The 288,358-nt window shown below is 35.5% G+C and overlaps 1 protein-coding gene across 2 annotated transcripts; it reads left to right on the top strand.

Moving 5' to 3' along the window:
- The first annotated feature begins 14,442 nt into the window (after positions 1–14,442).
- NLGN4X (neuroligin 4 X-linked) lies at positions 14,443–174,186 on the top strand. Of its 2 annotated transcripts, XM_030949747.1 has the most exons (8): positions 14,443–14,812; positions 43,691–43,775; positions 65,509–66,344; positions 107,911–107,970; positions 111,364–111,516; positions 159,579–159,764; positions 161,694–162,483; positions 170,465–174,186. In XM_030949747.1, exons 3-8 carry the CDS (start codon positions 65,873–65,875, stop codon positions 171,312–171,314), a joined length of 2,511 nt encoding a protein of 836 aa, XP_030805607.1. In that variant the 5' UTR covers positions 14,443–14,812; positions 43,691–43,775; positions 65,509–65,872; the 3' UTR covers positions 171,315–174,186. The 2 variants fall into 2 exon arrangements, with proteins under 2 accessions (XP_030805607.1, XP_030805615.1); XM_030949755.1 differs by lacking the exon at positions 107,911–107,970.
- Positions 174,187–288,358: the final 114,172 nt, after the last annotated feature.

The following is a 288,358-nucleotide window of genomic DNA, read 5'->3' on the forward strand; positions in this document are numbered from 1 at the left end:
ACCTATTCAAAATATTATTTTCCTTTGAATTTCCTACCTTAATATAACTAAAATATTAGATATTTTCCTCCTATGAGAAAAAACAATAAGAACAGCGACCATGAGTGTCCATCATATTAATGATACATAAAATATATGAAGAAGTCTATGTGTGTATGTGTATATGGATGCATATTTGTCCATATTGCTGCTGGTCCAACTCAGTAATAGATAGAACACCTTTACAGGTAAAATCTGCTTGTTCTTAGGATAGTATCCTAAGGACTTCATTTTTGAACTGCAAGTTCTTTATCATGACGTAATATAATTAGGTTCAGTTTTTTTCCAAATAATGTTTGCCATTACTTTTCACACTATTCTATTCATTATTTCAAGCCAACCTGCGCTGAACCAATGTGACCAAGAGAGAATCATTTGCTCTAAAGAGCTAGCTTATGATGCAATGACTCACAAATTGCGTATTTATTCCAGGGGCATGACCTTAAAGAAGTCATTTGACTTCAAAAAGATGTTTCTTTTTGAAGAAAATAAAAGATGTGTACTTAAGCACATGTGTCATGATGGTGAATTCACACTGACTCAAGGCTGCTGGCAAATTTAGGTGAATATTTCTGAACTGGGAATCAGAAACATGATATGAATTCTCTAGTCCATTTGGCTAATTGAAAAGTCAGCATTATCTTCTGATACAGCTGTAAAAAAAAAAGAATGGAAACTGTCTGGTGTTTGCTTTTAATGTTCTGCACATTCTAAACATTAGCAATGTCCTGTACACTCTGTGTAATTGGGAAGTATTGCAGTAAATGAGATTCTTTCATCAGTCAAAAACATCTATATTTGTCAAGCAACTTTTAAAAGCTTCTAAGTGTTATGAACAGAAATGTAAATATTTCAGAGGATTTTATTTTTAATATAGTGTAAATATTTCTTCACACACACTCAGTTGAATATGCTGAATGATCCTGCACAAAGAGTGCAATGCTCTAACTTTGTAAAGAAATATAGTACATCACTCTGAAGAACCAACAAAAATGGAATTTTATTTTTTCACAGTGTTTTAGTGACATGCTCTATGCTTTCATCTGAAATTCTAGGGTTTTACAAAGATTGAAATTCTCAATATCTACTCATCTAAAAAGATAATTCATATTTTACTTCAAGATTGAGATTTTATGATGAAATATATTTATTGGTTAAATCGGTACTCCAGGAGGATTAAGAGAAGGACAAAATCACAAAATTTCCCATGGGTATATCTGGGCAATGAAAGCCTGCAGTATCACAAATATATGTTGAATATATAAAGTCATTAACCTTTCTCTGTAATTTCCTTAATTTTAAGTATGATGGCCATTTAGCATACACCAAAATTAAAGAAAGGGGGAAAAAAAGAACCACCACAGTGTGTTGCTACAGAAGAAGTCAGTGAAAAACAGTACTTTATAATTTGAGTTATTAAATTTTTGACAGTAATTAGCTACAGCAGGATCTACTGAATGGATCTGACCTTCCTTCTTTTTCTTTTCCTTCCTATCTCAGCTTTTGGGAACTTCTGAGAAAGGAATAGAGTACAGCTGAAAATCAAAAGACTAAACTTTCTTTGCCTGAGAAATAATTATTCGATTACCTTGATCAGGTGAAATGAATGACCTATTGATCTGGGTACATATTTAGTTTCAGTATCACCAAATCCCTATCATAAATATCAGTTGATCATCATTGCTTTAAATTTTAATAAAATGAGTGATTCCCATATTGAAATTTTTTTCAAAGGGTTTGAAATATGCTGGTGGAAAAGAATTAATTATATCCAGAATGAATGATAGTGTATTGCAGATACTAATTTGTATATTCTTGTCCTTTTTTTCTTTTGAGTGCACAGATCTATAATATTTTTGACAGTCATAACAAAAGAACAAGTGACAATATTTGAAGTGTTATAATTATTCATGACTTAGGAGGAAGAAAGCCTTCTTTCTCAGTCCATGCTCACAGGCCCGCCAAAGCATGCACTTCTAAATGATCAAACATTCCAGTCATATTCAGGGAACAATTTGATGTGTGCTAATGTCAAAGGGAATCTTTCCACTACTCTTTGCATTAGCTTGTTGGATCATAGAGTTTTTAGGATAGGAATCGTCTTTTCATTTTTTAGGATAGGGATTGTCTTTTCATATAGACCACACAAAGCAAATATGACCTCAATCTTGACTACTTAGTACAGATACTTTTATCATAGAAAAGAGTAGCAGGTTTTCAATCCAATGTGACCTATGTGAGGAAAAAGAAAATAAATAGCAGTCTCTTTAAAAATTTCCATTTTTTCTTCCTCTTTTCAGTGCCAGGTGAAACACCAATCTCTTTTTCATTAATTTGCCCTTGATACTGACTTTAATAGTGCCGATATCAGTTTAACAGTTGATCCTACATGATTTTGTCTGACACTATAGCATTCTTGCTACTTTGTTAATATGATTCCCTATGGTTATTTTCTAACAAAGGTTTGAATGAAACACAGTAGAAAGGCTGTCCAAATAAAAGTAATTTGTAATACTTCAGACTTGAAATTAATCCATAGGATTCCTATAGATTGGAGTTTGCTTACGGACTAGAATCAAATGTTTACTGTAAGGTGTATTAATTAGCTTTTTTTGTTTTTGGGGTGTTTTTTTTTTTGGTTTTTTTTTTTTTTTCCCATACACTGAGGAAGTATATCCTAACAAAAGAATATGCCTTTTGTCTGGAAGTCTGAATATTTTTAGGTCAATTGATTCACATATATTGCTTACTGTGTGTTATTAGGTTAGTCAGCTACTGACAAATGTAGCACAGATTCTAAATAAGATTATTTTTATATCACTATTTACAAATCTGAGTTCTCATCTGGGATTAGAGCGATTAGAAAGCACAAACCATTAAAAAAATCATGAAGATGTGTCAGCTTGTGGCAAACCAGCAAATCTGTTATCATCTTCAGTTATTTTGTCTGTGTTTAGAACAGAAAAGTTGCCTATGGCTGAAATTACTCAGTAGAGGCAAACAGTAGACACACATGGCATGTTCATACAATGCACAGTGTTCAACGTGCAAATTAGATTTTGAGTGCTGGCTGGATCTGGCTGGCCTCTAGCACAGCCTTCGGGTTTTTGTCATCTGTGCTGACAGACACAAATGCCCAAGGAGCTGCTCTGCCAGAAAGGAATACTCAGCGCCCACTGCTCAAGCCCCTTCCACCTCCAACATATCCTTTCAATGTCCAGCGTTGGCAAAATGTCAATGACTGCTTGCATTGGGATACTCCTGCCTGAAGATAAGATAACCTTCACTTCCCTCACATTGCCGGAGTGAAGCAAGCTGTATTCGTGAGGGGGAAAGCCTGGAATGATTCAAAACATTTTTGTGATAAGAATGTAATGTTCCTGCAGCAAATTGAGTCAAGTCCAAAGGGAACTATAAATGGGAGTTTTTTGGCTTATTCATTTACAGCCCAATGCATACAGGTAGATCGCTGTAAACTTTTGTTAACAAAAAAAAGCTGACACTTACAAAAAGGAATGCTAGCCTTGGCTAACAGAAAAACAGTAAACTGAAAACTGAAGAGCAGATGTGCTACCCATTCTGTTGACCTTGCTATGATGTGGCAGCACCTCACAGAGTGGCAGGACCTGTAATAATCTCCTGAACAATCAGATCTTGTAAGACAGAACACTTAGAAATGACCTTCTGAATATACCTTAAGATCTGCTAGAATTGCTTAAATGTATCAGCTCCCATCTGAAAACCTGGTTCTTCCAAATCAAACTTGCAAGTAAACACACTTTTAAAAAAGAATTTTCTGTGACCTTATCAAGTCACATGTCACTTCATGTAACTTGGGTCTTCAACTTGATTTTTTTTTTTAATTTTTATTATTCCTATAGAGGCCTAAAATCCCATCTATTCTGACTTCACTCTGCACATTAAATAGGACTAACAAAGTAGTCCACTGAGGGTTAGGTCATCTGTCTCTTTATAGTTCCCTCAAATTAATTGATGATAATTTCAATTTCTAACATAGAATATCAATCCAGAATTACCATATTCACTGTGTTCTTCCAAACTGCAGAGTTCAACCCATGTGTAAGCAACAGCAGTAACAGTGTCAATGCTAGAGGTTGTTTTATATTTCAAAGAATCCAAGTTTAAGAAATTACTTATGTAAGTTATCATCTCTATATATATCACTATCCAAAAGAACAGGAGAAAAACTTTTTTAAAGTATTGAACAAACAATTGTTCAAAATGTGGAGGAAAATTTATGTACACTCTGATAGCATTTGACACATTGTAGCATTTCCTTCCTACCTTGCTAGCTTGACTTAGTTGAAGTAAAGAGAAAATTTTCAAATTTTTCCACATTTGGTCCCAGTGAATGAACTTTTAAAGGTGCAAAATGTTTTGTGAGTTATAGAAAAAACGTGATAGAAATCTACCTCCTTCTCTGAGGTCTCTTGACTCCACTGAGTAATCAAGAGCTGCTAAGAGACAGCTGCTTTGTCCCTCCAAACAGATATTGGGCTGGTTGAGAACCAGAGCCTGTGAACATGAGGCTCTCCCAGCTCTCCAGAGAGGGCTGCACCTACTCAGTCTTCTGGTCAGGCAGCCTGTAGCAGACTCCCCCTATAATGCCACCTGCCCCTGCCCTTCCTTTAAACCTCATCCAAGGGTCTCAGTCAGCTCCTCATCCACCCCCAGGCACTGCCCCCTGAACTCCAGGAGTCACTGACAGAGAGGGTGACACACCCTCTCATCTCCCCTTCCTCTCCTTCCTAAAGAGTGTTCTTCCACACCAGCACTTCAGTCATAGGAACTATCCCAAGCATTTCCATAATGCCAACGAGATTGAAGGTGTGGGCACATCCCTAACTCCCCTTTTTTATTCTCCATGGCTGCTTATGTTTGCATAGAGGCATTTAAGGTGTGCTCCCGGTGAACCTGACTTACAGGCTGGAGTGGCTGGAATTTCTCTGTGCTGTTGTGTAAGACAAAGGAATCAGTCAACCTCCACTTTTCATTACTTGGCATGATTTTAACACAGATTTACATCAAAGCAAGCAACAGATCCATAAAACTAATGTAATATGCGGTAAAATAACTATGCCTAGTTACATTTATTACATATAGGTATATTAGTCTTAAATGTGTATTGTGATGGTGTCCAAAGATGCCAGTAAAAGCTAAGACCAGAAAGAAATTATCTCTACCAGAGAGTTTATATTCTAAATATCACACAAGAAGATGAAGGTTGAGAATGATATGGCCTATAATTAAATGAACACGAAGATGACTGACACAGTTTTATTTCTTAATTATGTTTGTTGTAGCTGCTTTTCTCTAGATAACTCATCCTGAGGAATTATCTTACATAATTGTAAGATGGAAATAATTAGCTGGAAAAAAAACCACAGCAGATGTGGCTTTGAAAGTTTTTGATAGTTCCTGTTCAGGTCAGTGGAATATTTTGCCATTGAGTACTGTGATAGCACTAATGGAAGTCCACCTGAGCTCCAACTGATGATAATATTACCAGCAGACACACTGATAAATTAAAATGGGCACACCAGTGGCAGCAACCACTCCAGAAAATCCTTAAAGTGAATTTCCTTTAATGGCTGGGAAGACAAATGGCTCACATTTTATCATTGGATTCCTCCTCTTTCAGAAAATTGCCAATAAACTTCCTGTTCTTAGCTCAATATTTGGCAGTGTCTTGGATAAAACAAATTTAACCTTTTTAGTAACTTTTATATGTTTGTTGATTTATGTCAGTTATTTGCCCAAATTCTTCTTATTCAGTCAACCAATCTTATGTCTTTTCATATCTGATATTTAAGATAATTTATTTTTTTAAATGGCTCACAAAATGAAGCAGTGTTTCTGAGGAAGTTTGATTCCTTTGAAATTGTTATTCAGAAGAGTTAGCCTGTACTGTAAGTACCTAAATTCATTAGGTACTTCCCATTTAGAGGTAGGAGTTTCTCTCTGGTCCTTTCAGACTGACTCTGCATGAACAGCTTGTACCTGACTCTTCCTAAACTCAGCCAGAACCCCAGAGAATTAGCTGTGAGCACACAAAGAAATGTTACCAAATTTCTGTGGCTTAATGACCCACATCCCAGTGGCTAAGCTTGTGTGTTCTATTAGTACTCTGATTTTCTTTTGCTTAGCAAACAGTACCAACAGACACAGTCTGAGACATTATTCCCCCACTCCAACTCTTTTTCACTCTTTTTGCGCTGCAGAAGACCATTCTTTGCAGTCAGTGTGGCAGAAAAAATATTCCTTTTCTCCTACAGGTTAGTTTAAACTCTCCACTGCTCATTTAGTCCAGTCTGTTGCCTTATGACAAGTGGTTAATGCATATGCAAACTTTTCATCTGATAATTTAATTTCAGGGAATTATGACCTCTGTCAGAGGTATGGCACTAAAGCTGGAATTAGCTTCACTAGTGCTTGTCTATAAATGCCTTTAGCTCTTTCAACTACAAAGTAAAACACTGAAAATCTGCGTGAAGGAAATTGCCCCACATTTAGGATGGGCTAACAATGTTCTGATGAATAGCTGGCTCAGCTGACAGGCAGAAATTGACAGCGTTCTTACAGCTTGGGGTCCTCACGCACCGATCTGGTAAGCGGCTTGCTACTTGAAGCATTTCAAAGAATATTTATGTGTAACCATATCTTCTTATAAAAACATTGTCAGAGACATTAATGCATCCAGAATTGCCTGCTTACTATGTAGTAGCTCTTTTTGCTAAAGTATTCAGTGAGAGAAGTTTTGAGGCTTGGATTCAATGCCTTCATCAGTCTGTGGACTTTCAAATATATATTCTTAACAGACTGCAGTACAGTAGATGCTAGTTTGGGTAGAAAGCACTCTCCACATTCCAGTAGAAACACTACTCTGGGTAGCAAAAAAACCAGCATAATTTTGCCTAGGAAAAGCACGAATAATACAACACAATGAAAAAAGCATTTGGAAATAGATATCGCTACCTACTACTGGGATTGTGTTTTATGTAATTATCTTGCAAATAGGAAAATCATTCCAACACTACTGATCTTCTAATTGTCTCTTGTTGTAGTCCAGAAGTCAAGATTTTCTAACAGCTTCTAAGAATGATTTTTTCAGAAAAGTTACTTGCTGTTTGAAGCTTGCAGATGTAGTGTTCTTTTGAAGTCCACAGGTCTATGAGCAATGTCTTACAGACCACAAGTTGTCAAAGGAATTACCTGCAGAGCTATTATGTTTGGGTTTGAACATCCAGATCCTTAATATTGTGGCTGTAGATTAAAAGTTGTTGAAGAGAGCTGACTTGTGAATGAATGTGAGCTGTGACATATGCCTTAGGTATTTAGACACTGCATTTTATTTCTCTCTGCTTTAATTTAATGATATTTCTGCTTTCCTTCCTGTGCTATTTAAGTGCAGTTAAAGATCAACATGTATACTGGTGAACTGGTATCTTGTATGGCATTAGGCATATGATTTTCTGTAATCCTTAAATTATGCTATAAATAATTCTTTCTAATATTAATCAGTCTGCACTGCACTTTAAAACTGAAAAGGTTGCGCTCAGCTTGTAAGAACTTACTCCAAGGTACTTTGGGCCCATTTCTAATCTAAAAGGCAATAGAAGCAGGGATGGATTACTAGCCTCTGGTTAGCATAATTTTTTGTATCAATGAATGTTACTGACCACATTTATCAAGATCAAATCAAGATTTCCATGGGTATGTAGAGCAAATTTCACTTTTGTGTTTATGTAAATGGTACATAAAATTGTCCCAAAAGTATTAATCTGAATCAAAATCTGACAATACAAACCCCTAAAAATGGGATGATTATATAGCACAAGGAATAATTAGACCTACTATTGAATGTTTTTGTCTGTTTGTCTGAGACATAAGCTTTTTTAATGCTATTAATCATATTGACTCCCACAGCACTCAAGGAGTATGATTACACTATACCTGTACAATGCCTAATTCAGAAGCTACATGGGTTCATCCTGCAGAGGTACAGACCTAAATGGCAATAGGGATCTAGAGCGTGGTGTGTGCAGAGGGATTTCCTTGACCCTCTACAGCTAAAAATATCACCTCAGGCCTTGTGCTGTGTTGATTAGATGCTCTGGTTTCTGCAAAAATTGCATGGGTACAGCAAGGTTGCAACTGTTCAGAACACACTGCAAAGAAATTCACTGTGTATCCTTTTTGCATATATCCAAACATGCAAAATGAAAATAACCATTAGATTAATCCCACAATTAACTTATCTTTTTCTGAATGGTATTTTGAAGAAAAAAGATACTACACCATAGAAATACTGGTATTGTAGTGCTGTTAGATATTGATCAGAAGTCTGACTCCTCAATTATGTCTGGTTTCAGATGAAAGCAAGAACCTTATTTTGAGTGATCGTCAATGGAAAGAGAGGGTTTGCAACAACAGGAGTCAGTTTCCAGTTCAGAAAAGCACGTTGTTAACTTAGGGACAACCTCCACAAAACAAGTATTAGCTTTATTATAATAAATTATTAATAATAAACAATAATAATAATAATAAATTATTATTCCCTTTTTCTTCTGGAAAAATCAGCAATGGTTAAGCATGTAAGATCTTATTAAGGATCTCAATGAAAAAGTTAAATAATTGCAGGAAAAGTTTGAAAATGTTATCTCTATTGAAAAATATCAGTGACAACCAATTTTCTGCAGATGTTAGGGAACATTCTTGTGAATCAATCTCTTTACAGAATAACTGTGTTAAAACTGAGAACATAGATCACACTTTAAGATGAGAGTTGCTTTTTTGTAACTAAAAAAAAATATTAAATCATAGTAACCAGGAGCATGAGTTCTCAGCTCACATAAAGGCCAACTTCAAACGTACTCCTTTTAAAAATAAAACTGAGTGATTGGAGTAAAATACAAGGATGACTCATAGTCTAGAAAGCCTGCTTTGTAGTAAGAGACTAACAAAACAGAACCTAATTATCTCAACAAGAAGGAGGTTAGAAGGCTGGCTAATCATGATCTGTAAAGTATGTAAGGAGAAAGAAGAAGGTATGGAGCCAAAGTGAAATTCAGTTTTTTAAGACTACAAGCCAGGAATGCAACTTTGAGAGTAAGAGTAATTAAGTACTGATTAAATTTACTCAGATATGTAGAATCTGCACAATGAGAAATATTTACCCTTAAAAAAACCCCAAACCAGTTTGTTCACTTTAGTTCAACAGTGAGTAAAAGGCTTCATAAAAAACAAAGCAATAGCAAAAAACCCCCATAAAATCTCCCCAAAACCAAAAAGAAATCAAACCAAACCAAAAACCAAACTGATAAAGCACTTGGGCCAAATGATACAAAATATCTCAGTAGATAATTTTAATGGTATTTTTAAGCTTTGTCTTTACACAAGGTGGACCAGAGTCCATCAACTGCTTCCCCTCCTCCAGAACTGAAATATTGTGTCTGTTAAAATCGATGTCTATATCTGCCCCATGTAGTTTGAGGTTGGATCTCAGAAGCTTTTTAGTACAAATTCACATATTTTCTTCTCTAAAAAACATGAAATATATGATCTTAATGTGCTATTTTCTATGCCTGTGATATTTTCGGTTTGGACCTTTGTCAGAAGGAGGAAGTGACACTAAAAGTTTTAGTGAAAAACTGCAAGGAGAATGCAATTCGAATGTAACTAAAAAGGCATGTATCATGACAAAGACTGTACCTCTGGGAAACTCTAGTGAGTGTTAATTCTCACAGTATGTTACTGTGAAATTATCTCTGAAATTGGCCATGCAGGTGGGACTCTACAGTGTATTTTTGATTTACCTGGTATATAGCAGAACCAGTAGTGCAGCAATCATTTAATTTTACTATAAATGAAAGATTTTGAATTTGAAAATATAGATGGGACTTTTCTGTGTTGCAATTTTGTTACTCTGTGTAATTTTCTGTGAAAATAGTTATCAATCAAGTTTCTACTTCATGAGCAAACCGTAAGAGAATAAGACACATAGGAAACAAATTTTTTTCTTGAAATTTATTAAGCACCATTTTGGAGCTACTCAACTAGGAGACATTTATTATTTTTCCCAAATCTTAATTTTCTGCATGTTCATTTCAAACTAATCTCTGGATTTTTCTTGTTTACGTGGTGGATATGGTGAACTCATTCTATTTGCTTTTAATTTGTTTTATGTCCTGCAGTATGGCATTCATTTATTTTGCAGTTCTTATTTGCTTGGGGTCTTACAAAAGACTATGTCTGCTGCATGCTATCACCCTTGTACCCAGGAAGTGAACTCACCCAGTGACCTGAGTATGGGCTTCATTCTGGTCCACTGAAGATAAGCCTTTTGCACCATGAGGCTAGTGAAACATAACATTACAACTGCATAAAGTGTATTAGGACCATTCTGGCTCATCCTTGCACAAAAAGAAATTGACACTAAGCAAATTGGTGTAAGAAGACCAAGCAGGAAATAGAGGGGGTAAGGAGTCAATTTCTGTTAATGCAATTGTAGAAACCTCTTGCCCTGCATTAGGTTAGTATTTTCACGCACAGAATCGGCAGCTCTGAAAGAGACCTTCAGGATCATCTTCACAGAATCACGGAACATTCTGAGCTGCAAGGGACCCATAAGGACCATCAACTCCTATTGTTAGATGAATGGCCTATGCAGGGATTAAGACCCCAAACCTGGCATTATTATCACCCATCTCTAACCAACTGAGCCCATCTCAGGGCTATCCGGGCCCACCATCAACCAGCACAACCACTATGCTCCCTAAACCATATCCCCAAGTGCCACATCCCAACACCTCTTAAATACTTCTAGAGACGGTGATTCCACCACTTCCCTGGGCAACTTTTCCAATGACCAACTACTCTTTCAGTGATTTTTTTTCCCTGATGTCTAATCAGAACACCTCCTGATACAACTTAAGACCATTCTTCTTGTCCTTTCACTTGAGATATGTCAGAAGTGACCAACTCTCACCTCACTACAATCTTGTTTCAGGTAGAGAGCAATGAAGGTCTCCCCTGACCTTCCTCTTCTGCAGACTAAACACTCCTACTCCCTCAGTCACTCCTCATAGGACGTGTTTTCTAGACCCTTAACCAGCTTCATTGCCCTTCTGTGGACACACTCCACCACCTCAATGACCTCTTTGAAGTGAGCAACCCAAAACTGAACACAGGATTCAAGGTGTGGACTGATCAGTTCTCAGTATGGGGGATAATCAGTTCCCTAGTACTCCTGGCTATGCTCTGAGCAATTCTCAATACACTCTTCCCCAAGGCAGTAGCTCTACATGGAGCTGTTGTAACCAAAGGGTAGGACCCAGCACTTTGCCTTACTGAACCTCATACAGCTGATCTTGGCCCATTGATACATCCTGCCCAAATGACTCTGCAGAGCCTTCTTACCCTCAAGCAGATCAACACTCCCACCTAACGTAGTGTTACCTGCAAACTTACTGAGGATGCATACGATCCCATTATACAAACCATTGATAAAGATATTAAACATGTGTGGCCAAAATTATGAGCCCTGGGGAACACCACTAGTGACCAGCTGCCAGCTGTATTTAGTTCCATTTAGTTAATTTTTAATATGAATTGTTTGGAATTAATAAAAAAAACCAAAGAAACAAAATTGAGATCCCCCCCTACACTTCCCCTTCCCTCCCGCCTCTCCCCTCTCTATTTGGCAGCTAAACCCTACACAGCCATTTCCTCATTCCCCACTCAGGATGGGGGGGGGAGAATCATAAAGATGAAAGAGAGAAACCCATGGCTTGAGATAAAGACAGTTTAATAGGTAAAGGAAAAGCTGCACATGCAAGCAAAGCAAAACAAGGAATTCACTCACCACTTCCCCTGGCCAGGCAGGTATTCAGTCAGGAAAGCCAGGCTTCATCACGCATAGTGGTGACTTTGGAAGAGAAACACTCTTAATGTCCTCCCCTTCCTTCTTCTTCCCCCTCGATTTATAAACTGAGCATTATGCCATACAGCGTGGGAAATCCCTTTGGTGAGTTGGGATTAGCACATTGCTCTGTCCTCTCTCAACTCCTTGTGCACCCCCAGCCTGCTCCCTGGTGCGGTGGGATAAGGAGCAGAGAAGACCTTGATGTTGTGCAAGTGCTGTTCAGCAATAACTAAAACATCCCTGTGTTATCAACATTGTTTCCAGCACAAAACTAAATCATAGCCCTGCACTATGAACAAATTAACTCTTTACTCGACAAAACCAGCAAAACAAGTAAAGCTGGGTTAATAGTAGAATACAATGCGACCTTGTAAGAAGTGATGGTGTTGTATAGCAAGTGGAATTCTTCTCTCTGAATGAGTGCTCCTGGACTCTTTCTTGGAGTTATAAATATGCAGTGGATTGCTGCAGATAAGCCACAGATTCCAATTGTACATTTAGCTTTTTGAAAGTTGTAAGAGGAGAAAAGTACATTCTGCTATTCTGACCAAATGCCTTTTACTTACATATTTTGATCACAAATTTGTGTACAGTCTATGGAAAGTTTAGTTTTATTGCTATGCTTTAGAATATTTAAGTCATAGTAGCAAATATTAATTGCAAAGATTACAGATGATCCTTTGGCAACCTGTAACAAATTGCCTCCTCATAGTACAACATAGGTAGAAGATCATTATTTAGATTAACTAGCACACACTTTAATATCCTCCAAATTAATCTTATAAAATGCATGACATATTCATCAAAATAAAGACTGTCCTGCAAAATTTGGGACAGATGGCAGTGCAAGATGACATCTTTTCTAAATGTGTCAAAATATTCACTCATTCGAGCAATATGATTGGTTGCACATTGTGGGTGCATTATTAAAATAACAAAAGCAGTAAAATTCACTTGCATGAACACCTGCTGCTAGAGTGACTTAATATAAGTAAGTCAAAACATATAATTAAGTAATATAAATATAATTACTTCACTGACAAATAAATTAACAGTGGCTATTGCAATTCTTAAAACGTTTTAAGTCAGTGAATTACACCTGTATTTAGATTTACAACATTTAAAACCAAAACATACATTCCTAAGTGACACTTAAAGAAGTATCCTTCATACCATATAGCAAAATATAAGAACAGACACAAAACAGGATTACTAGTTGTCTGCTAGATCAGATGGTATATATTCCTTTACCACTTGAAAGAGCAGAGTATAGAAGTGATTGATAAGCCAAATATCACAGACAATTTAGATTTGAGAATTCAATGCACTATCTGTTCTCTACTGAGGATATGACATGGGGACAGAAACAAAGATTCTAGAAAAGAAGAGATGCAGATATTTTTTCTTCAGAATTGAAAATCTCAAAAACTCTGCTTACGAAATCTAATACAACTCTTGTGGAAGGAAATCTCATAAAGGTATGAATATGATTTTTGTTTCAAATGATGGCAAGATATTCAAGACCTCCTTATTTTGTTCTCTGCTCTGTCCTCAATGAAGTCAGGCAGTGCTCACCTGTTCTTGATGTGGGGTCTTGCACTGTGGATGGTCTAAGTGCTGTTATTAAACTGATTAAGTGAACACGCTGCAGAGTGAAACAAGGTGTACCTGTGGAGGCCTAAGAACATATTTGCTATGCCACCCTCCACCATCCTGGGAAAATATGCACAGGAATGAACCAGAGATCCTGTGTTGTAGCATGTGGCAACAACCACAGGGCCCCCACTTGACCATCACTTAGCTTAGTGGCTAGCTAACTAAAATACGAACATCAAATAACTGGTCTTATGAAAAAAATAGGAAATCTGTTTAAAATGATTGGGCACAGGGCAAATGACTGTTTTGCTGGGGTTTTTTGTTTTTTTTTTTTTTTCTGGGGGGATGGGGAACAGGAACAAAATGCTTCATTGCTTAGTGTACAATTATACTGCCAGCTCCACGAAAACGCAGATGGGTGAGTATGGTAACAACAGGCTGGTACGGTAGAAACTGCCACTGTAAAGGGTTAACAAAGACTGCACTTGCTGTACATGACCACGGAGCAGAGAGACCGGCAGTGTGAATTGTGCGATCCTCCCGAACACACACACAGATGGGGACACCTTCCGTGCTCCGTGTGTGCAGTGCCCACCTGTCCAGCCCAGCCCGGCCGGGCGCCCGGCGCGGCTCCGCCGGCGCCGCTCCGCGCGGGGATGCGCAGCTCCTCCGCGGGGGGCTGTGGATGGAGATGCGGTTTCTGTAGCGCTGGGCTGGCTGCGGGGAGCCATTGGCTGGCGGCTTTGTGAATTTCATTCAGTTTGGTCCAATAGCGGGAGGAGAGCGCCTGGTACAGCCTGGACCTCTCCCCCCCCTCTCTCCCCCACCTCCCCCCCATCTCCCTCTCTCTCCCAGCTCGCCTTGCCTTGCAGATCAGTCTCTCCGCGGCTCGGTCTTTCTGCACAGGCAATCACAGCTCCTACTTGCAGACTCAACTCTCCCTCTCGCACTGATTGCAATGAATTTTCTGCCTGAATGTAGGTCGCTTACAACCGAGAACACGAGTTTCCTTCAAATCCAGTGTTGTTGTCTTTCTTCTTGTTATTTTTAATTTTTCCCCCCTTTCGTGGTCGTTGCATTCTTTTGGAGAAGCCAATCGCTTTGGATTCCAAAAAGGGGAGCAGGAACCGTATGTGAATAATCCTGGCTGCATGATAGCCCGAGAGGATTTCCTGAAAGATTCTGGCTGTGTAAAAAAGACCCCTATGCTTCTTCAGCTATCCCAGTGTTAAGGTAGGAGTACCGGATTTGCAGTTTGAGTGTTCATTTTTTTTTCCTGTGTTTTTTTCTGTTCCCCCCCTTTTTTTTTCTCGGCGAGGGTGGGAGAAGAGAGGGAGAGGTGTTGCAGTTGGTACTCTGGCAAAGGGCGAGCAGTTTGCTGCAGTCGTCTGTGCTTTTACTTTTCCCATCATGATAAAGCGATACTTTCTTTTTGACATTTCCACCATCATACGCGATCTTCTTGTCACATATGCATATTTATGCAAATTTATTTCTTTTTTACCCACTTCGGTCTCGTCCCTTATATCTCCCTTGCACCATAATTTGTTTGGAGGCATTTTGCTGCAATCAGCTATTTGGAAAGGCTCTGAGGTTCTGTGTGAGATGTTTACAAAGTAGCTTTGCTTTACATGGAAATAAACAGAAGAGTGTGGAGGAGAGGAGGGAAAAATATCTGCAGTACAGGCAGAGAAAGAAAGAGCGAAGCCACAGTTTCTTGCAAGCGCGAAGAGGGGCAGGAGCGGTACCTCATGCTCTGTGTGAGCCTGTGGTTTTCAGGGAAACACAAAACCAACTCGTAGGGTTTTGGTTAACCACTTTCCTTGCCACCACCACAGCCACGAAAAAGCAAAAAGGGACAGGGACGGGGACGCGCGGGGGGGGACAAGGGAGGCGGCTGCTCAGAGAAAATCTTGGATCTTCTGGGATTAAGCGGTTCACCCGCTTTCGCTTAAGCTATTCCGTGGTGGGTTTCTTTTCTTCCCCCATTTTTCCCCCTTTCTTTTCTCCTTCTCCTCTCTTCTTTTTCTTTCTTTATTTCCTTTCCGGGCACGGGTAAAATGCCCGCTTTTGTGATGGGCATGGGCTTCCGCACGTGATGGAGCGGGGACTGGCACTGGGGAGAGCCAGCGTGCGCGGACCGGTGGCGGGGGGGGGGGGGAAGAAAAGGAGAAAAAAAGAGACAAGCACCACCACCAGTCACCCCCGCCCCGCATACACTCCTCCCCAGCTCGGCAGTAAATCGGCTTCTCTGCAAAGCTGGGGCGGGGGCGGGCGAGGCGGGGGCTGGCGGCGTGCGGCGCCTCCGCGGCCGCCGCGCTTTGCCCCTTCCCCGCGGGAGAGGCCGCCGGCAGCCCCGCACCGCCCCGGGGAGCGGGGGCGGCCCCGCCGCAGTCACCCTGACGGACGGGGCCCGAGCAGCCGCCGTTCCGCCCGCCCGCCCCCCGCACTCATCTCGCGGGCGCGCAGGGTCGGGGCGGGCAGGGCGCGTCCCGCGCAGCCGCTGCGGGACGCGGGCAGCGGGAGCGGGTCGGGGCGGGTGTCCCGCCGTCGTGCCTGGAGCGGGGCTAAGAATAGATGGCGTCGCGGCCGGGAAACTTGGCCGGTTCCGGGCGCGCGGCGTGGGGGAGAGAAGTTTGCGGGGGCCGCGGCGGCAGAGGCGGGGCGCGGCCGCCAGGTGGCGGTGCGGACCCTTCCAGCCGCGCGCCCGCCGCCCCCCGCGCCGCAGCGCCGCGCGCCCCGCCGCGGGGCCGTCCCGCGCGCGCCGCGCGCCCGCGCCGGGCCCGGGCCCGGGGCGCCCGCGGGGCCGGGGCGGGCCCGGAACCCCCCTGAGGCACCGCCCGGGCCGGGCCGGGAGCCGGGAGGCACCGGCAGCGCCGGAGCTGCGGGTCGGGGTGCCCGTGCCCGGCTGTCCGTCTGGAGCCTCCGGGGTGCTGCTGCCTTCCGTAGGGATGGCTGAAACGCACGGCCGAGTTTGGATGTTTGGTATTTGGAGAGAAACCAACGCCGCCACCAAAACCCAAAACATACCCCCCACGCCACCGTTGAAAACACCCCTCTAGCCTGATGTTTGATCAGTTTTGAAAGCAAGCACTGATAAAATTCCAGTTTGGTTTTAAATTAATAACGTTCAGGACGTATGTGCATGTGTTTAGGAGATTTAAATTCAGAGCTTAATTGGAGGAATTTACAGTTAGACCAACATGGAAATCCCTGCTGTTCTTCTCTTCCTAAAACATAAATACATCTACTAATGCAGATCTCACGTATTAAAGGGTGATATTTTTTCCCATATCATGTGGAACAAAAAATTTTATTAGATATATAAATCCTCAGCACTAAAGAAATAAACTATTTGTCACCTTAAGGAGCAATTATTTCCACTAGTTTTAATTCCTAGTTAAGAGCACTGCTTTGCATTGTAAAAATTAACTGATTTCATACATCAAATGAACTCTGCATCTTATTTTCATTTTACTTACTTTGTGTCCTATCTATTAATATCTGTGTAGGCTTCTGTATAGGTAGCCTTTATATAGATGTGCATTAAGGCAGGAAATTCCAAGTATTTTTTGCCTATATTGCTGAGTAGAGGGTTGCATGCATTGTCTTATGAATCATATTCCAATGAATCATTAAGGTTTGAGAACCATTAAAACATGCCACGCAGTTTCTGGTTACTCAAAACAGCAATGTCTATGGTGGCATGTAATTTTCTCAGAATAACAGAAAGAGAAATTTAATTTTGACGTGATATTTATAATCATGAAATTATTAGTCTTTTGTATATAAATACAGCTATTATTACCCCTTCTCTCTCTTCTCTATTCATATGCCAGTGTATCGTATAGATCCAATTTTTTTTGCTGGGTCGTGTGCAAGTGCAACCTATTAAGCTGTACCAAATACTAAAACTGAAATTCAGTTTGACATCCAAAACATCTTGGTCTTATATTCAATGAAAAATTAAAAAAAAAAAAATCAAATTAGCTCTGAATTAGCTTGCATCTCAAGAGGAACAAGCTAATTCAGAGCTAATTTGAATTTTTTTTTTAATTTTTCATTGAATGTAATGGCCCTTAGTTTTGATCTCTACTGGAATACATTCATATAGATAAGAAAATACACTCTCCTTCTTCTGCGTTTCTGGAGGGAGTGATTACTCACCCACTATTGTTTTAAAATGCAGCGCTGTATAATGAAAATGTAGACTGTAAATTCAAAAATTCCCTATATTTTTTTTCTTGACCAGCAAAGCGCAGTGATCAGTGTCATTTCTTTTAAAGTCATCACAATGCGAGTGAACAAAAGCAAGCCTCATAGCAGGAACAGAGCAGGCCAACTGGATTAAATTAGGACAAGTAATAAAACTGGGAGGTTTACTGGAGATGCTGTGCTAGACTATATATTTTGTCATCTCCCAAATACTTTAGCTAATCCCATGTTCGTGGGCAGATCATTCACCTGAAAATGTTTACATTTGGTAAAAATGTCAATCCTAATAGCATCCTTCAGCTGGAGACCTGTCATGCAGAGATGACGGCAAGAGGCAGAAAGAAAACCTATTTAACTGAAGCTTTGTATTAAAAATATTATATAGAAACAAGGATCTGTTTGGCCTTTTTTTTTATTTTTTAACAAAAGATTGATTCAAGCAGCACTTACTGATTGCTACATAGAGGTTTGCACATTTGTTTTTGACAGGTTCTCAATACAGCCTCCTCTTGGCCTTTCAAGCACGCACACTGCTATTTGATGGCTGAATCACATAGTGTAAAGAACAGCTCCACCTGGGTAGGACAGGAATAAGCACCGTGCTATAACCAGCATATAATTTAGTCATTCTATCACTTGAAGACTTGTCATCAGGATTCAAGATCTCTTCTGCATGAGTAAATTGGTTAGTTTTGTGCACAGAATTACAAGGCTGGGAGTCTTTACTGTAATAAAAATCTAATAAAACATAAACAAAAGCTGCACAAATCAATGTAAATATCTCATGTCCAGCTGCAGCTATCCTCTGTCACAGTTCAACTCAGGTACACTCAAGAAATGTTTGTAAAGCATTTATGCTGCGAGCTGTTTTGATCCTCACATCTGACAGGGTTATGTACTCAACTGTGTCACCTTTTAATAGTTCTCCACTTCTCATTGTATTTGTTTTAGTAGTCCCCAGATTGGATTTGAAGGAAAAATTAAAAAGCACCAGTAAAAATGAGAAAAAATACTTTGCTGTCTAGTGAAGGAAGAGGAAGTAACAAGTTTTATTGGCAATATTCTTGGAAAATTTTTAGCAATGAGATAAGACACAATGGTCATAAACTTTTCTCAACTTGGATATAAGGGTAGAGAATAGCACACTGAAAGATACAATTTATAGAGTGTCGGCAGTGGTTGAATTTAAAAAGTAGAAAATTATTCTGGAAACATTTCCAGCAGCTCATCCCTCGTTAAGCTCATCCCCCCATGTAAACAAATGGGGATGAATTTTGACATTAAAAATAAGCTGTATATGAAACAGGGTTACTTTATGGCTTGCATGCATAGCTGACGTGAGAGTCTGAATAGAAGCAGCCCCTGTAGAACACTGGCTTATCCTGTGAAATCTGCAGTGGGGCTTTACCAGTGTCACAGCTAATTCAAACCGAATGCATTACCACATGCTGGAACAATCCCAGGAATGCTCAGATTTGTACTGTAATAATCTAAAAATAAATTGTAGTCACTGATGTCACAATGTATGATTCTTTCAGCTGTCTTCTGCACTGAGCCCACACACCACTCATTGTCATAGGATGTATTTCAATAAGTGTGTACCACTGGCGAGCTTCAGTGGAGGGTTAGGATTTTCCATGCTTGTCTATCTTCTGTTATTTATGCGCTAACTGAGATTTGCAGATTGATGGAGAGGCTGAGGTACTCTTACTGACTCTGCAGTTACTTTTACAATTTCATATATAGCATGAATATAAATAGAAATATGTATTTACTTGTGTATGAATTTATTTTGAAGTGAATTAAAAATACTTTTGAGATTTAGTTACACAGATCATTAAGACTAAGCTCCTTCAATGTTTCACCATAAAAGATGACACATGAAATAATACTGGTATGATTTGATGATAGCAAACTTCCATCTACCAGTATTTTTCAGATTTGCATCTGCTGAATCCAGTGGACAAAACGAGATAGACCACTGCTTCTCTGTTCAGGCAGTTTAGAGGGAAGACTTTTCCTTTGTCCTCTTGATGGAGGTAGTCATTGCCAATTAGGAAAGGTCTAGGACAGCCAGGAATGAACGAGGACAATCATGAATAGGATTTCTGACCCAAAGTATTAATTGAAGTGGTCTAATGGCTTGATTATTTTGAAAATTGCTGTTGCTGTAGTGTCTGTGTGGGCTGCAGTCCCAGTACAGACCCAGAAGGAGGAGATTTTCAAACTCTGTAGTAGTGTGGCTGTCAGGTTAATGGTTTTTCCAGGACTGACCGGTGATCTTAGTCAGTGCCATCATGTGGTGATCTTGTGATATTGTTATCAGACATAGCTGGGTTAGTGATCAAGCTTCTTGAAGTGTTAACATCACTTTGGACCCTTAGGGAGAAGATATGCAGTTTAATGCCAACAAGTCTTTCAAACATCTGTTTAGAGAAATATCATGGAGAGGGCTCAAATAAATTAGTTATATTTTCTGTAACTGGGTTTCTTTTACAATTTTAAATTCTGGTAGAAAGTAAGTGAACAGACTTTCAAAATAAATCAAATAAATCTCCTGCTTGGTACATATTTTTGCTCCAAAACAGATTTTGCAGAAATGATCTCCAAATATCTGTTTGTTCTATTCCAATAAACAATTACTACATTATGCATCACATTTTGACTTTTGATATAGAAAAGCCTTACTTTGTATCCATCCGAATGTAATAAAACCAGAACAAAGCTGATAGCCTCTTTTGAAATAAAAGAATTTTGGATCGAAACAGATTTCTATTGTTTATTCATATATCTTTGTTTTGTACTAATTTTTGTGGTACTGAATTTAGACTTAAGTTTTGCATAAACCTTTTGCTTGGAAGTAGATGTGCCAGTTTTTCTCCTCTTAAATAAAGTTTTTTGCAGACACTACAAAGAACTCTGCAATTAAAAAGAACAGGGGTTTACTCAACAATTATCAGTGGTTTAATTATACAACTAAGAATTCTTTCTCTGAAAATAAATAATCTTTTCTTCCCCCCAACCTTTCTCTTTATTTCTTTACTTATTTTACTCCAACATATATATAATTTATCACTTATATACCACTTATCCATGAAATACCTCTTCTGAGTACTTGGTCATATACAGAACAAATTACCTTGAAATTGTATAACAAATATGTTTATTCTTTGAGATATGATTCTACCTTTTCTGATATATTGTGAATGTCTTCCAGACATCTTTTCAAATAAACAAAATTAATATATTCTTTATGTAGAACATCATATAAGATATAAGCCATATGCTCTCTAATGTACAGTACATTTTTACTCATTTTCTTACTGGACACAGCAGCAGCCATTAACATTAAAAGACCTGTGCAACAGGACCAGGATAAATGGACCATTGACAGATTAGTGTCATGCAATGAGGTCTGTTGGATTCAGTGTAAAGATACCTGTTAAATTCAAGAGGTCAGGTTATGGGAGAAAGTAGTAATTGGATAAAATGGTATGGAGTATTCCCATAGAGCTGGCAATATCATATATAATGCTTAAAATTTTTCTGCCAACTTCCCATTAACTTCTGCTAATGAAGTTGCCTTCAAACCTTGTTTGAAAAATGAAAAAGAAAGCATAGGCTATCAAAAATAATGCATCTCCATCCCTTCCTCGAAGAGCTTGTTATAAGCATGGAGTTTATGCACACTAAAAGAGTATGCTAGATGGTACAGGACCGTGTTTTCTCAACTCATGTTTTATTGGTGACTGTGTTTATAAAGACAAATGGTTATACAGACTTGGTTCCATCTGTGATTTCTTTCTGAAGTTTCTTGGATTTGCTTGTCAAAGGAGCTGGGCGTGTGTTAGATGGAGTATCCACATCCAGTCTGTTCACCTTTTGATTCAGTGATCTCATTAGTTGTGGTGGTGCTCGAGTTCTTGCCAACTCTCCAAACTAGCATTTTAACACTGGTAAATAATTCTCCTGGATGCTCAGTTGCAATGTTTTTGGATCATAGATTTCAGTATTATTTTATAGGTGATTTGTGACAAAAAGGGGGCAAAAATCTTCTCGTGGATTCCAGAAGAATTACGCAAGAAGAGGTGAAGCCCATGTAAATCTTTGGTACATCTGCCATTGCCAAAACTCTCTGACATTTTTTTAATTGGTAGGAGTGTATCTGGATTTCATGGGACCTCTTAGGCAAATAATGGAAAATTATAGCAACAACTAGAGGAAGCAGCTAGTGAGTTGGTGCTGTATGAAATGTACCCTTCACCCAAACTTTTGTGCAGAAGGTCCAATGCAGCACTACAGGGAAGCATTCATCAATCAGTGTTTCTTCTCAGTCAGATACATAGTCACTGATTAGTTTGCTATAGTTTCCCAATCCAAATATATCTCTACCAAAAATGTAATCATTTTTATGTCTGCCTCCTGCATTTTGTATGATCTACATGAAAGCAAAGTTCTCAGTACACAATGGCATGAGGGGAAGTAGAACTTCCTGCAAATTATACACAGCTGGACAGATGAGCTGTGGTGCCTGAGGCTGTGAATTTGTATTAACACAGCCAGCAGTAGGTCTGCTTCCTGAATTAGAAATGTTCCGTGTGTGTAGTTTTCAAATGTGCAGGTGGTGAATTTGGGGACAGATGATGTAGATCCAGTGGTTTTTAAAGATTAAATAATAGCAGTTGGCATTACTGGAAATTAGTCATGGAGCTGGATGAGAGAGCTAGCGTGTTAATTTCATGCTCATTGCGATAATATTTGATTTAGTTCAGGTACACAAGTTACAGTGCAGGTGGACTTACTGCTTAAATCTAAAGAGTCTAACACTTATTAAGGAAATACATTGCTTTGTTTAATCCGACATTTATCATGCCTTTTTTTGTCAAGATCTTGTATTTAAGTGTGAGTTACAGTTTTTGAAGACAAATGCTTGTTGTTTCTATTGGTTTGATGCCATCTTTACATAGATGTTTCAAATACAGCACATTAGGAATATAGAATGCAGGCTACCTTGCAGTTATTAAAAAAAAAAAAGTAAACTAGAAGAGCCAGTAAGCTTTTTATACTATTGTACTCTGAAAGGCATGCTGCATTGATTTATCTGCCCTGATCTGGTACAGGGGTGTGATGTTACTGAAATGCAGGGGATTAATGGTGTAGTTAACATGTGCCATTACTCTTACACCAAGTTGTTATGGTCATAGAGAGACATTGAAACAGAGCAAAGGTTCCTCTCTAGAAGAGTTGGCTGACTGTCTCTTGTGCTGTAGAGTAGCAAATGTATATTTATCTTTGTAACTTTCAATCTGTATTTCCTTTTCCCTGTTGGCTTTGGAAATAAGATGTTCTAGTGAATTTTCCTCCTGTCCAAATCTGTCTTGTCTATAAAAGTTGTAACTTGAGAAGACTGAAATTATAACATGTAGTTAGAATATTTTATTTTCTCTTTCTTATTTTTCTGCAAGTTTTTGTTGTTGTTGTTTGTTTTTCTTTTTCTGTAACTTTTTAATTTTCTTTCCCAGAGCCTGTGAAATGTTTTCCACTCATGATATGATAAAGGTGTAATACTGGTCAATATGATGACCAATAAAGTGGAAACTCCATTAACTCTTGGGTGTTTTGCATTAGCAGTTCTCTTATGCTGAGTTTGAGTGTCTTTTTGTGATGGATTTCTTGTTCTGGCAATGAACATTAGCTATGTAGAAGTTGCAATGCTGTAGAAAGGACAGGAAATGGGAGCAGTTGTTATAGTGCCAGTGTGTTGAATTCTCTTAGCTAGTAAATACATAAGACTGGAAAGCTAAATAAGCCTTGCATTTTGTATATAAGTAAATGATCACTGGATAATAACCCTTCACAGAAGCATCCTTCTGTGGTAGATTTCATTTTCTGTTTGCCTCTGGAGAATGGTCATTTGGTGAGGCTTAATACTTCACTGCTTCCCGAAACCAGTTAGAGCTGGTTTATTCAAGAGGAAACAAAACGTGTAAATAGGAGAAGATACTGTTTGGAGCCTGAGACATCAATAAAGATGATTGAGAAATGGCAGTTCCATTTTGGGAGACAATTAATGGGTTTCGTAACAGCAGTGATAGCACTTGTAACACCACTTCTAGCTCTTAAGGCCTGAAAGCTAAGCACTAATCATATTTATGTCTAAGATGAAGAGATTGCATATTCCAGTTCTTACTTTCTCTGTGAAAGATGAGAATGCTTCCTAAGTGACCTAACCCCTCCCTCTCTTACTCATCATCCCCAGCATGTTGGGGTGTTTTCCTTCTCTTGCTTATTACTGCCTCAAGAGGCCCATCCTAGTCAGTCTGTAAACAAGCAGAGTTGCAGACAGATGACCAGTTTCAAAGGAAGGTTAACGATTGACTTCCACAGAAAGAGAACATGATGGCACACAGGGATGGTAGATACACAAGAGCATAGAGAGTATAGTAGTAGGAGGAGTGGCAGTTCACATACTGTGTTCTGGACAGCTTCAACCAGCAGGATATAAATCCAGTTGGATTTACAACAGGAGTTGATGCTTCTGAACGTGAGGGTTTGATTTAGATTGAGGGGGTACAATGTACCTTGACGTTACTGGTAAATGTAAAAGTACAAGTTTTGATGTCATCATCCCTCTGTAGAAATCCAGATCATATGCTTTGAAATTGAGTCGGTTTTCTTCTGAATAATATTTTAAATTTTTTTGTCCTAATAAAGTATTTCTATAAAGTAGGTATTGGTATCATCACTGAATATATTTTTAGTTATGAATGTTTGCTTGTTTGTTTTTTTTTTAAGCTGTTTGTCCCAAGAATCATGAAAAGTCATCTTTTTTGCTTCATTTCAAATACTTGGATTTTTGGAGTGTTGGGTTGTTTCGTTGAGGTTTTTTGTGGGAGGTTGGGGTGGGTTTGTTTGTTTGTAGGGTTTTTTTTGTTGTTGGGGTTTTTTTGTTTTTCCTTTTTTTTTTTTTTTTTGGTTTTTGTTCTCATCTAGTTTTGCAGAGAAGTGCATGAAGAATGTGAAGAAATTTACCTGGGATTATATTAAAGGCAGGCTTTTATATAGCTGTGGGTTTTAATGGTTCTGTCACTGGTACATGGGGTTGAAGGAAAGAAAATTAGAGTAAAATGTGCCTTCATCCTACTCATGTACATCACTTAAAGATATTAACGTAATAGTTCATAAAGACCATGCAGGTGCTGCTTAACCATTATTTTACATCGAAGTTATATTCCGTAGTTACAAAACTCTTTTTCTGTTCGCATTTTAAAATAGAATTTATATACTTTTCTTAGCTCAAAATTTGATAAGAAATAAAGCAGACAGAAGAAAGCAATTTTTCCTCAGAGGTTGAAGAGTGCTAGCCTTTCATATTCTTAACAAGCAACCTTTCCCTATTTGTATAAATGGACATATTGCATACAACAGCAATTTTGAGAGCAATTTTTCTTTGCTTGCTGTGAACTGTATAGTTAAAAGATTACAAGCATGACTAAGATCTCATTAACACTGTTTTTGCATTGGTTTATACCGTTGCCTTCAATGACACTGTGCCTAATATCTGACTGTCTAGAAGTATTTAGTGCTTAAAAAAGGATAGTCAGGTTCCAGGATTTCCCCCTCCTTTTGCAGCTAATATCCCATCGTTTAATGTATTGATTTGGCAGAGGTCTCTTTTCAGCTAAGAAGAACTTGTTCTTTGTGGAGTAAATTGTTTACCAGCCAGCTATATGTGTTTGCCTTAGCGGATCTGAGTGAAATGGTCCATCACAAATTCATGTAACTGTGTTAACCTTCTTGACATTGTGACTCTGAAAAGTTAAGATGAGGATAGAGGTGAATGACAGGAGGTGGTGGAAATGAACATGTTGCACATTTTACTAAATAGGCTTAGAACTTAAGTGATTTTTAGAGATAAATTTATCATTTAAATTTATTTGTCCCCTTTAGATGATTCTTGTTAAACAGGAAGAGTATGTTTTATCAGAATTTTAGTTCTTAATCCATGCTAATTTTTAGTATGTACTCAGATTTTATGTTTAGACAGGCAGAAGTTGCAGGTACAGATGGGAGAAAATGGATGCAAAGAACTTAATCACAACATTTTTATTACTTTACAACGATCTCTTTTTTTGCTCTGACATGTACTAGGATTGATTATTTATAGTGCATACTTTCTATGAATAAATAAGCACTGAATTTTCTATAAGAAGATATCTCAGACTATAAATAGTTTTCTAGAGAAGATTAATAAAAATATGCCTGAGGAATTCAACTTTCTAGAACAATATATTGCCTTTATTTGCAAAACCATAGAAAATATTCCACCAAAAAACAAATCAGATGAAGAATATAGACTTTGCTAGATTGTTACATATTGTCTAGTCTTTCATATATCTCGAGAATAGTTTGGGGAAGGGAGAAAAGAAACAAAGGAATGAATTTATGATTTATTTTTGTTTCTTTTATCTTTGTTTGTTTAGATTTTATTTGGGTAATGTACTGCATAAGGCAAAATGGATTTCAGATATCTAGACTGATAACCTGCAACACCGCTCAATCTTACTTCAGAAATGCACAAAATTGCCACTTCAGGGAAGGAGAGGAGAAGGTGAAGATTTGCATCTAGACGAAATACAGAATCAGAGTATAGCTCCAGCACTCAGACTGGGAAATGCTTCTGGGTTCTCTGACCTGCATCTAACTGAAGTTGTGCCAGGAATCACTCTTGCTTATGCATCATGATTTTGAAAGGAGTAAGTTCATGGAATGCCATGACATGGCATGTACAGAACAGCCAGGGGATCAGGCACAGCCAGTGTGGGTTCAGGAAAGTAGATCCTGACCAATGTGATCTCCTTTGATGACCAAGTTACCTGCCTAGTGGATGAGGGAACTGCTGTTGTGTGCCTGGATTTCAGTAAAGCCTTTGACACCATCTCTCCCAGAGAAACTGGCAGCCTATGTCTTGGCCAGGTGCACTCTTGGCTGGATTGAAAAATGGCTGGATGGCTGGATCCAGAGAGTGGTGGTGAGTGGAGTTACACTGCGCTGTCAGCTGGCCACACATGGTGTTCCTGAGGGCTCAGTGTTGGGACCAGTCCTATTTCATATCTTTATCGATGGCCAAGTGTATTTTCACAAGTTTGCAGGGGACAGAAGGTTGTGTGGGAGTTTTGATCTTCTGGAGGGTCAAAGGCTCTGCAGAGGGATATGGACAGCAGGAATCGATGGGGCAAGGCCAACTGCATGAGGTGCAGTAAGAGAAGTTCTGCATCCTGCACTTCAGTCACAATAACCCCATGTAGGATTTCAGCCCAGAAACATAGTAAAGAATTTTCATTCTAGATTTTCATATGTATTGTTACACAAAGGGTGTTCATTTTGATTGAAGTATGGCAGTTTTTAGGTTCAAGTGTTGCGTGTCTATGCACTGCATATGGGGCTTCTGTACTGTAAAGTAAAAGTCTATGAAACAAAAGGTAAGGAAAGCTGAAGCTGGAGGGTGGACAAAAGAGGGACCATCCTGACTGTAGTGATGGTTTTTCCCACAAGTACCTACCATACAACGCTATTGGGATTTGCAGTTGCAGGGCTGTCGTAATAACAACACAAGACCTAAAGTGTGAGAACATCAAGGGAAAAAGAAAAATGATGTTATGGAGGGCTTGGGAAAACACTGCTTCAGTGGCTTAGATGATAGCTTCCAGGGCTGTGAATTGCAGACCCTTGGTATTACTGAGGTTAAGATACTAATTTACTCAAGGCAAAACATGATTTAGCAGCATTCATGAATGACAAATTTGTATTGGATCACTTAAACTTAACATCAGAGATATAAAAATTAGGATCATGTAGGCATAACTTAGGCTTTTGCCTGGATACTTTCTTTTACTCAAAAAGGAAGAGTATAGAGAATTCTAAGGTTATTTTTGTTTGTCTTTACCTTGCTTTAGGTAAAGACAGTGTATCAATAAATACCTTCAGTTTTAAACTATATAGTGGTCTTTTAAAACAAAACCCCGTAATTTACTTTATGTTTTACTATATTAATCAAAATGGAGCAAGTGCTTTTTTGTATGCTGTTTGTAAGTACTAGGTGACTTTGTATCCCTTTATAACTTCTATTATTTCATAATGGATCTTTTGGAAGGAAGGATGTCCTCTCCTCCTAAGACTACATCATTTATCAAACAGTAATTGCCATGGTACATTTAGATGTACTATGACTTTGTAAATCATCACAAGAGTTGCCTGATATCCACATTACCCAATGCCTCAAGGTATTCCAAAATACAAAATCTAGCCACAGGCATTAACAACACACACAGTGATTGCTGTCATATTTTGGTGCTGTTCCCAGAAATGCCACATTCGGAAGGTTGTACTTTGAGGAATGATGCTGCATAATCAGATGGCTAAATTCATTAGAAGCTGAGGTACCACAACAGGGAGTACAATGTTATCTTTGATGATTTTGGCTTTTGTGGTGGCAAACAGCAATATCCACAGAATTTCTTGATGTGGTTACCAACTGATTTGGTCTTTCAAGCTATTCCCAACACTGGCAATTTTTTTTTTTTTCATCACATCTTTTAGCTTAGCTTCAGTTTTCTTTCTTGAGAAAGCATTGAAAAAATGCAGAAGTTCCTCAATAGTCCAGGTAACTACTCTGGGCAATGAGATCAGTTGTTCAGTGGCTGGATGTCAGGCTTATTATTCTTAGGGTTTGGCTGATATAAACTGAAGAAGCTGAGAAATTGTGACTGTTAATTCTGGACTGGTCTGCTGTAAGAAACAGGGAAAAACCCACAACCACCACCACCACTCTCCTCCCCTCCACCCCAAAGAAAGAACCAACAAAACTCCTTCTTTTACCATACGCCTAACTCATTAGGGGTTGATGAAAAATCCTTACAGGATTAGTACTCAGTTTCCCAGTATGAACTGTATATGTTCAGTAAGGCCATGTTTAAAGTTTTTTGTCAAATGTCTACTGAATATATTGTACAAACTAGAAGAACTAGAGGGGAATGCGTTTTAGTTTTAGTCCACATATTTGAGATAATCGATTCATACTCACATGTGCTGAGCTTTATGACAAAAATTTCACGCTTTTTTTTCCACAGCTGTTCAATGAAGACAGCTTTGGTGAGGCACCAACAGCCTCTGGATTTCAGTGATTTTCCTACTAGTAGATGAGCATTTTTCTCTCAAAGATGTCTTTATCAGATCAGTGAGAACTCTATCTGTCTGCAGAGCTCTTTGCTTCCTGCTGGTATATACTACTAATTTAGCTCAGATGCCACTGATAACCCTAGTTTTTAAATCTCTTGGAATGGTGTGGGTTTTGGTTTTCACTATGAAAAAATATAGCTAAAGTTATTTGTTACTCATCCTTCAATCTAGATACTTTCAGATGCTGACCAGATTAACTGTCTAGTAGGATAATCAAAAGTATATGCAGAAGATTTTTCTGAAGTTTTTAAGGAAAGACCTTTCTTGAGTCCCTGTGGGTTTGTTCATTCTGCATACCAGGAATTTGTTTTCAAATGAACACAGTCATGTGCAAATTAGTTATTTTATCTTCTCAATGCAATTTATAGGAATAATTAAGTATTTTGGGATGCAATTGACCTTTTTTAAGGTTTTCTTCAGAATGAGATTAAGCACTTGTGGTTAATGAATAAAAGAATTTGATTGGGTGAAACTGGATCTTGGTCAGTTTACATTGTTCCAAAAACAATAAGCTGTTGTGTTTCCTGTTCTGAGGCCTGTCTGAGACAACCATATTATTGGTGAAGCAAAGGTTCCTTACAATTTATTCCTTTATTGTTATTTCTGTTTATGTAGTGTTACAGGTCTTGTTTTAAGATAGAGGACTTCTCTTTTTCTGGCTTACAGTTCTTGGCATTTGAATACCTGCATCATTCTCAGACACATTTTCCTTACGAAGCTGTGGGATTGTTGGATGTCTGATATGCTTGAGTGCTATTGATAGTCTAGGATCTAGCCTTATTTTTTGGTTATTACTGTACCTATCATAGGCCTGAATCATTAGACTGTATTCCTTTCTGAACTTTTGCATGCTAGTACATTTGTCAGGCTTTTGTGGGTTATTGGTATCAAGAAATTTCATTCTTCTATCTAATGCTGTCTTTCAGTGGTTTTAGTTATACATAAAAAATATCAACTACTCAGTTTTGATGTATGCAAATTGTTATGTATGAAAGAAATATAGTATTTTATATGCTGATTACCTCCAAGTACATTCTGTGTGAGACATCCTTTTGAAGAAATGTGTGGAGGAGTTTTACAGGATTTTCAATTATTCTGAATGTAAAAGGGGTGAAAAAAATACAAGGGGTATAGCATCTCTTTGAAATAATTATAATAGATATGTTTTACTGTGGTTGAGTTTAAGGACTCAGACTGTCATCTCTTATTCCTTTGGATGTTTTGATAAGCAGAAAACAATGGATATGTGGCTGATTTTTTGGGAGTGGTGAAATGCAATGTACAATACTTACAATTTAGAGGACAAAGCTCACAATATAATCATTGGAAACTTCATATTATTTCAGAAGGGAAATTTCCATGTGTTGCCTGCTTAAATGTATTTAACATAAGACATAAAATTTAAACTTCCAAAAGCAGCAACAAAACCAGCAGCTTTCATTTCTAGCTAACGCTGAATATTTGAAACCCCCTACTCTTTTTGGAATTATGAATCACAGTATGAAAATTTGGAAGCAGAAGGCTAGCTTCATTATTTATAATAATAGGTGAACACATGATGTAATTCTAATGGCAAATAATTCTGTTTCAATATTTTACTTAAGTATACCAGTGATGGGAATAGCTAATATAGTGGTTGCTGCAGCACAGGTCTCTCCATTCAGCAGCAACTTTTAATATTTCTCACATGAAAAAAGCTAAAGAATCAGACATGTATGTTTTTTTTTAATTGAAACTCATGGTAAAAAAACATTTTTCAAATGAAAAATTTTCAGGTTCTAGTGAAAATATAATTTGTGCATGTATATGTTAATGTATTCTTCAACTCATTGCAATGTTTGCTTTTTATTGTCTGACTAAAGACTGCATGTGTTCACTTGATAATCTTAATGGCCTCAATGTAGACCTTTTTTAAAATGAGTGATTTTAAAAAAATGAATCAAATGCAAACTCAAATTCTTCATAAAAATTGAAACCAGATCATCTGTAATGGTTCTTTTGCTGTGAACAGCTCTCACTTACATACTCTCTAGGGGAGGGTTTTTTTGAGGGCAGACATTGCAGGTGGATTCTTGAGTGAAATACTAGTGTTTTTTCATGCACCAGTAATTAGATAGTGATAATCTCCTTTCACAGTTGGAAGTGCTTGCATGGCAAGAATCTAATTTCAAAAGGTTATGAGCTGTGTTTTCTACAAAGATATTTTTTTTCTTGATATCTTAAGTTCATTTTCAACTCCTGAGAATGTTAATAAAAAAAATAATGCAAGGTTAAAAACTCCCGTAAGTGTTAAGAGCTGTATTTAAAAACAACAAGCATTTGCTCTGATATCCTCTTGTTTTCTGAGGAAATATAAAATTGAATTATTAACTAAAATCAGATGACTACAACACAACAGGTATTTATCACTTAGCTATCTATGAGTCTCAATTGCATTTTAGACATGTGAATAGGAAAAAGAATGAGAAAGAACTGCAAACTGCAATGCTTTTAAGTGTTTGCAATTCCAATTATATATTACTGCAGGATTTAGTTTATTTGTAGAAACTTCAAATTGTTACTTGCATTCAGAATACCTTTGCTAGCATGTTTACCTGTGGTTGGAAAATTTTTTATAGATTAGGGAATTACTTGTTGAAAAATAACATACACAACATTTAGAGTTTGCAGTATTAGGAAAAAAAAAAAAAAAAAAGGATTTTATTGCTGCATGGGTTCATCACCAAAGGGGTCTTTTGAGCTATTTTTCAAAACTTTTGGTGATCAGGCCACTTAGATGCCTGGTGTGAGCTTGCATTTTGTCATTATCCTTCCAACTTCTAACTTCTGCACATGTGTGTTTCAGGAGTCTGTGTGTACTCAGAGGGGTATTTCTACAATTATTTTAAAGCACTGTGCAACAACTCCAAGTTACTGGATCAGTACACATCCTCACAGTGACATGACAGTGCTGTTCAGCCCTCCAGAGGCTGGTGCTTTGCTCAGGCAGAAAGTCCTCTGGGACCTGAACCATGGTCTTTGCAGAGCACTACAATGTGACGTACCAGTTTGATCAGAGTTAGCTTTGTTTCACTGTGAGACTCAGGGTATATCAGCACTTCCTAGGCTTTTTGAGGTAAAATTTGTCTTGTGGTTTGCAAAGTGACAGCAGTTTTGTGTTTGTGGAAGATACTTTTAAAATATGCTTCTCTTTAATGGTCTGCTTGAGACCTTGTGATAGTTATTGCTGTCAAAACCATGATCTTATGTGTGATTTCTAATTTTCCAGTAGCAGCTACCAGCTATTGTCAGAATTTCCTCCCAAAATTATGTGTCCAATAGACTGCAGTCAAGTATGAGACAGCAAGTATGAGACTTGGATACGTGGACTGACTTCTGCAGTTTACTGATCTCATGAGAACTTTTATTGACTTCAAAGGGCTCTGGATCAATCTCTTAGTTTTTGCTCAAAGCAACTGTAGTCTTTCTTCAATTTTTAACACTGAAATAGTAAAAGGCCAACATAGTCATAACTCATTCACTCATGAATATCTTTATTCTTCCAAGTAACAGCAGGGTAGAGAAAAGTAATTGACTTCTCAACCAGACAAATGGAAAGAGTAGAGATATTGTACTCATGACAATCATAAATTTGGGGTTGTTATGACCTGTAATCAACAGCATATGATGTAACCTATTGCTATTACCGGCAGGAGATCTAAAGATGACTGACAGCCTAGAGCAAGTAAGATCTAGCTGAAAACAGAATGTTCTAAATACAGAACAATGACTCTATATATAGCCTACAGTGAGAGAAATCTTTTCATTTCTCCTTCTGATGGGAGACAAGAGAGGATTTATTTGACTTTTGGGAAGCTTTAGAATCTTCAGCAAATATTCTGAGACACTGGAAATATTTTAGGCAACTTACTCAGTTCATGTAATGGAGTTTAAATAAATTTACCAACATACTGATTTCCTGCTTTGGGGAAATGCGAGGGTTCTTACTATTATAGTGTTTGTTATTTGCTTGTTCAAGTAATTATTCTACACTGTCCACTGCTAATTTTAAATGCTTTTAAATACAATAGATTCAGTTAGAACATGGAGTGGTTGATTAGCTGAGGATTGAGATAATCCATTGTCATGCGTTAATGCTTCCCTTGTGGGTATTCCAGTGACCTCTCATAACTCTTAACCTTTATCTAACATTTGGTACATGGTTCATTCAGCACAATAAAACTATAATGAATGATTAAGTAGTAATTAATGTATTTAACTTCTTGCATTTGACTGAATTCTTAGTAGAAGCATTAAACAAACTGCATTTGTTTCACAAATGTATTTTGAATGCCTTAATCAAAAGTATTTAGGGCCACATTCTCACCTTTTATATATGTTTAGACTTTGGTTTTCTGTTGATTTCTTTTCTGTGGTCTTCACAGACTATTTGAAGTTACAGGAAAAGGGAAAAAAACCAAAATGCTTACAATACCAAATACATTTACCACCCCTTCTGTAAAACACCTTAAGTCAAAATTTCAAGACTCAATATGGCCTATTTGTGCTTGAGCTACAGGACTTCACACCATTGAGCTGACAGTAAAGTAATCTGGTAGTGAAGAGGGAGGTTGTACTGCAGGCGCCATGCCCCAGTTGTAGAGGGAACTTATTTAGTTTTCTGTCTAGAAAAATCCATTTCAACCCGTGTCACTGCCTCTTATGCTTCTAGAGATCAGGAATTGGGTTGATCATGAGGTTCCTCTCAAGACAGAATCCTTCTCTTGTAGGCTTTTCATGCACTCCCAACATGCTAGTAATGCTGGTAGTGGCTGCCACCATTGCTGTTCTGTCACATTTTATCCCTAAAAAAGGAAACACATTTTAAAATATTTACTTTCTTTATATATTTTGTTTTTGGCAAACTGCCAAAACTTTCCTGAGAAGGGAAAACTGATCGTTTTAAGTGCAGCCTGGATAAGCCAGAATTGAATTTAATTAGTGGAAGAAAGGTTTCCAGTTAAAGACTTTTCTCCTCATTGGATTTGAAGAAAGAGGAATTGGAACCATAGATGTAAGTTGTCTGCAGTTTTTTTCTTGTTGCTCTTCGTTACCAAAGTAAATTCTGTCTGTATTTAGACTGTGAACCTGGGGCAGGATTTGAAACAATTGAGGCAGACTCAGCTGAAGACCCAGGTTGAGCCATGATCTGGAACAGTAGTTGCTTTCACACCTCTCTTTCTGTTTACCCTTACTTAGAGTTATTTTATTTGCTGAAAGGGAACCCCACATACACAAAAAGGAAGAGAACTGTGTTTTTGTTAGGAGTCCTTGTGATGTAGACAACTGTGGGAATGAAGGCAATAGAGATAGAGCAATTAAGCTGCAAGCCCAGAGAGGCTCTCATAAACACCGTGTGCAGTTCTAGTGGGTCTCAGATGTGTTTATGTTCGCTCACAAGGTTGCTGTTGCCAAATAGAAACTTAAGTGTTTTCTCTCTTCTTTTCAGGGAGTCTAAAAGAGGTCTAAGGGTGCCTATATCCCATTTCATATCACTATGCTTTTTGTGGTGCTGGAAGAAGAAAAAGTTGTTTCTTTTCTGTTGTTCTGACTCTGTGGCTTTCCATTGGTAGACAGCTGATTCTGTATGATGATTTAAACCAATTAGGAAAGACCTAAAATAAGAAAGACCTAAAATTTCTTCCCTTGTCTCTTGAGGATAGGACAATACCTGAGGATATAGGACTGTAGCAATCCTTGTTCTACTTGACTTGAATCAGGCTTTTGCTCAGTTTTCACAAAAGATATTCACTTGAGTTGTCAGAGATTATAGTTCAAGCTGTTCTTTAGTTGCTAATATTAAATGACGCTGCTCTGTAAGGAGCAATAATGATCTGAGCAATTGATGAAGTGAATCACTGGCATGAATTAGACATGACCAAACACTGAACATCTGCTATAACCTTTGCAACTGGAGCCTAGCTTGAGTCAGTCATGTTGGTGGCATATTCTGTCTTTCTTGAAAAACGCATATGTATTTATGGAAGAGCAGAATAACTGACTGAGGTTTGAAGGGACCTTTGGAGATGATTTTTCAAATCCTATGCTCAAGCAGAGACACCTACAGCTGATTGTCCAGGACTGTGTCCACACAATGTTTGAATATCTCCAAGGAGGGGGGGGTCCTACAAGCTCTCAGAGTTGCCTGTGCCAGTGTTTGATCACCCTCATAACTCAAAAGCATTTCCTGCTATTCAGAGGAAAATTCCTGTGTTTGTTTGTGCCCATTGCTTCTGGTCCTGTTACTGAGCACCATTCAACATCTGAAATTTTGAACTGAGAAAAGATGAGGTTTATAGAGAAATCTGTTTAATCAATATTTGAATGCTTCTAATCACACTGATTGTTTTAAAAAAATCATCTTATCAGACTGCTGTTGTACTTTGGGTGTGTCTCTCTCTACTCCCCAGCTTCATCACAAGTTACTTCTTGTGAAAATATTGCTCATTCTTTTTCTAAATATAATAGATCAATCATTCATCACCAATCATTTTGAGACTAGTAAGGAGGTTGTAAAAACACATTTATTGCAGCTTAAATTGTGTGGATTTTAGTCCATAGGTCAGTATAGAATGTGGTTGTGTCTGCCCCCAGCTTCTGATCATAATCTCTACAAAGGTAAATACTGCTTAGAATAAACAAATTATTAAGTACCTTCTGGAACGAGAAGGGACAGGGAAGGAGATATAATATCAAGGTAAACAAAAGGTAAATGTCTAAATGATCTAAAACTGTAGTCCAGTTATGATACTTCTGTGCAATCATTGTGGTTTGGACATTTATTTTTGCCTGATGATTTAATGCAAATTGCAGAATGATTGAACCTCATCATTCTTTCTTTATATAACGCTTTCTACTAGGAAGATAGCCATTCTTACTTTATTTCATTTGTGATTGCTAAATTTTAAGACATGTTCTTATGTTAAAAATTCAGTTAGGTAATCTCAAAGTTTAGCAAGGTTTGTAAAGAGAGTTACCCTCACTCATTTTAATAAAAAAATATACTTAGATAAGATGTTGAACTTCTGAATGCAGAAGAACATTTCCTAAGGGGGTTGAAACCAAAGTAGTGAAATTTACACTGACAACTAGCAACAAATGTTGTGAGCATTACCTCCTAAGGAAATATATATAGACCCTCTTTCTCTCTCTAACAACAGATTTATCTACCAGTTAGACAGTCTGAGAGGCAGTACCTCTGTGGCTGGCATAAGTGTTGAGAAAGTGGCTCAATCATGTAAAAAAAAAAGTGAAGATAGGTTATAATAAAAAATGAAAGCTTCTCTAGGGAAGAGGAATAGAGACAAGAGTAAGACTCAGGTCTCTGTGGAGTCTGTAATTTTGAGAACTTGGAGTTAAGGAATTTAATGCTTAGATGTGTTTCAAAGGTGGCAGTCTGGGCAGAGAAACAGGAAATAAAGGAATGTTCTAAAAAATTGGTGGTAACTAGTTTCCTTTCTTAAGAGATTGTATGAGGTTATTCTGTTACAGCGTTTGGTGTGGGTTTATCTTCATATGTTTTTTTCAATCCACATAGTTGTCATGATGGCGACTGGGGAAAGATATTACAGGCTTAGAAGATGGAGATATTGGTGATTGGATGGAATGATGACTGCTGGAAAGAGGATATGCTTCTCATTTGTGTGTCATTGTGCGCCCCATCACTGTTGGGTTTTTTTGCCATGTGAACATTTCATTCACATTGGTAACATTGTGTCATGGCATCACAGGATGCAGAAATGTCAGAGGCTCTGCATGGGGAGCAGCAGGGCAGGGTCTGTCAGCCGGGACCTGTTCCCCCCGGTCAGGAGCAGGACAGCCAAGGGCACTGGGGCAGCTTCAGCCCTGGGCATCAGGAACCTCTCTGGCAGGTTGAGGCCAGGCTGGGCCATCGGCCAAATTTGTGAGCCCAGCTCAGTGAGGCCATGGCTGGGCAGGGCTGTGGGGAGCCGTGCCCAGTTCAGTGAGGCCATGGCCGGGCAGGGCTTTGGGAAGCCATGCCCGGCTCGGTGTGGCTGTGTCCAGGCAGGGCTGTGGGGAGCTGTGCCCGGCTCAACAGGGCCATGGCCAGGCCAGGCAGGGCTTTGGGGAGCTGTGCCCGGATCAGTGAGGCCATGGCCGGGCAGGGCTGTGGGGAGCTGTGCCCGGATCAGCGGTGCCATGGCAGAGCAGGGCTGTGGGGAGCCGTGCCCAGCTCAGTGAGGCCATGGCCGGGCAGGGCTTTGGGGAGCCGTGCCCGGCTCGGTGTGGCTGTGTCCAGGCAGGGCTGTGGGGAGCTGTGCCTGGCTCAGTGAGGCCATGGCCGGGCAGGGCTGTGGGGAGCTGGGGACCGGCCCTACTGCGGCATCTCCAGGCTGGAGCTGACGGGGGTCCCGGGTCCTGGGCAGGTCAGGACCGGTGATGTCCTCAGGGACATTCTATGTTGAAAGGCTTTCTGAAAATGTTTATTCTGGAGAGGCAGTATAGATGGGTCATGTTCCATGAAATGTCTTATTGACATTTTAGGTTCATTCAGGAGAACTGGTAAACACCATAGAGGTGAAAATGAGTAAGAGCTCAGTTTTCAAGAGAAGAAAATCTCAGAACATCTGTTGCTGTCAGTCGGGCCCTCGTGCTTTGTATCCTTGGCATTGTCCACTTACATCAACACTGATCTGGAATAGCCTCCCTGTGCATGTTTTGTCCACCTGAAAGAAGTTTCAATAGTGTAGAAATGGAAATTTATGCAGCTGGATAGGCAATTCCCTAAGGGCAGACAGATTGTGATGCACTGATTTCACCTTGATATCTGGGATTGCAATTTCTGTTACCTTACACTGTATTTTTATGGAGTGTGTGAAAACCAGCTCAGTGACTTAACCAGCAATGATAGTATCTGACACATCATTTATGGAAAGATAAAAATGTTTCCACTTCTGAGAGAGTTTTCATGTACAAGTTTTTTATTTAATGAATTTTTAGTTATTCCAGTCTTTCTGGCTGTGAAAATTTTAGGAGAATTTTTTCCTGAATCACTAGGGTCTTAAAAATCATAAGGGTGAAAGGTATATTGACCAGTTTGCTTGTACATGAGAGGCATATATAATTTCATCAAAGGTAATTGCTTTACTAGTTATAACTTTGAAGTGACAGAGATAATTAACATTACCTCCAGCAGAGCAAGAGCCTTGCTGTAATAGCTGTTAAAGTGCCTTTTCATACATTTCTTGCTGTTAGTTTCAGAAACAGAAATACTGTTAAAAGGCCTAAGAAGACTTGAAGTGAGGACCAAAAGATGATCTGAACTCCATGCCACTGGGTGGATTTTTTCTGTCTCCTATTCGTCTTATTCCCTATCTGCAATCTCTGAATGCTGTACCTTGACATGTTTGAGGGCTATTACGTGGAACTCTTGCTGTTCCTTCTGAACTTTAGTTTCAATATGTCTCAGCATGGTCTTGAAGCTCTCTTTGGATTTTGTTTCTTTGACTTTTGTCCTTAGTAATTTTATTTTTTTTTTAGTTCAGATTGAGTTTCCCCTCTGCTTTCTGCTGTCTTTCTCCTTTAGCTGTATCTCGTCCTCCTTTTCCTCCTCCTCCTTAATCTAAAGCTTGGCCTTTCTCTTGTCCGTGGCTTGAGATTCAACCTTTTCTTTTGACACAGGGCTGGCACTCTCCCCTTCTCTTTGACCTTAGACTCAACATTTCTTATGTCCTCTGGTTTTTCTGTGCCTTGTTCTACATGCTTTTTTCGGCATTGTTACTTTCTTAGAGTTCCCCTTAGGGGATTTATCATTCCATTTGCCATTCAGAATTTCTTAACACGGCAAATTACTCTCTTCTGCATCTTCAGCATTTCTCTGGTCTATGTTGCTGTTTTGGGCCTAGGCTTCATGAGTCTAATTCTTCCTGACTTCTCATAGCAGTTTGCAAATTCTTCAGAAGATTTGTTTTGTTTTGATTCAAAGTGAGTCTAAAGTCTTTGTTTGCAACCTGCTTATTGTATTTTGTGTTTGTTTTGGTTTTAGGGTTTTTTTTTTAGTTGTTTTAAGCCTTGGTTTGTTTTCTTTTTTCTCTTCAGCATGGTTTATTTTTTTCTTGTAACTTTTCAGGTTTTGACCTGTAGTATTAATTATTAGGTTTTTTTGGAACCTCATTGCACCAATATTGTCATCCTTTCATCCTTTGTTTTGTAATGAAATGTGTATTATATTATATTCAAATATTTATCTTAATTTATTCTCCTCATGAAGGAGGAATTTTTAATCTTTTTTATCTGCAATATCACATATGATATCTTGTTTATTCGTAGGTGGTTCAGGATGTTTCTGATATAGCTAACATGACAAATTAATGTTTTGCCAGTTGTATTAACAAAAAATCATATCCAAATAATTCTGAAGGCAAGATGATTTCTCGAGGAATGTTAGTACTTTATGGGAAAAAATAAGCATCACTTCAAATTCACATCACTTGTTCCGAGCTGCCATCATGCCTTACACACAGCTCCATTTCTCCTCTCCATCTGCATCCTGTGGAGGTGGCCTCAGCCTTTCCATTTCTGTTGCTGCTCCTTTGCTGCTGCCATTGTATCTTTGGTAGCAGCCCATTTTCTCTGAAGAGCAGTCTCTGTTTATTGTTTGCGTTAGGCTGTTCTGCCTACTTCCTCTGTTCATCTTTGGTCTCTGCTAGACTTTTTCCTGCCCTTAGACCTTGCCAAGATTCATACAACCCTAATCTTTCTTTTTCTTTTTCTTGTAGTTTCTTTCTGAAGCCACCCACCTGTTTTGTGGGATATTTTAGTTATTTGTGGCTGAAGATACAGTCCCTCACCTCTGGCTTCAGAGGAGTGTCAATCTTTTCTCCCTGCTTTTCTCTGACTATTGCTACCACTAGGGTATCCTCAGGGGACAGGCAGAAATCAAGACTAGAGGTACAGAAAGGTTCAGAGGTTCAATTATTTAAAACAGAAATAGGTGAGCAGAGAATCATGAGGTATGTATGTCAGAGGTAGGAAGAAGAAACAAATTTCGCATCTCTTTCTGATCTGCTTGAAGACAAGGACTGTAACTCAGAATATGTACATTGAGAAAGAGTGTGTGGATGAGAGGCTTCCTATCTTCTGGTGTGGTGCTTTTGATTAAAGTTGCAAAATGGGTCTGCAAAGTGGGAGGTTTTTTTCTGGATGGATTTCCTCCCTTGAGGCAAAGAGAGAGTTACTGCTTATTCAGCAAAGGAAAATTACATTTTACTGCCTTTGCATTGTTTGATACTTAATTATATTTAGTTCAAGTAAAAAAATTAAGATACCACCACTCATTTCTTGGATAAATCAAAATCAGCATTGGCTCAGCTGGTATAGCTGAAGAGTGGGTTGTTCGTTTTCTAACTTGAAGCCCACACTCTTTGACTCATGAAGATTATAAGTCTATAATTCAGGATGCCTTTTTTCTCCCCACTAAAATACAAAAGAAGCCTATGGTCAGATTTAGTTATTTTGCTTTCATATACTTTAATCAGGGCAAAAAATATTTTATCTGCATATCTCTGATATACCTTGAGCTGGTCTGTGTCTGTTTCCTGCTGTGAGATCTACCTCTAGCTAGCTTTCCTCTTCTGAACAGCATCGTCCCCCCAAACTGTCCAGGCAATAAAGAGTTGAAATAACAACATCTGCTTAGTTGATATTCTGACTTCTGGACTATTGATTCTGAGGGGATATCACAGAACTGCCTGCATGCATTTACCCATGCTCTCAGGCACATGGTGTGATTCTTGGGGAATCCTGCTTGAGACCAGGAGTTGGATTTGATGATTCTGATGGGTCCCTTCCAACTCAGCATATTCTATCACCCATTGTTTAATCACTGATTTTTTTTTAAATAGATAAAAATACTCAAAAAATTATTTGCTGTGAAATATGTCACTAGATACAATTTTTTCAATTTAACAGTGAGGAGAGCTTATTGTGAAAATTTTCAAAAGAAAGAGCTTGTTATGAAACTGAATTGAAAGTGAAAAGGGTATAAACACTGTAAAGGTTACAGGTTTAAAGATGTGTTTAAAGATGCTAAAATTGAATTCAAAAGGGTACATTTTCTTAAAGGGACTTCATGAATCTATCTGCTCAAACAGAAGTTAATTAAAATAGTCCAGTAATTGTGTTGAACAAATTTGAGCATCAAATACTAAAAAAATGTTTTTAGCTTATATTTAGGTATTGCCAGGATCTGGCAGGGTTTTAGGAATAGCTGGAGAAAGTGGGTCATCATGTTCAAAGCAAAATAGATTTTTTTTTTTTTTACATGACAGAGATTTTTCTTTCTCAAGTAGACTAAGATGACTGTACATAGTGACAGAATGTCAGTATTACTGGGTTCTTGTTGTATCACCTATAAAATCATACACAGTTGTAGTAGTTCTGAGAAATTACTCAAATAAGTAAGCTTAAACTGGGTAGCATTAAAACTAGGGCCATTATAGCACCATTAGGTTTAAGTTAGAAATGTGTCTCTGGAATGGTAAGCAAATCCGGTATAGATTTCAGAAAAAAATATGCTTAGAGGGACTGCCAGGGTCCCATAATATTTCTATTAAAATTTTGTAATTATGAGGAAATCAGTTTTCACAGATATGAAGACAAAATAGCTCTTTAAAAAAGAAAAAAAAAGTATGTAGGCAATGCCTATACTTTGTCTAAGTGCTAGTCTTAGTGCAAGTCTTTTAATGTGTGCCTATGCTTCCTGATAGAAAGGAAGTGCAGCATTTGCTGTTGCTTTTTTGAAAGCAGTTGACTATTGGAGAGATAAAGTCTAAACATGATCTTTAAAGGGACATTGTGATTTACTAAAATACATAAAATTTAAATTATAACCCTATTCACCTACAATAAAATTCAGTCTGCCAAGGACAACTAGAAGACAGTGTAAGATAATGTAAAGGTGAAAAGGATAGACACATAGGTACGGAGTTAAACTTGTAAAACCTAGTTCACAAATAGTACCTTCTTAATTCATGCTTTAAAGCTGGAGACTATTTTGGTACCATGGAGAGACAATAAATGCTATCCCTGTGGTTACCAGTAAAGCTGAGTTCTTTCCTCCTCTCTTCTCCTCCTCTCTTTTCTCCTCTCTTCCTGTAGCAGTAATTAAGCTATAAAGGATGCTGAAATAAAGAAATGCAGGTTTTAAATAACTGAGAAGGGAAGCTGTGTTAGCCTTAGTGGATTTTCTCTTCCATTGACAACCATCCTTAAATCCTTATTTCTTATATCCAGAGTTTAATCACATGCTACTGTTAGAGAATTGGAATGGCTGTCAGTCTATGTGAGCAGTGAAATCTCCAGTAAAAGTGCCACTGTCATATGGAGAGATTTAAGGCATTACCATAGCTTGGAATAAAGATTGTCCTAAACTTCAACATCTGATTCCTCAATGGGTGTGAATGAAAAGCCAAAGTGTTGCCAGCCTTCCCCTGCAGCAAGTGTCCAGATGGACATTTTGACAGTTTAGCTAGGGTATTTCACACATTCCTTATTCGTATTTCAGAATTTCTTCTTTTCAGACGTGTATTCACATAGCCATCCACTGGTACTTACTTCCAACTTACAAAGATAGTCACTGTGTTTACACAGAATTGAGGCCTGTGTTTGCAGCTGTTATAATAAATTGCACTTACAGGGAGTGGTTTGGTTGTAGAGAGTCAAACCATTCATGAGGAAGTATTCATTGTGATTAAAATTGCAGAATTTACAATATGTGTGCTGATCAACTTAATGAAAAAAAGAATAAATGATAAGAAGTGCCTTTAAGAGCGATACAGAGAAAAACAGAGTGCATGTTTCCCCTGCAAAATGTGTGCAGGGGATAAGTAAATCCCATAAAGTCTGCTGGCTTTGGAGGGAAGACAAGTATTTAAGGTATTAAAGTCTTGAAAATATTAAAATTACCTGAAATATGTTTCTTAACACTATTAAGAAGGGTTTTAAATCACAGTGTCTCAAGATACTCTTGACAGAAAAGACTGCTGGTAAATACTGGAATTTAATCTAAAAAGTAAATCTAACATGGATAGATTATTCAGAAATAGTCTATCCATTGAAATGTCATTTGAAGTATAAACTATAGTTTTCAATTACACATAGGAAATAATAAAAAATAGTAAAATGGGATTTAAAATGTGATTATTTATATTTAAATTAAATTGAATATATTTTTATATATTTGACTATTGAAATTTTATATTTGGCTATGCATAATATATGTTCAGAGAAATATTTAAAACCAAAGTGTTTTGTTATGATTTCTTCTGTGTCTTGGATTTCAGAGTATTTTCTTGCCTTAGCAGGTTCTCAAAATGTATGCTTTTGTGGTATACAGGTTTAAAGACAATTCTGTCTTTGTAGCAGTGTTCAATCTGCAAAGAAAAAAATATTGCTAATAATTTTTATGACAGAAATCAATACAGTGTACTTAATGTATTTATTGTACGATTATTAATATTGTAATTTCTCTTTTTGTAATCTTGAAAAGTAATGTTACAGGTGATTTACTAAGCAACCACTTTTTTACCATTTTTGACTAATACATTTGCATTTCTTTTCTTAATTTACTGAAGAGAACTATGTATTTTTTCCTAACAGGAAAAAATTTCTGCTGTAACTAAAATGACATCATGCTGCCTCCTGTGGGGGAATGCTGAAGCCTTCTCAAAGATACAACACAGTGGTAAGTACTAAAAGTATGTTCATAACAATTCCTTTTTTCATAAGAATATGTAAAAGAAAGATAGCAAGTCTCTGTTGCTGGTGTTCTTAAATGTGTTTGAAATATCTTTGCAATACATCCATTTAAAATGTTTGTTTACCCTGTGTTCATCCAATGAGACATGGAATACAGTACATTCTAAGCATTAGCACTGTTTATATGCTTACTTATGTTAGGCATGAATTGTTATTTTTCAGCTCTATAAGTATTGAATGATACCCATCAATTTGTAATTAAAAGCCATGAGATTAAGCCTGGCTATTGTGATGCTACTACTCAGTAAGGTTTGGGGGTTCCAGCCACACTGTACCAGACAGAGCTGTCTATCTTCAGTTTGCAAGACAAGGTTGGGTTCCAGAGTTCTTATGGGGCTGTACTAAAAAAGAGGCTTGGTTGCTGTTTCATACTGTTACCATAAAGATCTATTTTTTCCTCTCAGTTGTTAGCAAAATATGACAGAACATATTTTAATGTATAGCATGTACACAGCACATATATCTATGTGTATATCTATGCACACAGATATCTAAAAATTCTTATTATATCAATATGAAATATGTGATAAGGGTTTAATTTAGAAATCCATGCATAGAATATGTTCTATTTATAAAACACCTTGATCTAATTACCATTCTTTCATACTGTGCCTGACACATTGATTAATGAGAAGGGAATGAGATGTACAAGTGACCAAAAAAGTTTCTCTGGTGCAAAGTCTTGCTTTTCACTTTATATTATCCGTGAACTTTGAATCAGATGTGACATTTTCTGTAATCATTGCAGCAGCTGTAGTACAATGACGTTTCCATTTCACGTTGACACTGGGTCCTAAATTCAAGGAGAAGGAATAATAATATATCTGATGTGATAATAAAGTTGTGAATAAGCAATAATTCAAAGTGTGACAGTTTAGTTATGAAAGTCGAAGATACCATTATGTAGTGTAAAATTCAGGCAAAGAAAATAACAGCTTTGAAAATTTCTGTGATTTTTGCATCACTGAACCATGTTTATTCCAATTTGTAACAATTTACATGTAATTGAATAAAAAATACTTTATGAACAGGGACCTGTTTAATAGTTTAGCATCCACACTGATTGTGATAATAGCTGAACTCTTTGGAGTTATATAGTGACTAGTACAATATGCATGAGTGTCATATATAGAATTCAATTACTGACTCTACTTCAGAGAACTCATGACATTTTTTTCAGGAACGAGGCAAGCAAATGATATAAAGAGTACGAGGCTCATATAAAACTGAAGTCAAGTTGAAATAATAACTTAATTTCTTTGGAACTAACAATTTGTGGCACATTTGCCCTTTCTCGCATTAGAATAAGCCACAGCCATGTTCCAAGAAGGGAAATTCTCATCTCTAGATCTATCACAGTACTCTGAGATAGACCACAGAAGTTGGGGAGAGGTTTTTGAAGGGGAAACCGAGGGATGGAGGGATTTGAGTTTTTTCTGTTTTCTCAGCATTTTGTTTGCTCTTCATAATGCACAGCAGGAAAGTCAGAGAGGAGGAGAAGAAAAGGAAGCAAACAACACTAAAGCAGAAAAGTGAGATGGAGCCTATTGATGTCTGGCTTTTAAGTCACACTGCAAGTTAGTGAACATCAGAAGCCAGCTGTGCCTTTTGAAAATTTTCTTGTTTATCTAAGGTGATAATTGAACATACATTAAAAAAAAACGAAGAAAAAGAGATAAGAAAATGAAATTATAAATCCACATAAATTTATTTCTGCTTCTCTGCTTGTTAATTTTCTGAATTAGCCACAAATATTTGTATTCAACTACTAGCCCTGAGGTACTCCAAAATACACAAAAGAAATACAGAAATATTTGTTAGTTTCTTATTTGTCTAGAAAAGGTTTGTATTGAGATTTTTTTCAGGAGAAAAATGGAACTGGATCTGAAGGCCTTCAGGATAATTCATAATCCAAGCCAAACTAACCTCAAAGTTGTATTTTCAGCAGAAAATAGGGATCCATTTGGATAAACAGAAGAACAAAAAAATTCCAAAAGATAACTAGGGACGATAGCTTGGACAGATTCTAACTATAACTTTGGCTATACTGGACTCTTATATTTGAGAGAAATACAGAAAGAAATCCCTACATCTTGAACATTTTAACTGCTTACTTGCTATCTTTGTCATCCGTAATTCCAGATAAAAGTCTTCAACATGATAGACCCATTATCTTCCTCAAGAACAGAAACCATCAATTTATGCTTGGAGTATGCGATGTGTGTTTTCTGGAAATACATATACAATATAGTATTAAAAACTGAAGCAAATGAATGGCCCACGCTTTGTCCTCAGATTTTGATTGTGCATCAGAAGTATAAGTGAGTTTAAATGATGGGATTTCATTCTAGAATCCCAACCTGACAACTGAATGTGCAGATGGAGCCCTGTGGTAGTCTGTGAAGCGCCGTGTCATTCCTTTGATGTAGCCACATACTGTCAGATTCTTGATCATGTTCTCAGACTCTGATCAAACCTTCTGTCTTGTATCATTTATGGTAACAAATGTGAAGGAAAAAAAAGCCTTTATATTAGAAGGCAGGAATAAATCATTCCAGTTTAAGTCTTGGGAGTTTTAGGAAACAGATCAACTCTTTATTCTCTGAGGAAAATCAGGGCACAATACAATTCTCATTCTTAGAGCTGTCAGAGCTCCTCAGCCTACTTTTCAGCTCTTGGGATTCAGATAAGAATTTTTGCCTTCCTCTTGTCAGGGTTTATGGCTGTACATGAAAGTACTCTTAGCTGAGCAGTCCAACCTCTGGTTAAGCAGCATCTTCAACTCCTCCAGTTTTCTTTTTAGGCTCTCACTGATTTTATACTCTTAGGTGGAAGAAAAATGCTCCCCCACATTTCCTCTGTCTTGGTGAAATATCTGCACAATTTTAGCATGGAAATCCATCAGTTATGTCGGTTCCTAAGACCATGTTATGATACTTAGGCTCTACTCACATTGTAGCGTGCATTCTTCCTACCAATTCTCTCTTAATTTTGAAACACAAGGAAGGAAGGAAGCAAAGAACTCAGTTTAAAATTCTTCCCTTTTACAAAGATAGAAGGTATGTTTTCCATACTGAAACAAAAGTGATAAGCAGGAGCAACTAATGAAGTTACCAGTTGAAACCAGATTGATGGTCTGGTCATGTCAGTTAATTGAGGCTGAAGCTCAACATTTCAATAACTTTTCAAATTGGAAATTGTATCTTCTTTAAAAAATTCCAGTAGTGTAAATTGAATTTAACACCTACTGTCTGGAAATTTAACCAGACTTTAATGAGAGTTTGTCTAGATTTTGTTGTAGGATGTTCCACAGATCTCTACGCACCTAAAAATTTGTTTTCAGGGAGAGTATTCTGAAATCCTAAATCCAGGGTAGTTAACTGTTTCTCAGTTGATCTAGGAAAAATAAATTAAGTTGCATCATCTGCTTTGCTGTGAGATGTTACTGGTAAATCTAATCTTAACAAATCCATTACATCACTGGTACTAGTGTGAGTTTTCCATTAAAGGTAGAGGACTACTGTGAATAGTGGGAACAAAATCAAATCAAAAATAGTGGATTCTCTAATGAATATAAATAATCCTTATTTCCATTTGAATTCAAAATGATGTATCCATTATTTTTATTCCAATATTTAGTTATGCATTTCAGTATGACTTACCTAAAGTATCTAAAAGTAGGTAAACTCTAATGATGTCCACCAATATGTGAATTTCTTAAGAACCCAAGTGAGAAATGGAAATAGGAAGCATTTTTCAAACATTACTCAAATATGAAATATCAAACACCAAAACTTTCCAGGTCATTAAATTTATTTTCAGGTGGCAATATATTTGAATAATTTTAAAGCTTCTACCCAAGTTCATTAGCTTTTTTTAAAAGCCTTGGGAGGATAGTTAAACAATTTTATAAAAAATATAAGTCATGATTGTCTTAAATCTTTAGGACCCATGCACTGTTCTTATCTAAGTAATGCTTCCAGAAATATAATTGATTTTGTAGAAAATTAATTTGAACATAACATTGCACAAAGTACTGTATAATAGTAACAGAGAATGGTTAAAGTAGTGTAATTTCAGCATTATACAGACTTCATTGATAATGGGAGTTCACTGAATCATAACATCATGAGCAATAAGTAAATGTGAAATAAAAAATAATCACACTGTTTTTCACAGACAGCTCATTTAAAGTTTAGTCATGTTCAATTCAAAGAACCGGAGTGCAAATTTTACTATCTCAATGTTTAAACTTGAAAATGTTTTATCACTGTGACTAATATGATTTAAATCTACTGTACTGAACAACAGGTAATGATGTTATATCTATTATATCTGTTTCTACAGGGAACTCTAAACTCTTAAAAGAAGTTCATAATAACTCAGTGTTGTTGGGTTTTTAGTTTTTTTCCCCCCTAAGAACAGTAAAGCTTTTGAGAGAATGATTCCAGTGCAAATGAATTACAGGCAAGCAGTTGTCCTCTTGCTGTCGAGGTTCAAAACACACTGTATCTTCATTTTTAACCACAAGACCACTGCTTGTTTTGTTTGGACAACTCAGTAGTTGATGGGAAAGAAAGACCATCTGTAACTGTTAATAAATATCCCTTTACCTGTTCTTCAGCAGTTATCTCCCTCAGTTTTCATATAAAAGGAATGGCTCTGTGTAACAGCAAAATCTTGTGTCCTCCTGGTATCTCCATGACTTAATTTGAGCTCTGCACTCTCAAGTTTCTTTTTGAAACAATTGACAGAAGATGGTTTCTGGGATCATTGCATGGGACAATGATATCATACAATGCTTTTTATACAGGTTGTAATCTAGGTTTTGAAACCGAGGGCTACTTTGATTACTGGCGAAAACCAGTAAGGAGTGATGTCTCTCAAAGGTCCATACTTGGACAATGCTATTAAATATCTTCATCAGTAGCATAGATGGATAGGATTAAATGCACCCTCAGCAAGTCTGTGGATGAGTGGTGCAACTGATTCACTTGAGGGAAGAAATGCCATCCAGAGGAACCTCAACTGGCCAGAGGAGTGGGTCCATGAAAACTTAATGAAGTTCAGCAAAACCAGTGTAAGGTCCTGCACCTGTGTCATGACAATATCCATTACCATTAGGGGCTGGATGGTGAATGGATCAAAAGTAGCCTTGCAAAGAAGGATTTGGAGGTACTGGTGGATGAGAAGTTGTTAATAAGTGAGCAATGTGTACTTGCAGCCCAGAAATCTAACTGCATCCTGGGCTGAATCAAAATAGGTGGCCAACATGTTTGATGGAAGTGATTCTACCCCTTTATTCTGTTCTGGTGAAGCTCCACCTTGAAATGCTGCATCCAGCTCTGAAGTCCGCCACACAAGAAAGACACGGATATGTTAGAGTTGGGTCCAAAGGAAGGCCACAAAGGTGATCACAGGACTGAAGCACCTTACCTGTGAAGACAGACTGAGACCATTGGAGTTGTTCAGCCTGGAGAAGTCTATTATGAGACCTTACTGCAGCCTTTCAATATATAGAAAAGGAGAGATAAGAAATGTGGAGACTTTTATCAGGGCCTGTAGTGACTGGGAGCAAAGGGGAGTGGCTTTAAACTAAAAGAGCATAGATGGAGAGGGGCTGTAAGGAAGAAATTATTTATTGTGAAGGGTGGGGAGACACAGGAACAAGTTGCCCAGAAAAGCTGTGGATGCCCTATCCTCAACTCAAAGCCAGGTGCTCAAGGCCAGGTTGGGTGGTTTTGAGCAACTTGATCCAGTGTGTGGCATCCCTGCTCATAGCAGGGAGGTTGGAACCAGATGGCCTTAAAGGTCCCTTGCAACCAAAACCATTTTATAATTTTATGATATTTCTGTATAATATCATACAGTGCTTGTCTATCCCTGTTTATAAAACATGCAAGTGTATTAAGGTAAATGGCTAAGTATATATAGAACAGATTGATTTTAACACTCATATAGCACTAAAGGTAGCACTGTATGCACCTCAGCAACTTGGAGATAAAGTAGAAAACCAGTAATGATGGAATCACATTCTGTGTGAGTTTTTGTGTTTTGGTTTTTTTTGTTGTTTTTTCTTGTTTGTTTGTTTGTTTGTTTGTTTGTTTTTTAAGGTTTTAGATTTATTTGTTTGGGTTTTTTTGTTTTGTTTTGGTTTTTTCTCTTATTTTTAGAGAAATTATATCAGTGAAACCTTTCTGGGTAGTGCCCTTAGCATAACTATTTGCAGCTGATTCCATGATTGTGTGCCATTGCCATAGTTTGAGATTGTTTATCAAACAGCACATGAGAAGAATTAAGGTTTTTGGTTCTTTCAGATAGATGTGGGTTTTTAAAAATAGGCTTTTAGTACAGTTTTAGGAAAAAAAAAACTTCCAGCACCACTCCAGAGGGCCTGAATATCCCATGCATTCTATGTCATATCTGCTAAAATACTGAATTATTTCCATTCTGTGCTAAATGCGAGTAATCCACCACAATTATGCTAATCACTGCCCTGAAAACAAATTGATACAGCTGTTGAGTGACTAGGGAAGATGATGGCATATTTCTTTCTTCTTTGAAAGAAAAAAATAAAATGTTTTTACCAGCAGGAAGCCAAACTGCTTGTAGAAATTACTTAGAATTGAAAATCATTATTTGATTCTGAAGGTAAATATGTTTGTTTGTATATATGAATATAAAATACATTTAGCTTTAATTGCATGCCAATTTAGACCCAGATAGCTGGTATTGTACAGAATTTTTTAGAGTGTTATTTTGCTTTTATTTTCTATTGATGTTGTGGAAAATATATATACGTATATATCATAGTGTTTTCTATTGGATCTTAAGTATGGAAGCTGAAATTATCTAAACCACTCTTTCTAAACCAGGTTCATTATCAACACCCTCCACAAATTTCCTTTCATATATACTGCTTTGCATTCAAGTTTTCTTTTCCAAGAAAAAAGCCAAAGAAAGGGAACACAACACAGATATGGTAATATTGTTATCCACAGCTTAGAAAAACTTCAGAATATCTGAGTGTAGGTGAAACTACTCGGGTTAAGTAAAATCAGATTCTGTCACCTTTCATTATAGGTTCTATTTCTTATGAAGATGTATGAAGTAGTACTCTTCTCTTTTTCACCTGGTTGCAGCTGTATTAATAGCATTTCTGCTCTCACAGCATGAACATGAATTTAAAGCTCACACAACTATTTACAGAACGTTAGAAAAACCAGCCTGAATTTTTATGTTTCAATAGGACTTCGGGAAATCACTGACAAAATTTGGTGCCTAATTATAATCTTAAAAAGCATTTTTTCTTTGTGTAAGAAATCAATAACCTGCAACCAAATATCTGTGAAAATTGTGGTTTGTCTCTTCAGGGTAGAAACAAAGCTCTTTTATCTGGAACTAAATTACACATTTAATTCTAATGTAGTTTGCAGTCAGTGGAGTTAATTATACTGAAAAATTGTGTTGCTTTTATCATTTGAGGCTTTTTGCTTGGCTTTAAAGGTATGTAGGTGATATTTCATATGCTGTATCATACCATTGTGACTGCTGTTACTGCTAGACACATGTCATGAATTTGATTCAAAAAGATGAGATGCAAATGCTTGAAAACTGTGAATAATGAGGTATAGTCTATTCTCACTTAAACAACGTCACCAAAACAAGTTGCAGGTATGCCTCCTTGAGCAGAAGGGTTGGACCAGTTGAACTCCAGACGTCCCTTCCAACTTCAACCAATCTATGAACCTGTGATCTTCATTTAAAAGCAATTAAATTTTTCTTTCCATAGATTTAAAATAACAGTATGACCCTTTCTCTTTCATTATATGGAAGTATCAAAAAGGATGGAAAAAATGAAAACAGTTATGTTACAAGTTTAAATAATGATGCTGAGTCACTTGAGAAGTTAGGTGATGAATAATTAGAGACTTAGCATTTCTGTTGTTAATACAGTTCTGTTGAAAAGAAGAAAGTTAAAAGAAATATACTATATTTGACCAAATGAAACAGAAGTAAATACTTCAAAGACTACGGAAATAGTTTTTATTTCATATTTATTATAAAGTATTAGTGAAATACAACTCATTGAGTGGCATGGTGTGAAGCTACGATACAGAGTTCAAACAATGGCAGAACTAGAATCTGTTTTCGTTAGAAGCCATCAAAACTAAAATGTATAAACAGTGAGGTAATAAGCTACATAAGGGTACAAGAAATTCACATCTGATATATCCAGCATCAAATGTATATTAATTTGAGATCAGAATTCATTAAAGCATATTTATCTGAAAACCAAAGTTTTTAGGATAGTGCAGTCATTAATCAATCGGAGTTTATTAATTAACAAAGCAGGAATTTCAATAGAGGAGCTTGACAAAGAAAATGGATGTATTAGAATTTCACCAATGAAAATTGAAGCTGGGACACAGCAGTCACAGCAATTACACTAACAGGTCATTCTCTTGGCAGCTTAGTAGTCTTTTGGAATATGGATTTTCAGTGCTTTTAAATGTTAGTTTAATATTAGTGCAACTTTCTCCGAGCTTTTTAAAATTTAAATATTACCACAGTATGCTATGAGGATAACTGTAAAAAAAGGAGTTAAAGAGTTATCAAAACTTGTGTTGACCTTTATTTAAAAACAAATTGGAACTCATTTGGCACAGACTTCCTTTTCTGTGAAAAAATATGTCATGGGGAACTTAATTCCTTAGCTGAAGAATTTTTCCCTATAGCTGTTTCTGATTTATTATTTAAAATCTATATGCTGGAAATCATCAGAAAAAAATTAAATAACTCATTTTTTTTTGTTTGAAACACAAAATATGTCATCAATATTGCCAGAATATGGCAACAACACGTACCAGTTTATATTATTGGCAGTGTAGCTCCCATGTCCAGAAATACAACCATCTTTGTGCAAGACTTTAGGAAAGATAATAGTTGCAAATATGCTGAAATTCATGGACAGAGAAATAATCAATCACAACTCCTGAATGGTTATCTTCGATACCTATAGAAAACAGTGTTAAATTCCAAAAAAAAGTGCTCAGCGCCTTGCCAAGGTGATATCTGTATCATCCTTTTGAGGAGCAACAGCTATCTAAATAAAGGCAAAAAGGAGATTTGAATTTCTTGTTCTGAAAATCAATAAGAATACTGCTGGAAAAACATATGTGCACTTTCCCACCATTTAAAAATAATTATATACAGCTGCAAGCAACACTTTTAGATGATGGATCTTTTTCTCTCATGCCAAAGAAGGCATTATGGAAGGACTTATTTTGAAGAATAAAGTATAAGTCAGATCACACAGGAATTACTGACATATCTCCAATATGAGGTAGAATAATCTTCTCCTCTGTCAAAGGGATTTAATTGTCTGCCCTGACCTCCATCTGTTCTGTTAATTGACTGCATTAGTTTGTGGTAGATATTTTTGGTTGGTATTATGTTTTATTAGTGAGATTTCTTGAGATGATATAATAGAAGCACACAGGAAGCTGTAACTCCTGCCATGTGACAAGGTATATTTTTTCCTCAGTCCTGGCCTAAATCAGTTGACTGAGGGCAGGAAAAAATAGATCAGTCCTTCCTAGTCAACCTGGCAGCTGCAAATTGTTTGTTTTGGTTTGGTTTTTTTTTGGGGTTTTTTTTGGGTTTTTTTTTTGTTTGGTTGGTTGGTTGGTTGGTTGTGGGTTTTTTTTGTTTTTTTGGTTTTTTTTTTCAATATCATCCCATATGGGTAAGATACAAGAAATAAAAGAGAAGGAAAACCCCACCCAAAACCAAATAAGTTTAAAAAAAACCCCAGAAACCCAAAATAAATGAAATAATAATAAAAAACCCAATAAAAAACCCCAAAATAAATGAAATTATTTCCTTCTACACTTAAAAACAAATTTTATATTGATTGATTCGATGGGCATATTACTTTTTCTTTATACAAAAGGAAGCTAAAAACAAATGACCAGGAAGAAGAAAGGAGTCACAGGAAAGAATTATGAATTGGAGAATAGAGCATGCTAGTGTTCTAGCATGTTCTTTTCTCCAAAAGAGGAAAGAGAAAGAGTTGAGAATTAGAAGAGAACTGAGAGGGCTATGTGCAAAAGAGGAAAAGTATGGAACGTACCTTTATAAGAGGACATTTTCAAGCAGGGAAGAACAAGAGCAAGATGGGTTTTCAAAAAGTACCATGGCATAATGTTTTGTAATGGAATCATATTGTTAAAAAATATTTCTCATATTTTAAAATGCCCATGTAGTTTTGCATGCTTGGGAAACCAGGTAGAGTGTGCTAAATATGATAGTAATAATAAAAATAATAATATTGTATGGGTCTTTTTAGAAAGTCATTTGTAAATGTTACTCATTGCAACCAAAAAAATAATGAGAAACATGTTTTTTAAAAAGAAATAATCCAAATATTTCTAACATAATACTAGTTTTCCACAAGCCTATCATTTCTATGTTGGTAAAGGCTAGTATTAGGTGAAGATGGCAAAACTGGATAAACTCATTCTCAGAAACATGATTTTACACCAGGGAAGATTCATTGCAACAGTTCTTAAAATAACTTGAAGGTGGCTGTAACAATAGGTGGGAATAACAATGTTAATGGCAAAAATAATAAAACAACATCAGAAAATAAAATTAATTGAATGGTAGGTGAGAAAATATCTGCATTTTAGTCTTAACTTTTTATACAGAATTTCCTATCAATGAATGCTACATTATCTTTGATAAACCCTCAGCACAATTAATGATAGAACAAGACAAAAACTTGTTAAGAAACTCATAGCAGAACAAGCTCTTCCTGATTTTAGTCATGAGGACTTTGTTCATGTATGAAACAAACAGGAAAGTTACGAGGCTCTTAACTCTCTGGTTATAAATATAATTCTGTGTATATTGGTAAGAAGTGAAAGAAAGAATCATCCTGCTACAGCTCAGTTAGGACCGTTAGCTGTTTGATCTAGGCTAATCTCTTGGGCTTTTTCAACATAATCTTCAGAATGCTTTCATAGTGGTTGACTTCAAGTAATATTTAATGTCAAGTTCCTGTATTACAGTACGAAGAACTGCTGCCTGAAGTGTGTGCTTCTAGTACAGACAGACTATCTGACTTTTTCATATACAGTTTGGGAAACGAACATGAGCTTTAGTAATTGTTTCCAAGGTAGAGAAGGTACCTATTCTTTGTGCTAAGAAAAGATGGAAACATTCCAATAATTGGAGAGAAAGGATGAATGGGAGGAGAAATGGTAACTTCTGTGTTTTTTGTTGGCTTCCATTTCCTACTCAGGTATAGCCCTACACATTACAAAGCAAATATGATATATTACCGTAGATTTCTGAAAACCCTTTGATGCAAGAAAATATAATTAACTACATGTGAGATGGCTTTGAAATTTCCCATGTAGTAGAATGATAAGGATTGTCATGCAGATAATTTTGGGATTTTTTTTCCTAAGAGAAAACATCACATATTGTTCTGAGATTTCTCTTGGAATTGTTAAAAGGCCATGAAAGATGGTTTGATTTTTTATCATTTGGCAGTGTGGGATTTGAAATGGAGGACCTTTTTCACTGAACAGAAAACTACCAGAAAAAGATTTGATATCTTTTCCAAGCTTAGCTTTCCTGCTTTTTTGGCATGTTAATCAGTGGTGAGAAAAGATATCTCTGATTCTGTCCATGAGGTTACATCTTAGTCAATAAAATGGTCCAGGTGCTATTCTCTGCCCCTGAGGCCTCATAACATGGTGAAAATCTTTCTTACAAAAAAAAAAAGAGCAAGAGCTATCTGTTGAAGAATACCTCTGGCCTATCCTACTCCCTGTTCATGCTGTGCACTGGCTGGTAGGTATGAATACTGGAATACTGGGGCAGGACAGTGTTGGAGTCCACGCTCTAGCCCTATCTAGTTTCCTGCTTAGACCCTGAATTCCAGTGCTTACTGCATTGGCCTGAAAACAGCTCAAGATATGACTTTTGTATGATAATATTCTGCTTAGCTTTTAGAAGTCCATAGTATGTGATATAATTCACAGCTCCCAGTACTTATGTCAGCTAAAAAGTTAAGAATTTCATCCTTCATTATTGAATTCAGCGTAGATGGGACAGTAAGCAGAGTATGTGCCACAGTCTCTCTTCTAGGCAAGCTTTTAAACTGTGTTTGTAGGGAAGAGGGGAAGGCAGCAGGCAGCACAGGAATGGTTTCATTAATGTTGTTTAAAATCATAGAATAATATAATATTTTTCGTTGGAAAAGATTTCTAAGATTCAGCATTGCCACACTGACCACTAAACCGTGTCCCTAAGTGCCACATCCACATGCCTTTCAAATGTCTCCAGGGATGGTGATTTCATCACTTCTGTGGGCAGCCTGTTCCAGTGCTTAGCAATCCTCTTGGTGCAAAAAAAATTCCTAATATTTAATCTAAATTTCCCCCACTCCAACTTGAGGCTATTTCCACTTGTTTTATTCCTTGTTATTTGGAAGAAGAGACTGCCCTCTACCTTGCTAGAGCATCCTTTCAGGTATTTGTAGAGAACAAAAAGGACCACCCATAAGCTGCCTTTTCTCAGGCAAAATGACCCCAGGTCCCTCAGCCGCTCTTCCTATGACTTGTGCTCCAGCCCCTTCAGCAGCTTCATTGATCTAGCAACATTGATCTAGTGAGGGATTCTGGTGATCCCATTTTTCTCAATATTTTGTGGAGACTTATTTTACTGAGACATGTTCTCTCACTTCTTAAGTATAAGGGGCTCAAGACAACATTTAGCAGGTGAAAGCCCACTAAGTTAGGAGGAGAGCCATGCAGGAAGAGAAGCTGGAGGACATTCCTCCTTGTGCTGGTGAAGTTGTCCACTTTCAAACAAATAAAGAAAACCAAAGGGAAAGATTTACTTGATAAATCAATTTGAGGATGTAAAAGCCTAGTAAAGATAATTTTCCACTCACAATTTTTATTTTATGAAATAATTATGTAACAAATTACATAAGGCTTGCTTGAAATTGAGAATACCTGTCCAGGAAAATTTTTATTTTATGAGAATCCAATGTTACAGTTTTCTCATAGTCAAAGGGTAAGAAACTCAAAGTGAAGTCTTTTGGTTCAGTGAGAATGCTTCACAGAGTCCTCATAGCTATCCCAGCCTTATTTGAAAGCTAATGTTTGTAACTTGGAAGAGAGAACAATGGGTTTAGATTTCTTCAGGTTAATGAGCGTAGCCACTCAACTTCCCCATTTCCAGAATGAATGTATAATTGCGACATTATCATATGAATGAAGCCTGTATCACCACCTGGTAACTGAACCAGGTAATGCAATGAAAATGTCCTGCCTGTGTCTCCTGTGTAATTAAGTCCTAAGAATTTGTATAATAAAGCAGCAACTTTTTTTGGCCATATAATATATTAATGGTGTGCATGTGTGCATGTGTCTGTGTGCATGTGCGTATATTTACATGTGTTCATATGCCCAGCTGGTTTAAATTGCTTTTCCCACCCTGTTTCTGGTTATTGTAACATTTTTAATGTATCCTCTTCTGAGACTAGAGTGCCTAAAGGGAGATATCAAATTCTAATCATTAAATAGCCTCAAGAGATCAAATTGCATATCAATCAGTCCCTTAGACAATTTCTCAGTTGGTTCAGATAAGAGTTGTAGTTTCTTTCATCCCGGACAAAAGCATGCACTTCAGTTCAATGGAGAAGACAAGAAAGGACTGAGACCTGTGAGTTTCTTTGTATAATATTTAGACAAACCTGTTAGATTATATTAAGAATTTTTCTTTTCAGTCATTTGATCTTTCTTGCAGAAGAGGAGTTAAGACTCATTCCATGTTACAAATGCTTTTTTTGAGATCTTGAAGTGGTAGTGAGTAATGAACTTTGATGTTTTTGAGGGTTTATTCAATTTATTAAGGCCTACTCTGTAAGCCTCATGTATCAAATACTGATTTTTGTGTGCATGTATTATTTTTTTTCATATCCATAGATCAGTGGTTTGCTCCAGGCATAAGAGATTTTACAGGAACTTTTGCCTTAAAGAAACTCAGGACTGAACATTCTGTTTCAGATCATAATATTTTTATTTTTTGTAGTAAGACATCTGAATTTAAGCAAAGAGAGGTGCATAAAAGAGGCAAAGAGAGACCCAGAGTGTGTTGCATTTCTTGTACAAGGTTATATCAGAAGTAAAAGCTGGAAATTATGCCATCGATTGTGCCAGACTGTACTGATGCTATTTTTTGTACATTTTTCTAGAATATGTACTAAAAATGTAGCATTTTCTTTAGATTTCACAGCTGCAATTAGACCACAATTGAATAGCTACTGTCATGGGAAACTTAAATTCAGATCACATTTTGAGCTGAACGGAACCCACCTGTAATTTTGGGATTATTACTTGTTTCAGGCTTATGCTTGTAAGAAGTTTATGTTTTTCCCTTCTAATGTTGAAACCTTATGTTTATTTGCAATCATCATCAATTTATCCTAAGAAGCAGCAAGTATCATGAAAATTGTCTAACCACTGAAATTCTTCTATACTTACATGTAGTAGCAGTTGAAACTACTGTTCAAAAGATCAGTGAGATAAGTGCAACTGTCTTAACTGAACATTCCTAGTTAGTCTTGGGTCCTTCTGGCCATACAGTTTTATTATCATTTTAAATACAGAAAAAAATAATTTTAATAAATAATAATTGCTGTGATTGTTCAGCAATCACCTCTTATAATTAGATCAAAACAGCTGTTTTTGTTTTTTGAGAATGCTGAGGTTAATTTGTTTTTTTTTTTTTTTTTTTTTGCTTGGAAAGGAGTGATGATCATGTGTTTTCCTCTTGCCTGCTTTTCAAATTGTTTTTATTACTGGGAGAATTGCTGTTTTCTAAAACAGTGTAGGGACCACACAGCTTTTTCCTATAATCCCATTGTTCTTTTTGATAGTATATGAGATTTAGATATTCTGAATAATAGTGGTAGCTCCAGGTAAGAAACAATGATATGAAAGAAATATGTGCCCATTTTCTGAAAAGTAAATGGTGATTGTAGTTTCTAACCTGAGGGATCTACTGACACTGTCCAAGCCTATCTGAGCCGATTTCTCTCACTTGGAGAAATTCATGGAAGGGTAAATGCAACATGTTTTTTAAAAACTCAAACATGTTTGTATGTAATTTGTATTGCTCTTCAGATTTTATTTCCATATAATTTTTTTTTTTAAATCTACCTTTGTCTTCTGTGACTTTTAAGCATACAACTAAGACCAATGTCAAGGTCAATCGTGATGTTTGTGTAGCTGGCATTTATTTTCACTTTAATCAAGGGTACATCATAATTCTTAAATTTGTATCACTTTCTTTTCAGTTTAAACTTTAAATCTTAAAGAAATTTTTGACTGTGAATTCATAAGTTATAATTCCCAACTAAATAATTCTGCGATTCTGTGAGACATTATTCAGATACTCATCCCTCGATTATAATGCTAAGTTAGTCTCATGACCCATAGGGCATCATGTTTGTTTTAAGTTCTCCTCAGGCTGAACAAAGACACAGGACCATGTGTCAGGGAACTCTTCTGCTTTATTGTACAGTTGTGTTCTTGACTGTGGAAACCAGTTAAAGGAAATAGGATGAAAGAGGGGAGAAAGTGAGAGGGAGTGCAGTCTGTATGCCTGTAATGTAAATTAGGCTTTTTTCCATGTTTTTTCACACCCGCACAGCCTGCCCTTCCCCAGGAAGGGAGTTGGGGTGACAGGGATTGGGCACAAGTCTCAAGGCAGAGCAGGGAGTTGTCTCAGACAGCACTGCCCCACCCCTCCTCTGGTCACCTTTCCTGTAGCAATGCTCAGAATGTTTGAGATAAAACACGCTTAGATTGGGTCCTCTACAATTACGATTATCAGATGTCTAGATTTTGGGTTTTTTTATTTTGGTTTTTTTTTTTTGGGGGGTGTGTTTTGTGTGTTTGTGTGTATTTTTAAGAATCATTTAATAATAAATATCTTATTTGAGTTGGGAAAATGCTTACAAAAATACAACAAAGTAAATATATACATGCTATAGATAAAAGAATTTCTTGTAAAACTTTGCTTCATGTTAATTTGAAGCCAGACATCACTGTAGTTACATTTCTGAGATTCAAAAATATTTTGTGATTGGCCAGTTTTTGTAAATAAACTTTCTACCAATTTTTTAAGTAATCCAGTCTAGAAGGTGGACATTATTTAATGATTGGTGTTCCTCTGTGTTGTTCACTATTATTTTGTCTGATAGTTCTGAATGACTTTATGTAGGATAAGGAAAAATGAAGCTTAACTCATTTCAGCGTATCAAGAAAGTTCTAGAAGCTCAGAAAAAAATCCCTAAAGAAGTTATAACTGTTTAGGGTTGTTCATTTAATTTGAAAGATAGTAGATAAACCCAGTATGCATTTACTGAGATTTGGAAAAACTGTTCTTTTGTTATTGAATGAACATTTAAATACTGTGACTATTCAGAGGGTGTAGTGCTGGTTATGAGGTCAAGGGGTATTTAAACCTGCTTTGGGAAGAGCTTTTACAGAAAACAACAGTGTGATTAGTTTTCTACAAATATTTCAAAATATATGGACATATTGCTAAAAATTAATAAAAAATTAGGCATGTTCAAAAATTTCTATGCCTTGGATAGTTCTTATTTACAGTATCATACAACAACATTACTTTATTATAGAGATTTCTATATGTTACAATATGATAATATTGTAATTGCTTTTGTTTAAAAACAATCAACCAAACACACACACAGACATAAGACAAAGCAACAAAGAAAACCCAAAAAGAAAGCCATACATATCCGCTTAATAACTTTCAAAATTACTTATTTCAAGGGGACAAAGGGAATAGAAAGAAGAAAAAACAGTTCATGTTCTTGGTAAATGAAATATTTTTTGTATCTCCATATTCTGTAAAATACATTAAATACTTAGCAAAATGTCAATATGAGGAGAATCTGAAATTTTATGGATTACATAATTTGTCATTTTTTTCTACTGACTAGCTGGTTGCTCTTACATTTCAGCTAATCAAGATCACTGAATGCTTTCAGAATGTCTGTCTAATGAAAGGGATGTGAGTCTTTAACCCTGACTCTCTATTGAGGTCAGACCTGTGTACATGTCCAAAACCCCCTTGGGAATATGAGAAGAAGGGAGGGCCAGAGAATAACAGTGATCAGTGAATGAAAGCTGAGATGTACTGTTCTACATTAGTTGTATTAGATAAAGCCTGGGAAACCCTAGGATATCTGCAGAGTCGTCAGTTTCCTGTATTGATATAATTTATATTTCTGCTGAGTTTTCTTGTAACTGGTCATGACCTGAACAAGAGGATCAAAAAAAAAAAAACAAAACCTGAAGTCATTTTGGTTTTCTATTCTACACTGGAGCAAAGATGACTTCTAAGCCATGTCTTCTATTTCCCTACCAGTTACAGAATAAGCGTAGAGCTACTGAAAATCTTCTCAGGTTGAAAAAGTGGTGACTGCAGTTCCTGGAAACCATCAGTTTAGCCCTGAAGCCCCGATTCATAGACTATTTAAGCATCTCTAAGAATGTCTTGGGGCACAGATTTATAAACAAGAACAAGTTGTATTTCCAGACACACATCCATGTTAACTTCAATCTGCATTTTCTTCAAAGGCCATAAATGTCTCATTAGCCTCAAATTACACTCCTCTGCCAATAACAAAATGATTGTATGTGATCGTATCTGATTTCAGATCTTCCTTGACTTCTCTGTGTGGTGTGCTGCCAGAAGTTGTTATTTTGAACTGAAAATTCTGATTTGTATTGATTATTTTTGATTGTTTGAATGAGTGATACTTCCAACTAAGAATTTTTTTGCAAGCAGTTTGTATGCATTTTTCTAATATTTGAAGCAGTAAATAAAAATATGGAAAAAGTACAACAATATTAGTGATAATAAATAAAGATGTGACAAGTACGTCTTCCTGTAGACTCAATATGTAAAGGCATATTAAATAGCTGACTGTATACATATAATTGAACATCAAACTAGTTTTGATATATCTGAAAACCTTTCTAGAATGTTTACAGTTTTCTATTTTAAAATTAATCCCTAACTGAAATCTGTGACTCTCTATTTACATCTTTCAACATTTTCAATGATGTATCTAACATCATATTAAAGTCATCACAGTTCACAAATTAATAGGCAGCGTACCTTCTTCCTTACTTCTCAATATTATTACTGAAAATTATTTTCTGTGTCTTCGTGTATGAGCGTGTATACATTTCACATGTGAAACTAACCTTAGGAAAACGGCCATTCCTCTAGCAATGTTGATAAGCTGGAATGTGTGATATTTTCTGCCTAATTGTGATATTTTCTGCCTAATTTTCTTGTCTGAACAAGATATTTTTGCTTTCCTTGCCTCAGTTTGAGTTCTTTGCTTCAGTATAATAGCAAAACCAGTTATCCTCAGGATGCACAGCTCCCAGAGCTGGAAGCTGGGGAAATATGGAGAGCTGAGTGAAGCCCCCTTAATCCAGGAGGAAATGGTTAGTGACCTGCTACTTATAGCAAATTAGACACACACACAAGTCTATGGACTCAGATGGGATACACCTGAGGAAGCTGGTGAAGGAGCTTTAAACTGCTTTAAACCACTTACCAGCAGTCCTGCTTAACTGGAGAAGTCATGTTGGTGGAAAATTAGCAAATGTAATGCTCATCCACAAGAAGGGTCAGAAGGATGACCCAGGGAAATACAGGCGTGTCAGCCTGTCCTGGATGCTGGGGAAGGTCATGGAACAGATCATCCTGAGTGCCATCACATGTTGTGTGCAGGACAGCCAGAGAATCAGGCCCAGATGATACTCACAAATGGGTTTACGAAAGGCAGATCCGGTTTGACAACTTGATCTCTTTCTGTCATAAAGTAACTTGGCTGGTGGATAAGGGAAAGGCTGTGGATTTTGTTTATCCAGACTTCAGTAAAGCACTGGATACTGTCTCCCACAGCATTCTCCTGGGGAAACTGGCTGTTCATGGCTTGTGTGGGTGCAGTCTTCACTGGGTGAAAAACTAGTAGGATAGTCAGGCCCAGAGAGTGGTGCTGAATGGAGTTAAATCCAGTTGGCAGCTGGTCAGCAGTGGTGCTCCCTAGGGCTCAGTATTGGGGCCAGTTTAATGTCTCTATTGATGATTTAGAGGAAGGGATTGCATGCATCCTCAGTAAATTCACAGATGATACTAAATTGGATGGGAGTATTGATCTGCTGGAGTGTAGGAAGGCTCTGCCAAAGGAACTCAACAGGCTGGATGACTGAGACCAGTTTTTTGAGGATTGATAAGGCCAAGGGTCAGGTCCTGCAGTTGGGTTGCAATGGTCCAGACTTGGGAAAAAGTGTCTTGAGAGCTGTTCGGCTGAAGGGGACTTGGGGGAGCTGTTGGAGAGCTGGCTGGATGTGAGCCAGCATGTATCCAGGTGGCCAAGAAAGCCATACTGTTCAGTACATCACATTTTTTACAATTGCATATTCTCTCTGCTGTATCAGCTGAGGATTTCCTTCATGTTGTCATTTTTGGTTCTCTCCCTGCTGGTAATGTGTTCACTCTTATTTATTTGTCATTCCCATTTCATTTTCTTGTTTTGTTTCCTCTTTTTTTGCTTGCTGTTTGCCCAGAAATTTTTTTTCTTTATCCGTCTTTCATCATCTGGATCACTGTGTTTCCTTCCACCTTGTCAATTTTCTTAGTGCTGTTTTCCACATTTCTTAGAATGTCATTACAAACTTCTGCAGTTGGGTGTCAAGGGAATAAGATCTGTTGCTCCTCCCTAAGCACAGATATAACTGGAAAATCTGATTTGTGCTGCATGATCAGTAAAGTGTGCCAAAATCAGGATGGGACAGAGCAAGAAGAATGCTACTCAAAATCAACCACCTGCTGCTGATTTCCATTGTTAAAGATGGTAGCAAAAATCAGAAGGGAAAGTGATGCTTGTGGAGGAATTTTGAGAGACCCATTGCTGGCTGACCACTCTGAGTGCCAGGGAGCAGCTGAAGTGGGGCTGTCCATGGCAGAGGATGACCCAGGAGCTGTGGGCACTGCGCAGCTGGCAGGGCAGGACTCTGAACTTCTAAGACTCCCACTGCGGGTGTGCTGAGGACAGGGACAGGACTCTGCCACCACCCAATAATTGTAAGGCCAGGCAGGGTGAGGAGTCAGGTCCAAGGTCTACCTGGGGACCCAGTGAAGCCAAGATCCAGGCTGGGTGTGGGGTTGGGCATAGGGCTTCCTGCAGCATAACTCAGGGACTGACAGCCCTGGTGGTGCCCCTGGAGACATGAAAATTAGAGCTGTTAATGATTTGTCCTTCTGAAATGGTGCTCAAATTGCAAGTCCTAGAGAAAATGTCAGTCGAAATTTTGGTCCCTCACACATAATATATATCTGGTATTTTTCTGGCCTCTGGTGTTCTAATGTTTCAACAGTTTTGTGGTAACAGTGCTAAAATGAAATTCCAGGAGTTTTGAGATAATAAAATGTCATTCAAATTATTTTCAATATCTGTGTCCTGACTGAAAACAGGACCTGCTTGTCCCCTTAAATATAATTTTGATATATACATGTGTGTTCATCCTACCAAATATAAGGTATCAATGTCAGTTTCTTATAACAAGGAATTTTTTGCTTGTGGAATTTTTTTACCTGTAGAATTGTTGTCTGTGCTTCTGAGTTGAGTAATGGGTAAAAAGGAAGTTCCTAATTTATTTGGGCAGGTAGAATGTTGATGTGTGTTTATTTGTACACTTTTAATGGTTAGCATATACATGCAGGTGACTTGCATTTCAGTAAACATTTTCAGAATTATTGTATGAATTGCCTTCTATTTAAAAATAAAAGTAAGAGAATGCAAGCAGGTAATGTTACATAATTGTAACACTATGTAGGCCAAAAGCTGACTTAAGAGATTGTAGCATGCTTTTTTTTTTCTTTTAACTTTCCATTGTTCTGTCAGATATAGCAAAAAAAAAGAAAATAATAAATCTGTATCTCATTTTGACTGTTCTCACACTTGATTTGAACTAATCATTTATTGCATTCATTCGAATTTCTGAATTAGATGGAGGTAAATTAGGTTGTCATACAGAAAAGAAGTCATGTCTGTGAAAAATATTCTCTAGTTGTCAACTCATAGCAAAAAGAGATTATCCAATACAGGAAACAAAAGTAATGAATGGTTCCTGTGGGAGTGCAAAGAGGCTTAAAAAGAAGATTCTGTTTATTTAGGGCAGAAAATATCCTCAAGCTAGCACTTGAATGTGACACTCTTCCTGAAATCCGAAGTGTTTGATCTGTGGTTTGGTTTGGAAGCATATAGAGAAGCAGAAAAATTTGTTTTGTGGAATAATCTTATGGCTTCAAGTTTAGCTGTCTTAACTTACATATCTTTGGAAACACATAGCTGACAATGATATCTAAATTTCAAAAAACATTTGTGGGCCTTGGCATGGAAGCAGTGTGTGGATATAACTTTTTTAGCTTTTTTTAATTTTATTTATTTTTTTGTTTAAGGTTTATGCCAACATAAATTTGTCTGTTGATTTGAATTGTTTGTTTTTTCTTGGCCGCAGGCTGACTGAGTGGGCTGGACTTCACTGAAAGGAGCCATTTCACTGGGGCAGTGGAATAACTGTGGATCTCTCATCACTCTACTTGTTGGGAAGTGCTGTGTGTTGCCAGGGTTAATTCAACACTGAAGTCTGGGATGGGCCTTAGGGGCAAACACTCCCTTGTTTCTTCTGACACTGGGATTTGTCTACAGCCAGTCAGCTGAGGCACCTACCACAAATCAGCTTTTGTTTTTTTGTTGCCTGAACAAAGATTTTCCCTCACTTCATCTCCTGTTGACTACTTTTTTATTAGTTTTCATTTTCCTTGACTGAATAATTTCTCCTGGCTGTGGAAAAAAGAGCCCTGCTGATGTTGGTTTAAATAATGTCGAAACCAATGGGACTCCTATGGCTGCCTTTGATCTTCACACCAGTGTGTGTCATGTTGAATTCTAACTTCCTCCTGTGGATAACTGCACTGGCTATAAGATTTACTCTCATTGATGGCCAAGCACAATACCCAGTTGTTACTACGAATTATGGCAAAATACGTGGTTTAAGAACACCTTTGCCTAATGAGATCCTTGGTCCAGTGGAGCAGTACTTGGGTGTTCCTTATGCTTCTCCTCCAACTGGAGAAAGGCGGTTTCAGCCCCCGGAGCCACCGTCATCCTGGACGGGTGTCCGCAACGCCACGCAGTTTGCCGCTGTCTGCCCGCAGTACCTGGATGAGAGGTCACTGCTCAACGATATGCTGCCAGTCTGGTTTACAGCCAATCTGGATACTGTGGTGACATATGTTCAAGATCAAAATGAAGACTGTCTGTATTTGAATATCTATGTGCCCACAGAGGATGGTAAGTACCCTGAGAACCACACTGCGGTGTGCTCACCGGTTCAACATATGAAGAGTGTCCAGGTCTTCAAAGCATCTTACTGAGTTTCATCCATGCTTTATCTATGGAAATGGATAATGCCTCTGAATATGCATTATTAGTAATACTTTGTAGATTGAATATGCTTGCACAGATTCTCTTACTTTTCAGTGCAACACCAACCTGCAGTTTGATTGCGAGTAGTGGCCAGGGTATGTCAGCCAGCCTTAAGCTAACATCTAAAAGACAGCTGAAAATCATTCACAAGAGAGGAAAGGGGCAATAAGCAATAACATGAAGTAATATAGTCATTTTCCATGCACGAATGGTACAAATTACATACTAGTTTTTAAAGGAGAATTTACCTAATTTTTTCTGTATTTTATTACAAAATTTCTGGGTATGCTGTTAACTCTGCTTGATTTTAATAGATAATAGAAAATTGTTATAGTAATTCCATCAGCAGGAGCTTTTTTAGGATTTGTGAAACTTTTCAGTCCAGCTTATTTTTCTTCATTCACTAAATTTAAAATGAAGTCAAGGTGATTTATTATGCAGATTTGAAGAGGTGGCTTTAAACTTTCATCTGTTTTGTGCAATACTTTCTCAAGAGAGTTACTTTAAGCCCCTTTCTATAGACAAAAAGGATGAACACAATTGGTAATACAGAACTCTTTGAACATTCACATGATCTCAATCTTAAAAATTGTAGCTGTATGGCATGATTAATGTATCTTTGGTCGTTTTGAATAGTATTGCTTCCTACAGACAAGAAAACCTGTTTTCATCAGGCCCCAAACAAGATAAGTCTATTATTTCACAAGGAAATAAAAATAGTACTAGCGCTTGTATTTAATATTCCACTAAAAGCTAGTTCTTTCTGCCAATTAGAATGCAGTTACGGATGTATAACATGAGAGATTTCTCCCAGATATGCAAATCCCTTCACTTTTGCTGAGGGTTTGATTTACACAACCAAGGCATTGTTATTTCTCAGTAACCATCTCTAAATATGCAAATTTTCTACTTTGATTGTTATAATCCTTCTGCCTTGATTGGCTTCTTTACTCAGAATTTCCAAGCTGTTTGCCAGCAATAAACATACCACCTTCTTTTCCTGTTCTCATCAGCTGAAGCAAAAACTTGAAAGCTAAAGTAAAGGGGTAAGGTTTGGGAATACTGGGGGCTTTGAAAACATAAATACTACCAAGGTGCTTAAAGGAAAAGTGCTGGGAAAGGAAAGCTGTGTTTATGGGGGCTCTGTATGCATGAGTGTGTGTGCATGTGTGTGTGTGTGCCCCTGTGTGTAGACAAAGGAGCAGGTCTTTACAACTCAGTTCTTTCCTTCTTCCAGTCTCATTGGACTCCTTCTTACTCCTTGGATAATGACATAGATAATTTTTTTCCAAATTTGTTTATGCTCTGGATTTTAGCCTTCATCTTTTAATTAGTCACTGGGGTAAGCTTGCCCTGAGAAAGCATTCTGGGTTTAGAATTTTTTATTTGTTCTCACTGAAGGAACATCAGCTCTGCTAACTCAGTCTTATTTTAGAATCCAGTTTTAATAAATAATACATTCATCCAATCTAATAATAGGAAGTTTCATTTATTAATTAGGGGATACAGGAAATTAGACATGAGAAAATATATGTGAACATCTAGGAAAGTTTTCATTATCAAATGAAAAGTAGTAAAATACTGTGGGCTGAATGACTAGCAAGCTATAACACTAGTCTTGCCATAAGAGCTAATGACATTTGCTGTTAGATTTAAAGTAGAAAGGACTGAGAAACATAATTTCACATTCTGTAGACCTTTTTGTCCACTTATTTTTGCAAAAAGCCTGGTTTGCTCTTCCTGGTTTTAGATTTTCTTTAAATAGCATGTAAATGGTATAGAGTTGCTTTTATATCTCCTGTTGAAAATGCATACACATGCATAAAAAAATGTAGCTGAATAATGAGATGACAAGGTTTGTGTTAGTGATGAGCTGAAGGTAAGGTTGCTCCTCTGCAATATGAATAACATTTTTAAAATATTCCATTGGGAAACAAGAACATTAAAAATGAATAAATTAAGTACACAGTGTTTTAATTGTATGCTGTTTATCTTATCACTAATTAATAAATCTCAGAGGCTTTTTGGTGAGGAATTTATGTTAACTTCTGACCATAAAGATTCTTAATGGGAACTGACCTACAAATCAGATGCTCTAAGTTAGTGTGTCTCCAAATCACTCTAAACAGTCTTAAATAGTAGTGCATACAATCTGATTAAAGATGTTATGCTTCATTATATGAGTCCTAGTTGGCAAAAATAATCTACGTTGTTATGGAAACAGACCATGAAATTAGTTTTTGAAGCAAGATTTCAAAGTGAGTGACTTTGAATTAAATTCACATTTTCAATTCTTTCTTCAGTATAGATTGATTTAAAAGAGCTTTGAAACTGTTTTCTAGAAGAAAAGGTGGCTGGAGTCATCCAAACCTAATAAATGCTCTGATTATGAAACGTACTCTGAATAATTTTTTTTTTTTTTTGTGCTTTGGAGAAAAGAATAGAACAACAGCTAATGAATTAACTGCAGTCATTTGCAATGCTTACTTCAAAGCAATTCTGGTGAATAACTAAACAAAAGCTCAGGTTTGGACATTTTTCATTGTTTTGTTTTGTTGCAGTTCTTTTTCAGTATATAGCATTACCTGTTTCTTATTATTTTTTTGGTTTGGTGAAAGAGAACCAAATTTTGGCCTTGTACTTTCAATAAAGGATTGACTAATAAATTCACTAATAAATGACTAATAAATATATCCTTCCATCTGATTTCAGAATTGCTTCACTAGAATCCTTCCACGACAAACTAATGGGAATAGGAGAAGAATAGAGTCACTTTAACTAGACAGATAAGTTTAGTTAGTTATATTAAAAGAGTTTGAAATGTTACTGCTATTGTCTGAAGAAGTACCAGGAAATTAAATAACATATAAATCTATAGTTCCTTAAAATAGTTTGAGCTTCTAAGTTAAGAAATTAAAATAATGTGTTACATAGTCTGTGTCTGTATTAATCCTAGCCTTTCTTTAGACTCAGAAGATGCTGGATTTCAAATGTCAGATAGCAGGAGAATCCCATCAGAATTTCCTATGTTAACATGTCCTTACAAAGCAAAAGCTATTTTTCTTTTTATGGGCTATCTTTTTTCATTTTAGGTGAAAATATTATTTATCATAGAAGTCAATATACATACTTAGAAGAATAATACTGCAATTCTGTCTTGTAGATTTTTATTCTTTTGCTGTTTTTCACTAGACAAATGTTTTTTGGTGTCCCTTTCCTTATAGCAATACTTCTATTTCAGAGTGTCTAAGGTAACTGGAGATTTTCACTGTTTGTTTTCTTTTGCCTTTGGAAGGGAAAAAAAGTTGAAACCACTGTGATCCATTGAGATTTTTTATTTTTTGTTCATAAGTATAAATAATATTACAGTTATTTTAAAGACGCACACGCAAGCAATAATAATAAAATCTAAGAAGATTATTTTATTTTATATGTCAAACCTATAGTAATAATAAATTACTCAGAACTGAAGCAAATAAAATACTTATAGTGAAACTATCATTTTATCATTTTGCTTTCTAAACATTTGGCCTGATCTGCAGTATTATTTTTGTGGGTGTATGTTTTCTAGGCTGCTTTTTCAGTTACTATGAACTGTAATTTTCCACAAGAATACTTGAATGTCAGTTTTGAGGAGGTCATCTAGGGAGATGATATTGAGGACAGTGTGTTTATTATAACTTCAGTCTGAATATGGGTTTATCTACAGTGGAAATGCTAGATTGAAGAGGACACAGGCTGTTAATCGGCTGTGCTTAATCCCTGGCCTTTATCATTTGAATCTGTGGATTCTGAAGGAGATTGCTAACTCCTATCATAATCGGGGTAAAAGAGTGTAACAAGAAACAAAAAACCAGAAAAGACCCTTAATTTGTATTTCTTTTGTTATAAGCTTCAAAATTTTATTAATAACAAAGCAAGATTTAAAAGAAAAATCAATACAGCAAAGCAAAAAAGAACAAAACCCAACAAGAACAAATAATTTTATGTCTGTCTAAACCTGCTATGTTCAGATCAAAAAAGAAAATAGTAAGGGTTACTTTTTTGTTGTCTTTGCTTGATCAATAGGAAGCATATATACTTTTAACTTATTTTGGCATATGGATAGAGTGTACATTTTGCACAGGGGTGGAACTTTTTATCCACTCTGTATCTGTTGCAGATTAACTAATGAAGTGTTTAGCATTTTCTTGTTTCTTGCTTGTGAGCTCTTGTAGGATTTACTTCAGAATAGATACAGCTGAAGTGACAACAAAAGGTGGGAGACTATGACACTTATTAAGGCTGAATGGGTAGGTGATAATTTTTCTTTAGGTTATTGGAACTGAGGTTTGCCCAGGATTTAACTGTGGAATTCCAGGAAGAAAAAAGTCTTGTGCAAAAGCAAAGACATCAACTGTGCTCCTTCTCTGGAAGAGATTGACTAAATATACCTGCAGCTCTTGACTCTGTGTCTGTTTGACTGAGAAATAACAAAATGAAAAATTTGAGCAAAGCTGATTGAGAAGATGAGCCTCAGACTATCTCTTTTGCATATTATGAAATAAATAATGACTGCTTAATATATAATTGAGTGCTTACAGTTTTCTTCTTGCAATTGCTGTTGAGTGCAATGTCTTTAACGTGGAAAAAGCGTTTTTATCAAAATTATCCTAATAAACTTAATTGATAAAAATTGGGGTTTTTTTTCTTTTTACTTTGAGGCAAAGAAAAAGATAGTGTAAAGATTAGTCTTTCACTTCATTTTGATGGCATAGAATAAAAAAGTAAGCTAATCAAATGGCCTCTTTGTTACCATGAGAAATAAGGGATCAAATGTAAAAATAGGGTCATACATAAAAATAGTGTCACAAGTGAGCAAGATAGTTGCAATATGTTCAACATACTTTTTGTTGAATTATTAGAAAGTGATGCTAATAATAATAGTAACTTGTAATTTCCAAATAAATTCAATTTTCTAGACAATAGATTCTCTAAACTTTATGTAGTTTTAGGTTTCAGTATATGTATATCAGACACTTTTCAGGTTATCTTAAAATTTTAATTGTCCTATTATCTCTTCACTACTTTTATAAATATAAGTAGCTACTTAAGAAATCAAAGCAAGGATTTATGTATATGTATATGGAATTAAGAATCCAATATCTCTTGTATATATGTTTACAGTTTCTATTGTTTCTCAAAATCTTTACTACATATTTTTTAAAGTCAATTATAATTTCTGTAATTGGCATAGGAACACAGAGTTTTACTCATGTTTTCTGACATGTGTTTAAAAGCAAATTAAATACCTTTGTTTACTTCTAAAATATTTTAAATCTGTTTTAAATCATACTTTGGACTTCTATAGATAATAATGTTTGAACAGTTTCATATTGCAAATAATGTTCTTCTGAAAAAAAAACCCAGGAGGAAATAAAACTTTGTTTTCAGTTTCAGTATTGTCATAGGTTTTGTCGGTGACTGGTTTAACCCCCACCTATTCAGTCAAATTTTTTTCTACTCTGGAAAACTAAAATTAATTATTAAAATTTTGTTATGTAAATCCATTTCAGTTTATAAAAACACATTTAAAAATTACACAAAATAAGACATATCCTTTTGTAAAATGACTGTATTTCTTTCCAGGGTGAGAAAGATTGATAATAGATAATAATTACAATACAAAATGACAATGTTGTAATTATTGCATATAATACCAGTTGAACATAAATATATACTTTTTAGGATCAGAGAGAAAATTGCTCTCCATTGTGAAAGATAAACTCCCTGTTGTGTCAGACTGCCTCAAGCCAATTCTTTCACTGTTAGGGTCCAATATATCCCCTCCTCCTAATCCAGAAATATTGTGGCATCTGTGAGAAAGGAGGAGGCATATGTCTGGCTGTTCTCTGCCTACCAGGATAAAGCTGTGGGTAATCCAGGCCCTCATTTTACATTCTTGCTTTTAACAGTCGCAAATACCTTCTGACACCAAAGAATAGGACTCTAATCTAGATGAAATAAAGTTCTTAAATCCTTAGAGATAAATTCAGATTTAGTTGCTAATTTCAAAATGCTGTCCTTTCCCCCAGGAGCTGCCCATTCCACAGGCACTTTACAGGATTGCACCCAAATGGCCTTCTCAGGAACTGATACGCAGTGAAGCCTAGCAAGAAGACTCAGCATTCAATATGACTTTAGTTAATCCCAACAGGATTTTTGGCACCGTTTCCTAGAGTCTCATCATTACCTCATATTGAAAAACCTGCTAGAATGGGGGGGAATGTTCTTTAAAACACGATGAATCAACATTTTTTGTGCAAAGGCAAATTTATGTTATCCTTTTAGTTTAAGAACAGTGCCTTTGGAATTGTAGAGGCTGTGCCATTTGGCTCAGTGACACAGAAGAAGTCTTTAATCATGTGAGTCATGAGACAGATTAGAATTAACTGAATTTTGTCCACTGACTCCCACTTGTCTATTTGGGGTGCTTTTTGTTTTGGTTTGGATTTTTTCCTGTGTGTTTCCTTGGGGTTTCTTTTCTGTTTTGTTTGGGGGTTTTGTTACTTTGTTTTGTTTTAAATGCAGCTTCACTCCACTCCTGAAAAACATGTCTTCGTAAGCTGCTGCTGTTCTCTGTGTGTCTCCTTGCTTGCTGTCAAAACACGAATCAATGTGATACCTGCTAACGCTGAGGCTGTGCCTCTGTGCTAGAGCAGTGCAGTGGGCCCTTGGCAGGCTTCTGGGTGGTGAATGGTGCAGAATATGTGCAGTCAGATCTGATCAGTGTCTTGGCCACATCATTTGTATCAGCTTTGATTTCCTGGAAAGGCTCTGTGGCCTCACTGGTCTTCCTTCAGGTATTTTTTGCATTGGTCTGAAAGTTTTGAGAGCTATTTGTATCTTTTCATTCAAATTTGGTTCAGTTTCCTTTAATTTGCACATTAATTGCAGGTTCAAACAAAACTGACGCATGCTGAATAGCTCAGCTAAATCACAGGGCTCATAAATCAGTCACATCTGTGAAAATATTTCAAGGAATTATGCCCACATCAAGGTGGTAGTCATAGGTAGTTTGTCAACTGGGAAAATTTGCAATTCTCTTCTGCAAATGTTTAGGTATCTTCAAAATAAATTAACACTGGTTTGAAATAAAGCAAATGCTCATTATTTCCTCCAGAGGATTCCTGAAACAAGGGCAAGAATTTCTCCTGAACATAGCTTTTTGCACAGTACTTTGGTTTGCAATTGTTTTTAGAGGGGAAGAATATTTCTGGTCTTTATTCAGTGCTTCTTGCTTAACAGTCCACATAAAATTCTCAGAATGGCGTGTAATCAATTATGTATGCTTACGTTTTAGGATAGTATTAGTTGAATGTATTAGTTGTAATCCAAATAGAACAAAGGAAAAAAAAGGGAAAAAAAGAAAGTTAATGATAGCAAATTTCATTTGTGTTTGTGATATTATCATCTGAAGAAATATGGATGAATTTATGTTCTTGGGGTTTAAGGCTTTTTTTAGTCTGGACCTTGCTCTTGGTACCCAAAGAGACAAACAATAAGAAATAATTATTATGAAACCGTGAAAATGAGCTAATGCGTATAGCTATCTGGTACTGATGTGTTAAAAATCCATTATAATAGAAGGGAAATTTTTCTTTTACAGTTCTTGCTGTAGGCAAACTTTTAGTGAAGAATAAATTTAGTTGCAATGCTAAGCCAAGTTCCTACACTATATATATAGGGAATTTTAATTACAAATAGATTTCTGGTGCCTCATTCCAAAATGCTTATAATTGCTGGGTTGATGTTAAATAGATTTTTTCATTGACAGGGTGTGACATGTTTAATCTAATGAAGGGAAATTGCTTTGTGCAGATTCAAATGACTATTCAATTAGTCACTGGTAATGTTTACAAGCCATCATAGCTGGAAATCATGGATACATTGTCTGTTTTATTAAATATGCAGTAGGGCAAATGAAAACCCAATCCAAATATATACACTTCATCCTCTTTCAAATAAATTGGTATCAAATTAGCTTTTATGTAGTATTTTTAGGGTGGCCAGGAAATTAAAAAAATCATTCTGCATTTGTAATACTGCCCCCATGGTAGTGCTTTTGCTGGCTTTTCATGCTTCATTCAGACACCAGAGGGAGCACAAGTTTCCAGCAAACTCATTTTTTTCTGTCCTTGGGAATCACAGAGAGACACAAATCATGCTGGTGAATGCAGTAATGCAAACAGGTGCTGTTTTTTACTGTTTAAACAGATAAGAAGGGATCTGATTCCACCTTTCCCAAGCTGAAAGTTAATAAAGTTGACACTGTTGATTCTGGTGTTGTGGACTGTTGAATTTATACAAGGGATAGGACTTTTCCAAGCGAAACATGCACTCACACTGACAAATTTTTGCAAAACTAAATTTTTTTAATTGTAAAATAATAAATGTTTGGATAATAAGCATACTGGAAATGCACCAGTTTTTAAATTGAATAATACTTGCAAGGCATTCAATGGCAGAGCAGATTCCAAAGTAGAGAATTTGATCTGTTTGGTTGTGATGAGTTAGTACAAACATTCCTGCTTCAAAAAGTATTGATTTAGTCCTTCCATTTCAAAACCAAAATATAAAGAAATAAGATTTTTTTAAATGAATGTCATTTTCTTACCAACTTCTGTTTTATGGTTATACAGCTCAATCATGTGAAGTGCCAAATGTGTTTTGCCTCCTTCTTTTTCACTGAGGCAAAAATGTTAAGCATGCTGAAGTTTCATTCTAACTTAAAGCATCTTTCAAGTTTTTGCTATCACTTTGTTGGAATTAACAATATAACTAAGCTGTACTATGTCATACAAGGCGCCAAATTACACAAATGCTGGAGGGCTTCCCCTCCAAAATACCTTGCTTTCAGATTCATAATGTATCTGATTCAAACAGACTGGTTTTTTATGGTGTTAAGGATTTTAGGTCCTTTTCTCATCTACCTAAACCCTAGACCTTGTTCTGCCTTCAGGAACTAGATCCAATAGGCCAAGTTACAATTGATGTCTAGGGTGGGTCCTTGGGAGTTGTATCAAATCAGATTTTTACTGTGATGTTGCATAAAGCCATCCCTATGGATTAACTGCTACGCCTTGTCACTAACAATTGCCTGAAAGTAGAGCTAAGTCAAAGTGACACAGACATTGCGCAAAAGGAGCAGCTCCATACAACAATCTCTCAGTAGGAATGCTTCAGTGAAAGCAAATTGAAGAAATAGCTGAATACAAATAAATGCACTAATGGGAACTTAAAGAGTGGGATAAGGTTCTAAAAGTTATATTGTACAGTATATTCTTATTTTCATTCTCACAGGGTTATCCATAATGCCTTCAGTGCAGTGTTATTCCCAGAAGTAAACTGTAGTAGATGAATTAAATAGGTAAATTTTTCTTCTTAACTGTGTCCATTTTCACAATAAATTGCTGAGAGGTGTTCAAGCTTTATTTCTTCTCTACCCAATTTCACTATTCCTTGTAACCACTTCTTCTTACCTGCTTTGGCCACTATCATTTTATAAATGAATCCCTTTGCTCACTGTACAAAGTAAAACTATAAAGTAAGTGTAAATTCAGTTTCCATTTCCAAAAATGGTGGTATTTGGATATTTTTAAGTCACACACAAGAAGCAGCAGTAGGTGAGAAAACAGCAGCTATGATTCTTAAATAATTCTAGGAAGGGTAGCTATGTATATATTAGATATCCAGTGGATGTAAAAGATCAAGCAAAGAGAGAAAGCCTGATTCTCCTTTGTGTCTTAGTTCTTCTGTACCTGACTCCTTCAGTGGGCTGCTCAGCTATGCTTGCCAAGCTGCATTTGGCCTATGGGATAGTACATGGGGATCCTAATGCATCCTGCTGTAGTAAGCTGGGGTTTGCTTTAATTTCCTCGCTGTTGTTGGCTGTTGTTTTCATTTTTCATTTTTAGCTGAACATTTCTTCCTTGGATTTTTAGTTGTCATCATGAAATGTTCACCCCACACCCATGTATAAATATGCCCAGAAAATGTTTCGCATATTGCAAGAGTAAAGGGGAAGGATGATGTTCAGATACTGACTTTTGAGGGTTTTTTAAGTGTCTGTTCTTTAAATGCAATGTACACTTTCGTATAAAAGTGCCTGAGCATCTAAGAAGGCCGTGAAAGATTTCCATTGTGTAACACTTATCCTGCCTTAGTTCAAGCAGTAATTTTCAGTTTTTAGCCCCTTTGAAAGTGTGGCCTGTAATGATTAAGTTAATCTTCTATTTTTCTTCAGAAAAATGAAGAATTTATAACTAATTTATAAGTTTAGAAAGTATCTACATGTATCACATTTTTTAAAATATTATGAAATTAATCACTTATTCCATTTTTGAATGTTCCTTCTGGATTTGTTCCTTCATAATACTGTATCAAACTTCTAAATGCAGGTTACTTTACCATGCTTGTTTTGCATATTTAATACAGTAAATCAAAATGTCTTAGTGTTGGGATAATTAACTTGATTCTTTCAAATTCTAATATATAGCTTTTGGATTTGACTGTCTATATTCATGTTCTTCTTCTTCTTGTGATCTTTATTCCTATTTTGTCTCAAGACAAATGATAAGATAGACACCGTTAGTTCCTAAAACCAATTATAAAACAGTTATTTCTGCATTATAAGTGGACCTAATTTAAGCATTTTTTCCTTCATGATGTACTAAGCAAAAGGGCTACTTTAGCACAAGTAACTTAATTTTTTGGTGACTTTTCTGTTTTGTGTTTCTTTTGTAAGCCTAAATTGGAACTACAAACATCTACCACTCTGCCTAGCAATTTCTCAATTTCTTGTATGGATTTATTGCAAGGCTTTTTGTTTAATAGAGAAGAGATTTTAAGTAAAATTGCCTGCTGTTTTTGTTGTTGTTGTTGTTGTTGTTGTTGTTGTTGTTTTTGTTGTTTTGTTTTTTTTTGGTTTTTTTTTTAATAAATTACCAAAACCACTGTATTACTTAGATACACTGGCACTGAGGCATTCTGAGGTCTAATGGAGAGAGACATGAGATTGATCATCTGTTGCCTTTGTGCCTTGGTATTCCATTTAGAAAATTAGTATCACAGGGTTTTTTCTCTGATTAGCATTAGGAACAACTGCAAGAATATTCCTCTGGGTGACAAAAGTTCAAGTTACTTCCCATATACTTATAATCTAAAAGACTGTATTCCTTTTTTTTCTGTGTGTGCATAGCTTTTTTTAGGATCTGTCTTACTCCCCTTGGTGATCCATTTACTGGCAGAACTTTGCATGTCATTACATTGTATTGTAACCTCCAAGCAAAACTCTGAAAGGTCTAAAGGACAATAGATTTGGGGGCCATTGTAGCACAATGAATTTAAGTAATTGGGGAAAGAGATTTAAAACTAAGGCATCTAGGAATTGGTTTGGGTCATGTACTGATAGAAGATTGAAGCCTTGCTATCAAAGTTTATATTTAATTCTTTACTCTAAATATTCACAGAGTAGTCAGAAATCAGAAAGCAGATAGAATTTTTTCCAAGAGTTAAAAGGAAAGAGAAATAAGGAAATAAAGAAATAGGACTTAGGCCAGAAGAAGATCCCAAGGCATTGAAATACTGAAAGGTGGGGAGAACTTTGTGGCTGGGTAAGGCATATAAGCTCTCAGTGTAATCTGTTTAAACTCAGAAGAGATCAGCTAAATTTCTGAGGAATGAAAAAAGGTTGTTACTAATACATGATGCAGAGTTAATAGGTTTCTTATAAAGTTTACTGAAAGCAAGAAGTCAGAAGTGGATTTTGGAAGAAAGTATGCTCTTTGCAGATGCAACAAATGGCTTGGAATGTTTCTGTGAGTCCTTTAATTTTCTTCATTATCTCTCAACTAATAAAGAAATTACTCTTGAGTGCAATATTAAGTGTTTGCTCTAACAAATGTGCCAGATGGCTATGATCTAGCTGGCATAAACCTTATAGACCATTCTGAAATGAAAATGTTGCATGACCTATAAGCCGCCTCCTGAGAAGAGACCTAATGGGATATGTATTTTACACTGGGTCCAGAACCCTGGGAGCACCAGATGCATTCTTTATGCACAGAACTTGTTTAGTGCCATTTTTTATCATCTAAGACCCTAACCCATACTGACTTTATTTACTTTCTTGTGGCTCTTAAATCATCCTTGAGGGAGCAACCAACTACCTTTGTTTTCAGAATTTAATTCTTTGAAGGCATTGAATTTTGTACGCAGCGCACTTACTCTGTGTTGAACTAGAATACTTTGGGTTTGTACATAAGCCAGGAGGTGGTTATTAAAAATATCCCACCTTTCTCCAGTTCCCATTACCTTAACAAAGCACTTGGTTGTGTATTCCCTAGCTTTATTCCTCTCATCATTTAGCTGTAACCTTAGCTGTAACCTTGACATGATTCCACAGTTTAAATAGTTCCATAGAGTACGTGTCCCCTTGCTACTGGCAAGTGCATTTCTCCATCTTCTCCACAAATTAGAAGGACTGAAAAAAATTCAAACAGAATTCAGGTATTGCAGTATAAAAGATAGCTCCATGAATTGAATATGCACTTTCTTAGTCTATTATAAATGCCCTGGTTCTTAACCTAGGTGTAAAAAAACATTAATGGAGGATGCTTAAGCTAATGGATTTTATCCAAGTGAGTAGTGAATCTAAGGCACGCACACTATGAACAGCCAGTTTATCTAATGTGTTGTAATGGTAATGATTCACACCCTGAGAATTTAAGCATGTGTCAGCTTTAGTAATCAAGATGACATATGAATCTGTAATTGGTGATTTTATCTTAGCCATATCTGTAGACAATGTGAACTACAAGTGAAACAGAATAAAACAGTAAGGGTTAGTACCCCTGTATTTTCATGACCATAGAACAACATATTGGTCATGTTGAGCACCATCCCCATGTGACATATTGTTAGGAAAATGAAAAGATTTTCTGGGATTATTTTTCATCAATAATATGATTGTAGTAATTTGGAAGTCAGTAGCTGTGATTTGCTATGTTTGTGGAAATTTTAGACCTGCATTTATTAACACTTCTTTTTTAGCAACCCTAAGCATGACATACTCCTGCAGGCTTAATGCTGCTCAGATATAGCCTTTGATAATTCCTGAAGTTTATGAACACATAGTTTTAAAAGCCTTACATATTGTTTTCCAAAAATATGTTGGCTTGCCTGTAGCCCAGAAATTATATACACCCTTGGGAATTTTCCATGAACAGTTAAAATGCACTAACCTCTACTTGATAATTGCTTTGAAAATTACATTCATATTTGATTGACATTTCCTTCAAAATTGCCTGTATACACTGATAATTTGCATTACACCTCAGTACTCCCTACTGCACAATAGGGTAGCATAGATAAGCTCTCAGGTAAGAGAGATAAGGATAAACTCCACATTTTTGCTGAACAGTTACATTTCTTAGATAAAGTCACTGACTGAAAAAATGAGAAGAGAAAAATAAAATGCTCTTTTATTCTCTTACAAGGGCTGTCAGTGCTTCACCTAGGAGGAAAGTATTTTAAGGAAGCTGGTAGACTTCACAAGTCTCCACCTAGAGGAAAGCTTCTGTTGAGCACAGCAGCCCCCATGGGAGGAGTTGTAAGCTCTGTTGGATATATTAGCACTGTATTTGTTTTCTCAAGGCCAGCAGACAGTAAGTGGAGTCTTGCACAGTCTGCTGTCAGAACATCCAATAAAGGAATATCTGATGGCAGCCAAGTCACACGGTGTGCCCAATACTCAGGCTTAATGATGGAGAAAGCTGCTTTGGGGGGCAATCCAAAGCTTTAGCAATATGGGGAAGTGCTAACAGTTAGCAAATGGTCACGACAATACATTTCTCTAGTTTGGACCTCACTGAGCAGGACTGATTTGCTAGACAAGGTTGCTGAAGGAGGAAGCAGCAGTGACAGCAAAAAACGCAATTTTCAACATCACAGGGAAGCCTGGCCTGAATTTCTACCAGAACAAAGAGTACACAGAGAGCATCATTAATCCTCTCTGGTGAGACTGGACCGTAGCAAAGTAGATCTAAGCTGCTAAAGAAAGCCTACATTTTCCCAGAAATAACAGTACAGATACTGCAGGACAAGTGGATAAAAACAGTTGTGATAGGATACAGACATTTCATTATGACCTTTCCCACTTTTTTTTTCCTAAGTAGCACAGCATCTTCACTATTTCTTAGCTATGGTCTCTTTACTATCTCTATCTACTTTTTTTCTCTGCAAATAAGGTAATTTTCTGAGTCAACACTTGGCTTTTTATTTTCCCCTTTTTCTACTTATATTCGCAGGTCTGAGTAGACATATTTGGTAGTTCTTATTTCATCTTTTAGTGTTGGCCAAAATAAGTCCTTTGTTTAGCCATAAGTATATTTATTTTATCAAGAAAAGTCATAATCTGTGCTATGATGAAATTGAGATATTTTCTTAGGCTTTTATGTGCACAGTAGTTAGTTTTGAATCAAGCTGTACGATAAGACAATATTACCTCGTAAAGAATTTTGTCATACTTAGAAGGTTTAAATAGACTACCATCAGTAAAAATATGTTTTTGTTTTAGGTCAAATTTATTTGTTTCATTAACAGTTGAAATGGGCTTTTGCATAAGGAAATACTAAATATCTACTATATTCTGAGTGTATAAACACACCCACATGCCTACATGCACACGATGCACACACACACATATATACATACAAATAAATATCTCTTTGTCAAGTTTCTTCTTATCTAGTGCATTCTTTAGTAATCTGACATTAAAATTTTTAAAGGAAGTTGCAACCTGATCCATTATAAGAGCAGAAATTCCATCTGAGAGAAGATGATAACTCCTTTGATTCATGAAATATAAGTAGTTCCCAGAATCAGGGAATGCTTGAGATTGGAAAAGACCTCTGAAAATTGTCTAGTCTAATGCTGCTGCTAAAGGAGGCTCACCTAGAGCAGGTTGCACAGGACAGTGTCCAGGTGGGTTTTGAGTATCTCCAGAGAAGGAGACACCACAGCCTCTGGGAGTCCTGTGCCAGTGCTCTGTCACCCTTACAGTAATGAATAGATTCAAGGGAGTCTATTTCCATTTGCATTCAAATGTATTAATTTTGCAGTTATTAATGGCCATTTATTGCCAAGGTGGTTAGAAACTTCTCATGATCTGCAATTTTTAAGCATCTTTCGTGTTCCCTCATGAATTTTTCATTCTCATTCTTTTCCTGTTGTGTTATTATGCGGGATATACCACAGTAGTTTGCTTTCATTGATATCTCATATGAACTTTATTATAGAAACATTAACAGCTCCTGGAGTTTTGAGAAGCTTTGTCTTACATATTTGCTATCGGACATTATTTTCCTCAATTATTTAGTCTCTTTTCCAGAATTTCTTATTGAACCATTTGAAAATAATACTGCTGGATTTTATTGAACACGGTGGATGCCTGCCTGTCTGTTGCACATCAGTAGCCACCTATTCATTCTTTTCTCTACTAACAATCCAGAATGGATGTTCGTGTTTGGAAAAAAATAAAAAAGACTTATCAAGGTTTTTCATTATCCCTTTTGATTGCCTACTTACCTGTTGAAGAATTACAGCACTGCATTTACTGGAGGTTTCAGTATCAGCCTGTGCCCTTGAGATTCCACTGGACTGCTAAAGAACACTTATGCATTTGTAAAATAGGTACCTTAGTTAGCATTAATTAACTTAGTAATTATTTGTTTATTTCTTTCTTCTACCTCCATTTCTTCAAACACAGGCATGTAAGTAACTGGAAATAACTACTGAGAAATAAACTGCAATTGTCTTTTCAGTGCTGCAAATTTCTTCACTATAAGAAAGAAACTCCACTCCTTGATCTGACTTAGTAAAATTAAACTTATGTTCTTTTGCTGTACGTAAATACCCATCCTGTAGATAAATAGATTATTTTTGTCTTTAGAGTTGTCAGCTCAGCATATTCATGAACAATAAATAGGTTTAAACCTTTTAAATTAGCAGACTAACATACTCAAAGCCTGCAGCTCAGCATTCAAGTTGGATGACAGTTTTAACCATTTTTTATGAAGGCCTTTCTATAATTCTATTTTATTCTTGTCTTTTTTTAAAGAGCTCTTCAATATATACTCCTCCCCCCAATTATTTTCTGTTTAAACTACACAGCATATAATGTTGGTAATGGTCTTTTTTGTTGACAACAGTATGTCTAAATTTAACTTCAGAATTAGCAGGATAAACTTCAATAGAAAGTCCTTGTATTAAGAATTTACTTTGCCAATAATTAGTGTACTGCAATAATTAGCATATTAGTAGCCACGTGACTTGGCAGATTTATGTTCCAGTTTTATATACTTGGAATCTGTTGCATTTTAAAGCATTTTTTTCTTTGTCAATTTAACAAGAGCAGTGCATCCAAAAAAGAAGAAGTCAGGCTGTATGGCAGTGTAATTTCTGTACTGCCAACAGCTGTTATGTGGACCACAAAGGCTAAATTCTATGAGCAAAACACTATTGCCATTGTGTATAAAAAGAAAAACATAGAAGAAAATAAGTAAAAGGTTTCCAAAATACAAGTTAGAACCTGCTTTTAACTTAGTTCTGTGGAATCACCATATCTTAATTTGTATACATTAACAGATTAAACTAATGAGAACAGAAGAATGTGTCTTCTCTGTGTTCCTGCACTGGCTCTCTCAGATATTTAATAATATGAGAGCTCTTGCATAAAAATCATTTGAGTACCAAAAAACCAAAACACCTTGGTTCTTAGCCATTTATATATTTGTTCTCTTACTCAATCTCTCTGACTCCTCGTCTTTCACAATGTTTCCAGATCTTTCAATGTCCTGCATGACAATTCAAGGCAGCAAGAAATGGTTTAATTTTGGATAGTCCTGACTTAAACACCAGCTGGCCTAGACTGGTGGTAGGGCTGCCAATTGTTGCAGTGGAGAATGTAGAGCTCCTTAGTCAATACTTGCTTTCCTCAGAGGAAACATTAGTTTCTTGATGAAAGAGGTGTTATTTGTAAAGAATAACATATGTAATCTGGTATAAAAGAGCACCAGAAAATTGTCAATTATGCATGTAACACAAGGTGGTATTGATTACCACTAATAACTGAGAACAGCAGAACTCTCATGGACTAAATTTACTCTCTGTCTGTGTTTTAAGAACAAAAAAAATCACATGAATGAAAACATTAGATACAGAATAGAGCTGAAAGGACTTTTATTTTCTCATTTATTACTTTAATTAAAGCAGCAAAGTAAATGCTTTTGCATAGAAAAGAATTTTTATGATGAAATTAGAGTAAGAAAATACTTCTTGACTTCCTGTATGAAACATTTACTGTGATCTAAAGATAAATTCTTGTTAAACATTGAACTTTGCTTACTATTACCTGTTTTGGTAAAATATATGGTACAACTAGTGTTTTATTATTGTTATGTTGGTTTTCACCAAACTGAACACAACAGTAATTCCAATGATGCAATTATCTGACAGGATTTTTTTTAAAGATTCTTTTTTTAGCGAGTATCCAGTATGAAAACAAACTAGGAAACAAACAAACAAACCATTGTAGGGATACCTACTTCCTTCAAGTCTTAGTATGTTAACTTTGTATAAATATTCAACTCTCATGTTAAAGGTATTTCCACAGAATTGAATGCTAGTCAAAGCTGGATGAAGCAGGACACTCTGGATGTATAAGAGCCTATATTGAAAGTGTGTCCTTTATGCATGTGTGGCAGCCTTCCCCACTGTTTAATTGTATCTAACTGAGAATTCAGTTCAGTCAAAGAAAGAACAGAGACAATTTCTCCCAGGCTGAGCCTGGGAATCTTAGATGAAAGAATTCAAACAATTATTATCTCTCTTTCTGTAACCATTGTTTGTAGATATGGTTCTCCAGAGTGTCCTATTCATAGTCACCAATAATGTGAGATGTTTCTACTTTGAGACAATCAAGTATCACCTTAGCGAGTCACATTATAGAAGGACCTGCTACTTTCATTAAATGCTTTTGCTTTCTGATCCACCTGGAGACTGGAGTCTTTCTTTCCGTCCCTGACTCAACAGCATCATCTAACCAGCAGTACAAATTGGCCTTTCTGCTGTTACCCAAGAATATATATCCAAAAGTCTCAACATTAGAAACAACAGCCCACACGAAGCTGGCACATGATATCCAACCTAGATACAGAGCTGGCTGTGGTGGAAAGCCTCAGGGCAGCAGAGGTGGGTGTAGCTCAGAGCAGGAGCCAGGGATGTGCACCCCATGTATGAGCCTTTCCCCATGGAGGTCCTTGCAGGAACATTGCCCTGGAACTGCTCTGTGCCAGTGGTGTGGGAGGGTGCAATTACAGCGAGAGATTGTGAGGCCACTGTGGCTGTAGCTGAGGAATAGCAAAAGAGCCTGGCATTTGGGACTTCACTGACCTGAACCTGTCTGAAAGTAGTACTGACAGATACATAGCAAATAATGCAGATAGATAAATAATGAGTATGTTTACTCTGAGCAATAAGAATGGAACTGTATAGGTGAGGAGGATTCAAGTACTGTGGCTTATACTTTGATGGTGCATTTTCAGTGATTTTCATCTACTTTAGCTGAGTTTTATAAAACAAACTATGTAGGCATATTTTTCTGTGTATTTTACATTTTTGCATATATTTTATATTCCATATATATTTGTGTATGTGTATATATATATACTTATCTTTGAAGAGCTTTCAAGTAAAAGGCTATCTTCAATAGAGTTTATCAGTTTTTATTTGGAATTCTAAGTTATAGTGCAAATTTAGTCTCATGAATTAAACTTCTGTAGGAACAATTTTTGTAACAATGCAGCTTGCTTTTACAAGGCAAAGAGAACAATAGTCTTTAAATTTTTTTCTTGTCCATAATGATTAGAAAAAAAAAATAAAATAATAGTTCAATCAATAATAAGTCAAATAATAGCCTAATTTTTTGTACATAATAATAACTGACTGTGTTGGAGATTCATTAGAAACAGACCATTTGGTGTACAGATATTAATTTAAACTAATTCTACTTTAACCTCAGTTGTACCTGACAAAGAAAGCATGTATTGATTCATTAAATGGTGAAAAAAATATTAAATTTCTAATAACAAGGTAATAATAATTATAATAATGTAATACTACGATAAGTAATAATGTAATACTACTACTATTTCTACTACTAATGATATAATAATGATGTAATAGTATGAAGAATTTTTCTACTCCACAGATTTTTTTTTACCCTGAGTAACCTATTTGACAGTACCAAATTACTAGTAAATCCTCAAAACAGACACCATTAAAACAAAAAGGATCTGTTTGTTAAATAGAGAATTTAATTTCCTTCATTTTTTTTAAAGAGGCTCCATCTAGACTACATGTTGTTGTCACTTATCAGATCTAATTAGATTAAGAAGGAAGAATGTGATAGAAGTTTTCTACTTCTTGTCATCAAAAAGTCTTTTTAGTTCTAGCCTAGGGATATCTGTATACTGCTACTTCACACATGGCAGACAACCTCTTAGGGACTCATGGAAGCCATTTCTTTTTTCCCCATATTTGACACTTCTGTGTTCTTCTGAAAGCTAATTTGCATTTTAGTATTATGGGGTTTTTTTCCATTTTTCAATCTGGTCATTGCTTTACCACTTGTTAATGCAATCTATAGGGTTGGTTTTCTTTTAAGAGTTGGTTGTTTTTCTGCCGTGTCTGGACAGCAGACATGGCAGAAACTCTGTTTACAAGGGAATTGTAGATACACATATTAGAACTAAACTAACTACTTAGTGAGGCCTCATACATCCTTCCTGGCACTTATGGCACTTATGGCATAAATTACTTCCTGAGAGGGGCTTCTCTCTAGTGTCCATTGAGGCTTTTTTTTTTAAGGTTTAGAAAGTCAGGATTTTTTTGTATATTACTCAGGCTAAGTTCAATGCTCCCTAATTCTCTGTTATATTTCTAGCATTGCACAATAAATATTTACATTTGTAAGTAATTGCATTAATTTCGGGCTGTTCCTAGTAATTTAATGTAGTATGTGGGAAAAGAGCAGAAATCTCACTTTGAGTTCAATAAGGGTTTAAACCATCTTCACAAACAATGAGATATTGACATGTGCAAGAAACCCTGTGAAATGCTTAAGGATTGTGAAACCTGATTCCTGGAGCTGGAGCTACCTCTAGTAGTCACTTTTCATAAAATAATTTTTTACAGGTTTCCAGTTCATTTGAATACACCCATGCATGGCATTATGCACTCATGCATGGTTTTCTGACTTTTGTTGCTCTTCTGACTCTTCCTGATGCCTTTGCTCATAGGAATATGAACATTCCCTGTAAATTATGGAAATATTCCACTATGACCACTTATCTGAAGCTTGCTCAAATGATTGCCTTTATTTTTCCTCTAGTGTTTTTGACATGTTATTGGTTTCCTGTCCAATTCCTGCCCTCCAGGCAATACAACTACTTTATAAAGTATCAGATGTAGCCAGGTTTTCAATCATATATGCTATGTATAGAATTTGATTAAGTTGCCCAGGATTTTCAAAAGCGAATTTGACAGCAACTTTTGGTCCCATAGCCATCACACTCTTTCCAGAATGAATTCCCAAAGGAACAGGATGGAAACTGGGGAATTTTAGTGGGGTCCAAGGCAACTAAGGAAAAAAGGGATGTAGTAAAAAAGAACATGCATCTTCTTCTTTGCACTCACATAATAACCTAGATCTTACTGGAGGTTTCATGGAAACATAGTTTGGTTTTTTTTGTTGTTTTTTTTTTTTTTTCAATTTCCTGAACTGTTAATTAAGCTCCTCTTAATCTAACATGCTGTCTGCTTTCTGCATATTCTCTTCCAGTCATGTATGACAACATTGGAAAGGGATTTTAATGCTGGAACTTTTAAAGGCTTAATATTATTTATTTATTATTTATTTATTTAAAGGCTTGTCATTGATTTTTGGACCAAGTTTTGCTGTTAAAGAAGCTTCTTCAGAATTCAGTCCCTGGCATTTAACTTCTGTATATTTATAGGTATCCCACTTATTTGAATGGACTATCAGAAGCAATGAGTTACCACAAGTTTGTTTCTTCATGTAAAAATTCAATATTTTTCTGTCAAATGGCAGGTGGACTTGAGATAATAGCTCTCCATTAAACTCATGCTTTCCTTCATATCATTTCCAGGTTTACATTTGCAGCATGTGTATAAGCAGTGGAACAAGCATATATATATGGTCTGTCATTCTAGCAACATTTTTAGAATACATATGACAGTCACCCTAAAAGGTCTTTCAGCAAAGCTCACATTATATTTCTTTGTATTGAGAGTAAAGCAAGGATTAAATAACCTGTTTCCCTCTGTGCTACCTGTTAGCCCTTTTAGGATCCAGAAGCACACATTTATGTGCACATGCAATCAAATGCATTTCAGAAAAGAGCAGATACTAAACATAATGAGGGTTGAGAAGGCAAGTTGCTAATGTGCTCATTTTTCCTTTACTAGTTCATTTTTCCTAAGCTGCCAGAGGCCTACATTTTCCCCAATACTGCCTTGTTTCAGCAAATGGATCAACAAAATAGTCATCATCTCACTCCATCTACCCAAAATAATAATGGTATTTTGTGTGGAAACAAGACATATTGTTTCATAAAGCTATTGAATGTAATCTCTGCCTATGTTAAAGTCAGTGGCTTCTTTTGCTGCTTATATGAAGATGCATTTCTACAAGTGCAATAAACAGTAAGATTGTCATGTTTTAAATAGGGTTTAGGACTTCAGTATAACAGCAGTGAAAATAATGACAATGTGATGATTTAAGATAAATCATGATGAAAAGTGTATATTTACAGCATTCAAGATAGTGAATCATGTTACGCAAAAAATATGTAGTGGTTTCAAAACTACGTGAGACTGGAACTTTTAAGGCATTATTAGATTGCACATGGACCTGCTCAACGATTTAGGTACCTCAGTTTCAATTAAATTTGACTATGAGGTTAGTTTGAAAATACATGAATATGACTATAAACAAATATCTGTAAAACTGTGTATCAGAAAAAAAATAAAAGGCAAAACATACTTATCTACTTGCAAATCATTTTTTTATGCCAGGGTACATAATTTTACCAAAGACTTCTCTTGTGTGTGACAAAACTGCTGAAGTTTTCATTCTACTGAAACACTCCACTTATTCCTTAATAGCAGAAGCCTGATTATTTTAACTTAGTTTGTCATGTTGTGAATCCTTGCTCCTTGGGTGCAGAAAGAACATAGTGCTTGTCAGTAAGGTGGTAGAAAATTACAGAATAAATTGTCTTAGTGATTATGAGGAAATGTAGTTGGCTTATTTAGCATAAGCCTTAGAGCAAGTTCATCCATAAAACCTAAACTTTTCCCTTAAAAGCTTTTCATAATCTGCAAAGGAAGCTGTTTCAGTTTACTTAATGTTTATGGGATTCTGACCTGATTCAGAGTTGCTTAGGAACATTCTTGCTTTAGAAAAAATGATCCTTTGCTGGATTCAATGATATGAATATTTATTTATAGCTATATTGTGCCTTAGGCAAAACCTGGAGTGAAAGATGATTCATAATTAGCATTGTCCCAGAAGGAGCCCTGGAAGTTATAGTGGCTTAGGAACAACCTTCAAGCTCAGTCTCCTTTTTCTTCACTTCCTGCTTCAGGGATTCAATTATTTTAACACAGCAGCATTAAAAATTGAATGCTGCTCAAACACAGCATCTGAAGATTATATTCTCCATGTAAACCTACCTGTATTAATACAATCACTCTGCCTACACCACTGTATTTACATTGGTTTTGTTTTTGTTCTCCTTTAGAATGGGTCATTTAAGATTGTAATGCCACTAGCAGTAAAACTGCCTCTAGTTTGACCTGATTTCAGAGAGGCCATATGTCTGATACATATATAGACTTTTCTGGAGTATTGGGATCAAGATTCCATTCCAGAAATGTCTTTCTCTTTATTCTGTCAGTTATAGTTAGTCACTTTGTGTTGTGATCTGATTCCAAGCACTTAATCAGTATTATTTTACTATAGGGGAATTTGATTTGTCTTGTCATTAAAGGTGAAGAACTAGGTAGGATATAAAAATAAGTGAGATTAAATGCTTCTTTGGCAATTTTGAGTCACATATTTTTTGAGAAACAGTTGTATTGAGTGCCTTCATTGGCATCTGCTGCTTTATCAATTGTGGTTCCTGCTTCCTGATGGCATAATACCACTCTGCTTTCTAACTTCACTCTTAGAGATTAAATTAGTGTTTATCTCTCTCCAGTAAATTCTTAATCCTTCCTTCTCTGCCAGTCACTTCTCACCTGCTTAAGTATTTCAGAGGTGTGGATGAATCCTCTTCATACTGCAGCTGTGCCAGCAAAGAAAGTCACTGCTTGCCACCCTCCAGTGCAGCAATTTCTGCCTCTGCTTGTGAAGCTAGTCAAATGATTGTCTCCTAACCTATTTCAGTCAGAGTGTTTTAGCTTTATCAGTTTAAAGAGTCGCTCTTTGTTAACTTGACACATTTTTGTCTGAGATAAGCTCTGAAGAAATCACATGTGCAGTTGAATTAGCTTCTAGCAAGAAGACAGTTATAAGCTGATGACAGAAAGGGTGGGATTTAGTCAAGAAATGGTAAATGTTTTCATGACTATAACTGCCAATGGAGTTATAGTCTATGACAGAAAGGGTGGGATTTAGTCAAGAAATGGTAAATGTTTTCATGACTATAACTGCCAATGGAAGAGAATACATTTCCACATCTAAATTGAAGATCAACCGTACAAAATTATTCCATTTACATTCAGTTCTTCGACAGAAATTGATATTATCTGATTTTATGCACGTGCGTTTGAGCAAGCTGTGTGTGCAAGATGGACAGAGTGGAAAATCACCAGGACTCTGCATCCTCTGTATATCCCTATTGCAAAGATAGACAGAATGGAAGAAACATTAAAACAACATAAAAACAACAGTGAAAATACAAAGTTTCCAGTAGACATAATTTGACATAATTTTTGCTCAAATTTTATAGGAGAAAAAGCAGCAATGCAGCCTATGACATCATACTCTCCTTACCAGTTTTTTTGCATCCTATGCCATGGCTATTCCTCCATCAAAACATAAATATTATGGAGTATAGGATTAATTAAAAAAATAGTGCTGTGAGTTTGCTGTTTACCTTTCCTATGTATAAGTGTTTAGAGAAAAGAGTGCTTTCCAAGGAATAGTGTAAAAAAAAGTAGGAAATAGCAAACTTACTGTGACCTATGACAAGGGAAATCTTCAACCATGCATTTAAAGATCTATCATATTTTCAAAATGACAATACTAATAAAAATTTCCCATACCTGTATTCTGATGCTTCTGCTCAATCTTTAGGGACTAGCATTAAGGCTAGACTAAGAAAAGAAAGGAAGGAATAAGGTGAGACAAAGATTAGACTTGTTTGGCTTTAGTCTTAAATAATTAGGCAACTTTGGTATGCAATATTTGTCTCTAATCACAGTTGCTTCTGCTGTTCCAGCTATTTGAATACTCTGCTGGGCACCAGCTCCATCATCAACCACAATTTGGCTGCTGCATGCACATTGGAGACACTGTCAATGACACTGTTCTGATACATTCAGCGGCCGGTTCTGCATAGAAATTGTTGCTAAAACCTAAGCTGAAGCCTGGTTTGGGGGAAGCACAAGAGCACAGTATTCATACAATGTAGGAAAAGGTTACTCTTAAGTCCTGCCTTAAAGTTCTACTTACCACATTGCATAAAAAAAAAAAAGGCAAAAAAAGGCGCCCTTTCCCCTCCACGAAAGCACAACCTCCTGACTGAACACATGGATATATTTTATATTTAAAGAGGAAATATGCTTATAGCGAGAGTGATCCATCTGGTATTTCTCCCCTGATTTACTTGCTCCTAAGTTTACTATATAATATATTCATGTGGGTGGCTTTTCACATCATCATCAGACCAAGCCTCCCTGCATGTTTTACACATTTGCCTTTCTTATATTTAGGATGCTTTTTAGCTCTGTTTTCCTTCCTGTGTTTTCTTAAGCCGAGAAAGTTTCTATTCATGACCAACCATAAATACCACAGAAATACAATAATTTTGATTAACTCAAGCAAACCTCTCTTGGCCACAGTGATCATGTGGACAGGCTGAAAAAGTGCTGACTGAATGCGATGTGTGCATTGCATTGCGACGGGTTACATCACGAGTCGTAACATGATGTAACCCCACGCAGCATGATGTAAGCGTCGTGATACATTGGAGATTTAAAGAAACATCAGCATTCCCTTCTCTCCCTCTGCTCATTTCTAGGAATGAACTGTCATTCATGGTCTAGTAGTTAATAACCAATCCCTCTTTTGAGTCTGTAAATCCGCATTTCTTATTCTTATTCTTATTCTTATTCTTATTCTTATTCTTATTCTTATTCTTATTCTTATTCTTATTCTTATTCTTATTCTTATTCTTTTCTTATTCTTCTAATTCTAATTCTAATGCTAATTCTAAATCTTATCCTTAATTATACTAATAATTTCCTTTCTAATTATAGAGCCTCAATCCTTAAAAGAGATGTTATTTTAATTCTATATACATATATAGGTACAGTTGCTCTCTGTCAGTTATCATAGATTTCTGGTGAAAATTTAAAAGTAGTCCAGCTGTGTTTAACAATGTTTCACAGGTCTGAAGGGTAAAAATTATTTATTCCAATTTTAAAATTGTGTAGCCAAACCATAGGTTGAAACATCTTTGATTTGCAATGCCAGTTGTATGTGGGCAGCTGTGCCAGGCTCGTGCCTTTAAAAAAAAAAAAATCTCTTAAAACTTGGTGCATTTTTTACAACATCACTGCAGCTCTGAATCAGTTCAGCCTGTCTTCTGTGTAGATGTTAGGGTGCTTTGTCTTGTGACAGTGGCTTCCTATTACCATTGCTGCTTTCAGGACAGACTTTTGTATGTTCCTTTTATTAGTGTCCATTCTGAAACTAAGTTAGCAGGCACATATGCTGCAAATTTTAATTAACCTTAGAAATTGAAATGCAATTCTTTTATGTACTTGTGTACAAGTAATTGTGTGATTGGCTTTGATGCTTTGAGAAAGTCTATTTTTAGAAAAATATGAAGCACATGTAATTTTTTAAGAGTGAAGAGAAGCCCACATTTTATCCCCTAATAAAATATATTCCTTTCATGATCATAAAGATGAAACAGAGCATGATCAAATAATATAGCAAACTTTAAAGGTTGAATAAAATCAACAGGAACAAAACCAACCCTCTTGGAAACCTAATTCTAGGATTCTCTGATCCATTTGTGAGAACTAGGGACAGTAACTAGTCCTTCTTTGATCCTAATATCAATTTAGCATTTCACTGCTACCACATCTTAAATAATTATATTGTTAGAAAAGTCAGTTTTCTCCACAACACCATTAAATACTGAGGCTGAAAGTGTTTTAGGACCACACAAAATATTTTTATTGTGTTCCTTTCTTTCAAGCTGTCAGTCCTCTCATACATCAGAGTAAGGAATCCCGATGGTGCAAGAGACTTCTGTGTGAGCTGAACTTCACTGTGATTTCTTGCCAGAGAATGTGGTGATTGATCTATGCCATGAAACACACAATTCACCATCTCTGCCCCATAACTTTTATTGTGAACACAAATCAGTCCCACTTATCTCAGTTAAATTACACATAACTGTGTGTTTTGCCTTTTTTTGAGTTGTTGGTGCCAGCTATATGGTGTAACGTACTTAAATGCTAATAATAGTACCAAATGCTAATAAATATTTGGTATTTTATTGCATTATGTCTTTGTCACTTTTTTGAAGTATTTATTGGTTTTGAGTTGTTAAAGATTAATAGATTGTAAATATATTCAATTCTTTAAAGGAATTCAACACTATTTTCACAGAAAATTTGGCTTTCTTCATACATGAGCTCTGTAAAGGAACAATTCAGAAATCTTATAATTCTTGTTATTTTTTCTGATCTCTGGATGTAATTGAGGATTCTAACTGAATCTCTTCACATACAAAATAATTTTTGTCTTCCAGAAATATAGAGCACTGATGGAAGGCTTTCTGCTAGATGCTGTATAAAAAAGAATCTGGATGTAAATGTATCATTCCTGATAAAACCTGCTATACCTGGTTATTATACATTGATGGACAATATTTCTGTATTTTCAGAATAATTTCATGCTTTGCTTTGATATTCTGGGTGTTGCATTTGGCAATTTTTTTTAAGGTTTTCATGGCTATGTCTAGAGTAATGCCTAAGATTTTTCTCTGGAAATTTTGGATAATTCTTTAAAGAATTGAATCTAACAATTACATATCTGTCTCCAGTTATTGCCATATTAGTTTTCAAACATACTACTTAAGAAGTATGTTCAGCTCAGTGCTGGTTTTTTTTTTTTTTTTATTCAGAAATTAAAAAAGAGAAAGAAATACACCTTGTTTGAAATTGTCTCAAACTGGGGCAAGCATTGCTTGTCTCCACAGACTGCAGAGTGAATAGCTCATATCTCACAGGCATGTAGATGTTTGTGTGACTGGAGTTAAAAACATGGCTCCTTAAGTTTAAAAAACAGAGCTCCGTCATTTCCTTAGATTTATAAATTGCCTTTTAAGATATTAATATTCTTTCTAGCCTTGGCTTGTGTAGTTTCTATGTCTAGAAAATTGTACAATATGATAATTCATCCTCTTTTCCAGATCATTAACAGAATATTAAAAAACCTCAGATTATTATATAGAATATTTCACTAGATCATTAATCTTATGCTAGTTTGAAAATTGACCTCTGGTTACAATATAAGATACCCTGTGTATCTTGTTTTTAATCCATGACATTGCCTCTTTCTCTGTAAATAATTATGTTCTCAATATCTCATGGAAAATGTTTTTTGACAGGTCTTTTGTGAAAACCTAAATAAATTTTATCAACTTTTTTTTTATAAATCAAGATTTCTAGCAGATAAAAGAGTGATGTTTGTTCTTTAAAGAGAGCTATGGATTATTTTCTGTGTATGTATATGAATGCTCTATGATGTTTCTAATAACTGTTTTCCTTAGGCTACAGTAACTTTTTTTCTTGATTTTAATATCTATATTGTATATTCTTACTAATCTCTTATAGTAATTTATTTTATTAGATACTGAAGCACTTCACTGGCAAATCAATAATTTTGTTCTCAACCCCTTTCTGGGAATAACATACTGGTTTATAATTAATGCATCTAGGCATGTAGGTGGTAGTAATTATTCTTCCGACAGTTCAATTTATCAAAATATGACTTGTTTAACTCTCTTTTAGACATCTCTAATTCCTGACTGAGAGAAATGCATGTCTTGTTGCTTCTTGTAAAACTAGAGACCTAGAGAAAAATACGGAATAGAACAAGGTGATATTAACAAGAATTCAGTCAGAGAAACTGCAATAGCATTCAATTATTACTGAATGCTGAAAGATGGAGAATAACTGAAGAGAGTGTGAGATTGAATTAATTTTGATATTCTAGGGCGTTGTCATGGTAAACCCCAGCCAGCTCACTCACATGCTCACTCATTCCTCCTGTAGTGGGATGAAGGATTTTATCAAAAGGGTAAAAGTGAGAAAATTGATGGGTTGAGATAAGGAGTTTAATAGATAAAGCAAAAGCTGTGAACACAGGCAAAGCAAAACAAGGGATTCATTCACTGCTTCCCATTTGCAGGCTGTTGTTCAGCCCTCCCTTGAAAGCCAGGATCTATCACGTGCAACAGTGACTTTGAGAGACAAATGTCACCACTGAACATCCCCCTGCCTTCCTGCTTCGTGCCCTACTTTATATGCTGAGCATGAAGCCATATGGTGGGGGATGTCCCTTGGGTCAGTTGGGGTCTTCTGTCCCTTGCTGTGTCCCCTCCCAGCTCCTTGTGCATCCCTGGCCCTCATGCTGGTGGAGTAGGGTGGGGTGAGAGGCAGAAAAGATCTTGACTGTGCAAGCTCTGCTCAGCAATAGCTCAAACATCCCTGTGTTACCAGCACTGTTTCCAGAACAAATCCAAAACATAACCCATGCAAGCTATTGGAAAGAATATTATCTCTACCCCAACCAAAACAAGCAGAGGCAGCAAAGTACATATTGTGGCAGTTAAGCAGTATCCTGGAAAAGATAAAAACATCACTTTAGAAGGCTTAACCACTGTAAAGAGAAAGAATGGTGTCAGATGATGCAAAAACACGCAAAGGAAAGAAGGAAGAGTTGGAAGAAAATAACTTGTCAGAGGATGTTGGTTTCTTGGTGTGAAAATCTGAGAGCTACTCATGACAGAAGGAACATTATCAATTACTTTAATGATCTTGTTTGTACCCTACTGCTGATATTAATGAATTTGAAGTCTATTTTCAAAGGCAAGGGTCTGAATCACAAATCAAGGGTTGTTACTGGAATTGCTGCTTTTTACAAAAATCTGTAATAAGCTTCCAAGGGAAATTTATGTAGAGACCTGTGAAATGAGATACTAAAATGAAATGTGGTAAAGTCAATATGGGGCAGAGAAGGGCAGTGCACTTTGATCATGAGGGAAATTATAACACCAGAGTTAAAATATGGATGACAGCAGGGGTTTATTTTGAAATGCTAAAATGTAGAACGTTGTTTGCACAGAACTCTATATGCAATTTTGTAGAATGTCCCATAATACATTTGTTGCAAGAATTATTAAACTTGTTCCAAACTGAATGTGTCATAGATTTTAGAAAACATGCAAAATAAAACCACAGCCCTCAGTAATGGTGAACGTGCTTAGTTTTATGCAGCCAAGGTTTTGATTTGTTTTCTGGGCTGCAAGCCAAACTGACATCTCATGTTCAATTTTTTCACCCCCCAGTATTCCAAAATCTTTCTCTTCAGGGCTGCTTCTCAATCCATTCTTCGCCATTCTCTACTGATGCTGGAATGTCCAGACCCAGGTGCAGGACCTTGCACTGGGCTTTGTTTAATTTCATGAGGATCACACTGGCTGACTGTTCAAGCCTGCCAAGGTCCCTCTCATTGGCAGCCCTTCTCTTCCATGTGCCAGCTGTACCACACAGCTTGGTGCTGTCCACAAACTTATTGATGGTGCACTCAATCCTCCTGTGTCGTTGACAGGGATATTCCATACTATTGGGACTAGTACAGACCCTTAAGGTGTTACTGGTTTCCACTTGGACTATTAGCTCTTGACTATTTTTTCAGCAACCATGGAGTCAATTCTTATTCCATCTCAACAGCCTTTCCATCAAATATTTATCTCCCCAATTTATCAGCAAGATTGTTGTTTGGAACTATTCAAAAGAGCTTTCAGAAGCAGAGATAGATGACATCCATAGCCTTTCCCTTATCCCATAAAAATCATGGAAAGAGACTGGATTAGTCAGGAATAATGTGCAGATGATTTTCTTTTCCTTTCTCCACTTTCTATGGCAAATTTTATCAGGGCTTACTGATAAGAAGTAGGAAATTACCCACAGTGGTGCCTGAAAAGCAAAACACAGCTCAAAGGACATTCTCAGATTTTTCCTCTTTTGCTAAAGGATCTAGGCATGAAAGCCTAAAGCATAGGTGTGAGAACTTGGCAAATGTCACACAGACACACACATACAACCACATACACATAGAGTGGAACTAATGGAATTTGCCTTTTGGCAGCTGGCCAGCTGAGGAACAGCTACTACAGAAATCACCTTTCACCTGGTGGTTTTCTTCCTTTCAAATTATGCCTCAGGAGAAAAACAGTTGGCAGAGACTGAGTGTTCTTTAGAGGGGAGGGGAGAGTTTAAAGGCACAGGTAAGTTCATCTGCTACACTACGTGGCATTTGTCAGGAGGCTTTGACCTTGGACAGGAGGTTTGGTTGGTGCCAGGAGGAAACCCTGACAGATTTGATCACAGCAATCTGTTTTTACTGTGGTTTTACATCTGATACCTTCTTCTTGTTGCCATAAGTAGTAGGAAAGTTGGCTGTGGTGCCAGTTCTGGTTTGTTCGTGTAAGTGTATTTCAGTCCTGGTGTGACTGACAGACTAACAACAGCATACAGGCAGGTATAATTTGGACTGATGTTGTGCCAATTTTACCTTCAGAAAACCTCACTAAGTCCTTTTGTCAGTGACCTTCAACAGAGTGCCAATTATAGTTAATTTCCTCAAAGAGATGGTAGGTGTTTTAAATTGTAAATTGCACTGATTGAGAAAAGGAAACATTCAGCTCTCTTCTGCAGCTGAATATAAATACAGAACAATTTTTTTTTTTTCGGTAGGACTTGAAGGTGCATATGACAACAAATAACATCAGCAAATCTACAATAATATTGCTTAAATAAATCAAAAGAAGAAAAAATTGACCTGTTCCTTTTCACAAGGACTACTTATATTTAGTCAAAGATGACTGGAATTCAATTTCTCAGAAGTAGTTGCATACATGAGCTGTCTTATTTCACATCTAACTCCATGTAGTTCATATATAATTCTTATAAAATGCAAAATTTAACTTGCCTTTCTTCAGATGGAATAGTAAATCATATTATACAATATTGATATTATATCATTCCATTATATTGTATCAAATGGCACATTCTATATAGTATTTACATCAAAAAGGGTTTTTTATTACTTGCTTCTAATTTCCTACATCTGTCAGATAATTATAATTGACAAGCCACTGTTATTCCTTTCTAAATTTTGAATAAAGCATGTATCCCAACGCTGAAAGTACAAAATGTGAATTATGCCTGGAACATTGCAAAATGGAAAGCCAAAATGAGATACTGGAGTTCTCATCCAGTTTGTTTAATAGACAAAAGATTTTTCCACCAGCACAGATATATAATCCACAAATTATTCCAAACCAACTGATATTTTCAAATAATGAGTTTTAGATGTATCAGATACTAGTGAGCTCAGTGCTGTGTTGCTGAATTATGAGTTTAAATCATGATTCTAACCACCAGTTTTGAGGTTAGTTTAATATAATTAATAATTATATAGTGTGCATGAATCAAAATGGTCTGTGTTCTTCTTTAATATTATAGATAAAATATCACAGCTTCATAATATACCCAAAACTAATGCTTGAAAGCAGTTAAACTGTAAATAATACAGAATGCTGCAGGTTTTGTCTGTGCTTTCCCCTTCCTCATCCCTCTTCTCTAAAATCTTTCTGTGAAAACAAAAAAATCTTACCAAGTTGATGGCAAAAAGGTATTGCCAGTTGTTTGGGATAGCAACACTAATTTCTGTTTTGAGAAGTCATATACATTTTCAGTACTGAGTAATAATGAATAAAATATTTATATGAACTTAATATTCAATGTTCTATCTTTTTCTACACATCTGTTATTCAGTTCTAGGGAAAATCTTTTATGTGCCTATAGTATTTTGGGAAGTATTAGATTAATTAAATATTCATATTTTACATTGTAAAACTTTTCATCATATACAACTTAGATGTGATTTTCCCAGAAATGGCTACAGTATATTTTATTCCATCTTTTAAAATTACACTCTTTTTATTAGCAACTTAATTATTTGGTAGTCTAATTGTTTAGTTGATTTGGTATTATTAATCCCAGTAAGATTTAATGCATTATTGTGTGTAGATGAATATGTCATTAAAATGTAGTAGGGAAAAAACCTGAAAACATGGCTATATGCTAAAACCAAACCAATCAACCAAAAAAATCCCAAAAACCCAAAAAATCTTTTATCTCCATTGGATGTTTCATATGGACCTTCTATTTACCTGTAACTAATACTCCCAAGATTTCCAAATAAAAACTAAGAGGTCAAAGATCCAGTAAACATCAAAATATGGTGCCAAACTATTATCTATCACAATGGAATAAAATTACAGTTTCACAGGATCCATTGGCATAACAAACACAATTACTCTCTGAATTCTCTAAAGGAAACCACAAATTGAACTAGTCTTCAAAATGAAGACTTAAATAGCTGCATCGTATAATTAGATGTTTTCTTAAGAGTTGATTATTCAGTTCACAGCTTCCATTGGTGCCTACAAATGCCCAAAGGGAGAATTTGCACAAACAGCTTCACCAAATAGAGCGTGTGCTTGCAGTGTTCAGTTGTCTGCAAAGAGGGCAAATTCACAGTCATTGTAAATGGCACATAGGTACTTCTCTTAAGTTTATTTGAAAGTAATCACCCTTTAGTTATAAGTAGTATTAAGCCAACATTAGTGAATTCTTTGCAAATTCTTCGCAAATTCTACTTGTCTACATTAAGTAGAATGTAGGTGCATCTAGGTTTGGGAATTTTGACTAATAATAAATGTTGAATTATCTTCTAATTTAGAAGTCGTATACATTATTGGCAACTTAATTGTAGTGTACTCGTCATGCCAACAACCTTTTTCCACTCTGCAGCTAATTGCACTCAGCTCTTGTCTTGCTCTCACTGACTTGGCAGTACAGGTTTAATATACATCTGAACAAATTTTGCAGTGGGATTTATAGATCCTACCATGCTCCTCTGGCTTCTTGTGCACCAGCAGAGCGCAGGAAACTGAGCAGTCCTTAACTTAAGCCAAGCATTACTCAGTAACAACTAAAACATCAGTGTGTTATCAACATAATTCTCATTCTAAATTCAAAATACCACACTGTATAAGTTACTATGAAGAAAATTAATTCTATCCCAGCTGAATCTAGGATACAGCTTTACTACATTCACACTTTCACAAGTGCATCACTTCAGCAGAGAAATGCCAGTTATTTGAGGTCACTGCTATGCTTTCATACTGACAGTGTTTCAGAGGATGCTTGTACTGAAAAATATGTGCTTTTTTGGAATTAATATAACTGTATGATAGTTTTATGGTTTTAATTAGTCTTTCATTATTGAATCAGTAAGCATTGCAGGCTTATTCCAGTTTTCCATAAAATAAAGCAGATTCAGTTACACTGGAAGTGCAAGGAACACTCCTCATATCTGTTGGAGGTCACTGAAAGGATAGGCTTCACAATGCCCTCTTTCTTTTGAGCCATTATGGATTGTTTTGTCAAAGTAATGCAGTATATTTAGAAGATGGTAAGTTCTAGTTATGGTGTAACTTGCATGACAAAAACCCTTATAAAAACTATTAGTGAATTGATCTGCCTACCTCATTTCTATTTTATGACTCCTCTAAAATAATAATAATTTTACTAATACTAATATGAATGAAAACAATATGTTTAGTGTTAAATCAATAGATTTAAAAATTATTATTCTTGGTAATTTTTATTCAGAACTATTTTAGGAAGTATGAATTTTGCCAAAATGAATTAACAGGGGTTAAATATAAAATCTAGTCTTTTTATGAATTCTTTTCCGGAAAGAATAAATACAATCTAAGTAAATGCAAATATTTTTAGAAAAAGAAATAATATTTCAGTGTGTTTCTTTCAGGAACTATACCATGTGTACACTATAAGTTTCAGTGTTTATATTCATCATAGACATATTTTTAACAATCTTTTTGAAATACATTGCTCACTTTCCAAAAATGAAGTATATAGGAAAACTTTGAAGTATAGTGAAAAAAGCTTTTTATGTAACTGAAACCTATAGGCAACATAGAGTACAGAGTTGAGGTAATATAACAATCCCATACTTTTTATGCAGCCTCTTTTTCAACCTCAGAATTTTTCTTTTTCAACTGATTTTTTTATTTGTCCTCTGAAACTATTTGAAAAAGCTTGTGAAACTGCATTTTCTTTTTGATTTAATCCTCCCTGATGCATGGAACACACAAAACTGTAGAAATTTCAGCTGATCTTCCTTACAGTCCATCCAGTTATGGATACCAAACAAAATTGTCCTTTAATTCCCTTTTCTTAAAAGGGAACATTTCCTGGATATACAACATCTATGTGTTTTCTCTGGAATTGCAGTAAACTTTTTGTGTGTTGCAACTGGAGTGATTAAGAGGATGAATTCAATTGTACTGCATGTTCCTTGGTTAAATGTTGCTGCTTCACAGAGCTAGCACTTGCAACCCAAATGGTTTTGTTTTGTTGTTACTAATGGCATTAGAATAATGTCTACTTTAATAGTCTGTCTTCTGCTACTCAGTGATAATATAGGAATTAAAACAAAACTAAACACATTTCATTCAGGCAAATTTAAGCAAATTTCTGAGCTTCCATTGAATTTCACATTGAAAACTATGTAGAACAGTAGGTCTAAGTCTTCATATTATTAAGGAAAGAGATGACATCTAATTTATGGCTAAGGACTGCACTGAAATCATCAAATATGGGTGTTTGCTGGAGTTATGCAAATTATTGATGTATTATAACTTAATTTAGACATGATTATGGGAAAGGAGTGCCAGAAGATAAAAGTGGTTTCTTTCTGGAAGCTGATTAGCTGTAGAGAGATTTTTCATGTACATTTATATGTACATATTTGCTTACATGTGCACACTCACACACAGTTACACACACATGTTGAAATTATTAAGTAAAGAGTTAAGAATAATAGTTATTTAAATCTAGTAAATATGAATTTATTTTTCTTTCTTTGATTAAATGAACAGGCTTCCAAACAGCAGGTACGTAGATATATTGCCTGCTTTTATGGTCTTTCCTTAACATAGGGCATCCACAGTCATTTCTACGTCACTTTAACAAGCTGAAATTCTAGACAATCATTTTTTTTCACTGTGTTTGAAGTGTCAAATGCCTCATTTGAGCTTTCTTCAGCTGCCAAATTAGAACTTCTTGTTACAACTATAAAGGCAGCTGGAGAGCCTTGGCCATAGGGATGAGGCAGGTGCAGTGTTATGGCAGCCAAACTGCACCAGTGGTGGAACCCTTTTTTGGACATGAAATGTGTCAAGTATTGCACACTAGGTGAGACTCAAAGCAAAGTTTTCCAACCAGTCTTAGGATAAATGCTGAAAGGAAATTTTGTTTGACTGATGCTCTCTTGAGACTGTAATGAACTGTTGACTTGGCCTGATTGTAAAGCTATAATAGTTTTCATGGGATAGGAAAACAAGAGCTTTAGAGTTCTATTAAAATGGCTGCATAAATAAGACATATCACTGAGATAACATCTATTAAATCCTGTATTAATTTGGTTTGAGCTGGAAATTTCCAGAAGGTTAAGCATGTGCTATGTGAAACTGAGAGGTCATACAACTGATAATGCGCTGTGTGATTTCTGAAAACTGAGCTCTTTTCCAAATTTAAATGGGGTCAAAAGGTATGTGACAGATGGAGCAATTGCAAATAAAATGCAAAGAAATGGCATCAGCTTAAGCAGTTGTGGATGATTTTTTGCTGCCATTAGAGGCTTCAGAATGAATACCTAATATACAAGCGTGGTAAACTGCATGCATGGGACCTGCCTCTGTTGAGACAATATGTGATTCATATTGTCTGAATGGAGGAAGATGCAGCATAAATTGTCAGTACAACTGGGACAACTTACAAAACCAGAAAATTTGCTTCTGAATGAGATTTTTGTTCATTATGCAAAGGAAATGTGAGCCAGAGGACATGCTTACAGCAGGGTGACTTCTTAATTTCTGATAGATTTGTGCATGGCATTGGAACAAATCTGGGAATACAAGGTGACTGTACATACATAGATAAATGAAATCAGCTACTTTTTAATAGTTTATTAACACACTGATGATTGTTTCAAAATCAAAACCTTTTAGAGATGTTTGCTGACTTAATGTTTACAACTGCTTTGCTTAGAGTGCTTCTTACAGGGAAAAACAATAGCCCCCATGAAACCCTTCTTTGTTACGACCATATTGCATATTGGCTGGAGCTGTTTTCAAAACCTCATATGTATATATATATACACATATGAAAAAGAAGCAGTTTCTGGCAGACAAAAATCCTTTGCAAAAGAGCTTTGACAAAGTTCAGTAATACTTTACACCATGCTGTTTTCTCTCAGCAGTGAATGGAATTATAGGACAAATGAAAAGAGGTCACCTGGCCTTTAAAATATGCATTACAAAGTTGCATATTTTTCTAGTAATTGTCATTAACAATAAGATATTTTTCTAAAATACAATGAACCTTTATGCAAATGTATTCTTCAGTAGAGCTATGCTATCTACAGCATATTTAACATATGTAATTAAATATTTCCTAGCCTTGACCATTTGGGAAAAAAATTTCCATCCTAATTATATTTTGAAATATTTTTCTGCTACATTTCAGTATTATGAAAAGTGAAACACAAACTTTACAAACCAGGAGCTCTGGTCAAACACCAGGTTAGTCAATAGAGATACTCAGGGAATTCCGTCTTTACTGCACTAGATCATTACTACTACTTCTGGATCCTGGGTTGCTGTTGAAATTTACCATCCATGTTTAATGTGGGATGAATGAGTAAACAGTTCTTAGACTGCAGAAGGGCCAAATCCTATAATACAGTGATTATGTTTACTTGGTGTATTGGAACTGAAGGTTAATATTGCTGCTCCTGTGATTTGGGATAAGGAGAATATGAGATATGGGGAAAAAATTGGCCCAACCCTGAACACTCGCAAAAGAAGCCCCAAAGCAAAGGGAAGTGTTGATCTGTGGGACAATCAGCTGTTGCAGGCAGGCATTTTTTTCTGAGCAATGGGAGTTTCTGAGTTATGATTCCATTTAGTCTCCAAGATTAATGCAACCTTAAACTAACCTTAGAGGCACAGTGACTTTTTTATCTTATGACAGGGACTACCATCTTTTTTTAGAAGTTTAAGGACAAATGAATTGACATTTTATTAAAAAAAAACCATAGCATGGTTGGAAAATTCAAATTTTTGCTCTCTGTGTGAGATAGTCTGAGGAGAGCAGATGTTGTTGGAATTGTTTCAGCAGCTCCAAAACCTCCTAAAATACTTAGGAGCATTGCTTAGAAAAATTACATGAATCTTTCAAAAAGATAAGCTTCCAGAAACATACTATTTCATGCTAACAGTATCACACACATGGCTTGTATCAGAAATAGCATGGCCAGCAGGACCAGGACAGTGAAGGTCCCCCTGTACTCGGCCCTGGTGAGGCTGCACCTCAAATCCTGTGCTCATTTCAGGGTTCCTCACTGCAAAGAGAACATTGAGGCACTGGAATGCTCTGTTATTGGAGGACAGTAGGGGTGGTGAAGCATCTGGCCACAAGTCTGAGGAGCAACTGAGAGAGCTGGAGTTGTTTAATTTGAAGAATATGAAGCTCAGGGGACATTTTATCACTCTCTGCAACTACCTGAAAGGAGTTTGTAGCCAACTGGGGGTTAGTCTCTTTTTCCAAGTAACAAGGCATAGGGTGAGAGGAAATGGCCTCAAGTTTCACCAGCAGGGGTTTAAATTGAATTTTGGGAAAAACTTCTTCATGGAAAGGATGGTCAGGCATTAGAACAGCCTGTCCAGGGAAGTTGTTGAGTCACCATCCCTGGAGGTATTTAAAAGATGGAGATGTGGTACTTAGGGCCACAGTTGGACTTGATCTTTTTCAGCCTTAATGATTACATAATGATTTTATGGCTGGTATCCATAGTATGAAAAAAGTCCAATGTGATAGGAACACAGAAACTTGGTTTGAGAACTCATTGACATAATCCATCTTACCAGATCTCAAAATGAATATAAAATCCTCTCAAACACAAGAACGAACTTACAAAAGTGTATTCCAATTGCCAATAGGAAAATGATTGTTTCACAGCATGTAGGAGAAAGAGCATTCCCACTCACACTGTAAATAAATACATACTAAGTAATAGTAATTTCTTCTGGAAATGGATTACAACATGATATTTTGCATCTTTGGAGAACATAAAGATGGAATAAGGGGTGTTTCAATTATTACAGATAACATTATGTCACATAGCTTGTTAGGTGATATATCCAATAGCATGATGTGAGCACATTTTCCTAGTTCTTATTACACTTGCATTGTTTTTATCAGAAGTACACTGAGCCATTTTCTTTCATGTGCTTCCCACACTGGGAAGCACTTTAAAGAGAAAATCCTTGCAGTATGTTGTTGATATGTGTACTGAAGATTTTGGGGTGAGATAGTACCCAAATTAAAATGTTCTGGGACACAACTACTTCTTTCACTCAAAAATACTTGAAATAGGGATTACAGTCCTAATAATTGTAGACACAGTTTTTGTCTAGAGGTACTGCATATATGGGATCACACTGAGTTTGATATTTTTAAGTTCATACAAATAAAAAATATGTGGTAGTTGATTTTATATTTGCCATATGATGATCATATTTTTTATCAAACAATTAAAAGACTACCTCCCTGGGGAAACTAATATTGAAATTTGTTATATATGTTCAAACTTGTGTCTGTATGTATTCATTGCCTATAAATAACTATTTCTCATAAATGTTTTACATTAATCAAAAATAGTTTAAGGGCAAGGTTGAGTACTTTGTTTATTTAAATACAAAATAACTTTATTTGTGTATCACCTGAGAAAGTATTGCACCTTCATTGGCCTATAAGTAATTTGGAACAATACTGAATAAAAGGACAAAACACAGATGGTGGCTGAGATTATGAACCTGTATCTATTTTGAAAAAATATAGGGATTGGAGAACATCTATATTTCATTGACAGAGATATTTTACCTAGTTAATTACGTACTGGATATATATAATAAATCCAGTGGTGTACTGCATAAACAATATCTTTTGTACAACAGCATTGAAGATGGAGACTTTATGAGGAGGTAGAGTATCAATCACTGCTTTTCACATTTTTTCTCACTAATCATCATCACTGCATACATAGTGGCCGTGCTTCCAGAAAATGCCTGTAGAAAATGTGTATCTGGAAGACAAATAAACAAGTACACTGATCCTAAAACTGTATATATTAAAAAATCTTAAATACTTTAGTAATAATAAAGACATTCTGTCTTACAATCATAGACTAAATTTAATTGAAGCCTTGGATTTTGAGGGATATAAATATAGTTAACAGTAAAATTTAAATAGGAAAATAAAAGGAGTAAATAATATTTATTTAAATATGATGTATCTGTTACAAATTTAGACTTCATACATAAACAAGTTAAAGTATACTGTTCTTTTTCAGCATGTATTGAAAAGACACCTCAAAATAAAGAAAATTCAAGAAAATAATGATTAGCATGCTTAGACCATTTTATTTCTGTAGTAGCTATGTTGATTTCTAAGCTAAATTATAAATTGAGTTTCCTATTGGTGTTTCACTTCTTATCAAGTAACCATTTACATTACAGAAGGCTACTTGCTATGGGAATAAGCACAGTGTAATAGAATGCTTGGATAGCTTGGTGCATTTTTATTTTTTAGTCAGAAAACAGAAGTATTGCCCAAGGATGGGGGTGGTGAAGATTATGTTTATTTCCTCTTGCTCCCATAAGCACAGGCTGTGACACCTATGAGCATAAATGTTTATGTGTGTGTACATGCCTGTGTGTGTGTGCATGTGTACACCTCAAAAGTATTTTAAGAAAGCATATTGAATACAAATTAAAACATATTCTTCCCTAAATCTTCTAATAGAGAAATGCAAGTTCTTTACCATGGTAAGTAAATGTTTTCAGTCAATTTCTAGGCTTTTCTGAAGAGCATGAGATGAGGTATATTTTCAACAAAGGATGGTTTTGGGCCAATTTCATGAATAGACATTGACTCAACTCTGTTTCACTTTTGTTTACAGTCTTCTTTTAAATAGCTTTTTGCTCATATGGAAAACAAATTAAATTCTAAGAAGGTCTTTATGGTTTGTCTTGGTCAAATCAAGTTGTGTAAAACTCAAACAATCATTTTATTTGCGTTATTTCCATCCAAAATTCAGGTTGTGGCTATTTCTTAATAAATTGTAATGACGATGAATAAAATGTTAAGTTGTTGAAGAAAGTAACTCAAGGCGTTATTTCCTCAAGGTTACAGAACAGAATAAAAAAAATTGCATTTCTTCTGTAAAACATAACTTTGTAATTTTTAACATACTTTTTTGGTTTATATTATTCTTTTTTAATAGCACATTAATTTGATTTTTTTTGAAGAAATCACTTTTAACTAAAGTACTGCATTGTCACAGAATATGATACATTTTTTCAAATATTTTCAATTTGTTCTTCTTGACATTTTATGTTTATGTGCAGTTTGCATCTTTTTTGTTTTTCAATTTCAAATGTAACAGATTTTGACATTTTTGTTACATTTTTTGTACTGGTGTTTTTTTCCTTTTTGAGAACCTGCTGGTTTTGAATTCTCTTTTTTCCCTTTATTCTCCTCCTCAATATGAACCCAGGAGCCAACACAAAGAAAAGCGCAGATGATATAACCAGTAATGATCGTGGTGAAGATGAAGGTATTTTTTGTTTTTTCAAAGCCTGACCCTGATGCATGAACATAAACTTTTCAATTTTTGTTATAATAAGAATGATTATTGTTATTATTATTGCTGTTATTTCAACATGATTTTTAGTCCTTTATTTGCAGAAGCTCACATCAGTGTGCTTCTTTATTTTCTTCTTTAGAATTTGCTTTGATTGTTTTTATTTTTAAAATCTAAATTAGCATATAGATGACTGCAGTTTCTCCGTGTCATAGGTGTAAAATTTATTCCTAAATATGTGTGAAGTGAGTAACATAAATGTTATTTGAAACCACATATTTTTCCCCTCTATTCTTTCTTAGGCTGGGAAAATGGAATTTAAAAACATGCATGTGCTCTTTTCCCTCCTACACATTTTGTATATTCACTTGTTTGAAATTCATGAAAAAACTCACATATATCCTTCCTTTCACTTCCACTGTTTCCCCAGTGCACATGCTGTACATTGATACAGTTGAATTGTGCTTTGTCTTTGCTATTTTTATTTACTTATTTATATTTTTTTCTCACAGGATGTGGTTTATTTCAGGACACAAAAATAAAGGAAGCTGTTGATGTTGCTTTATTGTGTTTTTCCTGTAATCAGCTAGCCTCTGAGACGCATTCATTCGGACTCTGACCACATTCCCACTGAAATCAGTAACAATCATTTTCATTGACTTCTTTCAAAGTTGGACTGGGTTTCCTGAAAGGAAATGCTGAAAGTTCACAGTGAAATACCCCAAAAAATTTTAGATGGAAACAATTTTTTTTCTTGCCTTGACACAACAAATCTATTTAGGATGCCCCAAAATAGAAAGAAGTCATGAAACCTTCCTCTATTCTCACCCTTCCTTTTTATTATAGTTACATTGTCAGTTTACATGTATTTACCAAATTAAGAAAAAAACATTTTCACATTAAATGAGAAGATAAAAATCCTGGATAGTTTGTTGGTCTGGCTTCAAAGCAACACCTTTACTAATCCTCTCAGGCCTGGCCAATCCAAAATGTTATTCCATGTCCTTTTTCCTGTTTTTTTTCCCATCTAACATGATTTCAAATGACTTGGAAATATATGTCCTCTCTATTTCCCTTAAAATCATACACACTGCAGTGAGGATACTATCACCTCTTTTCCTGGGAGTTCAGGTCTATTGTAGCTACTCTGTCTGTATATAAAATACCATAATAAAAACCTCAGGTCTTTGATTCACTCTGATTGCCCTCTACTCCACTACCTTCACTGCTGAATTACACTTTTTCTTACAAGACAGAAATACTGTGCAGAGTACTCTTGAATTGCTCTGTTGCTTTCTGATTATCAGTTTCCTATTTCTGTGCAACATAGGTTTTTTTCAAACGATGGTATTATCATTTCTATACCAAATTCTGAAGTTAATTTTAAAGTAAAGGACAAATAACAGGCAAAACCAAAGTTGCTTTAAAGATAAATACTAGATTATGAACACATACTTATTCAACCTTTTTAAAAATTGATAAAATGTTAGGATTTCATGATTAACAAAGGCATTCACTTTAGATCTAAGCATATAAAGCATCGAGCTAATTTCCTTTATGTTGAAAATAATAATGTTCTCATTGAAGAGGAAGGGGAAACCTTCTATTGACTTCATCAGTGAAAGATTCAACCCTGAAGTAGAATAAGGTAATAAGAAAAGATTAAATGCAAACAAATCATGCCATGAGATTTTGGGGAGAGTAGGGAAAGGAGTTCAGCAACACAAATAATTATGTTAAAGAATTGCTGCTTTCAGGTTCTTTGAGATCTTAGCTGTGCCTTCAGAGAAGCAGCAATTTTATATCCTTTGCTGAAAATGCTGACAATAAAAAAGATAAATATATTGACTAGAATGCACCTCATTGCTTTAAATGATCTGTTTAATTGCTGTACTACTCTTACAGTCACCACAATTAAAAAGATCTTATCACAAAAACTTTTGTTCTGCTGCTCACGTACAACATGTAAAATACAACATGTATGGATATATCTTTTCCTGGAAAGGAGGCAGAATCAATGACAAGCCTTAAACTCCGACAAGTGGACAGGTGTACATTGCAGCCTGGACGTTCCTCAACTCAGCTGGAAATTTGTGATATTTAAGGTGTACACAGGAGTAAAGTAAAAGTGGGACACAGGAATATTATAGTCAAAATAAAACACTGACTATCTGGTACCTCATTGGTAATCACATTTTCTATCTCAGTATTTCCTAATCAGCCTGAGGGGAGGGAGGATGTTTGGAAGCTTTTCAAATGCAGATCTCTCACCTGTAGGTATTTAGCTCAGCTTTTTCTTTGTCCACCTCCCTTCTCCACTCTTCAGTATATGCCTATCCAAAAGATTTTTTCCAAAACCTGGTTGAATACTCAGAGGGTCTGCTTTTCCTTGTATGTTGTGCTGTATACCGATAGGCTGAATTATTTGTAGAAGACCTGTACATCTAATGGTAGCTCTCTGAATTGCCTTCTACCTTATAGAGGAGTCATCACTGGCATCAAGATCTGAACTTTTTAGATTAACCTTCTCCCAAATATACCCCAATCACTGATTAGCACATCTTTCTAACTCACTTTTACATATGTAATATCAATTTCATTTAACTTTCTTTTAGAATTTTTTAGTTTTGTCAGTTTCATTGAACTTTCTTTTAAAGACCCAGCTGTTTATTTTTTTTAAAGTAGCCAGGAATTTTCTACTTATACAAAAGATCATCCATTGACTCAAGGTTGTTCTTTGAGGCTTAGCTGCTACTAGACCAGGAAAAGTGCAACACAAAAGACATAATTTGTTTTAAATACAAAAAATCTGTACCATAAATTCACACAAATCCTCTCTGTTAACCCCTAGGCTGTTTAAAAGAAAGAACAGTCTGCTATGATTTCTTCTACCAGAACACTTAGAATTTTTGCTATTATCTCTTACTGAACTATTTGGAATATAATTTCAATAATTATGTCCCACAAGAAATGGGAAAGTATGGATCATCACTATAATTTTATTATTACATGCACAAACATTTCTAAATTGGTATATTTTTGAAGCCGAGTATTCTAAAGAAACCAAGATTATTCCATAATTTGTTTTTTTAGGCTTTAAGACATTTCTATTAAAATTAAATTTCTTGTAATACTGAATGCGTTTGAAGTGAGTTTCCATTTTAGAGGAAATAGTATTTGAAATTTTAAATTATAAATATTAGGCTTGTAGGATGGTCCTGAACTGTGTAAGCTAGTGGGTATAGGGGTGGTGACATTGAAAACATAAATAATTAAGACTATTTTAAGCACTATTAAAAATTGCTAATGCCATTTTCCTTATGTTTTTATTGCTTTATTGTGTTTTCCTTACTTGAATTTTTTCAGACATTCATGATCAGAACAGCAAGAAACCCGTTATGGTCTACATCCATGGTGGATCTTACATGGAGGGTACTGGAAATATGATTGATGGCAGCATTCTCGCAAGTTATGGAAATGTCATTGTTGTCACTATCAATTACAGGCTCGGGGTTTTAGGTAAGTGACTCTTTTCTTCATGGAAATATTTTCACAGAAATATTTGATTGCTGAATTTTTCTACTGATCAATCATAGATATTTGACTCAGTTTTTATTTTAAAACAGAACAATCTCAATGATGGATTTTGAATTCTGTCCATTTTTTAATGGAAACTGAGCTAAACTACATTATTTTTGACAACTGCTTTCACCTTAAAAAGAAATGAACTGGAAATGTATAATATTTTTCTTTTTCTTAAATAATTTCTATTCCATGTTTAAAACAAAAAAGAAGAAAGTCAATCAAGAATGAGTCCTCGAGGTTTTAAAACAGTTTGCAATGGCAAGAAGAAGGAAAGTGTTACTATTTATCTGTATTTACTAATTTTGTGTGCAAATTGGTTTTTAGAGATACATACAAAAAATAAAGGCCATACACGCTGATGGAATTTGTGTTGTGGGTAATAGGCAATCAAGGGAATTTGAGGAGTACAGTGACATTATCTTCAAAAAGACAAGAAACTCCATAATCATGGCGCATAGCATGTACCAAACTTTTGTTCAAAATAAGGTTTATTCTTTTTTTTTGAGATTCTGCTTTTCAATAGAAAAAGTGAAATTTGAAAAATGACAGAAAATGGCAGACATTAGAAAAAATTGTTATCTTAGTGAAAAAGCTTATACCTTGTGTAGAACAGAATACAAAATGCTCAAATGCTCATATTTCTGGCATTTTAGATACACAGGCTAAGGTACAGTAGTTTTTTTTGTGTGTCTTTTTACAAGGACTTTTGATCTTGTGTTTCCTAATAACAAAACTGATCTATTTTCATGGTAGGTACTGTTTTGGAAGGCAGAAGTTCTGTTGCTGAGCTATCTGTTCATGCTGTTCATGTTTTTCAACAACTTAATAGTTCATCAGAGTACTGAGAATTTTTTTTGTCCCTGATTTTGATTATTCATTAAATAGAAAAGAGTAATTTTTTTCTATGATGGAAAGAGATTTAAATTTAAAGCCAGAAAAATAAAAAGATATCTTGGTATATTTATGCATGCAGTATTGGTATTCAGAAACACCCAAACAAACAAACAAAAAATAACCTGAAAAAACAAATCAACCAAACAAACAAAAAACCCCACATAAAACAACAACAAAAACAAACAAAAAAGCAACCAAACAAACAAAAGGACAAAAAAGGAAGAACTGATGATGCAAGAAAACAAATTTCAGTTTTGGTTGTTGTCAAACAACATATATACCCAGAATCTTGGTAGTTTTTTATCCATAAAAAAGATTATTTAATGCATCTCTTTAAAAAGTTTTCTCTTGTTTTTTTACAACTAACATTGTTGAAGAATGCAGATGAGTGTAAACCACTATAAATGGTTTAAAAGGTTTCATTGCATCTCTGTATTTTATAAATCTAAAGGGAAAAGTGCAATATCTGCATTGGTGAACTCCTATTTTATGTATTTATATTGAAAACAAACAAAATATAAGAAAGAGTCAGAATGCTTTTTTTTTAATTGTGCAATTCAGGCAAAAAGGCACAAAACAGGGACATTTATATGAGAAAGAGAAAAGTAACAGTAGTCAGGATTTTAAATGGATTAGGAAAAATATATATGTGTATTGACATTAAATATTGCTTCTCAACAATGGTAAATGTAACTTTCAAGACACTATGGAATTTATTCTTTATTACAAGAGTCTATGTTTAAATTAGAAAAACGGAAGATATTCAGAAAATGTGTACATGCTTAAAAATCAGAGGAAATCTGTTTTATGAACATATTTACATTTTTTTTTCCTTCTGGGTAAAATGTAAATGTGATCATTGAGAGCTCATTAGGCTCTCTCTGGACATTGAAAGATATTAGGTGAATTACATGTCTTTTTTACTTGCTTCATGAGTTTAAAAAGAAAACACAAATTTCTTCAGAAAAATGGCCATGTGTAAAGCAAACATGACTATTCATAAGAGTTAAAAAAGAAGTGTCATTTTATCCCATACGGTTTGAATACTAACAATATTTGTATCCCTTTCTTCTAGTCTGGGTTGCTGGAGGTCATATTTCTGTAAATCTGGTGTGTTTCAATGGTGTTTGATTTGTAAGTGCATACACAAAGCCGCATACAAACCTGTTGTTAATGACAGAAATGTGTAATTCTATCGCTATTATCTCACCCTGTAATGAAGGAATATAGATCTAATTGAGCACAGTGCTGAATTGCTGGAGATGCTAAATTCCTTTGGAAAATTCACTTGAATGGACATGAATACTGGACCTTATACTCTCCATAAATGTTAGTACTGTTGTTGAGGCACATTAAATTATTTTTATTTCGGTCTATTGTGTGTCATTAATAGCAGTGGATAGAAAAAGTATTAGGACCACACAGATAACCACTGGATGATCTTACTCAGACAGATCATAGCACCAAGAAATGGTTTGGGTTCAAAAGGACCTTGCAAGACCATCCAGTCCAACCCTGATGCCATGGGAAGGAACACTGGTTGCATCAAGTAGCTCAAAGCTCAATCCAACCTGACCTTGAACACTTCCAACGATGAAGCATCCATAACTTCTCTAGGCAACCTGTTCCAGTGTCTCCCTACCCTCATAATAAATTTTTTTTTGCCCCCTGTCCTGCCACTGTAGGCCTGGTTAAACCTTTCTCCCTCTTTCTTGTGAGCACCCTTCATATATTGCAAGGCTCCAATAAGGTCTCCTAGAAGCATGTTCTTCTCCAGGTTGAACAGTCCAAGTTTAGCTTTTCTGACCATTTCTGTGGCCCTCCTCTGGACCTTCCTTAACAGGTCCGTGGCTTTCTTGTTCTGAGGTCCCCAGAACTGGATGCAGCACTCCAGGTGGGGTCCTACAAGACCAGAGCAGAGGGACAGGATCACCTCCATCACTGCTGGCCACACTGCTTTTGATGCAGCCTAGGATGTGGTTAGTTTTCTGGCCTGCAAGTGCATATTGCTGTCTCTTGTCCAGTATTTTCATCCACCATTATCCCTAAGCTATCTCATTCATCTGTCTGTAAAATACTGGAGTTTCTTCCAATGGTGGTACAGGACCTTGCACTTGGCTTTGTTGATCTTGAGGTTCTCACTGGTCCACTTTTCAAGCCTTTCGAAGTCCTTCTGCATGGCATCCCTTCCCTCTAGTACATCAAGTAAAATACTCATCTTTGTGAAGTCCACACACTTCCTCATGGTGCACTTAATCCCACTGTCTGTGTCCTTAATGAAGGTATTAAATGGTATTGGTCCCAGTGTGAACCCTTAAGGGACACCACTGGTTATTACTTTGCACTTGTATATTTAGTTGTTGGCTGCAACTTTTGAGTACATGGCCATTCGGCCAGTTCATTATCCATCCAATGGTCTATCCATAAAATTCATATTTCTTCAATTTATTGTCAAGAATGTCATAGAGGATTTTGCAAAATTTCTTAAAAGCATCCAGGCAGATAACATCCAGTCAATAACATCGATTGCTCTTCGCTTGCTACTGATGGAATCACATTACTGTATATGGCCTCATTATTGTAACTAAGCCAGACACAACTTGCCCTTGGTGAAGCCATGATTCTGTCTGTAGTCACATTTCTGTCTTGCATATACTTCAGTATAAGTTCCATAAGGATCTGTTCTGTGATCTTATTGGGCATGGAGGGGAAGCTGACTGGTCAGTACTTCCCTGGATCCTCCTAAGTATCCTTCTTAAAACAGATGTGATATCCCCTCAGTCACTGGGACCTTCCTCAGATTCCCTGGTTTTTCAAATATGGTGGAAATTGGCTTAGTGTCTGCATCTTTTATTTCCCTCAAGACTTTTTATTGGATCCCATGGACTTCTGTATTTCTTCAGGTGATCTGAAAACTGATCTAATACAATGGTGGAGACTTAATTCCCCCAATCTCTGCCTGAAAATTTGGGGATTAGACAGATGTAGGAAGAGGTTTGGTACCTCAAACTTCTCCATGCCATTTTTCAATAGTTCTCTTGTCTCATTTATTGTGGGAAGTACATCTTCCTTTTCTGAGCAACATATCTGTAAAAGACCTTTTAGCCAGTCTTAATATTCCTTGCCTAATTCAGCTTCAGCTGCACCTTAGCTTTTCTAATCCCATCCCTACATATCTGGACAGCATCTTTATCTTCTTCCTAGGTTATATGTCCCTGGTTCCACTAAGAAAATTCTGGTCTAAAGTAAATGAAAAGACAGACGTCTGAGTGAGAAAAGACACTTTTTTAATGTAGGTGTAACATCATGACACTCTGAGTTATAAAACATTTTAACTGAATCATAGAGACAAATATTATCATGTCTATCTTTTCTCCTTGCACATGGGTAAAACATAAGTCTTTAGTTTGTGCACTGAACAATATGTATCTGCAACTCCAAAAATACCCCCTGTCTTAGAGGACTGCAGAGATGCTCTGGGAATAATTTCCTCACCTTTCTCTTTCTCTCTAAGTAAACATACCAAAATAGCAGACAGATGGGGCCGAGGCTTTCCAATGTTTTAATTCTCTCTCTCTCCTTTGAGTTCTAGAATTTCCTCTAATTTATAGATCCACAACAAAGCATGCAACAATAATATGCGTTGTTATTTAGAAGGCCATATTTTCCCTTTAAGTATAAATATACATTTATAAAAATGCATTCCATGGATAAGATACTTTTTGGACAATAAAATAAAAATATTTATATTTTCCTTCTACTTATTGTAGTGGGCACTGTTTGAGGGGTGCTGTGGTGCTGAGTTTAATTACTTATGTTCTTCAGGGCTTGTGAGGATGCTGCTTGTGCCCTGCTAGGCAGTTTCTGTTTTAACTCATACCTCTCCACAGTGATGACTGAAGATGCTACTGGAGCTACAGGAAGCTGCTAAGTTTTCCCAGTGTGAGGCAGTGCTCCTGTACACTGAAAAATTCAATACTGTAAAACACAGGAGTACTGAATCCCATGGCAGTCCCCAACCCTCACTACATGCTTTGAGCATTGTGTAACTTTTTATTATACATGTAAGTTTTTGAAAAACTGAGTTGAATTTTCAAAATTCCATAGCTATTTGGAGAGTTCTCTAACAAAAATAATAGAAATTTATGAGAATGGGAGGGAAAATAGATATCCTGACTAAAAGTGTGTTGTAGTGTTGCAAAAAATGGAATGGTTTGAATAACCTGGCTTACTCAATCTAGATACTGCTCAATTTCTCTTTATTGTCTACATTCTTAGTCTTTGTGGATATGCTTTTAGAAATAGCAATATCTTTCCAACACAGCTATAAGCACTCTTTTAGTGCCTTTTTCAGGATTATGTTGGCAGGAAAAATACAAAAGACGGATTTATGTTTAGTGTTGTTTTACAGACATGACCTGAATCATCCATCTCATGGTGAGATTTCAATCTGTGGAATCTCTGTTTAGATTGTATAACAGCAGAAAGTAAACCTGACAACTCACCCTCCCTAAAAAAAATACAAAATCAAAACAAAACCTCAAAGCAATAAAATCAAAGTCCTATAGTACTACTTTATACAGTTAAATTCAATAACAGTGTTACACATTTTCAAGAAAAAATCTTAAGCAATCGTCTAAAAAGTTGCCATATTCAAAGAGAAATGTTCTTGTGTGACAAAACGAAAGGCGATTTCCAGAAATATGTATCAGTCATTTGGAAGCCAGAATCTTACTACAGAAAAACAAGAAATGCGAAAGCTGAGATGAATTGTAGAAACATGAATGAGATATTTTGGAAGGCAGAGCTAACTCAAACATCTACTGCAGTAAAATGAGACACACTAAGAGTTCAGAATTGTAAAATTGAATTAGCATTTCCGAGACCCCTTGCAATTTTCTTCCTCTTAGAATTCTAAATCATGCAGATAAGAATTGACTATCTCTCATCTATATGCCTTTTTGGCCATAAGCATCAATTTTAAATACTCGGTCTGAAAAGGGTGGACTTCCTTTTAGCTGAAATTATATCCAAATGCAATTATAATCTCTATAAGTAATCACATTAGACAGTGAAATATAAATCAAGTTTGCAAGGAAGCTCCATACATCTTCAAGTTAGTGAGAACCTGAGCTTGTTCTAGTTCACTGGGTACCTGTTGTGCAAGTTACAATGCTGAGAAAGTGTATGTTGTAAATGAACTGCTTAGGATTTGACTGACTGTTATAGGTCCATTCCAGCTGAGCTGCATTGTGCTCTATTCTATTCTATTCTATTCTATTCTATTCTATTCTATTCTATTCTATTCTATTCTATTCTATTCTATTCTATTCTATTCTATTCTATTCTATTCTATTCTATTCTATTCTATTCTATTCTATTCTATTCTATTCTACCCTATCCTGTCTTGTTCAGCAGTAATCAAATAAAGCAAGCAGTATGTGATCCCATGGGCCAGATTCTTGTGTACACTACTCTACAAGATATTAAACTTTAACTTGAATAGTGTAATTGCTGCACAGAATAAATTTAAATTTTGATGTACAGATATCTGTTCCCACTGTGCCTCTGGACAGCCCTCTCTACCTCCAGTGTGTGTGATTCCACTAGTACAGGAAACCTAAGGTGGTGTCCCGGTAGAAAAGGCCAGAGGTAATAAAACATGGAATGACGCAGGAGCTGGAGTGTGCTAAGTAAATCGATTTCATGCTTAAACCAGAAAAGAGGTTATTTAGACTCATTAAGGTTACTGTGACTGTTTTTGTTGTTGAAGCCAATACAAACTTCTCTACATTGCCTCACTCACATCTCTAAGCTTCATGCAGATTTCCTGGACAGTTTGGTCTCTCATGTTTCTTCTCAGCTGGCTAACAGTTTTTTAGCTAATGTCAGTTTTCATGGCTGAATTTCTAGTTAAGTGTAATTCCTAATTTCCCAGAATGACACCTGGCCAGTGTGGTCTCTCATGTTTCTTCTCAGCTGCCTAACAGTTTGTTAGCTAATGTCAGTTTTCGTAGCTGATTTTCTAGTTCAGTATAATTCCTAATTTCCCAGAAGAACACCTGTTAATCTCACTGCTATTAACATATTTTTGTAAACATTGCAAAGATAATCGTTAATTCTTTTATTTTTTCTTTTGGTAAAAATTACATTTTTCTTATATTTTAATTATATTATTACAGTCACAGAAATTTTGTTTGTGTAAATGCAGCTCATAAGCTCTATCCATATACCATTTGATTTAGACTCTTCATTTCAAATATCAGAAGCAACAAATGCTAAGTAACAGTGTCATCAGAAGCCATGTGTAAACTCATAGAGCTTCTAAAATTAGGTATATTGTTTGCTGAAATGTAATTGCCAAAAATGGAATTTAGCAAGAAACTTTTGTCAGAGAGTTCCTTTTACCTAAAAGTAACAGAATCCAGTTTCTCCAGGCTTGATGGATTGACTCAGTTGACTATGACAGTAGAGCATGGTCTTATAAAATAATTTTTATCATAGCCTATATAGTAAAACAGATCAAAAAGCTACAAGACAGTGTAAAAGGACAATTTGGGCCTGATCTGTAAGCCAGTTACAAACCCAATGCATGATGTGTTTACCCAGCAGTGTGCTGGACATGTTATCCAGAAAGATACTGTGAGAGACATGCTTTTAATACTATTATGAAGATTCTGGCTGACTAAAAGAAATACATGTTAAATCTATCATTTTGTAGAAGACAATATTTTATACAGAGATTAGAAGGAAAAAAATTAAAAAAGAAAAAAAAGTGTAATTTAATCTTACCACCCCTTGGAAATGAGCTTGTTAACATAATCAGAGTGGCAATAGTGTGGGTGTGAGGTAAATGTCATTACATTGTTCACAAGGAGACAGGGGAGCATCTTATAGTGGTTAAAAGAGTTAAAAGATGCATGATTTCAGCAGCTCTTGGAAGGATAGCACAAAACAAATACATTTTTCCTGAATTATTTTGTACTTTCCACATAATTCCTTGCAATTAGAGCCTAGCAGACACTGAAGGATTAAAATACCTTTGCTGCTTTACAAAACCTATTCACATTGTATATGAATATACAATATAGAGAGCTAAAAACATGCTTCCAGTGTGGATTTGGAGTTTCTATGTTAGAACAGATGGATTTTTTTTACTTTAATATCTCCAAAAGCCTCTGTAAAATATATGAAAATATTGAATGAATAAAGCTTTCTGGTGATGGATGTTAAGTGCATTCTTCAATAGATATCTGCAGGCAAAGGTTAGCAGCTGAGAAAGGCTATGCATTTTCATCTTTTCACTTCTGCTTTCTAATTGAAAATTACGGTTTCCATTTAGGAAATCAAAACAATGTGTCCTTTTGGCTTTCATTGGTGTCAAGTCTCCTGTGATAGCACTTGTTCATTTAAAAATCACATTAATTAGGAGAAAACATAACAGTACTGGATGCAATAAAATTACTGTTGAAAAATTGAGAAGGACAAAATGTTTTAAGAATTTTCCATTTTTCTGTTCCCCATTTTCACACCATCTGTGTATTGTATTATGTATGTTTCCTAAAACTAAGTACCCCCACTTTGGGATCTGGGAAAAGGTAAAATAAATATATACTTCTGAAGAATTTTAGAGACAAGAATAAAACCAGAAGGGACCTAAGTTTTTTTACTCGTACAATCATAATTTGCATAAAGTCAGATCTTAGCCATGTAAAGAAACAAAACCAATTTCTGTAAATATAATTATAAGTTTGAGTTTTTATTTCTGCTAGAAATGTTAAATCAATGTTTAACACTTACTCGGGTGTGTGAGTCCTTTTGAAACAATTTAAGTATGATTTTTCATATTTCACTTTTGTTCCATGTAAAACAAGTTCTCTGATTGTAAATCTTTGTGCTCCTTGAAAATATTTCCACATTTTATAAGCAAGTGGGTATCTAACTGCATTATGTCTCTGTTATAATCTCATCTCTAATGACTAGTTGTGTTTCTATCAGAAGATATTTCAGTCAAATAAGAAGGTAACAAATAATACATTGATTTACAGAGATTGTCTAGCCCGCAGCCAAGTATCACATTGAGACTAATTAGTCATGAGAAAAATTTCATGCCTTTATACTTTCAGTGGGATTGCATTAGTCCCCAGCAAGACATAATCAGTGAACATTTTCTTCTGTTGAGAATCTTTCAGGGAGAAATACTGTCATTAAAACTGTGGTTTTGATACAGATGACTTAGCTACTGTAAAGTTCTAAGAGATTTGACTGTAAAGCTCCTTAAGTTCTTTCTAATTTTCGTTTTACCAGAAAATATTGAGAGAATTCCTGTTTCTTGGACAGAGGGGAAACAAACCAAACCAGCCACAAAAAAAATCCCACACTTTCTGCATGCTATTTTTATGTTACTGTGGGAAGCAGGATGATTCAAACACACATTCTGCCCTAGATTGTTAATTGTTTTAAATCAAGGACTTGGATTAGTCCTTGATAAAAATACAAGGAATTCAATTCTGAATATCCTTGAATAAAGGGTAGCTTACAGATGTTATACTCCCAAAATAGAAGAGAGAAAAAGCTATGACTCATAAGGTCCTAATTTCATCTTTACTTTTCCCTTGCTCTCGGGAGAAATTACATTGCTTCAATTGATGACTTCTCAAAGAAGCAAAAGATTTCTCTTTTCTGCTAATGTGCATTACAGAGTGATAAAAAAAAATCAGTTTTTTTCATAACAATAGAGTGACAGGAGAATAATTGCTTTTTTCTATACAATGACAACCAGGAGCTCATGGCACTTTGTATCTGCTTATGTATATGCTCATGGTCTCTGCAATGCTAGACTCAAGATAATTTCTTTCTGAAGTGTTCTTATCTTCATTTTCAAGTGCTGTAAATCTGTTTTTAAAGAAAGAATATTTCAGTCATTTATTTTGGTGTGTGGAAGTTTCTGCTGTTTTTCAGAATGTCAGAATTTAAATTATTCGGTTATTTTGTGGGGAAAGAAAAAGGGGGCCTTGGTGAAAAACCTTTTCTTTTATGCATTTGATCCTTAACACCAGCTTTTGTGCCATCCTCTGGATGGATTCAAGGATTTTCACGTTCTTTTTAAACCACGGGGCCCAGAACTGTACTCAAGGTGAGGCTGAATGAGGGGGGATTGTTGCAGACATCTTTCTATGAAAAATCCTTTCCTTAGGATTTTTTCCTCCTGAGAAGCTGAGAGACCTCAGGAACAAATTTTAAACAATGATTATCTGCTGCTGTGGAATGCAACAGGTGGATCTGTGATTGGCCCATCTTGGATGTTTATAATTAATGGCCAATCACAGCAGAGCTGGCTCGGACAGAGAGTCTGAGGCAGCTCCCTTTGTTATCATTCCTTTCTATTCTTAGCTTAGTTAGCCTTCTGGCGAAACCTTTTCTTCTATTCTTTTAGTATAGTTTTAATGAAATATATATCATAAAATAACAAATCAAGCCTTCTGAAATATGGAGTCAGATCTCCGTCTCTTCCCTCATCCGAAAACCCCTGTGACCACCATCACAGGGGATAACTGTCTGGTTTGGGCAGCTGGTGATGCCCTCCAGGATGGGGTTTGTCCTCTTGGCTGCCCAGGCACCCTGCTGACTCCTGCTTAGCCTGCTCCTGACCAGCATCCCCAGATCCCTTTCTGCAGAGCTGCTCTCCAGCTGCTCCTCTCCCAGTATATACATGTGGTTTTTTCCTATGATTTTAGTCAAGGCCCAACTGAAATGCAAGTTAATTTTACTGAGACCTTTATAGTGCCTGGTGAAGCAAGCTAGTCATGCCTGTGGCTGATAAGAGAGAATAAAATCCAGCTAGACTTCTACTTTTCAATAAGTATCAGTAAATTTTCAGTAAGCTTTATCTCTTAGGCACTTTAAAAACCTAAAAAAAAAGAAGTTATTTAATAATTTATCTTCATAAACAATGTTTTTTATTAAAAATACTTTGGCCCCCTGTATGATCTTCATAGCAGATATGCGCATGGACAACACTTACAAGAAAATATTCCAAAGATTTACTTCAAATATAGTCTTCTGAAAGAGAAACTTTATGGGGAAGATAAAAATCCATTGTCCATACTGCTAAAATAACACAGACTTTGAACAACTGTTTCTTCTTCATAACTGCATGCAATATATTCAATAACCTGTGGGACAAATTTTTCTGACATTCATGATTAAACCCTCCTGCTGTTTAAATCAGTAGGACTTTTGTCTTTCAATTTAAGGTATCCAGTTTTCATCTTCAGATTATCTTCCTTAAAATGCAATATCTTCTCTTATTGCGGAGAAAGTCTTCCTTTCATTTTAATAACTTGAATCTGAAATAATTCACAAAGATCATAAGAGGAAGCAAATCACTCCAACAAAGAAGCATCTCAGTCTGATAATCAGTAAGCTATATAGCTGTATCATCGAGGATAATTTGCTTGCATCTTTGCTTGGTATCTGCCAAAAGATGATACCTAAAAGAAGACTATATTAAAATTCTCCTATCTAGAAACACTTTCCATGTCATCTCAATGAAGAAAAAATTCATTCAGAAACATAAAAAACTCGTCACCACAGAAGTTCTAAATTGGTGACATTTTACCCCTTCCACATTTTAATTTTTCCTCCAAAGGCAGTACTCAGAATGTATGACTTTGATATACCCTGCCTAAGAGAAATGAAACTGATGTCTTAGAGAAATAATATATAGAGAAGTACTACTTTAGAAATTCTAATGTATCACCTATGCATTTTTCTATTTATAAGAAGAAGTAAATAAAAGGCAAGGTCAGAAAAATCCTATAATAGATTCATAAAATGGCCTGGGTTGTAAGGCACCTTAAAGGTCATTTAATTCCAACCCCCATGCCACAGGCAGAGACACCTTCCACTAGACCAGGTTCCTCAATACAAAACAACCAAAATCACTTATGGCATCCTACGTGTGGCAAGTCTGACTGGCAGATATTAAACAAATTTGGTTATATTGCCTGTAAACAACCATCTGTACTGAAGCAAATGAGATATTTTACAGAATTTACAAAACATTCCAAAACATTGGTTTAAGGACAGTTTGTCCGTGCAACTTGAATCTTGAATACATAGACTCTTTAGAAGTGTGGGAAGTTGCACATTTCTCTCATGCCTGGGCATGCAAGACAATAGTCTGGTATATTTATAAAATATATGGGAGATGGACTGGAAGTGCTGTCAGAACTTCCGTTTTGAAAAAACATCAAGGAAGCAGTGCTTATAGATAAAAATTACTTTTTTAGTCTTCTTGAATACATTGTGAACTACAGTTTAGGGGGAAGCACAGAATTTTGAACATTATACATCCCAAAAGTTATCACATATTTGCATCTATTTTTTTATATTGGTTGTGAGATGGAATATTATTAAATGTCTTTAAGTAGAATTTACTCTACAAGAGAAAAAAGTGGTTTTTTAAGCAGAACTGTGAACTTTGTGTATCACTCAGGGGATTAGGAATCAGACTATATCATCTTAGATAAAATTCTTTATTTACTGAGCTTCCTCACAGAGAAATGTGTATACTCATGTTGAAAGTGAGCAGAAGTAGTGAAGTAGCAAAAGGTGATAACTTCATAGACATTCAGAATATCAGTGGTGAATTCAAGAATACAAGTGCCATTCTAAGTAATGACTATTTGAAAACAGCTGCTGCAGAAACTTTCTACATGATCAACCCAAAAGGTATGGACAGAGTCAATTCCCTTTATAAAAAAGGATTTCAGGATGTTGTCATGGTTTCATCAAGCCCTACTGAGCCACTCACTCACTCCTGTACCTGTAAGATCAGGGAGAAAACAGGAAGGATAAAAGCCAGAAAACTCATGGGTTGAGATGAAGACATTTTAGTAGTGAAAGCAAAAGCCATATACACAAACAAAGCAAAACAAAGAATTAATTTGGTGTTTCCCATGGGCAGGCAGATGTTCAGCCATCTCCAGGAGAGCAGGCACCCATCACAGGTTACAGTTATTTGGGCAGACAAGCACCATCATTCCAAATGTCCTCCCCTTCCTCCTTCTTCCATCCACTTTATATGCTGAGTGTGATGTCACAAGGTCTAGACTATTCCTTTCTTCAGCTGGGGTCATCTGACCCATCTGTGCCTCCTCCCAGTCCCCATTGTAGCCCCAGCTTTCTCCCCAGGGTGGCAATAGAAAAAGCAGAAAAGGCCTTGGCTTTGTTTAACTATCACTCAACAATAACAGAAACATCTCTAGTAACCTTTGTTCGGCACAAATCCAAAACACAGCCCCAATTTAACTCTATCCCAGTCAAAATTGACACGTCTATGACTGTTTTTTTTTTTAATTCAAGTATCCATAGGTGGTCTTTTATACCATATGGAATTATTTGATTCAACAGGAAATTAGTTTAAGAAGTTTCCAATTTTGGCCAAGTGAAGAAAGCATACTCTTAATACAAATGGAAATATTTTAATCTTTCTCTAACTTTCTCCCATCTTGTTTAGTCACTGAATAGAAAACTATGTATTTGCTTGAACCTACACAGTTTATTTTTCAAATTGTAAAGTATAAAATGGGTGTTTATCTGAAACTGAAATTTATTTTTACAGAACTAGTAAGAAATAGATAAATGTTTCCCCTTTTAAATAATAAGCCTTTATTACTTGAAACAATAATTCATTTTTTAAATTAAGAAAATGCAAGTTTAGGAGATATTGCAGGTGTGAGTTATGCCACTTCTCAGTTAACATCCTCTGATACATATAAAAAGCAAATCACTTTAAGAAAATATGGACGAGTTGAAAAAACAAACTCAACTTTTTTATATCTCTTGTGATCCTAAATTGTAACATCTTTTAAATTTTTATCTTTCAGAATAAGATAATGTTGCTGAGCAGAATGTATGGTTTGCAGATACAGGGATTATTAAAATACTGGCCTTTAAAATAATATGATCCTGATAGCCAAGATAACAGAGAAGAAGGGAAGAACTATTGAGTAGAATGTTAATTTCTTCCTATGCTGCTTTTACACTTTTTTTTTTTTATATTTTACACAGTTCCCTAATTTTTTCTACAGTGGAAATAAGGTCAAACATTTCTAAGAGCAGCTGTTACAAGAAATTTCTTCTTGCATGGACATTTCCCTTGGGCAGTGACTCTTTTCTGTCCTATAAAATAGGAGATTTCCTCATTAAAGTAGCACTTTAAATATTGAAGCCTCTAAGACTAGTGCAAAGATAACAATTTTTTATCCTGTAAGACCAAGAAATTGCTGAACACCAACAGGTATTCCCTATTCGGAATCATCCGAACTTACGAGTACTTAAGGAACATATTTAACACTATTCACTGTTTAGCTCAGGGAGCAAAAAACCCCACGGTATGGTTCCTCCATCCTGAAGTGGAAGAGTGAGGTCTTGTGTAAAGCCATAACTCCTGATTCTCAACTCTGCCAAGAACAGTAATTTCAAATAGTAATTGCACTGTTTTTCCATATTCTTTTTATTGTTGTCATATTTAACTTTAATTAGAAGTTATAGCTCAGTCATGACTTTATGTGGAAATTTCAGATCATATGAAGTGTTTACTGACTTTGAAACCCCTGCAAAATCTTTGACCCCTGAATTTTTTCTTTTCCCATTTCCCTTTTAATGATAGATTAGGGCACAGGATGGGGAACTGGGATTACTTGGCTTGAACTATGCAATGAGTAAACCAGAGGTAAAATTCCTTCTTTTAACCCATTCTGGCAGACATGCAACTCTGGACTGAGAGAAAGCATTTCACACATCTGGCTGAAAGCAGTTTCTGCGGATCATAGCTGTAGACTCCAGCAAGCTCATCCATTTTACTTATGGCTGCATTAGAATTGGCATATGAAAGAGAACAGGAATAGTGTTTTGCAGCCTGAAGTTTAGAAATAACATAGAAGGAATAGATCAGAGTCCCATTCTTAGATGCTTCCAATATAATAAATATAAATTTCTAAAAATGAACATGATAGCATCAGAAACTGTGCATGCCATGTTCTGTGGTCATCAGATTCTTTGATCATCTGCTTCTCATATCACTTTTTTCTGAAACATACTGCTGTAACTTTGTCATATATCTCATAATGTCTCTTTGTGGTGCCAGGTAGGTTGTGCATATCCCTGAAAAGATGCTTAGTCAAATGCAATCAAAATTATTATGAATGCAAACCTTGTGAAAATGAAAAGACATCCTTGAAACAGTTTGATTGGGTTTATTTTTGGTTTTTTTGGTTTTTTTTTTTGTTTTTTTCATTGTGGACCTGACTATGCCTTAATTTATTTCACTGCATGTATTTATTCAGTGTAGTGTTTTCAAAGTAATACTCAGACCATGTTAAATAATGGTTATACCTGTTGCAGTGCAAAACAGAAGAGAAATTTTTAAAAGTCCAATATTTTCATCCATGAGCTCCTCTTGGTGAATTTGATCTCCTCTGCCACATAAAGCAGTAATCTTTGACCCATTGATGCAGGGACATGAAATGTCATATTTCCTGAAGTTGATTGCTTTCATGTATTCCTCCTATTTATACCATGTATCTTTGTTCTTCCTGGTAACCCAGGAATCACATTCAAATCCTCTTAGTCAGAGGTGACTGTTTGGTATGTATGAGCATCAGACGTGTCTCGCATACTGCCGAGGGATGAAAGGGCTGAAGGTTACCTCTGACACGGCTTCAAGGTCTGATTGCACATTGTGCCACAATCAGTTTCTGTGGATTCTGCACATGGACTGGCTGGACAGTTATGTTCAAAGGGATGATTGGCTTCTAAAAATAGGAGAATTACAAATAAAATAGTCAAGAGCAAAATTGAATGCCAGGAGCAGATTAAATACTCAGATGCCAGGTAAAGAAAAGGCAGGCATAACCAAGTTTGAACTAGATAATCATCATGTGGAATTAAGGCAGAATTAGGTGATAAGGGTTAAGATGAAAGGACCTTTAATTGTTAGAGTATTTATTAAGTATTTAATTGTTTTTAAGTTATTTTTGAATATCATGCCCTTTAAGTTACCATGCAAATTTCCTCCTATTGTTGGGTTTTCTTTTGGGTTTTTTTGTTTCATTTTTTTAATTCAATAATTATTTAAAGCTTCAGTGCTTTTATATGACAGAGATTGAGCAGCAAGAATATCTGAATGGAAGCTGTAAGTGTACACTGAAGGGAAGGCTTCCATACTGGGACAGAGGTATTGTGCATGTGGCTATCACTAAGATGACATGCAACTTGCCCAGTAAAAGTGTTTCATGTGTTTAGAGAACAGTCTGATATAGAAAACATGGTCTGTGACAAGAACAAAGAACCCATTAAAAAATAAATAGTATTTACTTCCAAAACAGCTTTCTAAAAGGAAAGAATAAATAAATAAATAACAACACATTAGGCATGCATACATTTTCTTCTTAATTAACTTACCTAAAATTATGCCTGTACTAGTGGTTAGCTATGTTTAAAGGATTTCCTTATTTTTGATAGTCTAATTACATTGTTATAAATGGTACTTATCTTTTTTCTTTAAATCATCTCTTTTGAAATCCCCTGAACAGTTTTCAGATAAGAATATTCAAACTTAATTTGTGATAGTGTAAATCTAGGTTTTGTGTACAAAACAAGTTCTAAGTTTTGCAGGAATGTGGAAAATGGAATTTTTATGTATACTTCTCAGCAGTAATATTTTTTCTTAAGTGATTTTAATCCTTATTTACCAAATTTTTTGGGCTCAAATTTTACGTCTTTGTTTCTCGGCCTACCTTCTGTACACAGATAGGTATATAAATTTTAACAAATACCACGATCATTATTATGAAATATACTGAAATAATAGACATTTATTTCCTCATAGAAAAGAAAATCTTGGCAAAGACCTTGAAAATCAATAGAAGAAAAACAATGTGATGTTTCCAAAGAGCAGTGTCTGGTGCAGGGAGAATCACTACCTTCCTCACTGGTAATAAGAGTAGACTTATTGATGAAAACCAGTACTATATACTGCATGTATATAGAGTATATACTGTGTATAAAAGATCAGTACATTAATATATTTTAATAATTTTAAAATGCATTTTAAGCACATTCTGAATAGTTCTGCATTTTTTTCACCATAAACTACCTTTTCTTCTGAATTTTTGGTGTTTTCTGGGTTTTATTCCCATATAAATGTTAACAAAAGTTGAAGGATCAAACTCTGCACATCAAGTTTTGATGAAGAAGTAGGGATTTCAGCAGTTCCTTTAGAAGACAGAAACTTTTTTATGGTCATGGAACAGACAAACAAAAACTATCACAGCTGTGTTTATACCAAGCCCTGACTATTCAAAGTAGTGGTTTGTTAAACTTGAATAAGAACTTGATACATGCTTGTTTGTTCATTAATGTCTTTTTGATCAAATTGAAGAAAATGGCATTTAAATACATTGAAGAAATGCCCTTTTCAAAAAATATATATATATTTTACATGTTGAATTGATACATTAGATTCTTATATTTATTGATCCTTACTTACTGAGTGCAGATTATATCCTAAAATCTAATCTGAGCCTTCAAACACGACAGAAAAAACTACACTAGCTACCAGTGAGAACACTGCTATATAAACAAAAAGAGAAAAGTTGGTTATTTGAGTCTTTTTCAGTGCTGTGAATACTGACTGTGTCTGTTAGAATATTTTACCTTAAAAATAAAGAAGTAATGTGACATGTTTCTTATAATTTTCCTTCACATAGAAGAAAATATAATTTATCCCTTTTCCTTGCCCTGAAGAATGTAGTCTTTTGTGTATCCGAGATGCTTTATTCACATGGATAAGCCCATCAGGTAATCTCCGTGCTAGCCAAGAAGAGTGAAGGATTTGACATAACCCACTGAGTGGAAGTAACTGCAGGAGTGTAATCTAACAGAATCCAAGGAGAAGTGCATGTTAAAGATACTTAATGGCACATTTTTCTTTAAAATAAAGGAGACCTTGGGCGGGAATGAATTATGGCTGAGGTCTTGGGTCTCCCAGTTGAAATCAGGAACAAGACTATGTGGAAGAGCTTGCTAAGGGAACAGAGGACATGTGAGTTATAGAGGTTTCCTGTGCCCTTAAATGGCTGCTGAGTAAATAGAAAAACTCTGAAACACGTTTGGTTTTTTTTTTTTATTTTTACTTTCTCTGTGGATATATCTAATGTTCCACTAGAAAGACTTTCTATTCTTTATGTCTCCCAAAGGGATGAAATATGAACAATAGTAGTCCCATAAAATTAGAGCAGTTGGTCTTTCCATGAACACAAGTCATGATTCATTTTGAAATCCCCTTTATGGCTTTCAGCAACTTTATAGCCAGGGGCTGACAAGAAAACAGGAGGGGTGTGAAGTAAGCAGAAGGCTTTTCTCAGCAGGCTCTCTAAGCAGCAAGCATTTAGTGAGGAAAAGAGACTCCTTCAGGGAGTGCTCCACAGCAGGAGTCTAGTTCAGGTGAAGTTCCCTCTAGGAGAGCCTTCAAATCCCTCTGACTGTACTAGGAAAACAAGAAAAACTATGTTCCTTACAGAAACACTTAAATTGAGTTAATCCACTTAACGAGAAATCGAGCACCTTTTTTTGTAAAAAATTCTTTAAAAGAAAACAATATTTTATTTCTTTCGGGGTCTTTTGGTTCTTTTGATTGGGTTTTTTAGTAGGTTTGTTTTGTTTTGTTTGTTTGTTTTTTTTTTTTGTTTGGTTCAGTTTTTTGTGAGAGCTAAGAATTGTTAAAGTGGGAGAGAAGGGTTATAGGATATAAAACTGCAGTGAAACATAATGAAAACATTTATATAGGCTTGTATATTTCTCTTGCAGCTATGCTGGGCACAAACCACAAAAGAATGGAGAAAACAGAGAATATAGTGAAATAATTACAGAAAAATATTTAAAATTAGTAACTGGAAGCAAAAGTCCTGTCCAAACAATATTGACTTGGTGTAAAATATGCTGAATTTCTGAGATGGTATTATATTATTTTATTTATTTTAAATAATAAAAAAAATGTCAACAGCTCTAGTTGCAACAGTGCAACACAGAAGTTGGATCTGGCTGTTGGGCTTGGTGGGGCCCAAGAAATGTTTGGTATTGTAGATAAAAAAAATATACATAAGGAAAATTGTTCCCTTTTTCTAAGGGTTTTTCCAAGTCAGCTGTGTCAGAGAAAGTGACTAGATAATCTACACATAAAGATATAAAACTTTTGTTTTCAAAATGATTGGTTCAATAACCAAATTAATTAATTTGACACTTGATTCTGTAAGGTGCTGAGCGGTTGGCTCTGATTCAGCAAAATGTCTCCTATCTACTTCAGTCTCATTAAGACCTCTGCCCATTAAAAATGTGCTGGGAATTCATTGTTAGAAAAAAAGGAAAAAAAAACCCCAAACCTAAACAACCTCTAAACCCACAGATGCAATTATAGAATATTAATTTACTCAGTGAACCATTTTAGTGTTTTGTAAAGATTTAAATCTGCAAGGGGTTGCTGCAAATTTGAGTTGAAACTACTTTTCAATTAACTTTTTTTTTTTCAGTGCAGGTAGGAAGATATTTTTTGTCCTTGCAGGCTCCCTTTTTTTAGTTGCTGTTATCAGAAACGGACCTGCTCTTACTTAATATTTTTGAAACATCACTCTATTAAAAAGTTATACATCACCTATGTATTATTATTATTTTATTGAAATATTAAACATGAAACACCAAAACTTTAATGATGTATTCTTTAATTGTCTGATTTAGAATATTTGTCTGGTTCAAGTCTATCTAGACTCATGATAGGAAAGGGTCAAAAAGGAAGTGCTAAGTCTCTAAAGGTTACGTAGCACTAAATAAAAAAATATTTTTATATTTTCAGTGCTTTTCAGAAAACACAAAAAATTCAGAAGAAAAGGTAGTTCATGGCAAAAAATTGCAGAACTATTCAGAGAGATTATAGGAAAAACAGAAGCTGAAAAATATACTGAGTAAGCAAAACACTGAATAATAACTAACCACCTCCACCCCGAGCAAGCTTAAGCTCACAGCAGGTGCTTTTCTTACTGCAAACAAGACAGGTTGTGAGAAAGAACAGAAGGAAAGAATCACCACAAAACCTAAGACTAATTGGAGGTTGAGGGGATGGGGGAATGTCACCTCCTTACCTACCTGCTGCACTGAGATACAATACAGGCAGGTTTTGGATAAAGATCTAAGAACCTAAACTCTTGGGAGACCTCAGAAGCCAGACAATGTCAGACCTATAAATGGCTTCTTTTTACCTGGTCCTTGTGGTGGATAATAGTGTGATGGTTACAGTACTTACTTCAGAAGAGTGAAACTGGGGTCATCAGCTGTGCTGAACATTGTGGAAGAGGTAACAACTGCTGAGGTATGCTTCTTATCTTTTCTATCATAAATTTCAGCCTACTTTTCCTTTTCTCATATTCTTAGCCACATGTTTTCTCATCTTGATGAAATGAAACAGTGGAGAGTCCTGTGCAAGTGTTTATTGTGTTTTGGTGGAGAGGACACTTCTGGAAACATGGTGTCACCTTTGCATTGTCTGAAACCACTGCTTTTTTTACTTCATTTACTTCTACCTTAGTATTTCCTATACTTGGGGGTTAAGGATTGTATCTGACATGGGTACACTGGATAACCTTTCAGAATCTAGGAAAATGGCCTAAAATATTAAATTAAAGAAAGGTTACATTTCCAGTCTTTAGAAGTGGTTTTAAAGCAGAATAAATAGAAATTGGTTGTTAAATAATTTGTTAACTATTTGTTAAATAATGGAGGTAACAGACTGCCTGCCCAAAGTTTAAATAAGAAAGCATGGTAATGAAATGGAAAATAAATTCTCAGAGTCTTTTAATTCTGATAGAACATCTGGTAATTTATACTACATGTGATTCTCAAAATGACTAATTTTCAAACCTTTTTTTAAATGTTCGTCTTTAAAAATATTTTTTACTCAAATATATAATGATACTGACTGTATCTACAATCTTGAAATGTTGACACTGGAATACTTTCTACATGAGGTAAACATGTCACCTCTTGAGGACTTGGGAGGTGAAATCTGGTTGGGAGCTCATCTCATTAAGCAGACTGGGAACTGACACAACTTGGATATCTGGCTATATGTGGTGTATCCTCTCCTCATAGCAGAGGGGGGTAAAACTAATCTGATTAATTTTAATCAATGAATTAAGAAGTGGGCAAAGTCTTAGAGCTGCCTTCTTCTCTGAGCTTATTGCAAATAAAGTCCTGGCAGCTCAGAGGGAGATAGATGGGGTCAAGAAGCATGAGTTAGATGAGTGGACAGTGAGGTGGATTGAGGTAAACCTGCTTCAGCAAAGGGGGCTGGCCTTGATGATCTCCAGAGACACTTTCGTATCCTCACCATTCTGTGACTCTGTGATGTAAAGGATTTGTTTTTGGCAAATCCTTCCTTGTATTCACAAATAATATTCCACTTAAATATTGGGACATTCTTTAAGATCACATTTTTTCTTTACTGTTTTTGCCATGAAAAATGATTTAAAGTTGTTGTAATATCATGGAAAGTCAAGTTCACAAAACATTCTCCCAAGTCTAATCTAGTGTCTCTTTACAACATTCGTGGTGTTTTGGAGTTACTTTCAGGGACTTTTGTGCATGCTTTTTAATACTTGAAACTTTAGTAGTAATAGTGTTCTACAAGTTTGTTTATTCTTTTTCAGTTCTGTCATTTCAATGTGAATTAATGTTAGCAATGTAATTATTTTGCTTTAGTACAGTAAAATACACTATAAACTGTTTGTTGTCTCATTTTGGTTTTCATTTTAATGAGACTTTTAAGAACATGTAGCTTATATGAAATCAGCAGTAGAAGATGAGGTATGCATAGCAACATTAAATTTCTAGTGAAAGCTATATACTATTACTGTCAGTTGTGAAAAGATATTTAACACGTTTAAGAACCAATGACTTTCTAAAACAATGTCTTCTGTACTTCTGCCACTAGTACAAATGTCTTTTTAGCATAACTCTACCATCTTCAGGAAGCAAGAGGAAAAACAAAGGAAAAATTAAGCAGACAAAAAACACAAAACCAGTCTTCAAAGCTTCTAGGAGCTGATCATCTAAAAAGTGATCTTTCATAGTCAGATTATAGCTTGAGAAGAAAAACATGTTTGAAGCTTGTTTGTTGTGAATTCAAACATGACCTCAGTTCTAGTGAATTTTTGTTTCTTGAAGGGTTTTAAAATACTAAGAAAGTGAAAATAGTAGCACTTTAAAAAAAAATTAATTTAAAAACATACCCTGATCCTTTTAGCTAGAAGGAATTGAAAACAGCTTAAATTATATTAACTGACTTTTAAGAATTCTTACAGAGACTTATTAAGAAATTCATAATTATAGTAGCTAAAACTGATTATATTAAAACAGTAATCAGAATGTTTCTTAAAAAAGAGAGTATTTTTATCATGCTGAATGGAATTAAAAGATAAAGACAAGTTTGTTAAAATCTATTAAAAAAAGAGTAAAAAATCCCTCTTTCTAGAAAGTGCTGTGACTTTCAAATAATGGCATCCAACAACTTGACTGAACATTCAAGTAATGGTAGAACTGTTTGAACTAGGAAAACCTTACTCCAGGCAACTCCAAAAGACTTGAAATGTTTAGGGTATTACAATTTGTATGTACTGGAATTCAAAGCCCAGTCTTGTCTCTGGACATGATGGCTCTTTTCAGCATCTTTGTAGGTGTAAGGGCCAAGACAAGGGTAAGTAAGGATTACAGATGACTCAGGTGAGTTTCTTGGCATACAGGAAGGAGCTATTACTTGCTACTGTTAAAATAGTATTTCAGATGGGTGGTCTCTTATTTGGGGGGTTTAGACTTTTGTTGTTGTTGTTGTTCTGGTATTTTTTTTCACCCTGTAGCAGTCATGTTTTGGTGGATTATCAAATAGGAAAACTTGGAGAAAATGTTTAATGTTCTTCATGGAACATTTGTTTTGTCTGTGATGTGAACTGAGCTATGTCACTACTTGTCACTGTAGTATAGGTACAGATACAATTTTTTTTTTCTTATGAGGTGATCTTATAACTCCTTTAATACCTTTTGCATTCTTGATACTGTGCATTTTTTTCAAAGTTAAACTGTTGACTTGCTTGAATAAGAATAAGCCAGACATACAGACTTTCTTACATTTGAAGCTCTGAAAAAAAGGATATAGGTTGACAAATGTAGTACCAAAACACATTTGCTTCAGATGCCATCTCTGGAATTTGGTTTTTATTATCAGAGTAAGTGGTTTCTGTTTCTGGGAAATAATTTATCATTTTCAAACAGAAAAAATGAGCAAAATATGCAAACATATTTTTAAAAAAACTTCATAAGTTATAATAAAGTTGTCCTTTAATACTTGCTAATCCTGTAATCACTAGTTTAATGGGGTTCCCAAGAACATGGAATCTTGTTTTACAAGTCATCCAATATCCTTAATGAGCCTGTTCAACTTTGCATTCTTCGCTGACTTAATTGAATGAATAGTTTTAACAAGAAATTCAGATATATTGGAAATAAAAATGACCTCACCTCATGAAACACCAAATAGAAGTGTCATAGAGACACACTCAGTGATGTCACTTACAATGCAAGACGTGCTGAATAAAAAGAATCACAATTCCCAGAGGGGGCAAATACACAATATTTAGTGGGCACACTGCACACCAATTCTGAAACATGGAGAAGACCTGACAGCACTAACAGCTTTGACAGCAGAAGATGAGGCTCCAGTGTATGACATCTGACCTTAAAAAAAATCTCACTAGTTATGAAATGCAAAGAATAAAAAGGACTTGTCAGAATGGGGTGACTGAGTCACTGTTTCCTTCAGCATGACCAAATCTGGGGCAGAATATGACACAAATATGTACATATGCTAGGTTTTAATTTTTTGTCCTTCCTAAGGTGGCAATTTTTATTGCCAATGTCAAATAAACATTATACCAGAGAAACAGTATATTAAAAAATATGATAAAATGTCATATACTTTGAGAAAAAAAATTAAAATGAGGTTACTTTTTTGCATGACCACACTAACAGCTATGTCTTATTCACCTAATGGTCTTGTAGGAAGTTGGATTTATAGCAATAAAACCAATAAACAAGAGAACTCTTTATATATCAGAGGAGAGTATCTTCATTGTCATTAAAAGTTCCTGAAGAGATATCTAAAGGCAATAAGACAAAATAATAAATTTATGTATCTAAGACATCATTTTCCTATTTTGTCATGAATACATAGCAATTGTCAGTTTGTCATTGAGATGTTACATGCATGACTTTAATAAATAAATTGCATGTAGATATTCTGTGATATTACTGGAGTCAACATATTCATGTGGTTATTTTTAATATCCAGGGATAGAATACAAATAATTCCTAAGATAATATCAACTTAAAAACCAATTTGAGTAAAATAAAAGAAAATATGATCACTTGTTGTAAAGAAATTCAGTTCTGAGCCTTTTTCTTTTTTCTGGCTAAATAATCATTTTCCCACAAAAATGCAAAGATGCAATTTAGACAGCAAAAGTATTCATATATATTAAAGATTTAGATTCTAATTAATATTTGACTTCAAAATTGTATTGTAATAAATTTCAAAAGTTCTCATAATTGGCCTCCACTGATAGTATTTGGGGTGATGGTTTTGTTTTCTTTTTGATTTTACATAGGATTATTTTTAAGAAATAATTTTGAGACTTGTGTTGATTGGCCTACTTAGGCTTCAAATTTTATTTATGGGAGAATGCATCAGCCACAGTGATGTGCACAAATCTATCTGTTTCACAGCTAAAAATGTGCATCAGTGGATTTTAAGTACTTTAATTCCTAGATAGAAATATAATCCAATGGATTAGACATCTGAGCTGTTTAGAGCATTTTCTGTTTATTCCATTCTCTTGCTCTGGTGAGTCTCCTTTATTGCTTCCTGCCTCTTGCATTCCTGTTTGTTCAGCTTAGTGTCAGCAGGAAAACAAATTCTATAAGAAGGATTTTTTCTAGAATACTCTTTGGCCTGATGTTTGGGACACTCTTCAGTAGTGTAGGAAATGGCATTTCAGTTCCTGTGTGGTTGAGCAGAACTGAGAATCAGAGAAAGAGAGCTTATCTTTTATTCTCTGCCACCCCTCTCAGCTTCCATTGATGACTATAGAAGTTCATGCAATGGATAACAGACAATGGAAATAGAAGGATGAAAATTCAGTCTATTCAGCAGAGGTATTGGGTCCATTATGTATTCCATGGCTTGACCCGGAAAGACAATTTAATGAAATGACTGGCATTTTCTTGGAAATATCAGGAAAATACAGAAATCCAGCGTTTATAATACATTAAATTGATATGCTAGAGATGTCCCTCTCTATCTGCCTGGGTTTTGTTTGGTGGTTTGTGGGTTTTTTGTATTATTTTGAACTCAACGTTATGTGAATATAGTGGTCCCATTATATTGTTTCACAATCCACATATTATTTATGTTGCTTTGAAAAGATCCCTGACTCAACTATTTCCACCAACTCTACCCCAGCTGACCCCCTTTTTTTTTGCATTAGTAGTCCATTACTTTGGCAATTGTACACTAGGCTTGTCTTTGGATTTTGCCTTATGATGTTGCAAAAGGAACAACATTCTCTGCCAAAGTAAAATAAAACAGCTAGGCTGATGCAGGTGAAATACTGCCTATTTATATCAGCAGAAAATTTGGACAAATTTTCAGCCATTCATGTTAAAAACTTTATTAAGGAATGTAAGTTATTGACTCCCTCACTTTATCAGATGATGAACTAAAGCCCCAGTCCAGTTAGTAATTATAATAGCCACTAGTTTACCCACACAGGGTGTTGTTGGTCTGAGGCTTTGAATCCATGAAGAATACCTGCTGGCAATGTTCAGCAAAATGGTGCTTCCTAGTAGAGGGATTTCCCACCAGAGCAGTTTGTCAGGGCAGCTGTTCATCATTATGTACAGGCAGCGACTCTGCAGCCTCCATCTTTTACATAAAATGAAATGTTGCCTGATTCTCCCCTCAGAAACATTGCTAAACATCCAAAAAGTCTTTGTGCCATCTATAAGTTCTTTATGAATATGTGAACATGAATCATGAGGAATTTCTATTTTAGTTTTTAAAATCATTGAACTTTTCTATACAAAATCAAATGAAATATACCCATTGAAATAAGTCAGCATTTAAACTTTAAATTATCCTTAAGATTAAAGTGGAATGTGTATTCATTTCTAAGAAAATGTTGCTTCTCCTTCATTAAAATAAAATATTAAGCACTATGAAGAGGAAATCTTCAGTTTACACACTCATTTTCGCACCTATTTTCCATTTTTATTGCACAGAACTGTTGAAGTTTTAAGTGTGGCCTTCAAATAGGACTTATGAGTATTTATTATTCATCTCAGCTTTTGGACAATATACCTCTCAAAACAGTTTTGAGGAATTGACTGTTGTTAAAATTGAGGGAAAAAATGACACAATATAGTAAAATGATCAAAAAAACTACTTGGAAACTGAAAATGGTTCTTTGGGCTGTGACATGAAAAAAATGGTGGGATTAAAGTAGCATCTAAAACGAATATATAGATGTTACTCCCCCCCCCACCCCCCAGAATATTTTACATAAAGAGGTCTTTCACTGATTGTTCTAATACATAAAATGCCTTCATAACCATGTCAAAATATCCTAAGTCTCTAAGTCAAATAAATTGCATGATTTTGTAGAAACATTGCGGGTAAAATCCTGACCTGACTGAAAGCAGCAACAGAATGTTTCTGTGTACTAAATAAAACCTACTTAAAATCTACTGAAGTTAGATCTACTTAGTATCTACTGAAAGAGTACTATTGCTACTATTACTACTAGTACTATTTAAACTGTAGCATTTTGGTGCTAGATACACAGATTTCCATTATCGCAGAAAATCGAATTTGCAATCTTAAAGATGCAAGATTCATGCACAACACATTCTAGCTATTGGCAGGAAAACATATTGGTATTTCTCACAAACACTAAGCAGCATTAAATTCACCTGATCTTCAGAGACGTAAGTGCTGTAAATGGGACTATTTTTATATTTTCGTGAGATTTGAAAGTGCAAATATTTTTTGTGTGTAAACTTTATAAAGTTTGCTGTATGAGTTCCTCTAATAATTTAGTCAGAGGTTCATCTTTTAGATTATCTATTTTCCAAGACCAAAATTCTAATTTCTTTTTGTGCTTTGAATTCTTCTGTATAAGACTGACTCACAATATTCTTGGGGAAGATAGACAATGTCATTTTTCATAGTTACTTCAGAAATGATTGAGAATCTTTTGAAAAAGTGGGGGGACTTATTTTTTCTTCTTTTGTTTCTCTAAGCAGAATTTTTTTTTTTTTGGTTTTGGCTTTGGTCTTGGAGGGTGGGTTTGTTTCTTTGTGGGAGGTTTTTTGTTTGTGTTTCAGGGTTGTTTTTTTGGGTTTTTTTTTTTGTTTTGTTAGTTGGTTTGGGTTTTTTTCTGGGCTTGTGTGCATGTTTTTTTTTTCCTTTGGGATTTGGATGGGGATTTTGGAGGGGGGAGTGGTGCTGTTTCTTTTTGGGGGGCCGTGGTATTATTTTTATTTTTTTTTCTGTAATCCTAGTGTGTAGTCTGAATATATGCTGTATGCTGAATGTGGCTAGGCTTTGGTGGTGTCAGATATTTGTGGTCCCTTTAGAGAGCACTTGCCTTTAGAACTAATAACATTTTATTCCTGTGGGACTTACAAAAATGATACCTGACCCTGTTGGAAAATGCACAGCCACACAGCATTAGGCATTCTATCTCCTAAAATCTTATTTTAGACAGGCAGTCACAGGCTAATGAAAGGAGAATAGCAGAGGCACATGGTGAAAGGAGTAATGGATGATAATTTATTTGAAGAGAAGTCATTCTTAGGAGGGTATTCTGGTGGAAAGGAGTAAGAAACAGACAAAGGATGATAGCTGAAGGGAATGTGCTAAAGAAAGGACAGGCAAGAAAAATGAAAAGGGGGCAGAAAATTTACAAAAATACATAAAAATCCCATTCAAAAACTTCTTATAATTTACATTCCCAGATTTGGTTTCTTCATACCTGCTTCTACTAGTCTGACTTCTTCCTTGTCTTTGATCTCCTGGAATAAGCCTAAGAGCAAGGACAAAGTCATTCAATGTCTTTATGTCTGGGGAGAGCTTTAGTTGATTGCCACAAAAGAATGTCAGTGGGAGGAGGATCTCTAGGCAGTGCAGGCTTTGGTTTGGTTGCTTGTGCTCTGACCAGTTTTAGCAAGTCCTTGTCTTCAGTCTTTTCTCTCTGTGCAGTGTCTTGTTGGTAGGCCTACCAATCATTATCATTCCAGAACTCGAGGTGAGGCCACCCCAGTGCAGAGCAGAGCAGGACAATCCCCTCCCTTGCCCAGCTGGCCATGCTGTGCCTGATGTCCCTCGGACAGGGTTGGCCCCCCTGGCTGCCAGGGCACTGCTAATTCGTATTTAGCTTTCTGTTGATCAGGACCCCCAGGTCCCTTTCTGCAGCATTGCTCTCCAGCCTCTCTTTTCCCAGTCTGTACACCCAGGGTTGCCCCATACCAAGTGCACAGTCTGCCACTTCCCTTGCTGGACTTTTTATAGTTGGTGATTGCCCAGCTCTCTAATTTGTTAAGGATTCTCTGCATGGCCTCCCTCCCTGCCTTTGAGGGAGTCAATACCTCCTCCCAGTATTGCACTGCCTGTGAACTTAGCATCATTTCAAGTCTGGCATCCAAGTCATGAAGAGCACAGGGCTGATGATGGAGCCCTGTGGAACCCTGCTAGTGGCAGGTCACCAGTCTGTCACCCCATGCACTGTAACCCTTTGTGCCTGACCTGTGGGCCTGTTGCTCATCCATCTCATGATGTGCTTATTGAGAATGGGAAAGATACAAGTTCTTTGTTCTTATAACAGTAAGATATGTAATTTTTTTTCCATTTATGAATGATTTAATAAATTTAAGTCTTTCTCATGTAATTTTTCTTCTCTGTTTAAAAGAGAAGAGTTCCCTCAAAGAGTTACAAGTAATTCATTTTTATAAGATATCAAGTACACAGTTAAAGAAGCTGAAACACTTTGCTGTTTCTCTTATTTGCATACATTTATTCAGAAAAAGATATAATAATTAATAATTTATAGGAGGCTTCTAAGAGTCTCCTGTGGAAAAACATTTTAGAAAGTTAATGTGAGAATACAACAATATCTCTCTCACCATAAGATTTTTAAAAGTCCTGCCAGTGTCACATTCATTTAGTCTTTCGTATAATCTAGGTTTGTGTAACAATTTCACTCTGAGAGCACAATACTACAGTGAATCAGAGGACATTGTTAATGCTTTGTTTTCTGTGGAAGTCAGTTAAATATATAAATAATCTGACCATGAGTATTTGTGAGGGATTAGGCAGCAAATAAAGTGGGAATTGAAATAAGCATTTTTACCAGAGAAAATAAGTAAAGCAAGAACAAAATTACTTTTAAACTTAAAGACCTCTAATAGTGGATATGGAATAGACATCCAAATATCATTATTGTTAAGTGTGTATATTACTATTCTCTATTGTCATTTAAGACTCAAATGAGAAATGTTGCTGATAATGGTCTGGGTACACAGTATAAATAATTTTCTAGCATTGAGCACAGCAGATTTTCCAACAATCGTAGAAAAACATCTATTTCTCACAATAAAATTTATTTCCAGGTTTGAAATGCATGAATGAATTGTTTGGACAAATTTGTATTCCTGTCTTCAAGAGTGAGACAACTTGAATTGATCTAAGAGTAAATCTAAGGTGAAGGTAAAAAACCCAACCACTGTAAAGGAATGGCCCCACTCCCATTTCAGCTTTTCAGCTTTATATATACATATTAAAACTTCCAATCCTTCTCTTATATTGTCCAATACAGGAGTTTGTGAGAGCTCTGAAGATTCTGTATAAAACCCATTGTATAAATTCTATGTTTATAACTGCAGATGCTCATCCAGCACTCATGTATTTTCACTCTACCATCAGCTTTAGAAATTTAGAACAATCCCTTGCTGTTAACTGTACCACAGAAAAACTACAACAAAGGCTAATAACTCTTATGACATCTAAAAAAAAATGGGCAGAGCTGTCATTAGGCAGTCTCCATTGATTGACTACAAGAAAAAACTAGATTATAAGATTCAGCAATGTTCTTAATCTTAGTAAAGTTAGATGAAGAGGAATCTTAATCTTAAAATCTTCCCTGAATTTTCTAAGTTTGGTTAAACTCTATAATACCTTAATTCCTTTGTTCGAGCTAAGGTAGACACATTATTTTTATCACTGAACATTTTGAGGCCCACTGTAGAGAAGAGAATTCAGCTCTGTGTCCTCATTGCTTGCTGCTCTGTGTGTGTTAAGACCGTATGCATAAGAAAAGTCATAAGCAGAAAAGGATGGTAAAAATCTGAAAAAAAAGGACAGCAGTTGAAGACATAATGTTTCCAATCTGTTTGCTACTTTCTATAATAAAAGTGCTGGAAATAAAACATAAATTACTTCCCAAAATAACTGGGAACACATCAAAACTATATTCAGAGTTTTAACTGACTCACATTTTTCAATATTCAGGGCAAAATATTACTTTTCTAGTCTTTATGGGGCTTTGAACTGACATTGACATTTTGATGCATGATGTTTAGCTTTTTTGACTCCTGTGTCTTCTGTTGAGAGCTGAAGAGATATTCAAAATATTTGGTGCTCTACATAATGCCCTAGAACAATCTGTTAAAGCTCTAATTTCATCTTTTAATGGAATACTCCTGTGCTAATAATATGATAATTCTTTATTGAAAGATAATTCTATGTAGTCCCCTGTTATTTTGTTTATTTTATCCAAGTCTTCTTGAGTCAATGGGGATCTTTGTAGGGACTTGCATGGATGTGGAATTTATGCCACTGAAGAGCACCCTTTCAGTGAAGCTTGAGAGAATGGGGCTCACTTCCAAAGGTTTACAGACTTAGGCTTGATCTTAGATTTATTCGCAAAAGGATAAAAGGATCCCAAGTTCAGTTTTGTCATGTTGCGCAGTTATGTCTCATTGCTTTTTCTGTAATAGAGAGATGATTACAGTTTCTCTCACAAAATGCTCATCTTATCTGTCCGAAGTCAAGGGACAAAATTTAAAGTAGGTAAGTATTTATATTAATGGCTAACTGCTATTTTTGAAATCCCTATTCAGGTACAGCCTAATCCTTTAAGAAGCAAGATCTCTTTCAGTTCTCAATATAAAGCTATTCACAGAGAGGGTTTCCTGGATCATTTTAGTAATACTCAGAAACTAGCCTTCATGGGAATAACTAGGAAGGGGAGAGAGAGAGAGAGACGTGAAGAAACATACATGAAAGGCCACTAAAAGCTGTCCAATGACAGTGCCTATTGCCTCAAAGACCAGTTTATAGTATCCTGTCTCTTCTTGACTTCTGCAACCTTTTGAGAGCAAAAGCAAATTAAATAATGATGGTTAAAATTATACATTTTGTAATTTAAGTGATGTTTTAATACTGCTGTGGATGAGAGGAAGTTCTTCCATGTTCTCCCCTTTGCCCATAACTCAGATCTGGAATATAAATAATTTATTGTTGTTTACCACTCAAGGAGAAGTTTTGCAAGAATTTTTCCCTGGAATTTTGAGGGATATAGTCCTCACCTATAATGGAATCTGTACAAAACCCTCATTGTGTTGTTAATGATATTTTTGTTTGGTGTATTTATACATATTTCTCTTGTCAAAGTTTGCTTCCGAATTGTTGATTTTATACTGACCTTCTCATTGACTCCCCTCTGTTTAGGGCTGATCATGGTAACTTAGTAATATCACAAATATCTCTATGTCAAATGTAAAATGCATCTTATGTAAGAGATAATCACTATCATATATTACTGTATTCTACTATTCTGCGTTGATATGATTGCAGTATTTCTTTGGAATTTTCATTTAATACTAACATTACTTTTTATGAACTTTCAAGTTTGGGTCATTTTCTCAGGAATAATTTTCATTCTTTAATTCCTGCGATCTCATTTACCTACCTGTGAAACTTTTTAGACTGGCAAAGTTTACTCTGAAAGGAATGTTGTGCTGTGCTGCTTCTGCTGAGATTGATTTGGTCACTGCCAGACACAGATTTGGTTACTGCAGACACTGAAAATGCTGGTTAAAAATTAACTATTTTTTCTCTTTTCTTCATTCCATAACATGTTTCTACATCCCTTGGTTCTTTGAAACAGTTGAAATCTAGTTTAACATAAAGATTTGAACCATATTATTTTTTTAAGTGATTTGCATTTGTGGTCTAGCTGTCTTCATAATTGTGCCTTGTTTAAATTAAATTATTATTTTTATGTTTTAAGTTCTGTTTCTCAAAAAATCTACTAGAAAAGGGTAAATTTCTGCATGAAATATTTTTGTTTGCTTTGGTAGCACGGGGAAAATATAGATATGAACATGCATAGCATATCAGTAATATATTTATTAATTCTGGTATATTCATGGCTCAGTAGCAACATACAATGTTTTACAGTGTTTCTATTAATAAAAATTACCAATTGGAAAGGAATATGGACTTCTATTTCCCTCCTCCAATCACCCTGAAATGTTCTAAAAACTTAGTCTATGAATTTTTTCTCTTTTTTTCTCAGAATATGGTTAATGTTTTGTAAATTTGAGTCATCATTAGAAGAAAGTAATCATCAACTACACTTGTGGTAACCCAGCATCCCTGTAGAGGACACCAGGAAAACTGGGTTAGCTGTAGTATGCATTCAGAGGAAATCATAGGCAAAGCTAATATCCACTTTGTTATGAAACCTAAAATTTTCCTTCTAGATGGAATTCTTTGTTATGAAACCTAAAATTTTCCTTCTAGATGGAACTACTGGGTTTTTTGTTGCTGTAATGAAAACGCAACATCTTTCAGAGATTTTGAGAGAAGCACAACCTCTTATAGAACTGTTGATTTAATGGCATAAGGCAGCTGAACTGCCCTTCTAAATAAGGACAAGATGAATGAATAAACTATTCTGGTTTTTTGTATAGGTGATTAGAAATTGCCATATGAAAATCACTGTTTTATTATAGGCCACCAGCAGCACCCATTCACAACATCATGATCATCTGTCTCTGCTTCTGGAAGTGAAACTGAATACATTCCAGTGGCTGGCCTCCGGTATAATCAATAGTAGAAGGGAAGGGAAGGGAAATTTGGTCAGAAAAAATATAGCTTAAAATGAAATAGTCGCGTGTTAATAGAAAAATGGAAGGGAAAGAAGAATTCTTTCTTGTAAGAAAAGAAGCTTTCATCTATGTACAAAATTGAAAGGCCCTGATGAGGGATTTCTTATGCTATAACTTTGCTTAGTGCTGCCAATCTAATCCTCACTCTAAGGATGTTCTCCAGTAACCGATGCTGGCGAGTTCATAGTTAGCTATACCATTCACTAGTTGTACACAGGGGTTTATATGTACTTTTAATGGATCTGCAGCAATTTAAAATTAATCATCTCTTGGTCCCAGACTAGAATATAAAATTCACTTCCCTTCTTTATTGGTGGATTGAAAGATAATCTGTGTGTGTTGAAAATGTGATAGTATAGTCATAACATCTTCAAAGTTGCCTTTCATTAGGCAGTGGTGTTTTTTTATGGAATAAAATAATTCCTCACATAGATTTTGTGCTACTAGATCTGTTCTTAGAAGGCAATTGGTATTTTACCTAACAATTAATGAAATTTTTAACTTACCCTGGCTAGCGTGTTCTTTTAGGTAAGCTGGTGAGTTTGTCACCATTTGCTTTTATCAACATCATATGCTAACCTTTGGATTAAAGTATCAACAATACTTGCTCTTTTGAAAAAAACTTCCATGTTTATATCTCATTTGAATTTGTCTCAGTTTAGCTTACTGCCTTTTTGTTGTTGTTTTTGAGGCTTTTCTTTGCCAAATAAGTGAGTTTTTGTAATAATAAATGTATTTTTACATTGAAATTAAGTTCTTTCTCAACCTTCTTGCAAAAACCTCAGCAGACTTGCATTTCAAAATCTAAAGAATGCAATTTCATTATATGAGTACGCGTTAAGTGTAGTACATACCTGTTAGCCTTAAAATTAAAGAGATACCTAAAGATCTAACTCAGCTCTCTACACTGACAGTATTTGAAACTAAGAGAGACGAATCTTATTTTTTTTCTATTCTCCTAAAATCTTGATTTTTTTGGCTCATTCTCCATCCACACTGTTAATCTCTTAAAATAAAAACCTCAGAATAGATTACAGTGATACTCATAGGGATGAAGTCAACTCTCTTTTCTTACAAACTACTTCCTCCTTAAAAATCCAAAGATAGCATTGGTTTATCACACTGGTATCTTCTGTTCAGTTGCTCTAAAAAAAATCCCCAGCCCCTTGGGCCTTTTCTAGTCATTGATTTGTAGGTTACTGCCCATCGCTCCTCTCACATTCACGTATATTCCAAAGCTATGGCTTCCATTCCATGCTCCTGTGTAAATCTGTGCTTTGCTCTGGATAAAGAATTTTTTTATGAAGGAAAAAGAGCAGAATACTAAATGTATTTGTAGCTTTCTGCCTGGATGTTTCATCCCCTTTAGATCAGTCATCTGTAAGATTTATCATCTGTGATTTTCTATGTACTTTCATTAATGAAAACATTTGCTTTTCAACATGCTGAATTAGAACTGGAAGCCATATTCTTCTTTATTCCATTACTAATTCTAAAAGTGGTTTTCTGTGTCTTGGGTTTTCACTTTCTCTGCTTGAGTTTCTTCATTTGCAAAATAAGAGTAATCGTATTTTCTTACTTTCAGAGGCAGGGCACCAATAAATTACCGTGACATGAAAGAAAACCAAAATGAAACAAAACCAAACAAATGAAAAATAAACAAACAAAAAACCCAACCAGACAAACAAAAATCCAAAATATTGGGAATAGATAAGAGGTGAAAAGAAGGCAGGTCAGAGTGAGATAAAAGTAATCCTATCACAGAAATTGCTCTGTAGACCTACAGTCAGCAAAGGCTAGTTTGACTAGAGAGCATTTATACACAGCTGTAAGTCTCTGCCACACCTTTTTCATCAGTTCCTTTTTCAGAAGTGCAAAGCAGTAGGGATTCATGCTCTTGTACTTACTGCAACCTTAATTATCTGAGCAATAACAGAAGGAACACTGACATAGATTTCTGGTAATTTAAGACAAAATCCCTTGATATTAATCTGCCAAAAAAAAAATCTGTCAGGGTTTTTTTTAACCCAATTTCACACAATCTATTTCACTTGATGTGAAATAAGTCTTAGGTTCTAAAATTTAGTGTAAATAGGGTTGTTTTTTTTACATCCAAATTATGAAATTAGAAAGTTGTGAGCCTGGAAGTACAAGGCAACTTGACACTCAGTTTTTTATCCCTCTGTGTAGCTCAAAAATTCTATTTAAAGGAATGGATGTGACCTAAAGTTTAAGACCCTAGAAGCAATGGTAATGATGCACTAACAAGAAAGTAAAAATTCTCAGATCATCCTTTGAAAATGAAGAGCCATGTATCCATCTATTTTCTCATTGTAATGAAGATTGTGTATATTGAGATTTATGCTTTTTAGGGGGTATTTTGAATACGTGTGTGGGTTTGTGTGTTTGTATGTGTATGTTAAATATTTCAGAACAAGAAAACATTAATAATATGCTGAACTTCTGTCCAGGAGGTTGGGTATTTTCCTGATTTCTAGTCCACATTCTCAGATGCTATGTTTGGTATCAAACTAAACACAAAAAATATATCTGCACTGATGTTATGTCCCTAAAGCTCTTTCTCAGGAGGATATTGACGCGATTAAAAATCTTGGATAAAAATAGAGGAAAAAAAAATAAAAACTGTGAATGGGCTGAATGACCCACTTAGAAACATATTTGGTGACCTGCCATGAAATAGTTAGAGAATGAAAAAGGCACCGTAAAAAATTCTGCATCCTGTTGGGAGCCCTGATATCTTCAGTAAGAATGTCAGTACAAAGACTTGTTGTCACAAACAGACAAATAGTGCTTGTGAGTCATTCCTGTGATTCCAAAGTAGCACGCAAGCAAAATTGTCTCTGTTCATCGTGCAACAAATTCAGCAAATGGTGACAAACAACTCACCAGCTTATATAAAAGAGCACGCTAGCCAGGGTGAGTTAAAAATTTCATTAATTGTTAGGTAAAACACCAATTGCCATGAACTGTTTAACTTCAATTCATGCATTCTGTATATATGTGCACTGCAAAAGCGAAGGCCACTGTATATTACAAAGTGTGTGGATCTAAAACTAGCTTTCTAAAAGTAGTCTGAAAATTATTTTTAAAAAACATATTCTATAGTAAGCAGTGCTGGAAATCCTTTCTGGAAAGTCTAATTTAGATGTTTGTAGTGATGTTGGGGTGCTTATTTGGTAGCACTGCCCATTGATTACTTGTGTTTGATAAGATATTGAACACAAACACTATCTCTATGGCCCTTGTGGATGCCTGATTTCATATTTAACGTCTATTCTAAAAACATTAACATCTATTCTATTAGTAAGGCACTCAATGGAGAAAGATAGGCAGCTCTGGAGACCGTAGGAAAGACTGACTTTTCCTTAGTCAAGTTTTTCCTAATTAAGACGAAGCAACCCTCCTACAGGAAGCAGACACTGCTGGGAGCCCTCCCCTTAGGAGCTGGTAAGACTTGCATTCAGGAGCAGGCAGTGTGAAAAGCAATTATTTCTCACCTTATCTTGATAGTATTCATACAAGATGTAGAAATCTATTTTACAAACTTACTGCTCCCCAAAAAAGATATTCCAATTGAGGACAGAATTTATCTCTCTGGTGAACTGGGATGACTTCAGACAGGTTAGAAAAATCATGGGGCCATAAGACAAAGAGGCAAAAGGAAGCTGTGTGCATGAATAATTTAAAACTTTAAGCGAAGGGAAAATAATTAAAACTGAGGAAATAATTTTATTTTATTTATGTTTCATTTGCATTATTATTTAAATTCCCAGGGGGAAAAGCACAGCAAACCAACACTGTGAGACAGCCCAGAAAGTAGATTCTGCAACTTTCTCCCATTTAGCAATTTTTTTTGTTACATTTATTTGTCTAGCAATAAATATCACTTAGTGGGTTGAAATGTTTGATAAAAGACAGATTTGTATTTTTCAGATTGTACTTAATGAACACTAAATACACACACACACACACACACACACACACACACACACACACACGTGTGCTTGTGTGCTTATATGTGCATAAAAATTCCACTGGAGACCAATATGTAGATAAACATAGGGAAAAAAAGTACAGTTCAAATTAAAAAGAAGTGAGGGAATTACAATTTCTGTGTAATACCCAGAAGTTATGAAGTTCTGTGAACATATGTGAAATAATGTGTTAATCTATTAATTTTCACTTTATGATTGCCATTTTAAATCAGATCAGATTTGGAGAAACAGTATTTCTTTAAAATTATAAATTTCAAATTGGAAAACACAACTTTAGATAATTGTGTGAGTTGCATGGATGCAAGATGCAAGATGCATGGATGCATGATGCAAGATGCTTTATGTCCAAATAAAGATATTTATGTCCAAATAAAACCAGACCAGTAAGTAAAGCTAGAAATGTTGATTGCCATAGTTAATTGTCTTCTTTTTACCAAAAGTCTAGTGAATGGACACAATAATCCATTTTAAAAAGAGCTGGTGAAATGCTTTGAATATAAAAGACAGACCATAATATCCTGCTGGAATTGTAGATATCTTCAGTAAGAATGTTTTTCTTGTCACAAGCAATGGTAACAAAAAAGAGCAAAGAAGGTTAAAGAAAATACTAGAATAAAGAATTATTTTCATCTGTGATTGCTCTGTTTGTTCATGTGTATTAGTTATATAAAATAGCCTTCTGATCTGTATCTAGGCAACATGAAATTGCTCCATTTTAATAGTAAGGTATGAATGTAAATAATCATTTTAATAGGCACATACTGTAGAAGAAATAAATTACTGGTTTACCCTTCTGTAAAAGGTAAAGAGAAGCAAAAATTGCATTTTTTTGAATAAAGAGTCAACAATAACTAGATTTACTAAAACCTTTCAACAAAGTACAAGCTTAAAGATGAATAGGTGTTTTAATTTTGTGTCTAATGATGTAAATTGAAGAAACTTTTGTACACAGTCACCCACACTTTTGCTTTTCTTCACTGGGAGAAATAATTTAATTCCCATCAATGCTTTACCTAGACAGATGAGAAACAGTGACTTCTGGGAATCCAAATATGAAAATGAATTCCCTGTGCTTTTTCCCCCCACTCAGTTTATTTAACACTTCACAGCATTGTATTGTATTTGTCAGTATTCTTTAGAAGCAGGATAGAATGAAATGGAACAAAAAATGTTGTGTCTGGCCATTACTAAATAGTCTTCCTTCTGGTGAACATTAATCTAAGGACAGACAACATCCAGCAGAAGTGGTTTTGATGTGGTTAATGTTTTTTTTTTCATTAACTCACAGAGGACTGAGAGTCTTAATTTTATTATTATGTTCTTGGATACATGATAATAGAGAGAAATATGAAGTATGAAGATGTAGAAACCAGCCCAAAGAGCTTAGCCAAAACTGCAGAATATGAATTCCTAGCCCTCAGAACTGTTTTCTAAAGAAGTGATTATTTCTATTACATTCACTTGTTGAAAATAATAAATAGAAAATTATTGGGTTTATAATACTATTTTGAAACACTCAAAACATGAATATTTAGCAGTGTCTAACTTTTTATTCTCCACAATAGCATCTGTTTCATAACCAGAAGAATTCAGGAGGAAGACAACAAAGTCCATATACTCAGCATTTATATTTCATAAAATAAGATTAATGTGTGCAAATCCAGAAGCAATTTGGGCTTTTCTGTATATTTAATACATCTTTTAGAACTGTCTCTCTTAATCTTTTGGTATGTTAAACAATTTGAAAGCATCCAAATTGTTCTAGGAAATAAATATTTTTGCTTTATAAACAAATTAAATCAAAGATTTTCAGGCATCTCAGATACATCTGCTATGAAGAATCATTTCAGAAGATCTGTCTTTTTCTCACTGGAGTAACCAAAGTAATGTCTGGATACAGTCATATTACCAATTTATAAAATTCATCCACATTTTCTTTTGCTGCACATTGATTTCTTTCTTCAACACTTATGCCTTCTACTGATGGTTGGTAATTATCATATTCTTACAACTACTTTGCTAGAATTTGAGCCCTGAGCCCTATTATCTTTGCTTGTTTTGTAGAGAATCTCAGTTGCCTTCAAACACATTGAGGATCATTTGGAGTAGAAATTAGCAGAGACTCAATTTTTAGTAGTGATATATTGAGTACAGGCGAATCAAGAGTGTTTGCTGCTCTAATGCATGCCAGCTAATGCCAGGAGAGCTGGACTGATTCCACAGGAATAAGATTCATCTGGGAGATTTGTTTCATTTTCTTAACAGAAGGGGTAGCACAAATTACCAAAGCATGGGAACTGCTGTCACAGCCTCGCTCAGCCCTGACAGACAGCAGCAGTTTGTGCAGCCATCCCTCTGACCTGCACTGCTTCCCAAGTGGGTTCTCTGTAATTTCCATCTTTCTTGTACTTTCTTTAGAGTAGTAACTGATCACCTTCTTCCCTGCTCTTTCCACAACACCTTGCAGAATTGGAAGATGAGTCTTGTCTGACACCCTTCTGCAGGTGCCTCCCTTGCACCCCTGGTGCCGCATATCAGGAGGAGCTGAGGTGGAGCTTGTCCTGCCCTTAAAGATAATTCCTGTTTAACTTTTCTTGTCTTGTGAAGAGTGATTACATAGTGGCTGATTAGAGTAAGACTGTGACTCAGTGCTTCAATTTGGCTTCTAGAAAAGGTGGTGGTTTTTTGGTTTTTCCTTCTCTCCTGCCACTATCTAAAATAGAAGATTTTCTGGAGATTAATCTTCCTTTACAAAAGTTCATGCCTGTGAGTAGAGTCTCCCTACAATTCATATTTCTGCCTGAGGTGCCAAATTATTGATAATGTGAATATTTTATAGCAACTGATTAAGGACTGAATTACTTTGCTTTTGAAATGTGTTGTTTTGAGTATGGCAGCAGTGAGCACTGGGGAGACAAGGTGGAGGGTATCCCCAAAAATCCTATCTGGCACTTGGGAATTGTCACTTCATCATTTCCAGTGGTCTACCAGAAATCACCAAAACTGAATCCATCCTGGAGAAAAAAATTAAGAGCTAGAGCACAATTTGGAGATACTTAGAAATCCCAAAAACTGTTCTAAAGACAATTCTAGCTTAGTCTCTCTATTCAAGTGTTCTTTATTCAAGTTTTCTCACATGGTCTGCAAATCACTACCTGCATGTGTAAACAAAAACAGTGTAAGAACTGAAACCATCGCTATTAGCTGAACAAAGTGTATCCTGAGGTTCATAAAAAACCCCAAACAAATAAAAAGATAATAGGAATTCATTACTGTTAACCTTTACATTGATTTGGTGCTATAAAACATATATTATTAATCAGAGAAGCACAGAAGAAAACACTAAAACCCAAACCCAAGAATAAATATATAAGTGAGGAAAATCCCACATTAGCTGAAACATTAAATTAAACAAATCTAATCAACATTTCCTTTTCTAAATTATGAATGTAATAATTGAAAATCTAATTCCTCCCTAAGGGCCATAAGTAATTCTATTAGGAAGCCATTATATACCACTTAAGGAAGTTTGTGTGATGCCTATGAAATTGTAGCTATAGTACCACAAACTCAGCTATCAACAAGTGACTCATTAAAATGTCTAAAATTTAAATGTTGGTTCTTTCATCTTATTTTAAATAATAACTTTAACTCCCTTGTTATTGCAACTTTTAAAATCAAACTACATCCCCAATGACATGAAAAATAACATACAAAGACAATTGGAGCTCTGGAATTTGTTTTGTCTTTCTGCTTAGGGAAAGGCCATGGAAAAGTACTGGGAAAAGTAGCTACTAATACAATAGGTGTCAAAGTTATAAATATATATGGAATAATACAAAGAACATATTAAAAAAAGGCAAAACCCAAATGGCATCACTTTAGAAGTGGAGATTGTGCCATAGGTGTAGAATACTGTACTGGGACAGGTGGGAATTAAGATTCTTAAGGTGGGAATTAAGGATTGAATTAAATTTCTTCAGAGCAGCCCATATGATGCTGTGGTTTGTGTCTAGAGCTAATATAGTGTTGATAACAGACTGATATTGTGGTTGTTGCTGAACTGTGCTTACACAGGTCCAAGGTTTTTTATTTTTCCCATGCTACCCAGAGAGAATAAGTTGGAGGCTGACAAAAGTTTGGGAGGGTGAGCAAGAAGCAGGACAGTGGACCCACATTGACCAAGCAGATAGCCCATGGTGTATCATCACACAGAGGACACAATGCCAGAGGAAGAAGTGGGGTGGGTCTGACTTCTAAGTAGCTGTTGTTCAGAGACTGGCAAGGCTTCACTCTGCTTTTGGGAGGTGTCAGATGTTGTCCTTTCCTTTAGTTACTCTTTTTCTGTTTCTTTCACTTATTGTGCTTTGTCTCAATCTATAATTTTTCTTGTGCTTGTTTTTTGTATTTCCTTATCTGAAAAGAAAGAGTGTGTAACTGTATTAGTGCTTCATAGGTACTATGGGATATTTTTCTTTTTAAATGCCATTGGATTTGACTGTCTAGATCAGTGATTATGAAATATTTTCAAATCGTATGCTGATGACACCAGATATTTATTAGTCTCTCCTGTAACACACACACTTTTTTTGTTTCCTGGCAATAACATTCCCAGAGCTGTTAATTTGCTGTTAATCAAACTGTTAACAATGTATTCAACAGTAATCTTTTTTACTGAACCTGCTGTTTTATTGATTGTATATTATGTAATGGCAGGTTGAACTTGTGACTATCCAGTTAAATGGTAGGTAAGAAGACAGTAGATCGGTGAATGTGCTCTGAAATGTTTAATGCCGTCATCATTATTTACCATATTTTTTTAAAAAATCTACATTCTTAATGATTGGCAAAATCATCTTCAGTGACACTTCCTATAGAGTTATGTGCTGCTCGCCATAAATAATAACAATAGGATTGAATGGTGTGAATATCTGAAATCTCTAATATTTTAGATCATATTCATTGGCCTAACCTCATTGCACAATAGCTTCAGAGCATTTTGCAATGAACAAGGCAAATTTCAGAGCAGTTTAAGTTTTATGTACTAATTTCAATTAGATTCCTTAAAAACATTTCATTGTAGAATATCATAATGGCTTGACTGAAGGAAACTGTTGATCTCCCTGGTGTTCTGGTAAATTTATGTTAAGAAGCTTTTCACTGTTTAGAAATATGCATAAAAGTAGGTTTTAAATCTTGTTAAAATGTATCCTGTTGTCTTTTCTTATTCTTTTACTGCTAAGTGTTCTTATGCACATTTATTACCCAGAACATTTTCAAAAGACTTTTATATATTTCAGATTAGATGTTTTCCTGAATTGTAAAAAAGTAGATTTTAGGTTTCAGTACTGAATCAATATAGAAGCAAATAATAGTCTCACCTGACCATCACTGACCTATTCTTTTATACTGTATATAGTAATGAGATGATCTTTCTAAACAAGCAGATCTATGTTTTACCTTCCCAATAAAAGTAATTGAAAAGAATCCATCAAGGCAGAATCAGAAGAGACTGGTTTCTTAAGCCCAAGCTAGAAAATGGAATTAAAATCACCACTGTATTTTAACATAATCTATACCCTCATATAAAAACTGTAAACTGAGTTATCTTCACTGCTTTTTTCTCTTCACTTACCAAAATCTGAGTTAAAATTTAAATGAATGTTATTTGCAGCTAGATATGGTAAATGGCCATGATATGCAGAAATTCCTTTTTATGACCACTGCTTCAGAATCACATGCTATCCTACTTCTTAAGTTTCTGAGTATTAAAACATTTGTTTTGGCAGAGCACCTGCAAGTTTCAAACCGATTTGCAGCTGGAGGAAAGGCATTGTTGTTTTGTTTTCAGTATGAAGAAGTCTCTGTGTAAAATTATTTCTGCACAGACCCATACATAGACAGTTGAGAGTCCTCTCATTTGTTTTAGTCTCTAGGTAGAAATTTCAGGTGCAGCCATGATGCTTACTCAGCTTTGCATATGCCAGTCATGCTGCAGGAGTTTGGGTTTTTTTCTGCTAAACCTGTGCCAAGGACACCATCACTCCATCTTGCATCCCACCAGCTTTTCAGTAATGTTGACATCATGCTGTTAATAGACACAGAGTCAAAAAACCCAAAAAATATAGAGTTATATTGAGTCCAACCAAGATATCATCCAGCCAAACATCCTCCCTCCTAACACTATTGGGGATGTTTGGATATGGTTAGGGAAGGGCAAGTGTAGGACAAATTTATATGATAATTCCCTCTAATGCTTCTCTTTTCTCCAACTATTTATATTTTAGGGTCTTCCTGAACCAACTGTAGTCTCTATGTTCTCAATAATCTCCAGTGAATTTTACTTGGCATTTGAACTGATCCACTTTTACTGTAGTAAATATGATAGGTACAGGCAAAATCTATTCGAAAATATGAAGGCTCTGCTGTATGCTTGCCATTTGCTCTTTGCTTTGAAAAGGCCCTACTCTGGTATTTCACAAATGTAAACAAAAAATACATGATAGTACTCTGAAGCACAGTCTCCAGTACCTTATTTATATTGCTTATGTCATAGTTCTGATCAGTTGTTGTACAAATCAATCTTTGTATGATGCCTGACGAACAAACTGCAGCAGGCTATTGGACAGCAGTCATGAAAAGGCATAAAGACAAAAGAAATGTAAACTCAGAAAATGCAGCAGAGACTTAAAAAAGAGGACTTGAATAGATCAAAATGCACTAACTTGTTGATTTCCTACAGATTTCCCGGTGATTAATTTCTTGTTGTGACATCTTGCTGTTTAATGTTTTTTATGAAGTTTGGCATTATTTTTTGTCTGAGGGCTGTGTCTCAGAAATAAAACATTTTGTTTTTAAGAAACCCTGTGAAGGGCAGAAGTTGAAGCAAAAGTACTTCATTTACGAAGAAAAGTATGTTTCATTTCAAGATATACTTTTAGAATTGATTGTAGTAAAATTCATGATAGAATCAAGTTTAATTTTTCATTATTTATATTTTCCCTTCTTAAATAGAAAAGAAATCAAATACAATTGATTGAATTTCTGATTTTATGTAAATCTGAGAGTCAGTGAAGTTTACCAGTACCAAAATGTATTTGTAAGTTTTGATGCTATTTTGAGCCAGTAATATAATACCAGATTTCACCAAGGCAACCTCATCTGTTTCCGCTGGGAAACATTCCCCCAACTGGGGGTTGGAAAGGAGGGGGAGAGAGAAGTAAAAAGGCACAAACCAGCAGAGCAATATTCACAGTTGAAATTTAGGCTTTCAGACAGCCATGAAATTGATTTGATATGTATTAGGCCCATGGGGCCAAAATATGAAGATAAAGAATGGACTTTTCCTGCAGTGATGTAATATTGGGTATTGCCATGTGCAAAATGTCAAAGGGAAGTTGTATAATTTGTTTTTTTAAATAATTTAAAAAGAATGACAAAGTAGGTAATATAAATTTGAAAATGAAAATTACAGCAATATTGCAGTTATCTTGGTCATTTTATTTATCTCTAAGGGTGAAATCATAGTTCTCAGATCATAATTTGCAATCTTTAACATAATGGTGTGGGGGTTTTCTCCATTGCCTTTTTTTCTTCCTAAATCTGTGTATGTTAAATTGAAGTCCTGTGGTTGGGAAAATATGGTTTTTATCCTGACCATGGTTACACTAGTGTTTTAATTCAGATCAAGAGTGTATTTCCACAGAAAACCTTAGTACTGTCACCACTCCTTGCACATTGTTTCACATTGGATAGAGTTTCTTCCAGCTTGGACTCTTCCAGGTGAGCCTCAGCTGGAAGATGTCCTTCCCCTTACGCACTGTGTCCATGAGAAGTCATTCATTCAGCCCATGGACCAGGCAATAGCTTGATCATGGTAAATAAAAGACAAGAAATGTGTACACCGGACAGGCAATCCACCTGTTCTCTTTAGACTGACTCTTGCAGGTCTGCCAGCCATACTAGGGATGTGTAGGCATGGCCTCCAACCGCTAGACAAGGCTGGAGCTGAGCAAAATTAAACTCTTTGGGTGGATTTTATGGATATTTTTTTCTTCTACTTGTCCCAGTGGGTCTCTGCATAACATTTGAGTAGTAATGGGGAAATATCACCACTAGTATGTTAGGGCTTGGTATCTCAGTAAGATTTCTGTAGCATATGGGAAAACCAACCATAAAGATAGAGCTAGGGATTTCTTTTTGTCTAAGTGTGATCTAAGGGAGCTTTGTGTGGAGCTTTGTGTATTCACTGTGTTATCAAAACAGTGCAAGTGACAGCATGTAGCTTTCGAGTAGCATTTTTAAAGGTTGTAGAAAAGGAAAATTCCCAGCAATTTCCATTTGCAATCTTTTTCTCCTTGACGATTTCTATCTAGTAGTCTAAAACGAAAGAATTTGTCTTGAATGCTTTCCTTCATAGAGCCAGAGAAAAATAACAGTTATTTCAGGAACTTCAGTTTAAAGAAGAATTTTTTTTTCTCTTCACTGAAGCAATATAGAAAAAAAGCCAAAAAGTCCTTAGTGTTGTGTATATCTGGACAAATAGTTACTATTTGCCTGAATTTCTTCAAATAGCTTTGAAAAAATATTTTGATCTGGTACTCAGAGCATGAAAGAAAATATATCCTTGGCAAGAAAAGATAGATTTATGAATTCAGGTTGTGCAGTGTAGGGCTGACTCTTTGCCATGGTGATTAGTTTTTAAATTAAGAAAATTTGTTCTTGCACTTAATGAGAATCAGCAGACAACTGTGGAAACAAAAAAAAATACTTCATCTTTTGAACATTAGATATTCATTGACTGCAGTTTTACCAAGTTCACCTTCTAGAACATTTGGTAAGAATTCAAAACTAAGAAGTTCAAACAGCTTTAGTTTGATGCTGCTAGCAGAACTAAAACTGGTTTAGGCTCTGAATATTAATTACCATCCTGCTTTAAAGGTTGCAACACTCTCTTTATCCAATGGGTGTCATAGTTCTGTTTGAATAAAGCCTTAATTATAGAGTATTATAGAATATTGCAGTGAGCTACAGCAACAAAGCCAGCAAGCGGGTTATTCTTTCTTTGACAGGCTTATAAAGATAATAAAGGCATGTGAAAAAAAAGAAAAACCCATCTGTTAAAAAAATAAATTGAGACAATTATGGATTAAGAGTGTTTATTTTTTCTCCATTTGCACAGAAGAGAAAAAAAGGTTACTGCCATTCTTACGACTGTGCTTTCCATTAGTAGAGGTTTTTTAAATGAAAAAGCTTTATCATATTATTTAGCAATATGGATATGATTTGTATTCTGCTTCCTCCGTTATGTGAATACCTTCCTTTGTGTGTATTTTCATTTTTCCTATAAACAAAAAAATTATTACAGCCAATGCAAAGAGATCTGTTCCCCTTTACCAAAGCCTGGGAAATGTACTGCAAAGTCTTTTTTCCCCTAGGGACCTAAGACTCACCTTCCAGTCAGGAGCATGGAGGTCTTGTTACAGCAGGCTGACATGGTTTATGATAACAGACGTTTTCATTTCCAACTGCACCAGATCATAGATCTCCTGTGTCCTGGATCCCCCTTCTAGCAAATATTTCTCAACTGGTAATTAGCTGGAAAAAACCTGCCAAGCGATGTCCTTGTTTTGTCTTTCACAGCTGTCACTGGTGCCTAAATCAGTAATGTCCATCTGAAAACTTCCAGATGCTGTAAGGTATTTCTAATAGACTTCTGACTTTGCAGTTGTCCAACTGGAAAATTTGTCTAACAGAAAAGGGAGTTAAAGAGAGGACTGTGAGTACACAGCTCAATGTGGTAATTTGGACATAGCACAGGTCTTAACTGTGAATGATAGGCAGCAGGGATAACTGCAATGTTTCACCTTAGCTGGTTTCAAAAAACCAAAATTAATCTCAGTCCTAATCTTATGGTCATTTTGTTCTCAGTTGCAAGACAAGCAGCAAACATGTCATGCTTTTTTTTCTAGAATCTGATAACCGCAGTACAGGAACAAAAAACAGCAGCACAGGTTTTCCTGCAATTTCCAAAGAGAAAGACAAGACCTGATTTGTTCTGATAAAATCTTCCCACCAAAGGCTATATTGCTATGGATTTACCTGTTTTCTTCCTAATAAATATCCTCTGTGAAGTTGAAGTGTATTTTTTTCCTAGGTTTTTCATGTTCTTTTTCTATTTATTTCAGCCTACTTTTTTTCTGTTTCAGAGTACATGTATCTATATCACAAGTACAGAAATTTAAAGAGCTATGTAGTTTAGGACAATTTTGGTAAGAAATATTTAAATTAATGTGTTAGAGAGTGTTCTCAGTCATAGACTGGCTTTCTCACATCTTTGCCCAAAAATGATTTCCTAAGATTTTTACCCAACTCACATCCAGTTATAAAATGTTTAAAATTGTCTTTCTGTATTGTTGCATTGTTGCAGAAATATTTCAATGAGGAAATAGTGATTCTTCATTAATGGGATCTCTGAAGCAGGGAGAAACAAAATCAAGCAAAACAGCACACAGAATGAGTTTCTCTGCTTGCTCAGGAGACATTTAACTAGGACTGTGACCTTTAAAAAGAAGAATCAAAAAAAAAGCACAGAAGATAAAAAGATGGGAAGATGTGTTGTGAATATGTAGATACCCTGTAGCTAACTCTGTATCTGGTGAACTAAAATTATGGGGTTTTGCCTTATAGGTTTTTTAAGTACTGGGGACCAAGCTGCAAAAGGCAATTATGGATTGCTTGACCAAATCCAAGCTTTACGATGGATTGAAGAAAATATTGGATCTTTTGGAGGAGACCCGAAGAGAGTTACTATTTTTGGATCTGGGGCAGGAGCTTCCTGTGTCAGTCTCCTGACACTTTCCCACTATTCAGAAGGTAACAATCCTCCAGGCAAAGTACTTTTTTTTTCTTTTTTCTTTTTCATGTTAAAATGTAGTGAAAGTGCGAAATGAGGTAGGCTGAATTAGAATTACATGAGGTCTGTAATTTTTGTAAAATACCTACTAGATAGAATTTTGGATTTGTATTAGTCAACATAAATATGTTTATAAGGAAAACTAAATGCTATTACAGCATAAATCTCATGCAACAAATGCCATGGGCAATATACTTTTTCCAGCTTTATCAACAGATTCCACTGGCTCTTCTGTCAAAGAATTTGCCCTAATTAAAATGGAAAAGAGCAATGACCTTTTTGATTTTTTGTACACTCTTGGCTGCACTTCCAACATATATGTAGATGCTTTCCTTAATTAGTAAAAATATAACTAAGCCTTATTAAAAGCTATGTATAACTCCCCACAAGTACTGTGTGATCCCACACAGTATTCTTTAGATTTTGATAAGGGAGCTGTGGGGTTTCTACCCTCAGCACCTCATCCTCCAAAAAAACCCAAACCCAAACTCCAAGAATGTACAGCACCAGTACTGAACTATAAATATTCCTGGTGATAAGATCAAATCTACAAAGACTGAATAAAAGACAACACCAAAATATCTATTGTATTTATTAATCCATATCATTTCTATCACAATAAAACAGACAGAAATTTGTAACAGATAAGCCACAGCCAGAAGTTTTAGCAGGGAGGCTGGAAAACACACCTAATTTTGAAATACATACTTATGCTTGACAATTCAGTCTTCTTATACAAATAAAATTTCAGTGAATAACTGTTGAGCAAGCCATGCCAAAATCAAGCAGATGGAACCATGAAAAACTTAACTGATTAAATAATTGACATTTTTTAATGTGTGCATTCCGTTATCATACTCAAAGGTATATCAACAAAAACCCCACATGCTTTTCTAACTTTTCTGTCTTTTGCATTTTGAGAACATGATGGTAGAAACCATATGCAGAAGATACCCAAGTATTTAAGTTTAAATATAAAATGGGCCATTTTATTGGTTTTACCAGTAAAAAAAGCACAGATGGGGCAGATTCACCAGTAAGCTTCCCTTGTCTTTCAGTGCTTTAAGCAAAGAAACTCTTCAGATTGGTTTTTCATCTTTCCTTTCTTCATACTCCAGTTTGTATATTAGTGTACGTAACACAGAAAGAACAATTGAGTATCATCTTGTTCTCTTGCAAAACAATTTAAATGTTACAATTTTAATTCAACATATAAGCAGGGTTACACACATACACACACACACACACACACACATGAGCACGCAATTCAGCATATAAGCAATGATAACACATATACACAATAATAATTTTAAAATTAAATGGTAAATTAAAAATATCAGAATAGAAGATTCAAACGTGAAATTGCTTTTAATAGAGCAGATTTTTTCAAGTTAGTATGATGCATGGCTTTTGTGAAGGAAATGAGAACGTGTAATTTTCATTTGACCTTTAAACTACTGAAAGGCGCATTTATGAGTGTCATTTACATGGCAAAGAGCATATGATTGCCTTTAGCTTCCAGTCCTTCAAAGAAATTTTCACAGGACTACCAATGTGGTAAAGCCAGAGGACTTCCATCAAAGACACAAGAAAACTGCAGTACAGGAATGAGCTTTGTTCTTGAAACAGTAACCTGAAACCTTCATGCTTTTTGTGTGTGAGCATCAAGAACATGGCAGATTTTAATTAGTAGCCTATTCTACATAGCATAAAAAGGGAGCAGTGAGTAGGATCTATGGAAATTTATTCAAAATTTCATTGTATGCATCCTTTAGGGATTCTATAATCAAAACTTTGTTTCCTAAGTAAGAAATACTTTTCATTTTTTTAAATATATATATATATTTAATACCTAATTGTATCTGTATTTAAACGATTTGCACCTGCAGGTTTGTTCCAAAAGGCAATCATACAGAGTGGAACAGCCCTGTCCAGCTGGGCAGTGAACTATCAGCCTGCCAAGTACACTCGGATATTGGCAGATAAAGTGGGCTGCGACATGCTGGATACCACTGATTTGGTTGAATGTCTGCGGAATAAGAATTACAAAGAACTCATTCAACAGACTATCACTCCAGCCACGTACCACATTGCCTTTGGGCCTGTGATAGATGGAGACGTGATTCCAGATGACCCTCAGATTCTAATGGAGCAAGGGGAATTCCTTAACTATGATATAATGCTGGGTGTGAATCAAGGGGAAGGTTTGAAATTTGTGGATGGCATTGTAGACAATGAAGACGGTGTTTCTCCTAATGATTTTGACTTTTCTGTCTCCAATTTTGTGGACAATCTATATGGCTATCCAGAAGGGAAGGACACACTGCGAGAGACCATTAAATTCATGTACACTGACTGGGCAGACAAAGAAAATCCCGAAACAAGACGGAAGACCCTGGTTGCTCTTTTTACAGACCACCAATGGGTTGCTCCAGCTGTTGCCACGGCTGACCTGCATGCCCAGTATGGATCTCCAACATATTTCTATGCATTTTATCACCATTGCCAAAGTGAAATGAAACCCAGCTGGGCTGATTCAGCTCATGGTGATGAAGTCCCTTACGTGTTTGGGATTCCTATGATTGGTCCCACAGAACTGTTCAACTGCAACTTTTCCAAGAATGATGTCATGCTTAGTGCAGTGGTTATGACATACTGGACTAACTTTGCCAAAACTGGGTAAGTGTGACCCCTAGCATTCATTTTGTTGATAGCATACTTCTAAAATAGCCAGTATCCCATTCCAGCGGCCTCAAAATCTGATTTTGAAGTAGTTGTATAGAAATATTTGTGCTAAGGCAGGAGGCAAATGAGGCTTATTCATATTTAATAGATTTTTAATTAGTGTGTTCCCTCAAAGTATTTTCTTTCAGTAGCTCAATGAGAATAGTAACACACTGTATTTTTGGTTCAAAAAATAGGAAAATTACTAAGACAAAAAGCATGTCTCAGAGAAAAGGTGGTTCACTAAGATACTGAAAAATCAGAGGCAACATGTCTGCTACTTGAAGAAGGAACTGTCAGGCAGATAGCACTTATCTGCTAGAAAAGAAAGGAAGTTCTTGTTTTTCAGCGACCTTCACAGGGATGAGGACTCAGGGAGGAATTAGAACAGAAAGGCAGACACTGGAATTTTTTTTTTTCCCTCTGAGGGCTATAATGGCAATAATAAGTACTTGACTGGAATGAAGAAGAGACTCGGATATAAATTTTGCTTCAAGAAAGTTAAAAAATTAAATTAATTCTGCTTACAAAACAAAATAAAGACATCAATATTTTGATGAAATAGAGTTGTAAACACCAAGGAAAGAACCCTCAAAGCAGCTTAATATGTGAGCAATATTAATAAATTCTGTTCTCTTCTTATAACATTCCTTTTAACAGTATTGCAGTGTTTTACTTCAGTGGCAAGGGCTTTTTTTGTTAACCTTGAGTCCTCAGTACCGAATTAAAACAAAGATACTTGTGGCACAAAGGGGCTGTAAATCTTTCCACTGAATGTTTAATGGCAGGATTGGGCTCTGGAAACTGCAGCTCTACTGCACTGCAGTGAACAGTGTGCAGCTATATAAGAAAAACTCAGATGCCTATTGTGAAACGCTCAGAGGTTTTAGCTGCCCTTGTAGCCTTCTATGAATCTAAATGGTGGTTGAGAGAGATATTTTGCAGTCTTAACAAGAACTTCAAGCATAAATTGAGTAAAAACCAATCAAATCCTTCAGGTCAGTGCACAAGAAAAAAAATTCTTTTGTTGTACTGCATATCAGACAAACAGGTACAAAAGCATGCAGAAACCCTGGAGTTCAGCAACAAAAATTAATGAACTGTGTTATATTTAGATGTATTTGGCAACAAGAAGTTTCAGTACTGGGATGGGCAGAGTTTGTGATGAAGTCTTGGTTTATGGACAGACAATGCTGCATGATAGCTGTACCACTGGCGCAGAGATGATGATACCGTCAGTTTGTCTTTATTTTGGTAGATGAAGTGCTATGTATAGACAGAGGACATCAGATCCTTATAAATATACTTATTGGAAAAATAATGGAGATGAAAGGTCTCCATGGTCTCGCTATTGTTTACAATTACTTTATTACTATTCCCTGTATATTAAGTAGTTGTATTTAAGCAGTTTTTGAGGCTGACAGGAGCTTCTCACAGTCCCAGCTGCCACCATTACTCATAATTTCAAGCACTTTCCAGCTGTTGCTACTTGAAAACTAATTTCAGCAGGCTATACCCAGTTCTCTGGTTATAAAGCCATCATCACACTATACCTAAAGGCAAAAACAGGTGCTTTGGGAGAGCCATTAGTAATTTCTGAAACTTCTCCATTGCTGATGAGATAGGAATGGGGTATATATCCTATTACAGGCTCACTCCCTTACAGGCAGTCTGAAAAATGTATCATTAGAAATGGCCTCTAGCTGTAAAATTTCAGTTTTCAAAGGAAAGGAAAAGAGCAACACAATGCATATCACCTTGGTGGGGTTTTTTCTTTGTTTGAGTAAACAATGATTAATCATTCTGCATTGTACTTGGAGAATACTTGGAGGCAGATAAAATTTTAAGATTACATTTGTTCTGCACTTCAGACAGAAAGGCAAAGGTTGTAGCATCTCAAGCCTAGAGCAATGGGATCTCTGGGGCAACTGTTCTCCACTCTGCTCACTCACTTGCAATCTGGAATCTCTGTACCCACTCAGGTCCTTCAACTCTCAAGTTCAGAACTGCATTGCCGGGGGCTCTGCTTTGGTTTTTTCCCCACCCTATTTTTAATTGATAATTTCCCATCCTTATTATGATAGTACTTGTCTTGCTTTGTATTTGTACCCATGGCAACGCATAAAACTCTTTTAATGGAAAGACTTTATTATGTCGCATTTCCCTGTAGGTAAGCTTTGAACATTAGAACTGCAGATATATTTATTTATTTTTAATGTGTTTGAGACTTTTCCAATCTCTATGACTCTCCCACAGAGTCTGCATTCAGGTACTTATTGTAAAATTATGGCTCAGGTGGTGCATCATTCAGATGGACTTTTAATGACAGGCCATCCGTTGCTAAAAAGCACACACTGTTTAATGGGCTTACTGCCAAGGCTGGGTTTGCAGGGCAGGTCAATCTTGTAAAATCAGTAGGTGAAAGACACAGCACAGGGCACAGTGCTTTTATTGTGTTTAACTTGTAAGTTGGTTACTGAAGCTAGCAAACAGGAGGTGACAATTAAAGTGTTTAATGCCAAATAGTTTGTGCTTCAAATGAATGCCTGGAAGCTGCATTTTGCTAATCCTTCACCTATGACTTTTTTTTTCAATGATGGTGATTACTATTAAGAGTTTTTCATTTGGCCTTTTCAAAACTGTTTCCAACATGCCCTAGAAATAGGAAAACAATTCCATTTATTACAGCGTAAGTTTGAGAAACTACATTTGGGATACAAAAATGACATGAAAATACAGCTTTGAATTCCTCAATGCACAGAATTATATGTGAGAGCTTCATTATGATGTGCACTTGGAGCTTCAGTCTGCTGCCAGTAGCGCCATCCTAACTGTAATGGTAATTTTATAGGCCAAGTTCTGTTTGTTACCTCCTTTGCAGACACATCAATGGGGAAGAATGAACAACATGAGGGGTTGTGGGCAAGTCCCTCATAGATGCTCTGCCAGCTATGCTCTTGCGAGGGTTTTGAAGTTTCACACAGTAGATACAAAGCCATACTCTCATTAGAGACATCTATTAGGTTTCTAAAAATTGCCCTGGTTTTCAGGAATTACAGTACTCTACTTTTTATCCCATTCATCCAGCTCTACCTGTGTTGGTATTGGGAAAGATAAAGGTCTGGAGGATATATCCTTGTTTTCTTTGTATTTCGGGTAAATACTCCAGAATTATTTAGGTACCATTGAATCTGAAGCACAAACCTGAGTTATTAGGAATATCTGTGTTTTGTATGCAGTTTGGTTCTCTAATAGAACTGATTAAAGCTGCAGTTATTAAAGTGGAGTTTCAAATCAATTCTCAGGCAACTCTTTTATGAGGCTGTTGCATTTCTTTTTGATGTTTTCATCTGAAGAAATAACTGTTTCCAATGGCAAATCTGTGTTAGTCAAACAAAACAGTGTAGTTATGGTTTGTGTTCCTTAGCTCTTAGAAGGAGTCCTTAGCTGTTAGTCCTTAGCTGACAGGGAGCATGGCAACAGTGGGAACTGGTGATAATTGAGGAGAGGAGGTAAGGGAAAACATGCCTGTGTACCAGTCCTTCAAGCAGGAATGTCTGTGGCATTTTTAGTATTGTGACAGCATAAAAAGAATCAACAGAAGAATGAAGAAAAGCCATTTTTTCCCTCCCTTCCATTTTTTTTAATCGTACAGAGAAAAGAGTACTACTGAAAGAAAATAAAATATGTAGGGGCCTTTCAGAGTGTTGGAGACAAAGATTATGTAACTGTGAAGACATTTTGCTCTCCAGTGAAGACAGAGAAGGACAAAAAATTTAAAACATTTCAAATACATTAATGTAACAGTTCCTGAGTGATAGTCAATGCTGTAGCAGAAGTAGTTAGAACACAGTGTTTCACCATCTTATAAGGAATGGGGATATGAGAAAACTTCTTAATTCACTATTCTTCCCCTGAAAATATAATCAGATATGAAACACCCAGTTCCTTCATTTACTCTCCAGGTCAGCTACTAATCTACCTTGTGAACAGGAGTGTGTGTTGCTCCTCAGTCAACATCCATTGCAGGTATATTTACTTTAGATCACCTGAGAAAAAAATTGATGTTTTGATTTTACGTCTTGTGCTCATGAGGTTTGAATTGAATGACAATATACAAAAACATCTTAAGTTGTGCAAAATTAGTGCAGACTGAAAACGGGAGGAAAAAGGTGGCAGGTGACACGGGATTATTCTGCACATTAACAAAAATATACCTTAGAGAAGATATGGTCTCCTGTCATATGGAGAAAAATCAGGCATTCCATGATGGGGACATTTTTTTGATGGATAAGATGTTTGAATTCTAAAGGTGTTGACAATAAGTAATGAGATAGGAAAATAAATAACAATAATCATCAATCTTGTCATAGTAGTCGGATGAAGAAAAAAAAAGCCTCCCTACCAACTGACAAATGGGGAAACAAGAAATCTCCTCCCTATGAGAACCAATACTGTAAAAAGTTCAGAACTGGAAATACATTGTTCAGATTATACTGTTATCATCATGATTGCAGTGGATTTTTAAAGGAAGGTTTCCTGGCAGTCTTTGTTATGAAATTACACACTTGAGACTCAAGAACATCTAGAAACACAAAGGAATTGTGAGAGTCTTAAAAGGCGAGGGAAAATTTGAAATTAAAGTAACAGATCAAAAATTTTGTTGAACAGATGATTTGATAGGAGAAATTATTGCCTGTACATCTATGTTTTATGCCTATCAATAAAACAGGAAAATGGTTTGTAGTAGGATAAGCTGCCCAACTACCCTAGGAGAAAACAAGTTGTAAGTTGTAACTTCATGAATTTTCTGCAGTGTACGTAGCAGGATGGCCAAGGGAAGTAAAAATATTCTTGTTTATATCTACTGAATATTTTTGACAAATGATCATTAGTCTATAAAACCAAGATCCAAGGCCATTATTAGATCCTTTATTTAGGACTGGACTTATTCCTGTTTCTTGTAAAAAAACCCCAATATAATTTATAGATTTACCTTCCAAATTCAGAGAGACTATTCAAACCATTTTATTAATTTTTTAAGTGATCAGCCCTAGAGTTGATGTCAATGGCAGAGCTCTGATATGCTCAGGAAAGAAACTACTTGTCTGTAGGGATAGTTATTTTTTTCTGTTTCTTGTTTCAATGAACAACTTCATGCCCACACAGTGTCATGTAAACAAATATTCAAATACAAGCCCAGACTCATGTAATGTTATTTTCTCTTTTGTGTTTGGAGGAGGCGGCAGCATAATTGTCTGCTCCCAATAAATATAGTTTAAAATGACAGATGGAAGTAGAGGATGGCAGGGAGGAAAAAGGAGGCTGATATTGACTTGTTTTGCAGGCTTTTTGTAGGGAAAGGGAACCACAGGATACAAAATGGTTGGAAGGTGAGAATGCTAATTTAAAAAAATGTTATTTACTAAAATAACCATCAGCTATGAGGATAATAATAATAATTTTTATAAGACCACTAAGATTTTTAAAAGTGCATGTCCAGCTTGGCTGCTTTTTAAAGTGTCAGCTTCTTCATCTGCTATTCTGTGTATTAACTGCAACTTGTTTACAAGAGCTAACTTAAGGAATCAATTCTCTCTAGAACCATTTCTAGAGTCTTTTGGGATGTGAATCAGAACAGCAAGGGGGATGACACAAGATTGTGTGCCAGAACTCTTGCAGTATTTTGAGTTTCTGAGAAAAAAAATGTTTTGCATTTAGATAACCTTGTTGATTTTTAATTTGCCTTGGAATTTATATTTTGAACCCCAAAGTTTTTACAAAGTAGATATATTGAATTGGGCCAATATTTTTGTGTTTAGATTTTCCGGATCTTTCAGTCTGTTCTTTAACAACAAAATAAATATCTTTATTTCCTTCTTGAGTGTGTGTTAGAATCCCTCAAAGCAGCAGCATACATCTCTTTCTGTACTGCTTGGAAGGGAATATTACTTCTTTAGTTTGAACTGGGATGAACAATTACCAATAAATTACCTTTTGTATTTCTAAACTAACATAATTTGCCTAACTGTTGAAAGAGAGAATGGGGGGAGGGAGAAAATGGAAGGAAGGAAGGAAGGAAGGAAGGAAGGAAGGAAGGAAGGAAGGAAGGAAGGAAGGAAGGAAGGAAGGAAGGAAGGAAGGAAGGAAGGAAGGAAGGAAGGAAGGAAGGAAGGAAGGAAGGAAGGAAGGAAGGAAGGAAGGAAGGAAGGAAGGAAGGAAGGAAGGAAGGAAGGAAGGAAGGAAGGAAGGAAGGAAGGAAGGGTAACATTTCAGGACTCCTAGTTTGTATTTTTTGAATATTATTGAAATGTGAAGGATGAGATATATTTCAATATTAAAGAAAAATAAATATCAGCACATTAAACCACCCCCAAAAAACCAAACACTAAAACCACAAGCATAAGTAAGCCAAATACCAAAATTTTATAGAAAAATAATTTTTCTTTTCTCTCAAAAGAAAAAGTAAGATATCTTCTTTCAAGTAAAAAAAGAATGCAGGAATCATAAATTATTAAAGTCAAATTACTTGTCTCATTTAAGAACTAAGAAATAGCTCTTTATGTACAGCAAAGGAATGCTAAAGTAGGCTATTAGATTCGTGGGCTTTTGAAAATGGAGAAAGAAAAAACATACTTTAAAATCTGTAAGGATATGGTTTGGTATTCCCAGAATATACATTACTGTATATTGGAAGAAAAGGAAAATATTAGAATTGTTTTCACAGGAAATAAGCCAATGCATATAAATGAATAAAAAGGAGAATGGAAAGTTCTAAGTAATGCACAGGAAATAAAAAATGTACTCTCAGTATAATACATCACAAAGTCCCAGAAAGCAATCATTGCTAGAAAAGATGATTCGAATTAATGTGCAACACACTATTAAACATAGTATTGTGAAAGTAATTTTAACTTTCTGTATTTTTCATGCTATTTATTTAAATTTAAAATAATAAGGATATGCATACACTAACCACATCTAAATGTTCTTTGTGAGATTGGTTTGTCTTTATTCTGAACCTGTAAGAACAAAAAATGGTTTACCAATTTTGAAATTCTCTCTGACTTGTTTACTACTCTTATCTTACTGCTACTGAAGTACTGTAAAACTGGTTGACTTCAGCTAAAATATTTCTCCTATCAGTTAAGGCCCATTGTCCTTTGGCCACCAAACACAGTCCTTTGTAGCAATGATCAAATCGAAAGTTCACTAGTCATTTGCTAGTGGGAATTATGGAAAGATTTGCAACACAAAGGTAGCTCAAACGTGTTTTTTCCCCCAAGCAGATATTTAAATGCAGGAGGACTAATAACTCAATTAAAAAAAAAAAAAAAACAAGCAGAAATGGTTCCCAGGTACATGTATTAGCCCTGCTACTTCGGGTTTTAAAGAGGTTTTTCTCCCTTCTAATATGTGCAGCAAGTATAATTCTGTGTGTTCAAAGGGGCTTGAATATTATTGTGGGGCTTAGATGCCCATATTTACTACTTACAGCAGTGGAAGTAGTGGTACCTTAAATGAAAAAGTTAGTGTCAAACCTGGAGAAGGTTTGAACCTACACATTTACTATGAAAAGAGGTAGTTGGTACTTCTCTAAGATGGTATGTCTCTAAGACACACTCCTTGGAGAATGGTATTGAATCACTTCAGATGACCTTTTGCTAACTGAACACTATGATTTCTATATTTTCATGTCAAAAAAATATTGTAGTATCTGAGATGCTCTGTACAATAAGTAGTTTTCTTTTGATTACTTATTAACAGCTGTTCTTCAGTTAGGGAGGGTTTTTCTGCTTTTACGTTACTGCAAATATTGGATAAACTATTAGCTGTAAGATTGAGAGGATTTCGTGTTTGTTTGCTTTAGTTTTGTTGTAGGTTTTTTGTGGGAATGTTAATGACTGTAATATTGTCTGTTTTAATTTTTTTTTAGAGATCCAAACCAGCCTGTTCCACAGGACACAAAGTTCATCCACACAAAACCCAACCGCTTTGAAGAAGTGGCCTGGTCCAAATACAATCCTAAGGACCAACTTTATTTACACATTGGCCTGAAACCCCGAGTTCGTGATCACTATCGAGCGACCAAAGTTGCTTTCTGGCTGGAGCTGGTGCCACACCTTCACAACCTGAATGAAATATTTCAGTATGTTTCCACAACAACTAAAGTCCCCCCTCCTGACATGACCTCATTTCCTTATGTGACCCGGCGTTCTCCTGGGAAATTATGGCCAGCCACCAAACGCCCAGCAATGACACCTGCCAACAATCCCAAACATTCGAAAGACACCCACAAAACAGCTCCAGAGGATACCACAGTTCTGATAGAAAACAAGAGGGATTACTCCACAGAGCTGAGTGTCACCATTGCTGTGGGGGCCTCCTTGCTGTTCCTCAATATTTTAGCTTTTGCTGCATTATATTACAAGAAGGACAAGCGGCGTCATGAGACTCACAGGCGTCCCAGCCCCCAGAGGAACACCACCAATGACATAGCACACATACAAAATGAGGAGATCATGTCCTTGCAGATGAAGCAGCTAGAACATGACCACGAGTGTGAATCACTGCAGGCCCACGACACACTGAGACTCACCTGTCCACCTGACTACACGCTCACTTTGAGAAGGTCCCCAGATGACATCCCGCTAATGACACCCAACACCATAACCATGATTCCAAATACATTAACAGGAATGCAGCCTTTGCATACTTTCAACACTTTCAGTGGAGGACAAAACAGTACAAATTTGCCCCATGGACATTCGACCACTAGGGTATAGCTCAGCCCTTCCCCATCTACCCTCACAAGCCACTTGGAAGAAAGAAAAAGAAAAAAAAAAAAGAAAAAAAAAAAGAGGAAAAAGTTATATACCATCCATTGAACACCTTGTCAAAATCTAAAGTAAAAATAAGTAAAAGAGAAGGACAGTCATTATTTTCTTACTGATCCTTCCCACAGAAACTCACTGATGTTAAAGATCAACTACAAACCCTGTGAAATGTGAAAAGTGTACATTGCTGTTACAATACTGCTTTAAGATCTCAGCCACTTTGATTGAAAGTTGAGGCCAGAAGAAGTAATTTAAAATGCTGTTGTAAGTGTAACAAGCAAAGCAGAGTCTTCTGGAAGACAGAGCCAGTGACTGTACAGGTGTTTTGTTTTGGTTTTTTTTAAATAAATAAAATTATAAAAAAGATTCTTTATGTGCCATACCATGGCCGTTGATAAAACAAAGACATCACCATGGGCTTTTACCCAGCATATGAAGCTGTAATTCAGATGGGGAAAATAGAATTTTATTATTAAAAACAAAAATGAAAAAAAAAAAAGAGGAGGACTGACTATGCAGTAAAATACGTATAGTTCTGTGCAAAGAGATGACTTGCCAGCCTGAACTATATTTAAAGAAACTTTGTAAAAATGTACATAGCTGTGAGTTTAAAAACAAACAAAAAAAGAAGCAGCTTTTATTGATGTTTTCAGTTTGAAAAGAGCTTTTAGAAAGATTGTGCATTCAATTGTGACCTATGTGTATATACATTAGTCATATGACCTCTGTTTCCTCCAAGACCAACGGAGGAATTTCTTCTTAATTACTAGTGGTTAACAAAAACCATGAGTTTTTTCTAACATGTTTCATTTATATGAGGCCATGGTGTCATGCAGAGGATACAGTTGTCTGTGTGACCTGCGTATTTTCTCTTACAGGTTACACTAGTGCATGTTAAAGTATTCATAGGAGATTGTTGTTCTTTTCTGAAACATTTTTTCTATAATTTAATTTTGTGTTAGCCTTTGTTAAATTCCAACACAGCAATGGATTGGAAAACAAAGAGAAAAAATACAAAAGAAAAGAATTAAAGAATTACTATTTTAAGCTTGTTGAACTGAACCAAGAAACATCCAATAATATGTATTTGGAGTCCAGTTTGTAGTTCTTGGTTATTGTGATACATTAGGAAGAGCTTTGTGCCCTGACAAAATCAATGAAAGCCTGTGTTTTGGTCAGCCATCTTCAAGGAAAACTAGCTCTAAACTCACCAGCAGTTGCAGTAGAATCTCAGCTGAGAAAGCACCTCCTCAGCATCGCTGAACAAAATAAAACTACAATTTGAAAGTTGGGAAATGCAGGGTTGGTTGGCTGGCTGTTGTTCAAACTGTTCAGAGTGATGAGTATGTAAAGAACTTATCAGCCCAGTATCTTGTTTTGCGCTTGAGAGTGTACCTGTCAGAAAATTCTTATTTGCTGATTCATTGCACTCAGTCCCACAGCCAGTGAACGTTATGGAGAGAGAAGCAGAGAAATCCTCAGCTGTTCTGCATTTGCATAAAACTGAAAATCCCAGAGAGCATCACTCTCAGGAAAGTCAAAATTATTAGCTGGTTGTTCCCTTCTGCCTTTCCTTCACTAGAAAAACAGGGGCCAAGCAGAGCTGTCAAAGTAACTTTGCAGTTTGATTCAAACAACTGATTTGAATGTGAAAACCCAGAATATAGTTTTTGCAGATGAAGATTGCTTTATATTTTGTCTTTGAAAGGTACTCCATCATTGAGAGATAGTAACCAAAGATCTTTGAACAAATTGGTCTGCACTTGAACGTGACTATCCCAGATGTATTTTCTATTTTAATTCACAACTAAACTGCATTGATATCATATGTCCCATAATAATTAACACAAGATGCCTTGTATCTCTTATTGTTTTCTACACCATTTTTTCCTAATAAAATACCTTGAAATAGTCACCCCTACAAAAAAAAGCAAAGACAAGGTGATTCACTGAGGTCTATTCATCTGCACAACTCTTTGTTGTAGCAGGCAGTAAAGCAAATTCTGAAGGAAGGAAATAAAAAGTTAATGACATGATAAAAATGCAACACATGGCTGATATAATCCTTTATCTGCAGTAAATGTGCTATAAATCTGACCTGGGAGCTCAGGTTAGAATGTGATGAAGCAGCAACCCCAAAGTATAACTAGTAGGAAATGGAAAATTGTTTTGTTTTTTTCACTGATCCATCACATAATATATTATTGCTGACTCTATACCAGGCCATTTCCACCAGCTATGTAATGCCTCAGCTGAGATGCAGCAATTTATAACTCTTAAAAAAAGGTTAAAAAAAAAGTAAAAAAAAAAAAAAAAAAAAAAGGTAATGATGCTTGGCATCATAATCAGTTGGGTATGTTTGTAATGTGAATTAAAGTATTTGTTTAGTACTTCCAATTGTCTTCTGCTAGCAATATGTACAGTACTGTGTCAGGCTTGTGACATTTGGGTAAAAAAAGTTCCTGTAAGTGAATGATTTTAGCTTTTAAAAGTAACTACAATCAAGTTGATTTAATAATTTGATACATCTGGACTGATGTATGATTTATAGAGGGAACAGATTTATAGGGTCTTCATAGAATTCTATAATAATGATATCAAAATATACTTTGAAACTGTAAAAGAAAAACAAAAGTACTTTCCCAGGCTTATATTCTTGTCCTTAAGAGGCACACAGGGTTCAATGGTTTCTTCTGTTATTGTTTTGCAATTTTTTGGTTTTTTTTGCCTTAAGTAATGATAGAAGATATATATGGCTGGACACATATGTATAAACTTTTCAGCAGCATTTTTAATAATAAAATATCACAGTATTTTCTAATGCTTTGTGCAAATAACTACGTGTTCATCCTTTTGTGTAGAAAGTCTTTCAGAGGTGTGTTTTCTGCCCCATCGCCATTTCATTATCTACTGTAAACAATGCCTTGATACTCAGTATAAAAATATTAAAGTAACAGAGGTTGCACTTTTAAGTTAACATTGAGTTTTCATGGCTTTTGTAGTTCTATAAGCCTGCCAGTAAAAGGAAAGCAACTCAGACAATGAAGATTTTAAAAAATAAACTCCATATATTTATTACCTGTATACACTGCAATTCCCATTGAAGCAATGGTTTAATTGTTTTGTTGGCATTTTCTGAGGCACTGAAAGAAAAGCTTGGGTAGGCGGTTTCCTGTATTAGTGTATAGCTTAGCAGCTGAAAAATGCAAAAAATATCTTCCAAGTTAGGGATCAAATAATACAGATGAATCTACTACGTCAAGCTCCACAAGTCAATATACTTCATTTTAATATTTTAAATTTAGATATACAATGAGTTTTGCTAGGAAAAAATATGTAAAACTAGCAACATATGTTATACATATGCATTTAAGGTATTTACGTATTTTGCAAGGATGTTGATATCGTTCTTCCTTCAAAGGCTGAGAAAGTAAACAATTTGTTCTTTTATGATATCAGATTCTGTTTATCAACCAGATTTCCTTTCACTGGAAAGGTATGTAAACACTTTAGTAATTTGAACTGGGTATTGTTTTCTGTCTGTAACTATTCTGCTGAATAGAGGTACTAACAATAATATTTTATGAATTTTGAGCATATTAGTGAAAAGTATTTGCAAAAATCAAAGGCTTAATTATTCATATCAAAATTTTGATGTGAAAAATCAAGCTTCTGAGATAGAAACATGCACCTACTGACCTAATCAAGCAGCTTGAATTTTGAATATTGAACTTATATATAAAGCTTTTGCAAATAAACTGCAGATTTAGAGTTTTTCAGCAAATATGTTTAATTACAGGTACACTTCTAAATTCCACATCTTGCTCTGAGATAATTCATACACACAAAGAGGGGTTACAGTTGTGTCATTTCTGTTAATTGTTCCCCTTAAATTTCTGGGTGAACTCAATAAATTTGCTTATTTTCAGCTAATCAGTTTCACATTTTAAAAAGAGAACATCTTCAGAACTTTGTTCATGCTAACTTAATATTGTGTTATTTTATTCCTTTATTGCCTGAAATATAAATATGAAGCTTAGTATGTTCCTATTTTGGCTTTGCTAAGAGTATTACAATTTAATGGTATTTAATATCACATAAAAATAATATGAAATAATACCATGACAATTATGTGCTTGTCTCAGATTTGTGATTTTACATTTGTATTATTTAGTTATTGTCAACTGTTTCTCATATTTTCATCTACAGTTGTTTGGAATCACAAACCTCATCAGCTTGAATGTCTCCAGAGGCCATTAGCAGCTGGTGAAAACTGGGGTTTTTATCCCGCTAGAAATTATGATATTTTAAGTTTAATATCATAATATTTTAAATGCTTCTCAACCCATCAAAATAGCCTGAAAAGTAAGGTATTAAATTAAATTAAATGAAAAATAAAGAAGGGTTTTGGAAATGTCTAAACATCTTTTTTGAGCTGTAGAATAATAAATATTTTACTTTTGGATGAAGATTTGATTCAAGCCATTTTGTTTGGTGTACCACAGTGGGTACTAAGCTGCTCACTGTGTCTTCTAAAAGTTATGGTTTAAGGAAATTATGCTTTCTTAGTCTTTTGTAGCCTACCTAAACGATTTCATCCAATTTTTAAGGATGTAAAGAAATTCAGATCACTCAGGGATGATTTAGACACAATCCAATCATAAAGTCCAAACCAGAGAAGGAGTTTTGTCATAAACCAAGTAAACTGCAGCTCTCTTAAGACACACTAGTAATTAAAGACAGTATGCAGTAATATCCCAACAATTCAAATGTAAAATAAACACCTGATAAATAAGGCTCATTCCATTGTTATCAGGGGAAAGTTTGCAAATTTTTTGCAATATCTACATTTTCCTAACTTCATTTTCCACCCCTTCTCTACATAAAATAACAAAACCTTTTCAGACAGTACTTTCTGGAATGTTCACATACATAAGTGAAGAATTAAATAGATGACCTCTTTGTTTTCTCTTCTAAATAAGTGCTGAAAGCATAAAATGCTCTTCCTCTAGTGCCTTTTATCAGGGCTTCTAGGTTATCTGGGTGATTCAAAGTAGTCCCATTTCAAGGGCTCCAAGTTTAAATAAAACAGAAAAGCTACACAAAGGACTGACATATATTGGCTTTGACTTAGACTACACAGCACAGTTGTATTTCTCTCCAAGAACCAAAGAAGTGGCACAAAAACAGAAGAGAGCTTTATCTATGTTTTATTTTTAAAATAATGCATTTATAGAGACCATTTTTTTCAAGATTTTGGTGTCTGATATCTTGCTTTTTGCTGTACCTGACTCAAAGCCCTCACTCATTTAATGTCCTGTCATATCTTTTATCTCTTTTTACATCAGATACTTTTCGAGAGATGGAGATATGTTTTCCTGTATGTTTTTTTTCTGTCACAACATTTGTTTTCAGGCTTGTTCCATTCTGTGCTGTATGACTGTGAGAGAGCGTTTTCATCTGGCATTTTCCTTGCTGATTTTAGTGTTTAAGAAGTTATACTGAAGGGGTATTTACAAGACAATATTCCTCATCCTTGAAATGCATCGATCTCTGTGACTGCATTTTGCGCCAGCCTAACAGCTTTGCTTTGACACAGTGTATGTCTTAGTGGGAAGTGCCAGCTTGCAGCCAGCTCTCCTGTTACCCTGCAGCTTTTATTATTGTTATTATTCACTGTTGGCATTTGTTTCTTTTCTACCTTGATCTTTAATCAAAGGTAAATTAAGTTAGTATGTCATTCTATTCCACAGCAAGATTTCTCAAACCCTACGTTGTTCATAATTCTTGTTTAGATACACATAATTATATTGTTCCACCAAAACATAAAAATCTTTCTAAGCTATTATGTTTCCTGATTCTACCATCAGTGCAAACTAACAGGGGACTGGCACAGTCAGCCTTGTACGACAAGAATTCTTGATATACTGCCTTCCACTTTGTTTCACATACAAAGGTAAATAAATACAATTAATATTTTCATGCATCAAAATTTCATTACAGCGTGTCAAAGGTGATCAAAACCCAAGGTAGAATTCAGAGAAAATGCACTAGTTGCCTGCACTGGTGGTTATTTTGTATAGGCAACAATTTGCAGGTTGAGCTGCATGAGTGCTTTGTACACTTCAGTGGATGGATGTCTCACTTCAGAAACTAGGCTGGAATTTGAAGATTTCAGGAAATGAAGATGATATTGCACAAGTATTTTTAATGGGGTTTCTGCTTTCAAAATGCCTACCAGCAACAGCAAGAAACTGCAGAAAGAGTGTTTTAAAATAAATAAGAGTCAAATGCAAATTGTTTCTAAATGAATTTGACAGGAAGAAATATGATACTATATGATATGAAATTACCTTAAAGTAATGTGATGGATTTCTTCTGTGTGAAGGGACAACAAAAAAATGAAAATTATCTCAATGGATACATTTTTACAGGGACTAGTCAAATTAAATCATTGCAGAGAATTAGACTATAATGGAATTTTGAACAGAGATTTTGTGTCATAATGGAATACCATATGGATTTAGATATGCAGAACATAATCTACAGTGCTTATCTGGGTATTGAGAAATATAAAATTAGATCCCAAGATGCCCTACTTTAACCAGAAGACAGTGCTGCCATTGTAGATAACACAGCAAAGTGAAATGTGCACATTTCTCAGGGAATGATGTCAGATCAAGTGCCAGACTCAAAAAATGGGGAAGAATGATAGTACAAGGCAGGTGCAGGTCCTGCCTGGATAACCACCCTGTATGTAGGCTCAACAGAGGGGTTGTGTTTCAAATCTGCTTTTTTCTTCATTTTCCCAGGTGGCGGTCCATGGAGAAAATGTCTCTGGAATATACTCTTTTTCACTAACCACTGGGCCTTGACCCCTTAAAAATCTCCAGCAACTGATATGTTAGAGGTCCCTCTAAGCTGGAACTGGGACTGAGAAAGAAGAAATATTTACTTATTATTAGAAATGTTTACTTATTATTAGCCTTTTATTTTTTCCTCTTCTTGGTGAAGGACTATCAGAAAGAATTAAGAGATGAAGAGTGATGTGCAGCTAATTTACCCCAGCACTCAGGGAAGGGCCAGCCAAGCACCCAGTTTTCAGTTGACTGGGGAAAAATCAATGGAGGTACTCAAGGAGCAGTGGTCTGTGAGGGAGTTGCTGGAGATGGGCAACAATCAGCTGCTGAGTTGATTCATGAGGCTTGAAAGTCTTTTTCACCCATTATAATGGGTTCATTAAAAAATATCTCTGCTGCTCTCCAGACTGTAAATTCAGCACCATTAATATAGCAGAAAATCAGTAAGGATGTGATTAAAAATTAATCAAATAAAAATTTAATTATCAAAACCAAGGCTCCAGTATGTGTGAGAGAAGTAATACCCAGCATTGTGTTAATCCTCTCATCTGACTGCAGATGTTTCTTTCACTATGCCTTCAAATCAGACACAATAGAGATTTCTGGTAGAGGCATGAGAATAAATCATCATGTGTACATGCACAAAGGTAGAAAGTAGAATTCAATTTGCAACAGCTCCATAAATTGCTGCTTCAATAAATAGTGAGTTTGAAGAAACTTACCTTTTGTTGCTGAGTTTTTAGAATGTGAGGCAAGATATACCAAAGACATGTAACAACTGCTAGGGGCTCTCAGACCTGCAGCACACATTGAAAGAAAAATGAAGACATAAGTTGCTGGAACTTTGGACAGCTGAGACCAGGTTTCTGTTAGGAACCTGGTCCTCTTCAGCTGCTGCTGCCTACCCTCCATCCAGATCTTACATGTAATGAAGGGTTTTCTTGTGAATAACTGTTTCTTCTTCTAGGAGGCTGCCGAGTAACTAGGAACTAACATAGATTGAAAAGAGATATTACCCCTCAGGGTGGTGGTAGCATGTCAGTGACTGCACTGACCTCTGTAGAGCAGGTCTACAGACTTCCTTAGCACACAGCAGTTTATTAATAGGTGACCAGTCAGAAAGAGAGAAGTCTGTTCAATACGTACCATATGAGAAATAACACCAACAACAAAACAGAAATGAAAATAATTCCTGTTAGTAAGATCACTGTGATATCACTGTTTGTAAGATCACCGTGATAATCACTGTGATTGCACTTCAGCAATTTCCAAAAATTCTTGTGAATCTGGCATATAGCAAATAATTTGGAGAGCACAGGTACTGCTGGAGGAATAGGTAAACACTTTTTATTATTGCAAAGATGTGTGCATTTGTACTAAACTGACTATAAGTCTCCATTTTGAATTCCAAGATCTGATCTCAGATTTTCCAAGTTTGTCACTTGGAATTATTTGGTTTTATGATTTTTGGATAGTGATAATTGTGGAGTTTATGCACTCTGAACTTGTAGAATCCTACAGTCATCTTGCTTTCCTCAAAAATAGAGTAATTTAAGATTGCAAAATTAATACTTTTCAGTTATCTCAATGATTGCCTGAAAGTGACTGTGTGTTTGAGCATACAGCTTTTTACAATTGTCCAAATCTGCAATTCTGACTCTGAGTGATTAGAAATTTAGCAGTTGTTTTCAGAGCAGTTTCTGCATTGCAAACCTTGAAATGTTAAGAAAGTATAATAGCGATATAATTTTGTAGGATACATAATTTGGGGAAAGGTTTTGATAGATATGCCATCTCAATTGTTTTAATAAGCAATATGATGATTGATGTGAAAATATATAACCTTTATAGGAACTTCTGCTAACATTTGAGTCCAGAAGTCTGCATATTTAGATATTTGGGATGTATTTCTACATCCATCTATATATGAAGGTCTATTTATAACATATATATATATGCTTATTATATGCTTCCTGACTGCCAGTTTTCAGTGTCAGATTATAAAAGATATTTGCAATTATTTGCAATTTATAGAATACAAAAAAAAAAAAAAAAAAAGAAAAAAATAATGTTTTACAAGTATTTTGTATCTGGTCCTCTTAAAATCTTTTTTTTCATAGATTTACATAAGCTTTTGCTTTGAAGATCCACATACAAATACAACTGAGGGATAGATGAGAAGATAACTTGTGTATTTAAACTCACTTGGTGAAAATAACTTCCCACCTGCAAAAGTTCTGTTGCAGACTGTAGACCTCAGTTGTTCCTCAGAAAAAAGAAAAAAATCCCTTCATATGTAAAAAATGAGGTTACAGAATGTGATTAAAAGCAAGTTATGCAGAATGGACAAAGGCGAGTCAAGAGGACGGCAGGAGCTGCAGAAGGATTGTGGCTGTTGATTAACCAAGAACACATGAGGAAGAGCCAGGAAATGGTTTGAGGCTGGACCAACTGAACTCAGAAAAAAGTATAAACCAGAAACCAGGAAAATAACCAGAAAATCCATAATACTGAGAATAAAAGTTCAGAAAATAGTGCACAGGACAAAGACACAATGCTAGACTGCCAAGCTGTGTTTTCATCAGTATTTTTGTTTGGTTCAGGAACATACTGTTAAAGGAAATATGCCAATCCCCATTTATTAAACTTTCCTCACAAACTGAACTTTGTTGTGCATTGCAAGCAATCTTGGAGCAGGTGAGATGGATTCTTTTTGCAGGCATATACTGGAAGATGTGATCTAGAAATGCAGCCCATGCCTCCAAGCGAACCACTGGCACTTGTGGATGCAAACCATTCTGCGACACTTCCCCACAGCCCTGGCATCAGGCCCTGTCCCTGTCCTATTTAACAGACTAGCAATTTAGCAATATGGCCTCTGGCATACAAATGGCAGTCTTTTCCCACTGCAGCAAGGCTAATTGATCCTGTTGTCTAAGTTCAGTTTATAGTGCAATGCTTTTGATTTCAGTCCCAAAATGCATACTTAACTGCCAAGTCCTAAAACCATTTGCAAAACACTTGCTCATTTTTAAAATTCTGCTCACAACTATGAAAAAGGGAATGTCCTACTCTTGACTTTGTAGATTATATTGATGAAAGGATATTTATTTTTAAAATAAAGCAAGCACGTACTTGATACTAAAAAAAATTCTGCTACTGGTGGTTTAAGGATTCAGCAATGCAATGAATTTTACTTTTGTCCACCTAAAACCCTGAAATAATTTCAAATGTATTTTGGTGGGAGAATATGTACCCCTGTTATTATGGTATATGTTCCTAACACTGACCTAAAATGCCAAAAACTTGAAGACGTTCAGAGTGAGCACATCCAAAAATATGAAAAAACAAAGAACCCAAAACAAACAATAGAACTTCACGATTTTAAAGGGATTTTATCTTTTGAATGCCCCATTTGATTTTAATCCTTTTGCACTGTAAAATCTAGTGCACAGTTCATTACATTATTCATTATTCATTACTGAATAACATAATTTATTTGGAAATGCTATTATACTCACTTTGGCAATTAATTTCATTACAAAATATAAGTGAAGGAATCAGGAATTTCAGTGTGGTTTAATGGTTTTTCCCTTCTTATACTTTCTAAATAAATATTACAGCCATAGGCAGCAGATTAGTCACACCACTGTGCAAAAATGACAGACAGGTATGTTTCCGGTTTCTTTTTTGTACCAGACAAAGTAAGAATTAGGTGTCAAAGCTAATTTTAATTATTTTATTATTTAATCTTGGCTATTACAGTTAAAAGACCCTGTGTTAACTAGGAAAGGGACACAACATCCTTTTCATACTTCCATGATAGTTCTGTTATCATATCAATTGAGAGAACTCATATCTCATCATGTACTGCAATGCCTAAATTTTGAAGTTTTCTCAATTTAAAGGCATGTAAGAACATATCTCTTTCATTCCACAGATTAAATAGGAAAAGATTCTTTGAACAAAAAACCAAAACAAAAAGCCCCAACCCAAAATGTTTTCACATTTATGGGGGACAAATCCATAGAAGGCACCCTCATCACAGAGAAAATGAAATTTTCACCTAAAATTGAGTCTGATCCGCATCACATGTGGTAGCCAGCAGTATAAAGACAGGTTTCATATGGACTTCATTGGACAAATTAACAGAATCATTTTTAAATTAGATTCTTCTTGCTGATTAAGATAGAGATTAATATTGATTAAAATAAAAGTATGAATATACTATTTTTAAGATACTGAAAAATAATTTTTAAGCTAATGAATAATCTACTGAATAATTAAACTTTTAAAGGATTTGAGAACTTCCTGTACTTTTGAAACTTCAGAAGAAAACATTTCTAGAAAATCACTCATCGGTTTAAAGAATCGAACTAAAACTGGATACATACAGGTATCATGTCTCATAGTCTTGGTAAAATTGCATGAATTAAAACTGAATTACACTGATACTTGGTAAAAAAAAAATCCAAAAAAAACACCACAAACCTGTAGTAATACAGCTGCATTGACTTTTTAATTCAGTTGTGAACGAGGAAGGAAAAGCATCAAATTATCTTGATTAAGAGAAATGTCTTCTATTTCATTTCAGCAAATCTGTCATTCCATGCAAGAATTTAAGAATACAAGGGGTGAAAATGTGATTGACATAAAGTAAATTTAAATCAAGCAACAAAATTAAACAGATGTACCCTACTAACACCAGGCATAAATTAAAGAATAATGGGATAGAGAATGGAGAGTGTCAGGGCAGTTCTGTCACTCTGGAGTTATTCAGCTGTTTAGCAGAAAAAGAAGAACAGAAAAATTTGAAAGGACAGTATTTCTTAGGGAGAAGACATACCTGTGGAGGAGAGAGGAGCAAAAGAGGTATGGCACTGGGCTCAGAGAAGAGATGTAGAAAAGGTGAAGGACTGTGGACTAAAGTTGGTAAATTCAGAGATAGAGCTGATGTAGAAACTCAGAGGGCAAGACTGATTTGATGTTTAAGTAAAGAATTATTTTTCAGTAATGGAAATCAAGCGACTAATGAACATGTCCAATTTTTTTTTTTCAGATAACTATAAACAATTAAAATTATGTACTTGCAGAAGGTGAAAAAAAATCACATTCATGGCCAGCTCTGATAGGAACATGAAGTTGAATCTTTAAAGGCTAGAGGCTCTAAAATATATAAGTACATGCAGAATGGGACAAGAACTGCACTGTCTGGCTATTTTTAAGTAAATTTATATCCACAGTGGTTTTCCCTGGCACCAAGCAGAAAGTGTGATCAGTAATGCATAGACTTCATCTAGAAGACCACTCTGAGTGTGCATGGTCTCCAGGTAGGCCTGGAGCCTTTCTTGATAATTTGCATACTCAGTGAATCCATTTCCTAGTAGTCCATTACACCAAGAATAATTCACAAATGCCTATGAGAATTTTTGGGAGAGAAATCGAAAATAGAAGGTAAGGTCATGGACTGCCTGTATCAAGTATTTCAGAAGCAGTATTCTGTGAACTCAGTATTTGTGCTGAGACTTCACAATGGAAAAAAACCCTCAGGTTGAGACATGGGGGTAAAGATAGAAAACAACTAAAACAACTGACATAAAATCTCAGAATAGGTGAAAGCAGGGTTTACATTTACAGGGGTACAATAATAGTCATGAATCACAAAGCAGAATAATGAAACAGCATATGAGGCATAATGATGGAAATAACTATTAGAAAGAAGTAGATCCAAAAAGAAGAGAAAACTAGAAATAAATAGAACAGCAGTAGATAAACCGTGGGGCTGAAAATTTTCTTCATTCTTTCTCTTACATTTAGGTACAAATGTTGTACAAATGTTACATAGAGGTGTGTAACCCCTGCGTAATAAAACTATATGAGATGTATGTAGTAATTGTAATACTAATGGTCAGCAGAGGCTGGTGAAGAGCAAATATTGTGAGAAGGTGCAAATGTAATAATATTGTGCAAAAATGTATGCACCTACACACTATTTTGATTCTTTCTTAGTTCTTCTGGTAACACATGGACTTTAGTGGCATATGGGTGAGGTTGGTGAATCCACAAGTGCACAGTTTCTACTGAAAAGGTGAGTGACTGTAACCAGAAGATGTAAAAGGAAATTTTGTTTTCTCTAGAAAATAAGATACTGTGTTCTGCTCAGAGTTATTCTTCTAAACATTCAGAATACTTTAATGAGTTATCATCATAGTCTTGTTCTTTCTCTAAGTTGTAGAATATTAAAATACCTTTTATATTACTACTGAAAGCCAGCTATTCCAGCACACACCTTGTGAATAATAAAGTCAGCATTTCTTAATTTTTTTTCACCCATTATGCTATGCTATATATCTTGTATTTATTTGCTCTCCCTTTCTTCCTTTTCCTCTGTGCATACACATAAATATATGCATTTTAATCTAGCCTTGGGTTAGCCAGAGCATGGATGTAAATCCAAGGACACATCCAGGGGCAGTCTGGACATCATATACATGACTTGGAGAGTCCTGACTTGTTCATTTTCTTGCCACCACTAGTGTAAGATGCCTATTAAATGGGTCCTAAGGTGCTCCTTGGCCCAGTGCCACATGTCACATGCCTTTGTTGGTCTGTCAAAGGTTGTCTTGGCCACAGTGTGTATTTGAGAAAATTCATCCATTTGCCCTCAAAGAGGATAAAAGCCATAATTCTTTAAACTGGACTACTTTTAAAGTACCTGACCTTCATTACCACCCCCTTCATTTTATATTACATTTAAATGTGTGCTTCATAATTAGATATTATTTACTTGGAAATACTGCAAGAATTCATATCAAAATTAACTCTTGAAGGAAATTAAATGTGGGAAACATTTTCCTTTGTTTATTCAGTCACTAATATGTTCCCTCATACGAGTTCAAATGAGCAAATAACTTTTAGACATAAAGCCTGGAAGAGCTATGTTCTTATTTGTAACTTTGAAAAGAACATCGTGTTCTTCTGCAAAGCTCTAATTTCCCCAATTCTTTAATCACAGATGTGCATATTGGTGTAAATATCTTCCCTCTAAAACCAATAGCAATATTTCCACTGAATTCCACAGTGTGAATCAAAAACTATACTCATGCTTACTTTAAAAAAAAAGATAAATGTGTAGCAGTTGCTTTTTCATTTGTAAATGGAGGGGTTTTTTTTGTATTTTTTCTTCTCTGTTAGAATCTAAAAAAAATTGCTGGTGTTGTACTCGTAATACATTCCAACTTTAGCTTACTCCTAGCAAGAAATTTACAGTTAAAAAGTCTTTATCATTAATTTGGAGGATTTAGTTGCATCTGTTTAAAACACACTTGTCAGTCAAGTTTTTAATAAAACTAGTAAGAAAATTTGTTAAAAATATTAAGAATTCACTAGAAGTGGTACTCATATATGAAGTCTCTAAATTGTCATGTAATAGCTGGAGTCATAATTTGTTGCTGAAAATTGGGAACAATGTTGATTATTACAAAATAACACCCAGTTTGGAGAACATTTTACTAGATAAAGTTCTATAGAAATACCACATTCAGAAAAGGAAATTAAGCCTCAGGTAAAATCTTATTTTTCAAAAAGTTCTTTAGACTTCTCAATACTTCTTCCCTGACACAAAAGAATAATATATTCAAGTGTTAACAAAACTTCTGTTTGGGTTTTTTGTTTCCTTTTTTCTTTTTTTGTAATTTTTCAAAGATTTCATATTTCTGTAAGAAAGATTTCCTATTTATACAAGAAATATCTTTGATGGGTACATTTTCATAATCTTCACTTTTTTCTAATTTGTAGTAAAATAGGGTGACTAAAATGTCAGGGAAGTTATAAAAACACAAGATTAGACAAAATGCAAATTGAATGTAACTTTAAATTTCAATATAAGTCTGCTTCTGTCAGTGTGTATATTTTGCCACTTAGGTTCTTTTCACATATAAATAACATACAGTTTGTAAGAATTTCCTATGATGGAAGGGGGAATGATAAAATGATTGAACTTTTATTACACTAGAAATTTTCCATTGAATTGTATTAATATTGAAATATTCAGTATATTTTTTTCCAGAAATAAACCAATAAAACTTGGTTATCTTTGAAAGATATAACATCAGCGTGACCTTGACTTTTTATACTTTTTAAAATCAGAGCTCTATTTTTTTTAAACAACATGAGACAGTATAAAGACACAACATAAAGAAGACCAAAATAAGTAAATTAGAAATTTGCTCAATTTACCTTGTGGATCATATGTAAATCATACTCATTTGGCCTAAAGAATTAATCAACATTAATAAACCAGTAAAATTATGTACCAAGGAAACAGAATAACACTCATAACATGATATTAAGAAACCCACATTATACCATGACTTATATACAAGCATTCTTAATGGCTTCAATACAACTCAAAAAAGAATAAAGAAAAAAATACATAAAGTAGTTGGTGTATCTCATCAAATTGTAGTTAAAATTAATTTATAAATGGAAAAAAGAAGAAAAATCGCATATGACATGGTATTAATCTGAGGGTTAAATGTTTGTTGTCTCCTTCAGTTTTCTTCATGCAGACTTTTACTTCATCTTCACCATAAGGAAGAATATCAAGCTACTTTACTTGTAGGTGCTAAATAATGACACTTCTACACTGTACTTTGAGACAGACACCACCTGATAGCTGAGTGAAAAAAAAAACAAACCAAACACTAAAAAAGTGATAGGAGTGAAAAAACCATGAATTTCAACGTATTTGTATCCATCACCTTTCTCAGTCATGCGCTACAGATATTTCAGGATTCGCTCCATTACCTGTAAAGGATCTCTCTCTTTCCTCTCCAAAGATTGTTTTAGAGTCTCTGAAGGAAACTGATGACCATTTTTCTCTCAAAGAGTTTTTAAATTACCTGAACAAATAAATTAAACACTATGTTACCCTGCTGCTAATTTTTACTAACACCAGGTTCATTGGCAGATAGAATTTGGGAAAGCAATGCCTTGACCTATAGGTCTCAAATTTTGTCCTGTGCTTTTTCCTTAAGAATTTACAGTGTTTTCTTATAACACTTCTTATGTTACTTCTTGAGTCTCCTACAAGTCAGAGATCTATTAGCTGTAATTTCTAGCATAGAATTGAGTTTTCTTGGACCATTAAAACTTGTATTTTAAGATAAGGCAAATGAAGCAAAGCCATGCAATCTAACGTTGTTATTAAACTGTATAATTTTTTAAACCCCGAAGAGCCCATTGTCCTTATTAAAGGACTTAGATAAAGTTATGATAATTGTGAAAGAAACAAATAAAAGGATTTCTGTATCTACTCCATATTATTCATTTTCTTCCCCTCAAATAATTCAATATAGCCATACCAACTACAAGTTTTGGTCTCACGTGCTGTGTTACATTCTGGAATTTGCTAAATTGTTGCAATGCCCTGACAATAACAGCTGGGCAGATCAGTTGTGATGGTAAAATAAGAACAGGAACAAGAGCTTCTTTCTTTCAATTGATGAACGCTATTCATCCTGTGACCCATAATTCCCCATATTTGAACAAATCAAAAGTCTTCACAACCTAATGTCATTATTTACCCATGGATGAGAAGCAGTCATTTTAGATAATGTGAAACTTGTTTTCTCTTCCATCTCCATGCCTCTCACCTCCTTACCTCTCTCTAAAGGCGATCTTAAAGCACCTTTTTTATACCAGACTCACATATTTGCAAGTGATGTTAATTTACTTCGCTGAAAGTAATGTCTGGATAGTATCAAGCAGATCTCTAACTTTCAACTTGTCAGTATTGCTGAAAACTAAAAATATGTAAAAAGCAAGTAGCACTTTTGGAGTATACTGATTTTCTAGGTCTAGCACTGAAACATTTGATGAATTTTAGAAACATTATAGACTCATCTATGCATTTATCTCAGATTTCTTTTCATGATATTGTTGTTCTCTGATATGTTGTCCAACGTTAAAACGAATAGATTCCATGATTTGAAAATGTAATCTGTATCTTTGTTTTACAGAAATACAAGACACTCCATATAATTTAAATTAAAGGTTTGAATTTAAATAGACTGGACATGGACCTTGCTTCTGTGGAACTACATAGCAATAGCCCCAGAATTTTAATATACATTCAGAGATTATCCTTCAGCTATCCAGCCATACAAGATACTATTAAAAATCATGAATAAATTTAAAAATTAGAAGGGTTTTCCTCTCTTGCTTTCTATTTTATTCTTCACATCAAAATAAATGAAGAAAGGAATTGCAATGTTTCAGCAACTGAAGAAAGTAAAAATATTCAGGTTATTTCTCCCTCTGTTTTTTATATTAAAAAAATATTGTTAGGCAAAGGAAACACAAAAAAAGGGAACATTCTCAGTGATACTGTCAAACTTGTAATTTCTGTTCCTGCCTTATGCATGAGGAAGAAAAATTTTAAAAAGTAAGGACACCTCATATATTGTAAGGAAAAAAGTTCTGTTTTTCTGTTAAACAAATAATTTATAATGACTGTTCAATTTGTGAAACATTGAAGTATAAAATCAAAAATAACCTTATTAAATGCCCTACGGAATCCATCCTGCAGTATTTCTCATACTGTATTTACTAACATATTGTCAAATTGAATATCATGTAGTTTGATCAATGAAACTTTACTCTCATTCCCTTGGGAATTCAAAGATTAACAACAGATCCTATCAGTAGGACATCTTGCTTTGTCATTTCCCTTGCACATAATTACATTTACCATTTTATTTGTCACTGCACTTTCTCATAATTTGGTCTTACATGGTGATGAATACTTCTCTGGAGATGTCTGTGTTAAAATATTAATGTGCTCCTGCAGAAGTAATCCATACTTGTGTTAGGTTTCTGGTGTGGAACTGTGCTAGTTTACATTGCAAGCTGCTAACATCGTGTAGTATAAACTCCACTACTACTGCTCAGGGTAAAGAAAACAGAAAATAGGTCACTGAAAAAAGTAAAGTACCTTCTGTTGAACTAAGATACAAATCACTCAAGTTATTGCTTTCTATGAAACAATATCTTTGGGACTGCAGAAAATTGAAATTTTTAAAAGTGTTCTGAATTAAATGGATAAACACCTGAATCCTCATTGTATCCCTCATCTCATTCCAGACTGAATGATTTTTTCCCAAGTGTTGTGATGGAAAGAGAAGAAGCTTAAAAATAACAGTTTCAAAGTATAGGATTTTATAGGGGGGTTTTTTGTTTGTTTGTTTGTTTGTTTGGGTTTTTTGCTATTTTGGAATCAACAAGTAGCAATTGTGAAAATAAAGTATTTCTGATTAAAAAAAAACTCTAAAAAATATCAAAAATATGATATTTTGTAATTTACACTACTTCTCCTTTAGAAAGAGCATTCAATAGGGCTTTATGACTATTTCTAGGTAAATAGAAATTATTTTGATGTCTCTCTCTGCAGAAGAACCAAAACCCATTAAGTGTTCATTCAGCATTGTTTTAGTGATATGTAGCATACTTACAACACCACAGTACTGTATGTTTTAGCTGCTTTTTTCTCCTTGTTAAATATATATTTTCATAGTAAATTTCCTAACACAGCAGCTTGTTTTTAATTTAATAATAAACCATGTTATGAGTCATTCATGTTTCTAATCTTTGTGTAAAAACATATTGCTGGGAAATAAGCAGTTGAAAATATGCAACTTCTTCTAATGTATTAATACTTCTAAATCTAATTATCAGACATTAATTTTTCATACTGTCATTTATTTTTGGGATCAGTCTGTCATGTATCTCCAAAATCAGGCTCACTTTGTCCTGATTCATACATGGTACTTTTTTTTTCACGATGATCAGGCATTTAATGAGCTTTTTATGGAAAGGACTGCCAATCTTTCCAACCTGTTTCCATTCCAGCAACCCCTTCCCACTCCATTTGGCTAGTCATACTTGCAGGAACATTAATTTCTGTGTAATATTGTTTATCCCCCTGCAGACAGGTGGTAGAATGAGTTCATCATCTGAGAGTCACAGTTCCATGTTTTCAATAAAACTTCCAAACAACATGCATAGATTGGCTGTGTGGCTGAGATGAGCATACAGATATACTGTAGGCAAGGATGATAACAAACTGTTTTAAAGCACTTATTTTTATAAATTCAAGGAATGGAGCCTTGGAATGGAGGGAACTGTGACTTTTTGAATGTATTTTTGCAAAAATGAAGCTATTTGAAAACATACTTTTCTGGAATTTTTTTTTTTCTTTTCTTACACTGACATCTTCTCTTTCATGTCCCCATTTCCACAAATATGTTCCTCTTAATTATTTTTTTTTCACACAGAAACCAGACTAAGCTTCTAGATTGCTTTGCGACTATTGTGGATCCTAAACCTCTAGTTGTAATAAGGACAAGGTAAAAAAAAATAAAAAAATAAAGCTTTCATGAGGGAAGAAAAGTGACTTTTAGAGGAGAAAATGGAAACAGCATCAGCTGGGCTGGTTAAACACGATAGGGATGTCTTGAAGTCAAACATGGTGAAAATCATCACTAGAGCGGAATGTGCTTCCTCCATATCCCAGTAAAGGGCCCTTGAAAGCTGAGTTATGTGCATCTCTGGAGCAGAAAAACAGCTGTACCTCCTTTTCACTTACTGAAAGTGATTTCAGGAAAAAGACAGTGCATTTTCCAACCATGTGGCATGTTCATTCTGGAAATGTGAAGGTTTCCAATACAGCTTGTCCTACATACTCCAGCCACCTGGGCACAGAGGTATATTAAGTATCAAGAAGCATTTAGCAGAAATATTCAGGAAATAGAATCCAATCATGTATTTCTGTGATCTGCTATGCAAGGATCATTTCAACAGTGTTATATGTTCTGCAAACATCCTCTGAGAACAAGTGGCAAAAGGGAAGGAAATTCTCCTTGGGATTCAGAAACTTAAATGTGGATGCTTGTAATATCAGGCTTCACAGCGCACTGTAGAATGCATGTCCTGGGCTATTGTTGAGGATGTAGTCAGTTGAATTTTCAGAACAAGCATATTCATTCTAAATAAGCCCACTGGTCACCTGAGGGGCTTTTTAAACCTTCACTGATAGTATTGCATATGCCTTTGAATATAACATTTACAAAGCCATTTTACCTGCAAATTTATGCTCCAAAATGTGGCTCTGAGTCTCATCCCTGATGTCTATCATGATATGGAGCCACCATATGAGAACACCCCCAGTATTTCCAACCTCTTATAATAAATTGCAAGTCATAGTGCTATCTCAGCAATGTACCTTAAAATAGGTGAGATCTTATATTTTAAAGTAACTTGGCATCAATAAATTTATGTGTTGTTAATTCGTTGTTATTTGATTTCTTTTTTACTGTCTATTTTTTTAAATTCCCAACTGAAATATTTATTTATTCTTGTTTAATCCCCGTGTCCCATTTCTTCTCCTTTAATTCTGTTTCTTCACCTAATTAACGTCTCACATTTATTAATTTCTTTCCTGGGCTTGTGCAATTTAATTTTATAAGCACTTCAAAAATCAGAGTGAGAACTTTGTGCAGATTGCTTAATTATGTGAGTAGGTAATTTGTCATTATGTAGAAATTCATACATAGTAAGTGTATTTTTAACTTTTAAAAATTTCATATGAAGATTACAGTATGAAAGATTTTTTTTTATCTTTTTGGTAATTATTCTTACACTGTCCTGAAATTAGTTATAAGAAGGACTTAAATAATGTATTTTATGCTTGTTTTTATTAAAGATTTTCTAAAACCAGTATTATGCCACAGGTCCCTTAACACTTTATTGCTTCATCTGATACACTCTGAAATCAGAGCTATTTATCAGAGTCTTAGCTTGAAAAGAGACAATATCTATATAGATGTTCCATGTCAGTTCATAAACTTGGCAGTATCTTTTTTATATCCCTTGGGAAATGCCTTGTCAGATACCAACTCTCTGTTCTTACATCTTTCAAAGGGGTAATGTATGAGTGGAGTTAGCAAGCAAAAAGTGGCAGAGGTGACTTTAAGTCATAAAAAGTCTCTACTCCTGTAAATTAACCCATCCAGTCCAGCGAGCAGTTACAAGCCCTGATGTTTTCCTAGACAAGAACAGGGGGAGTGAGAGAGTTCTAAGCTAGAAAAGAATACTTCAACTAGAGTCCAATGTTGAAGGTATTTAAATTACAAAGCTATGCAGACTTCTGCAGTCTGAAGATCAGACTGTGGATGCCTGTAAGTATATCTCACTGTAACCCATGGGAATATTTAAATAAAAATCTTTGAAACATCTGTTCAATGGCTCTGACTCACAAAAAATGTGCTGTTGAGAATCCAGCTGGAGTACAAGTCACTGTGTCTCCAGTTATCTATCCTCTCTCTCCTGGATTCTTCCGTCTTGTTTGTTGCATCCACTAGACTGATCTATTTTATCTGAAAAGACCCTGAATGAGCACAGTTAACAGCCTGGGGTTTTAGTTAAGAAAAAAGTCTATGCATGCTAAAAACATCTTTGGAAGTCAGTAGTGATAAGAATAGGAATCTCTAAGGGAATAGACTACAGTGAAAGAAGGACAAACATCTCAAATCAAGTTATCTCCACTAAGGAAACAAATCTGTATATTCCAATTTGATAATGTATTTTAGTATGAAGAGTTTATAATACATTCTTCTGTAAGCTATTTATTTTCAAATTATAAAATCTGGAGGGATTGAAACAATTCATCAACATATTCAGTAAAAACAATAATTGAGGGTTTCATACTGACATGTTCAAAGTTAAATATTTATCTTTTTTAACATATTTTTCTGTTTGAAACTTTTTAAATTACTAAAAAATAATGGTTTTCTTTCCCCTTATACAATAAGAATTGTATTCAGGGAATATGCAATGCTTTCTTTAATCTTTGATATTTCTGTGAAAATTGGAGCAGATATGTTTCTGATTATCCCACTTTTTCCTCTTTTATTCCCAATTAAAAAATTCAGTGGCACAAGCAAAGAATCAGTTTCTTGTACAGCCCTACTTAGGATTCTAAGTCCTATTGAGTTTCAATGGGTCTTTGTGTTTGATACTGTCCCACTGAAGTCAATGGGTGCAGGATGAATCCCTTTATCCCTCATACACTTTGCAAATGCATGAGTCACACTCCATGCAGCCAGGGAAGGAGGCCATCAGCCAGAATCCTCAGGACTGAAGCCAACACTGCTTTGTTGATCTGCTCCTAGGAAGAGCCATTGAAGAATGTAAATTAGTCCTTGCCCTTTGCCTAAATGAAAAGCACTACTTAATATTTCTAGATGCCTCAATTTCAGACAAATGACCCAAAAATGCTGCTACATTCTAATTTCCCAGACTATGTTTTATAATAACTGCAAAACCAGTTCAATAAAAGTACTGCTTTGTTTTTGCTAACATTTTTGAGAGCTAAAAAAAAAAATCTATTTTATTATATATGTCAGCTTTGATTTATATAAATTTATGTAAAGCTTTCATTGGTTCCCCATTCGTTTAGACATCATATTTAATAATTTATTGCTAAATGAAACACATATACAAAAACTACCCCAACAACCCTAACTAACAAACTAAAATAAAACCAAAAAATCTGTGACTGTATGAGGCTTAAAATTTATGATAGTACTTGACAAAACCTAGTTATACTGACAGGTGTTATTACTGTGCTTATGAAATCATTACTGAAAACAAGTGGAATCATATTACTGCTCATCTCTCTCAAGATACTTTCTTCCTCTCCATGTACAGTCAAAATATGTAGAGGACATTTGAAAACCAAAAACCTTGCCTTTAAAAATTATATTGATGCAGATAGTGCTACTATAGATGTATTTACCAATTAAAAAACCCTAGCAGCAGAAATTATGAGATCAAACTTGTATAAGGAAAATTAATAATTAAAGAAGTATACGGTCTTACTGTACAATGTTTGATTTCCCAACCAACAAGGCAGGAACATTTCCCCATAATGAGCATCTCCATTGCCATGGAGCATTTTTCTTGACTCTGTTGGATCAAAAATGAGCCTTTTAGTTACAGAGGAGCATTGTATTCAGTGTTTAGAATTATTCCAGCTCTGAACTGGTCCACAGATTCTTTGGGCAGACCACCAGAGTGCAGATGACAATGTGTATAATGGAACTTTCTGAAATTATTTCCAGTCCAGATATATTCTCTTGTCCCTTCACACTTATGAACAACAAAAGGGAGGGCTTCAAGCCTGCTGGCAAGTTAGCGAGTTACTTGCAATAGTCATGAGTGCCAAATAATGATGAGGTTGCATTGACATCTTGCTTCTGCATTTAGAACTGCCTGCTCCTCAAAGCTAATTATTTATTTCTTCCAGCTTTATAAAGCTGCTGAATTGCAAAGTCCTGTAATCAAATACTTCATCCATCCCTTTAAGCCAATTAAAGATATAAAATTAAATGACAAGTAAATAAAGAGATTGAGGAAGTTCATTTTTTCCCTACATTTTCAATTCAATTTAATAATTTGTATAGCTGCACATACTATAACACATGCTCAGCATTTTACAGGAAGACAAGAAGCTGGTGCCATGAGGACTTTACCTTCTAAGTGCCAGTGTTCTGCTTTTTCTTCATAGAATAAGGGGAGTAGAATTCAATTAATTCTGACTTGCAAATTGGCAAAGACAGCCCTTCATTCTTTACCATATCTCATCTTCTCTTAGACCACTGACTCCCCAGGGGACTGAGAGAAGGATCACCATGCCTGACACTAGGGAGACAGCTAAAGACACTGCATGACAACCATCCCTTGGGGTAGGTACATTAATATTGTCAGTGCTTATTTAAATTAATTTCCCCTTGTTATTAGAAAACTTGTTTTTGAATAAGAGACATGTAGAGAAACAGTTTTTAAGATGCTTTTGACAGCTTGGTTACCACTTGAGAGATTGTGAGTGAAACGAGCCATGCACAGGCTCTGAAATAGTCAAACCCATTTCATCATGAACCCCTGAGGCAGGGTGGGTGATTCTTTGTGGCATGGGGGTATTTTGACATGTGAGGTAGTGCCAAAATTACAGATTCTGTATGTTAGTGTAAAATTACAGATTCTGTATGTTAGTGTAAAAGCCAGCTGGGATAAATATACAGCAATATTTATCATTGAATAAAAGACCACACCAGTGTTAAATAGTAGTTTTTACATACAGTTCTATCTTGCTAGTGATTTGGCTTCAGTGAAAGATAAGAATAAAGGAAAAATTTTCAATTTCTCTTATTCATCCTTCTAAGATTCCTGCAAATGTGATTAAGATATTTAAAATAATGCATAAAGAAGCTTAGAAAATGAATCAACCGAGGAAGAGCAACATTTACTAAATTGCAACACAATTTTCTGGTTGGCAAATTGCTCTTGGATAAGATTCCATTAAATCTAACAGAAGATGTCTGATAGAAAGAAGCAATAATGGAAAGCATCCCCAGCCAGTGTGATTTCTTTAGCCCTTCTTGGCACTATAGTAATAAATTACTTGGTTCAGATAGAGGGGAGTTTGGTGCATTGTCTTGTCTGCACTACAAATTCCTAGGCAAAGATTTTTTTTCTACTGCTCCTTCATTAGGATTTTGGACAACAGAGAAAAAAAAAAGGTCTTGGACCAGAAGCTGAGTTATGTTAACACTTAAATTGTTTGCTTGCCCCAACACACATTGTAAAGGGTGCACTATTTTTTCAAAACAGTTAAATTCCTTGTTCACTTTAGTCCAGTGTAATTTTAGAACTGTAAGTAAAACCACATCAGTCAGGCTTATTCAGGCAGATATTAGACAGAACTCATCTGAGAAAAGAAACCCCAACAAAAAAAAAAAGAAAAACCAAACCAAAAAAAAAAAAAAAAAAAAAACAAAACCAAACAAAAGAAAGGAACTGGAACTTAAATCACTGGCATTCATTTTTTTGATTTCCAGCTGTATCAGAGTCTGCAAAAAATACACCATTAAATGCTGAAGTCTGTGTCAGAAGTAAAATTATTTGTACAAAATATAAACATTAATTGATAGACCAATGCAGTAGAAAAGTATTTTCTAAATCTTCCATTGAAATGTGGATTTGGAGTTTTGCTGTTTGGGGATATTTTTGTTTTGTTTATTTGTTTGGTTTTATGACTTCTGTTTTATGTCCAGAGAACAAGTACAAACATACAATATACTTATATAAAAAATCAGATCTATCTGTCTTTCTAATGAAATACCTATTTTAAAACTGAAATAAAGGTATTGTAACCCAACTATGGCTTATGAATAAAAAGTGGGTACACAGGAGGAAGGAGAACAGGCAGAGAATTCTATTGATTTCACTATCAAGGTTCTAAGATAAAAGTTGAGCTTGCAAATTCCATATATGTCTAGTCAGTAAATACCATGCACAAGAAGTTTTTCATAGTAAAACTTGATGAACCTTCCTTCTTTATAGAGATAGAGCAATGGAGGATGGTCCCAATTTCTTTACAGTATGCATAAACTGATCTGATTTGAAAACATGTTGTGTTATGAGAGTCCTTGTTGTACAGATTCCCTAGATTGGGATCGTGGTTGGTACCTTTGTAGTCTTCCTAGCTGCATTACAGAAATTCCATGCAAACCCAGAAACCAGATAATAAAGCATACCTAGAGACCAGGAGTCTGAAAGTGGTGGTGGAATTCACCTGGACTTATAGACCTTGTCCATAGTATTTCTGTAAAACTTTGAAAGAAATTCAACCACATCATGTATCCCAAGTGGCCCTATTCAAAAAGGAAATACTAAAGACACTGGAAAGGAAAGAAAGAAAAGAATAATAATTTGAAATAACACAAGAAGTTTCCAGAATTTTAATCAAACTTGACACATTTGCTTAACAGATTTGCAACATGTCTAACAGAAGAAATAGAAAAGAAAAAATTCAAAAAAACAACCACAAATTAACTTTGAAAAGAAATCTTAATGGATAAAAACACTTGTTGCATGTAATTTAGCAAACTTCTTTCATAAAAAGGCAAAGCATTATGTACCTGAAATCAGACAAGAGTGGGAATAAATACATTAGAGAAAAAGGAAACTCTAAGACAAACATTGTAGCAATAGGGTGGTCCTCTCTCCGAGCTGAAAAGAAAGAATATAGTATGTTTTCTTTATCTGACCTCAATCTGTGTTAGGAAACATGCGAAAAAATCTGCAAAAAACCTTCATATAAAGCTGGATTTTCAGACAGCCCATAGGTGTGTGTATAATGTCTCCCATTTGAAGTATTTGCAGTTGAGCATTAGTGGCTGATAGGTAGCCAACTGGCATAAAGAAACACCACTCTCAGTTTATTGAAGGCTGGTAGACAAGCAAAGTTCCATGTACTGTATTACTCATCTAAAGGGAATACTTGAGTCTCTATTAATAGTCAAAAGTTTCAATCCCTTTCTCTACCTGGAGGATCACAGGTTAAACACATCTACAAAAATCCTTCCTTCCTTCCTTCCTTCCTTCCTTCCTTCCTTCCTTCCTTCCTTCCTTCCTTCCTTCCTTCCCACTGTAACACAAGTATATTTACAGACCCTAATATTCATATTCATTTTGCTAAATAAAAGGTGTAAAAATGTCCAGCTCTGACACCAAGTGGCCTGAACAAATTCATGCTGACACTGTATTGAGCTTTTACTTCCATACCAGACTGGTTTTAGAGAAACTAAATTTCATAGCAAAGCAGAGGCGTCCCCCAACACCTGAACAGCTTGTGGTCAGCTTGGCACTCAAGATTAGTGTTTGATTATCTGAGATTTTGCATCGCACATGTTCCTACTGTGCAGGTAGCTAAAGGGCTGGGCATCCCTTCAGGGCCATCTGAGCACAGCTTTGAGGATATAAGTAAAGCACAATCCTTCATAAAGGTGGATGAATTGGATCCTGTTGATAAAATATAACAATATCAAGGAAAGTGATTCATATTAGTCAAAAGGGCAACAGAGCCCTTTATGAGCAAAAAGCACTCTTCTAAGTATAAAGCTGTTATTTAACACACACAACCAACATAAGGCTCTTTAATTGAGAGACCAATATGTTGCTTGAGATTACTTTGTACAGCTTTGAACCAAAAAATGAACAATAGCAAAACAATACACTGTATCTGATTATTATCCACATGCCTGCAAGCAAATCACAGTATCTCCTAATGAACCCATTATTTATATTTTAGTGATAGAGAAAAAAAAGTTGTCATAAATATTTGAGAGATTCTCTGAGATGGTAATCAATCCTTGTTATTTTAAACAAATTCAAAGGACATCCTCTTTTCTAGAAGTACTTAAGCAATTTGTGGTGGTATGTAAATGTGCTCCTTCTCAGTGTTGCATCTCTGATGAACTGAATGGGTGAATTAGTGCTCCGAGGGGAAAGGCACATAATAAGCCCCTTTGAAACAACATGAGAAGAACTGAATAAATTGTAGTTTTAGTTATGTTAAGGAGACTTTGAGGGGATAGTGCAGATAGAATCACAGAGGTCCTACAACAATGCAGGTTTGCAGATGCCATTTGAAAAAACCCTTCATAACTCTCAAAGGCACAGCATCATTTTCTTATGAACAGACTGTCAAGACCTCATATCGTATTTTTCAGAGTACCATTTGCCTCCTGACAACAAGGCCCGTGACTTTATTTGGGACAAAAAAACCTAAAACAAGACAAAGCAAAGAAAGAATCCAGTAACAAGTAACATAATTGTCTTGAATATGAAAATTTTAATCCATTTGTGTGGCAAAGCAAAATATTCTGCCATGGAAGCCTATTGTCCATTAGCCTGCCTGTGTAAGTGAAGTTCATAAGTTGTGCCAAGTGTAGCCATGAAATACAAAAGAGAAAATTCAAGTAACTTTGAAGGAAGATATTGAGGTTTTTAAGTTATTTCTGGTGTCTCAGCAATCTTTAAAACAGATAGGTGAGAAATTTCAGAAGTAAAAGTTGAAAGGTATGTTTAAGGCTTTACAGGTGAGTTGAATGTTAGTTTCTAGCTCAGCTTGATGAAACTACTTACGCCTGTGTAACAGGTCTTGAAATAAAACTTCAGAATAGTTGTGGATAACAGCTTAATTATAACAAGTTATACAGCTTATCTTAAAATTGATTTGAAAGAAGATTAGCTCAAATTAAGATGTATTTGGGGACAATTTCTTAAGGAAATTATTTAGGATTCAAGATCACAAACAAGAGCAAATTAATTAAATTATGAAAAGCAGTAAAAATATAGCAAAAGAAAAATGTCAAGAAGTACAAAAATGTAAAATCAAAAAATTGTTAATCTTTGTGCAGACAATGGAAAAAGAATTGGATGACACGAACCAAGAATGCAGCGGTATTCTTAAAAAAAAAAATCTTTAAAAGCACTTGTCTTGAACTTGGATGAGGAAGAGTTCCCCAGAATTGATACAGAAGCTATCCAACCAGAAAGCTACCTCTCAGACTTCACATTATCTTCATGACTTCACCCTCCCATTCTTTCCTGTGTCTTTTCTGTCCTATTACCTTTGCCAAATCTGGCCCCTATGTCTAACTCTGTTTTTCTAACTAGATACATCAGTGACCCTTTTTGTCCCTCACTCCTAGTCTTAATTTCTATATTAGTGCCCTGGCTCCTGCAGAGACCTCCATCTCTTAGTGACACAAAAGGAGTTCCTGTAATCCTAGAATAGACTACGTTCAATGAGACAGAGCCTCAGGGTGTTTTTTGTTGCAGTTCAATGAGTCTCTGCTGATACATTTTTGGAAGTTTATAATCTAGCCAGATATTTCTGCTTTCATTTGCAACAGACTTTCCATGCCTTCTTGCTGAGTTTCAGGCAACTAAATTGAGAAAATGGAAAAACTTCATAATGTAACGCCCCTTATCTGTGTTGCTACTGGTCCTGGAAATCAAGATCTGGAGTCAGATAATGCCATGCACCCTGGATATCATAGGTTGAAGAGAAATTATAGTCACTTCTTGACTTTTGTGAGAAGTAAAACCTTGCCTCACCATGCTATCTGTTATCTTCTGGTGGGTTATTTTCTAGAAGGCATTTTTGCTCTTTCAAAATGGTAATACTGGTCAAGTTAAAGGACTTTATGGAAATGCAACAGGTTTAACTAAATTCTTCTGGAACTATGGAAGAGAAAATGCTGCCATAAAAAATATATTGGCTTTCTTTTAAATCAAGGGATTCTAACTCATCCTCAAGAAAAGCATGGATAACAGAGAAAGAGCAAATAAGAAGTCTCAGACCAGGCATAAAAAAGATATTTTTAAGATTAAACAGAACACAGAATAGAGGGGGGAGGCACAGAGGTCTGCTACAAGCAAGAAAAGAGTAGACCCAGTTCCTCCAAATACTTTAAAGATGTCAATCACAGTTCTTCACTCCTGTTTAGACATAGGGCCATATCACATAAACACTACCTGTTTCACCTCTTTGATGTGTTCCCTTGGATTTTAGGACAAGAATGTGCATTCACTTTAGTATGTCTTTTTAATACATCATTCTCCATGCTCAAGACCTAATCTTGAACTAATGTGAATATAAACCTTGAAAAGATTCAGATGTAAAAAATCTCTTCCTTGAGAAGAAAATCAGATAGATTCAATATGGTATCAGTGTGGATGATGTCTTTTAGGATAACAGAGGAATAGCCTAAGAAAAACAGATGATCACTATACTTATTTGTGTTGGCTATTTATGACTGCATGTCAAGATGTGCAGAAGATATTTAGAAATTGCTTAGAAGAAAACCTACTGCTGCTGAGAATCTATCACAGGAGATGATCAACAGGCTTCATGGACCTGTTAGAGATGATGTTTCCACAAATGATTGAGCACACTGAGAGGTTAAAGCACAATGTGAAATAGCCTTAATTACAACCCTGAGTGAGGACTGGAATCTGTAAAGAGCAGATGGAGGTACTTGAAGAAAAAGCGCAGATAAGGAAGAAGGATTGACTTTAGACCCAAATGAGACACATTTAGACCCAAAAGCCCTCACATACCCTGCATTGTGGTGGGGTACTGTCAAGGCATGGTATCTCCAAGTTCAGAAAGTTGCCCTTGATATAATTCTGCTGCTTTTGCTCTATTGCAGTTAGGTGGTACTAGATGGTAGTGTTCTCATATTCAGTGAAATACACAGGATAGTATGTGATTTTCTTAGGAACAGTTTTGTATCCTTGAATTTTCATGTACTTGTCTATTTCTCATTAGCCCTTTTATCCTGTCACTACTATTTTGGAATTTTAGTGACTTATTTTCATGGTACAGCCTTGTTATTTTTTGAGTGGGTGCTTAGAAAATAGATGTTCCATGTGACTTCTTCCATCTGTACATGTTTTTTCTGAAAAAACAACAGATTGCTTTGATGGTGATATTCAGGGGAAAAAAAGCATTCTGCTAATCACATTATTTTTTGTTGCATGTTCTCCACTATGATTTTCTTCTAACTGTTCAAAGACATACAAACAACTTCTGACAAACAACTCTTTCATCTCTAGTCGTTCATATTTTTGTACTTCAAAAATTATATAGAATCTCATTTGGTTTAAAAAAATTATGGTAACCTTTTTCAGTTTTTCCCTTCAAATAATGCCATATGCCCATTTTTATATGAAAGCTATTTACAACTTTTTAGTGAGCAAAGAATTAGAAAAAAAAAAGAGTTAAAATATTCTAAAATAATCTGAATAATCAACTTAATTGGTTTTCAATGATCCATGAAATAGACGAATTATTCAGTCTTCACAGCAAATCTAACCTCTTCAGATTCAGATTAGATAAATGCTCTCCAGAAGTACAGCATCTAATCTTGAATAAGTACATTCTATTTCAAAAGCATGGGGATCATGGAATTATTCTTGAATTTCCATTGCATGGTAAGATGTGTCAAGAATGTAAATGTTGAAAAATACTGAAAAACCCCCAACTTTTTTCCTCTCTTATTCCAGATCCAGAAGCTGATAACTAAATTTTTTACTATTTTGAGGATTTTTAAAATCAACTGCATAAAATTGGAAAGAGTACTTTCAATCTGTATTATCTAAAACAAAGGTCAATTTCACAGAAGCTTAGGGAAGAAAGTGAAAAATATTTTCATTTTACTGTTTAGCTATTTAGTGAGAAGGAGCTTGTGAATAAAGGGACAATGTATAGCCACATTTATACCACTGCATTTTGATATTACATTATGGAGTTTTAAACTCCAATTCCAGCAAGGCAACAACCTTAGAGGCTTCCTATCTAGAAAACAGACCAGTTCTCTGGAAAGAGATCCAGATAGCTCAAAAAATGAACCTCCATTTTGTTTAGAGAAAATGTCTATTTTACGGCATTGGTTTTGAGTTTTGTGAGGTTTGCATAGCTTTTCACATTAAGCGAAACCACATCAATAAATAACAGACATAACCTTATATAGGAGGTTAGGAGACCAGTGACAGCAGAAATGTCTGAAGAAATGTCTCTTCCTTGTTGAGTTTATTTCTGAAAGTTCATGCTTAGGAGAGGAAGAGAAGGACACCTTTGGATGAAAATCTCTTGACTGTAGAATTCATGAAAGAAATACCTGCATTGCCCATAATTCTCAGTAAGTGAGAATTTCAGAAAAATCTTCCTACTCTTCTAGTCTCTAACCACTAAATAGAATGCAAGATGTGAGTCGTCTCCACTTGTAATTTTGAAACTAAAACAACTGATTTGGTATGTTTCAGCCTTGTGATGGCATGGAAAATTCCAGCCCAATCTGTTCTCTCACCCTTGTGTGAACCAGTCTAAATTCAGTGACTCTTAAAGCAAAACCACAAGAATTGTGCTTGTAAAAAAAGTAATGGCAGCATTTATTAATTATTATAAACTGGCTTATATCTATCTTCACATATATATGTCTCACAGAAACGTTTATATTCATTGTTGGAAGGTTTCGTCTCCCACTTTATTTCAGACAACCAAAGTGAAACTGTATCTCTGAAAAAAGACTTTTTAAAACCAGTTGCTTTTATCTTAGATGCTCACATTACAGTAGATGAATCTTTGGATTTTTCTCCAAAACTGACTTTACACAGCAAAACAGTGACACCAGGTATGTTTATATTTGGTTCTACTATTGCAAAATATTTCCACTTTGGGTAAATGGTTAGAATTGCACAGCGTTGTTTAAGACAGTGAAATATTGATGGAGCTAGTTGAGAAAAACATGAACTGGACCCCTTACTTATCTTGCACTTGGCTCAAGCAAGGCCTAACAATGGAATGATGTCTGAAGAGAAGCAGAGGTCTCACAGCCTGATGTTCCAGTGAGGCACAGAGGAACCCTGTGCCTCTGTACCAGCCAACAGCCCAACTCCCTTCACCCTGAAAAACAAGCCTTATTATAAATCTGCTTTATTAAAGGAGTGAGGATGTGTAAAAAGGCCCACTGATGAAGGACGGAGAGCCTTTACTGCCTTCTCAGTACTAGGAGAAGGACCAAAGTGTTTATTTGACCACGTTTGTTAACTATAAATTTTGACTGAGACTTTCATTAAGCTCCAGTAACATACTAAATTGCGCACCCATTGGGATAAAAATGAAGGAGAACATGGGACCTATAATGCATGTATGACCAAAGTTACCAAGCCCCACCAACATACGATTGTTCCCTCTCCTTGGACCCAATATTTATAGCATAAAAGAGGGGTTTCAGAAAAAGTTGGAGGAGAACACCTCTGCCCTCTGTGAGCAGTCAGTAGACTGTGTCTCTTCTCTTTTCCTTGAAGGGCTGCCTTTAGGTGAGCTTTGAATGTCCAGCTGTGTTAGAACATGTTGGAATCTGAAATGCATGGAATTCTCAGAACTTTGGCCTACAAACCAACTTAGAATTAAACACAGGATTTAACCTGAGACCTTGGAAAAGGCTTCTAAACTAGCACTACAGTGTTAGAAGCGAACATGTGGCTTTCTAGTTTAAAGCAGAGACATGTTAAGCTAAGTAGAAGAAAATTCAGAGTTTTAAAGTGTAGTACTGTACATTTGTGTGTCATAACATGATTAGCTAAGAAAGTTTACACTGTAGCATAAGTCCATGAGACAAAATATTTAAGGATTAGGTCAGAGCATAAATATTCTTGTTGGCAGTGTTTTATTAGTTAACAAATCCCTAAAAGGTCTTGTTACTAGAGGTCTTGTGACCTTCTGAGCCATACAGTGAAGATGTGAGCCAAACTCACCCTTCCTGCCTATGCAGATGATAAGAAAAATAAATTGGATCATCTAAAGCAACTCAGAAGTCCATCTCTAACTCATTCAAAATTCCTTCAAAATTCCCACAGGAACATACTTGGGAATATTAATTAATTAATATATTTATATACACACATATGTATCTATCTATCTTGTTACTAGATTGCTCTAATTATGCTTTCTCTCCCAGCACATACACACTAATACTCTGCAGTTAGTGCCTTTATCATGGGCAATCCTGAACCTGGTTTTCTGTTTCAATGAAGTCTACTGTGTGTGAATCATGTAAGTCTTCATTGAATATAAGTATGCCCACAGTACTGGGTTGAACTCAACCAGACTTACAGTGCTTAATTGGCTATAATCAAAAATTAACCTCAGCCACACCCAGCCTCTCTTATCTTAGAAGATCAGCTGGAATCCAAGGGAGGTTATTTTCTTCTAAATACCTTTACACTTAACACAAAACTGCTGAAATTAGTGCTTTGCTTCCTTCAGGGTTTTCTTTTTAATGTATTTTGAATGCCATATATTTATCAGTATCTTGAAAAATACTCATATCCAATCTTAAAATTAAAAAATGAAATCAATCTGTTAGCACTTTTACCTTGTCTCTCTACCAAATGCCTAATTGTTTCCTACCTGATAGGAGAGTATCATCAGCCTGTGTACCTTTAAATATCTCAAATAATTAATTATTTTTGCTACCTTCAGAGACAAGTTCAATACCTGGCATATTTGTTCTGTCCTTTTTGCCATCTCCCATGTGGTCTTTTGCTCATCCATAGTGTCATTAAACAGTATTGCTATTGAAATATGGACATTTTCCAATATTGTATTCACACAAGGTCATTTTGAGGGAAAATGAGTTAATTTAATATGTATGACAATGTCATTCCTAGCTGCATTAAAGAAATAGCAGTCCTGCTCCAGGCTTGCCAGAATGGTAAATAAGTGTGATAACATAGCACTGAAATCTGGATACTTCTGCTACTTTGCCACAGTCCAGTCTCTGATCAAGAATCTCACAGAATCAGCAATTTTTAATTAAAATTCTGTGTAATTATTATTTCTGCAAAGAAGATACTTCTATCTTGAAAGAAAGTTAAAAGTATAAGTACAGTCTTCGCTAGCCTTCCAGGCTTTGGTACTCAACAAGTTAATTATATTTAAGGTCTTATCCTGTTCTTTAAGCACTACCTCTCCTCTCCTCTGAGACTGACAGGCTAAAAGCACAAACCAGACTGGAAAGTCACAGCACAGATGGCGCTGAAGACTGAAGGCCGTACTGGAACCACAACCAACTACACATGTAGTTTGGGGACTATATAAAAACTGGGACAGTTTGTCTTGAAAATTGCAGCAAAATATGTGTTCTCTTGTGTTAATTTTTTAAGAATTGCCAGTATAATTTACAGATGGCCAGACATGATTAATCCGATGGAACAAGTTTGAATTTTTCTGTAGGTATTTAGGTCCTTATAGGTCCTGTATAGACAATGGCCAGAAATTCAGGAAGCATAGGCTATGAATATTTTTTTTTTAGCATAAAACTAATAAAAAAAAGAAAAAATGATTGAAAAGGATTCTGAGTCATCTGGGTTGGGCAGAGAAAGATATCATTGCTTTGAAACTTGGATATCCAATTTTGCTCATATAAAGAGAAAAATTAAAATATATAGCATGTATTTAGGGTTTTGTTTCTGAGTTTCAAAAGAAAAGTAAATTTTGGAGGTTGGTTTGTACAGTTTTTTCCAGCAAGAGAATGGAAGGAGGTCTTGTAAGGCAAATCTTTTCTCAGCATTCTACGTGCCAATGCAGTTAGGAACAAGTAGAGATTTAAGGTTACAAGAGATGGTAAGGTAAAGATTATGACATGAGGGAAAGGCAGTGGATGGTGTCTGTCCAGACATCAGTAAAGAGTCTGACAACTGCCTACCATAACATTATTATGGAGTAACTGTCTGCTCATGCTTAGATGTGTAAACCCCTTGCTGCATAAAAATATTTCTGTCTGGCCAAGCCCAGAGAGTGGTGGTGAAGGGAACTGAATCCAATAAGCAGCCAGTGGAACACAGGTAGTGTTCCACAGGGCTCAGTACTGGGGCTGGTCCTGTTTAAAACCTTTATTGATGATTTAAATGAGTAAGCTCAAATCATTGAAAAAGAGTCTAACAGCAAGATCCCAATAAGTTTTCAGGTGACACCAACTTTGATGAGAGTGTTGATCTGCAAGGCTCTTCAGAGGGATCTGGACAGGCTGGATCCACTGGGCTGAGATCAACTGCATGTGGTTCAGGGTGAAGTGCTGGGTCCTTCACATAGGTCACACCAACCCCAGGCAGCACTACAGGCTTGGGGAAGAGTGGCTTGAGAGCTGCTCAGCTGAAAGGGACTTGGGGGTGCTTATTGACTGCTTTCTGAACCATTCCCAGGTGGCCAAGAAGGCCAACGGCATCTTGGCCTGTATCAAGAATAATGTAGCCAGCAGGATTAGGGAAGAGATTATCCCCCTGAACTCAGCACCAGTGAGGTCTCACTGAAATGCATGCTCGGTTTTGGGCCCTCGCTACAAGGACATTAAGGTACTGGAGCATGTCCTGAGAAGGGCAAAAGAGCTGGTGAAGGGTCCAGAAATCATGTCTTATGGGGAGGGATTGAGGGAACTGGGGCTGTCTAGTGTGGAAAAGAGGAGGCTCAGAGGAGGCCTCATGCTCTCTACAACTACCTGAAAGGAGGTAGTTATAGACAGTTGGTCTCTTCTGCCACGTCTTAAGTGAAAGAATGAGAGTAAATAGTCCGAAGATGCACCAGGGAAGGTTTAGATTAGATATTAGAAAAAAAAATCACTGAAGAGATGGTCAGGCATTGCAATAAATTGCCCTGGGGGGTGGTGGAGTTGCTGGAAGTGATTGAGAGGTGTCTGGATGTGGCACGTGGGGATATCATTTAGGCGTGATTATGGTGGTGCTGAATTGATGGTTGGACTAGTTGATCTTGAAGGTCTTTTGCAAATTTGATAATTTTCTGTTTCTGTATCCTAATATTTTATCAATCATAATTTAAATCGAGAATCTTTTAAAGATACCAATTTAATAAAATACAATAAATTCTTAAGTAAGTGTTGATACATTTAAACAGGCTCTTTCTTTCTCACAGAAACCTAAAGCATGAATCAAAATGAATCCATTTAAATTCTTTGTTTAGCACATAGCAGAATCTTTGTCTAAATGGGATTCTCTATTCCTATAGCTATTTAAAAAAGCTTTTGGCAGCTTTATGTTTCAAATACAGCTTAATTGGGGTGGAATTTACTAATTTAATCAAAGAAATCATTAATATAACTTTAGGTCTAGCTTTTTGAAATATTGCAAACATGTAACTGAATAGATTCATGGTACTTAGTGAAAAACAGCCTTTCATGCAGGTTACGTTGATATCGTGATTATTATATTCTCTGTTTTAAATTTAAAACAAAAATTCACCTACTTTTTTAAAAATTTCTTTAGGAACTACTACTTTACTCTCATTCTTGATTGTAGCTGAATTGAACACACCTTAATGCATTTAAGTACGACTTGCACAAAAGAATAGAAAGTAGTTGGTCAATCTTAAAATTATTACAACTTTAGTCACCGTATTCTCAAGTCAATACATCAGAAAAATTTCAATTTTAATGCCCTGACATAAATCAGAAAGGTTTTGAATGATTCTATAATGTTTATTTTTAAAATATAGATGAGACTTTTGTAAGCTAGAGAGAACATAAAATACTTTACAGCTGTAAATACTTTACAGTGGTAAAGGAGGACAGTCAAAAAAGACATACATATTTCTTGTTATTGCCTTAATCAATTGATTGTCTCACTTTCATTTGTATGTAGAAAAATTAATTGGTTACCAAATATAAAGTAGAATTATGCATGCCTATTATGCATAAATATTCATGACAGAATTAAAAAGTTGTGTGTTCTTATAAGTACTTTTATTTATTTATTCAGCAGTTGTTTTGCTCAATTTTGTTCTTTGGCCTGGTGAGAAAACTAAATTAGAACAGAATTACAATTGCCTCTCTAAGACTGTAATTTTATGTTAAAAAATCTAAGTATTAAGTAATATGAATAGTTATTTTTTTTTAATTCTAAATTGAGATATTAGAACAGCTAAGTATCAATGTTGCAGATTTTATTTTGGTGCATAGAGACTCCATTCAAAAATCATGATGAAATTGAATAAAATATGCTTTACAAATAAATGAATTGCTCTGCACTGAAAGAGGTCACTTACAATAACAGGAGCCAGCAGTCTTTGCACATTGGCATTAACAAGTTAAATCATTCAGACATAATGATGGGATTGTATCCTTCAGAGAGAAAATGGAGCCACTACAATAGGCCATTGAAAAACCCTATTGAGCAAACAACATTGACTGAAAGCATGAACAGGATGTTGACACTGTTAAAAAAGAGACAAATGTCATACTGTAATATAGAAAATGCTACAGTTTCCTTATTATTTCAGTAATTCGTCCACACATTAAATACTGCAAGTAACATTTTAAAGTGGTATTGCAGAAAAAGGCAAAATTTAGATAATAAATCAAATTTTCATTGGTGAGGAGGATGGAGAATAGGATTTTATGCAGTGAAATGGTGGAAGGATTTAGATTATTTGATTTGGAGAGGGAAGGATGGAGATTAAATGTGATAGCATAACATTAGAGTAAGGCTAATAGAACTGCAGGATCAATTGTGTCAAATCCCTTTATCTGATGCTAACTTAATACTTTGTTAGTTTTCAATAGTGGTTCATAGAACATTTACAGCACTGAATGGTGAAAAATAAAATCTGTGCTTGACATTCTGTGAAAAAAGAAAGTATGAATGTACATGAAAAGGAATGAGAATTAACATTTATCTTGACTGGATTCTTATCAGCATAGACAGTTACACAGAAAGAAGTGATGATTGACATAATTTCTATTTCTATTATTTTGTAAGAAATGCATACTAGTAAATTGATACAACCAAGAAGGCTCATGACAAATTCCTCTTATGTCAGCTAATGTAAAATCAGGTAAAAATTTGAGAAAATCCCCTCCCTCTTAAATGAAAGATCAGCCACACTGCTAACTGACCTTGGTTCTTCCGTTTCTTATTTATGAAAGTTTTTCATAAGAACAAGAACACTTGAAGGTGTTGTATCACAAGAAATAAAACCAATTTATTGCATATTTTTCTTCTTCCAATATTTACTAAAGGAAGCTTTATGGAGTATGACATCTACTAGATTTGCTTCATTGATGATGAATGCAAGAGTGAACTCCAGATAATGCAATTTGAAGTACCTCAAGGTTGTGGGCTGGTGAGCACATGCATTCCATTTTGATATATTCCATGTGTAATTTTTTTACCTGTTGAAATAGCAGTAGTTTTTGTTTAATATAATTCCATCTATGAAAAATGTAATGAAATTGGCTTCATTTCCTAAACCAGGAGAGTAATGTAATATGGTATAAATTTACAGTAGCCTGCCTCTTCACCACTAGGTCTCTGAGTGAATAGATAAGCTACATAGTGTCTACTATACAGAAAAGGACATGCATTCAGGTATTTAGTTGTAAGTTCATACTGATGGATTTTGTAAACAGTTACCAATGTGTGCCATAAGGGTGTGTGGGAGGACACTGGCTGTTCCTTTGAGCATATCCAGTCAAAGACTTTCTTAATGGACAAGGGCATTTTCAGTGGAAAAAAAGTGGAGAAAACAATAAGCAAGAAGAACAATCATACAGAAGCACAAAACTGGTCAAGAGATGGAAAGAGAGTTAGGGATGAGAACAAATTTGGCTAGATGCATTAATTGGTAAAGATACATAGAGTGTGGAAATGTTTATTTTTTTCAGTATTATCTTACACAGATTTATTTTCTTATCAGTTTAAGAGGATGTGGTAAACAATGGGAGCAAACACAATGAAACATAAAACCTGACCATGATACTTGTGACCTCCACTTTGTGCCTGTAAGCAGAGAGTGCACGCATGTGTGCATGTGTGCCTGCACTTGTAAAATGCTGTCTCTAACAGCAAAGAAGAGGAGATGGGAGGTGGCTGGTTGCACTTGTATCTGATGTGAGACCTGTTCCCTGTCCATAGGGGAGGCTGAAGTTTTTGTCTGTCAGTCTGTGTGACTAACCACGTTAATGTCCTTGGTAAATTTGGGTCTGGGTCTGAATGTGTCCATAATTGAGTACCTGTTGCTACCAGTATCAGCTTTGATACTGGTTGAAACTGCAAAGGAAGTGGCAGCCGTGTCTCCAGCCCGGGCTGAGATATTGGGTCCCTGGGCACCAGTCTGGGCTCCAGCAGCTGGGCCGGAGCTGGCAAATCCTGGGCTGCTGAAGAAGGGTATGTGACTTTAGAACTTACCTTTAGAAGATCATGAGCTGTGCCCTTCCATCATACGTCAGCAGATGCCCTAGAGGAAAGGCTTCAGAAAAATAATATTTCTTAATTTTTATCTAAGTAAATTTGTTTTCTTTGTGCTTTTATATTTTAGACTTCTACTGTAGTGCTATGAGATAAATGCTTCTTCTATAACCATGAAAACACTGTCATCTTCATTTATTTGGGGTTCAACTGTGGGGAATTTAGTACCTGCAGAATAGATGGCTGGTGACTTGTTTTCTAGTTGAACGCTTTTCCTATCCATTTCACTAGTTTTTGTAGTTGTTTTCACCTATTTTCACCATCGATATACAGTCAAAGGACTGGCTCTGCATTGGAAGTGATCATTAAGTGTGCTTCATGTTTGCAGAGTGGCCTCTAAAGAAATTTGCAGACATCAATACACATGGTGCATATAATTTAATAGCATTTTTTTAGTAGTTTGAAATGAGTCTTTTTAGTAGATTGCAATTCAGCAAGAGTATGGTTTACTCTCCACTGAGCAGAAAGTTACCAAAGCTGTATACTTCTATTTGTTTATTTAGTCATTTAGTTATTCCATTGCTCATGTGAAGATTTCATTCCAAAGGACTTTTCCTTTGTGAGTGGTAAAGATGCCTGCATATTAGGGCACCAAATAACTACCTAGCTTTATTTCAGAGGCGACATTTCCTCTCTTCCCCTCAGGTGTTATTTCCATTTCAGTGTCAAGAACATCTCATCCTGACATTTTGAGGACTAAATTTATTTCTGAAACTGCTCCTGCAAAGCTCGCCTGATTGTGTCCTATTGAGGACAATACGTTCCTTATAGAAGATGCTAAAAAAATGAAAAGTGAACTTTAGGTTCCCTGTGAAGGAAAAAGGCTACTTATGAAGGAAAGAGTTTCCTATGAAGGAAAAAGTTGCTGAGGTGATTTGTCATGAACTGACTGCATAGCAAGAACATGTTTTTCCATCTAGATAAATATATGGTTTTCTCTAATCAGACCAGGCATCTGGACACGACAGCCAACTGCAAATGGAAATAATGTGCCACAGTTTATCCCTTTGCCATAAGACTGCTTTTAGAAGCATTTTGGGAGGCATTTTTCTACCTGGAATCCTAATTCTTAGTATGATTTCTTAGTCTAGAACAACAGCCTGAGTCATCTTTTTGCAGGATCAAACCAAAACTGTCACTAATTTCTTCTAAAGTCACATCTTTTCTTTCTAAGAGAAATGGGATTGTCATTCGTCTCTTAACTTTGCTTTGTAGCAACATTCATTTATCCTATTGGAATCATATTACATTCTCTTGGTCAAACTGTCATGCTCCAAAAGAGGGAGATGGATGGGACCACAAAGCTGTGAAGTGATGATCATCTGGCTCTTACACTCAGTTTTCTCATGAAAGAGAAGAAGAATCATAGAACTATAGGAGTAAATATTACTTGGCCATCCATTTAATGTCACATTCCAGTCACTATTTATTTATTTAATTTTGCTCTAAACTCCTTTAGAAACCATGAAATATCTGTTTTCCTTTAGCATCTTCATAAATAATTCTTATATATATTGAGTTAATTAGACCCCTTCTTTGAAAAGAAAACTGTCTGTGAACACAGATCTAGGCACTAATTACCACTATGGGTATATCTTCAATTATTATTCCTTAAATGAAATTTTTTTTTTACTGGAAATTTCCAATTTATTTGCTACAGAAAGAGATTAAAAAGAAGCTCTCTTGTAGAATGTGAGAAAAAGGAAAAAAAAAATAGACCAATGTGAATGGCCAATGTGAATGTGTCTCCAGTTGAAACCAGACTGAAATTACACCTACATTATCCAGGTTACATCCCAGGAGATCCTGCTCTGACTTGTTTCCTTTTTTGCCTTTGTTGAAAATTTTAAATGATCTAATAAGAACCAGATTTTGCAAATGTTTCATGTTAAATGAATCAATATAACCTGAAAATATAGGATGTCATATTTTCAAAAGGTGATTGGGTAATTAGAATTTTTGTCATTTTATGCTAAAGCATAAAATTTAACAACATATTTCACCAAGGGGATTTACTATTCTGCACACACAGATATGTCTTTGAAGAAGATGAGGGCAAAGATTCCCCGAAGGAAATTTATGAGCTGCTGAGTATCTTTTAAAGAGACAGTATAAGATATATCATATAGGTCAACAACAAAAGATGTAAATCCCGAGTTTATCTGAAAAAGAATTCTCTGGCTCTCCACGTTAGGATTTATTCTCAGGTTGGTCTTCAATTCAAGAGTACAGGAATTCCTACTAATACAGGAAACCAACCTAAGTACTGTCCCCTATTGATGTCTCATCCCAAATTGAAAGGTTTAATATAAATTTGTCTTAACTGGTTCTGTGCATGAAAATGAACTTCCTACATGTAAATGAATAAATTATTTCCTTTTGTCAGTCCCTTGGAGAAAAAAAAAAAGAGGAAAAAAGCCAAAGAGATAATCAATCAATTCCAAAAGGGATAAACTCATCTATCACTTATGTTTGAGGTTATAAGAACAGACAAAAAGTTACCCAAGTATTCAGACCTTGGTTCAGTTTTTTGCCTGTCAAGAATTTATATTTCTTTTAGAACTCACTCTATGAGATATTCAAAACTTTTTATAGGAGACAGCCAATTATTTTTATATGTAGACTGCATTTAACCTCACACAGTCTGAACTGTGCTCTCACTTATTTGCTCTGCTCTGAGCTATTTATTTAGGTTTAACAACACTGAGAAAGCTTTCAGAACTGTGAGAAAATAGAAATATCAAGAGGTGATCTAAACCACTATGTAAAGACAATATAAAAATGTTAGGATTTGGTAAAGATGTTCAGAGCGTCACAAAGTCTGGTAACATAAATGTAAATAATTTTCCTTTGTTTGAGTTTGGTGGCCCATGTAAGATAGATTGTACAATAAAGTGAAAGGCTAAACTTCATTTTACTCAATCTCCTAAAACAACAGTAATTTCTCAAGGTGCTAAGTTAACATAAAATATCAGCTGAAAAACTGTGTATGACATTGGAATCTAAGCATGAGAATATGTGAGAGGATTGATATTGCTTTTATGAATGTGAAATGAGTATTAATAATTTTTTTCCTTCTTCTGAGTGGACCACACGCATTACACATCAGTGGTGCCAAGGGTTTTTTCCTATTCATAAACTCAGCTATATTCAGCTTCTCTTTACATTTGTAAAGATCATTATTCAGCCACAGTCTTAACCATACATTAAAGCATACACATAATCCATTGAAGCATTCTTCTGAGACACTCTGTTTTCATTCTGAAATGTGTTTTCTCTACATACTTTTGATATGCCCTCTCTAGAGGTCACAGCCTGTCAATGTCACACTGCTGCTAGATTTCATGCATTAACTCTGTCAACTACTTCTGAACAATTTGGTAGGAAGCATTCTATTGCGTTGAGAGCACTGCATTCCCATGGATCTGATAGGGATTCCAGTCCAACTTCTGTTCTTTCCTTGCACAAAACTGCCTTTCATGACTCTCAAGCAGAATCACTCCTTCCTACTAGAAGTGGCTTCAGTATTTGCTGTTGACAAACTGTGCTTGCCACTGCAATGACTGTGGGAATGCAACGAGCTTCTGGCATTGTATGCTGCCACCGGGCACTCTGTTAAGGGAGTTACATCAAGTTGCTCAAGAAGACAATGTTATTATCTCAGAGATTTTGTTTGCCTGTTGAAAAAATCTAATCAGGCTCATGAAGGAAACAAATCTACTTTGCAATGAAACATCAGCTAAAGGAATGAACAAAGAGATATCCTAAAAGCATGTGTCACAATCTTATAATAATAGAGTCATTCTTGAAAGGGTTGTTGTGAGTCCTTCATGGGTGCTGGCAGCTGCCAGCAGTGAGTAACGTACTTGAATAAAGAGGAAGACCTGCTGAAGGGTCTCCCTTATGCTGTTGTGTGTCCCTGAATAAGTCCGGCAAAGCACTCTCCAATGCAGCAGGACTGCTCAGTGAGGTGCCCCCCTCATGGGACACTGACAGGCTGTTGGGAACAGGGCTCAGCTTTCCTGGGACACCAACAGACAAATCAAATACTAAGGCTTGAGGAAATTTCCCACACTGAAGGTTAAGGAAATCTCCCTTTTTCACATGACTGAAAATATTATTTAGTATTATTAAATAAATCCTTGACCAATCTGCTCTGAACAGAACATCTTACCTTCAAATGGTGCATGTAGAAATTGTGCATGTAGAAACTGTGCATTGCAGAAATTGCTAGTACTTTGTACATTTCTAATACTGAAATATACCTAATGAATTAAAAATTACTCGAATTCAGCACTGGTCTCCTGTTCTTATCCCCCTCCCCCACAAAAAAAAAAGTCAATTTACTGAAAATCTTTGTTTACTGTTGCAAATATACTAGAAAATTATCTGTTTTCCTCTAGTGCACATAAATTTTGCAAAGGAATATGCCCAAATTTAATATGTAAAAATATAACTTGAAAGTAATTCCTCACAAAAAATGGGGCCCAGTCAGTTTTGATTAAACCAACAAGCTTTAGTAGTCAAAGTGTTTTTTAAAAAATATATGAAGAAAGAGAACTGTGATATATTTAATAGTCTGCTTGCTGTCATTCTTTTATAAACTTGTCCTTTTTCTTTTCACATTTTGCTACAGCTGTCTTTCAGACATCTGATTTTTTTTCTGACTCCTAACTATTCCACAGAAATCTTCCTCTGAGCTCTGAAATCCACTAAAGGTCAAGCTTGTTGTCTTCTAATTCATACAGAGGGTGACAGAAATACTGCTAAAACTCCATCTTTTGAAGATCAGGTCTGAAGCAAATGAATATGAAAAAGATATTCTTCCTCAGCAGGAGAATGAAAAAAAAAAGTTTAAAATATTGGACAGCTGATTCAATCTCTAACATCAGAGAATGAATCTCATTATAACCTGACATGATTTTGTGGGGTCTCTCATTAGGGAAAGCTTATGTCACATAAGCACATGCACAAAGCAGCAAAATGTTAAACAGTCAGTATCAGAATTACTAATTAGGTAAGACATACATGTATTTCTTTAGAGTAGAGAGAGATAGGAAACTGGAATTAAATTATCATCAGATAACTCCCTTTGTATTAGACAGTTCCCTCTGATTTCAGGTGTGGCAGATTGAGGCCATCTACCTGCTATGCAGTAAAGCATCCAAACTGAAAAAAAAAAGGAGTTATGGTTGGCTCATTTTCTATTCCAGCAGCTAAGAACATTTTATCACTGCTAGAGTAGGATTTACGTGAGGGCAGACTCTTTTAACTGAGTTCTCATTGACCATTCCAAAGAGCTTCTGAAAAAGCACAAAGGCATTCTCCTCTTGTCTATTATCTGATATGGAAGGAACCATTATCAAGACAGGAACATTTTATTTTAGGCATCATGTTCTACCTCTTTGTAGTTACTAAAAAGAATCTTAACACAAAACTTTTAATGTATTGAAAAGAGAGAAAACATGAATTCATGCATATTTTAAAAATTAAGAAACACTTCAAATTTTAATGTCTGTGTTAAAAACTTTGTTTGTTATCTTTGGATCATATTATTCGAACAAGAAGCGAAGACAGAAAAACACAGAGAAAATGAACACTTACCACTCGCACCATGGTTGGATCTAAACTGAAATGTAATTTGGAGAATTTTCTAGTTTGGTAGTGCTTAATTTGGGGATTATTACAACATTATCCTTAACATTTTGCAATAAAACTAATAATGTACACTCAGCTTTGAAGAAAGCTTTTGCCAGGAACTCTCAAAAAGATGCACACTGTTCTGCATCTGCTATCACATATATCTCTGTTTATAGTTTTATAGTTGCTTGGGAGACAAAATATGCGTTGCCCTATCACTTTCATTTTTATCTTTCATTCACCTTTTACTTTTTTTTTCTAATCTAATTCAGTAATTATTTAAAAATTAATTGATGGACAAGTGAGGGGAGACTAAATTTCTAGTGTTGCTCTTTGTGAAACATAGCTGCTATCCAGGCTGAAATAAGATAGCCATAGAACAGCTATTTCACACCATACTGTACTAGGCAGTGTTCTCCATATAATCAGAATGTAATTACCTTGAAGCACGAAGCATGAGCACTGCTGATGACATGGCTTTTTTATATGAATTTTTTTTGTTTATTTTTTATTGCATCTTCCTTGTAATTAAATTAAAGTTGATGGACACATCTATAAATACAAACCAGTAAATTACTGTGATAGTGCTGGACAACTGAGTCAAAGAAAAATTATATTTTTTCCACTTAGTACTAAAATATTTATAGGACCTAAAATAATGACAGTGATTAGCAGTCCAAGACATTCAAAAAGGTCTTGTTTGATTTATGAAGGTGCTTTTATGCTTGTTTTCTTTATTCCTTGCTAATACTGCATCCAGAAGCCTGTGGTTCCTCTTTCTTAAATTCACTTGGATCTGCCCCTGAGACCAAAGATGTATTAAGAAATGAAACGGCATACAGTGCTTCTCTTTCTGTTTTTACCTGTGCAGGCCTGACCTCTTCAGTGAATTTAGGCTGAGAACAGCTTCCTTTCTTTCCAGGTGTGTCCCTCAGGTTTGTTTCTACCCATCATACTTTACTTGTTCTTACCCTTGGAACAATATCTTTTTTACCTGAACTAAATTCTGCTGTTGCTTATGCTGTTAAATCTCATACATTCACTGTATAGGCACAGATGTGAAATGGCTGCTTCCAAAGTATTTATTCTTCCCAATGCATTTTGGTGAAATAAAACAAATGAGTAGTGAGATTCTACCATTAAATGTAGCATTCAGGGTGAATTTCCCAATCTGATCCTTATCAGCTCAGAATAAAGTTTAAGCTTTTCCTCCCTTCTTGAGCTATTTATGTTATTTTGAAAGATCCAAATGCATACATTTCATCCATATTTTATTCAGAATCACTTTTCTTTTCAAATGCTTGGAGTACTATTTCCCCCTCCCCTCAAAATTGTTTGGATTTTCTTTTGAATATCCTTTTATATCTTACTTCATGTCTTGCACGGACAAGGTCATTCTAGGACAATAGCACTGCTCGGAGAGAAGCATGAGTTTTTAAGGAGCTCGTTCAGTTTTCTGTAATGGCACCTATGAATGTAATGCACATATATCAAATGCATTTGCATATAAGATATATACCCATGTGTAAAGTTAAGGGCATCTCTGTATATACCAGAATACAGATATACATGTTCATGAGTATAAACACCAAGTTGTATGGTTTGTATTTTAGACATATTTAAAAACAAAACTGAATTACTTTTAATAGGTTTTTGTATGCTCCTAGAGATAGAAGCAAGCATGCATATATGCATTAATAGAAGATAAACCCTGTCTTGAAAACACTGCATGTTATCTAAAATACAGTAACACCTCCTTATGTGTTTTCTTCTTCCACTTGAGATTTAGATAACTGCTTCTTAGAGTACAATTATTTTTCCTCTGTTTCAAAGAAAAATACAGCTCATTAGCCTAATGTTATGTGGAAGGCCACTCCAACCCTTCATTTACTCTAGCTGATAGAAGCTGAAGTAGAATTTGAACATTTTACTACATAGCTCAGGTATGATATTTGGGTAATTTCACATTTATTGAAGAAGTTATTAAAAGAAAATATGGTGACACAGGCTGTAAATTCCTGAACCAAAAGAATATATCATGGACAGTTGATATTTGAGATATGTACTGAAATCGATTCTAATAACAGAAGTCTTTATCCTTTACACATCAGTAAACAGGAAAAGGTCAAGTATGGCTTGGAGAAGCACTTCAAACATATTCAACTCCAAATTCTTCTTGTTTATCTTCTTAATCCAAATTCCTTTGTGAAATTACAAATAATAGTTCTTCTAGCTAAAATAATAATGATAATAATGTCAGTCTATTCTGCTGTTCAACGCAAAAATATTCCTGCCACTTTCCTAAAAAGTTAAACTTCTCAGTAAAAAGTGAATATTTTTCTGTGTGTATTTTGGGTAGTTTACAAAGTACCACCAAATGCAAGATGTATAATGGGTTAGACATTGTTATTTAGGGAATACACTCATGAAAAAGCAACCAGAGAAGTGGTCTTTGAATGACCTGTGCTCAACCTTGAGGAGCTGGAAGTTCAACATTGGCTGAGTGCAACATGCTGCACCAATGTGCTACACCCAGGACAGGGACATTTACTGTCCTGATTTCAGCTGGGATAGAATTAATTTTCTTCTTAGTAGCTGTTACAGTGCTGTGGTTTTTTTTTTACTTGGTATGAGAATAATATGAGAAAATGATATTTTGTCTGTTCCTAGAGACTGCTTGTCCTAAATCAAGGACTTTTGATTTTGCCATGCTCTGCCAGTGAGGGGCGGCACATAAAGGCGGGAGAGGCCATGGTCAGTACAGGTGACATGAACTGGCCAAAGGGATATTCAATACCACAGAATGTCATGACCAGCATATAAAGTGGGGGAGTGAGGGGCTGACTGCTGCTTAGGAATGAGCTGGGAACTGGTTGGTTGGTGAGCAGCAGCTGTTATATATCACTTGCTCCTCTTGGGTTCTGTTACTCTCTTTGCCTCTGTAACTGCAATTATTATTCTTATAAACACTAATATTAGCATATGTATTATTATGTTAGTGTTTTGTTTCTTTTTTCATTTATGTTTTCAAACAAATTCATAGGAAGATCAGGTGTGAGAAGATTAGATCCTTGTTTTTAATAATCTAAAGATGAATTTTACCCATATACTTCCACTTCCATGTAGAAGATGTTTCACCACTAAGGTGTGAGTAAACTGAATATCTGTTCTGCAGTCCTGGAAGATCTCTTACACTTAGGAGCCTTTGGAAATTCTTAGACCCTAAACAAGTCTTTTAAAACTAGAATTTGTCATCACAGGCAGTTCAGAAATTCCTTTAACTGCACTTCTTCCATTCAAAAATAATGTTGAGCAAGAAAAATGCAAAATGCATGGAATATTATTAACAAAAGGTCAGTCATAAAAGGAAAAAAACTTATGTGAAGAAATTGACAATCAAAAAATGAAGAAATGTCATTACATTTCTCTCTTCCTTTTTTATTTGAATGTTGTATCATGGTACATTAAAAAATTCAAAAATAAAGAAATATTCATTTCCTTGCAGCGCTGCAATCTGAGTGGAATTGATTAAAGTTTGTGTGTGGTAAAGTTATTAAATGTAGCATTTGATTTTTTGTATCTTATAGGATTAGGTAAAAAATTTCAACAATGTAAAACTCACAAGAAAGACTCGTACAAGACATCCATTGGTCTCTTATAAAGAGAAGAGTTCCACAGCCTTTTACCACAAAGCTTTAACAAGTCTAATACAGAGATAACAACTGTTAGATTCCCATTATCTACTAGCTATATACCTATTAAATATAGTGAAGATAAAGCACTTGGGTAGATCAGTGCTCTTCAAGTATGGTTTAAAGATTTACAAGATATAACATGACTAGAGGCCTTTAGATGTTCACCATATAATCCATTATCTCCCAGAGTACACACCTGAACTCAAAGTCAGAATATATTGTAAAGTTCTTAGTGACAACAGAACTGCTACACAGCATGATCAAAGGGATTGGCATTAAAAACTGTGTCTAAGATGACCTTCAGAGTTGGAAGGAATTAGGGAAGAGACAATGTCCGCATTTTAGAAGGGTGTGTTCACTGATTCAACAACAAATACAGAGCTACACATACACTGAATTTCACTTACTACTAATCTAATTATTATGACCCAGCTTTTGTTCTGTGTGGACAGCTGGCTGCCTTTCCTTCACCAAGACACTATTGAATATGTAATATATAGTGGCTGGAACCTCCCTGGGAAACTGCCCTCAAGGACAAAGGAGCAGAACAGAGCTGGCAGGTTAAGTACATTTTTTTCAGGCCTTAGGAACTCTTTAATTACCCCATGTAACAAATCAGGTAGGAAAGGCAGGAGACCAGCATGGTCGGCCCCCTGAACAAACTATAGTATAAGAAGGAAAATGCACAGGCAAGGGAATCAGAGATAAGCATTCTAAGAAAAATACTGGGGCTCTGTGCAACTATGTAGAGATGGGATGAGCAAAGCTAAGAATAAGTTGGAGTGGATAATTTGGCAGAAAATGTGAAGATTTATAAGATGGGTTTATGCAAATATATTTCTCAGTAAAGGAAGGTGTATTTTTCATAATAATTAAGACAAGAGAACTAGTGAAAATAAGCATAGGGAAGTTTTTTCCCTGGCAATCTGTCTTCTCTTAAGTGCTTTATCCTCAAGGCAGGGACTGGGGGAACATACACATTTTCATTCAGGAAGATCAGGTTTGAGGCCACCTGAGGAACCTGGACATACAAAAGACCATGTGACCCAATAAGATGCAATATTTAAAGCAGTCAGTTCCTCTAAACTGATGAACAAATTTTTTAGCCACTTTGCTGATGAAACTTTCCGCATTCTTTCAGTGGCAGAAGTTCACTTCTGGCCCTTTCAGAAGTCTCTATATAATAGCATATATTATAATTCTCCGGCATTTAGTTTCCTAGCAATTTCAGTGAATACCTCTTTAAAAGTTCAAGGGTAATCATTCTGGATAAAATGAAAAGTTACAATTCACCACTGTCAGTATTGTTTGCCCATTATCCTTCCTTGTAATAATAGGGGTGAAACAAGGTCTTCTTTCACCCCCCTCTAATGGCAAAAGTCCTTTTGAAGGAGATCTGTATGTAAACTAGCAATAATTTTGACAAAAGAACCCAAGCATATATATATATATATATATATATATATATATATAGTGAATCTAAAAGAACACAAGTGAAGATATATTTTAAAGTTTATTCAATAAGTATAAACATCCATGTTTATAAAAATTTGAGAGCACCAGTATGGCACTCTATAATTCTCCTCCAGGACAGATTTCCTCAGCTCCCATGGTTTTAGCATATTTTTGATCTCTTCAGAGGATAACCTTATCATATAGATCACATCACTGCTCTCTAAGAGTTCCTATTTGAGAATTTGTCATCACATCATCTGGTCACACTGCCATGACTTGGTAGTCAGGTCTGGAAACCCTTTGCTGCAAATGAGATCAGTGAAATAAGTGAGACCAAGCATGTATATATGGTCCTACCTGTCATTTGTTAATGAGACGCATTCTCTCTCAGTGACTTCAAATATCAGTGCTTGCTGTAGTGATTTACCTAACTGCATATTTTATTCTAGTTATACTGGGCCACTTGCTGACACTTCTGCACTAACTGTGTCTTTGATGTCTATTTTAAGTTATTAAGATTTGTTTGCAGAAAACAAGTCATGTTCTTGACAGTTGCTTTCCCTTTCCTTCCTTAATATAAAACTATCTGTATTTATGAATGTACTCTGGAGCAATTATTCATTTTAAGTACAGAAAGCCATAGCATAAATATATTTGTAGATTAACTAGAGAGGCTTCTGCTACTACTTCTTCTCTGTTCAGAATGATGTAATACAGAACAGGCAGAACAGGCAGAATGTAGAATTTAGACATTTTTCTGCATTAAAATAGTACTTGTTTTTATTTTGTCTTTCAGTTCTTCTCAGAAAATTTGCTTGCTGACTATTTTAATGTTAGCAGTTAATTATAATTTAATTTCAGATAAAAATTTATACACACACACACACATACATACACACACATATATATATTTATATATTAGGAGAATAAGGCCTTTAATCTACCATATACACATCTATTTATATATATATTTATAATGCTGTAAGATATTTTCATTTCAAGAAATAATTGTAGCAAATAAACTTTAAATGCACACAAAATGCACACTTCACCATGGACAAAATTGGACAAATAGCACACCTTTTTAAAATTCCTATTGTGGTTTATAACATCATCATATTTACATCTGTGATTTTCAAATTAACCATAGGATTTTAAAGCCTTATTAATGAATAGTAGGAAGTAGCTTATTCACTGCTGCTACTGCATGATCAGTGGGTGCTGTGTGTCCTAACTAAAATGTGATTCTTTTATTTGCAAAAATGGGGAGGGGCGGCGTGTTTGTGAGAATAAGATGGGAGATTTCTTTAAGACAAATGCAGAAAGTGAAGTATAGAAACTAAATTTTAGAGGAAATGTATCCACATTTAACATTGTACCACTCTTCCCTAAATATTTATTCACATAAACCCTAAGTAATTCCAGCTAAAATTACTTCAGAGAATTCTTAACAGATGAGACAAACAGAATAGAACTTCCTGGTTTTAAATATTTTTTGAAGAGTGAAAAAGAGAAAATATTATGAAAAAGTATTCTGGGTAAATTATATGTATAAATAGCAAAAGACATGCATTTGTGTACTCCTTTTTTTCAGTAGGTTTCAAAAACAAATTCATCTCTGGACATAAGGTCCAATTAAAATGTCACAGAGTCATGGGGTGAAGCTTACCCTAAAGCACTTCCCTGACAAAGAAGACCTTGACTACATCTGACCAGCTCTAACTGACTAGATTAATGTAGATGATCTGGAAAACAAAGACACATGAGAAAAATTGTGCAATACATAACCTCACACTTTGGTAATAAATTTGAGAAAGAAAATGGGAGGATGACAAAAAAACAGTTGACAACTGCACTTTGGCTTTAGATACAGAGAAAGTCAAAGAGATTGTCCAGAGGCTACTTGACTACAGAAGTCTTTTCAGGCTTAGGCCATAAGTCTAATATGGAAAGTAAAAAGTATTTTTAAAAGCAAGTCCTTTGTGGGGGGCAGAAACATGTCCCTGTATGCTGACAGTGCAGCTAGCAGAGTCTGTAGAGGAGATATAATGAAAATATGCTGGACCCCCAGCTGGGCCAGGCACATCCAGGGGTGGGAGTGAGCTCCCTGTGGCCCAGGGCCCGTGTGGTGGGAAAGGGAAAGAGGCCATCAGTGGTCTGTGTGGTGTAGAGAAAAAGAAACTCTTATCTGTGCATATAGATCTCTATCAAAGAGAAATAGCCTAGTGAGAAAGACAAGATCGGGGAATAATGACAGAAGGGAAAAGCAAATACTATGACAAAATGCTTTCAATTTTTATTTGAGATCCATCATTTTTGTATGCAAGTACCTACAATTCAAAATTAATGTTTCTTACCTTCCTTGAATATCTTTTCACTCTACTATACCACTTTATCTGAACCATTGAACCATCTGATAACACTTACTGTGTTCCTAGTTTTACCCCAGAGAAACTGCATTGGCTCCAGACAGTTTCCTCTGATCTATGTAAGGATGATGAAGATGAAACTCTAACTGTTTGATTTCCACTGTAACAGAATGAGGACAACCATGTTATAGGCTTTTGACATAGTCCATTCTGTTGCAGCTTCAGGAAATTAATGTCTTAAAAATACCCTCTCTTTTGCATTTTTTAATGTCCAGTTTAACATTTCCAGCTACATTAACCTTGCTATAAGTGATTCAATTATTTATAAATTCCTTATTTCTAAAATAATTTATATTAAGCACAATTTGTGCCCTCCACAACTTGAATTTTCTTATTAATTTACATTTCCAAATTATTGATCCTGGTAAAAAAGCCTATTTTTATTAGTGGGATTGTTCTTTTGTGACTTGGTTTTGACATAAAGAATGGCATTTGGGCTACTTGTTTGACAGAATTCAGTAAATGGATGACTAATTTGAAGCTCTTTATGGTAGTGATAGCTGGATTGCCTGATGGAATAAATAATTCCACCTTCTTTCCAGTTCTTATATAGTTTACAGTTACTAGACATGGATAAGAATAAATTTATCACTTTCATAAAGAGGAGTTTTAAAGGCACAAAAAATAATCCCAGGTTTTGGTTTGATTTTCTTTTTCTTTTTTTTTTTTTTTTGCTTTGTTTTTGTTTGGTTTTTATTTTTGGTAGTTTTTTTTGTTGTTTTATTTGATGGATTTTTTTTTTGGTTTTGTGTGTGTGTGTGCATGTATTTTGTTTATTTTGTTTTGTTTATAAAACTCTTTTTAAAATATTGTAACTATTTTAAAATCTTCTTTATATCATTGATCTACCCTTTATATCCAGAAAATTTATTGGTTAAAAGAGCAACTACAGTTATGAACACCACTTGTGCTAGTGCACTCAACATGTCAAAGTTAAAGATACATTTTCTGCTTATAAATGAGTAACCTTTTAATATAACCAAAAAACGACTGAATTTTCCACCCTATATGTCTTGAGACTTCATTTGAATCTTACAAATTGCTCTGACTCTGACCTTTTCATGCAAGATAAGTCAAATGTGGTGACATTATCAAAATCTGTATTTTATAATTTTTATATTCATGATTTCTTAATACTGTAAAGAATATTTTGTAATCTTTTTGCTTCAATTGCATTAAAATTTCATTTTATTTGACTTTTCAAACAATTATTAAGACTCTACAAGTCATGTCTGTGAAGAAAATATGTTTTAAACATTTTTTCAACAGTTTCATATTTCTACTTCACTATACAAACACAGTTCCTAAGTAACAGATGTTACTGTTGTTTTTTTATCTGAATTTCACATATTGAATGATAGAGAAACAGTGCAAATCTTATTAATTTAATATCTTCCCACATAAATATGTTATTAGATGTGCATTTAGAAAATGGAAGTTGAATTTTTGTAATTTCCTGACAGATAACATTTTTAGGTGCCCTGATTTGTTAGAAAAAAGAACATTCAAGTTATGGAAGAATATGAAGCAATTCCTAGAGTGACAAGAGTGACTTGGGGCATCTGAAAGCTTGAAAACCTTGGAATGGAAATATTTCAATTCGAGTACATATCATAGCAATTTTGAAGATATTTCCAAGATAATATAAGAAATATATTAATAAAATTTGTTGACTGTCATGCTATGATTTTTTTTTCTTTTCTCTTCCTTGAACATCTACATGCTCCGTCCAATGTGAATGAAGGTCACAAAATAATCGTTCTTCATGTATGTCAAAGAATAGAGCAAAAAAGAGGGAAAAGGAATCCTCTTAACTTAATTATAAATTTATATATTTTTATCAGTATTTTACTTTCTTGTCTAGTTTAGTCAGTTCTCCCCATTGCCTTGTGTACAAAAATAAACAGCAAGAAGGAAAAGGGATGAATTGATTTTTTTTGTTTAATATCAAGATTAGACAGTTTGTATGCCATAATCAAATTTCATTTTAAATGCTGACCATGAAATTTTGTATGAAAGAAAATAAATGAAAGGTCTTTGGAATACTTTAGTGAAGTGAGAAAAGAACATAAATACTACTGCAATCATTATAACATTGATCTCCTTATTTTTGCTCTTTCTCTTGTTTGTTCAAATTCTAGTTTTACAAGGTATTTTTCATAGATAACAAAATGTATAGGGTTTTTTCCTACATTCATGAGAGATTCTTTGGCAAATGCAATTTCAGTTATATAAGAAAGTTTTTAAAAAATTCAAAGAAATTTAGCTAAAAAATAATGAAGGAAGAAAACTTTTAAGCTAAAAATTCAATTAATGGAAACATATCAGGCTTTGACCTCTGGTTTAAGGCAATAATAAATATGATGTATAAAAATTTGAATATTTCAATATCTACATTTTTAATATATACTTTAATGTAGTATACTTGGTAGCTCTTCTTTTTTATTAAAATCTCTCTCCTTTAGGAAAGCTACACTGTTCCATGCACACATAATGTAGTATGCATAAAGGAAATCTAAGTCTCAAAGATTCAGTTTTCATAGAATCATGGATTGGTTAAGATTGGAAAAGACCTCTGAGATCGTCAAGGCCAAGCATCAACCAGGCACCACCAGCATGTTCATTAAAACATGTCCTCAGGTGTCTTACTCCTATGCTTTCTCAATATTTCCAGGGCTGATGACTCCCCCACTTTCCTGGGCAGTCCGTTCAAATGTTTTACAACCCTTTCTATGAAATATAAAAAATTCCTAATATCTCATCTGAACTGCCTCTGGTGTGCAACTCGAGGCCATTTCCTCTCAAACTGTCACTTTTTCACTGGGGGAAGAGACTGACACCTATCTCACTACAATCTCCTTTGAGAAAGTGTGGCGACATCTGTCCTCAGCCTCTTTTTCTTCACGATAACAACTCCAGCTCCCTCAGTTGTTCCATACCCATTACTGGTTGCATTGCTCTTCTCTGGACATTCCCCAGCACCTCAATGTCTTTGTTGTAGTAAGGAGCTCAAAACTGAACACGCGACTCGAGGTGTGGCCTCAGCAGTGCCAAGTACAGAGGGATGAAACAGCCCTAGTCCTGCTGGCCAAAATATTCTTGATAAAAGCCGAGATGCCATTGGCCCTCTTGGCCACACGCTAGCTCATGTTCAGCTGGCTGTTGATCAGCCCCCCCAGGCCCTTTTCCATGGGAGCTTTCCACCCACACTGCCCAGCCTGTAACACTGCCTGGGATTGTTGTCACTTGTGCATGACCATGACACAGACTCAGACTGGGAGGGAATCTGAATCCTTTATTCAAAGAAACGAGCTGTCTCGGGGTTGGCTGCTTGTTCTCTGCCCCCGAGGTGAGTTGGGTGGTCCAGGGAGCGACCCCAGGCTCTGAAGAATGAGACTGGACTCTTTGCTGTTCGGTCTTCAGGTTGTTTATTAAGTCTTATCTACAAAATTTTCTTCCTGGCAGACAGAGGTCTGACCAGCAAGGCAGCCACGATGCTCTCCGACCGCCCCCAAGGCTGCTCCGTCTCTTATACCACAAATTACGTATATCATATTTACCTTTACCTTCCAATACCTATCACCCATGTTGGACAGTGCACCCCTTCCCCAAACCAATCCCGGAGTGCCAACACCACAGCAGAAGATGGAGAACAAGAAGAAGAAGGAAGAAGGATGAGACACGCCCTGTTCCCTCCATCTTGTCCCCATTACCTTTATACAAAAATTTTTAAAACTTATATTTCCACCCTGTGTACACCTTATAAAAACACCCTTTAAACCTGTGACACCTTCCAGCCCTCATACCAAACTGGCAATTCATTTGCAGGATCGAAATCCAGCCACCAAGTGTTCCGGGCATCATGCCAAGATCTCCGAGCCCCCTGACGGGGTTTCGGCTCTCGACGTGGTCTCGGGGGACTCCTCACATCCGGAGTGATGTGCAGAGTTCCCACAGAGCTGGTTTTATACACTTTTTCAAGCCACAGCATTTCCTTACATGGTAATTCTCACTACATGACCTATCCCATGTTGCCATATCAGCAACACACTTTCTAAATGGAGTGATCATGTGCTGTTCACCTGTCTGTCAGCTTCTGCCAGGCTCCTCTCTGTAGGGCTCTGCCACATAGCACCTCCTTCCCCAAGGTCAGGTGGAGACAGCCTCTCTGTGCCCCCCAGTGCTCCTTTGTGCCACCATGGCATTCTGGGGGCACATGCCACAGCCTGCAGCTCAACTCCATCCCATCTCTTCCCACAGTCACCCAAGTGTAGGACTTGACATTTTGCCTTATTGAACCTCATACTGCTGGCAAATCTTGAAAACACTGAAAGGTTTAGGTTTTGGAATGGGTTGGGTTTATTTCTTTTGGGTATAGGGGATTTTTCTTAATTTGGGGATTTTTTGGGTTGGGTTTGTTTGGTTTTTTTCATGTAGAGGAATTGTTTTTATTTCATGGATTTACCATAATCTGCTTAACATATTCCCATCAATTGTTTGCTTATTAAATTTGTTATAGGAAATTTCTATTTTAACAATGAATCACAAAATATACCTTTCATCTTTGTGCATTACTATTTCCAAACTAAGTATTTATGTCAGAGAATGTAAGGGATTAAAATTTTCTGTTTAGATTTTTGATGAAATAAAGTACAATTGAACAGTTTTTCATGCTACCATCACCCAAACTTCACTGCTTTCAAATATTTTTCTTACAGAATTCTGTTAGTGACAAAGATGAGGTTATCATCTAAATTTGCCTTTGGAAGCAGTCTGATGCTGGATCAAGATGCATGATAAGGAGAGAAATTAAGACATATCTGTGTGGTCAGCTGAGCCCAAAAGATCAGGGAGATTATTGTGAGGAATCAATTTAATTTTGATTTTTGTCTCAACATTGTTTGACCAGAGGTATGTGGTGGAAGGCTGCACACATGCCACACACAGTACGCAGGTAGGAGAAGATGCAGGAAGGACCTGTCTCTAGGGTCACTTCACCTGACGGACATTTCACATCCCACATGGAATAGGCAGTGAGTAGGAGACCACGGAGGACACTGTGCCCTCTAGAAATGTTCTCCAATTGGGTAGCAAAAAGGTCTCCACCAATGAGCTGCAGTCGAATGTTTGGCTGGCCAATAATCTTCTGACACACCTTAGGAGGAGTTGGGGGCTATAAAAGTAACTGTGTCACAAGCTGCTGGGCTTTTGCCCTCACTTGAAGTTCTTTGCTTGCTCTCGCTTGCTCACTTGCTCATCCTCTTGCTGGATGATACTGGACGTTTGGCTGGACACCTGCTGACCACCTCTGAGCCTCCTGCCTAGCCTGTGTCCTGCCCTACCACTTCATCTCCCTTGCCTCTTCCGTCTTCATCTGTTCTGCCTCCCAGTGTTCCTGCCCAGCCTGCCTGCCTTGCTCCTGCCTAGGCCACCTGCTTCCAACCCTGCTTCTCTGATCCAACCCACCACTGTGACCTCCTCTGTGACCTTGTCCAGGGTTCTGCACCTCCTGCCCAGTGCCCAGTCACCCACCTGGTGCATGCCTGCCCGTTGCCACAGGAGCTGTGCCTGCGCAGCCTCACCTCTGCGGGAGCTGTGCAGGCTCCCCAGCCGCCAGTGCGCACACACCCCCTGCCAGATGGATGCTGATGGCACTCCCCAACCTTCTGGTGGCAAGGCCTGCTTTTTCTCTCTGTCTCCCCTCTGTCTCCCCTCTCATTCCTTTTCTTTTTCCTTCCCCCTTTTCTGCCTTTCCTATTTTTCTTTAGTAGGCAACACACTTTTCATTACCCATAAGTGGTTTTCAGATATAATATTTGCCTCATTTGGCTTAATTCTGTCCTAGAACATCCTTTTTAAAAAGAACTTCCCACAGCACCCCTTAGTGGAATGTGACTTATCTTTTACACTTCTTGCCTTTTAAGAAATTTGTTGTGGAGAGAGTGTGGTCTTCACTGTAGCTTAATTTGGTAGAATATGTTGTGAAAATACACACTTCAAGGTCTTTGATCATGCATTTTTTATGGGTTGATACCACATTTCTGACAACGTTTGACAACTGTTCTTTCATGCAGCAGGGTTACAGGCATTTTCCAGTGCTGACAATCCTCCATCTCAGGCTCATCTCCTACAACCAGATTCTTCTATCATACTGCAAGATTACACTAAGGGCTAGTCACAGCACACGGAGAGACCCAGGCAGACAAAAAGAGCAGTGATGGGTAGAGAAAACCTTGTAATCTTCTGAGGCCTGTGGCACCCAAATCAGTGATTCCTTTGTCTATAAAAGACAGAGCAGCTTCTTGCCTTAGTACAAAACCCACTGAGGCGAGCAAACCTGCAGCCTTGCAATCTGAAGAGTGCTACTGAAATAAGGGAGATATGGCATATTATGGTAGCAGGGGAAAAATACTTGGTAATTGTGCAAATGTTATTATGGAACAGTTTAAGGGTATTGTGGTCACCTGCGTAACATTGTGGAGTGCTTAGAGGAAAAATCAAAAAGAAGGAAAAAGAGGGATCAAGATGGGTCAGAGAGGAGCAAGTGTAGGCAATAGAGAGAAAAGTGGATGAAAGCAGCTGACTAATGATGAAAGCAGTATTTTCTCCAAACAAGAATCTCAATTGTTTCAGCCTCCCCTCAAGTAAAAAGAGGTTATCAGTGGAAATTAACTGTCCCTGAACTAAAGCTGGCTTTGATTAGAAGTTTCAGAAACTAAATCCATCTTTTATATGTCTGTTTATGCAATATTTGATACACTTCCAGTAAAATTGTTGATCAATTGCAAAAGCAGGTTTTTCTATTGAATTTGAACTGAAGAAACCTACCTTATGAATAAAAAAATGAAATGAGAGAAAGCAAGCTCTTTCTCATAACACTTAGTGGTTTGGAAAATTTTGTATTCGGGAACAAATCTAATAAGAAATCACTTCAACTAGTTTATGTTGTTGTATTGGCAACTCAAGCAATATTCTTACCTGTAGTGGTTTAGGTTCACCAATTTGAGATTTCTTGGCTAATGTAGCAATTAATGTGGTGGGTTTCAGTGCTGGCCAAATGTCAGTGCACCCACAAGAATATACTTACTCATTTCTTGCTCTGAGGTAGGATTAGGAGGAAGGCAAAGCAGGTTCAAAACTTTAAAAGGATATAAAGAAAGCTTTGTTAACAGTAACTAAAAGAAAGAATAATAAGAATCAGAATAAAACCTTCAGAACACCCCTCCTCCCCCTACCACCTTTTCTTTCTTACTCACAACATACAGAAAAAGTTCAGTCACTTTATTACCTCTAGAATTGTCTTTCTTCAGTTTACTTAGGGAGAGGAACCCTCTGGTAAACATATGGAGACTTCTCCACAAGAAAACAGTCCTCTCATGGCTTCTAATTTTCATGAATAGCAGCCACCCAGAAAAATCTGCAATTGTGAAGTCCATCCCATTTTTCACAGCTTTTCCCACGGCTGTGTTTATGGGCCACGTCAAGTTATGGGGTATTATTTTAAGGATGAGCTGTTCAAAAGCTGAGGTTCTCTTTATTTAGTTTTGAGATCATCTTCATCTCTGGAAACAGAGGTCTTCTCTCCCTGGGGCCACAGGGTTTTCATTACTCTTCACTCTCTCTATTCAAACTTCTCATTAAATTTACAGCTATTTCATTTGCCTGCTTCAGCACAGGTTTAAACAATCCATCCCCCTATATTCTTTCAACGAGTTATAGGGAAAAAAGTTTGATGCACCAATTACATTCTTCTCCATAGCTTTACAAGAAGATTTCAGCCCCAAGATCAAGGCATCTCCTCATCCCTCCCATCTAGAACTTGACTTTCGCTTTACTGACTTCAATATCTTTATGTTTCTCCTCCATGTACCTGCACTTTGTCCTTTTGTCTCACTCAAAGGAAGATTGAAACACTAAAAGAGTTACTATCTCGCCTGGGGACTGCAGATCGTCATTTGACCTTAGCCAGGCTCAGTATCTTGCGGCAAGAACTGTGAGAGCTGTGGCTGGGCTGAGGAGGGCAGATACGATCTCGGCATTCAGGCTAGAACTCAGCAGCCAGCACACCGAGGGGGAGGCTGATGGCTTCTCCTCCCATTGCCCGGTAGTTGTGGTCAAACCCTAATGGCGGCAGAATCTTGGTCGAGCCGCCCTGGTCCCAGCTCCTGGAGCCCTGCAGACCCTGGCTCAGCCTGGGCTGGCAGCAGGCAGGGTTTAGTAGTGGCCAGATGTTACAGCTGCAGCTGCAGCCCAGCCCGGCCTCAGCCCCACGGCCTCCCCTCCACCTGCCCAGCAGCCAATGGGGCCCGGCCCCATGGCAGAGCCCACCTGGCCCAGCCCGGCTGAGACAGGGGAGCTGGGCTGGCTGTGTTACCTACTCTCAAGGTAGAAAAAAACCCGGCAGAATTCCCAAGATTTTTCATTTTTAACATAAGTGTTCACAAAAGCGTATCAGCTTTCTCAGTAGTTTAGCAGATTGTCAATTCTCAAAGCTAATTACTGATTAGTTTTTTGTCAGACACAAAAGAAGCTGCTAGAAGCTTCTCTTAGAACATCACTTCCATGGTGCAAAACCAACACATTATCCTATAGATTCAGGTTATGTGTCAAAAGAAAATTTAATACTACCGAGTACTGCACATTCTCTCCAACTGCTTCATGAATAATTCTTTTTTTGTTATCCATCAGTAATTTTTTTTATTTTTTGTATCTTTTCTGCACCTTAAAAATCAAAATTCTTTCACTTCAATCACTAGCAGGAGACCTTACTCAATAAAGACAGTAAGGCTCAAAGAGGATCATCAGCATGTGTATACATATATCTGCAAGTCTTGCTTCAAACTACTCTTCACATGCCTGGTAAGTATGATAGAAGCTGGAAACTATTTTCTCAATTTTTATCTTAACAATTAGCCCCATGAAGTGTGAAAAAATCCCTACAAACTCTCATTTGAAGGACATATTCTTTGCTTCCCTGCTCTGAATTTACTGTTGCTATGTATTTTTTTAATATTTTCTCCTTTCCTCTCCTTGCATTGTCTTGTAATCCTGAGATTCACCAGCACAAAATTTACTTATATAATATTCTGTCATTCAGTAAAAAAAAAAAAAAGAGATAATAATCATTGCAATTATTATAATAATTTTATATTTTATTGCATAAAAGGTACTTTTAGTGTCTCAAACTTGTTGCGGTTTCCTGCTCTATCATAGAAAATATAGTTTACACTCTGTGAAATACTTGGCAAGAGAAGGGATTAATGAACTCCAACCCTTCTTACTATCTTCACACTTCCAGATCCCTCTGGAAAGCTTTGAGAAGCCAAAGGAAATCTCTGAAATGCTTCTGGATCTTTTTCCTCACTGGTGATTCCCATGTTGTCTTCTAAAAAGAAAACACATAGTGTGCAGTGCTCTCCCATTAAATGTTCACTACTGAAACACAGAGGGAGCACATTGCCTGGCTGCTGTTGTGTATTTGTGCTCTCCTTGAACATGGTTCTAGCTGACAGTGCAACTGTTGGCCCACACAACTAAATACCCCCAGCTCATCCTCAAAGCAACTGACAGCAGAATTGTTAATTTTGAATTGCATCGGTTTTTGTAATACAGAAAAAGCATGACAAAAAAAAGGCCACATGATTTTAAAGAATGTTAAATTATTGTTTTAGTGAGAAATGTTGACTAGTTCTAGGAAAAAATGCATTAAGACTGAGACATTATCAAGATATTTTTTCACACTAGAAAGAGAGATATTTGATTTTTTTCTACGGTATAAATTATTTCAGTAGCTTTATTTTTCTTCCCAGGTGTATGAAATACCCTGAACCCATGCCAAAACTAACATTAAGAAAATACGAGTAGTGTGCTAAATTAGTGGTAGAGTTCTGTTCCATCTGTAGTAGACCTAAAAGCTGTGTAAACGCTGAATGAACAGAATTTCTTTTTTTGAGAGTGAAAGCTATAAATTATCTTGTTTCCTTCTGGGAATGAAAAGACACTCTATAATATTTTCCCAGGGAGGGTATATTTTAGGAGATAAAACAAACTTTTTTTTTTTTTTAGTAACAATAGTAATAGTGAAAATCAGATGTTTCATTATTATTTATATTTCGTACTGAAAAAAGTAAAGAAATCCTTCCTTGAAATAAATGCTTTGCATTTATTTCCTCAAAAAATATTCAGTCTGTTAAACTTAATCTTTGTTCATATTCATGTTTATTACAACCCCAATGATTATACCTATTATGAGGAAGATTAACATCTCAGACATTAGCCATATTTACTGTCTATGGAACTAAGTAAATCTGGTGTAGCTTTTCCAGGTAGATCATATTTTTCCATATATACGAAACTTGAATATGTTTGGGAGATTTGGGTAGGGAAGGGGAGAGAGTAAAATATTCATTTTATTCATCTATTACCTATCAATCTAATTTTACTCAACAAAGGAAGCATTACTAATATACTTTAAAAGTTGTGACTGACCTATTTAACAACAAATTGTCAGCAATGTGTTCATAAGGACAGATAAGATTAATGTCATCAACATAAATTTAAAATACATCATCTTGAATATCTTGTGGCTTAAACTGTTTTATTTGTATGAGGTTTTCTGTAGGAATGTCTTCAAATAAATTTATTTCTTTTAAAATTTAAGACAGTTTCCATTAATTAAATAAACTATAGCTAAAAATAAGTGGTTATTTATCACACATACAAATGTCATAAAGTGATTTATATTTATCCTCAAGAAATGCTAATACCCAGGAACAAGTTCTTTGGATACTCAGTCCATTAATATTTTTTATTATGGGTGAATGGATAGCATTTTCTGGCCCTTTTCCACTGTCCTCAAACTGCAAGGTACCTAATAAGATCATTTAGTCCAAGGCTCCACTCAAGCTAGAGTCAGCGAGAAGAGGTTTCTCTGGATCGTGCTCACTTGGATTTTGCATCCCAGGATGGAAGCTTCACCACGTCTCTGGGTAACCTGTGCCAGCACTCAACCACCCTCAGAGGAAGAAATAAGTGTTGCCTGATGTTCAGAGGAAATGTCCTGTGTTTCATTGTGTGCCCATCGCCTCTTGTCCTGACACTGGGCACCACTGAAAAGAATCTGGCTTCCTTTTCTTTCTTCGCCTCCCTACTGGGAATTCACATACATCAATAAGACATATCCCACCCTCTGAAACTTTTTTTCTCCAGACAAGAGTCTCAGTTGTCTCAGCCTCCCCTCATGTGAAGGATGCTCCAGTGCTTAATGATCTTTGTGGCCCTAATTTCACTGACTTCCTATGGACTTGTAGCAAAATGCTTAGTATGAAGCTCAGAACTACACACTAAAGCAGCACAGAATCGGAAAAAAATAAAAGCTAAAGCTTAAGACATAATTTCAATAGATTTTTTTAATCCATTTCTTCTGTTCTTATAGTGGGCCTTCAATTATATTTCTCAGCGATTAGACCTTTCAGGTTTTTTCAATGATAAGCCATATATTTTGTTTTCTGATCTTACTTTGGTCAGTTACCCAGCTTGGAATAGAAAAGAATAATAATCTAACAAGATAAAGCAAAAGATTTAGTTCATCTGGTTTAATAGTCTCACTGGACTGTCAATTGCAAAGTCACTTTGGGGTGTTGTAGCCTTTTAGCTTCACTCTGATAAGAAGGAAGCAGCAGTACTTCAAAGGCAAATGTGAAAAGATATAACAATGATTTATAATATATAAGATTTTTTTATTTGTGAATTCATATGGTGCTGAGTTTTAGTCACTTGGTGCTGCAGTTGGGACAACTTAGTACTTAAACCAGTTACATGACTTATGACAAGGCAGTAATTTTTGTTTTGCTTATTTCTATCCCAGTGTGTGCAAGTGACCATTGTGATAAGTAGTGCTGGGTTTGAAATCCTGAAATTTGAAATTGTATTTTTGCTTTTTTATAGGTGAAACTGTATACACTGTGATAAATTTTCCTTTGCATTTATTTCCTCAAAATCAAGCAGACATATTTTACCATTATACATAATGGCACTTTCAAATCAATAAATGGTAAAGCCTGCTGAACATAAGTTTCCTTTGATTTTTTTCCTCTCTTTTTCTAGGAGGAATATGGTCTCTGTTTTTATTTCTATGCCTTCGACAATATTTCCGTCAATCCCATGTTGTCCTAAAGTCCTTAGGAACGTCATGCAAATATCTACGTGGGCAGTGCTTGAAAGGCAAACTACTTAACAAAGTGAGCTTTTATCAAAGCATTAAGCTGTTAATAAATGAAGAATGTTTATCCTCAGAAGAGCTTCAAAGAGTGTTTTGATGAAGATGAGCTTTCTTTCTCGCAGCTGTCCTTGCTTGCGGATGGGAGCTGGCAGGCCAGATCAGGCCTGCTGCCAGTGAAGAATAAGTAGGAGGAGGTGGGCAAGGTTTCAGTGCAGGTGTTCCTTTAGAGCTTGCTGTTTGATTACATCCTAAACTGTGCCTGTGAAAGTGAGGCTGCTTTGTTCTTTTATGTCTGCACTGGGCTATTTTTAAATATGATAAAACCCCCCAAAAACATTTGCATTTTTTTTAAGTTACTAATTCGAAAAGAAAGACCCAAGCAAACAAAGACATTGACCAGCAATAACCTATAACAGATGTGATGAATTTTCTATCTTTTCAATCATGCTGCTGAAGAAATTATTTTGTTTAAACTGAAAATATAATACTGATTAGGAGATTTGTCTGCAAACATAATTAAATAAAGATGGACAGAAAGACATTAAGTTAAAAATTTCTCATAAAAATGCAGCTTAATAATCTTAATAGTTTTGTGTTGATAGGAGTTTTTCAACATATAAGTGTTTAAACCCCTAAAGAGAAATTGAATGGGTATTATTCTCCAGTGTCTGGCTTTTTCAGATTTTGTTATGAATATAGCTCCTGAAATGAGGTGCCCACTCTCTTTTATTTTCTTTTTTTTTTTTTTTCAGTGTTGGTGGTATTATTTTGTTTGCTGGTGATTAATGTTTTTGCCCTTTGTCCCACCTACTTAACACGTCTATTTCAATCTGGCTGAAATTCCAAGGCAAGCCTTTGGAAAAACATTTTTCAAGCTTGAATAGTAATCATTCCCTTTGTTATTTATAGATTTGATAGACAGAAGAGAAAGTCAACATGGCCTGAATGTACCCCACATAATACTTAGATCTGTAATAAATCCAGTTGCCAATAAAATCTTATTAACTCTGTAAACGATATCACAACATCCATATAAAAAATGTTTTATATTAGATATTTCAAATCTGAATCTTTGGAAGTACTAAATATCATTACAAAACATTCAAAACACAATCCAAAATATAGCATCAGGAGTATTATGAATATTACAGTATGCATCTGGATGCAGAATTTTCTAGCTCTGTTTTCTCATTGTGTTGCCAGACTAGTTTACAGAGAGCAGAAAGTTGTCATGTTCCTAAAGCTGAATTTTGTTCTGCTATAATGAGATACCTGCATAGCATAAAATAGATTTTGGATTCTCTTTCCATTTTTTTTTTTAAGTGAGTAGGGGAACAAAAAATGTACTTGTAATACAGAGAAGGGATTCAAGTCGTTATTCTACTTGATAGTAATTTGTTATTTAGTTTATTGTAAAATCATAAGGCTGAGAAGAAAATTCATGGAGGGTGACTTATATCCCTTTTTGTCTGAGAAAAATCTTGTCCAATATGTTTCTTTCCATTGTTTCTGGCAATAGGACATGAAAACCATAAATTTCAAATCAAAAGCTTTCAGTTTTCAGGCAGTGGACAGACACAAGGGTGGAAAGTTCAGTATCTAATTCAGCCTCATGGGACTCAATACTGCATTTCCCAGAGTATATCCAAACTTTAGGCTATCTGGAAGTAACTTAACTCTGTATAGGTTAGCAAGTAGTTTTTAAGTAGGGACTGAAAACCAGATGCAAATATCCTAACAACTAAGACTCTAATTCTATATTCTGGAAGCTAGCAAAGGTGCATGCTACAGTGCCTTGAAAAATTCTCCACATTTTATGAGTAAGTACTAGGGAACAAGAAAGAGCCTATTTGTTATGCCTCATATGACCTATGCCTTACATTAGAGAGCAGGTTTGGCTCTTAAGGACCACTTAAGTACTCCAAAAAAAAGTAAGGATGCCATGATAGAAGAGACTGAAAGAGGTCTTTCTTGAAATATTGTGTCTTCTTCTAGAATGTGCATAAAGTGAAACTTCATTTGTGGTCTCTCCTCAATGAATTTTTATCTATAGGAAAATGTCAGTAGGAATAATTTCATTAACTCACTTTATTTCAGGAAGGTCTCTAAGGCTTATAAATTTTGCCTTCACTAACAGTCAATTTTTCTAACGATGGGTTTTTCTTCCCAAAACCTTTCCATGTATATTTTTCACAATTTCTTTTTTAGGGAAGCTTTATTTTTTATTTTTTTTTAATTATCACCAATTCTGTCATGAGGTTAGAGAAGTCAAATAACAGAATGGACCTATTGTCACTGACAGCATCTAAAACCAGTAAAGGCAAAAAGGACCTTCCCTTTGGTGATATTTCTACACATTCTACTTTGCATTTGTACAGAAAAATGTGATCTCCATGTTGTTATGTCAAAAAGATAACTCCTCTTAAGACATACTAATGGCTTTTTTAGCTCTTGGTATAAAAGATAATAATAAAAAAACATAGAATGACATTATAACAGAAACAATATCCTACCTTTTCGGCAGAACAATTAAGAACAGAAAAGCTAAAACATTTTATTTTGAGATGTGCTTGTTTTTCAGTACGGATGTACTGTAAATACTGTTTGTTATACTCTATATCATTTGCATCTATTAGCTTTACTGATAGAGCTAAACAAGTTGATATTATTTTTGAGAACTGAAAAAGGCAGTAGATCAAGGTTATGTGTTGCCTAGCCATGGTCATAGATTATAGCTGTTTCAGAAAAGAGAAACTTCAAATAATAGAAGAATTTTTAATGTGAGAAATTCCAATGGCTGCAATATGAAACTAGACAATTTCAAACAGAAACTGAGCACACATTACTTAACAAGGGAAAAAATATACGACAAATCTAAAGTTCTCTTCCAGTACTGCAGTACAGTAAAATTTTAAATTACAACCAGGTTCAAAAGTTAGAGACACTTATTTTCCATAATTGGAACTATGTGGATAATGATATTTTCACTCTGATAAAAATCTACCTGATCTGATCTGAAAATTTTCTGTTTTGTTGCCTGAAGAGATTTTTTCTTTTTTTCTATTTTCAGAAAAAGCACATCAACAGGTAATACAAATAGTTAGATTTAACTACTTATGATAGATTCAATCTTATTTAAAGCAAAAAATCCAGGAATTAAACCATTACTTTGAAACTGGAAAAGGTAGAAGTGTCAGGTAGAAAGTAGCTTAGAAACTGGGTTTTGTCAGTAAGAACTGTGCTGTTGAGTATTCTGAAATGAGTTTCTCATGGTCAAAATTTATTAATTAATAGATAGAAAAAATTCAGTGGAAATATAGTAAGGAAAATATTCGGCCATTGTTTGTCCTGCCTTTACAGAGTCCAAAACTCTCTATTATGTTTTGTTCTCATAAAGAAACAAAACATTAATCTGTGGGAAAACATATAAACCCCTTTTTGTTATTATTTAAATTTATTGGAAGGATAGGTTGAACTGAAATGAAGTGAGGAAAGAAGTTGATAGTGCAAATAGTCCCACTGCTCACCAGCTGGTTGGCAGATAGAACAGGGAGAAATAGGGACCTGAGCAAAGATCTCTTTTTAGACTCCTTAAAATACATGAGCTTACCTATATCTTATGAACGCCAGGAAGAAAGAATTGTGTTAGAAAGTCCAGCCACCCAAGCATGCACATGATTCTCAAGTTTCCTCTAACTCATGAGACATAAAAATGCCATTTATATCTTAATGACTGTTTGAGATGTGCCATGTATGTATTTAGCAGTTTGTACAAGCATCACAACAGCCTTTTAAAGGAAAAAAAAATAATAACAGCTTGGTTTTATTTTACACTCTTCCTACTTTGACTCTCCACCTTAAACTGGGCCAGTTAAAGACCCCTGCAGGTAGCTTTTTAGGGAGGCTTCCAGCCTGAAAGGCATATGTCTTAGGGAAAAGTCAACAGGAGGTGAGTAAGGTTCAGAATCAACAGTGTGTTAGTAATAATGTGGCCTTTAATAATAGGTCTATCTAAAGCTTTAAATTCAGATATTTTGTGTTGAAGAATTAATATGTTATTCCTATCATTTTTAAATGAATGCCTCTCTAATTTTTTTTTCTTCAAAAGTAAGTGCAGTAAGTAAAGAAAGGAATTCAAAATATATAATTCCACTTCTGGGCTGTATAATCATAATGGACTACTAAGATATTTCTTCTCTTCTTATCTCATCTCTCTTAGTGTTTTTGAACACACAGATCTTTGAGATCTTAAAAAAGTTATATAAAGATAAAAGGAGTACCCATTAGTGCCCTGAGGAAGAAAATATGCCTGCCTCTTCTTTAGCTCCTATAACCTGACTGACAATTAGCTATGTTCGTTTTGGTTTTGAGTGCACCACAATACAGTGGATGGTTTTTTCAGTGTCTAGAGCAGTGCAGTGCAAAGACAGCAGCATGGCATCCATGTACTGAAATAAATCACCCTACTTTCAGGAAATTTGCAAGTGTTTATAGCCAAGCAATATCTTAGATTTTCAGTTTCTCTGCTGAAAAACTGACATCAGTGATGAAAATGTTAATATTTTCCAGACTGCATCTGAATTACAATTAACACAGCATTGAAAAAAAAAACCCCACAGGGCTCTAAACTGGAATCATTTGTGTGTTTGTGCCTTGTGGGCTGACATCCTGGCTAATTTATCATTCCCTTGACCATTGCATAATTTTCAACACCAGTATAAAACATTAGAATACAACAGAAGACTGCATAGGATCTACATAAGATATACACACTGTAGGAAACATATTGCTGCATTTCAAATTATTAGTTAAGACTAATTTATTTGTATAAACATCAGTTAGGAGAACAAATGCATGGAAACAAACTGCACAGCTGGACAATCAGCGACCAGCAGTAAGAGTCTCTAAATCTCAAAATAATTTATTAGTAGGGTAAAATTCTTATTTTACAGAATAAAATTTTCTTTCATTTCCCTCCCTCTGTGAAGAGAGACTGCATAAGAGCTGGAAATCAGTGCCATTTAAGCCTTAGGTTAACATTTTAGGTAGTATCTCAGTGGGGCTTAGACTTTGTGTTAGTTGCATTGGGGAGGTAGGATGATATAGGAAAAGAAGATAAAATAATGCAATTTTTTGCATTATTTAGTGGTAAGAGGTAAATGTCTCAGGAATTCTGGTGTGTTTTAAAGAAGTTCTTCTTTCACCACACAAAATAAAGGAAAGCAACAATTAAACTTCAATCAGCAGAAGTCATTTGCCGTAGAATGCTAATAAATTTTATCTTTTCTTCTCTAAAATCTGGGAAGAATTATTCACAATCTATTCTTAATTAAAAACATGGTCAGTAAGCTTCATTTGCTTGGTTGTTAACTGCTCATGTACAGACTTTTTTTTATTAGTATAAACTAAAAATAAGGAATTTTATTTTGATGTTAATGTATGTTCTTGATGGCTTCTATATTTGACACTCCTTCTGACTTCTGATTAGAAGTCTGTATTCTAACTGAAGTTGAGAGTTTGATTCTTTCTGGAAGAAATTTATAGTCCTTTCTCTTTGCCAGTTAAATGCAACTCTCAGCAATGCAACCTGTTTAAGAAGTAAGAGAGAGACATTGTAAGTCATTGGTTAATTCAGGATGATTCCAATATTGTAAACAGATATCATGAATATATTTCCCTGTAAAAAAGGCACAAAAGCCTTCCACATCCTTTATATGTTTTGGTAAATATTTCTAAGGGTCTTAAATTTTGTAAAAAGTGTAAGAAACCATGTACACTTTTTTTTTTAATTTCCTATTAAAACCAGGAATTAGTTTTTCCAGTATTAAAGAAAAATCATCTTCTATGTTTAGCTTTTGAATGTTCTGAATACATGTCCTGGCTTGGTCTATGTAAATGTAATTTTAATTAGTTCCCTTAAATTTTTCACACCTGAAACTTTTAAAGCAAAAATGCATTGAAATATATATTTTGCTTCTTCTATCTAGGTCAGCTGTGTTAGTGTCTAGAGTGATATCCCTCACTCCTGCCTTGAAAACTAATGCAATGGGACAGAATTGATGGTTTCTTTTCTGACAGATTTCAGTGGTGCTCACATATTGCCTACTTATACAGGAGGACATAGATAAAGAAGGAGATTTTTGTGGAAAAGTAAAGTTGAGAGGCCTCACCTGATTTCACCTGGATTCTGTGAGTCTTCACCTCAGCTCACTGATACCCAGCAGTGAGCTGTCTTGTATACCTGATTTCAGATGGTTTAGGGATAAGATGAGAAACAGTTTTGCTTTGTCCAATGCCTTCACTGACCTCTGGCCTTGAATGGCTCCTCATGTTCCTGGGATTATAATTATCCTGGGGATCAGTCCTTTGCTCACAGTACTATGCCAATGAAGACAGTGAAGACTATTTCTGATTCCCGCTGAAAATGAAATGTATGCCACTTTTTTTTTCTGTGATCTGGCACCCAAAGAACATACTTCGTACAGAGGTTGTCACCTCCCTCTTGCTGCTGATTTGGAAGCAGCATGTCCAAGAAAAGTCTATTTCCATCCCATACCTGCATCCCTGAGCATACGTACTGCAGAGGTCAGATGGCACCAGCACCTCTAATTGTCAACTATGGGGCAGTGAGGGGTCTAGGAGACAGTCCCAGGAACCTAAGGAGAGAATCAGTGGGCACTGAAAGAGAAAATATGAGTGATCCATCTTTTCCTACTCATATTCAAAGGGATGGAAGTGGAGACAGGTGTTAAGGAGAAGAAAATTTTGTCTAGCAAGACAGAGTAAGGTGAACTATTGTCAAAAACAGGCAAGAACGACAGTCCAAAAGTTTAATCCTTCATTTAGTCATATCCTTTTCAATGTGAGATAAAAGTGAACAATAGATGCTATTGAATAATTTAGAAGTGGATATTTCTGAGGCCTGTGAGTCAGGCAGTTCAGGAGAGGTAAATTATTCTTGTAACCTGAAGATATGACCTAACAGCGCAGCATATATGAGAATATTTAAGCAGAAAAGAGTGGAAAGGAGGTATAATGCCTTGTATTGCACCAGATGTAGAGAGAAGACAAGTGAAGATTGATTGTGTGCAACACATTATTTTGAGAAATGCTGCTGCATAAATAGCTGGGCAAGCAGGCTACATTTGATTGCCTCCGCATAGGCTTCAGAGCCACTTGGGAGACCTTAAATATCCAAAGTGCTCACATGGAACACGAATAAAAGATTTAGCACCCGTGGGAGACTCAGGTTCTTCTGAAATGAAAGTGAATGCTTATGTTTAAGGTAGCTGAATCCTGCCTTGTATTCTGAAGTGAAAACTATTCACCAGCTGAAACAGAAGTCAAATCCCTTCAATAGATTAGTTTGAAGTTAGATTTACTTAACAATTCTTTATTTTGATGATTTGACGGTTGTGTTTTGTTGGTAAGTTTCTTTTGTTTTGTAAACTCCTTCCAGAAAACCCTCAAAACCAAACCGAAAGATGTTTCCAGTGCTGTATTAAGAATGGTTGTTCAGGTTGTACCAATCTTCAACATGAAGGACCCTTTATGTGGTGGTCAAAAGGGCAACCAGAACATCCTTTGGGTTAATATTCTGTCACAGAACAGGGAGGCCTTATCTATACAGAGGAGTAGCCTCTGGTATGTGCTGTCCCTCACTCTGCCTTCAGCCTGCACTGTGTGGGAGACAACTGTTGAATGGAGCCAGGCAGCAAGAAACTTTATGACAAATTGACATTAGGCCTCATTGCCAGTGTAGAGAACTGTGCCCCAGCCTTCTTCACTGTGCAAACACAGGCAGTCTCAAAGAAAAATACTGCAGGTTTACCTCTGGTTTTCTCAACTCCATCTGTTGGTTTTAGTAATGAAGTTTTTTGTCCTAAATCTGCTCTGGAGATACAGCACGTTGGTGAAGTTATCCATATATGTGTCATGTTCTGTGCTAAAAAGCCTAACTTGCTCTAATGTAGATTTTTGGTCCATCTAAGTTCAGCAGCTTGTTGATATACAACCTAAAGTTAGGTACCTTTCTTATAAGTCAAAACAGGAAGCTAGCACAGAACAGACTGATGTTTCCATTAGCTTTATTTTTTCATGCTGAGTCAAGAACACTGTTGGTCAAATACATGATTTATAGCTTCTGCAGTGACTACTGAAAATACTGTTACATATATATATTAGTGCTTGTTTTCAGGGGTAATTTTTATGCCTTTAGCAACCCAGGTAATTTATGTCTATATTTAAATAGCAGGGTGCATATTTTAAGTCTTACTCTTAGGAAATATTTGGGATTTTTTAATTTCTAAAATGAATAGGCATTACGATCCATAAAATAATTAGCATTTATTTTTCCAAACAATGCTTTCCACACTCAGCTGGTTTGTTACTCAAATGGGAGAGTCTTTCAGTATCTAAATGTAGCACTAAATAATTACATCCCTTTCTGACTGGCATTTTCCAAGATGTCAAGCTTCCCTTGAAAAGCGTTTGGACTGAAATAAAAAATTTTACCAGAAACCTTCAAAATTATGGGTATGTCCTGGCTTTCTTCTGAACAGAGTTTTGAATTTCATATTAAAATTTTTTGACCTTTCAAGACCCAAGCAATTGTTACTTCTGAAAAGTGACATAGCAATTCAGAGCAATCCTCATACAGACTTTGGCTCCAATTATGTAGAATTTATAGGTGTGCAATAGTGATAGGGTCTTACATCAACAAGAGTGTGTTTCCACTTACCACTGAAAGAGCAGCTAAATGTCACAGTTGGGTTTTAAATAGATTTTCTTGACAGATTAGTCAATTATTTCCACTTTTAGGTTAAAGTACATTCATACACAATTTAAGTAGCAAATCCATCTCCCTCTGTCCCAATACTTTGGATTAAGGATTAAATGTAAAAGCATTAGTTATGTTTGATTCAAATTTTCAGATAATGTGCATAGCACATTCTCAGTGTACCATTTTCAGCAGAAATCATGAACACTTGTTTTTTCAAGACTGCCTTCATTCAGGTTGATGCTTCTGAACAATCAATTAAGGTTTAATTTATCTTCATTCTTTTTTTTTCCTGCTGAAATCCCTTTTAACAATTTGAGTTTTTAATCTCTCTGCTTGACAACTCAGCTTTTTCTAACATTTTCTGAATCAAATGAGTTTCAGCATGTCTGTGAATTTTTATTTGTACCTTAGACCATCTTTCTCATAATGCTTTATGACTGCATCTGTGAGAATTTAGGAATAAAGTAATCAAATTCAGACTCCCGCAAAATGTAGATGTATGCAAAAAATAAGTTATTCTATAAATGTCTAAAAATTAGGGCTTATTTTACAGGAAAACACTGCCGCTTTCTTAGTAAAATGTCTTAGAGGACACATTCTGAAATACTTGCAGCTATGCAATGTTAATCTTTCAACATGTGTATAATACATCTCTTTATGGGGAGCTGTTGAAAAAGTAATGTCCTTAAAAATGAGCTTGTGCAGAAAAAGAACAATAACTTTTAGACACATTTTGCATTATCTATTTTATCTACTGCTTGAAGTAGGAAAGAAAGCCTTAAATTCCTTTTGTATTTTGATTTTCCCACTGATTCTTCTTGCCTGAAGACACACACATCTTCTTTATCTCTGAGCTCAATAAGAGGGCCACCTTGTTACTTAATCCTTAAATCATCAGCCATGATTCTCAGATTCTCACAAACTGAGGTCTAAAGGTAATCTCCCCAACACAGACTTATACACAGACAAAAATATCTATTTTTGAAACATCAGTAATAACCATGTAGTAATAAGTAATAAGACTATAAAAATAGAAACTATCATGAAAATACAGTTTTTTACATGCTGACTGGCAGAGCACTTCAAAGTAACTAAAAGGATACAACTAACTTTGTGGTTGGTTTTTTCTTTTGTTTTGGTTTGGTTTTGGTTTTGTTTGGTTGGTTGGTTTGGTTGTTTTTTTATCTTATTTTACTGATACTTTTTACAATGGTCTTCAAATCAATGGTCATTGATTTGAAGAATCAGTCCACAATACTGCATCTGCACAGGAAAAGATTTTCTATATCTTTCTTTCTGAAATTTCTGATAATTTCATTTTCCCTGGTTATCATTTTTTTAATCACAGAAAGAGGAATTTTACAGAAAGCACTGCCAGTGGTAAAAAACAGTTCTGTTTTCCTGCAAATTTTTCAGTCAAGAAAGACTGAAAAGCAAAAAAGAAACTAGTTGAAGTAGTTGATTTTCAACTATTAGAATATTTTTATATTTATTTTTGCTTCCTCTGATTCCCAAACCCACTTCATTTTAGTTGGCTAAGACGTTCTCAGAAGAATCATTTGCAGAGTTGACTAAATCCATTGCAGTGAGCAATGTGACAGTATATCAGGGAAGAAGGGCATTTGCCATCATGCTGAAGCCAGAGTGTGACTGATTTGATTGCATGAGATTTTGCCTAAAGAAATTTTAACTGTCTAAATGGAAAATAAACTACTCTCTCTCAGAAGTAGTGAAGAAATGCCATCTTTCCCACCACAAAAATATTTGGGGATAACTGTTAATTTTGCAAAACAAAATAACTTTTTCCTTAATGTGTGAAGTGTAATTTTTTCCTTAGATGTGTATCAGAAGTTAATTACTAGTTGCATTAAACTGTTGTGGTTTGACAAAGAAATTAGTTACAGCCTGATCAGCCAAATCACTCTAGTTTGTGTGTTTGCTTACTCGTTTTTAACTTAATAATAAACTGTGAAATATTTTCATTAGTAGAAGCTTGTTTCAAGAAATAATAGAATTTTAGTACCTAATATTAGGAAGTTTTAAATCAAGAAAAAATAAATCAACACCAAATTTTGAACTGTGTTGGTCTTTTTGTTACTTTTTCTTTAAGCAAATTCTTTTCTTAGAGTGATATCAACAGCAGTTTAATTACATTTAATTCCAAACAGATATTGAATATAATATATATAAATCTAAGACTACTTCATAGTTTTCAGAGATAAATCCTTAACTAAGCAAAAGCTCCCTTAGATAGAACTAATGGAAAAGGTGGTTATTAAACACTTTTGTGATGTACTGATCATATAGTGTTCTTAGACTGACTCAGATTAGAGAACTTCAGTGCTGTAATGAATTGACATTCTTCACCTATATTAATAGTTGCAGTATTTGACGAATATAAGAAATTATTAGGAGAATCCTAATCATTTTCTCTCAACAACAAAAGGACTCACCGAGCCTGATATATTGGGAAGAAAAGTGTCTGTGTCTATGCTGGGCACCTGCAGTTCTGTCTTCCACAACAACACATTTTTGTTCCATACCCCTGCCGCTGTCAAGGCCATCTGTGACCATAGCACCAGATGGGATCCGCATAAATTGCTGAATTAAAAAAAAAAATTAAGTTCATAAATTTTGAAGATCTTAAAACTGAAATGGCAGTCTTATACTTATTGATGGCTGGGGAACAAGACATTCCAAAACATTCATGTTTTATACATAGATGTATGAAGTAGTGTAACAAGGAATATGGCTTTGTGTCATATGGGAGTATAAGGCCAGCTCTGCTCACTGCAGTTTCATTGCAAGCAGTAAAAGGTGGCACATTTTGTGTGAACCTTTGCATGCATTTTTACATATTTTGCAAAATACTATATCATTTGAAACTGCTAGCTTAGCTTGGCATGGCTGGTGGCTATCTTGTCACATTGCATTACTCCCAAATCAAAAGAAGACTGCTCACAAAGATGTAGAAAAATGAAAGGAAGATACAGTTTGTTAAAAATACAAAACAATTCTTGTTATCTTGTTGCTTGCTATTTTAAAGATTTTCAGGCAAATACTTACAGGTAAACATGAACATATACTACTTGTTCTTTTTTGCTTTTAATATGTAGTTCTGGTAGCTTGGATAAAGTCAGGTGTAACATAATTTAAAATATAATCATTTGCCCCAGCAATAAAATCCATGTCAACTCAGATAAACATCTAATCTTGTCTGTGGTAGATAGAAAGAAGCCCAAATCCTAGGCAACCAAAAATGTTATATATTCATATTTATCTGACTGCATATTTTGTCTCTGTACTTTCTGTCTGGCTTGGCGAGAAAATTAAATGTTTCCATCTATTGTAGATGTAAGCTTAGCATTTTTTAAATGTAAAACACATTAAATATATTTAAATCAGAATCACATAATTCCATCCTTAGGCAAGGTTTAGAATTTTGTAACCCTGCACTCCCTTGCTCCTGTGACTTTTACATTCCTATCTGCATGTTAGCTGAACAACAGGAATGAGGTAGAATGTGTCCCAGTAGTCTGAGATAGCATTTAATCCCAAATGCAGACGGTTGATAAAAGCCATTTTGAAGAAAGAGATGGAAGACACATCAGTGGTCACTCCCCTTGAAGAATTCCCAAGGTGTCTCACTACTTTGGATTTGGTCAGGCTTTTAAGTCTTTCATGCTTAATCCCCATATGAGCTCTGTTATCACTACATACCTAGCTCTTGTCATGGGTCCTGTAGATCCTGCCTGGTTCCAGTCCACAGAAATGGTTCTTGTCTCAACCTTGGGGCTGCCCTGTGACCACAGTCTTACCAAGGAACAACTGGCCTCCAGATTGGCCATGGTCAATACCCCCAGCCCAGTTCCAGCCCTGTTCCCTTGCTACATGCTGTGGGATAGGTGTCCTGGAGTGAGGACCTACTGCAGCTGCCCTTGGTGACTGTCCTGGTGGGCATCAGGCCCCTGCTGTGCCCTGCCATGGATGTCCCCAGGTATGTTCACATGAAATAATAGTCTACATTTCTAGACCAAGCATATGGCAATCCAGGTTCTGAGTCCATGGAATTCAGTGACCTTTTCAGCTGAGATGCTTTTGTGGTTCTTTAGTTTTTCACTAGCTCTGCTAACTTCTCCAACTACTCCATGTTGATATTAATATAAGCTTAGACACCATCTTACCTATAGATATTCACATGTGCCTTTATTATTGAGCTGAATTCCAGTTTTCTATTGTAAACAACTGGGATTGATTTAATCCCTAAAAGCAGTGGTAGGAGACAGAATGTAATGTTCCTTCTTTCTGAGGAAGATATAGAGTCAAGGAATTCCTTAATTTTTTATGGAAAGTCGTCCTCATGAACATTATAACCAGGACATTGCTCAAATGCTAGAGAACACCGAGGAGCATTAAGGAGGGTTTTCGAATTCTAACTTGCAGTTTTCAAATGGTCAAAATTCAGTTGCTCCAAAGCAGATATCTAGTCTTACTTAAAGGTGGTATTCACATGTGTCTGGTGACAGCTCGACCTAAATATCTAAGGTAATCTCTAACATCCCAAATGGCAATGGTGTTGATGAGCAGAAAACTTTTTCTCTGCAAACATGGAATATGTTCCATGCTCAGGTGATGCTTCCTCTGAAGAATCAAGAGGAAAATGATCACTCTGTGGGTTACTAAGTTCTCCTTTTTCCCTAAGTGCAGTTGTTTACATGATTCAAAACCACTGGGAGAATTAGGAGAATACATTTTCCCACTGGAGTGCTAAAGTCTGAGCAATGTGAATAACATTCTTCAAAATGTTATCAACAGTTTTCAAAAAGAGGAAAATAATTTCTAACATTAAATGTCAGGTATGCTGATTTACTAACTAATTTGCTTGAGGTGAACAACCTCAGTAGAAAACTGAATTAATGCAAGATGAATTGAGAAATGTGCTACAGAACTACTTGCAAAATATCAAATAGTCCTTAGTACAACTTTCAAACTATAAAAAAAATTCCAACAACAAAAAGAACTAAAAATGTTATATATTTAAGCAGGTACTACTAAACTGTGGTTTCCTATTATTTGGGCAATTTCTACTTACATAATAAAGGTTTGCTCATTGCTTCATACTGCTGTAGCTGCTACCACACCTACAACAGACTTCAATCTTTCCTGTTCTGTAGGTATTCACATTGTCTGTCTGGAGTATTTTCTTGTAACTTGATTAATCTCTGTATGAAAACATTTGGATGACTTCTTCTAGGGGCGTTGAAATCACATCCACTTTTTAATGACTTTCTATGAGAGTAAAGGAGTAGCTTATGTAATGTGTATAAGTAAGCTCCCATACTAAGAGGGTCTTTAACAATTTGAAATACTCAGTGTTGTTAATTACAGCTCTAAATCTTTGGTTTCTGCAGAACAACAGATTTCCTTCAAAGAAAAAAAGTACCAAGCAGAAGAGGTGCAGGACCGCAACATCAGTTTATTCCAAACAGCAAAGTCTTGAGCTATATACTCTGTAAGAGGAAAACCAAGTAAGGCCTGATTTTCAGTGAGAGCTATACAGTGAATCTAGATCTGACTGTTAGGATCTGCTTATTAAGAGATGTCTCTACCCAAACAAAGGTACAAATGAAACCACGTGCCAAAGTCAATAGTACATAGTACAGATTTTATTTAACAGTAAATGTAAGTTGGGTGTGAGAGGGAGAGAGAGAGAGGGGGGGAATAGAGAGGGAGAGTGCAGAGGGAGGAAGTGAAAGAGAGTGAAAGAGAGTGAAAGAGAGTAAAAGAGAGAGAGACAAACAGATATTAAACAAAAGATATCGCCAGCGCATGTATTCTTGCAACATTCTACTGGTCCACCACCCTGATCTGTTCAGCGGTGGTGGCTCCCAAATGTTCTTTAGGAAGTACCAATTTATACAGTCAAGTTTTGGATATCCATGAGGCATAGGTGCCATTTCCATAAATTGGAATAGCATGTGTGTAAACAGCTGCTTCTTTTGTCAAAATTTGCTGGGGGGCGTGAGATTTTTGTCCAGATAGGTCACCCAGATCTGCCTCACCAGGCATGAAATCTTCCTGTTGCTGCATCAGCACTTTTCCCAGTCTGCACAGTGGAATCTTATCCAGTGTGCTACTTCCAAACATTCACCTCTGTTTAGGTCTGGAATTAATGCCTTCCTGTTTGCCATAACTGCTTGTCTTAAATTCCTGTTATGGGTACTTGCTTCTTGGACAGTGTTTGAGACAGTTCACGGTTCTCTTTAAGTCCTCACACTACCTGCTTTGCAATGCATTTAGCTTTGGGGATGCCTGAAGGTCTCTTACCTTTCACAGAATATACTTATTCCATGGAAATACATAGAAATGAAATGAATTTACTGAAGAGGAAAGGAAGGGCAGGATATAGTGTCAAAACAGGTTTGCTTAAAATGTATAAACGCTGGAGCTTTCACATAGCTTTCATTTGAAGGACAGGATATCAATAAGTTAAGAAATAGTCAAAGAATATTAGATAATTTAATCAAAGATATTTTAGAGTTTAAACTAGCATATAAATTATCTCCTAAACATAGTTTAGTTATAAAGAGAATTGTAACTAAGTAACACTGAACTCAATCTAAATTTAATTCACATAGGTATTTAGCAATAATAAACATTTAGAACACAGAAAAGAACTTTTTTTTTGTATATAAGTATATATGTAGTATATATACACACATGGATATACATATATACACATACATGTATATATATACATGTGTACACATATATGTAAATATAAACTACATTGTAGGCATGTACTGACAAAACTAGATATGTAAAGTTGATTGGACTGTAAATTATATGGATTATATACCAACTGAAACTTAATAAAAGCAGGAGGAATTTCAGCGGATATTTCTTTACAGTATTCACAGTTTTTGTAGGCATTTACAGCCACATTTTGCAGAGGGTAACTTTCCACTGGAATCAGAAATAGGCACTGTGATATTAACCTATGCTAGTTTATTCTGTATGGACTGTTGAAATCCTGATTGTCCAATATTTTTCTTTTTCTATTCTGTTTTCCACTTTTGAGGTACAATTATTCAGAATTTTATATGTGTTCCTTGTGTGAGTGCTCTAAAATTGAGTGGGCATATTGAAGTTAGTGGAAGTAGATTGACTGATATTTTGAGTTCATATTTTTGTAGACATAGTCTAACCACCATGTAAAATAGATATTTTTCAAATGTTATCTTTTTTTTTAATTAACATCATTTGTGGGTTTACTTCCCCTCTCATGGGTCAGTTTTGGCCAACAGTCAAACACCCACCAGATACTCACTCACTCTCCCTCCTTGGTTGTAGAAGGGGAGAAAGTAAGATCTGAAAACAAATACATTGAGATAAAGATATGGAGATAACTTGCAAATTATTATTGCAGGCAAACCATATTTGACTTGAAGAAAAATAATTTAATTTAGTACTGACTAAAATAGATTAGGGTCATGAGAAACAAAGATGAACAGTAAAATAACAGCTTTCCAAATATGCTCCTCCCTCTTCCGGGATTAACTTCTCTTCTTTAATCCACATGACTCTGCCTCCACCCAGAGAAGCAGGGGAACCTGGGGGACTACAGTCAAAATACAGTCATTTCTCTCTGTTTATTTTTAAATGTCATGGTTTAAACCCAGACCACAGATAATACACATAGAGCCACATGCTCATTCTTACAGTTAGTGGGATGGGAGAGAGAATCAGAAGCATAAAAGTGAGAAAACTCGTGGGTTGAAATAAGGATGGGTTAATAGGTGAAGCAAAAACTGTGCATATAAGCCAAGCAAAGCAAGAAATTAATTTCCCACTTCCCATCACCAGGCAGGTTTTTAGCCATCTTCAGTAAAGCCTAGCTCTATCCTGAGTAACAATGACTTGGGAAGAAAACACCATCACTCTGCACATCCATCTACACTCCTCCTTTTCCTCCTTCCCCCAGCTTTACATGCTGAATATGATGTGATATGATGTGGGATATCCCAGGGGTCAGTTGGGGTCAGCTGTCACAACTATGTAATCTCTCAGCTCTTTTTGCATTCTCCTTGCTGGTGGGGTGAGGTGAGAGGCTGAAAAGACTCTGATGCTGTGAAAAAATGGCTCAGCAATAATAAAAATATTCCAATATTTCAATATTTCAAATATTTCAAAATATTTCAATATTATCAGCACTGTTTTCAGAGAAACATCCCACGCCCATACTAGCTGTTGTGAATAAAATTAACTCTATCCCAGGCAAAACCAGAACATTATCTCCTTTTCCCTTTCTCTGGCATTGGTTTTCCATGGGCCACAGTTCCTTCAAGAATATCCACCCACCTGCTCTGCTGTGGCACTCTCTGTGGACTGCAGTGTAGGCATCTGCTTTGTCATGGTGCCCCATGAGGTACAGGGGGACCTGCTCCACTGTAGTCATCTCCATGGTCATCTCCAGTGCATGAAGCACCTTCTCCCATTATGACTTTGGTGTTTCCTCTGTGGTTTCTCACTCTTTGTGTTCTTTTTGATGACATCATTTAAATGTATTTTCCCAGAGTCCCACCAGTTTGGCTGAAGTGCTCAGCTGTACCCTGCAAGCCATCTGGAAGCATCTATGTCCAGCACAGGGCAGTCCTGGCCTTTACTCAGAGACCAGGCTATGGACTCCTGCTATCAGCAGCTGGAGACTTAAATTCAATATACTTCCCAAAGTTAAACATAGTCTGATAAATGCTAGTGAATTTATAGAAGTTTTTAGGCTTCCAGTTCATGTAAATTACAAATTTCTTGATCATTGTCAAGGAAGATGCAAATCAGCTGGTTGACAGTAAATAAAAAATACTGCCAGTATCTCTAACCACAAAAATATAAATTTCCAACTTTCTGAGATGCTGTTTGGATTTTACCCTCCTCCATAGGGGTCTTCCAGCTTAGGAACAGGACACAGAAGTTTATTATTATAAAGTTTTGCCCATTGTCTTTGTTACTTTTCCTATGTACTGGTTACAGTGATAAGTTGATGTTTTTTGGACTTGATATGAAGCCATATCACATATAATAATACTAAATCTGTAAAAGTCTTTGATCTGGACAAACTGCTGAAGTATTCCAGAATCCGTTACAAACCAGCCCCTATGACAGGACTAGTGACTTGAAACAGAGCTTAAAAGAATATTTGTTGAATATTTTTAAATTCTTAAACCAAAATATAGGTGGAAAAAGCACAGCTGATTCCTGTAATCATAAATGGAAATAACAGAGGATGACATACATAAATTAGAAACTCAGTTGTGTGAATCAGGCTTATTATCTACTTGCAAATCAATACTTTCCTAGAAAAGATACCTGGGAAAGCAACAGTTCTGATATAAACTGGGATATGCATGAGGCTCCAGGGATTTTCATACTGCAGAAGAGATTATGATAGATGCAATAATGCTATGATGGGTTTCAGAGAATATTTTTAAGTCCTTTTGCTGCTTGAATATCTATCTATCTATCTATCTATCTATCTATCTATCTATCTATCTATCTATCTATCTATCTATCTATCATTTCTGACATTGCTATACTGCAATTGAGACCACATTGTTGTCTTACAATCCATTTTGTGTGTGAGTATGAGAATAATCCCATCTTTGTAACTTTCTTATGTCAAGCAGAATTCAGCTTTTAGGAGCCAGGAGCAAATCTGATTCAGTAGTAATCTCTGAAGATCAAAATTTGAGTCCAGATTGGGAGCAAATTAACATCTCTGTATTTAGTTGAAGTGTAAAGTTCCTGTTTCTATATTCATTGGTATTCATATATGTATTTAGCTGTCATATATAGTAACATTCGCTATCATGATACTCTCCAAACTAGAAATATTTGAATTCTTACCAACTTTATCTTTTGTTTAACTTTGTACAGTACAGTGTAGTATATAAGGCAAGATAAATTTCCTTAGCCAAAATAGTGAGAAGAATAATAAATAGCTAAACTGTATAAAACTAATTATCCTTAAAAAAAGTCTGAAATAAAAACCATTTGTTCAGTAAAATGTCAAAACAGTTTTTCTGTTATTCAGTGTGTATTCTGGAAGTAAAGGTGTTATAGGAGTAACTGTAGACCTTGTCCTGTGCACACCAAGCAGCTCAGTTTGCAACAGAATTCCTAAATTTGTATTTTGTTTGAAAAGTCAGCAGACTCTGAAGTAGTCAAGTTTTAATAAAACCCTATATTTCATCTTAGTGCATACACCACAGGTGAAGAAAAGAAACAACATCCCCCTGGTTAGCTTGGAGACATCTGGAGAGTAAACAACAATTTAAAAGTAATAAATAATTAAGTCTCCCATTCTCTTCCTGTTTCTCTCTTTTGTACTTCATGGAAGAGTCTTTAATACTATTTTGCTTTAATTTTCTCTGACTTACAAGCCAAAATATTATCTCTTGGGTCCATATGTGCTCCTATTTCAAACTCTGTTCCCCAGTCCATGGCCAGTTAAAAACCTCCATCTTGAAAACCAACTGTGTTGCCAACTCCCTTTTGTTTATATGCAAATAGGTGTTGAATAAAACTATATTCATTTTTTATTTTATTCTAAACTATCAGGGGCCTTGTCAAATGTGGGTTCAGGAGCTGAAAAAGCAGGAAAGAAGCCAGCAACTGAAGGCTGGTGAGCTTGCTTTTATTGCTGCTTCACCACTGGTTCCGGCTTCTCCTTCTGTTTCCTTGGAAACAGATACTGGGCAAGCGAAAACAAGGTAAGGATTTCAAAATGTTGACTTTAAAATGTGCTGCCTATTCTGTTTCTGTTGGGTCCTGCTCTATGGAGCAAGAATGGAAATACTTAGCAAACCCCCATTGTATGGTAACAGCCTATCACTACTGCAGCACAGGTACCAGAGAGGTCTTTGGAGTGTCCTTTAGCCTTGTTAGCTTATCTCTTTCTAAACCACAACTGTACTATTAAAAAGAGAGAAAGAAAAGCACATAGGAAAATAGCCAAAGCCAACATCGGAGTGCAAGAGCTCTCTATCAGATTCAGCTGCTCTATGAGCAGCACAGTTGCCACTGTAGAATTGCCCACGGGCAGTTGGAGGCAATAGTTTCTGACACACAGAACTGATCAGCATTTCAATTGTATCTTTACTAGAAACAAAAGAACAAAGCCAAAAACCCCAAACTTATTTGTCTCTTACACAAGAAAACAGATGCTTAAAATATGCTCTTTAAAAGATTATATACATTTCTTTCACCTGAGACCAATGTGATTGGAGAATGATAAATGCATTAGTATTTCAGTTCTGTTTTTGAAGTATATATGATTATCTGAAAGTTATCTGAACCTTGCTTCAACTCCAGCTCTAACTGGAGAATCTGTATTAAACAAAATTTTTAACATTTTTGGTTTTGATGCCCATCAGAAATACTGAAACAAGGCTATTTTTGACAATAGTTTAAGTCCTGGCCAGAACTGAAAACACATTGGACTAAAAGGGGGTAAATTTACTTTAAATATATTAACATACTAAAAATATTTCTTCTATAAATCATGAACAAGTTAAATGTTAATGCTTGAGGAATCTGATTTTATTTTTGGAATTGCAGACTTGTATGTGCCAATTATAAGCTGACAGATATCCATCTTATTGACCTTTCATTTAAGAACATTTTTTAGAAGAACATAAAGAGAATCACCTGCTGCTTTATAGCAAATAAGGTTGGAATCTCGAGGGCAATGCTTGACAGTGGAGGACAGCCTTTCTTGTTTAAGCTGAGTAAGTAGGGAGTGTAAACTCTGATGATTACTGATTTTTACACACAGCGTAAGTTGCTGCTGCTTAAGTGTACAGCATGTACACTTTACCTTCCAGAGAGAATTGCTCAGGCTAGCAATAACAGGAAACAGGGAGATCTCCTCCTCTGACTTCTGTGCTTCTGTTGTTTCCAGGTGACTTTTATCATGTTATATCATTTGGAATTTTTTTACATGCAATTGTCCATACTGTTTTTTTTTCAGGTTTAGATATTGATTTTGATTTTATCTTACTTTACAATAATTTCACAGTGCTAAAAATCGCCAGTTGCATAGTAAATTAGCCTAATCTATCAATTTCAATGTTCCTTAGGGAGTGAGAGGACTTTAGAGCTTTAGAGGGTCTTCTGGTTGAAAGAAACTACACAGTAGATCTTTCCTTAAAAGACATGACAGTGTAAGAGATATATGAGACTGTGAAAAACAACAAAATGTTCATGAAATGCAAGTCAAGAAGCTTATCTGACTATCCTTTGGTCCTTTCCCACCTCACTATGTTACCAACACTACTACTTAAGAAAATTCAAGCACTCATGAGGGGCTGAACGTCATTCTTTAAAGAAAGTGTGCAAACAATTACTAAAGTATGCTACATTCCTCAACTTTGACTATTTGGTTTATTTTTTTTTCTTATATGCAATATAGTAAAGTGCAATACTGAGATTTCTTTCATCTTTATAATTTTCCTTCTTCCTCTGCTTTTCTTAGTATCTGTCTTAAAAAAAAATAAGTGAGCCTGAGTTTTCTAGTTTCAAAATGGTCCTTTGATCATGTATATTATTCCTTTAGTCTTCTGTGTCACCAATATCAATTTCTGCTTTCATCAGAATACAGGGGGGAAAAAATAAAAGAACCCATATGAAAGTCAATATTGGCAGAAAATCTTAGAAATCCTTCTGACAATGGGATTTTTAGTAAAAATTTCCAAAACATATTTTGGGCTCAAAACCCCAAGAGCTTAGAACTGTCTGAAAAAGCTTAGATATATTTTCATTTTCATCTGTTCATAAATTTTCATCAATCAGTAATTCTGCACTCTGAAGGACAATTTCTCTATATATTTCAGATCCTAACTACCATATCCAGAAGGAACATGAAAATAATGTGCTGAATTGACCATGATGTTCTGGAGATTAACTTTACCTTGTCCATGAAGTTTTCTTGAATCCGTGTGCTTGTTTCTACTGTTTGCCAGCTCTGTTCTTCTTCTGAAAGAATTTCTCTTTATTCTTTAGGCCAAAAAGTTAAATTGCATGGGCTTACCTTTCCTGTTTTTGTTTGTCTTTCAGTAGGTAAATACCCTGCTTCATGGTATTTTGATTCACAGATTCATATTTTAATGACTATTAAAATAGATCTTGGTTCAGAAAAGAGGGATTTGGGTTTGAACTCCTTTTCTTTTCCCCTAGAAAGTAGATCACTGAGTTAGGAATCATATTTGTCCAATGATAAAAAACCATGTTTTAGAATTCATACCAAATTCCAATAGCACCTAAGATCATAAACACTTCAAATGGGAAAAAACAGCATTCAGCAGTAATGGAGAGAGCTACAATATCTAAAGGGAAGGACAATGATATAGTTCTCCTGCAATGAATGAAGTTACAGCATGAAACAAAAGTCTTCCCTTTCTATTATTCTTGTGGATGTAAATACATAAATCAATTGTTTGCTAGCTTTGGGCACAACCACTGTGTTAATGTTCTGCCTAAGACCCGAAACCTTTATTGATATCACACAAACTGCAGATCTGGGCATGTTTATCTGATCTAAAATTAACTTCAGAAGTAAAGGATGAGTGACTAAATAGCACTGAAGCATAATAGTTAAAGTATACTTGTCATATTCAATGCAAATTCTGAAAACAACAAATAGATACTTGTCAAAACTTGTCATTTGTATGCTATTGCATGATGTTAAAATGCACGGTGTTTTAGGTGCCTCTTGTCAACAGGATATAATTAACTGTGGCTACATTTAGGTAGTGTTTTTGCTGAGAAGATCAACAGCTCTGATTCTCTCTGCAGGGAGTGTGTTTGTTTAGAAAGGTTCTTAGCTTTTCTGAAACTCTGTCATCTGGTTCTCTCCAGGGGTTTCAAAGCAATCATCCCTCTATTCCAAGACCTAGTAAAAATCCCCAAACTTAACAAATCAAAAATTAACACCAGCACAAACTCACTGAAACATATTTGGGTTTTTCTTTTTGTAAAAGCATTTTCTGTTTAATGCAGTTTAATTTCAGGCTTTGTTTACTGATTATCGCTCTCTAGTTCATGTTGAAGCAAAATTAATATTTTTCTTGTAAGAATATTTTATGTTTAGGTGAAATCCAACTAGGGATAAAAGGCTGATTTTTTTTTTCTTTGTTCGGTCTGGTATTTGCATAGTGAAGTATAAAATTCTCACATACCTCAATACAGTATATTTCATGATCATTAAGAAATCTGACAACTAAAAGTGTACCTAAATTTGAGGCTTTGCAGGTTTCTAATGAGACACCAAATCTTAGTGAGTATAATGCTGCTTTAGCCACTGCACCTCAACATGCATTGAGATCTGTTTTTCTTGTGGAACTCAAGGTGACATATTTTATTACATTTGACACGGTCCACTGTTTTCAACAGACCAAAAGTCAACCTTAAAGTTAAATTAGTGTGTGCTGTAGCTCCACTGTTTAAGTCACGTAAAACACTTTTTTTTTTCCCCCAGGTGTCCCATCAGTGAATGAGAATTTCCATTGGGAGAAGTGTAAAGGAGTTCAGTATTTTAAAAGGCTAACTTTGAATACACAAGGTTTAGTTCCCCATGCTTTCATGATAGTTGTGAGCAACATAGGTTTCTGTAGAGAGTAATTTAGGGCATTTATTTAACACAAAGTAGTTTGAACAGACTTTCCAGATCTTGTACCTCTGCATTATCTCCGAAGCAGAATATGGCTCTGTGAACCCATAATGATTACATCTCTAACTTCCATTAATCATTTTGCTTTATCATCTTAAGAAAAAAAAACCAAAGGAAATACCTTGTATTTTAGAAGTTGAATTTTATTTTCAGATTCTTAATTAATGAACAAAACATTTGTACAATCCAAGTAGATACTATGTGCTCCACTGATGTTTTTGTAAAAGGCTTGTGAACATATTTTACATATTTTATTTCACCTGCGCTTTTATTTCTTATATCACTGCTTTGTGAATATTTGTATTTTTTCTATTGTTATAATGAAGTGGCCCTAGAATTCAAAGCAATTTTTTTCAATACTCAAAAAATAATTACCTTGGCTACTTAGCTAAGAGGCTAAGTAAATGTCACAATCCTTCCTCCTCAGCATTTTCTTATCAAAAATCTTCAAAAGAACAGATTTTCATTTAACCAGAGGAGCCAAAGACACATAGAATAGGCTTTTGGAGAACTATTTTTGATTCTTTTAAGAGTATAATAGTTTCCCAGCAGAAATGTTATTTATTAACAGAGAATGTAGTCAATTGTGATTTGTAAGTAAGTACCTGTCCCAGCAACTTACTCTTGAGAGAATATGCCTTTCACCCAAAGCTACAGAGAATAGCTACATGTCACCAGTTTTATAATTTCATTGTACTCTATATGAATGCTAAGAAGCTACCAATGAGTTTTCAGCATTTTGTTATTGTTACTTATTTTTTCTGAAAGAGTTGCATTTTTATCTTGCAACCATCTTAATGCAATGTAATAACATATATTTTTTAATCAAAGCATTACATTCATTTTAAGAAACAGAAAAAATGTGTTTAATACTTTTGAAGCTGTGATGAAAATGATTAAAAAAGTTTCTTTGCTTTTATATTGATTTGCTTTCCTTATTCTGAATCACACTGACAAAAAAAAAAAAATTAAATTATGCAGTTTTCTCATCACCATCTCATTTGTCAGTGTTTAATAATTCAAAGCTCTTACTTCCTTTAGCACATCAAGCTAACCTGCCTATTTTGTCTCAAAAATGTGAAGAAAGAAGCAAAAGGGAAATGGAGGACATTGATATTTAACAAGAGAAGGTCAAACTATATGGCCTTAACAAGTCACTGTTGCTCACAATTTATTTCTGTAAGGCCACGAATTTTTGTGTTAAAAGTACTACTTTGATCATCATACTTAAAACATCAACCTCCTGTGTGTGATCTTGGGGTGCCATTTTAATAATTTGAAAGGCTCCTTTTGTGGACTGATGTGATTATTCTATTTAAGTTTCTTAATATAAAAATATGAATGCTGGTGGTTTTTGTTCTGTCAGAACAAAAGACTGACTCACCAAAGCAATACATCATTAAAGGGGAGATTTATAGGCAAACTGATGTTATTTGAAGTAATTGTGTGCTTACTAAATGTAGTTCTATAGCATTTATCTTATTCCCTATCTATTTCTTTTTCATGTCATATATATACAGACTCATAGTCCACTTCATATATCAACTTCTTTATTCACAGAACCTTTGTTTTCTTTTTCTGTAGATCCAGGTCTAGAATATTTATTAAAAATAGGTTTAGTTGCAGAGCTAGTGAGGTAAGGATTAAAACATGGGAAAGGAAGAAATTTTGGCATTTCCGTTTTTGTGGCTGAGATAATACTGTTCAGTGACTGCTGCTAGTTAAGAAAAAGGTTTCAGCAAACTAGAATTTTTCATTCAATATTATTTTTCCCTCTGTAAGGATTCTGCGTGGAGTATTTAATATAAAACAAAATAAAAACAAAACAAGTGGTGATAGCTAGTTTCAGAATTGGTCACCTTCCCTTTAATATATTAAAAATTATTATTAATAATAAAAAGTCTAATATTCTTAAGCATTTTCTAGATATCCATTCAGTCTTCCAACTTCTCTTTTTATTTTTATTAACTACACTATCACTGACACTTTAGAAGTCAAAAGAAAAATTACACCAAATTTAATTGCACTGTAGTTGCAAGTAGTTTTGGATTGGTTCTCATAGTATTTTGTGGACTATTACTTAGAAAACAGGTTTTTCTCTCAAATATATTAAACTCTCTTCAGAAATCAATGTCAACATTAAACAGTAACAATATAAAAAAATTAATACAACTTTTCAAGAGAAGAACTGAACAGGTGCAAACATGACAGAATTTTGTCATAATTTAATTTTTTGTAACATCTTCACATATAAAATATAATAATTGTTTATTGTGTTGTTTCTTGGCTCGTTGGGAGTTCTTGCAAAGTTCTCAGCCTCCACTTTCATGCTGCAGTGAGTTTAAAGCTGTCCGAGAGCACAGAGAAGAAGAAATGAAAATAATGTTCTGTTCTTGAGCTTGATAGACAGTAACAGATACGGTGAGCTGAGTACTATACTGCAGCTCAGACATGATCCCTGCTTTTAAATTTCCCATCAGTAATGCTTTGAGACATTTTTCAAAGAGTAGAAGTCCTGACACAACCATGCTCATTTCCTGTCAAGCACCTGCAGATCACAAATGAACACAAAAGACAGCATTCCACCCAGAGGAGTTTTTCACCTTGAAATGGACTTTCCCTGATGTCATGTTACTGAAAGATCACAATTTCCTGTGTTTTCTGGGAAAAGAACAAAAGATCACAGAAAAAGATCAGATTTATGCCCATTAACAAAGCCAACTGAGATAATTTGGTTTATATGGGAGCATTTTTTATTTATTTCTTCTTATAATTTCATTTTCTTATTTCTTATTGTATTTTATTTATTCAGAAATTGGATCATTTCAGTAACTAGAAGAGGGGGCACCAGTTGTGCACCACTTAGCATGGCTACTTGTTCTAGGCATGCCAGAAAGAAACCAGTGCTGTATGTGTAGCCCTGAGCTGCAGATTAGCACCTTCATGGATTTTATGGTAAGGTTACTAATGCAATCGCTCTTGAATTCATTTCAGTTGGAATCGGTCAGGGTAGCTACTGTCTAAATTATTTAAGCTAGCCCATTTCTTTGTGATTGAAATAGGTTAGAGGACAATTGCATACACACCTCATAAAATATTCGAGGACAGGAGTAGTAATTTTTCATTTAGAAAAGCCAGAAACAGAGTAAAACTTGGGTACACTCTGACAATAACTAACAAAATAGTGTGTTCTTCATCTCCATAGTGATCTATTCTTTCGTGGGATGGAGGCTAAAAGGAAAAGGAAAGTAGAGGAAGAACTCTACACTTATGAGATAAAAACTTCCATGGATATGTAAAATTGAATGAACATTTAAGGCACATTTAACTTTCCAACAATGCATGTGTCACAGTTGGGCAAATGTTAATGTGTTTCTGCTTACTTAAACTATACATTATCAGGTTTGATATGATCTACCCCTGTGTCACATGAAAATTGAGTGTTCAGCTACAAGAGAAGAAGTAAAAAAGAGAAGTAAAAAAGGCAGGCCCCAGGTATTAGCAAACCTGCTCTAATTAAAATGAAACCAAAACAACAAAAAAAGACCCCAACCCAAGCCACTAACAAGCCAAAAAACCACTAAAGACACTAAAAAGTGTTGAAGGGTGATTTTATAATAATGATTAAAGCATATAACAGCATATACATTCTTCAGAATATGATCTTTCTGCAGAAGAGAGCAGACCTACTCATAAAATTTCTCCTGAATTCATTTCAGATGAAACCACCCAGACTAGCTAAATTATTTAAGGTATATAATTTCACTTTTGTCCAACAGCTCATTCATATTACAGCATTCTTTAAAAATAAAAAAGTGCTGTGTGTCATTCATCAGGTGTAGTAATGCTTGCTTCCAACACAAATCTTTCTTCCATGCTGTTCCTCATATCACAGATGTGGATGATAATAATATGGGTCTGTTTTGTGTATCTATGCATCATAGAAAGGAAATGCTTCAAGTTCTAAGCTCTAGTACATTAAAAAAGTAAATTAAATGGAAAATCCATTGGATATACAGGATAATCTGCTGCTGACTATTGTTATATTCTTCCTAGAAACAGCTTATATTTTTGTGGGTGATCTGTGGTTTTCTGTGTGCTTTGTTTTTCTAATTTTTGTTTATTTTTTAAATAGTCAAATAGTTACATTTAAATATGCATGACTTTATGGTTAAATCTCAGATATAATCCTATACACTCATGTTAATTTTTTTATTCTCTTGACTTTATGGGACAATTTTGCAACTGACTGAAACAGTAATTAACTCAAAAGTCCCTCTCTTCTTTCCTTATCATTGCTGTAAGATCCCTTATTACATTAGATCAACTATTTCCTCTTTTTTCTCCCCTTGGACTAAAATATAACCTGTAACAAAATTATCACATGTATGCCTATTTCTTTCTACAGTTCAATTAGGTGACAAAAGATTTTTAAGATACTAAATATAGGAGACAACAATTAAATTAAAACAAAAATTCAGTAGCAAATGGAAACATCAGCATTTTCTGCATATCCACTTTCTGAAAAATTTTTAATTCTTATGTTCTTCAGGTATTTTTTCTTGTGTACATTGAATAGGCTTTCTTATCTTCCTGAGAATTATAAATGGGATCATGATCCTGAGCAATATTGTGTTTTAACACATCACTGTGCATGAAATATTTATTTCTATGGCCTTAGTGTGTGTTTTGGTGATGTTCCAGGTCAATTTTTTAGCTTACACAATGATATTTCTCTTTTCCTATACTTTGAATTGTACTTTATAACAAAAGGAGACCTACATCATTTATTCATCCTCTTCAACAATTTCTCAGAAGTACAGCATTTTATTTGACTTCCTATGTCAAATATATATTGCCTTCCTATGTTTGTGTGTGTGTGTGTGTGTGTGTGAAGATTTCTAGCTTTATTTCTTCCATAGAAAATGTTTTAAAACATATATCTTAATTGTTAGTATTGTTAATTGCAATTTTTGAGCAAAAGCCTAGAATGTTTATTCTGGAGAACCCCTAAAAACAAGTGAAAATAGGATGAAAGCAGAGACGCAAAAATATTGTCAAAAAGACCAAGAATTATCAGTTACAGTATGGAAACATTAGAACTGCCATAGATTTGTATGTTTCTGCATTCTCCTTTCTGAAGTTTCTGTCATTGGTACAATTTCATCCACAGGGAATTTCAAAATGATTGTCACTGTTACCTCTGTTGAAGTAATGTTGAAGTCTAAGTGTTTTACAGTTGTATAGCAAGGAAAATTCTTGTACCTTATATTACATGGAAACAAATAAAAAAGGAAGGGTTTAAAGAAGCCTTCTTTCTTGTCTTTTATATGTATTCTTAGTAGTTTGCACTCCACTTCTTTTCACTTCCCTTTGGTTTTTTGAGACCCTATCCTAGACATTTAAGATTAAATTTGTCTTACTGTCTTATGTGGGGTAGCTGACCATGGACATACATCAACACAGACTCTCAACCAGCCTACTTCCCTCTCCCCTGGGGTTGGGAGATAGTAGAAAGCAGCTGAGAAATCTTATGGTTTGAGATAAAAAAGTTAAATAAGTGAGGCTAAAACTGTGCACAGAAGCAAAGCAAAATGCAATTAATTCACTACTTCCCATTATCAGACACATTAGCCAACTCTAGGCTGCAGGACCTCAGCACATGAAATGGCTATTTGTGAAGAACAAACACCATAACTACCAATGTCTCCTCTTTTCTTATTTCTCTTCTATTGCTAAGGAAGACACCATATGGTATGGAATATCCTGTTGTTTAGTTGGGGTCATCTGCCCTGGCTGAGTCTCCTCCTGGTTTCTAATGCACCCCCAGCCTCATTACCTGCTGGGTAGGAGAAGGGTGGGGGCACAGCCATGATGCTGTAAAAGCAGGATTCAGTAACAGCAAAAATATTGGTACCTTGTTTTAGCCACACACCAGAACATAGGACCATGCATATGGCTATGAAGACAATCAACTCCATCCCAGTAATATGTGCAAATGCATTACTGCAGCTTTACTGAAGATGGGAATGATAAACACTGTTACAACCTAAAATCATATTTATGTCCTCATCTTAGGTAGTCCTCCAAATCAACATAAAATACAAATGAAACTCCACAGAGAATAAGAAAATTCACCACCGGACACAATTTCTTTTTTTTTTATTTAAATATGATATATAACCTGCTGGCTAGGCTTTCTATAAATACTTCCTTTCATTAAAACAGACAATGTGATATTTTTCACATTGCTTTTAGGAATTATGGATTCCAAAGTAATTGAAAAGGCAATCAGTAGAAAATTTACACTGAGAAATCAGGGAAGACTCTGTAACTCCTGTATTTTCAATGAGATACACTTGGCATATCCTCTGTAAGTTTTTCAGTTTGATTAATAAGCTTAGAATTTTACTGGTAACAGAACAACTACATGGTATGCAAAAATTTATGCTTAGCTCTTATGCAGGTATCAAGGGAAGCTCTACAAAATACAAAGAAGAATTATGAGATTTAGATGTGGCCCAGTTTAACAAACTAATTTCCAACATACTAATTTAAGCGCTTTGAAAAGAGTATGGCAAACAATTCCATATAATTTCTATTTAAAATTCATACTTGGCAGAATTTCGCTCCCCAGATCATCACACATGACTGGAAGCAAAAGTCCTGCTTCTTTCTCTTCAGAATGCTTAGGAAGAGCTCAAAGTGATAAACAGAGTGAAATGAATCCAGAACAAAACAGGAAATAAAAATGGTTTCATCAAGGGGAAAAAGTATTAGTGGATAATTTATGGCACTTGATCTTGTATCAGCATTGTCTTCTACCTCAAACAGATTTTTGCCCCTGTGACATTATTCCAAATATCTTTTTAATACTGAACAGTCATATTCTATCAGAGTTTTAATTTTTCTGGATGAACAAGCCAATTTTTAACACATTCTCTAATACAAAAGGGTGTCCATGCTTTTGACCATGGTAGTAGCCTTCTCCACATTTGTTTAATTCTTCATTAATCTTCCTATCAGAAACAATCAAAACTGCATGTAGTGTTCCAGATGAGGTCATCCTAAGAATTTATACAATAATAGTAGTTTTTGACCATGTCTACTGAACATATTTTATGGCTTGCACATCTGATAGGCATTTGTTCCTTTTCCATGATCACACCACTTATCTTCTCGTCATAGTAGACGCAGTATTTTCTTTTGCTTTGCTTTGTGATGATCAACTCCTTAAGTCAATCAGTTGAGTTTTAAGTTACTAAGGGAAAGGAAAAATTGAGGAAAAATTACTAACTTGATATAAAATCTTAGAAAGGAATCCAACAGTCCTACCACTTCACCAGTTTTCTTTCCTTTTTTTTTTTTTCTATATAGAATCACAGCTTGTGGGTTATAAATCTGTATATACATGATAATAAGTCATATCAGGAAGTACCTACAAAAGGGAAGTTCCAGGAGTCTGTTATTCTCCAAGTATTAATGGGAGGATGTAAATAATTTTTGTGGTTTAAAAATAATATATAGATATTTTGTGTTTATAACCACATTATCATATCTATGAATAGTATACTATGCATTTTATATATTTGTCTATATATATAACTGTTTGTATTCATGTGCATCTTTACATCTACGCAATCCTTTATTTTACATTAAAATATCTTTTTCTCCACACACACACAAAAAAGCCAAAAACAAAAATAAATTCCTTTATATACCTTCTCTATAAAAATACACTAAGAAAGAGAAATTTAAAATTGTAGGAAATGTAGTAACATTCACTAGCTCAAAATGTAAGAGACTAAGGGCAAGATGTATACAAAGTTGAAGCTTAGAAGTAAGAAGAGACTTCCATGCTTTTGCTTTACCTTCTCCATTACCAGAGAGAGGCAATCATAAAACACAGGAACACAGGTATTGTCTGATCGGTCCTACAGCAGTCACGGATGTAGTGATTTTATATTTTCATCCCTTTCATGTTCAATTTCAATCATTTACAGTTGAAAACCTAAACCCTGAATCCGGGTGTTCGACTTTAAAGCACAATATTGAGACATTAACTACATAACTTGCTATCTTGTTTTTAATATTAACCTAATAACGAGCAGTTCAGTTGAAAATTCAATTCCTTTTAACCTGTATATTAGTCCTTCACGGCTATGGCAATGGACCAATTTCCATTTTCCAATTTCTGGTATTGCTAAGATTTTGTTGACCATTTTGCAGAGTAAGCACTTTTTCTGTACTTAGTGAAAAGAGTTAGAGGAGTTGGAAGAGCTCCAAAACAGTAAGTTGAAAGGGATATATCTTTTTTTATGGCTTTATCCAAAAGATCAGAGAGGCAATCTGCATTCCTGCTGTAGCTGTGATGTAACTAGGCCACAAAGCCAGCTGAGATTGGGTTATTTCTGCCTCATCAGTCAGCATCTTTGAATGAGGAGGCAGATATGATTTATGGTGGAACAGAGGCTGACAGAGCCCAGCTGGAAGTGCTCATATTATGGTAGCTGAAATGCAAAAACTGGGTTATTGTTGAGATTCAAAATATAATCTAGGTCACATAAATGAAGATAAGTAATTTAGTCGCATCAAATTGACAGGCAAGAGGTCTAAAACCACAATGTTTATATCTTCTGTCTTTGATTAGCCATGCCACTAATACATTTTTACCATAAAAGTATTCTCCTTTACCTCTCCTATCCGCACAGACTAAACTCAGCTGAAAAAAATAATCTGTTGCTGCCTGAAGGTGATGACCTATGATAAACAAATTAGCAGTCTATCCCAGGTGGGTGTGGACTGGTGTCTGAACACATAATGTTCACTGCTGGTATTTATTGTCAAACTTGTTGGCAAAATCGGCAAACAGATAATTTCTATCATTCTAACATTTAGTACTCAATATTTCTACAAAAAACAATAGCATTCGGATCTAATGGTAGAAAAAGTATTTGAAAAAATCCTATGCTTTTCCGAAGACATTAAAAATTAGTCATGGTGACTGCAAGGATTTATGCTTTCTGTTTGGTTTATTTGTTTGGGGGTTTGGGAGGGATTTTGGGAATGAGTTTTGTGGCTTATTTTTACTGTTATTCAGTTTCTTTGAAGGAGAAAAATGAAACTACTAAACTTCTGGCTAAAAAGTAAAATGTCTCACGTACTCCCATCCACATCTAGACTTGAATCTTGTGCACTGATATAGTTGGAATACAACTTTGAAGTCTGAGCACATTTTAGTTCCCAATCTACTGTTTACCCTGCTACCATCTTGCGCGTGTGCGCTAGTGTCTTCTGTCTTGGTTGATCACCCTCTTGTGAATGTCCTGGGTGTACAGAAGCTGTGGTATGCTAACCTCAGTCTCCCTGGTGAGACTATATAAAGCTTCTCCCCTCCTTCATACTTTATAATACTGTCAAAAAAAAAGAAACTTGGGTAGAAGACCAGCTACTGACATTATTGGTGCAGTGGCTATTTAAAACCAAGTTTCTGATCATAGTATAGGTCAAGTAATTTGAACCAAGCAGAAATTATGAGTGTATGTCCCAAAAGGCTCCAGAAGCTAAAATAGTGTTATGGCAGCAATTGCAGTACCAGTTACCCTGAGATGACACCAACCATTGCAAGCCTGAGTATACCGTAACCCAGTTCCAATGGGTGAGGAGATGGAGAACACTTACACTGAAAATACTCTCGCCTGGTGCCTCTCAATCTATGTTGGAAGAGTGGACTTGTGAATTTTCTTTTTTTCCCACCTGAAGAAAATGTAGGTCTTTGCCTTGCAAATGTGTGCTGTGTGGTAGAGGAAAGGGCTGTAAAAGCATGTTGGGAAAAAGTTACAGCCTTGGACAACTGAAGATGACTATAGTAAAAGTAGTACTGACTGAATAATAAATATCCAATTGAAGAGGGAGGGGAAAGCAAGATTTAATTTAAAAACATATATCTGTTTCATAAACTATAAGATACATTGAATTTAGCCTTTTCCTTGTAATACACAAGAAATTTGCATGGTTACAGTTTCAGAACTCACATTTCAAGTTTCATGCAGAATTTTAAATGTGTATGCCAAAGTCTCCCATAGATGCTGAGTGAAAACTCCACTAGCTCTTTTTGATCTCTTGTAGCACAGAAAAATGTCATCGTATCCTTTGCATATCATTACCATATCACTAGCTTGCCTTCCTTAAATCTTGCTTCTTCCTGATATACTGATATTGCATTCTATTTGTGCTCCATTTTTTAATCTTGTATCAGCATTTCATAGTACCTATATTTTCTTAAAAATGCTTTTTCTTTTTAATTCCATCATAATATATCCTAATTTTAAAGGGTTTTTTCTGTTTTTATTATGTCTTTGCATTTTTCTGAAACTTGAATATTTCTTGCCCACATTCTCTCATTTCTTCAGGACTGTTCCTCTATTCCCTCCAACAAACTTTTTTCTGCTAATCATATCCTCATGACCCTCTTTGTTCTCTGATTTGTGCTCATTATTTTTCTTAAATTGTTCAGTTCTTATGTTTGTTCCCATCTTTCTACTTTCTTGGTTAAAGGAAGGTATGATGAGGATATTTCAAGATGGAAAGGTTAAATATTATAATTAAAAAAAGAAATTGAGGAAGGTTTTTTTATATCTTCAAAATTTAAACATCCTATCTTATAAAATTTACCACATGGTAAGTGCACCTTTCTTAAAGAAAAATAGAAATAAGTGGTAATTTACATAATGTAGAAATGGAGTCCAGTTTTTTATTTATCAGGCAATATCTGCGTACAAAATTTTGCTCATTCTCTATTGGAGCTCTATATAAATAATAATATATAATATTATATATCATTATTATTTTAACTGTAATATGTTTAAGATGTACAAATTTACTATCAATTGTATTTATCACATTTATACTATATATTAATTACACTAAAATACTGAAAATATAGCATACTATTTTTAATACTTGTTATTGAAGACATAAAATGTACCTTAGAAGCAATATTGTTGGGTTATCAAATGCTAATAATCTAGTTTAATTTCTTTGAACTCTGTTTAAGAAATCATGTATTATTGTATAAATTGCTTATTAATTTTTTTCATTGATAGTAAATACTTAAATTTTAAAAAGAAACAATGTATGTTACGTGTCTTCTTTAGTTTTAGTTCATATTTTAGAAACATTTGAAAAAACTTAGCATTATTTTAAAAATGAAGATCCACCTAAAAATCCTCCTAAGATTTTGGTTTTTATATTATCTCTTAAAAAAATACATTGCTGAAGTCAGTGAAAGATTTCCTGTTGCTGGAATACATTCAGAATCTCCTATGGCAGTTTCCAATCAGAGATTAGCTGTCAAGTCATCAGAATCAGTGCAATGAAATCTCACTGATAATAACGGCAACCTTCCTCACTGATAACAGTTTTTAGGGCTCTTCTTTGCATTTTTTGGGGAAAGAGAATTTGTGAATAACATAAGAGTTATAACTTGTAAAGCATAAATATGCAGCATCTCTCTTCTATTCTATCAAGGTGTAACATGCTGTGCTTATCTTGAAGAACTGTAAAAATGGGAATTGCAATGGGAAATAGAAGAGGAAAAATGGGAAAAACATACTTCAACAACTACTTACATTAGGCTGTCACTTCTTTTATAGAGAAGAGCAGCAGGTTAAGATTTAATCTGAAAGTTTACAGCAATATTTCATAAAACAGACCTTTCTCTCCTCAAAGTGTTTCACAGTATATTTCTTACTTTATTTCTGTGAAATCTTTGGGGTAAAAAGCAGATGAGACATAAGGATACCTACCAGGATTTGATTCTCTTGGAATAAATTTCATGTAATTTTCCATGCTGCCTACCTTTGAACCTGTGCTATTTACTTCTAAATCTTGCCAGCATCAAGGATCCAGAACTTCTTTTCACCCCATTAAACTGAAAGTTTTTCAGGTCTAAGTACAAAATTAAAAGTTACGAAAAGCAGAAATTGACACAGCTTGTGTAACACCAAACTTGATTTCAAAGCAAAATCTGAAAAATGTAAGAACTTGAGTAGGTGGGATGTATGGCACATAACCATAAGGGACAGACAGATGCCACTTTTGCAGTAGGGAAATTATCATCATATCAGCAATTGAATTAATATGGGATGTGTACTTCTATAACTGCCCTTCCCTGACCCCACTCCCAATCCTGCCACAGTGGACAGGTACCAATAAATGTAAAAATTAGTGTACATGGTTATTTTTTTCTTTCACAGCTCTATGTATGTTGTGACTTTAACTCTGAATGATATATTGATTAAACTATTTTTTATAAATAAACTATTTAATGCTATTGATTTTTTAAAGTACTTTTTGTATGTGTGTGACTTTCCATGCCCACTATTAGTTAACTATCTAATAAGCCTGAAGTCTGACACCTTTGGTGAATATGATCAGACATGTAACTGCAATCACACAGATCTTTGAAACTTTAATTATATGACACGGTCAATACTAATGAAAAATGTAAACTCACCAGTTAGAATGCAGAATGTATTTTTAGTCAACAGTTTTTGTACTTGTAATCCTGGGAACCTAAAAGAGAGTTACAGCACTAGTACCTCTCTAAAATTTTTTCCTTTTTTTTTTTTGACTAAAGGTTTTTTTAAAAAGGTTAGGTGCATTCTGCATAAATCCCTCCTAAAAAGACCTTTTTTTTCCTTACAAAAATCCAGACCACACACTTTCCTTCACTGACAGATCTGTATTTTTGCCAACTCCAAAAATTTCTATCAAACATAGGTGTAATAAGATATCCTGGACAGACAGGCTTGCTTCTCACTTTGTAGCCCAACAGCTGACAGGAGTGCCTAAACTATTTCAAATCTTAGTTTGTCTGACCATAAATAACCTGCTTGCTGTTATGGCCCTATAGAAAATCTTTATTCAATAGTCTTACCCTGGGCTTTGAAAGCTTGAGTTTTATGTTCTCATTTTGAGAATGAATGGTCACAGAACTCCAACTTGCAGAGTGCCTCAGTAACCAAGGTATTTATTTCAGGTGATATCATACTCATCTTTCTGTGATGGGGTCATAAAAGAAAGGATTATGAGTTGTTTGTCTCCCTGTCTGAGCTTTAATATGCTCAGTTTGAAAATGTAGAATAACTAACCATGACCCACATTCATGTCCACTGTTTCCAGGAAAAAGTGAAACCTGTTGCCTGTACAAACCCATCTGCTGTTTGGTTGAGCTAGTGCTTCATAGGCAGACCTTGTTAGTCCATATGTGATATATACCACCCCTCAGAAACTAGATGGTTTGGATTTCTAAGAACTCTACTGGCTTTGAATTCTGTTCCATATCATCATACAGATGTATTGAAAAACTATTTTATCAGTCCTTTAGCATTTTTAAAATTCTAAAAATCTAGATCTGCAGAATGTGCAGTCCACATATTCACTTAAAAATACTTCCTAGCAAGTCAGAATGGTTTTCTTCTCAAAGCACCATTTTACTTCAAAAATAGTAATTTATTTCACATATACTCTAGAATATTTTATCAGTATTCCCATATTCTTGCAATTGCCTATTTAAATAAATGGTATAAATAAAAGAATAATTGTCTTTGTGTTTGAAGATTAGCATTTCTTAGATTCCTTCCTTTTTCATCCAGTTTATCTAGAACAAACTTCAAAAAATCTGCTTGGGTTTCTATTCATAAAAATTTAAAGAGTATATACCTGGATATCTGACCTGTCAGTCCAAATTCTACTGCAGTCTTCTAGCTTAAATTATCACTTCCTTCATTATCTTTCTGGATTAAATAACAGGTAGTGTGAGCAATGCACTTCTACTATGTTCATCTGACTAGCACCAAGAATCAGACATGGGACCAATTTTTGGTGCCAATTCTAAAATTTGTTTAGCTTATGTATTACTTGAATATTTCTGTAGTCCCTAGGAAATATTTGATAATATGTTTACCTTTAAGTCTTTCTAAATACTTGCTTAGAATAGGTTTAGAATAGCTTAAATTCAACAGAGTTGAATAACTCTTTTTCACACATGTATGTGCCTTCCTAAAAAAATAAATACATTTTTTAAACTGTTTTTCACACCTGGATTTTGACACTGTCTAGTTCTACTTCTACAAAGTAGCCAAACAAGGTACAACAGTGCTGACTCTTTAATACTAAAAATTTATTAGAACATTTGGCTAAGCATCTGTCTGCTAAAAAAATGTCCACTTAAACTACAACATCATATTTCTTATAACTGTTTTTATTTTTTGCCTGAAGTATGCTTAGCTCCTGAATAAATTGATTATTCTATCAATAATCAATTTATTGATTGTAGTGAGTAGGGAAAAAATGAGTATGACCATAAGATGCAAAGTGGATTGGAGCACCTTCCCCTACTGACCTACTGCCAAACAAGTGGGACCCAAAACCAGTTTACCTACCTTTATCTTAGTAAAAAATAACACTCACAAATATTTTTACTCCATAATTCAGTCAGTGTATTCAGCATGTGCCCTAAGAAGAAGTAAACATTTGTGGAGGTCATTTTCCTCAATGATAGAACTTGGATTTAGTTGTCTATAGCTGAACTTCTCCTCCTAAATTACTTTATAGTCAATGGACATTTTGAGAAGTATTTTATCAGACCTGATGAACTTGATTTCTAACTGAGGATGAGTTGACTTATACCCTAAAATTACCTATTTCCTTCACTTGATTAAAAAAAGTTTCTTCACTCTTCATATATTATGTAACATAACTTCTAATATATTAAAAATATTTTTGAGTTTCTTGAAGCTCAGTTCTTGAAGCCTACAAGATTCATCAGAATTTTGAAGTGAAACAATGTGATCTAAATTCAGAAATTAAAGAATGGGATAAGTGTTTTTGTAAATGCATTATTAACTATGGAATTTTAAACAAAAGCCTCAAAATTCTAGCTAAGTTCTCCTTAAGGTATAACAGTCCCTTATTGGATAAAAGTCATTAATTTCAACAATTGCAGTTCTAACCATGGTAATAACATTTTATAGCTTTTCAGCATACCCTGCATATTTTTTTCCAGAAAAAATAATACAGTTAGAACATCACAGAGGAATAGTAACACATTTTGCTTCAGAACAGTTGTCAGCTTTGGTCTAGATGCTGAGTTATTGATGTGTCATTATTCCTGTACCTGCATCTTCATGGGATTACTTAGGACATACACAATAATATTTTAATATTTCTAAATACTTTTGAATCTGAATGTTTATCTCAGTTCTTTCAGAGAGCGGAATGGTAATTTCCAGTGGTTGCTCAACATGTAGAGTGCAGCGAGAGCAGAAGCTGGTCCTTTGTTTAATGCTATAACAGGCAAAATATACTCTGATACATTCAACTCAAATGTACATATTTTTCATAGATTAAGGATCATCAGGATTCTTCTGTTTTCATATGTTATCACATTACATTCAACTGAGAAAACATTGATAACACAGATGGACTATTATTTTTCTCTTTTTTCAAGTGTATGAATAATTTGCCACTTCATTGGCTTCTTAGTAATACATTTTCAGTTAATGTTATAAATTACCATCAAATCCTACCAAATTATGTTCTATTGAAGTAGTTTTATAAAACTGTTAAATTGATGGGTTTTGATCAGTTATATACTCATCCTTAGTTGTACTAAAATTTTATGTATAGCTCTTAGCTGAAAAAAGCCCCAAGGGCAAACCAAACACAACACCCAGTAGGTAGTGGTGGTTGAGAGATAAAGGAAAAGACCACCACTAAAGAGTGTTTCAAGTATTCAAATTTTGTTGACTTCAGGTTCTGAAAGGCAAAGGTAGTTCCTAGAGAGGCTCAGCAGGGGAGTCCTCAGCAGAAATCTTGTCATGTACAAAGCAGAGCCAGCAGAGCCACACCCTGAGAGACCCCTTTTACCCTAGGCCATCCCAAAAGGATTGCAGGAGTACTGGAGCAGGCTTTGGGCTTTGCGTGGGGCACCAAGACACAGAAAACTTGTCTGCAAAAATGAAAAATTAGGACAAAGTGCCAGCTTCAGAAAATATGTCTATGGGAACAATAAGGAAAAGACTGAAAGGAGACCAGAAGAATTGGACAATGAGTCCATGAGCTACAAACTTCATTTCAAGACAAATGTCACACAGAACGGGAAGGTAGTAGTTGCTAGGATCTCCCTCACGCCAAGCAATAAATTTACTGATTTAAACAATAACCATTCATCTTGAATGCAGAGAAAGAATTAGATTAAAATCATGTTGGTATGAGCATCATTAGAGCCCAAACTCTTGATAAATGCAATTATCTCTGCTTCTACAAGTTGTGTCCTGAGAAAAAAATATATAAATTGATCCAAGCTTTTTCCAAATTTCAATTAAGAACGTCAAACTTTGGCTTCTCTATTTTAATCTCTTCATCATTTTCCTTTTGGGCTACAAGATAAACACCTTGTTAGTTTTTCATATTATGGCCTACTATAAAACATGACTTGAGTGAGTTGTATTAAAATAAAGATATCAATTTCATCTTTCAGTATTGACTGATTTGTTGGAACATTTCTTCAAGGCAATGTTTTTACTGTGATGAAATTTATGAATAAGGTAATTTTACATATCAGATGACCAGAAAATACTTTAGTGCCACACTATGTTAATATTTTTTAAATTATCTGTATCCCTATTCTAGACTAGGTCTATTAAAAAATCCACAAACACTTTCATTGCAGTATTTTTATGTAAATTCACAAAAATCTCAAATTCCATGTAATTTGAGATTTCCTTCACAGTGATGCACCAATGGACACGAGTTGTTAATTATGCAGCTTTATAAACAAAATATGGTCTTCAGCATTTCTTTAAAAGTGCTGAGATGCCATGTTATTTTCCACAATGTCAGGAAATAATTCTGCTGATCTGCATAAACTATTGCTAAGTCTGAAATTCAGTTTTGCATAGTCTTTCAGAGACAATTGTAGGAGTAAGTTCCACAGATCTGTTCAAACATAGGTCTGTTCAAAGATTTTCCACTGGCAAGGAAAATCAGGAAACTGGCCAAATGCTGCTTTTTAAAATTTTTTTTCTTTTGGAAACGTTCACATAAGTATTTAGTACCTATTCACAAAGAATAGTCACATTTTTATTCTCTAGATTTTTACTATTTTCTAGGTGCTGTTCTACCTAGAAGTGGATACATCATGATCTCATCTCACAAGCGCAGGTTGGCCTGGTATTGTGTGCTGTTTGTGGTGCTAAGATTTTGGGGATGCAGCTATGGTTACCACAAAAGAAAGGGGAGATAAATTCTCTTTATCCTACAAGATCTTGCAGCCAGCTTCAATATGTAGTTAAATGAATAGGAAAGAAATACACAGACTTGAAGAATGAAATGAGCTTGAATTAATTAGCCACCGATTTGATCTAGAAAGAAATACCCTATGTATAGCTGTACATAAGGTTGTAAGTAGTACATAAGAATTTATGTACAGCTTATAGCTGAAAAAAGCCCCAAGAGCAAACCAAACTAACCAAACACCTAGTAGGTAGAGAGATAAAAGAAAAGGCCACCACTAAAGAGTGTTTCAAGTATTCAAATTTTCTTGGCTTCAGGTTCTGAAAGGCAAAGGTATTCCCCAGAGAGGCTCAACAGGGGGTCCTCAGCACAAATCCTGCCAACTTTTTTCTTGGTGTAGCAGAATAAAAGGAGGATGGGAACACCTTATAATAATAAAGATTCTCTATTTGAAATAAAGGGTTGCTGAACTGAGCAGATTAAGCAGGCAAAGGCATGTTGCAGTAGTTTCAGATTTCTCAGCAATAGAAAAGCAGGGCTGTGGGGGATTGAATCTAAAACTGAATGCAAAGTCTAGAGTCACATTTCTGTATTCCTGTGACTGGATCTTTTAACCAAATACAGCTTTTGATTAATCTGTCACATCATTCTGATCCATATCATGCTAACTATGACATGACAGACTTATTTACCTCTTCTGGTACATTATTCTTCCACAAGAAACTATATTGATCTTTTCGTTTTCTCTAAGTGATCTGATATTGGAGTCCTGGATGCTGAGAATTTTAGACTTTCTGTGCTGACAGACTCTGACCCCACAGGGAGCACTGCATTTTACCTGAGGTCGTGGAGAAGGCTTCCAAAATGGAACAATAGTACTGGGATTATGGATGTGTAGCTTGATTAGAAGTGTGCAATATCATGTGGTGGAAAACTTAAGAGTTTAAGGTTTTAGAATATAGGAATATATAAGAAGCAAGATAGAGGTTTCAGGGCAGAGGCTGGTCCTTCTTCACCTTCTTCTTCAAGGGTTTGGGTGGTATTTTGTAATTGGACAGAAAAGTGCACATTGTGGGACATGAGTGGTTAGTTATTGGGTTAAAAGTAAAAATAATTTAGGTGTCATTTCTTAACTGGATAGTTTTTCCTTAAAAGACTTTGGAGTGATAAATATGGGGGCATTTTGTAGTTTGTCAGTGAAATACTGCAGAACTCACAGCTTGTGAGACTGTGATGTAGATAAGAAAAAATAAACATCTGAGTCTGAACACAAAATATCATCTTGGGCACTTTGAACCATGACCTTGACAGAAGTAGAAAAAAGAAGCCAAGAACGAGCAACCTAAAATAAAGAGCCAAATGTTCTAAGAGACATTTAAATCATCCAGAATATGAAGGAAACAAAACCAAACCAACAACCAAACATCAAGGAAATAAAAAACAAACAAAAAAATAATCCCCCCCCACCCTCAGATACTATTTAAACCATCAAAATTGGAGATAGTTAAAAAAATTTAAATGTTCCTAAATGGCCATTGAACTGTGGAAAATTATATTTGTACTGCATGTTTTAGGGAAACTGGGCAATTTTAAGAAAGAGCATATTGGAGAAGAAGTTAAAAGAGACACAGTTAGAGATTGTGCCTCTAACTCTTCCAAAACCAGGGATGAAATAACATTTTACCAATTTCAAGGATTATGAATATGTTCTGGCTCAGTTGTAAACAGCATGTGTAAACTAGATTTTAGATTTGATCTACCCTGCATTTTCTATATTGATTTAACTTATGGAAAGATCTTAAAATTGTAAATGTTGTATCAACATTTTCATTACTGTACATCTTGAGTTTTTCCATTCTGAAGTTAATTTTAATGGCAAATTTTGCATTTCCTTGTTTAAAGTCCAATCAGAATTAAAATGGGATTTGATTGAATGGAGAATAGGATAGAATGCAGCTGTTCTGCTTGATAACTTTTGAAATGGATGTTTATATATCTAAATTACATCAGGTCTTTCTCAATTTTCTTGACTCTTCCAATGGTCACAAAGACTCACACACTTCAGAGGGACAGAAATTAAATTCAGCTAACCATACACTGTTAAAGAATTTAATGCAGTTGCTATTTGAAAAATATCACCTTGCTCTTCCGAAGAAAGGAGTTTTAAGAAGTGGGAAAGTTGTTGAAATCAGCTTTCATTACAGATTGTTAGTACGTGTCATTGTTGTCACATATGTGTTTTACCATCAATGTCTGTTTCCAACCTTTAAAGACACAAAAATAAAAAAAAACAGTCTTTTAGTTTAAAGCCCAACACACAAAGAAATATTTCAGAGCTTCATAGAATCACTAATGCATTTGTGAAATGTGAAAACTTCTGCTTTGGGGCAACTCAGATGTCTTGTCAACTGCAGCTTTTTTAGTCTGGATGGCAGCCACAATTGCAAACCAGCAACACTTTCTAAACAGGAATGCAGTCATATATAATGAAATTACTGCTTAGCTTTTTTTCATGTCTACAGGTTATAGAGGCCAATATTAACATGCAGAAATATGTGATCACCTGACTTTACTTTGAGAAACAGAATGAACCTCTACATAAGGTCAAGATTTATAGCTAAGACAGTGGAATAGGTTCTAAAAATGTGACATTGGAAGGAATTCAACACAAGATACAGCTTTGTTCCTTAGTGTCTTGAGAGAATATATATCAAATATGTCTTTATTTTCTTAAGGCTAAAGCCTCTGGGTTTTGTAGAACAATTTTTTTGGACAGTAACCACTCCAGTCTGTTGGGAATGACTTCCCATCTGTGAGATGTTCAGTGTTTGAAATGTGTCAATACAGTTCTGGCTGTGCATGAAATCAATGTCCATCTTTTCCTTTCTCCTAGCTTGCTTTAGCAAGGTGTTGATTAAACTATGATGAGAACTGCTGTTGCAATTAACACTAAATGAGATTTGTTAATTGGCTTCTTTTGAAGCAAACTAGGATTTTTCTTGTGCTACCCTCTGTGCTTCTTGTGAATTGATCTATGGAGTAAGTGTATTGAAAATCGACTGTGGAGGCAGTGACATTGCAAAATTCAATCTAATTATGACAATTACAGCTGGCATTAAAATTTAAATAAATGAAAATTAAAAGATGTAAAAAATGGCACTTAAGCTAATGGTTAGCCAAAACATCATTTGTATATTATGTTTATTTTTTATTATTTAGATGTATTAAAATTAGCATATGGCTTAAAGAAAAACAGACAATCAAAAAAGGAAAAACAAACAAAACAAAAAAAAAAAAAAAAAAAAAAAAAAAAAAAAAAACCACAGCGGTTCTTGTGGTCCCATATCTCAAGATTTCTCTGAAGCTCTGAAACCTAGTCCAGATTTCTCCGAAGCTCTCAATGGCATCCCCTTCCTTCTGTTGTGTGAGCTGCACGGCTCAGTTCCATGTTATCTGGAAACTCACTGAGGTGGCACTTGATTTCCCTATATCATTGATAAAGATATTCAAGAGCAGAGTCCCAAGACAAAGCCCTGAGGGGACACCACTTTTTACCAGTCTCCACCTGGACATAGAGTCACTGACCACCACCCTCTGGCTGCATCCATCCTGCCAATTCCTTCTTGAACAGCTCGCCCACACTTCAAATCCATGTCTCTCCAATTTGGAGATAAGGATGCTATGTGGGACTGTGTTGAACACCTTACAGAAATCGAGCTAGGTGACATCAGTCAGTCTTACCTTGGCAACTATTGCTGTCACTCCATCATGGAAGGCCACCAGATTGGTCAGAAACAACTTGTCCTCAGCAGAGTTGTGCTGACTGCCTCAGAACACCTCCTTGTCTTTTATGTGTCTTAGCATATCTTCTAGGAGGATCTGCTCTGTGATCTTCCCAGCTAGAGGTGAGGCTTACCTCTCTGTAGTTCCCAAGGTGTTCTCAAGGAAGGAAGGAAGACTAAAGAGAAGTTGGAGCTAAAATTGACAAGGGATGCAAAGAATAACAAGGGCTTCTGTAGGTGTGTCAGCCAGGAGAGGAAGGTCAGCTAAAACATACCCCTCTGATATATTTGCTAAGCCATTCTCCATGTCATTTGAAAAGTCAAGGCATTCAGGTGAAGTTCCCAATAACCAGATGATTAACATTACTCTGTCTGTAAAAGGGAACAAAGGAGAACCCTAATAACTGGTCAGACTCACCTCTGTGCCTGGGAAGGAACAGAAGGAACAGAAATTCCTAGAAGATGTGCTAAGACACATGGAGGACAGGGTATTGATTTGAGCCAGCCAGTATGGCTTCACCAGGGGTAAGGTCTGTCTCACCAATATAATGCCCTTCTACAATGGAGTACCTGTTGTAAGTGGTCAAATGATGGGCTACAAACATCAATTATCTGGACTTCTGTAAGGCCTTTTTCACGGTTCCCCTCAACACGCTTCTCTCAAAATTGGAGAAAAAAGGATTCCATGGGTGGATTATCTAGGTTAGGAGTTGGTGGGACAATAATATCCAGAGGATAGTTGACAATGGCTCATTTCCCCAATGGACATCACTGACAAGTGCTGTCCCTCAGGAGTCCCATAGGACCAGTATTACTTAATATCTTCATTAATGACACTGGTATTCTGTGATTCTATATTTCCCAAGGTGCTTATCTAATATAGTGGAGTTTCATATTTAGATTGCATTTCCGCATTTTAGTCTTCCTTCTTCTGTGTTTATCTTAGCCACATTATTCATACATAGTCCATTTGCAAAGCAAACAGTCAATTGGATTGGATTCACTGAGTCTCCAAAGAGCATGACACTCAACAACAGAGGAAATTTTTCTGTGCTATGAAGAGGATTGCACAAGATACTCTTCAGGAGTCCCTTATAACCTCAACAACTATTGGAGTCATGGGAAGATAATTCAGCTACAGCAAAGGAATAAAGATACCTTCAAAACTGTATCGAAACCCAATAATAATAACAAAATTCTTAAGAATTTAAACCTTTCTAGAGACTACATTTTGAACTCCTTTACACATTGCTAGGGGTTTTACATTTGAAGTCCTTTATATGCGTCTAAGAATTTTTCAGATAAAATTACTTATTAGAGTATTTTCATCTCAGTTAATAGAATCCACACTTTTAAAAATAGAGGATCTTATTGCCTAGTTAAAATTGACTGTAATGATGAAAAATAACTTCATATTAAATAAACTGTCTCACAGTAGTGAACTATGTAGTCTGATTATTATACACAAAGTATCTGAAAAAATGTAAATATTTAATTACTGTTACAGGGAAATAGTAGCTAAGGGGCTAATGTCCTTTCAGAAATTTCAGCCTCATTTTTTTACATCTTTCTTGATGATTAATGCTTCAACTCTTGAGAGGTTTGGATATTTCAAATTTAATTATACTTAGTTGCAGTAATACTACAAGAAATAACTTTTAGGAAAATGTTGCTTTGGAAGGATTGCACAAAAAAAGAAAATTCTTGATCTCAAAGTTTCCAAGCTGTTATATAAAATGGCTAATTTTTAGTCTTTTCTTAATAGGCAATCTAATACCTGTGTAGAGTGAGGTAGAAATGATAATATGCCAGCTTGAAGGGTATCTAGTATTAGTAGTATAGTTACTAGTATGCTGCAGTTATCAAATTCAATAGATCTTTTCCTTAGAATTCTCATATGGAAAAGCAGTCTCCACAATATCTTATCTGTGTTCTTTCACAGTCCATGTATGTAATGAGATATCTTTGTTTCTGATAAACTGGAAATCACTGCAGTAACTGATGTGTAAGGAAAATTCCACTCTTTCACAGTCTTTCTATCTATCTTGCATGTGGTTGTTTTGTAATTTTCCCAGTCTTGATCTTTTATTTTGATTGCTGTGCTACTTTTGAGATTCCCATCCTGCGATCTGCACACACTATGCATGCAATTTTATGCCTCCAACAAACTCAGTGTGGAAGATCTCTGCACAGCTTTTGTGAGGATTTAGATGAGATTGATAAGTTTGTGAAAAGAGGATATATTGGGGCTGGTGTTAACATTGCCAGAGATATATTGGCAAAGATATAGGAGGGAGGAATAGCAATGATTACATAAAAAACTGATAGCCGAGGATTAGGATTTCTACATTGAGCAGTGTAAAGTCTTAACATGTAGCCACCATATTTTTGAAAGTGGGACTGAAATATTAGGATTTTCATTGTTCAATTAATTATTAAGGACTTTGGGTTTTGCTAATAAGATAAATCTTCTCAAAGTGTAAAGAAAATGGAAAATGCTCCTTTAAGATGTAGAAGACAATAGTTACTGAAATGGATCCCACACAACATATTTCTACTGAAGATATTTGAAGGACTGTTATGGAAAAATAGGAATATGAAGTACAGAAATGTTAACCAGTTTTTTTTTTTTACTAAAGCAAGCAATAAAAAAAATCACAACCAATCTTTTTGACAAAAATTATGGGATAGTATAATTAACGTTGCTTAAAATGAGAGATTTGAGAAACTATTAAATTGAAATCTGCTACAGACTGAACCTAGGCTCTCTCTCTTAAAGAAATATAATTGAGATTGTGAAAATTCAGTTAGAATATATTGGTGCATGTTCCTGATTTCTCTTTTAGAACTTAAGTTTTATATGAAAGCAAAAGAGCTCAAAAATTTTACTTGATTTATTTATACTTTTGATATACTTTATTAAAAATTTAAAAAGGAGAAAAAAAGAAAATCAAATAACAGTATAGAAAATACTACAGACAGAAAAAAAAAACAAACCAGTCCTTTCACTACAGAACTGCCTTCAATTCATACTAAAAGAGAAACTCACTGTAATTCCTCAAATAAGGAACAGGGTCAAAACCGGTAAAAACTCAAACTAGATATTCTAATATATAGCAAAGGTCAGCCAAAGAATAGCTTGTTATGAAATGAGGTAACTTGGAGTACGTTTCTCTAATCTAGGGATAGTCCAGGGAAGTGACTTTTTAAAATTAGTTTTCAGATGGAATGATTTCTTTTATTGATTTTTTCAGATAGAATAAAATTAAACAAACTATCAGAAGAGATTTCTCAGTTCACCAGTGTTTTTGAGAGCTATGGTTCAGGTAGGTGCTTATCTTGTGTGGCCATGAACACCCCCTGCTCCTTGGGCGTGAGCCTTGCTCCTACTTCCCTCTCCAACTCAGATTGAATGGCCCAGATCCAGCAACCTCCACCTCTCCTACTCCACCTTGAACGATGTGGTTGGATGGACTTCATTCAAGACTGCTGCTGTTGTTGATACAGACTGAGCAAGAGAGAGGCAATGCCTCTTTAGTCATCTGAGCAGTCCTTTGGTCTAATTTTTCTCTGATTCTGAAGGAACTGTTCTCAGGAGACCACCAAGTAAGTTCAGATAAGAGTTTCCTATTCCTACCTCATTGTTCCTGGGAATAAACTGAGATGACTAAGAAGAAATAAAAATAAATATTATTAGCTCAAATGGGAATAATTTGAACTATGTCTTTTTCTTTTTTTTTTTATCCTTTAGCTTCCTACTTTTAAGCTAATAAAAGTAAGGATAAAGATAAAAAAGAGTAATGTAGATTTATGTTACTGTGAGAAATAGAGGGTAGGTGAAGAAAACGCAGAAGATAAATTGAAAACTACATTTAATTTTTTCCCAAATCTGATACTGTTATTTATTCTGTATCAGAGGTACAGAAAATGAAACTACATAACTTTAAAATTAACAACTGCCTTACCCTGTAAAATTCAGATATTATTATGGTGCACATATTTATCAAGGAAGTAAATTACTTCATAAAATTTATAAAAACCATTATATTAATAAAATATGGTCTGTATTTTTTCCATATAAGCGTCTTGATTTGCAAGTATACAGTATTTTTCTTATCCTCTGTGTTCTGTTACAGAAGTGGCTACCATGTGAGCAGGCTACCTTTTCTAATTTGGTGAGATCAGAAGAGATTTGAAGGTGGCGAGTAAAAGAGTGCAGAATAAAATTTCATTGATTTATACATGAAGATGCATTATCAATTGAGAGTAATCTATGCTATTGTCAGTGATTAGAAAACTAAGCAGGCTTTTTACTTCAGTGAAACTGTGCTTTTTGCTTTTATCCCTGATTAGATTTTTGCCTATTATGTGTAGGGAAATTATCCAGGGAGTCATGTGTTAGATATAAAAAAGATCCATAACAATTACAGGATGAAACAGGAACAGTAGTTTCTCAGCACAGAACAAATCAGCAGTCATTAATTTGAGCTATTTTAAATATATATAAACAAATAGAAAGAATATTCCATATAATTCTAGGAGTCAGATATTTTTCAAATTTTCACTGTAGAACAATCCTTTGCACATAGGTCATATTATCAGAAAAAAATGACTGAACATTGCAGTTTTATTTGAGATAGAGATTTCTGAAGTGATATCCTCTGTGATTAATTAAAAGAAGCAGTATTTTTGTCTTAAAAGAAAGAAAATCAAAAATTCTCATATTAACATGAATGACATCTTGAGTTCTGTTTTAGATAGATTAATGGCAATTCCAATGTTTTGATATTAGATAATTATTTCATACATTTTATAAATTTTAGGTTTTATTTTTTAAAATGTGGGCTTTTGAAGTATGCATTGCAGTTTTTCCATCAAGGAAGAAAATAATGGCAATTGTTAACACTGGTGCTAATCATTGACCCTTAAATCTTCTTTCCTTGAGATCATTGGACTATCTGAGTCTGATTCCTTTAGTGAGTCTTCGCTAAGAGTGAGTTATAATGATTTATGCAATGCTGTAGAGCAAGATCAAATATTCCAGCTGTGTATATATTAGAGAGACAGCCACACTGTACTGTATCATTAATCTGCTTTGTTCAGTATTCTGTGTCAGACTAATCCCTCATATTGTCCAGGAAGTTAAGAAATTTTTCTACAATGTGAGAATTCGATGTAATCTGTCCAAACAGGGAAGCACTTTTTTGGGTTATCCTGAAATCCAAGAGATTCAGAGCGAATCCTCTCTACAGAAGGGTAATAATTGTCACTGCAAATGCTAATATTTTCTACACTTTTAAAAACGAATTTATTTTGTTTCTATATTCATTGAAGTATCAAAACAAGAATTTTCACAATGCTATAGTGCATTTTTAAAAGATGCTGCTGTCTTCCTGTTCGCAGCTGTCATGCAGTGCTCTCCGTAATTATATTTTTGTTGTTGTTCTAGTATTCTCTACAGCTCTTTTTGCCAATTTTTTGACCATTGCAGCATTGTTTTTCTTTTTAGGTGCTGCTGTTATTATTCCTGAGGTTAAACATGATGGAATCTTCAAAGAAGAAATATTTCAAAACCTGTTTATACACATTGACAAGGAGCTGTAGAAACCAGCTCCTTGTCAATAAAAACCAGGAAGCAAAATTCTTAAAGTCATGTAACTGCATGTAATTAATCAAGTGTCATTAAAATGGCTGTATGGAATGAAGTTAGCATATAGCTTAATTGTTGAAGCTTAAGTCTTGAAATTCTAACAACCACAGTTCAGAATAAAATTTAGAATAGATTTTTGCCTATTTTTATCTTTTCTCAAATACATTCTTTTGTCTGTTTGTTTTGTTTTAATGAAGCTTGGAGGTCTTTTCAGTCTAAGCAAGCAGTACAGAATCCATACACTTGTAACATCCATATCCCTCAAGCATTGTCTCCAATGCCTTGAAAGCCATCTCTCTTTTATGTCCCAGAAAAATAACAGCTTTCATTTGTAATCCAAAGAAAATAAGGGATGAAGAGAATATTTCTTCAAAGTTTTAAATTTATGACATTTGGGAACCCACTAAAACAACTCCTTTGATGTCAACAAAGTTCCGTATGATCTACTGTATATCTAAAATACTATTCAGCCTCTGCAAGTGACTGCCAGAAGTCCCATTTGGCAGAGCCATTCTGTACAGCCTCATTCACTACTCTATAACTGCATTTGCAATATATAAAGAATATTGTTTAAAAGACCTTAAAGACGACATAAGCCACATCTATAGAGGGTCTCACAAGCCTGCACTGAAAACTCAATTTTAAAACACATATTAATATGTTTAAATCAGCCTCATCTTTTCATCATTTCATTCATTAGCTAGTGTTTTTTAAGAGAGAAAAATGATGCAAAGTAATTGTAGCAAAGTAATTGTTTCTTGAAGCTTTGTTATACTATGAAGTACTATGTTACAGTCTGTGGAAGCTCATTGTGCTTAGATAGACCTGTCATTAGAAGAGCAATGAGGAGAGCATTAAACACTAGAAACCCTTTGAGAAAGACTGAGTCAGAGTATGGTTTATGTTTTTTGATGGTACATAGGCTAAAGCACTGACATTACTCCATCATATTTTATCCACACAATTTTATAATATGACAAAGAAATGAGAGAAAGATGTAATCATGATGAAGAAGGACACAGCTGTGTCATAGTTATGTCACAGCTGTGACATAGTATATACACATAGTCAAGACACATAACTGAGAAGCTGGATGAGATACCGGCTACTGGGAGGCAGAATTACGCACTTAATGAAGGAGCTTAAATTTGCTGAAAAGCAATTAATGGAAGAATATTCAGTTCAAAAGCCTGCTAATTAGAAATGAGAGATGTCATCAATGATCCTTCTATGCCTACAAAAAATAATAATGCAATATCATAATTTTTATGGTCCCATATTTTGACTGAAACAGAGGAGAAACTGAAATTAGACAGAAGGCTGGTATACAGAACTTATTTTTTAAATACTTAAGTGTGGAAGATTCATCGCCAGTTTATAATTTAAATTAATATCAGCAGGGTCTGAAATATGTCTCTTTGTGACATTCACAGACAACATCACTGTCTTATTTTGCATGAGGAGTTAGATCTTGGAATTGTGACTACTATTTTGTGAAATTAGGTTAGCTTCTACACTGAAACCTTGTTTAAATGGTTGCACGGATGAGCTTGAGGTCCTAACTGAACAAAAACAAAAGGGAGGCTCATAGCTTAGTCACAAGTCAGACAGAGTCCTCAGGAAACCTTATTACTCCCTCTTCTCTGATGAAGTGACTCTTCAGAGAATTCAGAAAGTCTGCTTTCCTCCTGATAAACCAAAAATAACTTTATCAAGAGGCC

Source organism: Camarhynchus parvulus, chromosome 1 (assembly GCF_901933205.1).
Source record: "Camarhynchus parvulus chromosome 1, STF_HiC, whole genome shotgun sequence".
NCBI classification, from domain to species: Eukaryota; Metazoa; Chordata; class Aves; order Passeriformes; family Thraupidae; genus Camarhynchus; species Camarhynchus parvulus.

Bases quoted from the DNA above. Each gene is read 5' to 3' on its own strand.
- NLGN4X (XM_030949747.1), top strand. From the start codon at position 65,873: ATGTCGAAACCAATGGGACTCCTATGGCTGCCTTTGATCTTCACACCA. The intron at 107,971-111,363 runs GTATTTTTTGTT...GAATTTTTTCAG, and splicing joins TGATCGTGGTGAAGATGAAG to ACATTCATGATCAGAACAGC. The intron at 162,484-170,464 runs GTAAGTGTGACC...ATTTTTTTTTAG, and splicing joins ACTAACTTTGCCAAAACTGG to AGATCCAAACCAGCCTGTTC.